General features: G+C 36.9%; 6 protein-coding genes across 7 annotated transcripts; 3 read left to right on the forward strand and 3 right to left on the reverse strand.

The window, feature by feature from the left end:
• Window positions 1-247: 247 nt before the first annotated feature.
• LOC126974718 (43 kDa receptor-associated protein of the synapse homolog) lies at window positions 248-28,965 on the reverse strand. The gene is made up of 13 exons (XM_050822310.1): window positions 28,841-28,965; window positions 22,252-22,358; window positions 20,436-20,518; window positions 19,166-19,317; window positions 17,427-17,578; window positions 15,233-15,355; window positions 12,455-12,638; window positions 10,717-10,917; window positions 5,355-5,464; window positions 3,732-3,912; window positions 2,737-2,927; window positions 2,000-2,132; window positions 248-543 (listed from the first exon to the last, which is right to left on the reverse strand). Exons 2-13 carry the CDS (start codon window positions 22,287-22,289, stop codon window positions 454-456), a joined length of 1,638 nt encoding a protein of 545 aa, XP_050678267.1. The 5' UTR covers window positions 22,290-22,358; window positions 28,841-28,965; the 3' UTR covers window positions 248-453.
• A 6,095-nt stretch (window positions 28,966-35,060) lies between these two features.
• Window positions 35,061-67,257, forward strand: LOC126974745 (transcription factor SUM-1). The gene is made up of 4 exons (XM_050822358.1): window positions 35,061-35,345; window positions 57,590-57,721; window positions 62,532-62,631; window positions 63,601-67,257. The coding sequence occupies exons 1-4, from the start codon at window positions 35,124-35,126 to the stop codon at window positions 63,672-63,674; spliced, it is 528 nt and encodes a 175-aa protein (XP_050678315.1). The 5' UTR covers window positions 35,061-35,123; the 3' UTR covers window positions 63,675-67,257.
• A 17,568-nt stretch (window positions 67,258-84,825) lies between these two features.
• Window positions 84,826-93,366, forward strand: LOC126974731 (HMG box-containing protein 4). Its single transcript, XM_050822339.1, has 8 exons — window positions 84,826-85,090; window positions 85,155-85,401; window positions 85,812-85,960; window positions 86,509-86,630; window positions 88,820-88,922; window positions 89,520-89,605; window positions 90,429-90,584; window positions 91,774-93,366. Exons 1-8 carry the CDS (start codon window positions 85,081-85,083, stop codon window positions 91,936-91,938), a joined length of 1,038 nt encoding a protein of 345 aa, XP_050678296.1. The 5' UTR covers window positions 84,826-85,080; the 3' UTR covers window positions 91,939-93,366.
• A 2,800-nt stretch (window positions 93,367-96,166) lies between these two features.
• On the reverse strand, window positions 96,167-167,798 carry LOC126974695 (histone-lysine N-methyltransferase eggless). Of its 2 annotated transcripts, XM_050822266.1 has the most exons (35): window positions 165,615-167,798; window positions 163,547-163,689; window positions 158,814-158,867; window positions 153,598-153,670; window positions 150,902-150,970; window positions 149,355-149,539; window positions 145,468-145,716; window positions 142,328-142,363; window positions 137,273-137,339; window positions 136,452-136,645; window positions 134,923-135,077; window positions 132,236-132,351; window positions 131,341-131,480; window positions 129,765-129,800; window positions 127,952-128,119; window positions 126,567-126,684; window positions 125,159-125,261; window positions 123,315-123,514; window positions 123,004-123,191; window positions 121,848-121,928; window positions 120,675-120,797; window positions 119,533-119,678; window positions 118,006-118,201; window positions 116,382-116,549; window positions 115,343-115,476; window positions 112,865-112,928; window positions 110,941-111,054; window positions 108,200-108,316; window positions 106,180-106,313; window positions 105,558-105,691; window positions 104,585-104,654; window positions 103,440-103,524; window positions 100,994-101,149; window positions 99,857-99,955; window positions 96,167-98,835 (listed from the first exon to the last, which is right to left on the reverse strand). In XM_050822266.1, the coding sequence occupies exons 1-34, from the start codon at window positions 167,560-167,562 to the stop codon at window positions 99,905-99,907; spliced, it is 6,015 nt and encodes a 2,004-aa protein (XP_050678223.1). In that variant the 5' UTR covers window positions 167,563-167,798; the 3' UTR covers window positions 96,167-98,835; window positions 99,857-99,904. The 2 variants fall into 2 exon arrangements, with proteins under 2 accessions (XP_050678223.1, XP_050678224.1); XM_050822267.1 differs by lacking the exon at window positions 145,468-145,716 and having other exon boundaries at window positions 165,615-167,797.
• A 4,584-nt stretch (window positions 167,799-172,382) lies between these two features.
• LOC126974748 (uncharacterized) lies at window positions 172,383-193,621 on the forward strand. Its single transcript, XM_050822361.1, has 6 exons — window positions 172,383-172,694; window positions 177,778-177,859; window positions 184,594-184,697; window positions 185,605-185,717; window positions 188,392-188,448; window positions 189,913-193,621. Exons 1-5 carry the CDS (start codon window positions 172,577-172,579, stop codon window positions 188,428-188,430), a joined length of 456 nt encoding a protein of 151 aa, XP_050678318.1. The 5' UTR covers window positions 172,383-172,576; the 3' UTR covers window positions 188,431-188,448; window positions 189,913-193,621.
• A 5,379-nt stretch (window positions 193,622-199,000) lies between these two features.
• On the reverse strand, window positions 199,001-232,784 carry LOC126974711 (transmembrane protein 145-like). Its single transcript, XM_050822300.1, has 15 exons — window positions 232,671-232,784; window positions 230,377-230,526; window positions 225,405-225,541; window positions 223,010-223,316; window positions 219,637-219,819; window positions 217,931-218,015; window positions 216,843-217,064; window positions 216,120-216,292; window positions 213,462-213,593; window positions 212,629-212,716; window positions 209,644-209,717; window positions 203,468-203,542; window positions 202,538-202,629; window positions 200,658-201,094; window positions 199,001-199,141 (listed from the first exon to the last, which is right to left on the reverse strand). The coding sequence occupies exons 1-15, from the start codon at window positions 232,761-232,763 to the stop codon at window positions 199,011-199,013; spliced, it is 2,379 nt and encodes a 792-aa protein (XP_050678257.1). The 5' UTR covers window positions 232,764-232,784; the 3' UTR covers window positions 199,001-199,010.
• Between the last annotated feature and the right edge of the window lie 6,955 nt (window positions 232,785-239,739).

The following is a 239,739-nucleotide window of genomic DNA, read 5'->3' on the forward strand; positions in this document are numbered from 1 at the left end:
TTAATATGGCGACGAAGTATAATCCGGATAAGTTTGAAAGCGAACAGTTGCATAAAACGTAGTGGATTTCGGATATCCGTTTTTTATAAGATTACAGCCGTCAAATATCAATCTATCAATTACTGCACGTTCTATAAAATCTAGTAAATCGCTTTTTTCTTAGAGAGTTTGCTAGGCTGAACCTGAACAGTCCAGTGCACAGACTACACTCTGTTACGTATGAATGCTAATGTTTGCAACTTGATAATGATGAAAATATGAGTTCAGTGTACTTAAATGCGAATGTTCCGCTACCTTATTAAATCTTATATTTCTTTTCTCGCTTTTCAAGTAAGTACCTACAACTACAAGTACTCTGCGTTCTTGCTTTCGAGTTTTGAACGTTATTCACAAAATTTGACGACCTAATAGTGATTTGAAGGGTTTATCAACATTTTATTGCACTTACTATCGTTACACACTCTCTTCTTGGCTGCTTTGATCTGATCGAAGAGAATTAATATCGGGTTCACGAAGCAACGGTGGCGACGCGAACGGAAAATCCTGAGGATATTTAAAACATTATTAAGGTTTCAAATCGTTGTAGATGACATGTCAAAGAAAATTATTCAAACCCTATTGGATATACAAATAAAATTTGAAAATCAAAATTTTATAAACGATGCGGGGCTCGAACTCACGACGTCTGGCGTTCCGTGCCAGTGCTCTCCCAACTGAGCTAGCCGTTCGAGTATCTATTGAATATAACATTGGAGTATTGTTCTCATCTCTGGTGTGGCGCACCCCAGTATCGCCTGCGACGCAGAGCTGCTAGAATTGTCGGAGATCCAGTGCTTTGTGAACAGCTAGATAAGTTGGCGTTGCGTAGAGACGTCGCTTCACTGCATGTCTTCTATCGCATCTATCACAGGGAGTGTTCCGAAAAGCTGTTAGACCTGATTCCTGCCGCTGAATTCCACCTTCCCACGACACGCCACTAATTCCTAATTTGTATCAATCATCGAGACCTTCTGGATGTGGGGCGTTTCTTCAATGAACTTCCTTCTACATACAACAACGTGGAATGAGCTCCTTGTGCGGTGTGGTGTTGTTGTTCCGGGACAATACGACATGGGTACATACCTTAAAAAAGCGCGTACACTTTTCTTTGGCCGGCGACGCACCTGTAATTCCTCTGGTGTTGCAAGGGATTTTCTATTACTTTCAATGTCATTTGAGTAATCATAAAAGTTGTGATAAACATTTACGATGTCCTAACGATTCAGCCCCATCTCGTGTCACTCTTTACAAGTGCGTGAGAAACAACAGATTTGGAAAAGCATAGGCATCAGTTTTCCATCGGTGGAAATCCAAAACTCGGTGGTGTTGATTGATGCCGTGAAATTGTTGAAAGATTTAACGGAGGTCACCCAAATGCTGTGTTCGACATACTAACGGTTGAGGAAAACTGGATTTACTGCTATGATACTGAGACCAAAAGACTGTCTGCTCATTGGGTGTTTTATTCCGAAGAGTTGCCAACTAAAGTGAATGCGAAGCGTGGAAAAAAAGATGGCGGCCTCGTACTTCGGTAGGACAGGTTACGAAAAAATTGTTTTAGAGGATCGAAAAAAATGTTACTGCAGAGTAGTTCAGTAACAAATGTTGGTCACTTATTTTGGAAAATAGTTCGGGAGAAAGACCCTTCAGTATGATCCCTCTTCACCATGACAACTATTCATCGCACACCGCCAAGCCTACAATCGACTATTTGTCGACGTATTCGTGGAATTACTGGGTCACCTGCCATAAAGTCCCAAATTCACATATAGGGATTGCTGACGTAGCTGCTGCTGTGTTTCAAAAGGCTATCGAAGAGTCCCATAAGGACGAGTGGGCAAAGTTCTAAGTGGTTCCATCGTGGATTTTTTAAGAATTTTCGGTTTGACCCTCGTAGATAACGTCGCCCACAGAAGGTGCAGAAAACTGACAAAAATTTGGGTAGTCAATAAAATGTTACCTGACTAAGTACCCTGTGGTGAGGCGGCGCGGGCGCAGGTGGGGGGTCGCGGGGAGCGCGGGGGGATGCGCACTCTGCACACTCTCCGCCAGTGCTCCGAGTTGAGCGCCGTGACCACGATTCTGGCATACAGCTGAAACAATTTAACGAAGGTGCAAGTTCTGGTCTCGCTGACATACCTCTTTGATTTGTATTAACCTTCCAAATTCGGGAGGTACCCTCACGCCGCGGTATGCCTCAGATCGGCGTGATTTTGGCACGCGCAGCGTTTGACAATGCGTATTATTTTACGTGTATTAATGGAATTCTTATAATTAGGATGATTTGACTGAATGTATCTGAAAGCTATTGACACAAACTATAAGACCATGCAAAATAAACCATCTAATAAACAAAATAAGGGTCAGAGCTTGGTGAGGGAATAGTTTGCCGTAAGGCGCCAAAATGGGGAATATTAAACAAGCACAAAAGCACTTTGACAGCCGCCAGTCAGTTTCTGCCTTATGTTTCTGTTATAGTGACGTCACAAAAAGGTGGTCGGCGTTTTCGGTCACGTGACATACATATAATAAAAATATGATTTTATTTTTGAAAATACAAATAAGTCTCATATTTTTATAAAAAAAATTGTATTGAATTGGTATTTCTTATGATAAAAAAAACTATAAATAACAAATTTTCGTAATTTAATTTTAAAATTGACTTGTTTATTATGTGATTATGACTTGATTACTTACGCATGATGAACGATATGTGCGCACGGTAATGACGCCAACGGTTCTGGACGGTCTGCCAATGGCTCACGGCATTTAGCGCAGGCCGGCAGCGCCCAGGAAGCTGCCGCTTTCTTCTGTCTTGCCGCGGCATTATTATCGCCAAGTGCCGTGTAGATCTCTGATAGGCGAAGACGGACCCGACGAACTAGCATCTGGGAATTTTTATTGATTTATACTTAACCCTAGAGTGGGCGAGCTATTACCAACAAATACCATCCCCACCATCTGGATGTGTGACGTTCCTCCACAGTGCGGCTTTCAAGGAACTTTCTTTCACGTACAACCAAGCTGTGGAATGAGCTTCCTTGTGCGGTGTTTCCGGGACTACACGACATAGGTACCTTCAATAAAAGCGCGTATACTTATTTAAAAGGCCGGCAACGCTCTTGTGATTCCAGTGGTGTTGCAAGAGATTGTGGGTGGCGGTGATCACTTAACAGCAGATGACCCGTAGGTTCTTTTGTCCTCTCCTCCATAAAAAAATATGGGTTCCACTCCGGGAGTGCCAGCAGAAGTGAAAACTTAAACATTAACGTTATGCATTTTTGAATATTTTATATCTCTCAGAAAAATCAATATTCATCCATAATTTCAACGACAGTCTTACGAATTTTCGATCAGGTCACGTGTATTGACGCGATTTTAACATTTTATACCCATCCCAAGAAAAGTGGTCAACGCTGCTAAAAAGTTTTCATTTCAAAAGACATCACTATCACCGTTCTCCTGGTGTCTATATATCTATATCTACTCGTATCTATACGTCGTGCGAATGACGTCAGAAATTATTTATACTCGTGTCATACATAAGACAAACACTCCTTCAACTATGATCGCCTGGTACCAAAACACGGTACAAAATTGTCTTACAAATTTCGATCAGGTCACGTGTCATCTCAAGAAAAGTGCTCAACGCCGCTAAACAAGTTCTCACTTCAATAAAAATTAATACCTACCTTAGAACCAACAGAAGTGGCGACTTCCAGTAGCCTGGTGTTAAACTCTAAAGGTCTACAGTTGCAAATTCTGCCCTGGACTCTGAGGGCCTCCAGGCATCTCGCTGCTCCGTCCATAGCTTCCATCTGGGCAAGACGATCACCCAAAGATTGACCAGCTCCCATTGCTATTTCGTAATGTCTGCAGATTTATAAAGGTTTTATTATTCAAATTCAAATATTTTTATTCAAAATGGGATATGAGATCAGTTATTGAAAGACAAAAACTATGACACATTATTTTGAAAAAGTATGCCTCACACCTGAGAAAAACGGGCTCTTGAAACTCAGCGGGCTTCTTTTAAATTGCCTGAGGGCGGTCGCTTCATTCCCAATCTGTGATATCATTAAGAAACATATTTCTTTTTAAGTAACTTTTAGAGCAAACGTTTTCTTTTGAATTTCGTAATACATTTGTTTTAAACATTTACTGGGATCTTGTTGTAAAAGCATATACATCGCCCCACAAAAGACTTACTAACACGACTTAGCCGAGTAGAGGGCATAATAAGTAATGACGACACTTATAGTCTAGTCACTAGTGGTTAGTGACCCTGCCTATGAAGCCAGAGGTCCCGGGTTTGAATCCCGATAGGTGTAAACACTTATATAATGAATATGAATATTTGTTTCCGAGTTTACCAGTGGGAGGGTCTTTTGCACAGGATGCCGGGTAGATTATGGGTACCACAACGGCGGCTTTTTTCTACCGTAAAGCAATAATGTGTAAGCATTGCTGTGTTTCGGTCTGAAGGGTTCATTCAGTCAGTACATTTATGATAATTTAATATACGTTCACAAAAATCGTCACCTTTTTGCTCTTAATAGTAATTTTCATTATTATATCACTAGAAATAAGGGATTGCTTGTAACTTATTCTTGTAGGCTTCATAAGATACATAATAGCTTTGAGGGTAAATGTATACACTTTTATAATAAAGACCCAGCCTCTGTTAAGGCGTTGTCTATAAATAAACTTAAATGTTTTATTAAAAAGTGATTGGACAGCCTGGGACTAGATTATGATTATTTTATAGCAATAGCAATGACAGTACAATATTTTATATGTAACTGTTGATCGTAGATGGGTGAAAATTTGACTGAAGTTGTATGTTTAATGCTGACTCGTATGACATTTAGGGGGATGAAAAATAGATGTTGTCACCCAATATGCACTCAAAATTTCATGAGAATCGGTCAAGCCGTTTCGAAGGAGCTTAACTACAAACACCGCGACATGAGAATTTTATATATTAGATTAAAAAGAGCGCAAAAAAAAGAATGCTGGGAGAATTTCTTGCGCCGCTTCTTCTCTCTCAGAGCGTCATTTGTTTCCGAAGCGGTAGTAGTATCAAGTATATTAGAAATACATCAAAAATAATTCTAAAGGAATCAATTTTGAGAAATGCTTCACGGCAGAAATAAGCACCGTTGTGGTACCCATAATTATCTAGCCGGTATACTGTGCCAAGGAGCCTCCCACTGGTATAATTCTATATTTTACCTACGTTACACTAACCAACATTAACTACATTGTAAAAAACGAATCTTACAAAAATAACCTTAAGAATGAGAATTATTTACCTTAAGGCTTTATTAAAATCGCATTTTCTTCGGTAAACATCGCCAGCTATTCTGACTGCACGAGCGAAGCTGCCCTGATCACCAACCACCGTTGAAAGACGAAGAGCTTCCTGGAAATAATATTACATTATATTTACTAAGAAGTGACCACGCGCAGGAACCTCGCGTGTTCGGGTTCGAGAGTTACAGCGCGTTGAAAACATGAAAACAGCTGATTTTTTAATCGACTTCAAAAAGGAAGTGGTTCTCAATTCGATCGGTATTTTTTTATGTATGTACACCAATTACTCTGAGATTTATGATCCTATTTACGTAATTCTTCTTTAGTTCGATGCGGAATATTGGTCCCATAAAATTTTTACATAGATTGGCCCAGTAGTTATCACTTTATGAACTTTGTCTACGTGGATGATATAATTGTTTTTTTGTGTACGGCTTTATTAAGGAGTTTTTATACAGGTTGATTATATATTATTATTATTAGCTGACACTAAACAGTACAAGAATAAAAAAAACTACGTTTAAAAAAACCGACTTCAAAAACTGAAAGGTATCAAATAACTAAAAATTTAATTTAATACACCTCTAATGCAATCATTTACCTTCAATATTAATAAAATACTATAAATTTATATGTGCTACCTATTGATAGCTTTGAAGTCGGTGCCAAGCCCAATGTAGGTACCTACACTCACCACGCGTGACTTTGAGCGGGATAGCTTCGTCTAGAACAGATTCGTATAGAACCTTAATAATTACAGTAAGTAAGCTGTTTATAATATTAAGTTTTATTTTGTTTAGGGCTTGGCACCGACTTAAAACCTATCAATAGGTAACAAATAATATAAATAATAGTGGATATTTTATTAACATTAAATTTAAATGTTTACTTATGAGGTGTATTAAATTAAATTTTTAGTTATGAAATACCTTTCAGTTTTTGAAGTCGGTTTTTTAAAGGTAGTTTTTTATTCTATTCTATTCTATTCGTCCTACTATGGCTCCTGTGGAAGGTATACCAAAAGTTTGCCAATGTCACGTTAAGGTAAACCACCAAGCTTAGAGTATTTTTGTAGGTGCTAAAGATTGAAACAAGTTTTATTTTCTTATTTTATACCTGAAACAAATATACATGCTGTTTTTGTTTGTGTAGACTAAAAAGGACATACACAAATATAATTACATAAATTATTACAAGTGTTTAATGATGTATACAACTTAATCTTATTCTTTTTAATATAGTTACACAAAATATTTACAAAAGGAGTGAAGACTAGGGATAGGAGACATTTAAAGGAAGTTGGGCGGGGAACTTCAGCAGGTATAAAATTGTACAAAGAAGGTTGCATTAAGGGACAATTGAAGAACAGATGATCCACGTTACCCTCGTCTAGGCCACATTCATAAAGGGAATTGTCTCTAACCCTAAGTTTAGCTAAGACAACTGGGGTACACGCGTGGTTAAAGCGTAAACGTAGTTGAAATAACAGTTTTATTTGGAATCTTAAATTTACAGAACCAAGGTTTTTGAGGGATTTCAGGTTGGAGTTCTCCATAAAATTTACCCTTAGAAGTTTTGGACACTTGCCATATGTTGGACCAAGTCTCATGCATCTTGGGTTTCAGGATGGTGCGCAAGTCATGAGAGAAAATTTCTGAATATTGGAGAGAGCCCGTTTGAGTAGCTGTCCTAGCACAGGAATTCGCATTTTCATTACCAAGGATACCTGAATGATCTGGTATCCATGCTAAAACTATGTTAATATTGAGGTCGTAGCACTCTTTCAAATATTCTCTTATTCTAAGTATAATTGGAAATTGACTTTTTGACTTAAATGGATTTGATAGTATTGCTTGAAGGAAACTTTAAGAGTCTGAAAGTATCATAGAATTGTTCAAGCCATGAGACTTAACAAATAAAATAGCTTCGAGTATGGAAATTGATTCCCCAGTAAAAACAGAAGTGACAGATGGGCAGCGATAACTGAGTATAATTCTAGTAGAGGGAATCCAAATTGCAATACAAACAGGACTCATGTCCGTTTTTGAAGCATCAGTGAAGATCTTATGATAATTTTGAAAATGTGAATGCATGATATGAGTGAAAATTTTATTGGCTTCCATAGAATACTTATCAATGCCCAAGTCTAAAATTACTGATGGTTGGTAAGTAAGTGCATTGAAAGTCATTGTATATATAGGAAATCTAGAATATTGAAAGAGGGGGTTAGAGAGGTGAGTAAATAACAGGTAACTGTGGAGGATGCAGGGTCTTTTTTCTACAGGAACACTATTATTATTATTGTATAAAGTAACTAATTGTTCTAATTTTTGAAACAAAGGATGTCCATGACATTCAGCTAGTTTTAGGAAAAATTTATTGGCAAGAAAGGGGAGGTTCCACACATTCAACTTGCATTGCATTAATAGGGCTGGATTTCATTGCTCCCAATATAATGCGTAAGCACTTAGCCTGGATTTTGACCAATTTATTCAGGCCTGCTTTGTTTCCTGGTATTAAGAATAAAGCACCATAATCTAAATGGCTGCGAATTATTGCATTGTATAATAATTTTTGGGTGTAAGGGTGAGATCCCCACCATACACCTGATAGAAAGCGGAAGATATTAATATTTTTCTCACACTTCTGTGAGACATAATCAAAATGTTTTATACCTGATAATTATTGGTCCAACCAAACACCCAGAAACTTTACATGAGAAACAACAGGTAACTCTAAATTATAAATTTTAATTTTAATAAGAGGGAAAAGTCTTTTATTTGTGAATAACCTTACTTTTAGATGTTGATAGTGACAGCCCATGTTGCATTAAATATTCAGAAAGATATTCAAGTGCATGATTTAAATGATAACATGAATCTTGTATGGACTTGTTAGAAGAATAAAGGACAATGTCATCTGCATATTGCAATATTTGGCAGAAAGGCGATACTGTGCTACTGAGGTCATGGGTATACAGATTGTATAGAAGGGGACTAAGGACTGAGCCTTGAGGTAGACCTTTCCAAACTGACTTGGGAGGGAGGTAAGAGGATGGGCCTTTTATAGTGATTGATCTCTCCATTAACATGTTAATGAAACGAGATAACTTCACTGGGATACTCAGATGGTTGAGTTTACTCTTGAGTAGAGGAAGTGATACGTTATCATATGCAGATTCAATGTCAAGGAAGACTCCCAAAAGGTGTTCTTTTCTGAGAAGTGCTATTCTAATGTCAGTTGTCAGGATACCTAAGTTTTCTAGGGAACTCCTGCCTTTTCTGAAACCATACTGAGAGTTGGAAAGGAGATTATTGCTTTCAATAAACCACTCAAGTCTATGTTTTATCATAATTTCAGAGACTTTTGCAAGAGCAGAAGAGAGAGCAATTTGGTCTATAGCTGGAGGCTTCAGATGGGTTCTGGCCAGGTTTAAGTAATGGAATAATTACCTGATTTTTCCAAGGTGGAGGGATGATCCCAACTTTAAAAAAGGTTATTGATTATACCTAGGTAATATTCCTTGCATGTATTTAAAGAGTTTTTAATGAATTAATAGGGGATACCATCTGCCCCAGGAGCAGAGTCAACTAGACCATCCAGCGCAAGTAGAAGTTCAGAGAAAGAGAAGAGAGACTCTAAACTGTGGGTTGAGGTAAGAAGGTTTGGAGGGGATGGAAAATAGTCCTTATTTGGAACTGAAGGGAGGGGACATCCTATCTGAAAAGGATTCAAGCCATATAGATGAGTCCACATTCAAATTATACTCTTGAGTACAAAGTGAGCCTTTAAATTTTTTAATTTGTTTCCAAACAATTGAGGATGTGCTTGGAGACAAATTCTGACATAAGTTGATCCATCCTTGTTTTTTCTTTTTTTTAAATAAATGTGCAGCTTTAGCAGCCACTTTTTTGTAATGAATGAAGTTAAAAATAGACATGTTTCTTGTGTAATTTTTTCCGCCAATTTTCTTTCCTTAGCAGCAGCAGTACACTCGGCGTCCCACCAAGGAGTTGAAATTTTATTTGAGAAATATTTTTGGACTGGGAAGTTATTATCAGCACATGTTATCTGGCATTTGCTAATTTTATGTAATTCTCTACTGCATTAACATGGTTAGTGGTTTGAAATTCCGCAATTTTTCTATCAAGACAGGTAGAAAATTTTTGCCAGTTTGCATCAACTATTCCATATTTAACAGACGGGAAAAAGTTTTGGGGAGGGAAGATTACCTTGTTAGGGATAGAAATAATTATAGGAAAATGGTCACTACCGTGGGAATCTTGTAAGATGTTCCAAGAGAAGAGTGGAGTCAGACCGGAGAACATAAGATGAGATTAACAGTGCTTTTGGAATTTTGAGAAGGTAAAACCCTGCGGGTTGGAGAGCCATCATTGATAATGCAGAGATTGATTTCATCAAAAATGTCCAACAGAGAAAGGGAAAAACAGTCAGTGTGACTTGAGCCCCATGAAGAGTGATGAGCATTAAAGTCTCCCATTATAATAATAGGAGGGGGAATAGAAGATAATAATAGGAGAATATCTGCAATGATAGTTGACTGAGGTTGAGGAATGTAGATTGAGACCAAGGAGGTGTTCATAACATTCGCTGCAACAATATTAATACCTGGATGGGGATTAGGAAGGATAATTGGAGAAAGGGGAATGGAGCGTCTTATAAATAAGGCGCAGCCCGCACCAATGCCTTCTGCCCGATCATCTCTGAGGCACACATAACTGGGGACCCTGAAGTGTGATCCAGGGACCAGCCATGTCTCAGAGATGGCGATAGCGGAAGGAAGATATTTATTAATAAGGTGAATTAGACTGGATTTTTTAGGACGAAGGCTTCTGGTGTTCCATTGCAGAATGGACACTGCAGCCATGAATGTTACCTAGCTAGTTTTAAGTTTTGTTACTATTTATTATTGTAATACTGTTTGTTCCTCTGCATAAATAAAAGTGTGTGTGTACTTATGTATGCACGCAAGAAGTTACACTTCTTTGGCCTAACGAAGCAGAAATAATTAAAATAATTTATTCCTCGTGCTATTCATAGTACATTTTTAGAAAGAACAATTTTGTAAAAATCTTGCAAAAATGGCTTTGACAAATAATTATTAGATAATGAATACGGCTGGGCTTAAACGCTTTGCCTGTCCTAATAATGGACGAAGAAACCAAAAAAAAATTACGAATGACGTTTGCGTCAGAGAATTTTAGGAACCAACTTCAACCGGTTACTTTTGTGTTACAGTGATGCGCTCGCATCTTAAAATTTCACTCTCATCATTTTTTCATAACGTGCCTAAAGAAGTATAACGTCAAAAACAACTCATACTTTGAAGTAAATACTTACATTGCAATAGTCGTAAGCGTCCCCCAACTCCCCTCTAGCTCTCAGGGCCGCTGCCATCTGTAGTAGGGCGATCCTGTGATGTCTGGTGTTCAGGTCGGCAGCTCTCGGACCTCGCCCCAGGTCACAGGCTCTCGCGGCACAGGCTACAGCTCTCTCTGTGTCTCGGAGGCGGCGCCACAGCTCTGATAGACCTACGTAGACCTGGATAATCCAATTGATATTTAAATACAACATTAATTTATTCTAGCATCTACATTAATCTATTCTATTAAGCACAGGTCCGGCCACATATGGAGTATTGCTATCATCTCTGGTCTGGCGCACAAAAGTATGAGCTCGATCCATTTGATCGCGTGCAACGCAGAACATCTGGAATTGTCGGCGACACAGTACTCTGTAAACGGCTGCATCATTTGGCGTTGCGTAGAGACCTCCGTCGCTTCATTGTGTGTCTTCTACCGCATTTATCACGGGGAGTGTTTCGAAGAGCTTTTTCACCTGATTCCTGCCGCCGTGTTCGGCCTTCGCACGACACGCCACAAATTGGGATATCATCCCCACCATCTGGATGTGTAGCGTTCCTCCAAAGTGCGGTTTTCAAAGAACTTTCTTCCGCGTACTACAAAGCTGTGGAATGAGCTTCCTTGTGCGATGTTTCCGGGACGATACGACATGGGTACCTTTAAAAAAAAGTGCGAACACCTTCCGTAAAGGCCGGCAACGCTCCTGTGATTCCTCTGGTGTTGCAAGAGATTGTGGGCGGCAGTGATCACTCAACACCACGTTACGGTACCCTAGTTTGTCCTGCTTTTCCATAAAAGATGCTTAATTTTTATAATTGTTTGTCATCGTCATTGCAGTCGGAAGACGTCAACTGCTGGACAAAGGCCTCCCTCAAAGATCTCCACGACGATTGGTCCTGTTCTGCCCTCATCCAACGTATTCCGGCGATCTTGACTAGATTGTCGGTCCACCTTGTGGACCGACACTGTGTCGTCCAGTACGTGGTCACCATTCAAGGACTTTACTGCCCCAACGGCCATCTGTCCGTCGAATTATGTGCCCTGCCCACTGCCACACACATTTTGCATACAAAAGTACATATAGATTTTCTCAAACATGCTTGGAAATTTGAGCATTATTTTGACAGCCTTTTTCCAGCTCTATCGAAATATTTTTTTTATGAAAATAAGGGACGAGACGAGCAGGACGCTCAGCTGATGGTAATTCATACGCCCCAGTACAATAGAGTGCCACTCAGGATTCTCCAAAAACCCAAAAATTCTGAGCGGCACTACAATTGCGCTTGTCATCTTGAGACATGAGATGTAAAGTCTCATTTGTAGAGTAATTTCACTAGCTACGGCGCCCTTCAGACCGAAACACAGTAATTTTTACACATTACTGCTTCACGGAAGAAAAAAGCCGCCGTTGTGGTACCCATAATCTAGCCGGCTTCCTGTGCAAAGGAGCCTTCCACAAAAAAATCTCTATCTAGATGTTATGAGACTGTTGTAACCGAGGTGGAGTAGCGCGGGGCCATGAAAAGGGCGGGGGGCCTGAGATCACGTTTGCCTAAAGTTTAGTTTAATTTGAGATTACTTTTGTTCTTGGATAAAATTCTTGAACAATCTTTTCAAATTGCTTTTTATTGATTTATTCATAAATCTGTTCAGTATTAATCTGGTTTATCCGGCACTGTGTATTGTGGTATGCGCAAGGCAGTTATAACTCTTACTTGCAGCAGTAGCGTGTTGTCGTTCTGCGCCTGCGCAACGGCGAGCGCTTTCTGGAAGCTGTCCATGGCTTTGGAGAACGCTCCGAGCTCCAGACTGACGCTCGCCACCGTGTGGTGAACCCAGCCTGCTGTGGAGCCTCCCCCACAGTCGTTGTACAGCGCATGACGGGCATATGACAAAGCCCTGGAAGAAAATTATTGAATAAGAAGTTATTTTTGCGGAAATCTAAAATTATCTAAATGTTATGACATAGATATATATTGATTTACCATAGAACCACAACAAATCAAATCAAATCAAAATCAGTTTATTCACGTAGGTCACGGAAATGACACTTATGAATGTCAAAAAAAAAAATATTTTTTTCTTATTGAATCTACCGCTACTTCGTAAAGGGTTGAGCTAATGAGAAGAAGTAGCAAGAAACTCATTGGCACTCTTTTATATCAAGATTTACATTAAAGTACATCGATTTACAAATCATTTCAAATGACAATATATCATGTAAAATGTAAAATGATGCAACAGACACACTCAAACGTCAAATAGTCAATGTCTTACACGAGTGAGTCAAAAAAGTAAATGTGAATTAATACAAAAGTTATTGAGTACAGTAGCTGCATTATCCACATAGACCATAAATAAATAAATTGATTTAACATATTGCAACAGCTACATCAGATCGCAATGGGCCTTTGACGTAGGGAGAAGAACCGATAAGAATCTTGAAGCCCAGCTTAAATCAAATAACAACTTAGCCTACTTAATATAATATTATACTAATTAGGTGGCCTCCGCAGATCCAGACAAGAACCATGCATTATTATCCTCTATATGTATAATCTACTATACTATAGTAAGTCTTTTTATCAAAGAAGCTTTAATATATTTCTTAAATTTGTGCTCAGTGAGCAATTTAATAGCAAGACACATGATCTTTCATATGTCCTCTGGCTGACTTATTTAAACGGCACGTACAGTTTATTCTATTTTCTAAAATGGAATAATATTTCTTGAATCCAGTATTATTTTTTCTAATATACATTATATTCATATAATATACTAGTGGACCCAATAGACGTTGTCCTGTCGGAAAATTCGGACACACGTCTTAAATTTGAAAAATCGGTCCATCCGTTGGGAGGAGTCCACTTAAATACACATGAGCAGGATAATTATATTATATCGACGGAATTAAGAATCTAAACCAATCTCAAATTCACTGGAACACACAAAAAAATCATCAAAATCGGTCCAGCCGTTTAGGAGGTAGTTTAATTGTGAATCAAAACCATTATCAAATCCACCTGAAGACACACACCAATCTCAAATTCACTGCAACACACAAAAAAATCATCAAAATCGGTCCAACCGTTTAGGAGGTAGTTCAATTGTGAATCTAAACCATTCTCGAATCCTTTTGAATACACACAGAAAGTTTCATTAGAATCGGTCCAGCCGTCTAGGAGGAGTTCAGTGACATACACACGCACACAAGAAATATATATATATATGATAAGATTATATATCGTAATCAAGAACGTCGAGCGTAAGAAGCGTGTGGTGCGAGTGCGGTGGGTGAAGACGAGAGCGGGCGCCGGGCGAACGCCGCGCAGTGGCGGTCAGTCAGGGAAGAACTATCGAGCGAGATGATTGTGTCGCACGCGCGTGCCGAGAACACCACGATCTTTGTAAATAATTAAAAAACTTTGTGAAGTGTTCTTACCATTACAATTGTAACGTTTGTTGCTAATAATGATACCGTGTGTTTGTAAGACTGTGTTTTAATTGCTGTCGTGATCAACGTCCACACTCCACAAAGATCCTGACCATGTGATCTGTGACCTTCGTCAAATATATGTATTGTGAGGGAAGGGTTTGTATGTTTACCAACTTGAATTTGAGTGATATTCAAATTCAAAATATATTTATTTTCTCTCACAATCACATGGTATACTCAGTCTATTAAAATCGATATTACGACATTGTTTTAATGGAGATGGAGAGAATATACAAAAATTAAATATATTAAATTAAATATATTAAAAAATAAGTAAGTGTACGGTACTTGCTGATTTTATTAGGAATCATGAGGGTAGTTGTACGTGCTCCACTATCCGATAACACAAGTCGCGCTTGGGTTGACAAGCGGACAGAGACAATTGATCTTTGCTCGGACGTGGTCGATAGCACTACATATGTAAACCGTGTTTACCCTGAGTAACCAGTGATCATCAAGTCTAGTGTTGAAGTTCAATACTAGTGTCTACATATAAAACTTTACAAGCTTGCAATCGCCAGTGACGTTCACCTGGAACACCGGAGTCAGGACCTTTGGAGCTGCTGCGCCGCCGCCACTTGAGTGACGTGGGAGTGTTCAAAGGTTAGTGGATTGCATTTACTTCTTTCCTCATGATTCTGGGTTGATTGCAAGTGCCTACCGGCGACTATAGGAAACCTTAATACAGTCCCAGATATTATTCCTGAGCCCGAACAGTAAGTAATACACAAATAAAATTTGATAACAAAATTTTATGAATGATGCGGGTCTCGAACCCACGACCTCTCGCGTTCCGTGCGCGTGCTCTTCCAACTGAGCTAACCGTTCGAATGACGTATCGTCATAAAATCTTGTATGCTTTGTTAAACTCTCAGGTTGTCAGGCTTCAATTTTTTTTTATTTTTTTTTGTGTATTAATCCTACAAGGGAGGTCACTTTAAGTATAGTTTTAACTCGCTGTTTACAAATTATGACTGTAAGAGACTGCAAGATATACCTGTCCAGGCCGCCAAGAGTTTGGTGAGCTCGTGCGAGGTTTAAGTAGGCCTCGGCCCTCATTGGCGCCGAGTCCAACTCTTCAGATATGCCAAGCTGACGATTCGCGAACTCTAGCGATTCTCTGAAACAGAAAGACAGTCTTCTTATGTGTGACCAGACTTAAAGCAAGAGGCATTAATTAGTTCACCAATTTTTCCTCGGACACACAAATAACCAAAAGTACTCCGCGCCGTGATATTAGCAAGCGAAGCACCGTTATGCTAGTGTGTGTGCGGTTACGGGGGATACTAGTTACACAATTTTTTCTCCCTTAAATAATCATATATGGCCACAAATACTTATAAAGTATCGTTTTTACACTTTTTCACAACGCACGACGGCATTTTTAAAATATTTCATTGAGACGCAAACTGATCTGTCACAGGCGATGACACTTCCCATAATGGCCGCCTATCGGCCTGTAGTAGTGTTAGTATGTGCGTAGGGCTATGTATTTACACGTTAATCGGCTTTTTTTGGTACTACACTGTTATCTAAGATGACACGGAGTCCTTTTTTTTACGAATCCGTGATGTTAGTATTGGGGAATAAGGTAGTCTAAAGCCATCGGAAATGTGTAAAATTGTTTAATTAGTTAAAAATGAAACGAAAACTTATTTCTGAATGATTCATCTACCGTTCCTTGTTTGTAGTAGGCAAAGTGTAAAAGATCTAATTTTTTAGCTTATTTTTTAATACAGTTGCTCAAAAAGTGGCGTAGGTATTGCAGGGACGTAGTGTTCGGGATGTTGGCAATTACACACGCGAGCTTTTTCTTTACCTTTTCCGCACTCGTGCGTTTTCTTCCCAAACTGTCAAAATAATGTCTATTAAAAAGAAACAAACCAACCACGAGGTTTTTCCAACAAAAAAATTCATAGAAGTTTTTAGGATTCATGCAAATATTTCTTAAAAGAAGCTACTAATTTGTTTCAATATCAAATCTAAGGTTAGGTTAGGTTTTATTTCATTTCATCTCATTAATTTTCATTTTTATTTCATATCAATAAAAAAAAATCTACTGAAGACTTGGCTGTATGGGCATAGTTCCCTTTGCCTACCCCGAATGGGTAAGAAAACAAAAATATCTCTGTTTATATTCTTTTACGGTTGGCGCCATTTTGTGTTTTAATATTTTATTAAAATGCTTCATTTTTTCGCAACTGTATTAAAATCTATATATATAAAAGAGATTGCCCCGTATATAGTCACTCATCACGATATCTCTGGAACCATAAGGCGTAGAGACTCGAAATTTGATAGAAATATTCCTTTCGCCGACTAGAGATCAGCTAAGAACGGATTTAAAGAAATTCCATCCGCAAGAGTTTTATTTTTTATAACAGGACAACGTCTGTTGGGTCCGCTAGTATAATATAAAATGTTATGGATTAATAAAGTATTTTTGTAAACAAAGCTGTTTACATTACCGCTTTATAATTAACAATATTTTTAGATGGCTATACTTTGTTATCCTTAAGAAATGGACATGTGCCATCATGGACCTTTCTGTAGATAAGATACACAATTCCACCATACATTATTTTGTTAACCGACTTAAAAAAGGAGGAGGTTCTCAATTCGTCGGTATGGTCTTTTTTTGTCTCTAAGGTTTTCATTGGACAGCGTTTTCATTGAAAGCTCACAGACGACAGAATTTTCCGACTCCTCCAAAAAATATAGTTAATATGTACAAAAATATTTACAGAAACTTAAAATATATATTTACAGAAACATAAAAATATAACTTAGTAAACAGGATTCCCCACAAGACGGACCGACGATCTGGTCAAGATCGCCGGAGTAGGTTGGATGAGGGCAGCGCAGGACCGATCGTCGTGGCGATCTTTGGGGGAGGCCCTTTTTGTCCAGCATTGGACGCCTTCCAGCTGAAGTGATGATGATGATGATGAATCAGGGTTAGGGAACACTATTTTCTAAGTTTATCCGAAATAACTAGAGATATGAATTTAGATAGAGTACCTATTAATCGTATAAGATACCACACTGAAACATTGAAATGATGTAAAAATGATTGCTTAACACTATAACTTATAAGTTTGTTTTTATCAATCTTAGTGTAAGCGTCACTTACTGTCTAAATTAGTCCCAATTAGGACACTTTAATACATACAATATTAATTGTTAATTACCTATATTTTCCAAAATCCATGAAGGCCTGATATAGATGTCCAAGCAGTGAGAACTTGTCACTGCGGTGTCTGACCCCGCGCAGGGCTGACAGCCAAACCTTAACAGCCTGCCGTTGTTCATTCTGACCGTATAGTCTTACACCGCGCTCAATCTGAAAATTAAATACACAATGAACTAAAGTATTATTAATTCAAACAAAACAAATCTTGTTGCTATATTTACAATACTATGACTACATAAAATTAAAACTATGATTACGGGGAAGCGTACCAAGAATACTGGCAGCATTTCCGCGTTGGATAGCTAAGCTGATCCATTGACCGAAATAGCTGCTAGCACTTGGGTTTCCAGTATTGAGGCGCGAAGATAGTACTTTGTATATTCTCCTCGCCTCTGGTCCACACGGGGCACGAAGATGTATGACTTATGTAATACGCAATTATACTTTACAAGGCTGAAATTATAAAATTAAGGATTGAATCGATCGAAAGGTTTCTCTCGGAAAATCGTCCACCGAAAGATACTCGTATCTTCTACGGTGTCGTCTATCTGAAGATGAAGCTTACGAAATATGGTAAAGGAACTTTGTTCCAGAAATTTGCGCTTTACCTACCTACTAAAAGCGATTCAATTTGTCGTATCAACGCTCTATGACAACACTTTCCTTAATGCTTCGCCTAGAATCGTATGAAGAGGGGTCTCGAAATGTTAAGTGATTCACAATCCCGCGGTAATCTGGAAGGCAGAACCAAATTGGCTCCGAAGATATTATGGGTCATAAATAGAGCAAGGAAATCCTTCAACATGGCTCATTCTAGACCTCTTCTAAGGGCAGGTCCGTCCATATATGAAGTATTGCTTTCATCTCTGGCTTGGGCTCAGAATCAACTCGAACCATTTGACCGCGTGCAACGTAAGTCTGCTCGAATTTGCTTCGAATGTTGGCGAGTACGTTGGACATACAATCCAGTTTGGTAGGTCCAATTTCGCGAAAGGGGTCACTCGTCGAATCCAATTCGGATTCCTTCGGGAAGCTCCGTATAATTTTTAGTAAGATTTTCTAAGGGTTCTGTTTGCGAACAAGAATATCAAAGAAAGCAAAACAACGAGATACAGATAATGATGATTATATTGTTGTTATTTTAAAAAAATGGTCTACGGGTTAGAAACCAACCAAAGTGTTGTAACTATTCAATAAAACCTCATTATTATACCTCACTAAATTAAAATTGAGAGGTCTTTCTTAAAAGTATATCTATGGTTATCTATCAACTATGGTTGGTAGCGGCTTTATACAGTTCAGATTAGCCCTGTTTAACTGCGACCAATGTGTTCTATTGTGGTAGCTACTATTAACTATAAGCTCACTGATAAGATTGATTCTTTTCATGAATCTTTTTATATCTTTTGCAGTGAGCTGGCGTATCTCAACCTGAGAGTTGAACGAAGCATACAAGATTTTATGACGATGCGTCACTCGAATGGTTAGCTCATTTGGTTAAGAGTACTGGCACGGTACGCCAGAGGTCGTGGGTTGGAGCTCCGCATCGTTCATAACATTTTGTTTTTCCAATTTTTTTTTGTGTATCTCAAGTGGTTGATGAATTGGACTTCCCAAAGAGATGCTACGTTAACGTAATATAGGACCACATTCAAAGAGAATGTGTAACGGGACTTCATCTGCAATATTACACAATGTAGGCTTATGATTGAGAGGTGTTTGTTTATTAATACTTACTTTCCTTCTCGCCAAGTACTGGTCTATCCTGGACCTTACGACCCTAAAGCACTCCAGCCATCCTGCTGAAGGCCGGTGAGCTGGTCCGAACCGGGCCCCCCATCGTCCATTGCGGATCTCAGTCGGATATTCTTCGGAGAAAGAATATACTTCTGCAATTTAACATCAGAATCGTCCATACTATTACTATAGCTTTTTTATGACAATAAGGGACCAGACGAGCAAGACGTTCAGCTGATGGTAATTGATACGCCCTGCCCATTACAATGCAATGCCGCTCAGGATTCTTGAAAACCCTAAAAATTCTGAGCGTCACTACAATTGCTCCTCACCTTCACCGTGACGTCACTGCTCCCATAGCGACGCGACAAGGGCGCCTATTTCTGCCGTGAAGCAGTAATGTGTAAACATTACTGTGTTTTGGTCTGAAGGGCGCCGTAGCTAGTGAAATAACTGGGAAAATGAGACTTAGCATCTTATTTATCAAGGTGACGATCGCAATTGTAGTGCCGCTCAGGATATTTGTGATAGTGTTTCTCAAGAATCTTGAGCGGCACTGTATTGTTATGGGCAAGGCGTATCAATTACCATCAGCTGAATGTCCTGCTCGTCTCATCCCTTATTGTCATAAAACAAATAGACAAGAACCATGCATTATTATCCTCTATAAGCCTAAGAATTTGTGCCGAGTTAGTCGTAGTGGTATCTGGTATTTTATTGTAAAATAGAACACATGGTGACCTATGAAGGAGACCTTAAGTATAGCTAACTTATTAAGTGGCACGTACAGTTTATTTTTCCTTCTTGAATTGAATGAATTACACAAAGTTGGTGTTAAATTAGTTTCAAATTCAAATATTTTTATTCAAAATAGGATTTTAAATCACTTATTGAACGTCAAAAACTACCACCCATTCAAAAGAGACTGCCTCAGACCTGAGAAGAATGGGCGCAAGAAACTAAGCGGGCTTTTTTTTATATAAAATATGGATTACAATGTGATATCGTACAGTAAACATTTATAATTAGAGCCCGAGGGTGTTCGCTTTATTCCCAGTGCGTGGTGTCATTAAGAAAATCGTTTATGCTATAATAACCTTAAAGGCCGGCAACGCTCCTGTGATTCCTCTGGTGTTGCAAGAGATTGTGGGCGGCGGTGATCCCTTAACAACAGGTTTAACCGTACGCTCGTTAGTCCTCCTATTCCATAAAAAAAAAAGAAACCTTTCCCACACAAACATTTTTTAACAATTCTTTTAAATTTCAATACCTGGTTGTTCATCGAGTCGGTGCCGGGATGGATCCGGTGAGCTGATCAGCCGTGCGGCAGACAGCTGGTGTGCAGGCGCCCCGCTGGAACAGTCAAATTACAAATAATTCAAATTTAAATATTTCCAGTTTGCGCGTTTACCACTAAAAAAACCCCATTTGTCGTATCACCGCTCTTCGACAACACTTCCCTCAAAGCCTCGCTTAGTATCGGAATACTGGGTCTCGAAATCTCGAGCGATTGCCAATTTCGTGGTCATCTGGAAGGCAAAGCCAAATTGGCTTCAAAGAAACTGGGTGTCATTAATAGAGCACGGCAATACTTCAAGCCGGCCCACATACTAGCACTCTACAAAGCGCAGGTCCGGCCACACATGGAGTATTGCTGCCATCTCTGGTCTGGCGCACCCCAGTATCAGCTCGATCCTGATCTCTGGTCTGGCTGGATCACTTGGCGTTGCGTAGAGACGTCACTTCATTGTGTGTCTTCTACCGCATTTATCACGGGGAGTGTTCCTGCTCAACCTGATTCCTGCCGCCGAATTCCACCTTCGCACGACTAGCCACAAATTAGGATATCATCCCCACCATCTGGATGTGTGGCGGCACAGTGCGGTTTTCAAGGATCTTTCTTCCACGTACTACAAAGCTGTGGAATGAGCTTCCTTGTGCGGTGTTTCCGGGACGATACGACATGGGTACCTCCAAAAAAAGCGCGTACACCTTCCTCAAAGGCCGGCAACGCTCTTGTGATTCCTCTGGTGATGCAAGAGAATGTGGGCGGCGGTGATCACTTACCACCAGGTGACCCGTACGCTCGTTTGTCCTCCTATTCCATAAAAAAAATATTACCCTTAAAGCTATTATATATCTTATGAAGCTTACTAGAATTAGTTACAAGCAATCCCTTATTTCGAGTTTTATAATAATGAAAATCACTATTAAGAGTATGCAGGTAACATATTATAAAGTACGTATATAGGTCTATATGTGTAGCTATAGCGTTAAAAAAATCAAAACACGCTTAGAAATGGCGGTATTTCTGGCTTTCCCATTTAAACATATAATAAATATTATATATTATCTCAACAGATATGTCTCTATTACTAGTATATACAAAGGTACTCTGTGCTTCGTACTGTTATAACTTTCCTCTGTAGGTAACATTGCTTACAGTGCAATCCTCTTCCATCTTACTCAGCATCACACAGAAGATCATTTCCTTTATTCAACTCTCATCCTCCCATCCAGTCCGCTCCGAGTGCTCGTTAAATGAATAAAATTGTCTTTTAAAAAGCTACTCCAAGGCTCACGAATAACAGTACGCGACCACAAAGACTCGAAGCCATTCTAACCACAGACATAGATCCAAGTAGATAACCCAAATCCCTCCGTCTGTATCAAAACCAAGCGTGCCCTTTTTTTGTAACTATTGTGACGTCATTAAAATGCCAGTGCATCGAGCCTAACGTTTAGCCCGTCACGTCATCGTTAGATGGCGTTTTCAGTACATCAAAAGTCGGTATTGCTTATTACTAAAATCAGAAATGTATATACATTATAAATCATAATAAAAAATAAAATAAATGCGTCAAAGGAAGAGCTATGCTCCTCTTTTTGACACGCGAAGTACATACACTCGCGGCATCTATTTGGATCCACGTCTGTGATCCTAACTGAATATGTGTCGTTCGCACATGATCGATACAAAAGACGGTCGCAAGACGCAAGCAATACAACGGGTCGCCGCGGCAAAAGTGATTCGTTCAGTCACAGTAGGTCGATTGTATGAATTACTATCCCCTAGTAACACTTACCCAAGGAAGTCGCGCGACTCCAAAGAGTCCCATGACATGTTCCGCGGGTGTAGCCTACAGGGTCACCTGGCAGCAGGGTGCATGATGCACTTCCGCTCACACATAACCTGCAAACAAACACAGACAACACATAATAATCAAGGACTTTCTAGAGAATCCTGCCACAACACAGTAATAGAAACGGGGTGCGCCAAAGTTCACCTAAAATTTCAACTCCGATAATTGGAAATCCGAAAATGTTTTTCCTAACATTTTTCATCCTAACAATCACAATTCCTAATGTTAATAATTCCCAAGCATTCAACTTTATAACGTCAGTAGCAATAAACATCTATTATACTTTTATTTGTATTCCTATAATTTCTCAACATAACCATCGTTTTTACTATTATTCAAAGTCATATCTTTTTTGTTTAGATTTCTTTTTATGCATAATAATCAATATTATATACATTAATTTTGCGTAACTTTGTTTTCACATAACATGTAGGTATAACATATAAGAATAATAGTACCATGGTACAAGTAGTTAAATACATGTTTTCATATAAACATTTCAATTAAATAAGTTTATTATTAGCGGTTATAGCTTTCAAATAATCACTTTTATTGGTGTATTGATGATAACCTCTTTAAGAAGTTTGACTTTGACAGTTAGTGATAGCAATGAGAAATATTTTATAATTCTGTTCAAATAAAATAATAATATTCCAAATCATTTTCCAGAAACTAAAGGTACGTTAGGTTAAGTTAGAACATAAATACATATGAGCCCAGCCGCAGGCCGGGCAACACCCATTATTTATAGTCATCAGCCGGAAGACGTCCACTGCTAGATAAAGGCCTCCCCCAAATATCGCCATGACGATCGGTCCTGCGCTGCCCTCATCCATCCTACTCCGGCGATCTTGACCAGATCCAATAAATTTAATTAATTAGAACTATAACTATCATCTTCTACCCACATATATTTTTTATTACACTTGGTAAATGTTTCTTTCTGAGTATGAGTGAAAATATTATGGTGAGTATGTTTAGGGATAAAAGCGTTATGATTAAAAACAGTAGGAGTTTAAATATATTTACATTAATGATGTTATTAATTATAATTTTCGGAAACATCAGTGATATGAGCATCGCCGGTAGCACTACAAATTGTATGAATGAAAACTTTAGGATGAAAATTTTTAGGAAGAATGATCATTCGTATTACAAATAGCTATTTTTACAAATACAATTTCGGGAAAAGAACTTTGAAACGTATTTTAACTTCATACTAGAGCGTTGGAATCGACGCACTCACACATACACACGATTTACGCGGCCGCTAATTAAGGATTCGATCTCGCGGGGAAACTCCATGCATAGCCCTCTCCATTGCCCTCTGAGCGACCATGAGAGTAAATATTCAGATTAAATAAATTTTTTAAATGAAGACACCCCTTATGTCGTCACAAGAGGTAAGAGTCACGCGACAAAAAAGATAAATAATTTCTAGGTGAATATAAATGCAGATTAATAGCGCTATGCTATCTGAATTGTTCCTAATTATGTCGCAGCTAGAGTCTCTATTTCCTTAATTGATTTTGCGGAGTAAGCCTTCTGTACTTGTACTATTATGTATTCTTTGGTATTAATGTAATCCTAGAAGGCATCGGCAAGTATTACCACGATTTAGCTCTCTGGTAGTCTGTCTGTATCATAAAATGCGCTAAGCTTTTGACACTGCGTGTAGATATGATTACTATCACTATCACAATAAATAGATAATACAAACAAGATGGTGAAACCTGTTATAAAATGGCCGCCAGACAGTTAAAAAACAGTTTATTTTATAATGGTACTAGCTGACCCGGCAAACGTTGTTTTGCCATATAAAGTATAATTCACGCGATAGTTTTATAAGTAATAAAATATTGCCTTATAGCCTGTACATCATTTTGTTCTATTGTCAATAGTTTTTGCAGCGCACGCAAAAATAGGTTTTCGATTTTACGCCTTGTGTTACAACATAGCAATTTTATTACGGATCCCTAATTTTGAAAAAAAAACATAGCCTTCCTCGATAAATGGACTACCCAAAACTGAAAGAATCATTCAAATCGGACCAGTAGTACCAGAGATTAGCGCGTCCAAACAAACAAACAAACAAACAAACAAACACTGCAGCTTTATAAAATTAGTATAGATTGTAAAAACTTATGTTACGCCTGGGCCGGATTTAAGGGGAGGGCAAAAAAAGGGCCCCTCGAAAAAAAGGGCTACACAAAAGAAGGGCCCCCACACCAATAAAAACACTCGGACGGCGCCGTTCGTTAACGTTACAACTTAATTCTAGATAATACTTGTTACCGTTTATAACTGTGTATGTTAAATAACCTATTTTTGATAGATTCTTATTTTTCACAATCAATTATTTATTAAAAAATCGACTGAAGAAAAACTGTCCATTTTATTTGGAAAAAGAATTTGGGGCCAGGGGGCCTCCACTGCTTTGTTGTCCCGGGGCTGTCTCTGGCCTCTAAATCCGGCGTCGTTATATGCCATGGTACGAAACCATTCCCGTTTTTAAGCTTTTAAAATAATCCGCTAAAGTTTTATTATAGGAACCGGCGCAATGACCCATTTAATGTGACATTCACACTCAAATGAACCGCTGACCTATATATATCTATTGTACAGCCATCGTTATTGTTTGAGTTTGTTTATATTCTGGACTTATCAGGGTTGCGTAACTGAATATAAAATAAGATCTGTATGTTTTTTTTTTTAATTAATTCCGAACAATGTACTTAACACTCGTATCACTAAAGACTTCAAAAAAATCCTACTTAATGTTATAAGCACGAAACTTTGTAAGATGTATGGATGTTTGTTTGTTACTCTTTCACGCAAAAACTACTGAATAGTTTTAGATGAAACTTTAGATTAATAGTCTATTACACATTAGAATAACACATAGGCTATAATTTATAAAGTTGTAACGTGAATTATCCAAAGTATAACGAATTAAGTTGAGGGAGGGGGAAAATGTTTGTCATCTGCGAGCTATTCTGGCGTGGGTCACAAAAACCGTTGGAATTACACGTATATAATGAATAATGAAAATGTTTATCTTAAATAGTCCTATTAAGGCGTGCTTCAGCAAATATTTACCTTTTATGTGTAAGCCATTATCGCCTAAATTGTGAACCATAAATACAATAAAAATTGTTAGTTTATTTTATTGCACTTTAGGTAGTTATGAATTGTTTTTTTTTGTTATCTTAAACACTTTTATCGCTTCTTTTATTTAAATTAGATAAACATTTCTTTCACGCTACATCATTTGGACATATATTTTAATAGTTACGTGACTAACAATCGCGTGCGCGATACTATGGTGCGGTCCGGTGGCGGGCGGACTCAGGACTACTGAATAAATTTAATTAAAATTTTCCATAATAACTGGAGATCGGTACAACCTACATGGCTACATATTGGCACGCTAGATGCAGGCATATATATAGATATATTTTTAATGCTTTACAGCGTCCACGTGGAGGACGCTGCGGGCAGCACCTAGTATTTAAATATCAGAAAAATATTGAAAAATTATTATTATAATTAGTGTTTTGATTTTCGGAAAAAGTTGTCAACTAGACAAGTAATTTTCTGACTTATCTGATGATGGCACGCGCTGCCCATTATAATGGACAGACGCTCAGGAATGGCCAAACTTCTGAGCGGCAGGGCGGAGAGCATTAGTATATAAAATGTTCGAAATGTGAGTGGAGGCGTCGACGAGCGTTACCTTCCCTATGATATATGCGAGGGAAGCGATAGCTGGTCCATGAGTCACGGTCGTGAATCGGTTGCATGTGGTGCCTGGTCGGTCTTGCATTCGAGGATTTTTATCTTTTATTGAAGTGATAACTTGCTATGGGAGGGTCAGGTTGTTGTATCAAGTTTCGCGGCTAGAGCGACCTATTCTCTGCGACTATGGGTAGGAATGCATACCGCGCGAGTCTCTCTCAGATATTTATCAAGTTCCGTGGCTAGAGCCGAATGGTTCGTTGTTGTCTGTTGATGTGATGGATCCAAATAATTTTCTTAGCTGGTGAGTCAATTAAAGCTTATAAAACGTTATCTTCATCCCTGTCCAGCACTAAAATCAAATGCTAGGTAGAAAATATAACGTGCCATACGTGTATAGTCTTTACACTACACAGAAATTACTGTCGAAAACTTCTGAACTTCGTGAGCGAAACTCGATAATAAGGATAGCGAAATTAGCTTCGGTCTGAATAGTAATATTACCAGAGCTGAATATCTAAGTGATCCGACAGCCTGGTACAATATTGTATATTTGATTAAAAAGAGAAAAAAAAAACTTCCGGGAGAGTTTCTTACGCCGCTTCTTGTCTATATGTTTCCGGAGCGGTAGTAGAAATGATATCAAAAAGAATTCGAAAGGAATCAATTTTGTGAAAATAAACGCCTTTTATGCTTTTTATGCCTTTTACCGCATACCCACTCGATTTATTCTACCGCAGGCGGTGGCGTATACCGCTTAGATTTGAATTGACCAAACCATTACTTCTAAGCTAATTTATCTCCATCGCGTGATCGAAGATCGATTATCCATTTCCTTCTTTTGGTATTACAATAAACTATTAATACAATGATGCTATTTATCAACATAATTAACGAAAATTTAAACATGATAGTTTTAACATCATATAACTAAGTATTGTAAATATTAGCTATATTTAATAATTGTTTTGTTGAACTGATCACAGAGACATCATTGAATATATGTCTTTTGGTCGACATAACTATGTCAATCTTATTTTTGGTGGCACCATCGGGGCTGATCCAAGTCCATTTGCGTTGTTCTGGCTTCATGAAGAAGGAGTTCGTCATATAGAGATCCTCCTTCTCCATGAAGTCAGCCAGCATCCGGCCTCGGGCGTTCCGATTTCCAAAACCAAATTGCCCCACTCTCAACTCATCGCCGCTACGTTTGCCCAGTTTTGCGTTAAAGTCTCCCATGACAACGGTGAAGTGGGTCTTAGGAGTGTGAATAGCTGTTGAGTTGTCCTCATACATGGCCTCCACCTCCTCTGAATATATTGAAGTCGGAGCGTAAGCGTGAATGACCTTCAACGAATACCATTCAGTAATTCTGAGTATTAGGTACGCTACCCTAATCAACACGCTCCCCACCTCATTTACGTTGTTGACGAGAGACTTGTGAACGACGAACCCGACACCTCCCTGGGACAGTTGGTCGCCCTCCCGGAAGTAGAGCAGATGTCCGGAATTTAGGATTATCGAGTCCTGACCCTGTCTTCGGACCTCAGATAACCCCACTCCATCCCATCGTAATCTGCTCAAAGCTTTCTCCAATTCCTCCAACTTCTCGTCGGTCCGCAGTGTCTTGACATTGTATGTTGCCACTTGCCAGGCCCAATGGTCTTGGTTTATGGTAGCGTTACCGCACCCGGGGATTCTTAGTACCCCCTGCCCCGTCACTTATGTGGCCACCACGAGCGGAGCTGCTGGGGACTGGGAGGCCTGAGCCTTATAGGGTCTGTCTTGTTTTTGGGAAGTTTTGTCGAAGTTGGGTTGCTTTCGAAAGATGCTACTACCCATCCTCCGTTCCTTGTCGCTTAGTCGCCTCTTACGACACCCACCAGAGGAGATGGGTTGGTGATATTCTGATGCGTCACCACACGCGAAGTAATATATTTTATACTCACTAAATACCTCTACTAACAATTTGACCATTGCTTAAGTTTGCATTATATAAATCATAAATATTAATATTACAGTTTATTAAGAGTTATTAAAGCTCAAATTCCTTAGAGCAATTCATACCCAAGTCATCTAAATAATTCTTTAAATTGTAAAACGATTTTTCTATTAGTTTATGATGTTGTTGTTTGATAATTACTATAATAATAGGTACATCTAAATTACAATGTTTTATGATTTGTTGATATTTAGTAAAAAAATCATTGTTAAAAAACCTTAAAGACCCTATAATGAGAATTTTTCACATTGTTATATAAATACCCTAACAGGTCTTGTAGCTAATAAAAGAACTAATTCCACAGCCTCCAAAAAAATAAATATTCAATAATAATACACACTTTTATATAAAAAAAAAACTTGAAAATTTTTATTAGAAAAAGAGAAATATATCTACTAAAAGTTTCGAAGGACTTCTCCTTGAAATATTTCACAGCCTCGAAACAAAAAGATTTCAATAACCTATATAAATATATTTTTACGTAAAAATATATCTAACGCGATTTGTTCGTACAAATAATTTCTTATGTACATCGCATATTATGACTCACCAATTTCATTTAATTGTTTTATCAAAATTTTTGTGATTTTCCTAATGTAATATAGGAGATATTTAAAAAAAGGCTTAAATTGAAAGAAAAAAATAAGGCTTCAGTCCAATTCGAGACTTCATTACAGTCACAATAATTTTAATAAGAATTTAAGTCCATTTATAACTTTTCACGAATCCCTAACCTAATATACGTCAGAAGAAGGTCAGATCTTTAAATAGTATTTAAAAAATGCTACTTACAGCTTAAGAATTATCACCACAGGTATCCAATTTTGGTCACAGTTTTCTGTCACAATCTCGTCCCGATACGTTTGTTTTTGAAGATTTTATAGTTAATTTCATAGGAGCAATGCTTAACACACCCTGATATCGCGAAAGTGCGGGCGAAGATGAGAAATGAATGGAGACTTCGTGAATTATTTATTTATATTCATGAATTGAGTAGATGTTCAGTGTTCATTCTTCAGCACTTAAATACCAATAATTTGTCTTTTTTATAAAACAAAGTGAGTGAGAAGAAATGTAACTTAAATTAAATTAAGCAAGTAGATATGTATTTAGTAAAATGTTTAAGGTCTAATAAATAAATAGAAATCACATTGTATTGTTAATATCTTCTTGGGCACTATACTCTCGACAAAGTGTTTATAATGTAGTTTAAGAATTATACGTTTCGTAATATCTTAATTAAATTCAAATTCGTATATTTTTATTACCAATCGGTTTTTAAATCTTTTTTTTTATGGCATAGGAGGACAAACGAGCGTACGGGTCACCTGGTGTTAAGTGATAACCGCCGCCCACATTCTCTTGCAATACCGAAGGAATCACAAGAGCGTTGCCGGCCTTTAAGGAAGGTGTACGCGCTTTTTTTGAAGGTACCCATGTCGTATCGTCCCGGGAATACCACACAAGGAAGCTCATTCCACAGCTTTGTAGTACGTGGAAGAAAGCTCCTTGAAAACCGCACTGTGGAGGACCGCCACACATCCAGATGGTGGGGATCATAATCCTAATTTGTGGCGTGTCGTGCGAAGATGGAATATGGTGGCAGGAATCAGGTTAAACAGCTCTTCGGAACACTCCCTTTGATAAATGCGGTAGAAGACACACAATGAAGCGACGTCTCTACGCAACGCCAATTGATCCAGCCGTTCACAGAGCACTGGGTCCCCAACAATTCGAGCTGCTCTGCGTTGCACGCGGTCAAATGGATTTATCATACTGCTTTATCATGTTCCTCAATAATATACCCGTCCAGAGGCTGACAAGTATAGCATGTTATGCCGATGACACTGCATGTTTTACGTCATCTGAGGATATGGATTTGATCATAAGCAGATTACAACTTGCCATAGATCAACTCTTAGATTACTTTAGAACCTGGAAGCTGAAGATAAATGAATCTAAAACTGAAGCCATCGTTTTCACTCGTAAACGTTGTCTCCCAAGACGTAAACTGAAAATTGGTGACTTTCAGGTACCGTGGAGTCCCTCTGTAAAATACTTGGGTACCTTTCTGGATAACAAAATCAATTGGAACGTAAATCTTACAAATCTCCATATAAAAGGTATAAAATCACTCAATGCCTTATCTCCTGTACTTAATAGACGCAGTCAACTAAGCAGCCATACGAAACTTAGAATTTATCAGACACTGGTTCGACCATGCATTACATATGCGTGTCCTGTATGGAGTAATACTTCCCCTCGCAACATTAATAAACTCCAAGTCATTCAAAATAAAGCAATAAAATACGCCTATAACCCACCCTTCCGTACCAACTTGCAAAACCTTCACCTACAGATTGGTTTTCCAAGAATCGACACGTACATCTACAAACTGAAAAATTTTACATACACAAAAATCCCGCCAGTAAAAATAAACTAGTGAAAAATTTGTGTAAAATACCAAAAACCCGATTGTCTTCTATCGATAAGCATAATAGCATCCTCCATCACTATTAGTTTCTATGAGTGCAATGAATCACCTTTTAACAAAAGTGTAAGTCGTCCACTAGTCCGGCGCCCCTACGCTAAAACCGACCGTATTAACAGTATTAAGGACGGGTTGTTCTAGCCTGCTCGCGCGCTTGCTCGAGTTTACTGAACCGGTTCGCGATTCTCGCTGTTTCTTGTCACAACGTAACATCACCTGTGCGTATGTTACTAATCCTAATAATTACAATTTTGTTTATAAATGAATTGCTGCCACTAAAGCTTTCATAATGTAAATATACTTGACTTTGTTTGTTACTTTATATGTCCTTTATGTTACTTTATTATAATAATTTCTTTTTATAAATTTTAAATGAGTCTTGGCACTTTTAAAAGAATATGTATTTTAAAATATTATTATATTTATTTACTAGGTTACACATACTAGCTAATAAGTCTGTAATTAATCTTATTTGTAATAAAGAATATTTGAAATTGAAAAAAAAATTGGTCAAATGGATCGAGCTGATACCGGGGTGCGCCAGACCAGAGATGACAGCAATACTCCATGTGTGGCCGGACCTGCGCAAATCACTCATTGAACGTCAAAAACTATCACCTAGTTGAAAATATATGTCTCAGCCCTGAGAATAACTGAATTAAAAACCCAGCGGGCTTGATGGTAATTTTTTTTTTATAATTCTTTAGGATCTATGTTATAAATAGTGTATTCACACACTACAACCATCTTCTGCAGCACATATATGGTATTTATATAGCCTATTTTCTACAAAAGGGAATGCAGTCTATATAATTTAGGCTGCTTTGCCACCACTACATTATACTAACGCCGCAGCCGTTCACACCCTTTCGCAACACTATACTTATTTTTTTTTAAGGAATCCATCAGTAATCGTGATACATGCAATACTTAATAACAGAGTTTGTTAGTCACTGTGTATTACTAATTATACAAGTCGTCAATGGCAAATTGTATCTGACCAGTTTCATAACAAAATTATTTGGTGTGTAAATTGATATGTACTTTTTGGAACAAAAATTAAAGCGATATCTGAATTATTTATACTTTTAATTTTATGCTTTTGTCTCGCTCTTCAGTCAACCATTCAACCTTAGATAATTTATACGTCTAAATAAACGAACTATTAGCCTCTATTTTCTATAACACAGACTAAAACAAAGTGAATAAAAAATAGCGAGTGTAAGAAGTAGCTGTCATGCAAGTTAAAGTAATAAACCAGGCCTGTTGACATGCGTTGCCTAACTGCAAGAGGCTCAATCTAGACGTATAAATTATTAAAGCATTCAACAATGTATTACACAAGAAAATAATTATAAAAGCCAGCTCCATGCATTCTCTGTTCCACAGCATCCCTTCGTCCCCTTTTAGCTCGGTGACCGCGCATGCGCGCTCTCGATCGACATACATACACACAGAGTAGCCTACATCAATGATAATAGGTAAGGAGGTGATCTAATTCCTTTGCGGTGGACCAGGCATTCAGCAACGGAACTGGAATGAACTTTTAAATGAATATTTAAACTGCAAACTATGAATAACTAAGTACCACCTAGAAAAGTGTCTCTTTGTTTGAATTTTTACTTCATGTATTATTTGAATGTTTAGACAGTACATAGTAATTAAAAAAATTGGCAGTTGTAGAGCCTGCGCACAGAAGTGAAAACCTAGTGAAAAATTTCATAATGTTTAAAAACAATCAAATTATTATTTTTGTTTTCTCTCTGTTAATAGCATAAACGATTTTCTTAATGACACCACGGACTGGGAATAAAGCGAACACCCTCAAGCTCTTTAATTATAAATGTTTATTGTACGATATCACATTGTAATCCATATTTTATATTAAAAAAAAGCCCGCTGAGTTTCTTGCGCCCATTCTTCTCAGGTCTGAGGCAGTCTCTTTTGAATGGGTTGTAGTTTTTGACGTTCAATAAGTGATTTTTAAATCCTATTTTGAATTTGAATGTTCTGGCTAAACTCCGAAATAGAGTGTCAGTTTTGTACTTTTATTGGTTGGGTAGAGTGAGAGCTTCTTCATAGGTATATCGTATTCAATTAAATAAAATGCCAGAGTGTATACTAGGACTCACTAAGCACAAATTCAAGAATTGTTTTATTATTATTATAAATCTTCTTTGAGAAAGAAGGCTTACTATAGTATAGTAGATTATATAGAGAACTAGTTGACCCGGCAGACTTCATACTACCTCAATCGATAAATAAAAGACCTAAACTTTTGTATAAAATAAACAAAAGGACTCCTTTTTTTAAGTGTTACCCGTGTTTTAAGGAAATTTAATTTTACCTACTTACAAAGTTAGAAAAATATAAAAATTCTTAGTAGTTATTCATTTTAAACTATTATTTGATTTCTGAACGACGGGGGACACGTCAAAGGAAAATCAAAATTGTTGTTTTTATTTAAATCCGAGAATTTTCATGTTTATTCAAACCTTTTAAACCTTCCCTGGACTTCCACAAATAATTCAAGACCAAAATTAGCCAAATCGGTCCTGCCGTTCTCGAGTTTTAGCGAGACTAACGAACAGAAATTCATTTTTATATGTATATATATATATAGATAATGATGCATTGTTAGTGACTGGTTCTGCGAAAGCCACCTAAAATTGTATAATATAATATTAAATACACTAAGTTTTTATATGATTTAAAAGATGGGCTGGGAGTTTCTTATCAGTTCTTCTTCCCATGTCAAACCCCTTTACGAACTGATGTAGCTTCATGACATATACCAAGTGTAGTTGCAATATGTTATGTTATTGTCAATCCTTATGGTAAATAAATATCTATTATCTATTCACATAACTATTATGTTATAAGGAGAAACAAAGGCTACTTCTGTTTTAGAGAATGAGTTAGGAGTGTGGATTGTGAAGTGTAGATTTTGTTTATTTGTTTTACTACTAAACAACGCAATATTTTAATTTAAATATATAAAATTTCGTATACTTGTTCTATATTAGATTAATATATATATATTACGTGACACGTTGTTTGTCCGCGATGGACTCTCTAAACTAATTAACGGATTTTAATGGGAATTACTTCATGAACTATGAAGTGCAGTTTAATCCAACTTGAGAGATAGGATAGTTTTTGTTTCGATTTGGGATCTATAATTATTTTTACATTGAACAACGTCTGTCGGGTAAGCTAGTATTTTACCAAAACTTCTCTATCTTAGGTAGATTTTTACCTGAATGGTTTGAAAGAAAGAAGGACAGAAAAATCATTTATTCAATTAGGTCAAAATGACACTTACGAATGTCAAAGATAAAACCACCACTTCGGACACGTTGACCTTGAATGAGAAGAAGTCGCATGAAATTCACGAACCACACTTATTATTCTATTTTATTACGACTGTTTCAGTGATTTATAAATTAATATCTAATTATTTAAATTGTCGCATATTGAAAAAGTGTTATCTTTAGGTTATATTTACGTATATTTCTTTAAAAGAACTTCGTTTAAAAAAACCAACTTCAAAAACTGAAAAGTATAAAATAACTAAATAGAGATTAAATTTAATACACCTATTATGCAAAACTAATATCTTTAATATTAATAAAATACTATTATTTATATTTTTGATAGGTTTTAAGTCATTGCATTATGTATATGTGCCAACCTGATGTTGATGTATATATATAAATACATACATACTTTAATAAATAAATAGATATGTGAAAATGGATTTTTAATTTCCGAGTTAGTGATGTTTATATTTATGTCTAAGTATGTATATCGTATTAAGCATAATATCATTGTCTTGCATCGCCTAATGCTTGCTGCTTGGGGCGAGATACTTTTTGTAATAGTGTGTCAATAAAAATCAGTGAAGGACCTTTTCTTCAAAGAGAGCAATAAATTATACTGGAAGGGTTTCTTGCGCCGTTTCTTCTCTTTCAGCACACCTTTCCCATTTTCTTTTAGAGTACCTGTAAGATTAGTTTCGATAAGGCCATAAATATATATAACAAAATCATAACACACACGCATAATTAAACCGTGACAAAGAACAAACGTTCCGCACTTCTTGGCCTTGAAGTTCAAACTGTACCTTTTGGCTTCACTCTGAGAATAACTTTAAGAAGTAAAGTAAACCTTATCTATTGATGAATGGAGACAGAAATAGACCTTCTCTTAAATAGTTTTCCCTCGGTAACTATAACAAGAATGTATAAAAAAGCCATATTTTTTATATGATATATTTTCATTCTTTTAACAAAAGAATATAAAAAGAAGGGTTTTAATTACTTATAGACATAAGTTCGAATAGCCCCTTTGCAAAAAGAATCATTCACAATTTAAAAGCGTAAGCTTTCAACTCCTCAAATTGAAACAAAAAATATCGCCAGCATCAATTTCTATCTAAACACTAATAAATTGGCATCTCTCAACGACACACTCAAGTTTATTAATAGAGGCATATTTTCTAAATCCCCAACCCTCGGCTGAACCAGTAGGACGCGTGCCACCGTGATGAGCGCTCGGAAAAAATAAACTGTCAACTTCAAAATGAATTTCGGCGCGAATTGTGACAATGACAGTTATGGTTTAAAAAACGATGGGTGCTGTGATGGTGTTAAGAGTGAAAGGCCGGAAGAGGAACATGTTCAGCATGTTTTGGGGCCAAGTCGCAGGTGTTTGGCTTGGGCCTGTAAGGCCTGTAAACGGAAAACAGCAGCGGGAGATCGGCGGAAGGCGGCAACTTTACGAGAACGAAGGAGGTTACGAAAAGTAGGTTTTATTTGCAACTATTTTTAAAGTTTGTAGTGCCTTGAATTCAGGTAATTAAACTAAAGTAAACTAAACTGTTTGAAGTGTTAAAACGAGTGTAGTTACATAAATAAATTGTTATTTATTATTCTCCGATGTATCGCCAACTTTACAGTCAGCGCGGTCACGGGAGAGGTTCATTTTCGTATTAGAGGGGGCAAATGGTCAAGTGGCATTACTAGTATATAATCATATGGATGCAAAGAGACTTTACATAATATTAGGCAAAACAGGATCTTAATTCATTTAAAAATCTTTTGATAATCGTTGCTATTCTAGCTTTATAAGGGTGAAAGAATCCTTAATTTATACATGTATGTTTATCGTTCCAAACATGTAAGAATATTCTTTAATACGCTTGCTTAGATTTGATCTAAATCATGTTAGTGCAGGATAATAGTGGTGGAAAAACGAAGACCGTATTTACGAAACAATATTTTTTTAGTGCTAGGGACGTTTAAATTAAGATTCTCTGTTGATCAATTTAAAATAAAATTCTGATAAACTCTAGAGTTTAACTATAACTAGTCTTGCCATAAATATTATGTTATGTTGCAAATTAAAAACTCCTAACTTTTAAATTTTGACTTCAAATTTGTAACGCGTTTGTCTTGTAGGAAACTCCGATCAATTCCCGCCATTTCAAATATTTTTTCGATTAAATCTTGTGTTTTAAACGAAAACTTTCAGATTTCTCATTCAAATAAGAAATTCAATGTTAATTGAATAGGGTGTTAAAGAAAACAGAATTTCAGTGATTGCTTTGCACAAAGTGAGTATGGAGCCGTCGAATATTTTCCAGACGGTTTAGTCGTTTATCGTACGATCGATTTAGTTGCGTTTATATTGAAAGGAGGTTTCTTTAGTATTTCTACTTTCCTAGGAATAATAATATTTATTTTCTATAAGAGATCTTGGGTTTTTGAAATTCCATTAATACGTTTGTACAGAAACGTGTTGTCAAACGCTCTTCTACGGTGCGAAGTGATTTGAGACCAAAATATAGTTGAGGATCTTTATAACTTGGAAGGTGCTTAGACAAGGTGCAACTGTAGGACAAGTGCCATAAAAATTCTACAGCGCTTTTGATTAAAATCTATTCACTTTAACATATATATCGTAGTGCGGTTTCCACACAGAACTGCAGTATTCTAGGATACTATAAATAAGTGTAAAGTACTACTTTAGTGCTGGAACTCTTAAATTATTTACAGTTGAAGAACGAAGCCTAACATTCTTAATGCCTTGTTGGTAATAACGTCAACATGAAGATTAAAACGCAATGTACTGTCTAGAATTATTCCCAAATTTAGTCTCGAGTGTGACATAAACTCTTGTTTGGCATGAATTTTTTCCTACTAAATCCAATTGCATCACGTTTTCAGATTGTCAAGGTCACTTTGCAAAGACTGTGCATCTTCGCTTGAGTTAACAGTTTTGTAAAATTTCAAGGTATTAGTGAACATTAACATTTTTGACTCCTAAAAACATATTCCCAGAATGGTCCCAAATGTGATGCTTTATTATATTTGTACTCTGGATATAGCAGTGAATGCTTTGGATTTATATATTCTGCAATCACTACAAATGATTGTTGGTCCAACAGGTAAGACTGCACGAATGCACGAATATAAATACATGCCGGCTGTTCCAAGGATAGTTAATTAATCAACAATCATGATTTACGATATCGAAAGCCTTACTAAAATCGCTCCGTGAGCAAGGTCCCCGACAGACGAAATCAAGTTCGTTGGTGATTTCACAACTAAGCTGCTCATGTGTAACTAAATGTATAAAGTGACATTATTTTACTGGATTCAAAAGGGATTCGAATATTTTCGCGAAATCATTCTTAATTTTATTAAATGATTAAAACCCGTGTATTTTTACATTAAGTTTTTGCGTAAAAGTTAAATTTTTATTATTATTTTACTTAATACAAACGCTCTAGTAATAATGTAACTTTAACCCAAAAACTAATGTATTACACGCGTTTAAATCCTAAAAAAAAATTATTTTATTTAAATGAAATTATTATTCTAAGAAAATACTATAATATGTCAACTGCAAGTTTAGACGTGTCGTAGTCATTCAAAGTTGAATAAAATACCAGGCAGTATAATACCAATTTATTCAGTATATATTAACCCAACTAGGAGAAATTTGTAACCAATAATTTTTGGTTACAAATTGTGGTATTAATTAAATTATAAATAATTTTATTAATCCCACAAGTAAGGGATATCACTTTAAAAATAACAAATTGTTTAGATTTGAAGAGCGTCATATCAAGTCAATATCCTAATATGCAAATATTGGGGTTGAGCAGTTTATCAACTGTAAAGTAGATCCTATAGATGGAGCCACAACATGAGAGTCGAACAAGACGTCATACAAAGATTTAAGAAACCATACGTTACTCGAATGGTTGGTTAGTTGTAAGAGCGCTCGAACGGAACCCGAGAGGTCGGTTTGGAGTTTCGCATCGTTCATAAATTTCGGTTCCAAATATAATCGTTCTTGGTTCGCACTTTCCTACAATTCCTTTAAGGGCATAAATGATGCACAAATAATAAGTCTTGCTGCCACTGAAAACAACTTCGTGGATATAATTTTGCACTTTATTTATATTCAACTTTTATTTGATTCACACAACAAAAAACACTGAATAGAGGGCGTCCATTTTTTGCGTCCAGACAAAGGAGAAATGGCTACTCTCCGTGATAATGAGAGTGAGTAGGTGAATGGTCAGTCATGCAGCCGGCTGCGTTGGTTATGTGGGACTCACAAGAATCAACGTGCCTACCAACTAAACACCATCTGGGCATGTGGGGGCTAAGCCTTCATCGGAGGCGACTTCTCTTGGGTAGACAGAGGCGCAAGGGGGAGTATCCCTTCCTCGCCTATTTATACATTTTATTTCATTGGAGTCAAAACCATGCTCTTCCGGTGCAGACCTTAAAATCCTCGCTCCTGATTGGTCAATCCATAGATGACGCTAGTGGCCTCAAACCAGAAACACAGAAGTAAATATTCTGGTTCGCCAACACTACTAAAAATTATCAGGCATCACAAACACTCAAAAATACTGTTGCATATATAAACATGAATATTAAAAGATTAGGTTATTCTTAAAACATTTTTTGATTGACATTATCAGTTATCATATGATTGCTTTTTGCCTAAACGCTTCAAACATATCAATTTTATCATCTATATATATAAAAATGAATTGCTGTTCGTTAGTCTCGCTAAAACTCGAGAACGGCTGGACCGATTTGGCTAATGTTGGTCTTGAATTATTTGTGGAAGTCCAGAGAAGGTTTAAAATGTGAATAAATAGGAAAATGCTGCTAAATTAAATAAAAACAACAAATTTGTTTTTCCTCTGATGCGTCCATACATAATTTCTATGAGAGAATTTATTGACGCACGGTTTGACAGTTCTGCTGTGAAACAATTTCATTACGACAGCAGGGTGCATATTTTACGAAGTAATTTTTGATGTTACGATATATTATTGACAAATAAGAAAAAAAAAAATATTTTATTTATTATATATACAGAACAACGTCTGTCGGGTCAACTATATCTTATAATATAATCTGACTAAAGTAAATTGTCTTTTTCATGTCACTTATAGCAAATTTGTAATAGATCTGATATGCTCATTTACAAATTTGTTTTTCATATAATATATATTCTGGTTAAAGCAAGGCTAAAGAAAACGATAGAATGTCAATCTTAAACTACTCAAACGGAATTGGAATGGAATCCCTAATCTTATAATCCTGGAAACGTGCTGAAGAACAGCGTTTTATATTTCCACATCACGTTCTCAAGATTATCGGGTTAAATTTGAACTTATTCAGTTTATAGTTTAAAACCAAGGATATACTGTATAGCCGAGTGGTTAGCGATCCTACCTACTAAGCTAGAGGTCCCGGGTTCGAATCCCGGTAGGTGCAAGCATTTATATGATGAACATGGATGTTTGTTTCCGAGTCATGGATGTTTAAATGTATTTATGTATGTTTATATGACTTTATCTATGTTTAAGTAAGTATATTATATTAAATATATCATTGTCTTGTAACCCATAACACAGGCTATATAATTATGCTTAACTTGGTGCAAGATAATTTGTGTAAAAGTGTGTCAATATTATTATTATTATTATTATACCAGTGGGAGGCTCCTTTGCACAGGAAGCCGGCTAGATTATGGGTACCACAACGGCGCCTATTTCTGCCGTGAAGCAGTAATGTGTAAGCATTGCTGTGTTTCGGTCTGTAGGGCGCCGTAGATAGTGAAATTACTGGGCAAATGAGGCTTAACATCTTATGTCTCAAGGTGACGAGCGCAACTGTAGTGCCGCTCAGAATTTTCGGGTTTTTTGAGAATCCTGAACGGCACTGCGTTGTAATGGGCATGGCGTATCAATTACCATCAGCTGAACGTCCTGCTCGTCTCGTCCCTTATTATCATAAAAAACTAGCCACGCTGTCCTAATGGATGAACTGCCCAATTAAACTATGATTATATTATACTTATTTATTTTTATGGAAAAGGAGGACAAACGAGCTGGTTTTTAAGTGATCACCGACGCCCACATTCTCTTGCAAAACCAGAGGATTCCGAGGAGCGTTGCCGGCCCTTAATGAAGGTGTTTGCGCTTTTTTTGAAGGTTATGTCGTATCGTCCCGGAAACACCGCACAAGGAAGCAACCGTCACGCAAATTCGACACCCAGACGTTAGCAGGTCAACTAGACCATTTGTATCATACTTCAGCTACCAAGCCTCTTGTAACTCATATGTCTACTGAACCACAAACCAATGGATGAGAATTAAATACTTTTCAATTTATATACAACTTTCCAAACAATAAAATAATTTTTCTCTAATAGTATAAAAATAATTATACGTTATTGAACTAAATTATGCGGTATAATAATATTTTCATCGGTTATACTTTATATTTTTAATACCTTCTTAATTACAATATTGTTTTTTCTACAAACATAAAATATCACGAAGAATAGTTTTTCAAAGGATTTTTGTTTTATTGTGCCAAAGAAGAATTACTTCTTGTATGCGTACATTGAAATAATACTAATAGCATTTAGGAACACAATAATGCTTACGCATTACTGCTTCACGGCTGAAAAAGGTGCATCATTTCAGCTTTCTGTATTAATACAAATGATTTAAGTTTTCTTTAGTGTTAATCCCGCCAATATTTGTTTTTAAACATTTCGACACGTGTCAGATTTTGGCGAGACAGCACATCCTGAGGATGCCTCGTGTAGAGGAGAAGCAAGTGTCGAATTGTGCAATGGATTTCCGCAAAGTAACGCCTACTTCAATAAATTTTCTTCTGTATTAAGTTCACTAGAGGACATAGGCGTCTGTCACTGAAACAATGATAAACAAAACGTGTGCGATATAAGAACATCTCTAACGGAGTTAAAGCAAAAGGAAAGCGAATCTTTTTTTTATTTATTTATTTTTTTATTTTATTTAATATTTTTAAGAAAGCCAACAGCTGGTTTTACATACATTAAAATAATTAACAAACATAATTCGTTCGAGCTAATAGTAGGCTTCCACATGTACATAGGAACAAGAATAATATTATTAAATGTAACATATTAATTACAAACAAACAACACAAGTATAATTAAAAATTATTAAATAAAACTTCATAAAATTATTAAATAAAATCTTCTCGCACTCCTATCGCCAGTTGAGAGCATGATCAAAAAAGAGTAAATTCATTCCTAATGTTAATTTGTTAATCACTGCTAAATTGTTTTACCAAATGGGCTCTAATTGAATTAATACTGGAGTTAAAGAGATCAATATTATCCGTGTCACTAAAATGATTGAATGACTGCATAGCTCTTAAAATAAATGTGTTCCTTCTATAATTTGTGCGACAGAATGGTACAGCAAAGATATGCTGTTGTCTTAACATTCTACTAGGGGCTGCCAGACAGACTTTGGTCAGTAATATAGAACAGTCAATCATACTTCTTAGTATTTTGATTAATGTGATTATATCAGAAATATCTCTACGAGCTTTAAGTGGTAGAAGGTGGAAGCGCTTGCAGCGTTCTTCATAGCTTACCTTAGGTATTTTAAACTTAAAGCCTAGATATCGTGTAAACTTCCGCTGAACCCTTTCAATTCGATTAATATGTTCAGCATACATTGGGTTCCAAATTTGTGAACCATATTCAAGATGGCTGCGAACGAAAGAACAGTAGAGAATTTTTAATGTTTTCATACTTTTGAAAGGTTTGGCTGTACGTATTATGGAACCTAGTGCTTTAGACGCTTTAATGATAGCCTGATCAATATGTGGTACGAAAGTTATTTTGCTATCATGTAAAACACCTAGATCTCTTGTTTCGTTTACCACAGATAGAGGTTCCTGTTTTAAAATATACGTATGAGGGAAAGGGGTAGGCTTAGTAGTGTAATGCATTTGGATACATTTAGGTCCAATTTGTACACGGTACAATAGTCATCCAGTCTATACAAATCTTCTTGAATGCGTAATGCATCTGTCTTATTATTTGCTGTACCAAAAATTTTCATATCATCTGCAAACAAAAGGTAATTCGAATTTTTAATGAATCGTCCGATGTCATTTATGAAAATTATAAAAAGCAGAGGTCCTAGTAATGATCCTTGAGGGACCCCAGAGGGTATATTTTTCCAAGAAGAGCAGTAGCCATTGAGAACAACAGCCTGTTTTCTATCAGAGAGATAAGATTTAAACCAATTGTATAAATCGTCACGGATGCCAAGTGCTGTAAACTTTTTGAGAAGAATACAATGGTCAATTCGGTCGAATGCTTTCGTATAGTCCATGTATATAACATCAACTTGATTACCCTGTACCATTTGTTCAGATATGTAGTCTTTAGCACTGCTAAGTTTGTGACGGTAGAGCGTGCTTTTAAAAATCCATGTTGACATTGATCAAAAGCCGAACTAAATGTTTTGTAAACTTGCGTGAACACAAGTCTCTCAAGAACTTTTGCAAATAAGCTAAGTTTGGATATTGGCCTGTAATTTTCTACATTTTCCCTGGAACCTTTTTTATGTATTGGAGAGACATAAGCAGTTTTCCATTTGAGGGGAACCAGACCTTCGTTGAAGGATCGCTTAAACAATAATGATATTGGTAATGACAGCTCGAAGGCACATGCCACGATAAATTCAGCTGGTAAATGGTCAGGTCCTGAAGATTTTTTCAGATCTAATGACTTAAGGAGTTCATATACTTGTTTGCAACTGACTTCTAGGTTCCCCAAATCAAAGGCCGGATTTGATGATGGTGGAGGCATTTGAGAGCTAGGCGATGAGCTGGATAAAAAAGTAGTATAAAAATAGTCTGAGAACAGCTCACTAATATCATCTCCTTTAGTACAACTTTTGTCTTCAAATGTCATTATGGATGGAATGGTACCACGCTTACGCCTATCTAGGACGTATGAAAACATTTTTTTGGGATTAGTACATATGGATTGCTCAATGTTGTTCATATAATTATCATAACATTCCCTTTCAGTTGCATCAACACGTTCTCTGAGAACTCTGAAAGAGGCTTCGTCTGATTTGTTTCCATAGACTTTGAACTTTTTAAAGAATTTGAATTTTTCTTTAATCATTCTGATTAGAGATGAAGTATACCACGGGGGATATTTAACATTGCGCGACTTACATTTAGGGACAAACTCATCTTGCAATTTATATATTATTTTGTAAAAAGAGTCAAGTGCTTCATTAATGTCGCCTGAACAGACAATTTCCTCCCAGTCGACCTCTGACAATATTTTACGAATTTTGTCGTAGTTGGCACGCTTGAAACAGAAAAATTCGGTTTTTTGAGGTGATAAGGACTTAAAATCCAGGGAAGGCACTACACATATAGCTTTGTGAGGCGAGTCCTCAGGTACAACCGGAGTAGCACACTGGAATACTGATACAGAGTCATTTGAGAGTACGAGATCAAGTATACGGCCGATATTTTTTGTTACGTGATTATATTGTTTCAAACTACACATATTAATATTATCAGCAAAATCGAAGTAAATCTGTTTGGTTAGATTATGCGGAATAAGTCCATCCTCAGAAGATGAAGAAACCCACTGAATTTCACTTAGATTGAAGTCACCTAGTACTAGAAATTTGTCATCTTTGTAGGTGTTAATAAGTGTGAGTAGTTGGTTTTGAAAGTTTGCTAACTGAACATTAAAGGAATTACCTTCCGCCTGATTACAGAGGTAGACTGAACTTTTTATGACAATAAGGGACGAGACTAGTAGGACGTTCAGCTGATGGTAATTGATACGCCCTACACATAACAACGCAGTGCCGCTCAGGATTCTTGAAAAACCCAAAAATTCTGAGCGGCACTACAATTGCGCTCGTCACCTTGAGACATAAGATGTTAAGTCTCATTTGCCCAGTAACTTCACTAGCTACGGCGCCCTTCAGACCGAAACACACTAATGTTTACACATTACTGCTTCATGGCAGAAATAGACGCCGTTGTGGTACGCATAATCTAGCCGGCTTCCTGTGCAAAGGAGCCTCCCACTGGTACAGAGTGTCGACGCAAGTCGCGTCCCACACCAGCGCCCTTCCCCGTGCCCAAGCCACCAGGGTCATTAATTATATCTCAAAATAAAATAAAAAATAAATAAAGTATGCATTAGTAGATGCATGGAAATGACACGTATGAATGTTAAAAGTTTTCTTTTCCTTTACATTTACCACCACTTCGGAAATGGTTGAGCGTTAATGAGCAGAAGTAACAAGGAACTCATTGCCACTCTTTTAAATCAATATTTACAGCTTTTCAAAAAAACTCAATCGTCAAATACTCAATTACTTACACGAGTAAGCAAAACAAAGGTAATTGTAAATTAATACGTTAAAAACAAGAGTTATTGAATACAGCAGATGCATAAACTATAGAACAAACAGAAATATCCGGAAAGTATTTACTAAAAAGTTTTTAATGTCACCATAATCTCTCCTTAGTTGAAATATATTTAATGTGTTGTCAGATACACGCGGTGTTAATTAGTACTGACGTATAGCTCTCTAGGGAAGCTTTTAACTTACGTTAAATATATTTACCGTGTTGGAATACTTATGTCTACTTTTGTTATATTGGTATGTTTGGGCATTCATCCATAGCTTAAAAATGTCTATGGCGAAATTATCAACTGTGTTTTAATTATGAAGTTGTTTTTTTATCAAAATAAGGAACGAGACGAGCAGGACGTTCAGCTGATGGTAACTGATGCATTAATATATATATAACCCATTACAATGTAGTGGCGCTCAGGATTCTTGAAAAACCCAAAAATTCTGAGCGGCACCACAATGCGCTCGTCACCTTGAGACATAAGATGTTAAGTCTTATTTCCCCAGTAATTTCACTAGCTACGGCGCCCTTCAGACCGACACATAGTAATGCTTACACATTACTGCTTCACGGCAGAAATAGGCGCCTAGAAAGTGCTTAAAATAACTAAACATTGAATAAACCTAAAGCTAATTACCTTTTTAAGGTTTTGTTTTAAATTTATTGAAGTGAATACTTCTTTAGCAGCGTTGAGCACTTTTCTTGGGATGGGTATAAAATGTTAAACTCGCGTCAGGACACGTGGCCTGATCGAAAATTCGTAAGACAATCGTTGAAATTATGGGTGAAAGTCGATTAATATGAGATATAAAGATTTTAATGTAAAATAATTGTAATAGTCTTGAAGTGTTAAATTTTTTATTTAATATAAATTGTCACTTTTGTGTACGATAGCGCAATAAATGAATATTGTATTTAACCACATAAATGCTAGTACTTTATACTGATAAATAAAGAAATTCGTGCGAAATGATTCCCTAACCAGTCGAAATTATTCAAAAATTCACACAATGTTCAAGTTTTCACTTCTGTCAGCACTCCCGGGGTGCAACCCCTTATTGATTTTATTATTTTCTTTTATATATGTGAATTATACACGTTTTTTTTTAAATATTATACTTTTTAAAGGATTACAACGCGTGTATTAGTGTATTATTTTCTGTATAATCCAGGTATTCTAGACATAGCCTGGGTATTGTATGGAATACCTGAATTATACAAACCGCCGGTAACATATAAAACTTTATGCACTATTTTTTCAACGAAAAAAAAAAGAAGAGGGTCAAGTTAAATACACACTAAGGGACTACGCGCACTTATTCAGCTCTTTTCAGCTTTTGTCCATAGAAAACAACAATTTTGTATGAAGACGTGTACGCGTCGATTCAGCTTTCCGCGTCCATTCTGCTTTCGCGGCAAACCAGCATAAAATGTGTTTTTATTAACGCCGAACGCTCTCTATAGCATTCGCATAATAAATGTGTTTTTTATTTTGCGAATGCTATAGAGAGCGTTCGGCGCTGTTCCGCCGCGTACAGCGCTGTTCGCCGTCGAATGCGGCGGAACAGCTCTTTACAGGGATGGTTCGCGACTCCTTGTCGACAAGATGCGACCTGTATTGTTCCTGCATTGATTTGACGTAATCATTATGCACGCAAAGATTAAAGAGTGCAGACGTGATTTAAAGTTATTATTCTCATTCTTCCGACGCCGTACGCGGCTGATAGAAGCAGAGCTGTATAAGTGTGACCAAAATTGTTCAGCGAAACGCGAATGGAGCTGAATAAGTGCGCGTAGTCCCTAAAACATCCTCGATGTGACTTATAGGTTCTCTCTCGTTGCGAGGTTCTCTGGGATCTTTGCAAGTGATCGGAAACAAAGAATACGGTAGGTTCCTGTAACACTTTTGAGTTTTTATCGTGGTCGGCTAAAGAGTCAAAATAAATCATGACGTCTATAGTGAGTACTGTGAATTATAGCGCAGAATATATTGCAGGAAGAAGCACAATTTAAAGATATTTTTCATTTCTCATACTCGGAAAGTATTGTTGTTTTAATCTAATTATTGGGTAGAAAATGTTGCTTCCTTCCACAGAGAGGGAAAAACTCATACAAATTACTTCCCACCCAAGGGCCGGAATGAACTTTAAAAATAGAACTGCTGTCAGCTGTGTAGAGTTTTATGTAAAAGAAAAACTAATAAAAAAAAATGCTGCGCCCATGTGACTTTCTAAACAGCCAATGTGAACTTTCTAGCCAGCACAAACTTCTTTGAGCGGAATAAGCCGCAACAATTACGCGGTGAGTTCCATATTTAAAATTCAAAAAGTCGACATAAATTGTCCTAATTTTACAATTAATTTTAAATAGGTACTACTAATATTAATACATATTATTTATGAATAGTTTAAATAAACACATAGTTTTATTTTCCTCATATTTGAAATGAAAAGTGGAGTGTTTAACACGGGTAAAAAATCAATTCCTACTCGGACTATAGCCGCCCTCGCTGCGCTCGGAATTGATTATTTCGACCTTCGGTTCACAATCTACTTCCTTGCGTCACATAATATAGCATATATTCCGTTTAAAATATCTTTTGACTTGGAGAACAAACCTGAAAATAAGAAATATTAGAGATTTCTAGTTTTTACGAATGTCTGCGGATTTTTTTTACTTTAATGAGATACTGCAATACCAGATGTCAGGAGATGCTTTGCCGATGCCTGAGATTTTTTTTTAAATATATTTGTATTTGTATCATTGATGTACAATTCTAATTCAAATATTTTTATTCAAAATAGTTATCGAACGTCAAAAACTACCCACTACCCATTCAAGATAGACTGCATCAGACAAGAACGGGCGCAAGATTTGGACAAGAAAATATGGATTACAATGTAATATCGTACAATAAACATTTATACTTAAAGAACCTGATGGTGGCTTCAAATCGTTTATGATATAGTAACCTTTTTAAAACGTTTAAACAAACGTTTTTTAACAATTCTTTTAAATTCCGTAACACATTTGTTTTGAACATTTTCTGGGATCGATCGTAGAACCATAAACAAATAGACTGCCAATCGCCTATTAAAAGGTCGTCAAAAATGTTCGAGCGGCGTTGTATATACGTATACATTAACTTGTACAGGTAACATTGATACATTCATTCGAATTAACTCCTTATTTTGTGTAAGTAACGTTCAAAGTCGTATACGCTCATTAGAAAACATGTTTTAGCAATAAAAATGTAATTATTAACATTATGATTATTAACGTCAAGTTATTCACTGAAATACGAAACCCCATCCTTTTTACAGCTGCTATTTGGTCAGTTTTTACTGAACACTTTGTCATTGCGTGGCGTTGTATTCAAAGCGCGGTCGAAACACAACTGAACGAAAACTTTGCCGAATAGATGCGTAGGCAGATTTTTTCAGACAATTTTTGAGTGGTATTTTTGCTGGTAAATTTTTTGGTTCAAATGACTCACCTGATGGGGAGAGGTGAGGCAACCGCCCATGGACATCCGCATCCGGTGTCAAGAGATGCGTTGCCGGCTTTTAACATAGGAGTATGCTGTATGCTTGTAGGTCCTTAACTTTTTTTTTATTTTTATTTATCTACAAAATGTACTACAAAACTACTTAGCCATCCTCATGAAACTTAAGTGTTTATGAGAGGAATAACGAGTTCACTTATTCTAAGCTTAAAATATTTTAATATATAATAATTATTATTCTAAAAATATCCAATTAAAGTAGAAAAAAATTACATAAAAAATAACATGACTGAATTAAATATCAAAGCGGCGACATTTTTTTTTGGGATTTTATGACCTGGTAACTAAGACCTTTAATTCAAGTCTTTTTTTATTATCTAAATATGTATACTTTTCATTTCACAGTTCACTTATCACTTCACTTTATTTTATATTGTTGGAATTGTATTCTTAATATATTTATATAGTGGTTTATAACTTCTTTTGTCTCTTAATAACTGATTAAGTGGAGGCGGGCGGGATGAAGAATCACATAAAGCGGAGGCAAAGCCAAATAAAAACAAAGAGAAGCAATAGAAAAAATGAGACAATGAGAAACCCAGGCTATGCTCATTAGTAATAGGCATTCTCTAGAGTATGTGGCCATGATTAGCGGCACTCATTCCCAAGAAATGTCTCTTACAACGCCCTAAAATCAAGTGTGTAAAAATCTAATTTTAAGCCAGTGTTGATAATTAATATTTCAGTTATTTTTTTTATCAGCTGATGGTTATTGATACGCCATGCCCATTACAATGCAGTGCCGCTCAGGATTCTCATAAAACCCAAAAATTCTGAGCGGCACTACAATTGTGCTCGTCACCTTGAGACATAAGATGTTAAGCCTCATTTGCCCAGTAATTTCACTAGCTACGGCGCCCTTCAGACCGACACATAGTAATGCTTACACATTACTGCTTCACGGCAGAAATAGGCGCCGTTGTGGTACCCATAATCTAGCCGGCTTCCTGTGGTGCAAAGGAGTCTCCCACATTAAATTTTCTCTTACTGGTTTCTAGACAGTTGTCCTCAGGCAAATGACATATATAAATAGCACATTATTGGATTTGGTACAGCCGAATCATGGGACGAGGTCTGGTAGCGGACCATATTTGATGGTATGTCACACTGTCTATCGCACAATATTATTATTACCGAACGGACCGTACCGGAAGTCACCCACCGGACAGTTCGATGGTCCGGCCGAACCAAATCCGACCTGCTTAGGCTATAAAAAAATCTTAAAAACTTTATTCTTTATGTATTCATAAAGCTTATTATACAATATATTAGAGAACACAATACACATTCACGTACACACCCATACACACAAACACACGCATCGTCAAACAGACCCACACACATTATTATTAGTGTAAGTAGCAACTAGCTACGGCGCCCTTCAGACCGAAACAATAATGCTTACACATTACTGCTTCACAGCAGAAATAGGCGCAGTTGTGGAGCCTTGTAAACATCGATCAGGAATCGTGATTATGCATAATTAAACAAAATCTAGAGAAGTGTTTATTACAAAAAGCTTACAGTGAAAATGTTACTAAATCCCGAAGATATAAATAAATAAAACGAATGCACACCGTTTAACATTTATACTGTGACAGATTTATAATGACAATATTTTTACGAGCGCTGGGAACGCTTAGAAATCAGAAGGACAGATATTTTTTATGTGATATTAAGATGTAGGCATTAAATGTTAACTTTATGGCTACTATTCAAATACTCTTTGATAATCTTGATTTATACATATTTTCCGGGCTGTAGTTCTAACTAGCTTACAGTTTTTATTTGGAATTAGATCGCTGAACTTCTAGGCTATTTGCTAGTTTTTTATTTAAACAAAACAATGTTTATAACTAAATTTACAATAATATGATTAAGTACATTAAATTAAAACTATCATTACGGGGAAGCGTACCAAGAATACAGGCAGCATTTCCGCGTTGGAAAGCTAGGCTGATCCGCTAACCGAAGTAGCTGTCAGCGCTTGGGTATCCAGCTATTGAGGCGCGGAGAATGTACAAAGTACTATCTACGGGCCAAGTGTCTCGACACCAAACGGCACATAGATGTAAGACTCACTGAGATCGACACATTTGCGACATTTGCTGTCCTCGGCAGTCGAAGCAGCCCCAGCACCGACGTAAGTTGGACATGAGAAGGAGCCAGAGTGTCGACACAAGTTGTGGCCCAGACCAGCGCCCTTCTCCGAGCCCCAGCCCCAGGGTCATTCCATCAGGATGCTGGCTTGCTTGGATCTGGGTTAAACACAACGCAAGGAACTTTATTTCACAAATGATATGTAGTCAGGAATCAGATCATACAGCTCTTCGAAATACTCCCCGTGATAAATCCGATTGTGATAGCCTTAAACACTCTAAAACCGTTCAATGAACAGCCACTCAAACTGTCGGGGATGGAGTAATCTGTGTGATAGCTTTAAATATATATGTGTTCGCGAATAATCGAATCACACGACCCGGGTCTCGAGACCCGCGCGATCTAACGGGTCTCCGCGGCAAAAGTGATTCGTCCTGTCGCAGGTCGTTAGTAGGAAGTTTTAAACACCGTCCCCGAGAGAAAGGGTCTTGAGTCTTGACAGACAGATAGATGAACAGAGAAAGAACAATGTGTTCCTATATGGGTACCGTTCTTTTGCTCTTGAGTTACAGAACCCTCAAAAGAAATTATTGTTATACAATACGATAATAGAAACATCACTGTTTCTTCTTCACGTCAATGATATGTTTCATACTCACAACATTCAGTTTAAATAAAACCCGATTTTATAAATGTTTAACAATTAAGTACCTTTGATTGAATAAACTGATTTTCATGCAGTTTTCATTTGATAAAGTCGTCTAAAAACTATCACAATAAAACCAGATTTAGAATTTTTTTACGTACTTATTTTGAGATTTTGTAATATCTTCCGGTCCAAATCATACACACACACACACACATTCAAACATACATACGTACGGACTTCATCGCGGGAATAGTCAGGGAAGCTTACTAGAACCTTAAAACGTAGGCGTTCTGATGAAAACTCGATTTTCGTAAAACGGGGTAGAACCAATAAATTCCCGATTTTTTAAAACTTTCGGAGCTTAATAAAACACTACTTTTTATATAGGTATATTTATATTTGTATATATAATTTTCAGACGGCAATAACTTTTGAATAAATGAACCGATTTTCAGTTTTATGGGCCTCATAAAAAATCTTTGAGTTTCAATTGATCGAACTCAAATTTTCGAAGTAATTCCGAAAAAACACTTTTTGCGGTTTTCTTTCGTCAACGATAACTCACGAACGAATCAACCGATTTTAACCGGCTTGGTGGCGATCGACGTGGTTTTGTAATGTTAAGAGCTAGTTTGTTTTTGCAATCGATCGGTAAAGTCGCTTAAAAGTTATTCAAAAAAAAATTTAAATTTTTTTTTACATTTTTTTTAAATCTCATAAAATCTACCGGTCCGAATCGGTCTGAATTGCTTCCGGTCGGCTTGACTAAACGTATTCAAAATCTGAATTTGGTCAAGCTCTTTTGAATGGCGCCAGCTACGATGGAATCGGTCGAGCCGTTCAAAAGTGTGGATGTTTGATGATGTACCTAAACCTTATTAGGTTTACATACATCTACACTATTGATATTGTGAATTGTAGAAACTAACTTCTGGTATTATTGGAATATTCCAGAGATCAGTTATTAGTACGTCTAGACTCTAGATAGACTATGACAACTGTGAAAACGTCGACAAAAATTATGTTTAGAACTTGCCCCAATTTTGAACAATTCACGCACACTGACACAAAGTGTCATACAACTCGCAATAGTAATTAGTAAGGCGTAGCTTGTCACGCACACTAAACTAATATTTCTAGCCTGTTTTTATCGGTTGTCTAAAAGAAAGAAACTCTATCTAGACGAATAATCTAAGGAATACTGACATAGATACGGCGAGATTAGTATACTTTAGTTATTTTCATAGTATTATGTCCTATGGTATATTGTTATGGGGCAGTGCGGCCGATATTAATACTATCTTTGTGCTGCAGAAGAGGGCTATTCGCGCGATTTATAACCTTAGTCCTAAAGAATCATTAAGAGAAAAATTTAAAGAAATAAACATTTTGACTGTTGCTTCTCAATACATTTTTGATAATGTTTTGTATGTTCATAAGCACATTGAGGAATTTTCTAGAAACTGTGACATTCATAATGTTAACACGAGGAACAAACATAAACTTGTTATGCCTACTACTCGGTTGGGTCGAGTTAGTAAGTCTTTTGTTGGGCGATGTATATGCTTCTACAATATGATCCCAGAAAATGTACAAAACAAATGTGTTACGAAATTTAAAAGAATTGTTAAAAAACGTTTGTGTGGGAAAGGTTATTATAGCATAAACGATTTTCTTAATGACACCACGGACTGGGATTAAAGCGAACACCCTCAGGCTCTTTAATTATAAATGTTTATTGTACGATATTACATTGTAATCCATATTTTATATAAAAAAAAGCCCGCTGAGTTTCTTGCGCCCATTCTTCTCAGGTCTGAGGCAGTCTCTTTTGAATGGGTTGTAGTTTTTGACGTTCAATAAGTGATTTTAAATCCTATTTTGAATAAAAATATTTGAATTTGAATTTGAATATTCCTATATCAGCGTTGCTGTCACTATTTCCTATTGAGGAGTGTATTCGAATATTTTCCAAAACTTTTGAAGTGAAAAATTCTTTAGCGGCGCTACTCTTTTATGTGGATGGGTATAAAATGTTAAAGTCACGTCAGGACACGTGGCCTGATCGAAAATTCGTTAGACAGCCGCAGACTAAAATTATGAATGAGAAGTTAATTTTCCTGAGAGATAAACTTTTTAATGTTGTTTTTTATGAAAATAAGGGACAAGACGTTCAGATGATGGTCATTGATACGCCCTGCCCATTACAATTACAACAAAAAATTACTACCGCTCAGTATACTTGAAAGGCCCAAAAATTCTGAGCGGCACTACAATTGCACTCGCCACCTTGAGACATAAGATGTTAAGTCTCATTTACCCAGTAAATTCACTAGCTACGACACCCTTCAGACCGATACACAATAATGCTTCAGATTACTGCTTCACGGCAAAAATAGGCGCCGTTGTGGTACCCATAATCTATCCGGCATCCTGTGCAAAGGAGCCTCCCACTGGTGGTCCCAATGTAAAGTAATTGTAACAATTCTGAAGTGTTAATTTTTTTATGTAATATTAATTTTCATTTTTGTTTACGATAGCGCCTTAAATGAATATCGTGTTTAACAACATAAATGATTGTACTTGTAATAAATGATATAGATAGGCAATTTGTGAGAAATTATTATCTAACCATTCCAATTATATATAATAATATGAAAAAATGTACAAGTTTTCACTTCTACCAGCAGTCACGGAGTGAAACCTGCATTTTTTGGGTTCCGTAGCCAAATGGCAAAAAACGGAACCCTTATAGATTCATCATGTCTGTCTGTGTTTCATTTTTTCAAAATATTTTTTTTCTTAAGTGACAATCTTCCAAAGTGGTAAAATATAATGGACTTGGCTTGGGAACAGCAATGCAAAATGGTTTTTAATTCAAATTCAAATTTTTTCATTCAAAATAGGATGTGACATCACTTATTAAAAGTCAAAAACTTCCACCCATTCCTGCGAATGCCTCACACCTGAGAAGAATGGGCGCAACAAACTCAGCGGGCTTCTTCTTTTTTCAACAAAAAAATATGTTTACAAAGTAATATTGTACAATTAAAATTATTATTTAATAGCCTGAGGGCGGTTGCTCCATTCCCAATCTGTGGTATCATTAAGAAAGTCATTTATGTTATGGTAACCTTTACCACACAATCGTTTTTTAACAATTGTTTTTCACAAAAGATTTACTAACTCGACTTAGCCGAGTAGTAGGCATTATGTTGAATGATTGGGAAACATGCACAGACAAAGCAACGGATATTCAACGGGTATACTCAGTAACGACGACTCCACCTCTTCTTGTTTAGCGCCAGTTAAAGTACAATAGTAAACAAGTTGTCTTCGTCGTCCATAATAACACTAGCGTTTGCTTTTACCAGCGTCTCTATGCGTATTGGTCGTTAAAAAATCCTAACAAAAAAATCGGTCTCATGGAATTCCGAATCTGAATTCTTAATCAGGAACCCTTATCTGGTATCCGAACGTTTGCGCCCAGCCTTAGTATTGGCTAGTAAGAATAGTTGTCGTTGAAAAATTCATTTGAATTTCGAACAAAGAACACTTTTTATCAAAGCTGTTGGGTTGAGCTGTTGTCATTTGGTTTTACAAATTGGCGGCAATTTAAATATTGCATGTCGCGCGTCAAAATGATAAAAATACTGTAGATATTTTTGCTCCATGATTTATTACTTGTTTCGTTTGGATCTTAATCTACAACAGCTGTTATGATAGTTATCTAATATTATTTCATCTATATATAGATATATAAATAAATTGCTGTTCGTTAGTCTCGCTAAAACTCGAGAACGGCTGGACCGATTTGGCAAATTTAGGTCTTGAGGTATTTCTGGAAGTCCAGAGAAGGTTTAAAAGGTGAATAAATAGGAAAATGCTCGGAATTAAATAAAAAAAAAAACAAATTTGGTTTTTACTTTGATGTGTCCATACATAATTTCTATGAGAGAATTTATTGACGCACGGTTTAACAGTTCTGCTGTGAAACAATTTCATTACGACAGCAGGCTGCATATTTTACGAAGTAATTGTTGATGTTATGATATATTATTGACAAATTCATATAAAAACATTATTTTATTTATTATATACAGAACAACGTCTGTCGGGTCAGCTAGTGAACAATAATTTATCTACGTGTAACGGGTAAGACTCGATTTCAACAATGACACTTCAAACTGATTTTAATAAAACTCAGTTTAATGTAAACGAGTTCAAATGCCAGTGTTGATCTCGATTAAACGTAAAGCGATGTCATTAATCCTTAATCATCCAAATCTGTGATGATATTACAAATCATTGTTTTAAAAGAGTGCTATTTGTATTAAAAGATGAATGATATATTATCTACCAATATAATTCATTCAGCCACAAAAATCAAAATTCTAATATATGAAATTCTCGTGTCATGGTGTTAAACATTGAACTCCTCCGACACGGCTGTGAATGTCTGAGAATCGGACAACATCTATTTTTCATTTTTCACATTTTTCTTTATAAATTTGTTTGATAATGAGTCAGCATTAAAAAATACATACAACATCAAATTTTCACCCATCTACGATCAACAGTTACTTTTGTATCGCGATTTTAATATCGGCAACACAACGTTTGCTGGGTCAGCTAGTATTATACAAAAATGATTCAGCTGTAAAATATTACGATCAAAATATAATTAAACAAAATGGAAATAGAGGGAACGTTTTTGTGTCAGTGAATTTAAACTGTGCGTTACTAATGACTTACAGTCTAAATTAAGAGTAATAGTGTAATATTATTTTCTCAAACGTGCTTACAAGTTTGAGCATTATTTTGACAACCTTCTTCGAGATAAATCGAATTTTCTGTAATTTTAAAGTACAACTAAAAGTATTCTGTGGCTTTACTGAACATTTTTTTATTTTCCAATTATGTATTAAAATATTTATAGATTTTAGTTTTTAAATTGTTAAAATTACTGTGTTAAAAACGTAGTAAAAATTATGAGTGCTGTGGTGCTTGTGTGATCTTATAAGTGAATTAACTCTTATCCATCTTATTACTATACCTATTTTAAGTTTAAGCATGTAAAGAACGTAATTTGTTAGTTGCCCAGATAAATAAATAAACAAAAAACATGCCAGCAGCGGCCGGCAAAAGTTGCATGAAAATCCCTAACTGTCATGACTCGTGGTGTAAATAAATTACATAATAGTAAACTTATATCTATCATGAAATTCAAAAATAGAACAATGTTTTACTCTGATAGCCATGTAGGTGGTTGCCATCAACCAAGGAGGTAACTAATCAAAGATTTTATTCAATCTTCGAACTGGCTTCCAAATAGAAAGCTGTTTATTGAAATAAAAAACAGTGAAAAATCAATTATTCAATCAGTCTTCTCGCATCTCAATTTAAAAAAAAGCTTCAATTGATCCCACACATAGAAATCTAAATAAGAAGGTACTAAAAGTGACAGCTGCTTTTAAACATGTCACCTCACATGTGAGTTATCAGCAAGTAAGTAGTGATTTACGGCCGTTTTCAATAATCTATCTATCCTTAGTTTAACTTACTAGAGGTATACAAATCTATCCTTTTACGCTTACTTACATTTCAATAACCTATCGACAGATAGCGTTGAACTATAAATAATAATATAAAAGACGTGTCGGGTGACTCGGGGACTGCCGCGGTAAAGCTATTGCATAGCATTTTTTATCAACTTATGCAATTACAATTATTTATTTATTTTATTTATGTAGTATTTTTTTTGATAAAATTAATTTTAAAAAAAGCAAACGGGAAGTGAGTAAAATTTAACTTGCAAGATTTGATTACAGACAGACAGCGGGACAGGTGAAACTAAATAAAAAAGCTTGTCATAACAAAAAAAAATAAAGAAATTAAAAAAAAAAAACAAGATGTACCCCAGGCTCGAACCTGCGACCTTCTGCACAAAAAGCATACGTGATAATTGCTGTTCCACGGCAACTGTAATGGTCGTCCGAAATATCTATATAGATCTACTAAGTAAGTGTTAGGATATTTTCGTTACGGAATTTCTGGATTCGGTCTCCACGATCAAGGCCCGCGATAGAAGCTATGCAATAGCTTAATTATATAGAACTTTGGATAGATAAGATCTTGTCATTAAACGGTGATAGTAACTAATCTAATAAATAATCCGTAACTAGAGATACGTTATTGAAAACGGCCGTTAGGAGGTAATCGAAACCTCTGTACGTAACCAAAATTAATTATGCAATATGTTTACAAATAGACATTTTGCTTATGATTGGTTTATTCGGACATTCGGAACTCTTCATTGAGAATTACAATATGGCAACGAAGTATAATCCGGCTAAGTATGAAAGCTAACTCGATACTCGGTTGATGTCCGCTGGTAAGCTGGAGGTTCCTAGAATCAATAACTACTACGGAGATAGAACTTTAAAAAAACGCCTAACTTATCTATTAAACAGCTTGCCTGACGACATCCGATTAGAAACCAGTAAAAGAAAATTTAAAACTAAACATAAGAAATATTTATTGTCAACACTGCCTTAAATTTAAAATTAGATTTTTTTATTATATTTTTATCAATATTTGTTAATTACACTTGTATAAAATCAATGTCCTAATAAGCATTAATGTGTTACAAGAGACTTGATCCTGCAGACAAACTGTCCAAACAGTTTTGCAGGACTATGTTAGCTTTTAAGATTCTTTCTTCTTGACGCGTAATGGTTTTCGGGTATCTCCGTTTTTTACAAGATATGCCGTCATCTGTCAATCTATCAATGACTGCACGTTTCATACAGTCGTGTGAATGCTATTTTCTTAGAGTTTCGCTAGGCTGTATCTGTCCAGTGTTAATGTGCACAAACTACATACTCTATTACAAATTAAAAAAAAATCGCGTTGAGTCTGACTATACCTTTTTTTGCAGGTGAACGCAGCCTTTGAAGAGCTGAGAATACGCGCCCGAGCCGGAAGTGGAAGACTGCCCAAGCTGGAGATACTACGAGCTGCGATACAGCACATCGAGAGGTTACAAGCTGCTCTCAGAGCTGCAGCAGTTGTGAGTTTTTAGCTTATTCAAGTTATACTTCTTTTGATGCGTTAGGGAAAATTTATCAGAGAGAGTTTAAAAGATGCGCGCGCACACCGTCACGCAAATTCGATACCCTGACTTTACTGGTACTTTACCATTTGTATAATACTTCAGCTTCCAAGCCTCTTGTAACTCATATGTCTACTGAACTACAATCAATGGATGAGAATTAAATTAATTTCAATGTGTAATTTCAATTTATATTCTATATTAAAACAAAAAAATAATTTCTCCGAGCCGATGAACTGGGTCGAAACACAAAAATCGCATACGCGAAAGGGATAGTAGATATTGTAGTGTATCTCGCTTACTCTCAATACCAATCTAATTTATGTGTCTCTGTCACATTATTATTGTTATTTTAATGACGCATCTATTGTATCTGTTCATCTTCCACGGTTTTAGTCACGTTTAAGTCCATGGTTTTAGTACCTACTATGGGTATGTTCCGATATGCACTGCGAGCACTGCACAGTGCTATCACTGAAAAAAAATTCGTTTCGTTATGGACTGCCAGTATACTGCCGCAGTATCCTAGGACGTCATAAATCGCCGCCATATTCTACTGTGAGCACTCGCGTTTTGGAGGTAAGGTACTCGCAGTACTTTGATCACGTGATCAGTCAAAACCACTCGAGTGCCTAACGTTTTATAAACAGTACCTACAGTTTAATCCCAAATATTTTTAATTTGACAGTACTCCAACAATAGTTTTTTTAATGAACTTGAAAACTTCAATACACTCATTTGAATACTGCGTCAAAAAATGCGGCTGACAGTGTACGGGCTGCGTTCCGTTTTAAATAGTAACCAGTATAACTGGCTATAAAGGAACGGCTTCACAGTATACTAAATTGACGTCACACTGTACAGTGGTCGCAGTGCATATCGGAACATACCCTATGTTTTGCTGTGAGTCATAAGTAAATATTACGTACTATTTACATCCTCTTTGTCTTTTTATATATGGCAGTTTAATAATATTTAAACGCATTCCTAAATTGGTGATGTAAAAATTATATTTTTATTTCATGCTTTTCGGTTTTTGCATTTCAAAAACCGATTTATGGAAAGTTTTGAAAGGGTCACCACAATTGAGCTAATGTCAAGTGAAGGTACTGGCCTACCTTAGCTTAAGCTTAGAGTATTTTTACTGTGAATATGAACTTTCAAGGTTTAACGGTAATGCTCGGTACTTATTAACTACAACTTTGCCATTTAACTTATTGCCATAGGACTTTTAGTTTTGCCGGAAATCGAGATAAACCGTTTTTTAACCTGAAATGAAGGGGGGGTCCCCTTTTCCACTCCCCGACCTCACATCGCCCGTAATTTATTTTTCCTTTCATTTTTGTTATATTCTCGTCCTTTTCCAATGGGTTTTATTCTACTATTCTTTTTTTTTGGTTTCAAAAATTATCGACCCTGGTCTATGTTGGATAGGAGTCCCTCAGACTTTTGATGATCAGTCAGTCAGCCAGTGACTGACAAATATCCCGTGTTTATACAATGTTTGCTTGCTTCAAGTTTCCAATTTTATCCACAACGAAGTTAAATTATTCGAAAATGGCCTAAACTGCTTCGAGAAAAGGATGGTACGGCAATACCGCTGTTTTTTTGCTCGATTTGGCGGGGGTACTGCCGTGCCCCCAGATTTAAAAGATGTGTCATTTTTTATTGTTTAAACATTGTTTTCAAATGACTACCTATTCAAATTTAAAATCATAAAGAAAGCGTCAAATCGAAGATAATATCGAAGGGGGAGACAGCAAGTTAGAAAATATTTTTTTTAAATATTAATCTAGCAAGTCTAGTGGCTCACGCACATATTGACAAATTACGCTTTATCGGGCTCAGAAGGCCTACCATCAACATTTAATTAGCGATTCAATTCTGATATAGTTCAGTTTAGGTACCTAAACTGAATCGCTAAGATTCGTACCATGAAGTGCCTATAACTAAATGGCGTTTGAATCGCATAAGGAAGAATGAACGCAAGAAATATGTCTGTGGTCCGAGGTGAGTAAGAGATGACGCTCTACAGCCGTTGGATAACTCTGTCGGTCTTACTCGAACCAAATGCGTTGCGTTTCGAAACCTGAAATGATATGATTTTTATCGTTTTTTTTGCGTAGAAATTACTACAAATACATTTTAAAATTGCGCTTTATAGCGTCAAGTTATAAACCATAAAGCTCTTTTTAGTACTTATGAATAATAGTAATAGGTATATAAAGTTCTTTAAAATTACAAATTAAAGGTTTACTTTGGTGTTTTCGTAAAAATAAACTGATTTTTGTTTGATTTGACAGGAGCACAGAGTACATTTTATATAATTCGGTCTTGCGAACAGGCTATAGCCAGGGGCCTTACTGCCTCGTGTTTAGGATATTTACTTACAGTGTTTTGTCTTACAAAAAAGTCCAATAAAGTATTCTCATCTCATCTTTCATCAATTCCATTTTCCTTTTCTGTATATTTTATGTATGTTTTCACTATATTTTAAAAGTTATTATCAGAACGATTGACTTTCCGCTAAGAAAGTAGCAACTTTTTTTAATCGCTCACTTTGATGCATAAGCTGTTTTAGTTTGGGTTGAAATATTACCTCATGAACGAGCTAAAACATTTTGCGATTCAATTTCCGACTTGATTTGACGTCAGGTTGACGTCAAATCAAGTTGAATTGGATAGCTCTAATGACGTCGTGGTATGAAATAGCGAAGCAGTTCAGTTTATGTCGTCAATTGAATCGCAATAACAGTTCATGGTAAGCCAGCAGGTAGTCAATTTGAATGACTTGTATGTAATATATAAAATTCTCGTGTCACGGTGCTTGTTACCAAACTCCTCCGAAGTGGTTTAACCGATTTGTATGAAAATTTGTGCATGGGTACGTCTGAGAATCAGCCAACATCTGTTTTTCATATCCCTGAATGATAAGGGTAACCCAACCCACCCTTAAATTTTATTTAAATTTTTTTGACAATTTTTTTATTTCTATTTTACTTATTATGATTCCGCATACAACTTCAAATTTTCACCCGTCTACGATATTATTATGTTCCATCCACAGATCCGCAATAGGGTTGCAAGATGGCAATCGAATATAATAATTACTGTAGTACGAGATATTCGATAGGTCTTAGTCGTCATCTATTTTTTATACCCCAAAAATTATAATTTTTTATTTTTTTTATTTCTTTATATGGCAATACAACGTTTGCTAGGTCACTGGTCAGCTAGTATATAATATATGTATTGTCGTCACTAGGAGCACCGGAATTCGCCTATACATATAAAATTCAAATATTTTATTTGAACCACCCATTTGAAAAAGTATGCCTCAGACCTGAGAAGAACTGGCGCCAGAAACTTAGCTGGCTTTTTTTTTCATAAATATATCGTTACAATGTTCAATAATATTTTTTTAATAGCCTGAGGGCGGTCGCTCCATGCCCAATCTGTTGTATCATTAAGAAAGTAATTTAAGTTATAGTTTAGTTTTCTATAGTTATACCTTTACCACACAAACGATTTTTAACAATTATTCTTTTAAATTTCGTATCACGTTTGTTTTGAACATTTTCTGGGATCTTGTTGTAAAAGCATATACATCTCATATAGTCCCACAAAAGACTTACTAACTTGACTTAACCGAATAGTAGGCATAACAAAGTTATGTTTTTCCTAGTGTTAACATTGTGATTATCAAATTATATCGTTTCAAATCAAATCATAACTCGATAGTTGATTAGGACCACTCGAGCAACAATGCCAAGCGTAACTCGAATCAAAAAACGTCTATAATCTGTGTCTACAAACACCGCGGTTCCAATTAAAATAATTGTATCGTCTGTGCTATTTCCGGGCGCGTAAGACACGTGCACGTATAAATAACACCACTCTCGGATTAATGGCGATTTAACATCTTGACGTTTGACAATATCTTATATCAGATAGATATTTTAGTAGCTTTTAACTTGGCTAAGCTTGCGGTCGTATATTTAGATTTCTCGTGTACGTTATGTCTAGTATCTTCTAATATATAAAATTCTCGTGTCATGGTGTTAAACTTTGAACTCCTCCGAAACGGCTTGACCGATTCTCATGAAATATTGAGTGCATATTGGGTAGGTCTGAGATTCGGACAACATCTATTTTTCATCCCCCTAAAGGTGGTCCACTCGAAATTTTTTGTTTTTGTTTGATTATGAGTCAGCATTAAAAAATACATACAACTTCTAATTTTCACCAATCTACGATCAACAGTTACTTTTGTATCGCGATTTTAATATCGGCAATACACTTTTGCTGGGTCAGCTAGTACCTTTATATAAGTCCTATACTATACTAGTATACTTTGCACTAGTCCGGGTTCGAATCCCGGTAGGTGCAAGCATTTATATGCTGAATATTGATGTTTGTTTCCGAGTCGTTGATGTTTATACGTATTTATGTATGTTTAAGTAAGTATGTTGTATTAAATATATCGTTGTCTTGCAAACCATAACACAGGCTGTATATGCCTTATTTTGGACAAAATAATTTGTGTAAGAAGTGTGTCAATATTATTATTATTATACTATTGAAGTGATGATTCTTTTAGCGCGGGAAAAATAATCAGAGTGTATTAAGTCACGCAAGTTGTCTATCTAACATCAGGGTGTCCAATTTTCGTGACGGTGTACGCGCGCTTCGTAAAATATCCTAAGATTTTTCCCTAACGCACTACAAGAAATATAACTTGAAAAATGTTTTTTTTTTTTGATCACAGTTGGATAAAGAGAGCAGTAAAAAGTACATTGATGTGACACAGAGCAGAAGTAATGAGATACGAGACGGAAGATCGGAGAAGGAGAAAAAATTTATGAGCGGTGAGCAAAACAATTGGCCCGTAGTCCAAAACGTGTCTTAATACCATTGACGTACAATAAACAACTAAAGCCCCAAACGCCTATTAAAAGGTCGCCAAAAAATCTCCAAGCGTCGTTGTATATACATATACATTACACAGATAATATTAAATCATTCATTCAAATCAACACCTTATTACGTAGCAGTAATGTTCAAAGTCGATTGTATACGCTGATTAGAATCTCGGACACGAACACAAGTAAATTTTGTTTCAGAAATCGAAAGGCACTTACCTGAAATACGACACTCGATCCTTTTTGTTTGGTTATGCTGTTGCGTGGCGTTGTATTCAAAGCGCGGTCGAAACACAACTGAACGAAAACTCTACCTAATTAACAGACAATTTTTGAGCGTGATTTCACAATTACTCACGTAAACTTGTTTATTGTACATCACTGATTAAAATGACAGCATGGCCCAACAATGCCTCCATTGTTGGGCCATGCTGTCATTAAATAAAAATAAATATTCAAAAAAAAACATAATTCACCTTATGAAATCAATTTTCTACAATATCATTTCGGAACAACCTGCAAGAAATCTAGTAGCCGCGCGCTAGCGTAGGCACCGACACCTAATTCATGCATCTTATGCGACCACGTAATTAAATATATTTTATTCTTACTTACATTTCTTGAATATGTATATTACAATTTTGTGTATATACACTATTAATATCATTATTTAATCCTTTAAAAGTAACAATTGGTTAGAGTGAGAGAGGAGGAGCCTGCCTACCGCTGACGTATGCCTGAGAGAAAGGGAAGACTGGCGCCGTAACGCGTTACGTTACGAAGCGGTTTTCCCATAAGAAGTTATCACTTAAAAAAGTAATTTATGTATGCACATTAAGCGCATTGAAAAAATATAAAATAATAAAGCTATTCCTGTGCATGTTTAGTCGTTTTCATTATTTTTATTATTTTCAGCTGATCCGTCGTGCGGCTTGAACAGCTTAGCTCGCCTGCGGTGTATAGTACAAGCTATAGCTAAGGATAACTGACTAAGGGCCCTTGTACACTGAATGGAACGCACGCGCGTTATTAGTGAACCTAAAGACACTGAATTGTTAACAGTATGTTTTAACAGCATTTGTTACCCAGGACATAAAAACACAAATACAACCATAGAAATTTGAATGAGAAGGTACCAGAAACGATAAACCATCAGCTTAAGTAGTGATTTAGTATTAATAGGAACGTCTGACGTGAAATTATCAGTTATTTATCTATTAATTAATTAATTACAACAAAATGTATATAGTATTTTCTTTGATTAAGGCGAGTTTTACACATTTAAATAAAACACTTATTTAATTTTTAATTTGGTTTACTGGTTTTTTGGCAAACGTGATCTGGAAATGTCTTGAAACGTCGGTTTAGCTAAAATAAAATAAAAAAACTTTTACGCAAAATCTCATGTAAAAACACAGTTACAATTACACGCGTAACATAACTTAAATATTATACTTTAACCTTTGAAAAAAGTGTTTTATTTAAACAAAAAATATATATGATGATCAATCAATCAATCAATCGATCAATAAATAATACGATTTAGGATTGGAAACTGTAGCACACTAGATTTTCTTTTGCCTCTGTTCGATTGATTGAGTCTCTTGTTTTATCAATCCCACTACCTTCACGGCCAGGATGATGTATTAACTAGATGTGCCCAAAAGTGACAACAATCCTACAACCTGAACTTATCCAAATGTTGTGAGCTTTTTTAGTGTTAATTCCGCTAAGATTTGTCTTTTAATCAATGTGACAAGTGTTTCGCCGCTACACGAGGCATCCCCACGAGATGTTGACTCGCCAAATTCTGGCGCGAGACTGTAATTCTCTCAACAACATTTGGATAGTTACGGATTTCCGCAAAAATAACGCTTACTTCAATAAAAATTAACTTGAACTTATTAAAAGTAGTATAACACATTGGACAAGCTTACCTCTTGTTCCTAAAATGATAACGTGAACCTACTACTTACTGATTTAGTTAAATAATATTCTGATTTTGGTAATAATTAACATTTTTACATATTGTTTCTAATGTGGTGGAATTTTTCATTATAATATAATAATATTTTTTACTAAAAATCGAACTTACGTATGAACGGTAATGTTTTATAATGTAAATCATAAAATTTAACTGAACGGAAGTTGGGTACGGCTTCTGAGGCCTAATATACCATAACAATCACCCTGTTTCTTAGATTGAGTTATAAGCAACTACCAAATACCAGTAAAATGACAGTCAATGATGCAATATTGACAAATAAATTGCGATTACAACCATCATGGTGGCGATCAAAATAACGAAACAGAAACTCTATTTATTATTTCTTACAACTTTTATATGTTGTGATCTCGTTCATGCGCCATATTATTATTATTTCCTTGTCACATCCAGGTACATACTTTATCCTTGTTTAATGATGACGATTTCAAAAAGTGTGAAGTTACCAAAACTAGACAGTGTAAAAATGTAGTTATTATTAGATTTAAAATGAAGGTAGCGAAACATCACGTAGAATTTAAATTGTTATTATTTTTATAGTTGAATAATTATTATGTATTTGGTATTCAATAAAGGACAATGCCGGAAAATGGGCTATATTGCTCACTATCATGCGTAAAATTGTCTCTTAAATTATAATTTCGCATATATTTATTATAAATCAGATGCGAACAGGGGTTTAAAAGTTATATTAAAAGAAAGTAATTTATCGTTTCGAAACGAGTGAAAAACCCAGTGATTTCCTGGATTAACTTATTTTTCTGGTCGGTGATTTGTGTTTTCTTGCATAGTTTAACGTCTAGTCCAGCAATCCTACACTAAAACTGACAACAAGCTTGTAGTAAATTGAAATTGAAAAAATCAGATAACTACATATTCCCTGTTTATATCTCAGTGATTTTTGTTTTACATAATCTTGAGAATATTTCTAATGTTCTACCGATGATTTGGTTAAGACGCAAGAATAGCCCAATTTTCATACAAGGATTGTCCTTTGATATTATTGGCTCAGTTACGTAGACAAACATTATTTATGGAAATTATATTTTTGCAAACAGCTTGAAGAACCTAATTTGGTACTTCTGTGACAGAGCGAGGTTTTTTGCCGTTCCTAGTATTATTTCAATTATCTAACGATTGTTTAAGCATTATTAATTGGACGTGGTTCCTGAAAAACGTTTCAAGCCACAAACATCACATTTTAAGGAATTTGTGTTTAAAGCTTAATATATGCTAGTGTAATCCACACATGTGGGTTGGGCTACTAAGTCATGATGTCATTTAAAGAGTAACAGTAGGGCTGCCATTTTTTGTCAGTCCGTCAATTTGAATCACGTGACCAGTCAAAACTGGAAGAACACAAATGTTCTTATCTCAATTTCGACAATATTGTAGTTTGGAACGTTTTTCTGGAATTGCGTCTAATTGTGAAAATAAATTAATAAATTAAAGTTAACATTAATTACAAATTATGACAATTTAAACCCCTTCCACTGAAATATAGAAACAAATATTTTTTTAACATTAAATTTTATGCTAAGGCCAGTGAGACAAGAAAAAGAATGTAAACAAATGGACAAATCTCTGTCCCTATCTTATATTATTGCTTGGAGGTCCCTATCACTCGCACGCAGTAATGCCGTCATATGGTCGACGATAGCTGTCGTTGCGTGTTTCGTGGTACAGGATATTGATAGGTTATTGACATACGATAATAGAAACATCACTGTTTCTTCTGCATATCAACATCGCTATGCAGACGACAGTACTCGTGATGACGTATACACGAGCCATGCAGGTCTCTCTGGGGAAATCGTCGACTAGTGCCAAGAGAAACTTGTGTCTTTTGTTTTATAATGAAAATAAGGGATGATACGAGCAGGACGTTCAACTGATGGTAAATGACACGCCCTGCCCATTACACGCAATACAGTGCCGCTCAGGAATCTTGAAAAACCCAAAACTCTGAGCCGCACTACAATTGCGCTCGTCACCCTGAGAAATAAGATGTGAAATCTCATTTGCCCAGTAATATCAGTAGCTACGGCGCCCTTCAGACCACATTAATGCTTCACGACAGAAATAGACGCCGTTGTGGTACCCATAATCTAGCCGGCATCCTGTGCAAAAGAGCTGTTATTGTAAGAAAGTAGTTGTTGATTTATTATGGAATCACTGACTGGCAGCTCTAAACAATATTCAAAGATTTCGATGAAAATGTTTTGAACCCCTGAAACTTTGTTAACATTATTTACCTCGTTTTGTTGGCCTTACTACACACATACGAGGCTGTAGACAGAAATAATAACAACAGTAGTCCAGTGTTCAGTTCTTGGTTTGTATTCTGTTAGGTGCTTGAAACATTTGTATAATAGAAAACTTTTTACAATGAAAGTACAGACTTGAATCAGACAATAAGTACAATAAGAGATAGTATGTATGTATAGTAAAGAACATTATGTAAAAGTATCCGATACTCGTATGATACATAAACATATTTAATTATTATTTAGTTAATTTATTGCTCAGTTTGTAAATATTAAGAATAAATTATTTTAAATTTTAAATTTGTTTCTTTTTTACTAAATCCATTCCAAATCTCGTAATCTCAGTCGATTATGCGGTGAAGGAAATGGAAGGCAAAGCCAAATTGTCTTCAAAGATACTAGAATAGAGTACGGCAATAGTTCAAACCGGGCCACATTCTGTCATAGAGAATTGTTATCATCTGTGGTCTGCATCTGCATCCCAATATTAGCTCGAACCATTTCACTGCGTACAACTCAGAGCTGCTCGAATTGCCGAGATCCATTGCTCTGTGAAGGATTAGATCACCAGGATTTGCATAGAGACGTCGCTTCATTGTGTGTCTTCTACCGCATCTATCACGGGGAGTGTTCCGAAGAATTGTTTCAACTGATACCTGTCGTCGAATTCCACCTTCGCTCGACATGCCACAAATTGAATATAACTCCCACAATCTGGGTGTGTGATCATCCTCAACAGTGCTTATTTCAAGTGCAGTGTTTTCAAGCTTGCTTGTGCTTTCCGGAACGATAAGACATGGATACCTTCAAACTTACTTCACAACTACACAAAACCTTTAAGGCCGGCAACGCTCCTGTGATTCATCTGGAGACTATGGGCGGCGGTGATCACTTAACATCAGGCGACCCGTTCGCTCGTTTGCCCTTCCTCATCAATTAAAATTCCGTTTAGTCCATACAAGCTATACCTGACTTTTATATTAAGTGGGTTTAAGTGGAGAAAATATGCATTACTTGATGTTGGTGATGGGTAAGTAGTTCTTCTGTTTTTATTGGATACTTTGGGTACATAGACCCCAGATCTGGCTCGAAGCTTTGCCAAAGAATAAGTTTGGCGCAATTCAAAGAAGGATCGTAACTTCAGGCTACGACTTCAAAGCGGTTTGCTGTTTATAATATAAGGCGGTTTGGCTTATTATTCAATAGTTTGATTATAGTTTAGTATTGTTTTGTGTAAAAAATTCCTATATAACATCTAATTAATAATGTTATAGTATGTTAAGTTACCTTATATCATAATAATATCAACTATAAAAGGCACAAATTCGGTCTCGCATGGAGTACTGTTCTCACCTCTGAGCGGGTGCTCCCAAGTACCAGCTTCTTCCATTTGACCGCATACAACGAAGAGAGGCTCGAATTATCGACGATCGGCTTTATTCTGTGTCGTTGCGTAGATATGTGGGTTCTCTTTGCATCTTCTACCGAATTTTTCTCTGGGAGTGCTCAGAGGAGCTCTTCGGATTGATTCTAGCGGCCGAATTCCACCACATTACGTTAATGTGCTAAATACCACCCGCATAACGTTGACGTCTGGTATTTCACAACCGCGCGTTTTGCAAGAAATATCTAGCCACGCACAGCAAGTTTATGGCATCAATTACCGGCTGTTGTTTTCTCTATACCGATACGACTTAGGGACCTTCAAAAAAAGAGCATACTCCTACCTTAAAGGCCGACAACGCATCTCTTGACACTTGATGTTGCGGTGACCATGGGGTTGCCTAACCATTCCCCATCCCGCCAGCCTCTTGCCCGTTTGCCCTCTCATGTATAAAAAAAAGTATTAGGTACTACTACGTACTCAAAAGATAAATCTTTCTAAAATGCATCCACTATATATATGGAATAGAACGGTGAATCTTAATAGTCAAGATATTTGAATATCGTATGAAATACTTTTGAAATTAGGTAACTTATTATTACGGACAAAGAAGGCAAAGGCATGTCAAGTGGAATCACAACAATGGCATCGTCATCAACGCTGAGAAAACTAAACAGCTAATCATACACACTCCTTACCTGTGTCCGACTAAATGTCCACCGCCAATTTATGCTCATAAATATATTGGTTTCACAACAACATGTGTACAAATCCCAAAAATATCCCACTAACTAAGGTATTAAGACACTTAATAGGGACGTACCAATCGTATATTCACCACTTCGTGGTCTTCTCTCGCCGCGCCCACATGGGCGCGGTGGGGGAATGCTGATCAGGACTTTTCGTCCCCTGCAGCAAGGATCACTCGCCGCCCGTTGAAACGGGCGGGTCATTGGGGGTGAGAGTCGTTGCTCTCTGCGGTCGTCTTCTTTAATTTATGGTATGGTTGGGGGAGCGCCCCCCCCTTTGTGGTCATCTTTTTGGAGCTGAGGGAGCGCCTGTTCCCTCAGCTGAGATCCGGTGATTGTTGCCGGTTTGCGCGGGCCTTGACGATCAGCCCCGAAGAAGAGGGAGGGCGATCAGCCGAGCCGCGCGCAAACACGTCACTCTACATCCTCGTCCCGCACGAGATCACGCGGGTAGCGGCGGCTGTCAGGTGGCCGCGCGTGCCAGGGGGCCAGATCTCGCAGATGATGGAGAGCGGACGAGTCGGCACGCGCGAACATGTTGACGGCGAGACGACGAGTGAAGTCGTCCAAGCCCTCGACTCTTAGGTCCCTCTGGATTGTTTGGTTCCTCACGTACCATGGTGCGCCCGTGATGCGGCGGAGGATCTTGTTCTGCACGGTTTGCAACCTTTTCCGGTTAGTTAGATTCACGAGCGCGTACCATGCAGGCGCGGCGTACGTGAGTCGGCTGCGTAGGTGGGTCTTGTACACCAAGACCTTCACCCTCAGAGGGAGGCTTGAGGAGAGCACTGGACGAAGTAAGGCCATCGCGACGTTTGTCGACGCGATGGTCTTCGTGACGTGCTCGTTCATGTTGAGCCGGCGGTCGATGGTGACCCCGAGGTACTTTACCGTCGGGGACCACGAAATGTCATGTCCGTTTAGCTGCAACCTATGCTGGCCAGTGTGCACACTCCCAGTCGCGAGCGCCTGGGTTTTGCCAACGTTCACCGATAGCCGCCACTTCTTGAGCCATTCTGGCAGGGTGTCCAGCTGGCGCTGCCTCTTCACGGCGGCGTGCGTTAGGTTGAGTGACGATGTAATATACGCCGCGTCATCTGCATATAGCGCCAGAGTCACCGACGGTTCGAGCGGGATGTCATTTGTGTATTTTGCGTACAGCAGGGGAGAGAGACAGCTCCCCTGCGGTACGCCAGCAGAGATAATCTTGGAAGCTGAAATGGCATCGTCTACCCTTACTCGAAACCGACGGTTTTCAAGGAAGTTGGCGACTATCCTCACCAGGCGGGGAGGTGTCGAGGTTGCAGCTAACTTGTGCACGAGTCCAGTATGCCAAACACGGTCGAACGCCTTCTCCATGTCCAGGAATACTGCCACAGCTTTCTCTCTTTTGTTGAGAGAAGCGGTGAGGGTGTGCAGTACCCTGGACAGCTGGAGCGTGGTGCTGTGTTCAGCGCGGAATCCAAACTGTTCTTCCCTAAGCTCTATGTAGGGTCTTAGGAGTGACAGCAGGAGAGATTCGAATATCTTAGACTGGGTCGCCAGAAGAGTGATGGGCCGGTAGCTATGTGCTAGTGCGGTGTCTTTCCCCGGCTTCGGGATCATAATGACGAGGCCTTCCTTCCAGATATTTGGAAAGTACCCCGAGCGCAGGATGCCATTAAAGAGTCGCGTCATCGCCGCGATGGTTTGACGCGGCAGATGACGCAGGGCGGCGTTTGTGATACCATCCGCGCCCGGGGCTTTTTTGGGCCTCGTCCGAAGGATGCAACTTCTCACTTTAGTTGGGGAGAAGAACACCGCATCTTCTAGTGCCTCTACCGGCCGTTCTAGATATTCAGCGATCTCTCTCTCAAGTGCTGTCACGTGCGATACGTCGTCAGTTGGATTCGGCTGGAACTGGCGTTCAAGGTGTTCGGCGAAGATGTCGGCACGCTCTGCCGCTGCGTATCTCAAGGTTCCGTCGGGATGACGCAGCGGGCGAGCTGGGGGCGCTAGATTTGTGATTTGGCGGCACAGACAATGAAGAACTGATACATCATCTGCGGCCTCGCCAATCGTTTCCTCCCAGCTCTCGGCGGCATCCTCTTCGAGCTTTTTCTTGACTAGGCTGCCCAGCCTATTAAGACGAGTCTTGAGTGTTGGGCATCTGGTCACCTGCCATCTGCGGCGTAAAGCTCGTTTCTCGAGGATGAGTTGCCGCAGTCTTGCGGGCAACTCCGGCATCTTTCTGGACTCGGTCTCCTTTGTCGCGGTGGCCAGCGACCGCTGGATACTCCCCGTGAGGTCCACCATTACTCACCAGTTACATATTAAGTAAGGTGACAGTTCTATAATAAACTTAGATAATGCGTCCTTGATGGCTTAGGGCGACATCTATGAACAATATCAAACTGTAATCGATTACAAACCTTAACAACATGAATACATGTAGTTGTATGCCAATTGAAAATGTAAAAAGTTGTATTTATTTAGGAATATAATTAAATAATAATTTTTCATGGTCTCCTCATGTCGATTATCTTTGTGAGAAATTAAGAATACTCCTAGGCAAATTCTACCACCTTAGTTTTAAAGTTCCTCTAAGCACATTAAAATGCCTGTAGATATATATCTATGGTAGATTCCATAATGAGTTATGCTCTTGATTGCTATACTTCTAAAACAAACATAAACAAATTAGAATTGTTTCAGATAAGATTTTTAAAACTACTTGCAGACAATAAACAAAAGAGAAATGTAAAGATAACTATAAAAAATTATTTAAAGTATGTAGAATACTACCTTAAAAATGAAATATTGACTTGCACTACACCACCGTGGCAATCAAGAGCGTAGTCCAACCCTGGTATCACCAGACAAGGTCTACATCTGATGGTAAATATGAAGTACCTAGAGTTAATAATTATTACGGAGATAGAACATTAAAAAAGAGAATCCCAAATATATTAAATAGTTTACCAGCAGATATAAGACACGAACCTAATAAAATAATGTTTAAAAATATGTTAAAAAAACATTATATTGACAATCTGGACATATTATATATCAACATTTAAATAATAAGAGTACTTAGTAATGTCAAATAAAATTGTGAAAAAATTTTCTCCTCCACGTTTATAAAAAAACTCCATAACTTTACATCTATTTATGTTACTAAATGTTATAATTTATAATTTGCTCTGATCCCACAGACAAGCCATCAAGATGGTTTTGTGGGACCATTATTCTATTTAGTCATTGTAATGGCAAAGCTGTAATAAAAAAATAATAAAAAAAAAATGTACACTATACAGCCAAAGTGAAATAATAATTATATATCATTGAGTGAATCAATTCCGCGAAAAAACGATGCAGCGATGGGTTGTGACGAGACGGTTTAAAAACAAAAAACGTTCGCGTCCAGGAACGCCTGACAGAAGTTGTAAATTTAACTAATTTAAGTTGAACTTAAGTGGTCGCTTACTGTGGGCCTTATGAGAAAGCTCATGGTCGCTTAGAGGGCAATAGATAGGCTCGGAGTTTCCCTGCGAGATCGAATCAATAGACACATAGACCAAATGATTGCGAAACCGAAGTCGCAGATGGCCGTTGGGCCAGTAAAGTCCTCGAATTGTAACCACGTACCGGAAGACGCAGTGATGGAAGGACCCTCACAAGATAGACCGACGATCTGGTCAAGATCGCCGGAATACGTTGGATGAGGGCAGAGCAGAACCGATCGTCGTGGAAATTTTTGGGGAGGCCTTTGTCCAGCAGTGGACGACTTCCGGCTGATGATGGTGATGATGAAGTTGAACTTGATTATTACTTTTAAATTATTGAATATTATTATGATAATGCGAGGAAAGGTTATTAATTGATATAAATGATTCTTCTGGTGTTCCAAGAGATTGTGGGCGGCGGTGATCACTTATCACCAGGTGACCCATACGCTCGTTTGTCCTCCTATTTCATAAGAAAAAGATCCAATATTTGAATTGTGTTAGTTAAGAGCGTTTTAAAAATAATAATAATAATATCAAAATCTATCTAATATATAAAAATGAATTGCTGTTCGTTAGTCTCGCTAAAACTCGAGAACGGCTGGACCGATTTGGCTAATTTTGGTCTTGAATTATTTGTGGAAGTCCAGAGAAGGTTTAAATAAATATGAAAATGCTCGGAATTAAATGTAAACAACAAATTTGTTTTTCCTTTGATGTGTCCATACATCATTTATATGAGAGAATTTAATGACGCACGGTTTGACAGTTCTGCTGTGAAACAATTTCATTACGACAGCAGGGTGCATATTTTACGAACTAATTCTTGATGTTATGATTGACAAATTCATAAAAACATTACTTTATTTATTATTTACAGAACAACGTCTGTCGGGTCAGCTAGTATTTAATAATAATAATAAACTGTATAAATATAAATTGTCCTATATTGGACGCATCAAATCAACCTTTAGAGCTTGAATTCTATGTTTGTGTAAGGATGTCAACAGTAATCACGACCATGAGGGTCGTAATTAGTAATCGCATCCAGTTCTTGTCATTAGTTTTAAGTTAGGTTAAGTGATAGTAAATAGTCTGGTTAGTCCCAGTTTCCTGGATTTCCCCCAAAACCAGATGTACATGGGGCACACTAAAAGTTTTGCACTTCTAGCTAATCGGAACTATTTGAATTTCGAATGTTATATTTTTTGAAACGTTGCAACCTTCTTACTAATATAAAAAACAATTGGTGGAAAATCATTTGTCAATTGTTTTATATCACCCATCAAAGTTCTACATACGCAACGAAAATGGAATTAAGTCGAAAAGTTTTAGAGCGATGATTTTTTATGATTTTAAAAGTTCTCTCTCTCCGCAATACTTCGCCGTCATCGAAAATACTGCGGCTAATGTTAACCAGGTAATTGAAGAAAACCCGCGGATTACCTATGAGACAATTTGAGGACTATTGGCGATTGGTATGAGCCAAATTCAGAAAATTTTACACGACGAATTAATGGTTCGGAAACTTTGTTGTCGTTGGATCCCCCATGAACTGACAGCGGAGCAAAGCGCGCGTGGAATGGGGCTTACAGATGCTAGTAAAGTACGACCTCGGACATTCCAATGCTGTTTATGACATTGTCACAGGAGACGAAATGTGGATTTATTGTTTTGAACCCGAAAATGAGAACAGGCCAACAAAAGTGAGGCAGGCGAGAAACGTTCGTAAAAAATGATCGCATTTTTTCTCCCAGCTACGGGTCCCATCTGCACAATTCCACTTGAAGATCAAAAGAGTGTTAATGCCGAGTGGTATTCTACCATTTATTTATACAGGATGTTAAAAAAAGTTCGTGAAAGACGACCAAAAAGCCGCGTTCTCCGACATCATGACAACGCTTCTTCACACACGGCCAACAAAAGTAAGTAATTTTTAGCTTTCGAAAAAGTACAATTCGTCACCCAGCCTGCACATAGCCCCGACCTAGCATCCTGTGATTTCTGTATTTCCCCGAAAATCAAAGATTTGATGAGAGGTTTCACTTTTACCAATTCCGAAGGGTCAGTAATGGCATTCAATCAGCACGTAGAAAACATGCCTTAAGATCGGTGGTCCTCCTTTTTTAAAAAATGGTTGGATCGCATGAAAAAATGTTTAAAATGTAAAGGATGTAATATTTTGTTTATAACATGTTGTTTATTTTAAGTTACTCAAAACTTTTAGTGTAACCTACGTATTAGTTATAAGCATAATAAAGTTTTATCCTTCAACACGTAAAAACACATGTAGTTGTAGAATAAGTTTCTGAGATCTACATATATGTATAAGGCTTAATTGTAAATTGCTATCTAATAAGTAGATTATACACTGATTTGTTAACTATAACAAGGCACCACAAGCAGCATGTATTTTTTGAGTTAAGTGAATGAGAGAATTTTGATATTGATTGTATATCGAACACAGAAAATAATTCGTAAATCTGTCTGGTTGAGCGGTTTAATGCCATGCAATCCATTGATTTCAAAGCCATACGTTCGACCAACGGGAATGCCAGACATATAACTCTGGGAGGAGCGAGAAATACTGTAAGATTGCCAAGCGCCGCCTATAGTGACATCTAATAATCTATTTAACATCATATCAGATATATTCGACATTGATTTATACGAAGCAAGTTGGGTTTGGACAAGTCAAATGTCTTATAATGTCGGGGTTTATTTATACGGAGACAAATCGTTATGTTTTGTATTTGCAATTCGGATTTATAGACCAAAGTCAATAATTGTTGAAACCAAAAAAAAAATAGTAGGATGAAACCCATTGGAAAAGGAAGAGAATGTATAACAAAAATGAAAGGAAAAATAAATTACGGGCGATCACGGACTAGTAAAAAAAGAAGTACTCCACGCCGTGATATTAGCAAGTGAAGCACCTTTATGCTAGTGTGTGTGCGGTTACGAGGTATACCAGTTACACAATTTTTTCTCCCTTAGATAATCATATATCCACAAATACTTTTATATTATTGTTTTTACATTTTTTAACAACGCACAACGGCATTTTTAAAATATTTTATTGCGACGCAAACTGATCTGTCACAGACGATGGCAAATCTCATAATGGCGGCCGATCGGCTTGTATTAGTGTAAGTGTATGCGTGGGGCTATGTATTTACACGTTTACCGGCTTGTTTTGGTGCCTCACTGTTATGTAAGGTGACACGGAGTCCTTATTTTTATACTCGTCCGTGCGGGCGATATGAGATCGGGAAGTGGAACTAGGGGGTTTAAGGGTAAAAAACGGTTTATCTCGATTTCCGGCGAAACTACAAGTCCTATGGAAAAAAGTTAAATGGAAGAGCTGTAGATTGTAAAAAGATCTACAACTTTTGTTGTTACACTCTTTTCACATAACCTCAAAATTGAAGTAACCAAGTTTTGGGTTTTTTATTGATTACAAGTATTTATATAAATAAGTTATTTAAATATCAATGCGAAAATTTAAGAATTTACCCACATTAAACCACATATACAGATATCAATAGATTTTTTAAGAGTTAATGTAAATTTATTTTTGGGTAATTTTTGTGCACGGTCAGGCATTTTATTAAATTATTTAATACACATTCCGTATGCTTTACGTTGAAGCAATGAAGTAGGTTGTGGTCTCTCCAAAACCAGTCTATGATCATTTCTGGTGCAGCGCATATCAACCTGTCCAACAGTTTTATATATGTTTTTTAACGAACATAGTACATGCTTCCAATATATTCATGCTAGCTAGTGTAAGTATATTCAGCTTGCACAATAGTGGTTTACAGCATTCGTACGGGGAGATACCTAATACAGCCCGAACACATTGGTTTTATTTATTTTGTTCCTACGAAAGCTCATTGAAAATGAGTTATTGAACTCCATTATAGTAAGTTTTGTTTACGTCATTTTCAAATTTAAGAATGTCAGAACTATTTTTAGAAGTTAGAGGACCAAGAACACTTCCTTGGGGTACGCCACTATTTGTATTCTCATAGGATAATATATATTTAACGATTTCATTTTATTATATACTCTAGTAATTTCAACACACTGTAATCTATTTAAGATAGGACGACATCCATTGTAATCCTAGACCTCTAATTCCAGATTTCTCAAGTTTGTCTAATAGACTATTGTGAGAAATAAAGTCAAAGGCTTTCGACATATCAAAAAATAGTACAATTACGATAAAATTGTAACATTGATAATTGTTATGATTTTGTCAATTAGATTAAATCCAGCCAAGGTCGTGGATAGCCATGACGCTTTAGCCATATTTTTGTGGTTAGAAATATATTTTTGATTTGAAACACCTATAGGCGAGGGTGAACCTGATTGTTGGCGTGGCGATACAGGCCGTGGCGACGCATCGCCACGCTATATGATGGAATTTATTATGTACTTATACGTAATAAGTAAGAAAATTCAAAAGATCCGCCACACAGATATAAGACAAAGAACAAAAGCCATTGACGCTCAGCTATTCAAAAAAGCTTAAATGGCGATAGGCTGGACATCTTGCGAGACTTAACGTCCTTGAATTAAGGACTAGGACAGAGAAATAGAAGAAAACCAATCGTACGCTGGGCAGACGACATCATAAAAGTAGCAACGATTCAATGACCGCGAGCAGCACAGAATAGAGAGTACTGGTCATCTCTGGAGGAGGGCTTTTGGGTTGGCTTGAGGGTTCTTGGTAACGAAATAACTACCTATATCACATCAATTAAACCATTATAATATATTAATATTTTTAAATTAATACTAACATTTATTTAACTATATCATGTTGTGTTACGTAGTCTACTAATGATTACACTACACTACTACTTGCATTAAAGTAAGTAAAATGAAATTGTACCTGTAAGTAACTTTGCATGCACATTGTTTTTGAAAATTATTATTGTTCTGGGAATACCAACAATTAAAAGGCTTTTTATTTTTTCTTAAAATTATTTGAATGTTTTTTAAGAACATTTATTTGATGTCTTTTTTTTAATATTCTTTTTTGAAATATTTTTAATATTTTGTTTTAATAGAGATGTTTTCCTTTGAAATATTTTTTTTAGCCTTTTTCCGTTGAAGTTTCACCTTCTTCTATGTGTATCTTCTATGTGTCCCAGCACACATTTCGATTATATATTTGAACTGGCAATTACTATACTCTAGCTCTGCCCAAAAACGGACAAATAACATTCATATTTCATAGAGTTTTTTTTATTATAATTAATTTTTGCACACTGAATACATTATTTTAGGAGTCTTGAGTAGTTTTTGTATTTTATTTTGTGTTTATTATATATTTTTTTGTAGTAATTTATCCTCAACTTAAATTTAATATTACATTTATTTTTGATACCGTTAGCTATCCATTTCGGAGGTAGGTAACAATTTATTAACTTAATTTTAACTATCTGAAATCTATAGATACAATAAACAGAATAAATTGTAAAATATTTTAAATGCTTCATTAACATTATCTTGTTTCTACATATCAGAGGGTGAGATGTTTTGTAAACATAAGGCGACACTAAATGCCAGCTACCTTGAGCGATATGATTTCATGGCTGCCGGCCCGCCATCTATGTAACAAAGCCAATATTTTCAAAATTCTTGCGTGGAAAACAGTTTATATGCTTACAATCCTCGTTATTCACTACTAATCTGAATAAATGAACCTACAAAAAAAGTACAAGCTATAAGAATAACTTTTCTGAGAGAAGCACCAAAAAAAATGCGTCACGCCATGCCAAAAAACTTGTTTAACTTCAAAGAAAATTGGTAGTTCAAAAAGGCTCGGCAGTGTTAACTATAACCAACAGCAAGCATTAGCAACCTACAAATAAGACTTAAAGATATGTGTAACAGGATTAAGTAGTGTTCATAGCTCGAAATGCTATACTTTCACCACGAAACTTGTCTAAAAACACTATGTTTTCGTGTTGTCTGCTTACTCTTCGCCATAAGTAGTAAAATTGTTACTCATATCTCTTTTAAAGATGAATAAAGAGTTTGTGGGGATTCAATTGAAGTGTGTTGGAATTTGAATCATTTACTCCGTTTCGTGATCTGGAAGACCAAGAGGTACATAGTATTTTTTTTGATTAAGGCGAGTGTTACACATTTAAATAAAACACTTTTAAAGGATCAAAACGCGTGTAATTGTAACGGATTTACACTAGATTTTTGCGTAAAAGTTACATTACTTTTAGTTAACTCGACGTTTCAAGACCTTTCCAGATCTCGTTTTCAGGGGGACTGAGACCCGGGTGAACTAAAATAAAAATGTAACTTTTACGCAAATATATATGTAAAACCGTTACAATTACACGCGTTTTAATCCTTTAAAAGTGTTTTATTTAAAAAGGTATTACATAAGTAGAGCTTACTCTTATATTACTCATGATGTGATCAACACGAATACACGACTTTTGTCGCGTCGGTGTGTTTATGTGCTTAGTGAGGTTATAGCTAGTCAATAAATCATGATAATGTATTGTTTGCCTATTTGATCTTAATTTGTTTATATTTGTATCGCCCATTATTAAATTTATTTTTCCCATATTTTTTGTAAGCTTATGTAGGTAAAAGGATGTCAAGTTTGCTTAAGAAGAACATCGGGTTAGAACTAGACTAACCTATTGCTTGTATATAGATATATAGTGCACCTAGCCATAGATTAAGGATTGATCTCTACATACATACTAAGTATAAGTTTACACTAATTCAAACAAACAATATATATATAGACAAAAATACAAGTTGAGTACTACCCCAATTATAGGCACAAATAACATTCATCTATACTAATATTATAAAGCTGCAGTGTTTGTTTGTTTGTTTGTTTGAACGCGCTAATCTCTGGTACCACTGGTCCGATTTGAATGATTCTTTCAGTGTTGGGTAGTCCATTTATCGAGGAAAGCTATAGGCTATGTTTTTTTTTTTTCAAAATTAGGGATCCGTAATAAAATTGCTATTTTGTAACACAAGGTGTAAAATCGAAAACCTATTTTTGCGTGCGCTGCAATAACTATTGACAATAGAACAAAATGATGTACAGGCTATAATATAGGCAATATTTTATTACTCATAAAACTATCGCGTGAATTATACTTTATATGGCAAAACAACGTTTGCCGGGTCAGCTAGTTCTTATATAAAAAGCAAGTACATTAATAAGTAAAAATTTCTATGTTTTAAAAATTAAATCACTATTAAATTAAATTACAACAAATACATAATTAAATTATTAATTTTATAGTAATAATATAATAATTAAATGAATCTACAGTTTTTACTTATAACAGGTTAAAAAAAACAATTTACTAACAATAGAATAAATAAAATTAAGCTCATTACATTATACAACAAAGTACAGTTTCTAACCGCTTTACATATATCTCGTAGTGCGGATTCCACACAGAAGTGCAATATTCTAGGATACTACGTACGAGACAGGTACAAAGTACTACTATAGATATATACAAGCAATAGATTATATTCTAGTACTTCCACAACATATAATTCAAAATTTAAGGGTTCAGATAATTGACTAATTCCGGTTAGACAATTTCAAACTAAGATAACCAAGGTAAAGGATGCTCTACACTTCGCTCATAGTCTGAAATGGAAATGGGCTGGCCATGTTGGGAGATATGATGACAATCGATGGACAATTTACACCACAAAATGGAAAGGACCGCATGGACGCAAGGCGTGAGAAGTAGTGGTCGCCCGGGCGCCCGGTGGCAAGACGAGATTGTATCCAACGCAGGGAGAGACAGGATGACCATTGCTCAAAAGAGAGAAAAATGGAATTCTTTGGAGGAGGCTTTTACCCTGAGGGAGTCCACATTAGAAGGAGATTAAAGTGGATTAGTAGTAGATTTATTAAAGTTAATTAGTAATATAATTGTAAAATATTAAACTAAACAATTTTATGTAACTTTTTTATGTATGTGTGGAGTTAAATAATGCTATTTTATTATTATTATTATTATCTGGAGATTATAAGGAATAAATCAGTAAATTTTTCAATACTATACACAACATTTCGAGGTGGGCCCAATCGCCGAACAAAAAAATCTCCTTTTATCTTATTCTATATCTCGATACACTCTAAATTAAGATTTGCAATTTTAGTTGTAGAATATAATAATACATATTGTAATGTTAAGAAATATGAAAGAAAACAAAATATGAGGAAACTAGCCTGCATAAATAAGTTTTGTCTATCTAAATATAACAATGTATATGGTAAAAGAACCTGTAACTATGTATTACCTAGGATATTAAATACATTACCTAATGATCTAATAGATATATATCTGCAAAAGAAAAATTTCAAAGTAAAGCTAAAAAAATACTATCTAGAAGCTAATAACCAGGAATACCTATGATGTATATTTTTCATAATACTACTATATGTTATATTAAGTCTTAAGTAATTAAAACAATTATTGTAATGCGAACTTAGCGCTCGCACATAAACCTTAGAGGTTGTGCGAGTATGTCTCTATTATTATATATTTTAAGATAATTTTGTTCATTGAATAAATAAATAAATGTTAATACATGTTTCAAAGAAAGAGCAATCCAAGACTAAGGCGACATGATATGAAGCTAGAATATCAATTATAATCATTAAATCCATTAAAACACTTCCTGACCAACAGAGTTGTTCATATATGGAAAAGATTGCCCAAGGATGTGGCTAAATCAAAATCTGTTAATCAGATTAAGAATAGACTGGATTAATATTTGAATAGATATGTCAAATTATATAGAGGCATCAGCGAAAGATGCTTAGTCGCTACATAAATAATAATAATATAGTTAAATGTGCGATGTTACATTATAACGATCACCAGTGGGAGGCTCCTTTGCACAGGAAGCCGGCTAGACTATGGGTACCACAACGGCGCCTATTCCTGCCGTAAAGCAGTAATGTGTAAGCATTACTGTGTTCCGGTCTGAAGGGCGCCGTAGCTAGTGAAATTACTGGGCATATGAGACTTAACATCTTGTCTCAAGGTGACGAGCGCAGTTGTAGTGCCGCTCAGAATTTTTGGGGGGTTCAAGAATCCTGAGCGGCACCGCATTGTAATGGGCAGGGCGTATCAATTACCATCATCAGCTGAACGTCCTGCTTGTCTTGTCCCTTATTTTCATTAAAAAAAACGAAGTTTTGTGAAAAAATAAGAATAAAACTCATTTTCAAATGGAATAGAGATATTTGAATTAAAAAAAATAGGTTCACAAAATGTAGATAATACGGATAAAGATAGAAGTAATATTAAAATTGTAATTCACCTTATTGTAAATATAGTTGTCGCAAGTTGCGTCTCACAGCAGCGACCTTCCCCATGCCCAAGCCACCAGGGTCATTCCATCAGGACGCATGCCATCGCGGTGAGTTACTACCATTTGGCTTTAAAACAGCTGGTATATTAAGAGCGGCAAATGCCCATTGCATGACTTTTTTTTTAGAAAATAATGATAATAAGACGTTTAACTAATGGTAATTGATACGCCCCGCCCATTACAATGCATTACGCTCAGGATTATTGAAAAACCCAAAAATTCTGAGCGGCACTATCACTGCGCTCGTCACTTTGAGAGATAAGTTGTCAAATCTCATTTGGCCAGTAATTTCACTAGCTACGACGACCTTCAGTACGAAACACAGTATTGCTTACACATTACTGACCTGTATAGCCGAGTGGTTAGCAATCCTACCTACTAAGCTAGAGGTCCCGGGTTCGAATCCCGGTAGGTGCAAGCATTTATATGATGAATATGGATGTTTGTTTCCGAGTCATGGATGTTTAAATGTATTTATGTATGTTTATATGAATTTATGTATGTTTAAGTATGTGTATTGTATTAAATATATCGTTGTCTTGTAACCCATAACACAGGCTATATATGCTTAACTTGGGGCAAGATAATTTGTGTAAAAAGTGAGTCAATATTATTATTATTATTACTGCTTCACAGCAGAAATAGGCGCCGTTATGGTATCCAAAATGTAGCCGGCATCATGTCCAAAGAAGCCTCCCACTGGTGAACTGGTGAATTCATTAATGCTGGACTGACGCTTGATACGGCCTGCCGATTCTAGGCAGGAAAGCCCGTGACGTTCAAGAGCTTCTATTTTCACCTATTATAATCTAATATATAAAATTCTCATGTCGCGGTGTTTGTAGTTAAACTCCTTCGAAACGGCTTGACCGATTCTCATGGAATTTTGAGTGCATATTGGGTAGGTTTGAGAATCGGACAACATCTATTTTTCATTCTCCTAAATGTTAAGGGTGGTCCACGACAATTTTTTTTTTTTTATTTAATTGTGATATTTTTTTTTTAAATTTGTTTGTGTATGAGTCAGCATTAAAAAATACATACAACTTCAAATTTTCACCCATTTACGATCAACAGTTACTTTTGTATCGCGATTTTAATATCGGCAATACAACGTTTGCTGGGTCAGCTAATATAATATAATGAAATAAATTTACTGTAATCTTATCTTGATTGGTCTTGATCGCAGGACAATGTCTAGTTTAACAATATGTCAATGTTTTAATTAAAGGTTTGTCAATGTAATTTCGATACAAAATATATTTATAGTTGTTGTTGAAGCAATAAATAATTGAGAGTTGCAATAAATTTCACCGTCTGGTTCCGTATGTAACGCAACGTCACGTGTTGACTGTTGAGAGATGAAACGTTGCGTTACCTGCAGCTAATTTATTATAGACGTAGAGTTGACTAACTAAAAATACAATATCTAATAAATAGCAGTTTTGTAAGCGCAACTATTTTTGTGATGGAAATTTCCTAACTTGTGTTTTATTTTTTAATCTGATCTAAGTATATGAGAGAGAGTGGATATCGGATAGGCACCTCGGATATATTTATCCAACCTAGGATTTTTCCTTTAAGAAGTGTCTTTGAATGTATTCAACTTTCAGTTTGTTTTTGTTGGTAGGTGTATTTTTTTTAATTATACTCGGACACTGTTGCTTAAACAAAATTGATCTCAAGTTATACAATTCCAAAATTTTATTATATTTATAGAACCAGACATAATAACTTATGTTAAACGGAATCATATTGGGCCACCGCATTACTATTTAACTCTTTGTCTATGATTATAATTTTACAAATTACAATCACAGATAGGGATGTGAGATTAATGGAAAAGAATCGACTAAATGAAAATCGATTTATACTTATTCAAAATTAATCGATTTGTCAAAAATCGATAAATTATAAAAATATATATTTTTTTGGATTATATAAAAGTACATGCTTTTCATATTCCAATAAAAGACCTAAAAGATTCATATTATGAATCTATCAGATTAAAAATCAAAGAAAATTATATGAATAAAAATAAAACCAATTAAAAACTAAGAATCAAAGGTAATATTCATTTAAAATTTCAAGGAATTAGGAAACCAAATAGCGTTATTGGTACAAATTTTTACGTTTTATTTCCTATGATAAAAATGAAATGATGAGCAACCCAACAAAATCACAAACTTTTTGTCATAAAACTAATATGTCACGAGAACTGAATTTATTGGCACTAATTTGCGTCTTGTTTACGTAATAGTAGTATTAAAATAAAATGAAACAAATAAATAAATAAAGTCAAAAAGTTAAACGACAATGTTAACGTATTATCACAAAATGTTCAAAAATTTAAATAATTGTCACCAATAATTTTCGGGTAAGCAGTTTTAAAACAATAATTTTGATAATCTCTTTCCTAAAATACGGTTTCATGTTTTCCTGACCACATTTCCCAATTTATACTAGCGCGTGCTAATTTAGAATAATTTGTAAATCACGTTTGTTTTTAATTATAATAATTGAATCAAGTCGAAATTCAAAATTCTGTTCGACAATAACCTAGAAAATTTTGAAAGCTTTCTATGTGTTCAATAATTTTTAAAATCGGTCCAGAAATGGCCGAGATACAATTTAACACAGAAATCAATTGGAGTCACCCGGTGGGCTGTGGGCGCTCCGCTCAGATTCCCTTCGCTTCGCTCAATAATCGTTAAACTAAAAATCGATTTATAGTAGCTAAAGAAAACGATGATACGAAAATAATAATCGATTTAAATATAAATCGATTATTTTTTAACAGCCATAATCACAGTTCACAGATTGCAAAAGTCTGTGGACTGTGCGTGGTCTGTGGACTGTGCGTGGTCTGTGGCCTGTGATTTGCGATTGCGAAAATAATAAATAATTGTATTAGCTAATTGCTATTAGCCTATTGACTTGTTTAATTTGCTTTGGTGTTTCGTGTTAAGTAGCGCAAAATGCAGATTTGAAAATTTGCAATTTTCAAATTTTATCATGATACGATAGTAAATGAATGTGTTAGAATTTACTACTTGTATATTGTATAAAACCTTCATGAGTGTAACCTAACTCATTCAAAATGCAAGAAGGTAAGTTTAAATCTACTCGGTATTCTCTTAATTTTACAGAAAGCTTAGAAAACACTTATTACAGATCTTGAAGTAACGGGTGTATCCCGTAGTGGCCGTGTGAGAAAGAAAAGTTCAAAATTAATGGACTTTGAATCGCCTGACGACATAGAAACCAGGTTTCGGCGCCAAACACCAGTGAAAACCTATGGATTTAAACATGAAGAACCGCCTCCGTATAGAGAGCCTCCAAGACCTGTTGAAGATCCTGGAACGGCATCTGGAAGTGAATCTGATTATTATGAGAATCCTCCCGTAGAAACTGCTGATGGGTATGTCTTGTTTAATTTAATAACCCTAAGTGTTGTATTGATTTGTATATTTTATCACTGGTTTATCCACTTTATCAAAACTTGAATTAGTTTTATTTCTATATTATGGAAAATATTATTATGTCAATGTAAGCTCATAATAAAGATTTTAAAGTGAAAAAACAATAATCAAACAAATCTCTTTGAACTTACTTACTTTTCAATGATAAATATGTATATATATCATACTCCATCTTCTATATAAATCAAATCCAACTCAAACAATCTCTTGATTCATCTGAGGTAAGCAAAATGATACATGAATTCCAAAAGTTTCCTTTTTACCGGACAACACCACTTCGGAAAACATATATTATTAAGAGTATTTTGTTAAATTAAGCTTGTTTTATACTAATTTGCAATATTTTTAGAATGGAAACGGACAGTTCATGGTCAGAGGAAGGGTCACCTCGGACTCCAGCGAATTCTCTATATATGATGGAGAAGAATAGCAAAAAGAAACTCATTATAAAGGATGGGAAAGTGGTTGGACGGGCAAAAGCACAGCGTAAAGACAAGGGTAAGAAAAATGTACCACTTAAGGAGATACATTAAAAATATCTTCAAACACTTTGTCAGGGATACAGAAAAGGATGTATATAGGGTGTCCCACTGCTATGCCACATAGAGGGGAAGTACCTTAAATTGTAGACGTAAAATTGATACAATAACAATCTAACATGATAATGTCACTTGTGTATCCTTACGGCAATGTCAGCTTTTCATTTTTTGGAACTAAATTTTACATCAAATTTTAATATTCATGGTGTTCCTATAATTTCAGACGTTATAAATTTTATTTAATTCTCCTAGGCTTAGTATTGCATTAGTGTGACTTGGTGACTTCACCCTGCTCCCAGGTGCTGTTTGTAATACTTGCGTCATGGAGATATTGCGGTTCGTAAAGGTGGCAGGAATTGACAACGAGCTATAAGTATGGCGAACACAATAGCTTATATCTGGATGTGATATTACTAGGAATGATTAGGACAAGACAAATAGCCCCTCTCTAAATAAATCTGTGATTAAACAATAGCCACTCATACCTAATACTTATTGATCTTTCAGGTAAAACTAGGATAACAGCATACATGATGTGGGCTAAGGAGGCAAGAAATGAGCTGCTAAGGAAACATCCCGATATGGATTTCTCAGCCATATCCAAGAGGCTAGGAGAGTTGTGGGCAAATGTGAGTTAATATGTTAAAATAAATGTTATAAATAAAATTGACTTAATAAAAATAAAATAAACTTGATAAATTAACTTGCGGCACTTGAACGCACACCGAGTGGACACAGGTTCAAGTGCCGCATCATTTTGAAGCAAGCAAGTTTGAATATAATCTAATAATAAACAATACAAATATCCACTCTGAGCAGGAAGTAGCTTCTGCTTTTGAGAATTTTTTTTCTGACATTCCAGTTTCCATCTTAAACACCCTTGTCTCCTCCACCAATGTTGCCGAGTCACTTCCTTTGGAAAATGTTAAGGAATGTAAACAAAATTTCAAATTCAGTGTTGTTAGCCCAGCAGAAATAATTAAAACTTTCAGATCCTTAGAAATGAAAAAAACTGCTGATATAAGGGGCATATCTGTAAAAATAATAAGTTCTGCTATAGACGTCATAGCACCATATCTAGCACTAGTTTTTAATAGCTGTATTGAACATGGCGTGTTTCCTGACCTTCTGAAGTATAGTAAAATTACACCAATTTTTAAATCGGGACTCACTTCTGGCCCGAATAACTATCGCCCTGCTTCGGTGTTGCTGACCCTTAGTAAAATTTTTGAAAAAATTATTTTAAGCCAAATGCTTACTCAATTTAACACTTATAAGTTACTTCATATAAAACAATTTGGCTTTACTAGGGGACGCTCGACTACGGATGCATGTTTTGAACTCATCAGGAATATTTTTGAGGCCTGGGAGGAATCACAGAATGCACTTGGTATCTTCTGTGATTTATCTAAGGCTGTTGATTGTGTTCAACATTCAACGCTGTTCAGGAAGCTATGCCACTATGGTATAAGAGGATCTGCACTCGATCTTGTGATCTCATATTTAAATAATAGGATTCAGAGGGTTGAGGTGAATGGCAGGAGATCTCCTGGGACTCCTCTTGGTATGGGGGTACCACAAGGGTCTATTCTTGGACCCTTCCTCTTCCTGATGTACCTAACCTTGTAGAAAAAAAACACAAGGCGGTATTGTTTGCGGATGACACTTCACTTATATTCAAAGTGAAACGAAGCCAAGTTTTATATGACGAAGTAAACAAAGCTCTATCTGACATCGTTTTCTGGTTTAGCGCCAATTACTTATTGTTAAATAATCATAAAACCAAATATATTAAATTCACCGCGCCAAATGTCAAAAATGTAGATGCGAATATTTTATTAAATGGAGAGGTGGTAAAACCAGTGGAATCTGCTATATTTCTTGGCATTTCTCTTGATTCCAAATTGCAGTGGGGCCCCCATATTGAAGGATTGGCGAATAGGCTTAGTTCTGTAGCATATGCGGTTAAGAAAATTAGACGGTTAACTGACATAGATACGGCGAGATTAGTATACTTTAGTTATTTTCATAGTATTATGTCCTATGGTATATTGTTATGGGGCAGTGCGGCCGATATTAATACTATCTTTGTGCTGCAGAAGAGGGCTATTCGCGCGATTTATAACCCAGGTCCTAAAGAATCATTAAGAGAAAAATTTAAAGAAATAAACATTTTGACTGTTGCTTCTCAATACATTTTTGATAATGTTTTGTATGTTCATAAGCACATTGAGGAATTTTCTAGAAACTGTGACATTCATAATGTTAACACGAGGAACAAACATAAACTTGTTATGCCTACTACTCGGTTGGGTCGAGTTAGTAAGTCTTTTGTTGGGCGATGTATATGCTTCTACAATATGATCCCAGAAAATGTACAAAACAAATGTGTTACGAAATTTAAAAGAATTGTTAAAAAACGTTTGTGTGGGAAAGGTTATTATAGCATAAACGATTTTCTTAATGACACCACGGACTGGGATTAAAGCGAACACCGGCTCTTTAATTATAAATGTTTATTGTACGATATTACATTGAAATCCATATTTTATTTATAAAAAAAAAAGCCCGCTGAGTTTCTTGCGCCCGTTCTTCTCAGGTCTGAGGCAGTCTCTTTTGAATGGGTGGTAGATTTTGACGTTCAATAAGTGATTTTAAATCCTATTTTGAATAAAAATATTTGAATTTGAATTCATTAATTTTGGTTACAAATTTAATATAATTAATCCCAGAAGCGAGGATTATCACTTTAAAACAACAAAATGTTCTAAACCATGCCATGTAATGAATGTTTCATCATTATTGACATATCTTCTAGGTGAATTACAATGAGCGTTATTTGTGGAAACGCAAGGCGAAACGGTTTGCCATGCAGAAGGATCAGGCAGGCCAGGGGGTCAGCAAGATTATATCCAACCCAGGTATGAGTTATTTTTTCTTGTTAAGGGCTGAGGATCACGCCAACGATCTTCAGTGTTTGTGCTGTTTGTAATAAATATAGTATAAAGTCAAAGTTATATGTTTTTTTTTACTTTTAAAACGTTCGCTTTTTAGAGAAATATAATAGCTATTTTCTCTTGTTAGAGTAACAAAAATATCACTTGGAGTTGAGAAGCAGTAGAAAGTTTAAAGTTGGAGACATCTTCATTTCAATAATTTTTATTACATGGTACTTTGTTTTACAAAACTTTTAAATACTTTAAAAGAAAAAAACTATTTTCAATTAGAATAGAATAGAAACACACTTTATTAGCAATAAAAAACACTCACAAAAAAAATTAGAGTTTTTACATCATTTTACGTGTGTGCTGTTTAAAATTTAATTACAAAAATCCTTTTAGCGATTTTACATCATGCTATGTGTATATTAGCCGCTTAAAATTTAATTACATAAATACTTAAAAAGAAATTTTCAATAAGATCATATCGTAGACAAAGTAGTATAGTTAACAATATACAACCTGTTGTATGTTGTTTGGAAATTAAGGTTGAAAATTATTCTTCATGCATATTTCCAGTTGTTCGTCCCACTCATCCCGGCCCCGGCAGACCACCAAAGCAAAGACAGCTAGCACAGGCTGCACAACAATCGCAGGCACTCGTTGTAAGTTGATTCAAGTATTTAGCCAACTTAAAAAGGAAGAGGTTATCATATCATATGAATTTTGAATGTGAGTGAAGAAACAAGGGTCCATAATTTTTGAAACAAAAAATAATAATAGTAGGATGACCCATTGAAAATGGAAGAGAATATAACAAAAATGAAAGAAAAAAGAAATTTCGAATCTGAGGTCGGGAAGTAGAGAAGCAGGGGTGTATAATGGTAAAAAACGGTTTATCTCGATTTCCGACAAAACTATAAGTGCTATGGAAAAAAGTCAAATGCCAAAAAAAAATTCAAAAAATCAAGTGTTTATTTATTTTTTTTACAAAAAAAAATCACGAAATAGTTAACCTTTCTATGTCCCAAATACACTGTAATTTATTTGAATTTAAATATATATTTTCGCTAACTTATTTTGACTCAAATATCGAAAAAGAACCCTTATTTTCAATCGAAAATTCACCCGTCAAAATATCATTTTTTTTCAATAAGTTGGTGTGCTTTCTTTTCGTTGAAATCTCCACTTTCCGATGGTGTAAAAAATATACATTACAATGGGAAATGTTCGGAAAATTCAAGCCCATCAAAAGGCATTTTATAGAGAATTGATACCTGTAATTTCTTAGCAAAAAAAAATATGGACCACAATAATTATGTGCCTGACATTTTATGGGTTATAAATTATATTATAACTTGTCGTTACGGACCACTGCTCCTATCGTGTGCGTCGAGGCACATTGCGAGGCGAATTAAAATCGCAGAGGTGAGATTTCGCAGTGTTCGCTGTGCCTAAGTGTGCTTAGTAAATAAATAATTTTTACAGCCGTTGAACAGCGGTGCAGTTGCGGGGTCTACCAGTAGCAGTACGGGAGCCGGGGTCTATCGCGTAGTGGGGTGTGGTGCAGTGGAGTTAGCTGCTCATCTCAAACTGCTCGGAGAGAGTCTGGCCATCATCGGTGAACGACTTAAGGAGCATGAGGTGGCTATTTTATAAAAGTACTCAGATAACAGTTGGATTGTGTACTATGATTATATCATCACTACAATCAAAGCGCTTCCCGCTGTCTCTCACTTTATATGCTTAGACCCTTAAAACTACGTAATGGATTTTGATGCGGTTTTTTTAATAGATAGAGTGATTCAAGAGGAAACACTGATAGTTTTATAGGTTTCTAATATGATGTCGTCAATAAACATTTTTTTGCGATTGCATTGCAAACGTTCGCTGAACTCTACGATAATCCTTATCCAATTTAGTACCTTAAATACATTGTTCATTTAATATAGGCCAATATGGCCCATTACAGCATGTAATTTAAATGAATGTTTTCGAAGATATTGCAGATTTTAAATGCAGAGACATAGCATTACAATGAGTATCATCAAGTTTATAAAGTATTGCAGTCTTATAAACATTATATTTCTTTATTTTTTACTTTTAACTTTTGACAGAACGATGTCTGCCCGGGCATCTAGTCTCTTATAATAAAGACAAGTAGTAAGTCAAATCATCCACTAAGTGGAGCAACGATGGGGTGTAGTATAAATTAGAGCGGCGTCCTGCCCGCGCCCTCTTTGGTCGTACCGGTTCGCTCGCTTGCGTATCGGTACTCGCCTCATAACATTGAGTTTGAATCTTTTTTTAAATTATTTTAACCATTGTCTGGTTGAAATTAACACTTTTATGTTTTATATTAGCCACTGTCTAGTTTATTTCACCCTTTTTTTTATTGATACCCCAACTAATTTATGTACACCCTTTTATATTCTGTAAAGTTACCATCTACTGTTTCTAACTCTTGTGTTTCATAACAAATATAGTAATAAGTGAAATTTTAGAGTGCTACTTTTATAATACCATAATTTTGTTTTACTTATATTTTATTTGGCCACCATCTACTTTGTTTAAGCTTTTTTATTTTAATTCAGCCATCTAGTTTGAAAACTCACGCTATAAAATAACATTTCGATATAAAACTTGTCTTTAGTGCTAATCTGATAAGTTTCACAAAATCACTATGACACGTGGTTTAAAGTGGGGTACCAAATATGCCGGTAGTTATAAATAACCTTTTAAAACTATCGTGTTTACTTTTAACCCTTCCATTGTATCATTTAGCCAACTATTTAAGCTTATTATATAATGCTAACGACAGTTTGTTCCTCAGGGCCAGATCGCCGTGTCAGGGTCAGTGTCGGTGCTACTGGATACATTACTGTGTTCGCTGGCGCCTCTAATTGCTATCACTCGGGCCACGCCCATGATTGCGCCACCAGCCAACTTACTGCAGGACACGCTTCACAACATCGCCTATATCATGCCGGGACTCTAATAAGGGATTAGTTACCAACTGGCCTGTATTAACGTGCTCTAAGCTATATAAAGCGTGGAGCTATAATGGCGACATTAAATGAATCCAAGGGTAGAGCTACCTAACCTTGATTGAAAAAAAATAATTCTAAAATTTACCGAAAATAATTGAAATTATATATTTGGGAACTAAAATTTTAATCACCCTTACGTGGTCGAATAAGACGGCGCGAAATAGGTGCACATGAGTAAATTAAATGGTACAGAGGGTAAGCTTCATGCAACCACGCGAAATGGTTGCACTACTACAATGATCCGGGGCATGTGTGAGTGTCCACTGGCCGCTCGTTGCGTACGTGGCGAGAGCCGAAAATAACTGGTTGTCAATCGCACAGCCAGTTGACGATCTCAGGGTTAGCACAAAACACGTGTTGTTTTATAAATTGCAAGCTTGAATACATAAAAAGTGATATTATATTACAAATATGGTTGTTTACTGTACTGTATGCATGAATGATAAGAGAAAAATGTATCAAATTTTAACTATCCCAATGCAATAATATGATATAATACGAAGACGCTGCAGCCAGAATTATCCTTTTTTACTTCGAACTGCTGCTGCAGTGTGTATGTTAATTTAATTTTGTTTTTTTTTTTAAATAATGATGTTTAGCGCTAATTCCGCCAATCTTCACAAAAATCACGCGTTTCGCCACTACACGAGGCATCGTCAGGAATTGCTGATCCGCCAAAAGCTGGAACGAGACTTAGACTTTTTCTTAATTTCGTTTGCCAAACATGATCTCACCATGAACTGCAACTGCAGATAGGACTGTTTCCTCACGAGGGAACTCTTGAACTTAATCGCATTTATTGCATTGCTCGAGCAAAAGTTCCGCGAAAAGATTGTGTCGTTGATATGCCATGGAGTGTTTCCCGTTAGATTTCTTAAAAACTTTATATTATATTCAGAATAAACCACACCGTTAAAAATCACAAAAAAAAGTTATTTAATATCGATGATCAAACGCAATAAAAAAACCTAATAAAATTATTTTGTTTGATTCATCTTAACTTTTGTGACAGCCCTACGAAAATAGGTAACAATTTTACCCGCTCATAAGAAGCTTATCATCTGTACCGTTTATTTACTCATGTGGTATGTGTCAGTGACCACGCTAGCGTGTGGCTAATAGATTACGTCTTAATGGTTGTTGCGAAATGATACCTATTATGGAAAACTGATTTATTTAGGTGAATTGTGTATTTTATATTTGAATATTTTTTTATGATTACGGTTTAGTAGTTCTACCCGTGTTTATTTAATGTCGCCATTATATCGCTGTATATAGACACCAGGCCTTACAAGTAAGATATCATCATGGGCTTCTATTTATCTATGTATGTCTAGTGTAAGTCGACCTCTTATAAATAATTACTTCTTTCAAAACTTTAGTATTATTTATTTATCAACCCTAATAAAACGGCGTGAGCCAATTATAATTTTTAAGTAAGTAATTAATTACACACACAACATTAATACGTACGTACACAAATAATAGTAAATAAATACAAAATTAACTAACAAATAAACAACCAGATACCGTTCATCCATTCCTCCCACAAAAACGCAAGCACTCTGTTAAAATCGTTAAATCCGCAAATATATCACAAGCAGGGTTGGCTTCGAGATGAGCGTTAAGACCAGAGAGCCTTCAAAATAGTTATTTGCTCAACAAGAGAGCAAAGTTCGGTACAGGTAAACGAAAGTTCATTTTCCACAAATTAGTCCATATTTTTGAACACTTTGCAATAGGTATATTATGTCCCTATATTTCACTTTGCAGCTTAAACTGTACGTCGCAGACGCATAGTGTTTGTGCATCGGTATAGGTTTGTACCTTGTGGCTCCCATCGTGCATGCATGGCTAGCTATGGTGGTAGCAATTTGACACCTTTAAGGGTCTAGACTCTAGAAGATACGGGGTTGAACATTCTAAATTGATTTGGATTATTCTAGAAAACTATAGAATGATCTACAGATTTCTAGAATTTTTATTTTATTATTTTATTTTTACTTTATTCTAATCAAATGAAAACGTTTTAGAGAATTTTAGAATGACCTAGAAATTTTTGAAGTGAAATTTCTTTAGAATCTTGATTTCAAAACCGGATGCAACGGAAAAAACGACAGATAAGAGACACAAATACAAAAATGTGTAGGATGAAGCCGGCAAATAATAAGACAGAAATATGCATACTATTGTAGTGAAAACTTCTTTATCATCGTTTGTGATTTGAAAGTCGATGAAACGAAAAAGAGTAGTCACATCAATTCATAATATTTAACATGGGAGGATAATGAGATAGGAAGCATAATACAATGTTTTGGTACCAGGCGATCATAGTTAAAAAAGAGATTGTCTTAAGTATGGCGCGAGTATACCTTAATATATTCTGACTCCAAGCGCACGACGTATTACTACATAGTCACCAGGAGAACATATTATTATATATATAAGTGGTGGTAGGAATGTCTTTCATAGCGGTTGAAATCATGTGTCATAGCAACACGTACCAGGAATTCATATGCAGTTTAGAGGTTCATGCACCATGCAGGTTTCACTTCTGACATGTGTACTTTGTACGCACGCAATGTTTTTTTTTTATATGAAAAAATTGTGAAGTAATTTCTGATGGATTATTAACATTAACAAATAACTATACAGTCAAAAATTACCCAGCGAAGCGGGTATTCACAGCTAGTAGAAATATGAAGATGAAAAGACATAGCGTGGATATATTTGTTTCCTTTACCTTACATAAACATTTGATCATATATCTATGTCACATACTGATGTAAGAGAACTAAAGCATTGAGATATCAATTCACGCCTCTCGCTTGTCTCTTTTCGCAAATATGTTTTGGATAAATTAGAGAATGGTCATTTTTATACGAAAAATATTCACTAAAAAATATCACTTTCATGCCTAACCCCTCGTTTACACCAAGGTATTATACATGTTTTTGACAAGTTTCATACAAATTTCAAATACAAGTTATAAGCAATGTTATAAAAATACAAAAATATAAAACTTGTCATAGACAAAATTTGTATGAAACTTGTCTGATGAAATTGTTTGTCAAACTAACTACTAGTTGTCTACATGTATATGATCTCATGTTTTATACTTGTTGTGGACTTGTAGCTGAAGTTTAATGAATATAGCTCAATTGACTACTGGCACTGACAATGGAGAGTGAAGGACCCACTTCATACAAAATAAAGAAAATGCAAGAAAAACACGCATGTACTGGTCGCCATAATTTTTGAGGAGACGACACCAAGAAGGGACTTATCGTGCCATATTGAATGATTTAAGAATAGAAGACAGAAGTGAATTCAGAAACTTTGTTAGAATGACACCAGTAATTTCGAGAAGTTGCTTCAATAAGTTTTTATGGATTAGGAGGACAAACGAGCTTAGGTCACCTGGTGATAAGGGATCGGTGCTTCTTTTTTTTAAGCCCTTTAGTTGAGATTTCTAGCTACTGCTAATTCTTATTCTTCTTTGTATTTGCATCGGATATCAAAGGCAAAAAGTAGTCAATGCATTACTGATGTTGCGGACGATTATAAGAATATCTTAATATAAGCCGAGATAAATATTGCTAATAAACACTCCATTTATCTTCTTCTTTACCACTTTAAAAAAAGCGATCTGTACGGTAAATGTTTAAAACTTTATCCAACAAGCCTGGATAGAGTATAAAACTTGTTTTAAATATGTATTATACATATACTTCAATAAAATTAACAAGACTTGTTTAAAACATGTATGTTTTATGTTGGTGTGAACGCAAATGTGTTTTATACTTCTATAATAACTTGTTGGCAACACAGTTTGAACGGCAGTATGTTTCAGACAATTGCAATACATGTTTAAAACAAATAATTTTGTTTTGACAAGTATTGTATAAAACAAGTTTTTGACTTGTTTCTTGGTGTAGGTAGGTGTACCGCAGGGACTAATATTAGGTCCCATAGAATATCCCATATATTCGACGAGCTTTCATATATTGTTTACTTATATGACAAGTATCTTGTGCAGCTTTTTAACTTTCAAGTTAGTATTCTATGTGAGGCAGAGAATTTACAAACAAAGATAATCCGAGTATATAAAGTGTTACATTTGAAACGATTACTGAGAAACTTTGTTGAAAACTTGGCAATAAAATAAAACAGAAGTCTTCACAAATCATTTATTACACAAACAACTACTTACAAACAACTACAGACATAATAAGATCTACATTACAAATATTTACAAAACGTTCGAGATCCACGTTATTAGTTAGTTATAGTTAATAAAATGTGGCAGTATTTCACTTACAAATAAGTTAGCTTTAGCCTTAACATAGTTTACAATCATCTACATTGTCGTAAGGTTGAAAATCAATACAAAAATTTCCGATTCTTTTGATTTGTTTTACGAGACGGTTATGAGTGCAATAAATCTGTTTAAAGTATTTCAATTTAATTTGTACTGAAATTAGTCAGTTTATATCCAGTTGGCAAGATGCCGGCTAGATTATGGGTACCACAACGGCGCCTATTTCTGCAGTGAAGCAGTAATGTGTAAAAAATATTGTGTTTCGGTCTGAAGGGCGCCGTAGCTAGTGAAACTACTGAGCATATTTGACTTAACATCTTGTTTCAAGGTGACGAGCGCAATTATAGTGCCCCTGAGAATTTTTGGGGTTTAACAAGAATCCTGAGTGGCACTGCATTGTAATTGACAGAGTGTATCAATTACCATCAGCTGAACGTCCTGCTCGATTCGTGCCTTATTTTCATAAGAAAAAAAGTGCTATGCTTCAGGGCAACACAAAATCCTGTGGCTAGAACAAATAGATTCCCCGACTCAATTTACGAGCAACGACTCACAAAATTACACTTGACCAAGTATTGAGTAGGTATTGTACTATCGACCAAATTAAATCGTGACCCACCTTAATGTCACTGTTCGTCAGTCATAATAAACAAGTAGATCGAAATTCGCTTGAACATACATTTCCTAATGATACCTTTTAAGGTGAATATCGCATGCGAAAATATGTGTGAAATAGTTATTTAAAATAATGTATCAAGTTATAAAACAACCATTCTACAAAATGTCATACAATCTCTTTCGTGCAAATATAGACCGAAATTTAAAAGAATTATCAGAATCAGTTCATTCAGAGGTTAACATTGTAGAAGAAAAGATGCAGAGCAACAATGCTAAATCAATTATTACAGTAATATGATTGTTCACACCGTACAAACTGTACAAACACGACAATAACTACAGATAACGCGCGAGTTGAATGCAGAGTCCAGGAATGCGACAGTGATGCGACCTAATGATAATTGATAATGTGTGTCGATAAATTTAAACAAGTTTACGATTTTAACCTAATAATTAAATCTCAAATTATTGTTCTTCAAAACATGTCTAAAATATTTTTCGCCATTACTCGATGAATAAAAACCCACTTTTTTTGGGATCGGAACGTAATGGACTTACGAAGCAAAAATCATAAAAATATTCCTCGTACTTTTCTACGTTTTTAGAAAGAACAATTTTGTAAAAATCTTGCAGAGATGGCTTTGACAATTAATTACTAAATGACGAATATGGCTGTACGGGCTTAAACCCTTTGCCTGTCCTAATAATGGACGAAGAAACCAAAAAAGAATAACGAATGTCGCAAACGTCAGAAAATTTTAGGAACCAACTTCACCCTGTTACTTTTGTGTTACAGTGATGTGCGCATTTTAAAATTTGCCTCTCATCATATTTTCATAACGCGCCTAGAGAAGTATTAACTTCAAAAATAACACGGGATAGCAACTTAGGCATTAACAGGATAACACAGTAAGCGACGTCTACGGCACAGCACTACACGGTGTGGATAGCGGGGGCAGATGCTCGCGCTCTATACCCCAGGCCCCGACTGCATTCAACTCGCGAGTCGCGCGCAGACTGTATCTTAGAACCTAAGTACTCTTTGACAGTAGACCACTTGTAAAACCGACTGGGACTGACATAGTTGTATACGAATTACAATATGAAAGGTAATAGAATTACAATATGAAATTAATATTATGATAGTACACTGCCAGTACATATACGAGAACCTCCTGTAGGCTCTTAAACATATTAGCCAATTTAAAAATAATATTGATGTACACAATGAAAACTACCATAAACTTGCAATTCCATCTACTAAGCTCCGTAAAATTACTAAATCTTTTAAAGTGGACTGTGTTATAGGTATTTTATAATAAACTCCCAAATCATATTAAAAAATTACCAACTAAAATTTTTAATGTATCGTAAAAATAAATTAACATCTAAGGCCTATTATAATGTGAATGATAAAGACAGTTGGAATTAATGTTTCTAAATTTATTATTAATGAATATTGTTATAATCATTTGAACAGTTTTGTAACTTTTTGTACTTCATCCTGGCTTGCACTCTAAATAACTTATAAAGTTTTACAGTGAATAAAGATATTATGAATTGAATATACTAAGAAGAACACTGTAGATGTTACTGTAACCGATTTTGATTGACAAGTCGTAAACAGTTAGACACAATTAGCATTAGCTCCTTGGTTAATATTGAACTATTAGTAAACGCACATTGACAAATCTGTTTCGCTCTTCTACTGCGAATTATAATAAATGTTGTCTTTTCTAGAATATAGCTGGTTGGATTGTAACGAGAAATTGAAATTTTTCAAGTTCGATCATCAAACGTATACACTGCAGCCGTAGTGCTGGCCTAAGGTTATCGATAGTCTGTTGTGCAAAAGTATGTTAAATTTATTAATCATATAATTATGTAGTCCCACAGTTGCAGCAATCTGTAAATATAAAAAAATATTTTATTAATAGTATCGGTAATTATCTACAATAACACAGTGTAGAGCTACAACGGCGATATTAAATGAATACACTTTATAGTAATGATAAAAAAACTAAAACTTCAATAATTGAAATTATCAAACAATTAATTTTAAATAAACAATTTGACATTTTTAAATTGATAACCCCCACCTTCTGGGATTTATATGATATTTATAGATGATGATGGCCACTGGAACGTGTTCGCCAGGGCTGCCAAAATATACTTAATATAGATGTTTCGAGCGAAAAATATTATTTCTTTGGCACCTTTACCACGAATTAAAATTGAATTAAAAAAAAAGTTTCGTGCGTACAAAGCACATCAGTCAGAAGTGAAACCTGCATTGTACATGAACCTCTAACGACCTTTCCCAATATACTATCTACAGATAGAGATAAATTACTACCTTCTACTGTCAGTAACACGAAGCTGTCCCAATATACCCGATAAGTCATTCTTATCGCCTTATATTGGATCGCGTGAATTGCAATTTCCATACAAACTTCTAACGCTGGTAAGCTATACGTCGTTGACAGACAGCGTGTACGGATAAGGTGAGTTACCGTCAATTAGTTTATTGGGACAGAAAAGTCAACGATAGTTACGATTTTTATCTCAAGTAAGAGATAGACTGAATATTGGGAACGGCCGTAAGCTGCATATAAAGTCTTGGTGCATGTTGCTAGGATGACACAATTTTAATAACAAAATTTTAACCGCTATGAAAAACATTACTATCACCGCTACCATATTTATGTTTTCCTGGTGTCTATGTAGTTATACGTCGTGCGCATGACGCCAGAATATATTAAGGTATACTCGCGTGACGATCTCTTCTTCAACTATCATCGCCTGGTACCAAAACTGTATAATGCTTCCTATCTCATCTCCCATGTTAAATCTTGTCTCGCTTTTTCGTTTCATCGACTTTCAGATCACAACGATGCTAAAGAAGTTTTCACTTTAAAAAAAGTTACCACGTAGTCTTCGATATTGGCACAGTTCGTCCGGCAGAAATCAGCACATTACAGAAGTCGTCTCCTGCAGTTCGGAGCGCCGCAGAAACAGTACAGCACCTGTTTTACAAATCGTGTTTATCATACAATTTGACACAATTCATCTATAATGACACACTATGTAGATTATTGGGTTTGTGGAAACGCAAAAAATCTTTATCTTAGTAATAAAATGAGCTTTTACTTAAGTTAATGTTTTAGTTTCCATACGTTCAACTTATACTAGCATAATAGACAAAAACTCTCCTCAATACGGCGAGACTAAATTTAAAATGTTCATGTGTGCTAGTTTTACAGATGTGTTAGCGAGTTAGTGAAGTGTGTAGAATTATGCTTTTCGTCAATCCCTATGACAAATATTGATAAACGGAGTGATATTCACGAATACAATATTTTTACTTAACACACACACATATATTTTTTTAATTAATATAATCTTTAGATAATAGTGTATTTATTGTGTTTATAAAATGTAATATTGAGTATTTTAGTGCATATGTTCTACGAAAATAAACATCACGAAAGTTGTATTGAAGAATCAGTACCTGTGAAATGTTTCTTTAGTTAGATTGTTGCTTTAAGTAACAACACAATCTAATACACAAATAAAATTTGAACAACAAAATTTTATGAACGATGCGGGATTCGAACCCACGACCTCCGGCGATATAGATGAAGCCACAACCTGAGAACAAAGCAAAGAGAATTTTATAACGAGGCGGTAATCGAACGGTTAGCTCAGTGGTTTAGAGCACCGGCACGGAACGCGTGAGGTCGTGGGTTCGAATCCCGCATCGTTCATAAAATATCTTATATATTAATTTTTTTTTAATGAAAATTAGGGAAGAGACTAGCGAGGCACCCAGCTGATGGTAATTGACGCCTCACCCAGCACAATGCAGTGCCGCTCAGGATTCTTGAAAAACCAAAAAATTCTGAGCGGCACTACAATTGCGCTCGTCACCTTGAGACATAAGATGTTAAGTCTCATTTGCCCAGTAATTTCACTAGCTTCTTAATAGGCGATTGGGAGTCTAGTTGACTATTGTACGTCAATTGGACGAGGCCTAATAGTATATTGAGTGGAGTGTGACATACCTTTCCGGGAACGGAGCCGACGTCATAGTTGTAGTTCCACGTGAGCTCAGTGCCCGCCTTGATGTGGCAAAGCGCGAAAAAAGCGACCCAAGGGAAGCGGGGATCGTGCGTGTCCACGAAAACGTTCTGGACGAACACGTTCGGGGAACACGAATGCTGAAACACACACATTAGCACTGTAGCAGTCTGAAATTACTGACTTATGAGGTGTCTTGTGTTTCCAATCTTCCTCTACGGGGCTGAAACCTGGTCCCCTAGACTTCAAGACCGCCGCAAAATTGATACCTTAGAGATGTGGTGTTGTGATGTGGAGACGACTCCTGAAGATCCCTTCGACGGCTTTCCGAACCAACAATTCCATCTTAAAAGAACTGAAGATAAAAGAAAGGCTATCGTCGACTGTGCAACTACGAATTCTGAAGTTCTTTGGTCACATCTCCAGAAATGAAAGATCGATTGAGCGGTTGATAGTGCAGGGCAAGGTGGAGAGGAAAAGAGCGAGAGTACGCTCACCCACACGATGGACGGATCTTATCAAAACAGCGACCCAGACACCTGTTGTGGAGTGCTCCCGCAATGATGCAAACCGTCAAAAGTGGAGGAGCATCGCGAGGGAGGCAGTGCGACCCATAACTGTGGAGACCAACGGCGACTAATGTTGCGTCATCTTGGCAACCACGACCACTCTGACAAGAGTGAACGATTGAAAAGAAGTCTGAAATTGTTTTGCATTTATTAATTATTAAAATTATCTCGGCGCGAGAGTGAGTCCATCGAGCGTGTCGTGCAGGGCAAAGTTGAGGGCACCAGAGGGCGAGGAAGGTCACCCATTCTATGGACCGACCAAATTAAGTCTGCTGAGAGCGGTCCATTGAACGAGTGTACCAGGCTGTCGGCCAGCAGGGAAAAGTGGAGAAAGGTCGTAAGGCGAATCACATCTGTCCCAAAAGACCACGAATTGAGTGTGCCAAGAGTGTGATGAAAAAGAAGAAGTCTAAAATTGTTAAAACATTACTTGATTAACGGACAGCTCTCCATTAAAATGTATGATTTAATTTTTTAAGAAAGAAGATAACAAATTACTATACGCAAGGACAGGGAAGACAATAATAATATAAATTCACATACACACTCACTCAAACAAACACACACACACACACCTTATTAGTCTTAAGTAGATACCTACTTAATGATTATAGATATTATGGAAGAGCGGGATCTTCTGACACAGGTTCTGTCACCTAAAAGAAGAAGAGCCAAGTATAACACGTAAAACCATTTAGAAGTTTGAATTTTTTGTATGAAGTGATCACCGCCGCCCACATTTTCTTGCAATACCAGAGGAATCACAGGAGCGTTGCTGGCCGGCGTTGTGGTAACCCGGACGATTCTGGCGCGATTGTGCTGGCGTCATAAGACGGCAGCGTGACTCTCCCACTTCCAAAAAGCCTTAGTCGCCTCTGACACCATTTTTACGCCCCGGGGAAGTAAAGGGGAAAAAATTTGAACATTAGAAGGACGACCGCGGGCCTCTTTTGTGACATCTGCGGAATCGGCGTAAGGCCACCTGTTGTTAGGTGGTCACCGCACAAGGAAGCTCATTCCACAGTTGTGTTGTACGTGCAAGAAAGTTACTTGAAAATCGCACTGCGGAGGAACGCCACACATCCAGATGGTGAAAGTGATTTTTAGATTTTGCAACAGGGAATGCAATGAATTGCGATTTCTTGGAATTGGGCGATGGTCGCCCTTAAATAATAGATATAATATACTAACGTATAGACAACCTAACAGCCCGATAATGCGTGATGAATTTTGATTTGACAATGTATGCGTCACCTAGTGGTAATATTTAAAATACTAAGGAGCTAATTCCAAGCGTCGCCGATCTATCTTGGTTGACGACTTGTCACTGGTCGCAGCAGTAATAGATTCACTTACCTTTTCTATCTTGCAGTATATCCGTTAGAGACATTCCTATCTCTTGCACACTTTGTTTGTAGTATATTGTAAATCGATAGTTTTACCTATCGACTACAACGCTTAAAAGTCAACTAAAATAATATTTATTCGAAATATGATATGATATCACTTATTGAAAGTCATAAAATACCACCGATTGATAAGAACGGGCGCAAGAAACTTAGTGGGCTTCTTTTAAGTATTCTTTTTTGAAACTTTTTCTCAATGAAACGAAAAAGCGAGACGATAGAGGCGCCGTTGCCATCTATAATTTATAAAACTATTATTTTGGCCGCCGCGATTAACAATATGGATATCGTATCCGAGGTTCTCGCGAGTGCATAGAACGAATTTGGGATCATTTTTAAAATCCAAGATGGCCACCGCGCAATGTAATTCCTAAAGTCAATTATTATTAAGTTTCACTTCAATCGCGCGTAAAGAATACACGCACACACTTGTTTTTAAGTATTATAAAACTTACATTTAGATACCGTCCAATGTTGCCTTGCACCTTAGCGTCCATAATGTAACAAGCCTCCTCTGACCCGTACAGCGTTCGGACGGACCTGCAAACATACAATAAATGTTATTATATTATAATTTTTAAGCTCGGAAACGAACACGAGGCAAGAATATTTTGTTTTATCAATTGAAATGTATTTATTTAGCAAAATCATTTAAAACGTCAAGTTAGTTACACAATTTTGTTAATTCAAAGGGGCATTTACCTGAAATACGACACTCCATCCTTTTTAAGTTTGATTATGCTGTTATTTGGACACTAAACACTTTGTCATTGCGTGGCGTTGTATTCAAAGCGCGGTCGAAACACAACAAAATGAATACTCTTCCTAATAGAAACGTAGTCAGAGTTTTGCTTCAGACAATTTTTGAGGTTAGTTATTTATTGAACGTAAATGCCTGTGGTAAGTCTTATATCCTGTTTTATAAAAATAAAAATTTGGGCACATTTTAACACAAATTATCTTACGCCAAAACTAAGCATGGCCTATGCGTAACTTTAGAAAACTTATACATGTTTAAGTATAGTAATAATAGTGCACTGTTATAAAAACAGAAAGCTATTAACAAATTTTCACAAATAAATACGTATTATTGTGTCAAATCGATGGCCAAGTTAACCTATTTATTTAAAATATTAAAGATTTTTAAAGTATTTATATGATGGTATATATATATACATGTATATGATCATTCTAAAATGTTGTTAGCTAAGCAAATTACGCAATATAGAAAGACCCTTAAGTAGGAACTAAATAAATTGACAGACTTGGTATTACATGGATCTCACAACTTTTTACGGTAGAAGAACTGAGTTGAGCGAGACTTGGTTATTAATTATAATTATAAGATATGTTTTTGATGGCATCTTTTTTTGTGAATAGGCTTTGTTAGATTTTTAAATGATCTTTTATCGCGAGTAAGATTTGATATTTTTAATATGATAATCTTTTACTTTGGGAAAGCTTTATTATTTATAAGTGATCTTCTTTTATCATTAATAATCTTCGTTATTTTTAAGTGACCCCTCACTAAATATAATTCCTCAAAAAATAATACCAACTTAAATTGTACCAAAATTTAAACATAAAAAACCATACTCACTTATGTTTTGGTTTAAACGCATTCGCCCCCATACCGGCCGCGGCCGCAAAACGTGACGGTTCTCTGCAAACTAACAAAAAATATTATGAGCCAATATTAGATAACATTATACATACCATCAGTACTAAGAAATGCTGCACCAGACTCAGGTTGTGGTACAGAAGTACTCACTGAGATTAAAATATCCAACAAGAAAAATTATAGCATATTGAATGAGATCAGAAAAAAATGGTCAGAGTGTTTGAATCGTATATGCGTGATCAATTTTGATTTGTCAATGTGTGCGTTCGCTAACGGTTCGCTAGTCTAATATTCAAAATACTAATGAATGAAATCCACGCGTGGCTGACTGTTTACGACTTGTCATTCAAATTCGGTTACAGTAACAATGAAGAACGCGCAAAGGGCTGGGAGAGTTTCTTGCGCCGCTTCTCCTCTCAGAGCGCCATTTGTTTCAGAAGCGGTATTATTGTTCTTAATGGACTCGCTTTCCTTTCGTCTCTTGCTGTATCTCCTATCTCTGTTAGAGATGTTACGCCCCCTCGCACGCTTTGATTGTCTTTACGCTTGTATATTGTGAGTCTATGGTTCGACTCGAGAAGTTTCTTCTTGCCGTTAATGTTATATCAAAATTATTTTCGAATAAGACTAATATCAACATATCTGTGTCCTTCGGGTATTGCTTTTTCTATGTTTTGTACATTTTCATGCATTTATTTGATCTAATGTTAATTTTATTAGAAAAGAATCTAAATGTAAATAATAATAATTTTGGAAAACTGCTGTTTTGATTTCATAAATTTGCAAATGTAAAATTTCGAAATATTATGTGACATCACAATAGGTATGTGACCAGCTGTGACACTTCGTCAACCCCGTCCCTCCCCCATAACCTGTAACGTAATTTATGGATGGCCCCTAAAAGGCCGTTACCGCTTCTGGAGTACTTTCACTATCCGTACCCCCACCTTACCTTCTTCATCATCACTGATAGTGATGCACTCATCTTCGTCCTTCTTATCCTGTTGTTGATTGTTCACCGCCGGTGTTTCCTCAGCTTTTTCATCTTCTTTTTTCTCCTTCTTAGCTCTTTTCCTTAGTCGTTTGCTGCAACGTTAGTGAGTGTACTATTAAGTGAAGTTAATTATAATCTGAAATATATATATATAAAATGAAACAACTTTAAGCAAATTTTTGACTGATATGTATTACTTAATTTTAAATGTTTAACAATATATTACATGTCATCAAATTAAACAATAGACCCTTACATTAAGGATTGGTCTCCGCTGCATTCCAACTAGATACCGCAGCCGTAGTCGCCCAGTTGGCGTATTCGAGCCAGTCTCGAACAATATGGGACGTTGACGTGCCACATTTTCTGTTAAACTTTGCGGTATAATAATATTTTCATAGGTTGTATTTAAAGCCTTTGTTTTAATGTTTCATCTACAAACGTAACCGTGCTACTCACGGGGAATATTTTCTTTTAGGAGTTTTGTTTTATTACGCCAAAGAAGAATAACTTTTTGCGTGCGTACATGTGTGTGTACGTTACACACACAGTTTTATTTTATATTATGTGTAAGTCTTACTTGAACTCAGCAGGTCTGGGTCCAATGTAGCTCGGCACAAAATCATCGTCCTCCATCTTGTTCACCACTTCTTCTTCCGACGAGCCATCCTGATCACTCTCCGACGTTGTGTCCACCCGGTTCACCGAGTCTCCCTGTCAATAACGCCAATATGAAAATCTATACTATTAAATGGAGAGCCTTTTTTCCTTCTGTTATACTGCGAAAACGACTGAACCGATCGGTATAATACTTACCATACCATACATACCATATAAGATGCAGCGTGTTTCGAAAGAGGTTTTAGTATATGATATGTTGGTGATTACTTATCCGCTACCATTTTTAATATGCTTTATATTAGCTTCACCTGTATGTTTGTAACCGACTTCTTTGGGCGCGATTTTGACCCACTTTAAACGGCTAGATTTCGTTCAAACTTTGTAGATTTATCGAGGACCGATGACATTACACTAATTTGACTAAAAAATGAAAAATAAACAATAGTTAAAAAAAAACTAAAAAGCACGCTTTATATAAAATTCAACTAGAAGAAGGAGTAGAAGAATTATTATTTTGATAATATCTTAAAAAGCACCCCACGCATTTTTTACAATAAATTATATTTTTTTTACACTATTTTCAATTTAAATATTGTCCAATTTAACCCCCAGAAGACTCAAGTTTGCGCGTTTACCACTAAAAAACCCCATTTGCCGTATCACCGCTCTTCGAGAACACTTCCCTTAAAGCCTCGCCTAGTATCGGAATACTGGGTCTCGAAATCTCGAGCAATTGCCAATTCCGTGGCCATCTGGAGGGCAAAGCCAAACTGGCTTCAAAGAAACTGGGCGTCATAAATAGAGCACGGCAATACTTCAAGCCGGCCCACATTCTAGCGCTCTACAAAGCGCAGGTCCGGCCTCACATGGAGTATTGCTGTCATCTCTGGTCTGGCGCACCCCAGTATCAGCTCGATCCATTTGACCGCGTGCAACGCAGAGCAGCTCGAATTGTCGGGAACCCAGTACTCTGTGAACGGCTGGATCATTTGGCGTTGCGTAGAGACGTCGCTTCATTGTGTGTTTTCTACCGCATCTATCACGGGGAGTGTTTCGAAGAGCTGTTCAACCTGATTCCTGCCGCCGAATTCCACCTTCGCACGACACGCCACAAGTTAGGATTTCATCCCCACCATCTGGATGTGTGGCGGTCCTCCACAGTGCGGTTTTCAAGGAGCTTTTTTCCTCGTACCACGAAGCTGTGGAATGAGCTTCCGTGTGCGGTGTTTCCGGGACGATACGACATGGGTACCTTCAAGAAAAGCGCGTACACCTTCCTTAAAGGCCGGCAACGCTCTTGTGATTCCTCTGGTGTTGCAGGAGAGTGTGGGCGGCAGTGATCACTTAACACCAGGTGACCCGTACGCTCGTTTGTCCTCCTATTCCATAAAAAAAAAAAAAAAAAAACTATTTTTTAGTTGAATTTTATATAAAGCGTGCTTTTTAGTTTTTTTTTAACTATTATTCATTTTTTTACAAACAATTCAAGTAAAATACACTGTGTATTTTAAAAACTTTCGAGTTGTCAGTTGTCAGTCGGTACTGTGGTTTTTAAAACAAAAACAACATGGCACGTTACCGAAAAACGTGAGGAGTTGCTATAAAATTTCTCATTTATGTCGCTAAAGAAGATTCACTTCAATTATCAGTCAATGATATTTCATTATAATATATGACAATTCACACAATAAGCGGGCGCGGTGTAGGTACTTAAATAATATGAAAAAACAACGTGTGCCGGTTCAGTTATATTTAGTTTACAATTGTGACTTTTTCCTCGTTAAATTTATATGCTTACATTTATCAATGTTTAATGGTAACTTGCAAATAAGTTACCATGATGACCAAAGGTAAATTCTTGTTAAATCTGTGTGGGTGGGAATCATTTTCGTCTTTAATTACTCTCGAATTTTAAAATCATCAGCGAAAAAATTTAAAGTTTGTTCTCCTTATCTAAATCATACTTAAGGGACCCTTACCCTATCCAGCTTTTTGATAGATTCCGGTACATCCTCCTCGTAACCCTCCTTCATCTGTTCCACCACTTCGATATAGTCCAGCTCTGCCAGGTACTCGTCGCCCTCGTTCAGACCATCCTAAACAAATTAATTTACATTAAAAACTACGCAGAAAAAGGCAAACGGATAGACAATAAATCAATCCCCTCATATTCAAACACATCGCAACGAAGAATATATAAAAGTTTTGATTTCTGCTTACAGTATTTTTATATTACTTAAGGCTGGACCCGCATTAGAGCGCTTCTGCGCGGCGCGTCGCTTCACGTCGCTCAACGGTACCTATCACAGAACAACTGCAGTAACCGACAGCTCGCGTCATTTCTATAGCAATTTGCACGGGTTGCTCCCGTTACAAGATAAGCGATAGTGACGAGGATTCGGTCATTATTTCTGTATTGTGTGCAGATAAGGAACGAAATATTGAAAAGGAAAAAATAAGACGATATGGATTGCTGACATTCCAAACACACGCTATCAAGAAGGCGAATATCACATTTTGTTTCCTTGACTTCATAATGACTCTGCACGATTTCACACTTTCTTCAGAATGTTGAAGACAAAATTCTATAAACTTAACATTTAACAGTACGTATAGTGTAGCGACGCACCGCTTGTGTGTATTTTGACGCACTGAGCGATGCTGCACTGCTCGTCAAAATATTCTCTCGGAGGCAACTATTGTGCGACGCGCAGCAGTGAGCACTGCTCTAGTGCGATGTGCACCATACGAAGTGAGTGAAATAACATTTCGACGCTTTGTGCGGCTCTGTGCGCAGCTGTAATGAGTACCGGCCTTTAATGCTCTAAAACGCGCGGTTTTAGAATGCCATACATCAACATGATGCGGGTGGAATGTTACATTTTGACGAAATGTCCGTTAGTGGAATTGGGTTGCTGGTATCAATTTGAACCACTCCTCTGAGCACTCTGCGTGATATATGCGGTAGAAGAAGCAGATAAAATCCACATCTCTTTACGCAACGCGAAAGAATCAAGCCGATCGGAGATGACTTGATCGTCAATGATTCGAACCGCTCTTCGTTGTATGCGGAATGGAAGAAGCTGGTACTGGGGAGGCCCAGAGGTGAGAACAAAAACACATGGAGATGTGAGGCCGAATTTGCGCAATTTGAAAAAAAAAAGATAATATAACACTGAATCATTATCCTTTTTACATTTATAAATAGATTTGATGAATTATTGAAATCCATATTTTTGCTGCTACAAAATAACAGGTATGAATTCTCCATGAATTGCCTTTTGATGGGCTTAATTTTTCCGTACATTTACCAAAGTAATGTATATTTTTTTTACAGCATCAAGAAGTAGATATTTCAACGAACAAAAAGCCCACCGACTTTTTTGAAAAAGCTGATATTTTAACCTGAGAATTTTTGATTGAAAATTACGGTTCTTTTTCGGCATTTGAGTCAAATAAGGTGAAAAAATAAATATTTCAAACCAAATAAAATACTGAATATTTGGGATATTAAAAGGGAACTTTTCACCAAATTTAATCGGATAAAAATATTTTGTAAAAGATAAAAATAAAAAAACCAAAAACTTGGTTATTTAAATTTAAATTTTTATTTTATTTGTGAAAACAAAAGTTGTAGATCTTTTTATTAGCTACAACTTTTTTCCATAGGACCCTCAGATTACCTCAATTTATTTTTCCTTTCATTTTTGTTACACCCTCTTCCTTTTTCAACGGGTTTTATCCTACTATAATTTTTTTCTAGTTTCAAAAATTATCGACCCTGGTCTACAAGTAATTTGACGGAATTAGAGCTACTCTAAATTAGGATTCGTAAACATCAATGTACCGAACATGGATACGATGCGTGCGTTAAGGGTGCTCACCCTATAGATTTATGCTTTGTCAGCCAAAGTAGAGCATAGCAAAAGTCGTAGGTACATTTACTTTACACGTGTAGAACCTTCTGGAAACAATATTGCTGATGTACCAATTTACTTTCTCACAGAAATATGACTCTCTTTGTTAGAATAAGCTTTACTGGGTGGCCGAGAAGTTGACGTCCAAAGCTAAAATTTGAAAGCCTCATGGTGACGAGTATCCGAATCACCCCATTGTATGTTCTACGATTTTGCGTAGTTTAGGAGATAATAATTTTTTCCCCTTGTATCCGTTTTTTTCACCTAATTGTGGTTTTGGACTTGTTTCTAATTTTTTTGAACACTTTTAGTTAATTTTATTGTTAATAATTATTAACTAAAGTTGCAAGAACCACATTAGAAACTATGAATAGTTTAGACAATGCGGAACAAGTTTAGAATTGAGTCGTAAGTTCAAGATAACTGCTCCAGCTAAATTCATGAAAATGTTCAAGGTATCAAAAAAAATGGGGAGCCTATGGCTTCTATTTTTAAAAACTTCAACGAACATTGGTAAATAAATTGAGCCAAATTCAAATTTTAGCTTTGGACGTCAACTTCTCGCCCACCCAGTATAAAGTAAGTTTCCGTAAAACTAAGTATTCTGTGCTTAGTCTTAGCTCCGTAAACATTGTAAATCAGGTTTATTGAATAAAGTATTATTTTATTAAGTAACCATTCAGTTAATCCTTGACTCGTGCTTGTATAGGAGACTTACTTCGCGCAAATAATAAGTAATCTGATAAAATATACTCTGATTTTTTTTATATAAATAAATACAGATACAAAATTTTATAACTCACCAGATTCGCGGTGGCGTCTGTGAGTAGATTCCCCGCGTATATACAAATGAACGCCCCTTTGGGTACGTCATTCAGCGCGCGGATACCCCAGCCTCTATTCATTGTTTTGAACACCTGAAATTGATTTAATTAGTACAACTGATAAATATTTTATTTTAAATTAGCTTATACATTTCCTGCCTTATTCATAATAAAACGCTTTTCGAAGATATAAAGCTATATTAGATAAAACGTGTATTAAGCCTATCAAACGTTCGATAAAATTCCTTATTCATATTCGTTAGATACATCTCCCATAACTAATACGTCTCTATAGTACGCAATGTTGCCATTTCGTACAAAAATACATGATTTTAACTAATTTCATGGCAAACTGTCGATGAAAACAGACATCTTTTCAATGTCAATGTTTTGTCAGTTGTCAAAATAATTTCCAACTTCAAAAATCAAAGTTTTGAAGTCTGTCGGTTGTCAATCTATGACGGATATCCAACAATTTGAGCGAGAAGCTATTTAACACATTATTTAACGAACAGCTTATCGATGTCGGCCACGTTTTTAAAATAGGTTTACAGAAGGGTCCTAGCTACTATAAGTCACGTCAGCTTTATCGAATAGATAATGAGCGTTTTAGCTCTAATATGCGATTATGAATACCATTTTTTAACAAGCGTATATAAGCGATGTTTTAAATCTCCGTTAAGTCCGTTAAATAAGACGTAGTACATTCTTTCACTACGCCATTTGGTTATAACACATCTCGTGTAAAAAGTTGCAATTAGTTTTTAGCTGTAATATTTCATAATCAAGTGAAATCAAATCAATAATGGCAATTCGGAAAAGTTGAAGCTTTAATGTGACGAAGTGGCTAAAACTCATTGCCACTCTTGTAGTTCAATTATTACAATTTGTAGCTTCAGCATTTTACAAAATATTTATAATGCAGTCCATAAAGGACGCTTTAACAAAAATACTCAATTTGCCATAAAAGGCATAAAAGGCATTTGTTTTTTCAAAATTGATTCCTTTAGAATTCTTTTTGATGTCATTTCTAATAACTATATAAATAATACTACTAATAATACTAGATACTACTAACGCTTCGGAAACAAATGGCGCTCTGTGAGAGAAGAAGCGGCGCAAGAAACTCTCCCAGCATTCTTTTTTTGCGCTCTTTTCAATAAAAATATACAATATTGTAGTCATTTCTATCGCTATAAAATAATCACAATCTAGTCCCAGACTGTCCGATCATTTAGATATTCAGCAGTGGAGTAATAGGACTTACGACAGAGCCATTTTTTTATAAAACATTTAAATTTATTTATAGATAATGCCTAAACAGTTACTTACTTACGTAAGTAACCTTGGGTCCAAAAAAAACCTAAAAACCCATTAAAGTTATGAGTACAATATCTATGTATACAAACACTTATTTAAAAAGGTATTTTGAACATTTTATCAAGTTGTGAACTAAGTAATTAAAATATATTATTATTACCCGAGTAGTTTCAATTATAGAAAAATGTAACATGAACAAATCACGAGTGTACGACGTAGCTTGTCACGCACACTAAAGTAATAAATCTGGCCTGTTTTCATCGGTTGTCTAGCAGCAAGGGGCTCTATCTAGAGTCCAGACGTATAAATTATCTAAGAAATTAACTTAAAATTTTACTTTTTACAGCTTTTGGCTAATAAAAATGTCGCTTACGTTTTAATTTGAATTTCAAGTTAATACTTTAACCTAAGTACTAGATGGACTGACAACAGGCTGGACAACGAAAATATCCTCATAACAACACATTTAGATGTTCTCTGGCTTTTGAGGGCGTGAGAAGGAAAGCTTGAAAATACCATATTTGGTTCTCACATTTTGTAAAAAAAAGTTATGCTAACATATCTCTTGTTCCAAATAACTTACCTGTAACTTAAGTTGAAGGGGGTGTTGCGCCACTCGATTCATGCAAGTCGATTTGCATTTACATCTGGAACAATATATAGGATTAACTAGCAGACCCGACAGACGTTGTTCTGTACATAACATAAAGAATTGTTTCGTAAAATATGCTCCATGTTGTTATAATGAAATTGTTTCACAGCATAACTGTTAAACCGTGCGTCAATAAATTCTCTCATATAAAATATGTCCATACAAAACAAATATCGGAAGTAAAAATAATAATGGGTCCCATATCGAAATAAAAACTATCCCTTAGTTGGACTCAAACTGCACTCAATGAAGTATTCCCCATTAAAATTCGTTCATTTGTTTAGAAGTTCACTGGAAACAAACATCAGGACACTGAGATTATTATTTTATAAGTATTATCAACAATTTAAGATTCGTAATTAGAGATTCCTTAAGCCGGAATCAACTCTTCATAATTACTATTAAAACAGATAATAATAATGCAGGTTTTCAAGGAATTTTCTTCCACGTACGGTTTGGTTAAACTGTGGAATGAGTTTCCTTGTGGGGTGTTTCCGGGACGATACGACATCGACATCCTTAAAAAAAAATGCATGCCTACACACAATACTGAAGTTAAACAAGAGCCTCTTAACTGCATATGAAGTCCTGGTACATGTTACCTGGATGACACATGATTTCAACCGCTATGAAAGGCAGTACTAGCACCGCTACCATATTTATGTTCTACTGGTGTCTATGTAGTAATACGTCGTGCGCATGACGTCAGAATATATTAAGGTATACTCGCGTCATATATAAGACAATCTCTTCTTCAACTATGATCACCTGGTACCAAAACACTGTATAATACTTCCTATATTATTTACTTCCATTTATATGTGTGCCTCTTTTTACTGTCGCTTTTTCAATTCATCGACTCTCAAATCACAACGATTCTACAGAAGTTTTCACTTCAAAAACGCGTACTCCGATGTTACAACAGAGTACTGTGACGGTGAAAATAATATTAAAACACAGTTACGACACGCGTTTTAATCCTTTTATCTACACCCATGCTTTAAATCTTCTATTAAAGATTCTGAAACAGTTAGCTTATTGCCAACATTAAAACACCCAATGTTCTAATAACCATTACATCATCCAAAAGAGTGTTGTAATGTTGTACTGAATTTCATAACAACACTCCTATGTTTTTTTCCGTTCATGCGCAAAGAGTTTCAACAGACAGCCACATTCTTATTGCTCGATGCGTGGTATATGTATGAATTTCAAAAAAAGAACATTTTCGTTTATGCGCGTTCCACACTACCAGAACGTTGCGCACCGTAAAAAAAAGTAGGTTATTCGAATCCCCGCCATTTTTCTTCGATATTTTTATTGTTTTGTTTACAAAAAATGAGCGATTCATTTTAAACGCTGCAAAAGAATATTCGAATGAATTTTAATTATTACACTATACAAAATGTAAATTACTTCTAAAATAAATAATTGTTTAATTAATACTTAGTTTATTTGTATATAATCAGTAATGAATGATATTAGGTTACTACTAGGACTGGTGTTTTAATGTTAGCAGTAAGTTAACTGTTTCAGAATCTTTTAGAGGATTCATATTCTTGGTGTAGATAAAGTCTTGTATGCAACTGTTGATAATTAGGTATTAAAATACTCATGTGAAATGCACATTCGTGTTTTGATACCCCTTATTACACAACAGTTGCATAAATAACTATAAAAGTGTTTTACTTAAATGTGTAACGCTCGCATTAATCAAAATACTATTTTATTGTTCATTAGTACATTCTCCATCTGTACATTTTATTTTAACTATGAAGTTTGAACCAATAAGCGCGCACCTAAGAGTGGGCACAGCCAATAGCATACACGCTATCGATAACCTTCTACACTCTACACTATAAAAAAGGTTGTGATGGAAAAATCTTACGCTTTTTTTCACCAAAAGCAATGTTAAACGGTACGACTTTTGTCCGCACAAGAGTGATAAAATTTACTATAACGTAAGTGATTTACTTTACACAAACTGGGAATGGAGCGAACGCCCTCAGGCTATTTAATTAAAAAAAAATATTATGCAATATTATTTCAAAATATATTGTAACTAAATAAAAGAACAAAAATAAGATCACTGAGTTTCTTGCGCCCGCATTTCTCAGGTCTGAGGCATACTATTTTGAATGGGTGGTAGTTTTTTAACGTTCAATAAGTGATTTTAAATCCTATCCTACAAATATCTACCCTTTCTTGGTGTGCGTCCGTGCAGAATGGGATATCGCTATGCCAACGGCTGACACGCTTACCCTGCATGTTTTAGTATGACAACTCTCTCTGTTATCCCTACTTAAACATTTTATTGAGATAAAACCTTTAGTTCCGAATGCATCGGGCAACTACTAGTCTTAAATAAAAATATATTTGAATTTGAACAAAGCAATACAATTGGGTTACCTTGAGTTACATTCGTATATTCCCGAAGGCAGCGGCTCCAGGAGTCGCTTATAGTTGTATCCTATATCTCCGTCTAACCCGATAGTTCGCGCTCCTTCTAGCGTGAGCTTCCAGCACGCGCACTTTGATTTATCCTGCACGAAACAAAGTAATGTTTTAAAGTTGGCTAAGCGTATGCTAAGCCGCAAGTGACATTATCACGCAGGCAGGATAGAGCCGATTTTGTGACGCAGGCACATACTTATTTCATCATCACCCTCATTTCCAGACAAAAGCCTTCCACAAAGATCGCTCCTGCGCTGTTCATCCAAACAAATCCGGCGATTTTGATCAGATCTCCGGTCAACCTTGTGGGGGCCTATCTACAATTCGTCTTACGGTACGTGGTCGCCATTCGAGGACTTTACTACCCCAACGGCCAACTCTAAGTTTAGCTCTCCCCATTGCCCTCATTGCACTTTTTTTATTCATCGGAAAACTAACAACCACACACTATTATATAAAGTACTTAGGGAGGGCGGATTCGACCAAAATGGAGTAAGTTTTTACTTGCGAGTAGCTACTGTTATCCTTAGATAAAAGCTAATATTGAATTTTACCAACCACTAACCTAAGATAGTATTTTACGCAAATGTTGTGTAATAAGGGGTATTAAAACACGAATGTGGGTCTATCCGATAATAGTATCACATGAGTGATTTAATACCTAATTATACACAGGTGCATACAAGACTTTATCAACCCAATAATAACCATTACATCATCCAGACGAGTGTTGTAATGAAATTCAGTACAACATTACAACACTCGTTTGGATTATGTAGTTATTAGGACATTGGGTGTTTTAATATAGGCAATAAGCTAACTGTTTTAGAATCTTTAATAGAATATAACGCGAGGATAAATATTAAAACACACAAACATAGAATTACACTTGCCAGAGCAAATAAACAAGCTGTCAAATGTCAAATGTTGACATTTGACATTTCACTCTATTATCCTACATAATTGAATTGTTATGTGTTGTAATGATAGTTACCAGGCAATCATCGTCGCAGTCACATCCGCACAGGAAGTCCGGGTCGACGTTGAGCGGCACGCCCGTGGTCGGCGTCCGCTCCGTGTTGTACGAACAGAACTCCGGCAGCGACTCGTCGTAGTAGTTCACGCACGGAACCGGCACGTTCTCCTTGCCGTGCGACAGGTCCTGCCACAGACCACCACACTCACATAACCAACTAGTATACCGTCAGGAAGAGATTGTTAGTTATTCCTATTGTATTATGTCCTATGGTCTCTGCAAAAGAGAGCTGTTCGTGCTTGGTTATAAACAGTCTCTCAAAGAAAAATTTAAAGAAATAAATATTATGACTGTTCATTGTCGGTACATTTATATACGTTCACAAAAATCGTCACCTTTTTGCTCTTAATAGTGATTTTCTAATATAAAACTAGAAATAAGGCATTGCTTGTAACTAATTCTAGTAGGCTTCATAAGATACATAGTAGCTTTAAGGGTATATGTATACACTTTCATAATACAGTCCCAGCCACTGTTCAGACATTATCTATAAATAAATTTAAATGTTTTATAAAAAAAACGGCTCTGTCGTAAATCCTATTACTCCACAGCTGAATATCTATGTGATCGGACAGCCTGGGACTAGATTATGATTAATTTATAGCGATAGAAATAACTGTACAATATTGTATATTTTTATTGAAAAGAGCGCAAAGAATACTGGGAGAGTTTCTTGCGCCGCTTCTTCTCTCTCAGAGCGCCATTTGTTTCCGAAGCGGTAATAGTATCTAGTATATCAGAAAAGACATCGAAAAGAATTCTAAAAGAATCAATATTGAGAAAATAAATGCCTTTTATTGCTATGGGGCAACGCTACCGATATCAATACCATCTTTATGCTGCAGAAGAGGGCGCTATTTATAACCTAGGTCCTAAAGAATCATTGAGAGCTAAATTTTAAAATACACGTCACCTACATGCTTATAGCTGTATATCTGTAGCTATACCGCTGACGTATAGTGCAACATTAGTGCTGAGTATATCTTATAAGTGAAATTGAATTGATTTAATGAAAAGTTCAATGTATATACGGAACTGACATAGATACGGAGCGACTAGTATACTTTAGTTATTTCCATAGTATTATGTCCTATGGTATATTGCTATGGGGCAACGCTACAATATTTGTGCTGCAGAAGAGGGCTATTCGCGCTATTTATAACCTAAGTCCTAAAGAATCATTGAGAGGAAAAATTTTCTTTTCTAGAAACTATCATAACAATAATGTTGAATACTAATACAATGTTATACTGCCTCCTACTCGGCTAAGTCGAGTTAGTAAGTCTCTTGTGGTTACGTTGCATATGATTTTACAAGATCCCAGAAAATATTCAAAAGGATATACACTCAGGATTCCAGAAAAACCAAAAAAATTCTGAGCGGCATTACAATTGCGCTCGTCACCTTGGGACATAAGATGTCAAGTCTCATTTGCCCATTAATTTCACTAGTTACGGCGCCCATCAGACCGAAACATAATAATGCTGACACATTATTACTTCGCGGCAGAAAAAGACACCGTTGTGGTACCCATAATCTAGCCGGCATCCTGTGTTAAGGAGCCTCCCACTGGTAAACCAACCTTCTTCGAGATTATGCACTTGTTGATAACAAACTCTGCCAGGCAGTGCGTGCTGGCGTTGAAGTCGAACAGGTCGACGCCCATGTCGGACCCGATGAGTCGCAAGTACTGGTGTAGTTCGCCCACGTTGCGTACGCGGCGCCCGCACGGCGTGCAATACAGCACCTCCTTGCGGCCCTTCCACCGCACTATTTGTCTGAAAAAATACAATAAACAATTAGACTCAAAATCACACTCAAACATTGTCTGAAGCAAAACTCTGCCTACTCGTCTATTAGGTACAGTTTTGACCGCGCTTTGAGTACAACGCCACGCAGTGTACAGTGAAAAACTGTCCAAATAACTTCTTCTTAGTGGTTACACTCTTGACAGAGCGGTCGTTGTCATCAGAAAGGGAAATCTTTTGGGACGGAATGATGATGTAAATGGCTCCACGAGAATTCGCCACTTTTCCCTGCTGGCCTACAGTCTGGTGCACTCGTTCCAAATAACAGCATATCCAAACTTAAAACAGATGGAGTATAATTATCGAACTTGACGTTTTTAATCATTTTTCTAAATAATTACATTTCAATTGCTAAAACAAAATACATGACGTCTCTTTCGCTTTAAGCTTTGTCATACAAAGAATTTTGAACATTTCTGCCACGAAATAAGGTGTTAATTTGAATGAATGTTTTAATATAATCTGTTTAAGTAAATGTATACGCTCGGACATTTTTGACAACCTTCTAATAGGCGATTGGGAGTAAACAAGTTTAAAGTAGGTCAATGCATTTTGTTTTTTTATTAATATATAACGGGTATTAGATAAATTACATGATAAACAAATGTAATTTGTATAGTAAAAAAATTGTTCGGTACGAAACGCCATTTTCATACTTTGTAGAAGAATATAATATATAATAATGTGTTTAAGATATTTACCTATTACATAATACCAATTGCTCTTTGAATTCTGACCCTCCCAATACTCATTGACATTTACATCAAATAAATATGCGTAAACCACAGCTAATCAAACTAAATTAGTTCATATATCCGCGAAGAGATGGCAGTAGCTGTCTGACATCTGCTATAAGGCTGAAATATGCAATGTACTTTTCCTTAAAGGCCGGCAACGCTCTTGTGATTCCTCTGGTGTTGCAAGAGAATGTGAGCGGCGGTGATCACTTAACACCAGGTGACCCGTACGCTCGTTTGTCCTCCTATTCCATAAAAAAAAACTTAGGACTTTGTCTGAGACTTTACCAACGTAAATCTTAGCCGAGTGTGATAAAACGCGAACTTTTCTTTTGCATCGGGCTGTCTTAGCTTCAGCTGTCAAATGACTATCAAAACGAAAACAAAGACTATGCTAAGCTTCCACTCAGCTAAGAGTCTGAGGATTATCTAAGGACGCTCTACAAGGCGGGGAGCCTTGCAACAGTAAAATGATAATACTTTCACAACAGTCTTTCACTTCATACGACTTTGAAGTTTTCTTAAATAAATCTAGTACCAAATATTAGCATAATGAGTTAATACCTCTCCCACCCGCTCAGCAGCGGTTTGGCGAGCGGATTGTATGTTCTCAGTTCGTATAGCGATAGCACATCAGTCCGTTTGCATCGCGGACCGCACATGTGAGGAACCATTTTGTGTGGCTTCACCGCATTTTTCGGCGTATAGTACTGCAAGAAACAATTTTAATAACACGTTTTTTTATTTACTTTATACGCCTAGATAGAAGGTGACAGGAGTGAACTCGTCGAAAAAAAATTGCGGCGAACTGTTAGCCTCTATTTTCAGCAGTGCACGTATACTAAAACAAAGTGACTAATACGTTTAAAAACATGAAGCAGAGTCTCTGGTAACAGGATCATCCTGTCACCACAAGTAGAACCCAGTCACGAGCATGGCCCAGCCATCGTCTCCCTCGACCATATTTTAAGGAAGGGAACGACTCAACCCACGTCGCCGCCCCAAGCAGTGAAAACCTTAATTTGATAACAAAAAAGAATGTTTTTCTATAATATATCGGGCTAATTTCTCGGGATCGAAAACTGTGCGACTATTTTGAGTGTGGGTGTATTTTCTATGATTAACGCGAGTGTTCTACCCATTTAAATAAAACAATTTTTAAAGGATTAAAACGCGTGTCTGAAGAAGAAGACACTGTAATATCTGTCTACAGCAAATACCACCTCCGAGGCAAGGAATGGCGCTAAACGTCATAATGACAACTATGACATATACTTTGTCGACTCCTGTCAACCGCAGTCCCCCCGAAAACGTGCTCCGAAAAGGTAACCTTTACGCAAAATCTAATGTTAAAACACAAATTCAAATATTTTTATTCAAAATAGGATTTAAAATCACTTATTGAACGTCAAAATCTACCACACATTCAAAAGAGACTGCCTCAGACCTGAGAAGAATGGGCGCAAGAAACTCAGCGGGCTTTTTTCTTTTTTTAATATAAAATATGGATTACAATTTAATATCGTACAATAAACATTTATAATTAAAGAGCCTGAGGGTGTTCGGTTTATTCCCAGTCCGTGGTGTCATTAAGAAAATCGTTTATGCTATAATAACCTTTCCCACACAAACGTTACCCACAGTCCCACAGTTACAATTTTAGTACTTTAAAAAGTGTTTTATTTAATTGTTATAACAATACTCACCACGACGCGGCTGGTGAAGTTCTCGAGTCGGACTGATGGTAGCTGCGGCTGTGGCGGTATCGGGTACAGGTTCATCGATACCGTCGATTTCTTGGCGACCGAGCGCTGTCTGCGGCCCTGTGTCTGCATTGCGGAAGTATGTCTTCATTATTATACTTACTTAGTGGTACGATTATGTATATATATATATACATATATGTATGTTCGTAATGGGGCTTTGACATGGGGAGAAAAACTGATAACAAACACCCAGCCCAGCTTTTAAATCATAAATATAATATTATCAAAGATAGACTGCGAAGAACCATGCATCATTATCCTCTTTATAATCGACTATACTATAGTAAACCATCTTTGTGAAAGAATCTTTAATATATTTCTTGAATTTATGCTTAGTGAGTCCTAGTATACTGTCTGGTATTATATTGTAATAGTTATTTATGCAACTGTTGTGTAATAAGGGGTATTAAAACACGAATGTGATAATAGTATCACATGAGTGTTTTAATACCTAATTATCAACAGTTGCATAAAAGACTTTATCTACACCCAGAATATGAATTCTCTTAAAGATTATGGAACAGTTAGCTTACTGCTAACATTAAAACTCCAGTCCTAGTAGTAACCCAATATCATTCATTACTGATTATATACAAATAAACTAAGTATTAATGAAACAATTATTTATTTTAGCAGTAATTTACATTTTGTATAGTGCAATACTTAAAATGCACTCGAATATAATGTTCTTTGGCAGCGTTTAAAATGATTCGCTCATTTTTTGTAAACAAAACACTAAAAATATCGAAGAAAAATGGCGGGGATTCGAATCACCTACTATTTTTCGGTGCGCGACGTTCTGGTAGTGTGGAACGCGCGTAAACGAAAATGTTATATTTTTGAAATTCATAAAGATACCAGGCATCGAGTATTGCTCGATGCCTGGAAAGTGGCTGTCTGTTGAAACTCTTTGCGCATGAAGGGATCGAAAAAAAACATAGGAGTGTTGTTATGAAATTCAGTGCAACATTACAACACTCGTTTGGATGATGTAATGGTTATTAGAACATTGGGTGTTTTAATGTTGGCAATAAGCTAACTGTTTCAGAATCTTTTATAGAGGATTTAAAGCACGGGTGTAGATAAAATTAATTAGCCAATTCGCCCACTTACCTCGACGTTTTGTTGTTGCGTCGCTTCGGATTTGTTTATTTGCTCATCAGTCCTGGTGTATTCCACGTACGGCATGTTGATCTGCAAAATCATTTGTATAATTTAAACCTATGAAGTGCGAGACAATCCTAAAAAATGCTATGTATACATTTTAAAACAGTTCTACAAAATAAACAAGAGATGGCGCTGTAACCGTATGTTAGAAATCGTAATTTTGTAATTCGCCATTTTGACTTTTAATTATTTCCTTTTTTTATTTATATATTTTAAGGGAACATACAGTCATATACAAATATTTATATCTGACCAGACCAAAATAGGCCCGTCACACAAATAACTATACGAAAATAGAAAAATGTTAGGTTAGAAAGTAAAGACAGTGTTTAGACAAATACACATATAACAGTGAACTAATCAAAATATAATTTTGCCAACTTCTCTCTTATATCTAATCAAGTTTTAATAAAATATATCTACGTCATAAAGAGTGTTATTGTAAGAGTTGCATAAAGGATTTACTAATGAGTTCCTAGCGTAATTAGTCTGAGAATATTTTAATAATAGAAAGATTTTTTTGAAAATGACGAGGGAGGCAATGGTAATACATACTTATCCCTCATTTTCTACCTACTGCGGGTTAATAAATACATCTCACTGTTAATGAGAGTGACGGAGTGACGGACGGATACTAATAAGGTTACCGCTTCAGTTTACGCTTTTGTCTATTGTCAGTAGATTTATATGAAACCTTTTTTTATGACAATAAGGAACGAACGTTCATTACAATGCAGTGCCACTCAGGATTCTTGAAAAACCTCAAAAATTCTGAGCGGCACTACAATTGCGCTCGTCACCTTGAGTCATAAAAAGTTAAGTCTCATTTGCCCAGTAATATCACTAGCTACGGCACCCTTCAGACCGAAACACAATAATGCTTACACATTACTACCTCACGGCAGAAATAAGCACCATTGTGGTTCCCATAATCGTGCCGGCATCCTGTGCAAAGAAACCTCCCACTGGTAAATCGTATCGACTGACAATAGAATGCAATAATTTACTTTTTGTCTTTGGTATTTTTGGTTGCAAATTTTGTTGCCATGCATTTTCAAAATAGGGTTATCTGTTGAGAGGGGATCAAAGGCAACAAACTTACCCTGGAATGAGCCTGAGCTTTAGGCATTGCTCTGTGCCTGGGCTTCTCAGCTGCTTGCAACTCTCGAAAGAGTGGGGCGAGTCTGGTGGAGCCTCTGTAGATCCACTCCAGCCTTCCCTTGTCGTTAGCAAACCGTATCTGAACCAGCGACGCGTCAACTTTCACCACGCGAGAAGTCCACCATTTGCCTATAATAATATAAATAATACTTTGAAATTAATTCACCCAAACAAGGCTTATACCTTGAGCTCCAGGAACTGTAAGTAGACCCAATTCTTGCCAGAAGTTGGTGATCAATGCAGGGTACTCACCATCCCATTCAGTCTCCAGCACCTGACCAGCGTGTAGCCTGACCATGGGCCGTTCAGGGTATGCCATCAGGTACTGCTTGACGAACTCCCGCGAGAGCTGGTGCATCTCCTCCCACACCAGGCTGGAGCACTGGCAGACCGGGCGGGTGTTAGCGTGCGAAGCATACTGCGCGTAGCCGTCGTCGAAGAATATCAGATATCTGGATGAAAGAGTAATAAAAATGATAGCGTATATCCTTAGATCATTTACACGTATACTTAGTTGTGAAAAGTCGACTGTGAACCTCTATTTTGAGCGACTCACGCACACTAACACAAAGTGACATGCAAATCGAGAGTGTAAGACGTAGCTTGTTTGTTGTAAACTTGTTTTAACCGGTTGTGTCTAGCAACAAGAAGCTCAATCTAGACGCATAAGTTTTCTAAGCATATACATATGCTTATTTTGTCAAAAAAATAATCTTTAGAGTTAGGCCTAAATAATTTCGGTGATAATATATTTTACACAAACAATGATACACACACATACACGCAAATTTATTTTATTTTTATTTTGTACTATTATAGGGGAAGAGACTGGACTTCACGACACAGGGAATCCTAGTGTGAGGCCAGAATACTTGTAAAATTTAAATTATTTACTTTAAACCAACGTACGAGTATACTTTGTAACAGATATTTTGTAAATCTATGTAACTAATATGGTACAGCAGTAAATTATTCTTATTCTAACTTTATAAAGTGCAATAACGAACTTCAATCTCCTCTTTCATCTCTCATTCTAGAACAAATGTTTATAAATTATTTCTTATCGAGTCCCTTAATTCAAAGTTTCATGGTTTTATCTTCGATAATTTCGAATTTCCATATAAACTGCCATCCCCTATTTCAAATCCTCCATTTATTTTTTTTTGCAATAAAACGTAGCCTATACTCTTTTTGAAGCTGTAGTCTATCTCTGTACTAAAAAAGTAGGGATTAGTTTGTAGGTACCACTCTCAAATTATTACTTTTAAATATTAGTATTTTTGACTAAAAATATATTTTAAACTATAGAAGCGTTCTTATTCTTTAACCATAATTAAAGTTTTTTATTCATTATTGTTTTAGGCAACTCTCTAATATTTTTTGGGAGGTGGTTAAAGACCTAAGTACACATAACAAAGCTATAATTCGATTATCTAAAATATAAAATTCTCGTGTCATGGTGTTAAACATTGAACTCCTTCGAAACGGTTTGACCGATTCACATGAAATTTTGAGTGCATATTGGGTAGGTCTGAGAATCAGACAACATCTATTTTTCATCCCCCTAAATGTGGTGGGGTGGTCCACGCCAATTTTTTTAATTTTTTTGAATTTTTTTTTGAATTTGTTTGATTATGAGTCGGCATTAAAAAATACATACAACTTCAAATTCACCCATCTACGATCAACAGTTACTTTTGTATCGCGATTTTAATATCGGAAATACAACGTTTTCTGGGTCAGCTAGCTATAATATATAGTTAGTTTACCACTCTCAAATAATTACTTTTAAATATTAGTATTTTCGCCTAAAGAACTCTTTTAAACTATATAGCTTCCTTGTGCGATGTTTCCGGGACAATACGACATGGGTACTTTCAAAAAAAGCGCGTACACCTTCCTAAAAGGCCAAAGCCCGCAACGCTTCTATGAATCCTCTGGTGTTGCAAGAGATTGTGAACGGCGGTGAACACTTATTTTTTGGAAGGTGGTTAAAGATCTTAATAAAGACATTTGCGTTATTTTGATGAAGCGCTGTTCATGAGTACAAGAATGTCATCAAAATTCGAGCTGGATCTCTTTAAAAATAAACTCACCTATAATTATTGACCGGATTCGGGACTTCGGCCACAACACCAGAATAAAAACTCTCTTTCTTATCAATGTTCGAATCTTGGAACAGTGCAATAACTCGCATACCTGAAAATATTTATTTACGAAGTACACTTCTGCTCTCAGTAGTACTATTACTATTAATAATAATAAAATTTATTACCTTGAATTAAATTTAAATGTACAAAATAAACTTAGTATAAACATATATTAGGACAAAGGGGAGTAGGAATGGAATGAGACACTCGGATCTTCTCGTCCCAAATACCACAGTGTCTGAAGACGAAGGTTTTTAACCAGTTTATGTTGCCAGTGATGACTTATGGTACGCAGACGTGGTCGCTAGCTATGGGCCTTATGAGAAAGCTCATGGTCGCTCAGAGGGCAATAGAGAGGGCTATGCTCGGAGTTTCCCTGCGAGATAGAATTGAGGAGATCCGTAGGAGAACCAATTACACCGACATAGCCCAAATGATAGCGAAACTGAAGTGGTAGTGGGCAGGGAGCATAGTACGACGGACAGGCTAAGCTAATGCTGCTTGAAATAATATTTTCATAAAGCGCTGGTTTTCAGCCGTCCCCATATCCCTAAGGTGTTAGGTGTCATAAGAGAGGGCAAACTATTACAATGCAGATGAAGAATTGAAACTTTTTTTTAAAATGTATCAATCAACCATTGTGAGTGTGTGTGTTGTATAAGTATATGAGTGTGTTGTATTGTAGTGTGTGGTACCTTACCACTAATGACTAATTTATAATTGCATTTTGAGTTCACCGCAGCTGCGAACTGAGTTTTTATAATGGGGCCTGCTAAAGTAACAATTTCTTTAAAACGTGTTAACAATGTAACACTTCTGTACTACTCCTCTTTATTCTGTGGTATAACCGTGCGCGTGGAAACAGAATCTCTGTGAATGTCATAAGCAAGCAGTTTGTAAACCGCGATGTGTGACGTCACTAAAATTTTTTATATGGAAAAAGGAGGACAAAAGAGTGTACGGGTCACCTGGTGTTAAGTGATCACCGCCGCCCAAATTCTCTTGCATCACCAAAGGAATCACAGGAGCGTTTTGTGGTACGTGGTGGAAGACAGCTCCTTGAAAAGCGCACAATGGAGGACCGCCACACATCCAGATGGTGGGTATGATAGCCTAATTTGTGGCGTGTCGTGCGAAGGTGGAATTCAGCGGTAGGAATCAGGTGAAACAGCTCTTCGGAACAATCCCCGTGATAAATGCGATAGAAGACGCCGTTCACAGAGCACTGGGTCCCCGACAATTCAAGCTGCTCCGATTTATCCCGGGGTCTAGGGCAGCCTAGATGGCGTCCTGTCACCATTTCAACCCGCGGGGATTACAATAGAAATAGATTGATCAATGAGTTTTCTCTTACCAATAGTCATTCTCGCGTTGGCGGGCTCCGCGTACGCCATACTTCTCGCCGAAATAACTTTGTACTGGTTCTTCGCCTTCCCCTCATACCTCACTTTACACGAGGTAAACAACGAACCCTGAAATAAAATCGACAGTATGTTATATGACTACGCAAATTAAATTTGAAAGACAAATTTTTTAATGAATGATGCGGTACCCCAACCCACGACCTCTCGCGTTCCGTGCGAGCGCTCTTCCAACTGAGCCAACTGTTCAGAGTGACGTATCGTTGATAAATCTCGTATGCTTTGTTGGGCCACTTTTAAGCTGTTTTTTACACTTTAAAACATAACAAAATTGTTTATATTACATGATATTTATTTATTCTACGTTAGCGCGGTGTTATGAGAACGATACGACATCAATACTTTGAAAAAACGCCTAAAGGCCGGGAACGCTAAATATATTCTGGTTTTGCAAAACCTAGTTTTTTCAACCCTCAAAAATGATATCAAACACTCGCAAACACACACAAATACTGAGCATTATACGCACAAGGCAGTCGCTCTGGTAAAACGTATTCTTGACGGCGTAATCCATGATTACAATAATTTTTTATCACTGACTTCAAAACTGTGCATAAAAGGGATAAAACACACTTGATTGCGGTTTACGTATTTTTTTATGAGAAAAAGTCACGAGACATTACAATGCAGCACTGCTCAAGACTCTTGAAAATCCCAAATATTCTGAGCGGCACTACAATTGCGCTCGTCACCTTGAGACATAAGATGTTAAGTCTCATTTGCCCAGTAATTTTACTAGCTACGGCGTCCTTCAGACCGAAACATTTGTTCGGTCATTTTGCCATCTACAACTGCGGTACTGACTGCTTTCTTGTATTCTTGTACCACGAAACACGCAACGACAACTATCGTCGTCCAACTGACGCCATTACTGCGTACGAGTGATAGGGACAGAGATAATAATCGCTCACTATCACAATGTAACTTGTAACCGTCCACTTGTTTACATTCTTTATCTCTTCTCGCTGGCCTTAGTATAGTTAATAAGCCTTAATAAATAACACTTAAATGTGTTACAAATATTAAAACCCAATACCATATTCTACTTTAATTCCATAGACAATGTGGTTTCTCTCTAATCTACCTCCTGACAACTTCACCTATTCTTTGTTCAGTATATTGTCCATCGATTATTAACGTGTTTAATACAAACGAAAAGCAAGCCAGTTGATCTTCAACAGTTGACCAGTGTGGTTGCCTTCAAATACCATATTCGTGCATTGCATTCAAATATTAAGTGGAGTAATAGTAAATTCTAATAAAGCGTTTATTGTGAAGAAGACGTTTTATACTACGACCTAAAAATTGGTGTACTTACCGAAGTGTTCAATATTTCGATTATCCTTGCCTTGCACCAGGTCCCAAACAGGTTCCTCATGGCGTACACTTGCATGCCCACCCGGAGTTCTGGCTTCACTACGTCTCCCGGGGGCGGAAGGTCAGCCGGGGCCATTTCCGCTGATAGCTTCACCACTGATATATCTCTCTGTAATTATTTCTTAATGACAAGATATGACGAGACGAGCAAAACCTGATGTACGATTCTTGAGTAACTTAAATATTTAGCGGCACTCGTCACATTTTAAAACAAAAAATAAAGGTTAGGAAGGCCGTACATGAGTAAGATGTTACTACCATGGGCGTACGTAATCAATTCCGGGATATTGCATAAAAAATTGATTGAAAGGTAAGGTAATGCAAAACTATTGAAGTTAGGAGAGTATAGGGCAGAATGGGAAGAGAGTTTATCCAAGTATAACACACAAACAAAGAAAATAAAGGTAGGGTAGACTAGGGCTTCCAATCCCGCAATACCAAAATCTCGGTATTGCGGTATTGGAAACATAAAAAAATATAAATATTATTTTTAATACCTCAAGTTATTAACTGTTTCGGTTTTTCGTGAAGTTTATTGATACCGTCCACAAGTGTGGAAGCAGAAAGGGCATTTTCTGCTGCAGGCTATATTGCGTCTAAAATACGCAGTAGTTTGACATGTGTTAACTGCTCAAACATTTTCGGTTAAGATTAAAAGCTAACAAACTTAATAATCAAGTAATAATTTATCAGTTTAAAATGTGTTTTTTTGTTTATTTTTATTATTTTTTATTTATATATATAGTTATGATATGCTTTTTATTCAGAATTTGTTATTATTCTTTTGTGAAACAAAACAGTATAATTTCATTGATCTCATTTTAATAGTAATATGCACCTACGTAAATAAATGTGGAGTTGATAAATTCATTGTTTTAAAATGTACATATTTTCAATATCCGGATTGAAAATTCGTAGTCCCGCAAATTCCGAAATTGAATACAGGCCGCGGGATTGGAAGCCCTAGGGTAGACTCTCAAGTTCCAACTTAGATAAAGATATTGAAGCAGAGAAAAGAAGAGGGCCAGCGAAATATGTGCCACTAAAAGACATTAGAACAGATAGAGACATGGAGAGGATGGCAAACATCGCTGCAAATTACCAAATTGTAAAGTGGCTCTGTGCTATGCCAAAGAAAGAAACTGAATTGGAACCTGTATTTAAAAAAGAATATGTAAGAATAACAATGTCCTTCCCCACTTTGTTTTAAAAAAAAAATAGGAATTATTTTATGCTCTAACGTAGGGTTGTTGCCATTTAACAACATTTTATTTGTCACACAAATAAATGTAAATTCTGATTATATTCTTTTCCTTTATCCGAACTATCATTAGCATCAAAACGACGTTATATTTTTTCTTTCAAATCAAATCTCGTACGGATCGTTTGCAGGCTTTACGTATTTAGACTAGGGCTAGGTTCTGAGCAAAACAGGCGATTCTAAAATAATTGTAGCTCCCGGAAAGGAAGCTGGTGATGCACGTATATACACATTTTTGAGAAGGTGATGTATTTTTTTACAGATCAAAAGTATTTCATTAATGAAGAATCACGGAAAGATTAAAATTAACAACAACGTTCACAGTTTTAAGCACAGGCAGCAACCCTGAATAAAGACTTGTATACTAAACACAGCGAAGAAACTGACGTTGCTTTTGTATATACACGAGCAGTTTGCTTGGAAGTTTTAAAACATCAAAAGCCTTTTGTTACTAAGAAATCAAAGATAGAGTTAAAATTAACATATTACTTACATCATCATCATCTTTTACCGCACTCACAAGTTCAGCCTGAAAACATAATACAGATTAAAAGATTATTTATTTCGCTTAAAACTATCATTATTCGGCTATCATATAATTGTACAGTAATATAATTTCACGTGAAGTAACTCGAAAACCTCTCAGCTTAAACAAATACGTGTAAAACCACGATTACTACAATTCTAAACAAAACTCCCGTTAATGCGGTGTCGATACTGATCAGATACAACTAAAACAATTCAGTCGAAAATGCCAATGAGGGTAGTTAAAAAAAACTGTTCCTGTTCAGGGCTAAAAGCCAATAAAAACCATTTTTATGCTATCTAGAACAAACAGATTATAAATGAACCACTACAATGAATGTGTCGAAATAAATCCGTACCTATGAAGTCGGATAAAAAATAGGAGCTCTTAAGTCCAGTGATATTTTCGCATATATCTTGTAAGAAAGCAAATAGCAGTCACTTATAAGGTATAGAATACCTAAACAATGTTTTAAGGTTATTACGACCATTCTTCCAAACAAACGTAGTATGTCAATAATTACACATCTTATTATGGATATATCTGCCCAAAAAGAAATATTAAAATACCTTATAAATTTTTTCCTTAATAAATAAAAATCAATATTCTGACTTGAATATAGTAAATTGAGTTTTTTTTTTGTGTTAAAACCGCTTAGTATTGTCTTGGACCAATTCGATACGTGTTTCGCCTCAGGCATCAGACTCATTCCAGAACTCGGCGAGTCAACATCTCCTGAAGATGCCTGGCATAGAAGCGAAACATGTGTCGCATTAGTGGAATTGTTGGCGGAATTAACAGTATACAAATTTAATTTGCACCAAAATTTATGATCGATAGGTTCCGTAAGAGCACTTTTACTAATTGAGCCAGCCATCCGAGCGACGCATCGGTCGTAAATCCTGGAATGTCTGGTTCAACTCTAAGGTGTGGCTCTATCTACAGGATTCTTTTTACATTTGATAACCTGCTCAACCCCAATAATTACATATTAGATAGACAACTTGAGATGTCGCTCTTTCAAATCTAAACAATTTGTTATTTTAAAAGTGATACCCTTTACTTCTGGGATTAATTAAATACAAATTAAATGTGTATGTGAGCACTTGTTTGAATTAACAATCTATAAAAAATCATAACATTTGGATAGTTAGGGGGCGTCCATTAATTACTTAAAATGTTCTAGGGGGGAAGGGGATCAAGCTAAATCCTTTCAAATCTCACTTAAGGTGGAGGAGAGGCTTGCTAATATCATGTAATCTAGCAGAAACGAAGTAAATTTACGTGAAATATTATGTCCTGAATAAAATATGACCAAATCTGACACAACACGTTTTTAAGTAAACATCCCCTGTTTACTCGCCGAATTCTGAAACGAGACTGACATCAGGGGGTTGATATCCCCCTCAAAACGAGATCTGGAAAGGTCTTGAAACGTCGGGTTAACTAAAATAATAATAAAAATGTAACTTAAAATGTGTTTAATTTATGTACACATTTAACTCGCGTTTTATTAAAGAGAATATTAACGACATGGACTCACTGGAGGTCCGGTGACATCGACTATCTCAATGGGCGGCAGCTCCCTGATATTCGGCTGGAAGGTCGCGTAGAGGTCATTGCGAAGTTTATCCGTCGTCGCCTGACAGTCGACTATCATACTGTCTAGTATCTCGGTATTGACTGAAACAAAGTCAATAATATTTTTATACAAGTGTGATTGTCAGTCAAATTCTTTCCAGTGGCGTCGAATAGCTGAGAAGTAAAGGAAATAGAATTAACAATTATTGCCATTCACCCAAACGGTGTGAGTGTTGATTCCGCCGATATTTGTCTTCAAAAACTAAATAGTCTCGTGCCAGAGTTTGGCGAGTCAACATCTCCTGAGGATGCCTCGGAATTGACACTCAACAAAACTCACAACATTTGAATCATTTTGGATTTTAAATTAATTATAATGCGTACAACTTATACTCTTAACTTAACGGACAACCGCTATGGCGACCATAAGCAATATGTTATTTATAATCCCAATAGCGAGAGGATATCACATAAATATAACAATAGTTATTTTATAGGGGATATCACATAAAAATAACAATAATATTTTCGGCTTTTTAGACATTCTTCATTTGCGTGTGGTGCTCACCAGAATAGCTCCAACCCATCTCCTCCTCGCCCTCCTCATCGAGCGTGTCGTAAGAGGCGAGTCGGAAGAGGATGGGCAGCATCTTTCGAAAAGAGCACATCTACTTCCTGCGTTCGCCCGCCGGCCTGCCAAGCGTGGCGATAATGGCAAAATCTCCCAAAAACATGACAGACACATGAGGACCCACCGGGGTCTGGAGGCCACTCCAGACCCCGGTGGCTCCCACGGTAGCAGCTCTCTCTTCCCAGTGACCATTCAGACACACTGAACTCTTAAAAAGATTACTAACGTTCGAACTGCACTATCTCTTCTTTAAACTTCTCAGTAGCCGCAGCAACTCTTTCGTCCATATTGTATTTGTTCCAGGTGAAGTTAATTAGGTCTGCCAATTCTCTCTCCAGAATTCTGAAAGTTATTACAAGCTGATCACAAAAGGTTTTATAACATAAATGATAGAATATAGAATAAGTATGATTAGATCGCTATAATATGGTAACATAAAAAATAATCAATGGCAGAAAAGAAATAATAATAATTAAATCTTTTTTAAGAATAGCAACCAGAGCAGACACAAACGCCCACCATTTCGTGCCCTCGGCTGTTTATTACAACAAACATAATAAAACATAAAAGGAGAGGTTAGTTGAAAACTATTGACAGTGTTCAATAGTTTCTCCCTGAAAAATGCCCTCCCCCCTTTTCCCCCCTTCTTTTAATCATAGAGTTCCTAAAAAAGTCTAATAAAGATTAACCCTTTTTCATGGAAAAAGGAGACAAACGAGCGTACGGGTCACCTAATATTAGGTGATCACTGCCGGCCACAATCTTGCAACTTTTGGCAGTGTAAAAGACCCGTGGAGAGAACCGTGGGGTCTTGCTCCAAATATATGTAAATGGCTATATACAGCAGTTATTAGACCAATTATCACCTACGGAGCAATAGCTTGGTGGCCCAGGACAGAGCTAACGACCGTACAAACCAAGCTGCAGCGATTCCAATGGCTGGCCTGCACAGCCATAACTGGTTGCATACCCAATACAATACCCAAAACATCTTTCAAAATAATTACCGCATTCAACTGTTTGAAGTGGGAGCAGACCAGTCAGGAGTAAATGAACTTAGAATTTACACAGACAGTTCCAAAATGGCAGCCGGAACTGGAGCTGGAATCTACTCACAGGAACTGAATGCCTCTATACCCTTAGGCACACACAGCTCCATATTCCAATGCGAATGCATAGCCATCAAGGATGGTGCAGACGCGATACTAAGAAGGAAAATACACGGATATTATATCCGTATTCTATCCGATAGTATGGCAGTACTGACTGCGCTGGGGAGCAACACCTATAACTCAGCGCTGATATACGAGTGTCACCGATCCTTAGAACGAGCTGCCTCTAACAACTGGGTAACTCTGCAATGGATCAAAGGACACAGCGGTTCGTTAGGGAACGATGCAGCGGATGAACTTGCAAGGCGGGGGTCGGAAACCCAAGTGGCTGGCCCAGGGCCAGTCCAGCAGCTACCCTTCAGCCAAATGCGGTCATGGATACGCTCTCTCACCAACAATCTACACAGAACCCGATGGACAAATGTATCAGGCTGTAGACAGTCGAAAGAGGCCTGCACTATCGCCCAAACTGACACGTCGACTTATAAGCCTAAACGGGTCACACATCACTGAACAAGCACCTTTTTACAATCGGTGTTACGGACATTCCTAGGTGCAGGGGCTGTCTAACCGAAGATGAAACGGTCACTCATGTAATCCTGGAATGTGCTGGGGTGGCCAACCAACGGGCAAAAACCTTAGTAAATATAAGGTCGCTCCAGGAATTCTGCGAACACCTCAGGAGTGTTCTGAACTTCTGGAAGGAGCTGGGCTGGTTGCAATGACTGGTCAATACTGCACGCAAAATGGACCCAACTAAGCGGTCTAATTGCAGAAACAGGAGCCCTTTACCAATTACCAATACCAATCTTCCAGCACCAGAGGAACCACAGGAGCGTTGCCCGCCTTTCAGGAGAGTGTACGCCCTTTTTTTACGACAACGATAAGACGTATCGTACCGGAAACACCGCACAAGGAAGCTCATTCCACAGCTTTGTAGTACGCGGAACAAAGTTCCTTGAAAACCGCACTTTACTATCGAAGTTAGTACTATTGTTCAAACAAATCTAAAATATTTTAACTACTATTAAAAGGGTTATCTATGCTCTATTCTTAGATCTTTGTACGTCTAGAAAGAATATAACAGCTGTGAAAACGTCGAAAAAATTAAGTTTGAAACTAACCTCTATTGCGAGCAATACACGGAAACCAACATAAAGTGACATACAAATCGTGAGTGTAAGGTATAAGGTGTATCTAAGGCTAATATAGGCGACTATAACTTATCTAAGGCTCTATTTAATTATGTTTTCAGTTGTCATCTCAACCAAACGTCAAAATGTACGCATAATTCGATTTCCCTAACGGCCGTTCCCAAAATACTATCTACAGGTAAGAAATAAATTACTACCTTCTACTGTCAGTAATTAGCTGTCAATAATCTGAAGCTAATAAATCGCAATATACACGATAAGTCATTCTTATCGCCTTATTTCGGGACGCGTGAATTGCAATTTCCATACAAACTTCTATCGTTGGTAAGCTATACGAGTATGTCCTCCTATTGACAGACAGCGTGTACGGATAAGTTGAGTTACCGTCTATAAGTTTGTTGGGACAGAAAATTCAACGATACTTATGATTTTTATCTCAAGTAGGCCACAACCGGAAATAGACTGAATATTGGGAACGGCCGTAAATCAATTATTCTGATCTGAACCGTCAGTTTGTATTACAGGAGTACGCAATTTAATTTTTGACATGAAGCCGCTCCAAGGCTTCTCCCGTTTTGTTACGAGAATAGAGCTACAGTTCGCTATGCCACAGAATGGAAGAGAAAAAAAGAGACAAAAGGACTCACTTGGCTCCATCGTCGCCAATAACTCCTTTATCCATTTCCTGCAGTTCCAGTTCACAATCGGAGTCCGAGTCGGATATCTCCACCAGGTCCTCACTCGTAGTATTCAGTTGGAGTGTTAGCAGGTCATCGAAATTACGAATACTCTCGATTAGTTGCTGTAAATCATGTTTCTTAACATTAACACAATGAAGAATATTACAAATAATAGAGTATGTTCAATTTAAAAAAAAATTGATAAACAAATTTTATTTGTATCAAAGTTAGGGATAAAGCGGGCATAAAGAGTAATAATTTATTTGAATTCGAAACCGTGCCTCTCGGGTAACGTCCAAGCGCTCTTACCAAGTAAGCCAAACGTCCGAGTGACGCATGTATCGTAAATCTTGGTATGTCTTGTTCAACTCTCAGGTTGTGGCTGCATCTACATGATTTACTTTACAGTTGATAACCTGCTCAACTCCAAAATTTGGATATATTAGGAAATTTACTGGAGATCTCACTCTTTCAAATCTAAACAATTTGTTATTTTTAAAATGATAACCCTCACTTCTGGGATTAATTACACAAATAAAAATTTAAAAACAAATTTCATGAACGATGCGGGACTCGAACCTGCGACCTCGTTCCGTGCGAACGCTCTTCCACTGAGCCAACCGTTCGAGTGACGTAAAGTTCATAAATGTTGATATGTCTTCATTACTCTCAGGTTGTGGCTTAAAAAACACGCTATTATATTTATATTATATATTATATATAGCAAGGCAAACTATAAAACTTCATAATATTTAAAAAACAAAATAAAACTGTAAGGTATTCGTTCTATAGATATAAAAAACCCTTATTTACAAGTGGTAAAATTCAAATAGCGTATACTGCGAGCATTGCTTCCAATACCTGTTGAGTGTCTATATGTCCTACGACATACAAACACGTAATTTTATTACCGTGGTCTTGGTGTTATCTGCGATCATATACCGCGAGCATTCATTACTACGTCACTTGTGTGTCCATAGATAAAATAGTCCTACACCTACCTCGTTTCATCGTTTGACGACATCGGCGCACGGCAAACACACGCAGTAGTATCGGTCCTTGTCACCGTGGTAGTAAGTAGTCGTGCTGTTATCCGCGATCATTTACCGCGAGCATTCATAACTACATCACTTGTGTGTGAATGGAAATAAGAGTGTTACACCTACCTCGTTCCTGCGTTTGACGACATCGGCGCACGGCAAACACACGCAGTAGTATCGGTCCTTGTCACCGTGGTAGTAAGTAGTCGTGCTGTTATCCGCGATCATATACCGCGAGCATTCATAACTACATCACTTGTGTGTGAATGGAAATAAGAGTGTTACACCTACCTCGTTCCTGCGTTTGACGACATCGGCGCACGGCAAACACACGCAGTAGTATCGGTCCTTGTCACCGTGGTAGTAAGTAGTCGTGCTGTTATCCGCGATCATATACCGCGAGCATTCATAACTACATCACTTGTGTGTGAATGGAAATAAGAGTGTTACACCTACCTCGTTTCTGCGTTTGACGACATCGGCGCAAGGCAAACACACGCAGTAGTATCGGTCCTTGTCACCGTGGTAGTACGTAGTCGTGCTATTATCCGCGATCACATACTGCGAGCATTCGTTATTGCAATTCTTATTCACACACTTGATCGTGTCTTGCTTTTCGATTTGCGTTTTTGTTTGCGTTGGGGGTATCTCTGTGAAATAAATTCAACTATTACTGTAAGATGTACATGGGACTCACTGGATGGTAGAAAAAATCAATTGTCTATCAATAGGCAATTATTAAATTCAAATTGGCTAAATGATGGAACGGTAAGAGGCGAATACTGCAGCGCGGAGCTGATTCCATCGAAAGTTAATAGCGAAATGTTTCATATTCATTATTTTTATAATAATGAGCACGAAACATATGATTTTCTCAGGGTTCCTGCAAAACCCAAAATTCCGAACCGCACTACAATTGCGCTCGTCACCTTGAGACATAAGATGTTAAATCTCATTTGCCCAGTAATTTTATTAGCTACGGCGTCCTTCAGAGCGAAACACAATAATGCTCATACATTACTGCTTCACGGCAGAAAAAGGCGCTGTTGTGGTATCCATCATCTAGCCGACATCTTGTCAATCTCAAAGAAGCCTTCCACTATTAAATATGCTAAGTCGTCTCTCGCGATACCCTTGGGCCTAGGAATTCTCTATTATTTTTTTATGAAAGCCCCGGGGAAGCACAGGGCAAAAAGTTCAGTGTAAAGTATTTGTTTTGAGATTGAATTTGTAATTCCAGATAAAAATGAAATAATAACTTTCTGTGATGCACTCACCAACGTCACAAGAGTTGTCATCTTCATCGGAATCCAGCGAGAATATTTCAGGCGCTGTCTGCTTTGTCTGAAATAACAAATTACTATTATTTTGTAACCCTTGGAAAACACGGAATAGTAAAAGGTATTTTCGGAGTCACTTGCACCCTATTACAAAAGGTGGTTATCCGTATTGTCCCAACTACATTGAATACACACCGTGAGAGGGAGAGAGTTGTTCACAAGTGTGCCCTGTGGGGGGGGGGGGGGGGTGTAGGACGTAATTTATGTATGGCCCCTAATCTAGATGTTACACATAACGATGCACGTCAATATGCTTACGAAGAGGTCCCCTAAGTAGACAAATAAACTACAATCTGAAATCAGAAAAAAGCACACACACACACACGCGCACACATACATCCACACAATCGCGCGCATGCGCACACACACGCACCACTGGAAAGTTTGATCTTCTATTGTAAATTTTAAATGTGTAATCCGCTTTTGGCCATATCATTAACTATGGTTTTCTATTTAATTCACTGTATCGCTGTAAGATTACCAAATGAATACATAAATAAAGAAACCCCTATATAGTTACATACTTTTAAACATTTAGTTTAATACAGTCCAGTAAACAACTAATAACTCAGGCGGAGATGAGTCATAACGCTCATATCATGGAATAAGCTTCCTTGTACGGTCCTTCCAGGAAGAAATGACATGAGTACCTTCAAAACAAGCGCGGACACTTTTCTCAGGGCCGGCAACAATTCTGTGATTCCTCTGGCGTTGCAAGATAATGTGGCCGGCGGTGATCACTTAACATCATGCTCGTTTGTGTCTTCCATAAACAAGCAACACATTATGGAGTATTGCTCAGGGGTGTGCATTTCTAGCAAGGTGGCGCTGTGTATCTAAGTAGTCGTAGTTGACCTTTGGAATATGCAAAGATTCCTTGCCGTATGTATATAGCGTAAGAGAAAATTTTATGAGTGGGTGTACAATAGAAGTTTGGTTATAAAATAATGGAACTAAATTAACCTTAACACTAGTGCTATATTTATTTAGGTTTATAACTAGGTAGGCACTGCCTAATTACCGATATGATATGCACGCCCCTGGTATTGCTGTCAACTCTGGTCTGGTGGAACCCGGTATCAGCTCAGACCATTTGACCGTATTAATAAAGTGAGAAGTAATAATGAAAAAACTGTATAAATATAAATAATTGTATATTGTATGCATCAACCATTAGAGCTTGAATTCATTGTTTTTGTAAGGATGCTTCGTGAACACGATGGTCGTGATTACTGTCACAATTAGTAATCGCATCCAACAAAAACAACTTTCTATAGGTACTAGGTAAAGCTTTCCATTATTAATATACAGGATGTCCCTAAGTTATGGGACATGAAGGGAAAGTACCTTAAATATCGAAGATAGGCTATTTTACTGAAAGAAGACTTTATGTTATTTTTAAAAGTTAGTAATTCTGCATTCAAAGATTTTCTAAAAATTACTTGCCTCGTCTGGGAATCGAAACGACTGAAATGTAAAAAAAAACACCCCTACTTTTATAATGCCAATCGAAAGAATGGCCAAAAACTAATAATTCTTCTTAAGTAACATAGTATTTTAAAAGAAAGGAACAACGTAAAATGAATGTTTTCCTACTGGATTGGTACGAATGGACCGATTAGATGGCCGGCCAGATCCCCGGACCTTAAACCATAAGTTTTCTTCTTTTGGGGATACGTGAAAGATATGCTATACAAAAAACGATACGAGAACGTGGGCGATTTACAAACAGAATTGTGCCATATCATATCGAGTATTCACCATAAAATGATAAGAAAATCAACAGGCAGCGGACTCATTAAAAGATTGGCGATATGTAAAAAGAATAGGGGAGTCCCAGGCCCATGGGTGTCGTAAGAGGCGACTAAGGGCTTTTTAGAAGTGGGAGAGTCACGCTGCCGTCTTTTGACGTCAGCACAATCGGGCCAGACTCGTCCGGGTTAATTACCTCACTCGCACAGAATACCGGCGTGAAGTAGCGGCCTAGTGCCGATATGTTTCGCATAGGTTAGTGTCGAGGACCGGTGGCCATTCCCCCCCCCCCCACCCCTCCACCCGAATATGACAGCGGTACTCAAAAAGATTTTACCCCAGGAGGGTACCGGCTCTACCAGAGTTGGAGAATCCCTCCCCGGGCACTCTAGCTCGGGCTGCCCTTCGTATTCTGGGGAGGGCACAGAACCGCGCATGACCAAGGACAAACGAGGCAGTATCACCACGGCACCCCGCTCCACACTCAACGTGGACTTTTGCAATATCAGGGGAATTCACTCCAATTTAAACGTCGTCCACCACCACCTTGAGACGGCGCAGCCGGCCTTGTGTTTCCTTACTGAGACGCAGATATCTCGACCTAGCGATACGTCATATTTAACGTACCCCGGGTACAAAATTGAGCACAATTTTTTGCCTCATGCCGGGGTATGTGTGTACGTTAGGGAGGATATCTGCTGTCGCCGTCTCGGCAATTTTGAGGGTAGGGACCTGTCCACTCTCTGGCTCCGCGTAGATTTAGAGGACCGCGTCCGCATCTATGCGTGTATCTACAGGTCCCATAGTGGTAACGCAGAAACCGATCATCTCATGGGCTGCGTTCAAGCGGCAATTGACGACGTACTTGCACAGATCCCCTCCGCTGAAATCGTAGTCTTGGGTGATTTCAACGGGCACAATGCCGAATGGCTTGGATCACGTACCACAGACTACGCAGGGCGATCTGTGCATAATTTTGCATTGGCGTATGGTCTGTCCCAATTGGTTGAGTCGCCAACGCGGCTCCCGGATGTGGATAGCCACATGCCGTCCTTATTGGATCTTCTGCTGACTACACATCCCGATGGTTACCAGGTCTTTGTCGACGCCCCTCTCGGAACGTCCGACCATTGCCTGGTCAGGAGTGTAGTGCCTATCCGACGCCAACGTCGCAGACCACCAGCGACCCGCCGCGTTTGGCACTACAAGTCAGCAGATTGGGATAGGATGCGTTCCTTTTTTGCATCCTACCCTTGGGGCAGGGTTTGTTTCCCTTCAGATGATCCTAGTGCCTGCACCGTTGCAGTAGCCGATGTGATACTACAGGGTATGGATATTTTTATACCAAACTATGTAGTACCCATCGGTGGCAGATCACAGCCCTGGTTCGATGCGTCTGTTAAAGCAGCATCTGACTGCAAAAAACAGGCGTATCGAACTTGGGTTGCGGCGCTGGGCACAAAGGATCCGAACTGCACAGTTCTTAAGAGGAAATACAACCGTGCCTCCAGATTTTTTAAGCGGCAAATCGCACGTGCAAAGTCAAAACACGTCGTCAAAATCGGCGAGCAGCTTTCCAGTTACCCGACCGGAACACGCAAGTTCTGGTCGTTGTCGAAAGCTGCTCTTGGTAACTTCAGCCAGCCGTCCATGCCGCCGTTGCACATGAGGAATGACACCCTGGCCCATACGGCTATAGAGAAAGCCGATCTCTTGTGCACTCTTTTCGCCTCCAACTCGACTCTTGACGACAACGGAAAAACACCGCCGACCATCCCGTGGTGTCAGAGCTCTACGCCTGAAGTACAGTTCAGACAGAAAACTGTTAGGCGAGCTCTGTTTTCGTTGGACGTCAGAAAGTCGAGCGGGCCGGATGGCATTTCTCCAATCGTGCTTAGAACGTGTGCCCCTGAGTTGACGCCGGTGCTAACGCGTTTATTCCGGCACTCTTATTCTAAAGGCGTAGTCCCTGACTCATGGAAGTCAGCCCTTGTCCATCCGATCCAAAAATACACTGGTCATGCCAGTCTCTCTCGGGAAATCGTCGACCAGTGCCGGGAGAAACTTGTGTCTTCTATCGAGTCCTCTCTTGAGAAGGTCGCTGAATGGGGAAAATTGAACCTTGTCCAATTTAACCCCCAGAAGACTCAAGTTTGCGCGTTTACCACTAATAAAACCCCATTTGTCGTATCACCGCTCTTCGAGAACACTTCTCTTAAAGCCGCGCCTAGTATCGGAATACTGGGTCTCGAAATCTCGAGCGATTGCCAATTTCGTGGTCATCTGGAAGGCAAAGCCAAATTGGCTTCAAAGAAACTGGGCGTCATTAATAGAGCACGGCAATACTTCAAGCCGGCCCACATACTAGCGCTCTACAAAGCGCAGGTCCGGCCACACATGGAGTATTGCTGTCATCTCTAGTCTGGCGCACCCCAGTATCAGCTCGATCCATTTGACCGCGTGCAACGCAGAGCAGCTCGAATTGTCGGGGACCCAGTGCTCTGTGAACGGCTGGATCACTTGGCGTTGCGTAGAGACGTCGCTTCATTGTGTGTCTTCTACCGCATTTATCACGGGGAGTGTTCCGAAGAGCTGTTTAACCTGATTCCTGCCGCCGAATTCCACCTTCGCACGACACGCCACAAGTTAGGATATCATCCTCACCATCTGGATGTGTGGCGGTCCTCCACACTGCGGTTTTCAAGGAGCTTTCTTCCACGTACTACAAAGCTGTGGAATGAGCTTCCTTGTGCGGTGTTTCAGGGACGATACGTACCTTCAAAAAAAGCGCGTACACCTTCCTTAAAGGCCGGCAACGCTCCTGTGATTCCTCCGGTGTTGCAAGAGATTGTGGGCGGCGGTGATCACTTAACAACAGGTGACCCATACGCTCGTTTGTCCTCCTATTCCATAAAAAAAAAAAAAAAAAAAATACAAAAAAATACCCACTTAATTGATTACTTTCTTTTAAAAAACAATGTTACTTAATAAGAGTTATTAGTTGTTTGCCATTCTTTCGATTGGCATCATAAGAGTAGAGGTGTGTTTTTTTTTTACATTTAAGTCGGTTCGATTCCCAGACGAGGCCAGTAATTTTTAGAAAATCTTTGAATGCAGAAGAACTTTCATAAAAATAACATAAAGTCTTCTTTCAGTAAATTAGTCTATCTTCGATATTTAAAGTACTTTCCCTTCATGTCCCATAACTTTGGGACACCCTGTATAAAAAAAAATACTTACTCTTTTGATTGAAACTTCACTCGTGTTCAAACGGGCCTGAAAATAGAACAAAACATCGGATAAGTGCTAATCCTACTAATATTATAAATGCGAAAGTTTGTGATTGTGTGTGTATGTTTGTTACGTCTTCACGCAAAAACTACAGAATGGATTTTAATGAAACTTTACAATAATATAGCTTACACATCAGAATAACACATAGGCTACAATTTATAAAGTTATAGTGTGTATTATCCGAAATATAACGATAAGTGTCAAGAAGTGGGAAAAAAAGCTGTAATATGTGACCTATTCATGCTTGCTCCACAAAACCCGAAGGAGTAACAAAATACATATAATGTATATCGGCTCAAATACAATACACCTATAATAAAAAAGAGAGTAAAAAGATTAATAATTTTATTCTAGACTTAAATCATAAGTCATCATTTTATTACATTGTGATATAAAAATATTGTTAAAAAACATTATTCGAAAACACGTGCACGTGAGCCGAACTCTATAAGTTTAGCCATACAGTCGACACTTGAAAGAAGAAAGGGAAACCGAGAAAAAATTTACGGTATTGGTTGATGTATTCGCTAAGTAGTTTAATATTAGAACTTTAGATGGCAAGTCTGTCGCATAACGTCTTGTACTACAGTAAATGCAGATCTTTTTTATTTATTTACATTATCATTAGCACAGTCATAAGAAACTCTACGTTACAGTCATTCAACGAACATGTCTAGACGCGTCATGGGGATGCGCGGGGCGCGAGAGGGGAGGGAGCGTCCTGAGCGGCCATACACTGGGGGCCTACTCCTAAAATCGATATTCGATATATCGCGGAATTAGTCGTGTCGAATCTTACTCTTAGTTACATCGTATTCAATGTCAAAACGGTGATTGAACGAACGAAACATTTCTCGATATTATCGGTCCTAACCCTACTCTTAGTTGAAAATGTCAGAGACGAATATTCGTATTTGACAAATAATCAAACGTCACTTTTACGATAATCTGAACGACACCTTCTAAGCTGTGGAGTATGTGTGTGTGTGTAGATATATTTGCCATACAATATACATACTTAATAAATATTATTAAAATAATTATATGTGATTTACTATTCAACAGGATTTTTATACTACCAAGTAATTGAAGTCATTTTGTTGATCGTTTATGCGTAGAAAGTAATGCAAATGGCCACCAGAGAAATAGGATGTCGACGAGAAGGGTTGAGTTACTTTTATTATCCAAAAGTTTTGTATTATTTATTCAATTTTAATTGTAACTATATTCATTACATAATTTTTGAATATTTACATTTTGTGTAAATGATGCAAATTGGTGGTGCAGAGTCTGGCATGGTCCTTAGCGCCTAAGCTATTTCTTGACTTTTGACAGTTAACAGCGACATAGCACAGATAATATTTAGTTTTTCATGGTTTGGCTCATAATTTATTGACTCTAACATCGTAAAAAAATTAAAATATTAGTCTATGGTGACGATGTTGTTACGATAAACGATATGGAATACGAATATTTGTTAGAGTAGGGTAGGTGCGATATATTCGGAGTTTTATCGTATCGTTCCAAATATATCATTGTCGATTTTGCGAGTAGACCTCCTGAATCAGGACACTTTAGCCAGGGCTGTCACTAGCGCATGTCCAAATTTAAGATTAAGTCATCATCTCGCAATAAGGATTTAAAATTTCATCAGTTTCCGCACATGGAAGAAAGGTAAGTTATAATTTAATTAACTAATATTCGGACGACCGAGCCTTGCTAGAATTTTTAATGATGTACAAAAATTGAACAAAAAAAAAACTAAAGAACAGGACATCGAGGAAACTAATAAGACTATAGGATTCGAACCGGGGTCTTCTGCTTTCCGGATCACCCAATGTCCCATCTAAGCTAGTATAGTCTTGTGTATAGTGGCGAAATTTACCTTTGTAATCTAATGTTATTGTAGGTGTTTCTCATTAAAACACGGATAAAGCAACATTTTTTAAATTGAAACCATTGGAAAATCATTGGAGCCGTTTCCGAGATTCTGATATATATATCTATATAATACTGTGTCTGTGTCTTGATTTATATTATACTGTGTATTCGCCTAAATATTCTATTGTTTACTTATCTTATCGTTCTGTTGTCATGTCTGTAAAATTGTATTATTTTGTGTTCTCAGTGAAACTATTCTAGGATATATCCATTATTGTAATTTGTATATTTATTTAACTTAATTTTGTACTATAGTGATGTATCTGTTTGTTTCCTAAATAAATAAATATATACATATATGGATACAAGAATTTGCTCGTTTAAAGATATAAGATTATTTACAAAGAATCAACAATACATTTTTCATTTCTCATACTCGGAAAGTAATGTTGTTTTAATCTGATCATTGGATAGAAAATGCTGCTTCCCTCCACAGAGGAACAACTCATACAAATTACTTCCCACCTAAGAGCCGGAATGAACTTTAAAAATAGAACTGCTGTCAGCTGTCAAGAGTTTTATGAAAAAAAAACTAATTAATATAATACTGCGGCCATTTGACTTCCTAAATAGCCAGTGTGAACTTAGCGCAAACTTCAACGCCGCAACAATTACGCAGTGAATTCCATATTTAAAATTCAAAAAGTCGACATAAATTGTCCTAATTTGACAATTAATTTTAATAATTTTAAATAGGTACTACTAATATTATAACATATTATCTATGAATAGTTTAGATAAACAAATAGTTTTATTTTCCTCATATTTGAAATGAAAAGTAGAGTGTTTAACACGGGTAAAAAAATCAATTCCTACTCGGACTATAGCCGTCTAAATACCTCGCGAATTGATTCTTTCGATCCTCGGTTAACAATATACTATTGCGCGCCAGTGTAAATTTTTTCTAATATACAGCTTTCTATTTGCAAGCCAGTTCGCAATTTAAATAAAACTTTTGGTTGCCATGATTCGGAGTTCAACATTATCTTAATATCTAGTAAAAATAGCATCTATTGCGGTTCCTGAATTTGTATTTGTTGTTTGGATTAAAATTTAACTTTAGACTGAATTTTTCCTCTAGAAATTTAAATAATGATTTTGAATTATCAACTACGAAACGAGTGGTATTTTATCATGTTCCTTACCAATGGCAGCACCTCCATAGCTGTATGGAAGTGATTGGTATTTTTTTCATCATGCCCAGCCCTTTTTCGAGACCTGTAACGACTACGCTCTGCTGAAGTTTTTGGTTTACTTTTTAAAATGAATTTGAAAGCCTTTTTCCGCTGTCTATGTTCACGTGAACGTTCTGTAGATGTTTTAGCTGGCCGTTTCACAGATACTGTATTTTTTAGTGTTTCACACTCTCGCATTACAAATTTTGGTATGGTGATCTGAAAATGAAAAGTTATTTGAATTTTATAATTATTAATTAACTAGCAATGTCCTGCAGTTTCATTCGCGTACATACCGATCTCGTGGTAGAGGAAAGCTATTATAGTGGCATAACTACAGTAGTTGGAGATACGGTATGGTGGACTTTTTTGTAGATAGCTTCAACCTATTCTGGGTCTGTGCGTAGACCTTTGGCATAGACTATATAGCCGCATCGGTATCGCAACAACAACAACTCTGCGAAAAAACTTGCACTTTTCGAGATTGATTGTAAAATTAGCATGGCTTAACTTTTCAAGAACACGAAGAAGTAACGATACGTGCTCGTCGAAAGTTCGGTGATAATAATAATATCATCCAAGTAAGCAAAGACTTATAGTTTGAATTCTGGGCCAAAGAAAGTATCTACTAGACCTTGCTGGGTAGCTGGTGCGTTTGATAGACCGAAAGCCGTTACTTTGAACTGAAAGGTTCCGCGTCCAGGAACATAAAATGCGGTCTTCTCTCTGTCCGTATTTTTATAGGTATTTGCCAAAAAGCCTTCGAAAGGTCTGAACTCGACAAATACCTAGCGTCTCTTAAGTTGTCGAGTATTTCAGAGACCTATCTTTTGAGGTCCACACTGACACAAGCAATCCCTTCGCTTATATGAGCAGATCTCTTACTGGTCCGGAAAGGAACTATAGTTTCACTGAGCGTGAGACACTTGCCGTTCTAGTAGCCCTTGAACACTGGCGGTGTTATCTCGAAAATGGCAAGCCGTTCACTGTTTTTACTGATCACTCAGCTATCAAATGGTTCCTTTCTCTTACCATCCCTACTGGTAGACTGGCGAGATGGGGCGTACGCTTGTCTGCATTTGACTTCGAGATCAAACATTGTCGAGGCAAAGATTACGTAATCCCTGATTCGTTGTCTAGGTTTCCAACGCTTGCAACCATCTCCTATGAAAACTGCCAAAAGTCTCCTACTAGCTTGCCATACTACGTATTGAGAATGGATGCTTATACCGACTTATGAAATATAAAATCATTCTCACGGAATTTGATTGGAAATTAGTTGTCCCAGAGGAGAAACGCATTGATATCATCATTAAAAATCACTCTGAGCCAACGGCAGGTCACTAGGTAATTTTCAAAACATATAAATGACTGTTGTTGCGCTTTTAGTGGCCTAAGATGTATGCTGACGTAGTCAAGTTTGTAACAAACTGTGACACGTCTCTTGCCTATAAACTACCTACTCACGGTACCTTAGGCACCATGGGTAGACCAAAAGAGTGTAGTAGACCCTTTCAGACACTTTCTATTGATCTTATCGGACCCCTTCCCTCATATAGAAAACAGCACTGCTATATATTTGTTATGACTTGCTGTTTTTCAAAATATTGCCTTATGTTTCCCTTGCGCAGGGCAACTAGTGACGTTGTAGCTAAACACTTGGAGAATGATGTATTGCTAGTTCATGGAATACCTCAAGCAATAATATTGGACAATGGTGTACAGTTTACAAGCCGGGAAATGGATAACTTGTTCCGAAAATATTCTTTACCTAATGTCCCCTTCACACCAAGATACACGCCACAGATTAACACTGTGGAAAGGTATAATAAAACCATAATGACCAAAATTGGAAACGATTTTATTAATGACGACCATCGTTCATGCGATGTAAATCTTCCCAAAATTCAATTTGCCATGAATAACTCTGTTAACGAAACCACCGGCTACACACCAGCATTCCTGGTACATAGAAGGGAGCTAGTTACGTGTGGGTCTCATTATATTCATAATAATAACCCTAACGAGTTAGTCTTTGTTCCGCGTGACACACACGCCGAAAACTTAGGAAATCTCGCAAGTGTTTTCGATAAGGTCCATAAGATTTCACTTTGGCAAGCTCACTTGAAAAATACTCAACGTTATAATTTACGTCGTAAGTACACCAAGTTTAACGTTGGTGATACAGTTTGGAAGCACTGTTACTTTCAAAGCGATAAAGATGCTCATTTTGCTAAAAAACTGGCACCTAAATATTTAAAGTGTAAAGTTAAATATAAGAAATCCCTTTAGTATACGTCTTGAATTGATTTGGGTTCTTGGCATATTAAAGATTTGATTTGAATATAGATAACTAATTTCATTTGGAATTATAGTGGAGTTATCTATAATATAAAACAAGTTCTGTTGCGTTCGGTTTGGAGAGCTGAAGGGTGCGGAGCGCAGGGAACGAGTCCATCGCGCGCTCGCACAGAGCTCGACCGCGTCGTCACTCGACAGGCCAGCTATCGCTGTTGTGCGAACTGCATGTGTATTGTGTGCCGTGCGCGCGCTCGCCATCTGGTTGACGTCATATCACATGTGGCAACTTAATAATTTGTGTTTTTTAAGTTACCTATTCTGTCTATATTTTAACTTCTAGTGAGTTAATCCCATACTGGGAACTACGGCTGGATTAGAAGAAATTATTTTTCTTCCACTGGGAAAGACCAACCAGGACTACTGGTCTCACTTGTGACCGTGCCACCTACACAGCGTACATGCAGATCAGGGGAATGCAGCTGGTAGCTTAAGGCAACTGCAGCGACTACATGAGAACCTACCTACGACCTTTGAGACCTCATAACAATCTTAATTCTTAACTTACTTGTCTTAAACTATTATATTGATTCAGGTTTTAAATTGCTCTTGATACGAAAATCACACCTTTATTATTCTTAAATTTAACTTATATTTAAATAATAAACTTAGTATTAATTACAATTAAGTAGATAATTTGTTAAACTTATTTTGTCGTTTTTATTTTAATAATAAAATAGACGTGACAATACGTTCTATATTATTGTAGAACATTTTTTTATTCTATCATCAATAGTTTCCGCAGCGCACGCGAGGACGCGATTTTTGATGACTAATTATTTCACACCTTTGGGTATATTATTGCATTTTTACTAAGGATCCCTATTTTTTTAAATGACATATAGCCTATATAACTGAGTGAAGAATTTCTGCAATCGGTCAAGTAGTTTTTGTGTGAAAACATTACAAACATACATACAAATGATTCCATCAGGTACAGTTTTCATTCAGTTGTGTTTCGACCGCGCTTAGAATACAACGCCACGCAATGACAATGTGTTCAGTGAAAAACTGTCCAAATAGCAGCATATCCAAACTTAAAAAGGATGGGGTGTCGTCTTTCAGGTAAGTGCCCTTTGAAGTTTACAAAATTGTATAAGTTGACGTTTTTAATCATTATGCTAAATAATAACATTACAATCGCTAAAACAAAATACATCGCCGACGAAATGTGAGCACCATAATCTGTAAGCATTTTGTGTTTCGGTCTGAAGAGCACTGTAGCTAGTGAAATGTCTGGGCAAATGAGGTGGTGGGTGGTGACGAGCCCAATTTTAATGCCACTCAGAATTTTTGGGTTTAACACTGAGCGGCACTGTATTAAAATGGGCAGAGCATATCAATTACCATCAGCTGAACGTCCTGCTCGTCTCGTCCCTTATTTTAATAAAAAAAATCAATGATATTCTTTTGATAAGTTTTTCTTGCCGACCGTACTTCCTAGAACTGTCATTCGAGCCAGGTCACGAGTTAAGTTGACGAAGTTATACAAAACTCACCGGTTTTGCGGGGGGAGGTTTAGGTATCCCACTTATGACGATCTCCCCCTGGCTAGTCTTGATGTCCATGTGGTAAGTGCTACCGGATATTCCCGTCACCGCGATCTCCCCTGGCAGGTTTACGGTCGTCGTGCCAGGCTCTTCTTCATCACCAACTTCTGTAGCTTTTGGTACCTCCGTGACATCTATAACAGATCGGCTCGTGTTAGTGAACTCACCAAAACAGTTCAGACTGCGCAAGTTACACTGGCACGGATGTTCAACTATGTGTATTTTCAGTTACACTTTATTTGGTGCGTCAGGGAAAAATTATCAGAGTCAATTTTAAAACTTCGTAAACGAACGAAATTTAAACGAAGTTTCGGTAGTGACCTTACTATATTTTGTTTTCGTACACATCGACGAAGTTCGAAACCATTGACAATATTCTTGAACGAATGGTGAACGATTGAAATGAATGCTATTTGTATCCGACTAATTTGAAAAGTTCTATTACTAGTAGTAACTACTGACAACCAAAAATATCTGTATTACAAACGCAATGTAAACATGTGACTTAAGATTTTTTGTTTGAATTTTTAAAAAGGTTTCTAAAAAAAACTCAATTATGGTGCTATACTAATTTGTTTTTTTTTTACTAAAAATATTGCCTCTACATATAACCATCCTTTTAAAGGTACATCTTTTCAAATGGCTGCACAAACTATGATGAAGCTATACCTTTTAAATTTATATGTCTGAGTACCTACTCTTAGTTAGCTGTAAGTTGTCCTGTTATAAAATAAAAAAATAAGAACACCATTACTGTTAGAAAGGAATAAGCAAGATAAATCTACCTTTATCCTTTCTAACAGTTGTACTAATGTAGCTCATGCCTTTCGACCTGCCTCTAGAGCTTGAGGTGAAGAAGCAGCTGCTTAAGAGAGAACCCGCCTGATTAGATTGCAGTTCAGACCGTTCAGAAAGTTCAGAGTTCTACCGCATTTATCACGGGAGTGTTCCGAAGAGCTGTTTCACCTGGTTCCTGCCGCCGAATTCCACCTTCACAACACGTCACAAATTAGGATATCATCCCCCACCATCTGGGTGTGTGGCGGTCCTCCACAGTGCGATTTGCAAGGGACTGTCTTCCACGTACTCCAAAGCTATGCAATGAGCTTCCTTGTGCGGTGATTCCGGGACGATACGACATACCACCTTCAAAAAAAAGCGCGTACACCTTCCTTAAAGTCCGGCAACGCTCCTGTTATTCCTCTGGTGTTGCAAGAGAAAGTGGGCGGCGGTTATCACTTAACACCACCTCCTTTTCCATAGAAAAAACTCTCAAGTCTGGAATTTCACTAATATTAAATTGATTGCGCAAGTGGCGCCGGTTCCTTCTACGTTCTAAACTAATTAATTACATTGCACGAAAATACGCAATTATTTTATTACTTTTCAGTGCAAATATCTATTGTTTTGAAATAGTTTTTTTGAAGTCGATTGTTTTTATTGTATTTTTTTTCAAATGCATGTTACATGGGTTAGTTAAAAACAAAACCACTTACCATCATCGGAACTGTCTGCAAGATACACAATATTAATGACTGGCTGAAGTTTTGTTGGACTACTCGAAACTGAAAACGTAAATAGGCTTCAATAAATATGCAACATTTAAAACATACAACATATATGACGTATATGTACCATCGACAAAATTAATGCATGACCCACTTTGCTGATAATAATGTCTATAGTATGAGGCATGCCAAGATTTACGAATCATAATCATTTTATTTTTATTTCATGAAAATAAGGGACGAGACGAGCATGACGTTCAGCTGATGGTAATTGATACGTCCTGCCCATTACAATGCAACGCCGCTCAATTCTGAGCGGCACTATAATTATTGCGCTCGTCACCTTGAGACATATGATGTCATGTCTCATTTGCCAAGTAATTTCACTAGCTACGGCGCCCTTCATACCGAAGCACAATAATGTCTAAACATTACTGCTTCACGGCAGAAATAGGCGCCGTTGTGGTACCATAATCTAGCCGGCATCTTGTTCAAATGAGCCTCCCACTGGTACATTGTTCAGTACTTGGTGGAGAAGACAAGGTTCCGGTTGGGGGTCGAAAAGTTGATGCTGCGTCACGCAGTAGACTATAACTCTTTTGTTGCTCGCGTCCTGACAGAACATATACCGACCTTCCTGGACGTGACTGTGGCCGAAGGGGGTCGTGTTCCGCAAATATCGCGGACGTCGCCAACCGCAGGAAGTGACCGAACCCGCGCCTCGCATCACCGCGAAAATGTGACGTAGATTTAAGTTATATAAATATGTATGTAAGGCTATGAATAATAAGGTATTTTTTTCCACCTCGATGAAAAGCTTCTTTTAGTCCCTGGTACGAGGGACAAAAGTGGCCGATTCTCTCCCGGCAAGACGACTGTTTTCTTTTTTTTGTCATCCAGGTGGGAATAAAATTCTTATACGCACACGTGAGACAAGTAGGACATTGCCACCCACGATCAATCAATCTTGTCAATATTCTGCGGGTGAAAATGACCTACTTTTCTTCCTAGGTGCGTAATATAATTTTAGGTTATGGGCCTTGTAGCCTGAAATTATATGATTATTATTATTATTATACGTCGCTCGAACGCTTGGCTCTGTTGGAAGAGCGCTCAGACGGAACCCGAGAGGTCGCGGGTGTGAGTCCCGCATCGTTCATAGATTGTTACAAATTTTGGTTACAAATTTAATTTAATTAACAAGTGAGGGATATCACTTTAAAAATAACAAATTGTTTAGGTCTATATTAGCACGAAAGATATTGTATGACAATTGGTGGACTGTTAATGTCTAATAAAATGATAAAAGTTAAGTTCAAGGGAATTTCGACCTAAATGTTTATTATGACTGTAGGAAAATGACATTAAAGTGGGTCACGATTAAATTTTGTCGATAGTGCAGCTGAAAATTTATTGAATTAGGCGTTACTTTGCGGAAATCCATAATTATACAAATTATTTAAGTTTTCTTTAGTGTTATGCCAGATTTTGTATTCTCGGCAGTCTCGTGCCAGATTTTGGCGAGACAACACGTCCTGAGGATGCCTCGTGTAGAGGCGAAACACGTGTCGAATTGTTTCAAAGACAAATATTGGCGGAATTAACACTAAAGAAAACTTAAATCATTTGTATGATAGTACAGCTGTTATTGTAATAGTTATTTATGCAACTGTTGTGTAATAAGGGGTATTAAAACACGAATGTGGATTTATCTCACGAGGCGAAGCCGAGTGTAATAATAGTATCATATGAGTGTTTTAATACCTAATTATCAACAGTTGCATACAAGACTTTATCTACACCCAAAATATAAATCCTCTAAAAGATTCTGGAACAGTTAGCTTACTGCTAACATTAAAACAGCCAATCCTAGTAGTAACCTAAAATCATCCATTACTGATTATATACAAATAAACTAAGTATTAATGAATTATTTATTTTAGTAGTAATTTACATTTTGTATAGTGCAATAATTAAAATTCACTCGAATATAATGTTCTTTTGCAGCACTTAAAATGAATCGCTAATTTTTTGTAAACAAAACAATAAAAATATCGAAGAAAAATGGCGGGGATTCGAATAACCTACTTTTTTTTTACGGCGCGCGACGTTCTGGTAGTGTGGAACGCGCGTAATCGACAATTTTCTTTTTTTGAAATTCATACAGATACCACGCATCGAGCAATAAGAATGTGGCTGTCTGTTGAAACTCTTTGCGCATGAAGGGAAAAAAAAAACATAGGAGTGTTGTTATGAAATTCAATACAACATTACAACACTCTTTTGGATGATGTAATGGTTATTAGAACATTAGGTGTTTTAATGTTGGCAATAAGCTAACTGTTTCAGAATCTTTAATAGAGAATTTAAAGCATGGGTGTAGATTAAGTTATTTACGTGGTGGTTATAGTTATCGAAAAACTTCAAACTGATATAGAAAGTACGTTACCTAATGAGTAAAATGACATCAATAGCTTTTCAAAAATCAAACTGCTGCTGAAAATAGAGGCTCTAACAGTTCGCCGATATATTCGACGTGTTCACAACTGTCCCAATCTATCTAGACGTATAAATTATAATATGTAAAAAAGTATATATACCTATACCTGCGAAGGAAAATTTTTACAACAAAAAAAAACATTAGAGATGTATATTTTGCTATCGTTGGCGTGATTTGTACTTACTTGCTGCACTCCTTTCCACACTAGAAATCTTAACGGGTTCTGTATATTCCGCTGGCCCGTTCGTGTCGACTTCCTTTAAATAAAATAGATAATTGTTTAAATTAACAGAAAAACTTTAATTAAAAATAAAACAATTCTAGAATCACAGCTAAGTTTTAAAATCAATGGTTATTAATGGTTGAACCCTACGTTCGCACGTTCGGAGTCTACTTTAAAGGGGTACTACTAACTAACTAAACTACTACAAGATTTTAATAAGACGAGCGTATCTAGCAAATAGTAGACTAACTATACTCTGTCAAATAACTCAGCGATTAACGTAGGTGTATGAACCATTCTAAACCGGTGTACCTATAATAAGTTTAATTAATGAAATAACCAAAAATCATAACGTAAACCTTACCCTCTTCGATTTATTTATAGTATCACACCAACCAATGAAGTTGGACTCGAGTAAAGCATTTGAACTAATATATAAGACACAGTACTTAATAGTAGATTAGTAGCCAAGGGCTGTAAGGCATCCATTGCAGCCCGAGATATTCGCCTATAGTTCGAGGGTGAAATTGGTGCTTACACCCGAGCTAACTACTCTGCTTTACATCTCGTTTGTGAGGTCAGTAGAAAAAAACTGGCTATAATAAAATATTGTTAATTGCTGCTTCAGCTTCCATTTTCATTGAATCGGGAGTGCAGCATATATCTTCATCACTTGCAGAACTCATGTTTTATTCCTAATTAGCACGTAATTATAAAAAAATCCCAAAAACAAACAATATTTAAAGTAAAAGTTTTCTATTCCCGCCTTTTTTCATCTTTTTTCTTTAAGTATTTTTTTCAAGAACGAAATTGAGCTTCGCCGTTCGATATTTAAAATTGATGACTCACTATTATACTCATACTAATACAAGGCTTAATAGCGAAGCGACCTCTTTTGTCATTGGGCTGAATGCATGATGTCTATTGCCAGTATGATATATGTACGCAAACTTTTTGAAAGAGCGAAGAGTTTTTTTTTATTTAATTACTTACCGCCCTTGGTCTTTTCTAGCTACATTATTACCCTAGAGCGCTAATTGGTCACCTACAAGCCCCATTTGGGGGTAATAAGGACCAACTTACCGAATATGAGAGATGTAAAGGTATATAACAATGTCAACGTCAAATGGGATAAATGCTAATGGATCAATTGGTTGTTTCAGACGAGCCTGTAAAAAGCAGCAATAAATGAAAGCCACGCCGGGGTAGCGATTTCACAGCACAGGTGTACCGCAAGGTTCTCATCTTGGGCCCTTTCTGTTCAATATATTTATAAATTATTATGGCACATCCTTCCAAATTTCTTAATTTTAGACACACTTGGGTCCAATGTTTGAGGATCATTGGGAGACGTGGCTGATATTAATAGAATTATTTCTTAAGAATTCACTAAAAAGAATCAACGAAAAATATAGTAATTAGGTATTGTTGACTACAAATCCAACATGTTTGATTTTTGAAATCGATTGAATTTAATCTTTTGAGAAGTCAATAGATTTATTATATATATTAAATTTATTTATATATTTGATAAGTTCAAGTACCCTATTATTAAGTCTAATAATATTAATGATTAATTTTTACAATAAAAACATGTTAAGTCGCGCGAATTATTCCATTTTTTTTTTGACCTATCGCTCGTTCTAGTAAATAATTTTGATAAAATTCATTTCTTGATACATAGCAAAAGTATAAAAGTAAGTATTTCTCAAAAAATTGATTCCTTTGGAATTCTTTTTGATGTCAGTTCAAACACTACCACAAAAAAGCGATTCACTCCATTGTATGAAACGTGCAGTCATTGATAGATTGACAGATGACGGCTATAATATTGCAAAAAACCAAGATAGCCGAAATCCACTTCGGCCGTTTTCAATAACCTATCTATCTTTACTTTAACTTACGGATACATTGATGTCACCGTTTAATGACATGATCCTATCTATCGATAGTTATGTCCAATATAGTTCTACGGCCGTTTTCAATAACGTATCTATCCAAGTTTAACTTACTAGACGTAGACAAATGTATCCTTTTACGCTTACTTACATTTCAATAACCGATTGTCAGATAGCATTAGACATAACTATGGATAGATAAGATCTTGTCATTAAACGGTGGCAGCAATGTATCCGTAAGTTAAACTAAGCGTAGATAGGTTAATGAAAACGCAAGATAGTCCAATGTTATCTGTCAATAGGTTATTGAAATGTAAGTTTCAAACTTAGCCGGATTATACTTCGTCGCCAATCGCCATGCTGTAATTACTACTATTTCAAACTTATGTCAGATCACAGCACGTTCCATACTAAACTAAATATAAATTTTAACTTAGGCACACCCGTCTCTTATTACGTAGCATTTACATCCACTTTGTGGCGCTCTGTTGACCGAAAAATATTTTTACAAATAGACATTTTCCTTAAGGCTTGAGTATATGTCAATAAGTGGTTTTCTCCGTGTAACCGTTTTTTATTGAGTGACTATAAAAGAACAAAAAAAAATTTATGTTATTTATTGCACTTTATATTTTAGTTTGAACGTTTAAAATTATTCTTATAATGTTATAAATAGATGAAAAAAAATCTCAAAGTGAAGCCTTTTATGTTTTAATTTTTGTAACTACTTCTAAACGGCATTGAATTTCAGTATTTTTCTTTCGCATAAATTTTTGGCTAGATATTTTTCACAAAGTGGTCGATTGGTGACTCAATATAATGACTTATTAGGTTAAAAATAACTATTCCTTGTTTTCTATATAAATTCGCATGGGCGGGCACGTGCGCGGGCGACGGGCGGCAGTGTAAGTCGGACTGTCGGACGGAGAGGTCACGCTACTTGTTGTCATTTTATGGTGCACTAATTCGCGCATCTCGCTTTAGTGACACTTGTTTAATTTTGTATAAGGTACTTATTGTGTAAATAATACAATTTCATTTTGCGTCGTGCGTGCCGGCTGCTGTTGTCGAACTATCGATATATATGATTTATTATAAGCCGGAAATCATCTATAATGTCTATAGGGCTATCGATGTAACATTGAATATTTAGGTTCAATTATACTATAGTATTACTGTGTATCGAAAATATCGATATTTTATCGATATTATTTGGCTTCAATTATCAGCTGTTATAATATCCTATTGATAGAGGACTATTGAAATGAAACACTTTTGCGTGTCCTCTCATTTATATTAGGTAGGCACATACATTTTATTTCTATGGAACAACTCGGGCGAATCAACATGACGCCTGGATCAAATGTCATTTGTGCAATGTACAGTGTGCGAAAAAGTTTTTGAAGTGCAACTTCTTTAAGCGCATGACGGTAATTTTTGTTACAAATGAAGCGGAAACGGAAGCGTCACGGAAATTTGAGACGTTTTTGTTGAAGGAGAGGAGGTTTTTGATCAAGGGAGAGAGCGATTGACACCGATTGAGGAAGAGTATTTCTTACTCTCGGGCTTCCCTACTAGCCTTGTATCGTGCATGTTTAGCGCGCGGCCGCTAGTAAGTAGAACATCTTCCCTACTAGCCTTGTATCGTGCAGGTTTTTTTAATCCAAGAAGGCTGCCGCGCAAAATTATGATTTCAATATTATGGATATCGTATCCGACGTTCTCGAGGGTGCAGAGAACGAATTTGGGATCGTTTTCGAAATCCAATATGGCCGCCACGCAAAATTATGATTTCAACAATATGGATATCCTATCCGAGGTTCTTGAAGGTGCAGAGAAGGAGTTTGGGATATTTTTTAAATCCAAGATGGCCGCCGCGTAAATCCATGATTTCAACAATATGGATATCGAATCTGAGGTTCTCGAATGTGCAGAGAATGAAATAAGGATCATTTTTGAAATCCAAGATAGCCGCCGTGCGAATTTATATTTCTACAATATGGATATCGAATCCAAGGTTTTCGAGGGTGCCGAGAACGAATTTGGGTTCATTTTTGAAATCCAGGATGGCCGCCACGCAAATTTATGATTTCAACACTATTGATATCGATCCGAGGTACTCGAGGGTGCAAAGAACGAGTTTGGGATCATTTTTAACAGCAATACTACAGTATATTTGAACCTAAATATTCAATGTTATATCGATAGCCCCATAGATATTATGGATGATTTCCGGCTTAGAATAAATCCTATATCGGTAACCAAAGTATCCATAGTTCGACAACAGCAGCCCATACGCACGACGCAGCGATGGCCCAGTAGCAGATTGTAGCGCGGCCGCGCGGCCAGCGAATAATTGCGGGGGCCCGGTAGGTGCGGGGAAAACATCTCGCTCCGCCCAGATACTCAAGGCCGTTGGCAGATACAGCACCCTTAACAATGGTTTATTCGGACGTATAACGCTTCCCGCGTTTATTTGCAAGGCTGCTTGACATTCGGAAAACTTCACAATAATCATTGTATTGACAGTGTTGTCAGCGATATTAGTGAACATTTTAAAGTTATACTTGAGAATAAACCAAAGGTATGTTCCGATATGCACTGCGACCACTGTACAGTGTGACGTCAATTTAGTATACTGTGACGCCGTTCCTTTATAGCCAGTTAAATTGGTTACTATAACTAAAACGGAACGCAATCCCGTATTCTGTCAGCCGCATTTTTTTACGCAGCATTCAAATGAGTGTATTAAAGTTTTCTAGTTCATTAAAAAAAACTGTTGTTGGAGTATTTTCAAATTAAAATTATTTGGAATTAAACTGTAGGTATTGTTTATAAAACGTTAGGCACTCGAGTGGTTTTGACTGATCACGTGGTCAAAGTACTGCGAGTATCTTACCTCGACGCCAGTGCTCACAGTAGAATATGGCGGCAATACATACGAATATTATGACGTCATATATTTCCCTAGGGTACTGCGGCAATATACTTGCAGTCCATAACGGAACGAATTTTTCTACAGTGATAGCACTGTGCAGTGCTCTCAGTGCATATCGGAACATACCCCAAGTCAACGTTTAAGTCCATAGACTAGTAAGAGGAGTATAGTAACTGTATCTCGTATTATTATTGCCTTGACGAAGTCTTTACTTCTGTCTGTCTGGAATATGAGGCACGAAAGAAATAAAATGTTTTACATTACTGTCACGTTTTACATTTTTCTTCCTATTAGATGAGATAAGAATGATTCGAAGAAGACGAGTATTAAAAAAATCTTACCATTTCTTCTGAAACCTCCGGGATATCCACTGCAGATTTGCTTTTCTTTTCACACTGAAATATTAACAAAATGTGTATATATATTTCCACAGTGCAGTTTTCGAAGATTTTTTTCCACGTAGTACAAAGCTGCGGAATGACTTTCCTTGTGAGGTGTTTCCGATACGACATGAGTACCTTCAAAAAAAAAGCGCGAACTCCTATCTAAAGGCCGACAATAATTCCTCTGGATTTGAAAGATAATGTGGCGGCGGTGATCACCAGGTGACGCGCACGCTTGTTTTTCCTACTCTTTCGCCATTTTCTGCCGTGAAGCAATAATGTGTAAGCATAATTGTGTTTTGGGCGCCGTAGCTAATGAAATTACTGGGAAAATGAGACTTATCATCTTATGTCTCAAGGTGACGATCGTAATTGTAGTGATGCTCAGAACATTCGTTTTCCCGTAAAAGTTACATTTTTATTATTATTTTAGCTAACCTGACGTTTCGTTCCCTTTCAGAGCACGTTTCATAGGTACTCGTCCCACTGAAAGTTTTCTATTTAAAACAATACTGTACCTATATACCTAACTTAGAAATAAACGATCATTAAAAAAGTTGAGAAAGCAATGTGGGTACTTACAAAATATTCAACAGGTGACGAAATCCAAATTAAATTAAATTTTTACAACCGCAAGTACAATAAATTAAATATTACCGTTTCACAGTTTTAATATGAAATTTGAATGAATCAAAAAAACAGAGAATGTAGCAACTTATCAATTAACTTCACTACAAATTTTAATTCTGCGTTATGATAGGATATAAATCCGCAACCACGATACTACATTACTACAAAACTATTTATAACAATCTCGACCGTAACACTATAACACTAATCTCAAATTCTTAAAATAATTATGACAACTTCATAACTTTTTCTGAAATTGCGAAATAAAAACATATAAAAACTCCAAGTCAGTAGTTCGAACTCTGTAACCATAGATTTAGACTGTCAAAATAGCTAGTGTTGTACGACTGTAGATGAACTTATCGATAAGTCAAAGTCAAACAAACTTTATTCAATTAGGCTTAAACTAAGCGCGTTTGAATCGTCACTACAAATATTTCCTTCACATTACTGAATTTACATACTTAATTTAAATTAAGTATGTAAATTTAAATTAAGTATGTAAATTTGATTTAAATCGCCAATTAAATTATAGGTCGTAAGGAAATAAAAATATTATGCTATTCTTTTTGCTTATTTATTCTTTTATTTTTTATTAATTATTCTTTTTTCATTGATAATTTTATTTTAAATTTACCGAGCCTAAATAATATCAAGACTGTGTACAAAGACTCTGAAAATTACAATATCAATAAAATTCTTTTCTTTATTAGTATTACTTATTGGCGTACAATAAACAACTAAAGTTAGAATCACGCTCAAAAACTGTCTGAAGCAAAACTTTGCCTACGCGTTTATTTAGCTGAGTTTTCTTTGAGCTTTGTTTTGAATACAACGCCACGCAATGACAAAGTGTTCAGTGAAAAACTGTCCAAATAACAGCATATCTAAACTTAAAAAGGATGGAGTGTCGTATTTCAGATAAGTGCCCCTTAAAATTAACAAAATTATGTTACTAACTTGACGTTGTTAATCATTTTGCTTAATAATATCATTTCATTTGCTTAAACAAAATACATCCCCGACGAAATGTCTCGACGCGAGCGTATACAATAGACTTGGAACATTAATGAATGTTTTTATGCTGTCCGTAGATATATTGCAATGTGGTTTTGTAGTATAGATTGCGCTGCTTCCATACGAAAGGCGGATGTGAATATTTAGTCGCAATGTTGTGTAGAAACTTTTTAGTCTGTTCAACAAATGCGTTTTTTGATTTTTATTACTATTTTCAGTGAATAAGGTCAATGAGGTGCCATCCGATTTGAAATTGGTTTATTCAATTCCTAATTTTAATTTTATATATGTTTAAATTTTTTTTTCAAAATTTTCGAAGTAGGCGAGACATTACGCCAGCGAACACGGGTAAATAACCCGTGTTCGTCGGCATTTTCACCCCTCTGGGAAAATTATGTTTTATACTTCACTGAACACTTTTTTATTGCGTGGCGTTTCATTCAAAGCGCGGTCATAACACAACTGAACGAAAACTGCTTAATAGAAGCGTAGGCAGAGTTTTGCTTTAGACAATTTTTGAGCGTGCTTGTGAGTCTTATTGTTTATTGTACGTCAATGATTAATAGTAATAAAGAAGAGAATGTTATTGATATTGTAATTTTCAGAATCTTTGTACATACTCTTGATTTTATTTAGGTGCAGTAACTATCCATTAAAATAAAATTACGCCAATGAAAAAAGAATAGCTTTTTTTTATGGAATAGGAGGACAAACGAGCGTATGTTGTTAAGTGATCACCACCGCCCACAATCTCTTGCAACACCAGAGGAATCACAGGAGCGTTGCCGGCCTTTAAGGAAGGTACAAGGCCGGCTGCGCCGTCTCAAGGTGGTAGTGGACGGCGTTTAAATTGGAGTGAATTCCCCTGATATTGCAAAAGTCCACGTTGAGTGTGGAGCGGGGTGCCGTGGTGTTACTGCCTCGTTTGTCCTTGGTCATGCGCGGATGGCCACCGGTCCTCGACACTAACCTATGCGAAACATAGCGGCACTAGGCCGCACGGTCATCGCCGCTTAATATGTATATTAATTACTTTACGACCTATAATTAAATTGGCGATGCACTTTTTCAAGTTTTCACTACATTATCGATATGTTCATTTATGAACGTACAACACTAGCCATTTTGACAGTATAAATTTATGGTTACATAGTTCGTATTACTTGAAGTTCTAATATGTTATTTTCCGCAATTTATGAAAAAGTTATGAGATTGTCAGATTCATTTTAAGAATATGAGATTAGTGTTATGGTGTTAAGGTCGAGATTGTTGTAAATAAATTTGTATTAATGTAATTATCGTGGTTATGAATTTAGGCCTATCATAACGCAGAATTTAAGTGTAAAGTGAGACATTTTATTTCTAATGGGTGGTAGTTTTTGACGTTAAATAAGTGATTTTAAATCCTATTTTGAACAATAATATTTGAATTTGAATATAGGGAACTCTGCCGATCTCTTCCTGACTCGACTTAACCGAGTAGTAGACATAACAAGTTAATTTTTGTTGCGCGTGTTATCTTGTAACGTTTAATCATCAGTTTCTAGTAAATTCGCTAAAAATGTACATACATAACATTATCAAGAATATATCGGTATGCTACAGTTAAAATGTTAATTTTTTCAAAAATTTCTCGGAATGATTCTTTAGAATTATTAGTTTTTATAACGTGTTCATCTTTGCGGCTTATTCTAAAAAAAAATTGAAACTGCTTTCTTAATTTAAACGAGAATGGGTGCAACAATGGAAACCCAGTGATTACAAAATTGGATCAATGACTCTTAAGGCCCAGTGGTATGACACTGACTACTGTGCTGGAGGATTCGAAACCCAGTAGGTGAAAACATTTATATAACGAAAATCGTATATCAAAGCAAAATCACTTTATTCATGTAGGTCACGGAAATGACACTTATAATTGTCAAAAAAATCGTTCTTTCTTATTGAATTTACCACTACTTTGTAAAGTGTTGAGCTAATGAGAATATGTAGCAAGAAACTCATTGCCACTCTTTTAAATCAACATTAACATTTTTATAGCTTTACAAATCATTTCAATTACAATATAATATTTAAAGTGATGCAACAAAAATACTGAAGGATCAAATAGTCAATGCCTTACACAATTAAGTCAAAAAAGTAAATGTAAATTGATATGAAACAAAAGTTATTGAGTACAGTAGCTGCATCATCCACACACACCGTAATTAATAAAGGTATTTGCAAGCATTTTATATTTTACTAGCTGACCCAGCAAACATGTATTGTCGATATTAAAATCGCGATACAAAAGTAACTGTTGATCGTAGATGGGTGAAAATTTGAAGTTGTATGTATTTTTTAATGCTGATTCATAATCAAACATATTTAAAAAAAATGTCAAAATAGTTAAAAAGTGTTAAAAATTAAAACGTGCGGACCACCCTTAACATTTTGGGGGATGAAAAATAGATTTTGTCCAATTCTCAGACCTACCCAATATGCACTCAAAATTTCATGAGAATCGGTCTAGCCGTTTCGGTGGAGTTCAATGTTTAACACCATGACACGAGAATTTTATATACTAGATAATAAAAAAAATATATATTTTAAGAATCTGAAGCAGAGCTTCCCGTAACATTCTTTTTCATTATAATGCCCAAATTCAAATTTGCCCTGTGCTTCCCCGGGGCATATAAAGAATAGGGAAGTCCCAGACCCAAGGGTGTGTAAGAGGTGACTTAGGGCATTTACCAGTGAGAGGCTTCTTTGCACAGGAGTAGGGTTAAGGGTACCACAATGTCGTCTTTTTCTGTGTTAATGTGTAAGTATTATTGTGTTTCGGTCTAAAGGGTGCCATAGCAAGTGAAATTAATGAGCAAATAAACTTCTTATATCTCAATATGAGGAGCACAACTGTAGTGCTACTCAGAACTTTTGGGTTTTTCAAGATTCCTGAGTGGCACTGTATTGTAATGGGCAGGGTATCAATTACCATTAGCTGAACGCCCTGCTAGTATTGTCCCTGTATGATAGATTGTAATGCATATAATATCTAAACTTACCTCAACTTCAGAATCTCCTGTTGTCTCATCCACATTGCATATCAAGACACCTTGGTTCGGAGGTAGACTTTCTTTAGGCATATCTGTTTCCGACTGGTGTGTGTTAGAATCCTCAGAATTATCGACCATCATTTGGTTGCTCTCTGTAATACAGTGGAAATCTTAGTTTTTCCCAAAGATTGATGTGAATAATAATCCGTATTCTAAAGCACACTCTTAAATATAATTATAGAAATAGTATACCTCACTTACAGGCTTACTCAACATGCACAATTACATGAAAAACAATACATGTTAATAATAATATGTTGTTTTGTTCATTTTAAAATAAACTCTTGCGGGTGGAGTTTCTTAAAATCAACAAAGACAAAGGAATATTCCTACCAAATTTCAAGTCTCTACACCTTATGGTGCCAGAGATATCATGGTGAGTCCATTCATAAGTGGAAATCTGTCATATATATTCATTATAAATGTTAGAATTAGAAGCTTTAATATTTGTTTTATTTGAGAACAAATCTATCTAATATATAAAATTCTCATGTCGCGGTGTTTGTAGTTAAACTCCTTCGAAACGGCTTGACCGATTCTCATTAAATTTTGAGTGCATATTGGGTAGGTCTGAGAATCGGACATCTATTTTTCATCCCCCTAAATGTTAAGGGTGGTCCACGGCAATTTGTTTTTTTAATTTTTTGACATTTTTTTTAATTTGTTTGATTATGAGTCAGCATTAAAAAATACATAAATCTTCTAATTTTCAACCATCTACGATCAACAGTTACTTTTGTATCGCGATTTTAATATCGGCAATACAACGTTTGCTGGGTCAGCTAGTATAATTATAGAAATTGTATACCTCACTCAACATGCATAATTACATGAAAAACAATACATGTTAATAATAATATATTGTTTTGTTGATGATAAAATAAACTCTTGCGGGTGGAGTTTCTTAAAATCCACTGACATCTACTTGATGAAAGGAATATTCCTACCAAATTGCAAGACTCTACACCCTATGTTTGTTATATTTGAGAACGAATCTATAATACATAAAAAATAATTACAAGCAATTTTAATACTTAGAAAAATATATTAATAATAATAATAATAATTCTTTTATTTCAGGCCAATTACGTCCCATAGTTAACATTAATTATTTATTCTAATTAAAAGTAAACTTCAAAAGTAGAAAACCATCACTGTATAAGGGTGTGGTGTCCAAAATATAAAGATATAAAAATTCATAATATTAATTACACATCCAATTTATTTTTTGTTATTCTCCATGTGAACAGATATCCAACGTTTATACATAGGGCTCCTGATATCGTCAGATATAGCCGTGAGGATTTTATTTTTTGAGGTTGACTCCAAAATGTCGCGATTCTCGTTCTTATTACAGCGAAGAAGTCAAGAATATAATAAGTGTTTTTATCAAACTTATGGTGCATAGACTTTACCTCAGTACTTATGTCATTAAATATGCATGTTGGTTATTTAAAGTAAATATTGTAAAGTGCTTTATTATTCTTCATGTATCATATGATGAAAGATCTTTTAATATGTGTGTGTCCTAGTGGCTATAGGATATAGATCCTAACCAGACTCGCTAACATACATTTTTTTTTATGGAACAAGAGGACAAATGAACGTCCCATACCTGATGTTAAGTCAGCACCACCAGCCTGTTATCCACAGGCTCTTGTAATACCAGAGGAATCACAGTTGTGTTGACATCTTTTTTTAGAAAGTGTACACACTTTCTTTGAAGATACCCATGTATTTGTGATGTCATATTGTCCTCGAAACACCACTCAAGGAAGCTCTTACCACAACTACGTTCAATGTGGAAGAACATTAAAAGAAAATAGATATTAATTATAAATAATTGCAAATAATATAATTAAAACAATAAATCATTCTCTTTTTTTGGGTTGTGGGTAACCAAATGGTCATGAAATGACGACTTAATGATACATCAACAGTATAAAACATATCTCTATCTAGGAAATTAATAAAAAAAAATGTATAACTTGTTCCTTTCATTATAATAAAAACTTACCATCATCCTGATCAAAATCTTCATCATCATCTCCATCTCCATCATCCTCATCTTCTTCTTCATCATCCATTACTCTTGAGGACTCAGCTAATAATCCTAAACTATCCTCTGTTATCTCCTCAGATATCAGGTTATCAGAACTGTGTACAACATTTTTCTCTTCCTGGATACATCCTGAAGTAGATGGTTGATTCTCACCTTCTTCAATTAAAACCTCTTCATCAGAAATTTTTGAATTAGATGGTACATCAACATCAGTTGGCATTTCTGAACATATTTGTTCCTGTGTTTCCGTATCACTTGACTCTTCTGGTACTGTACTTACTGTAGATAATAACTGATTTACATTTGATGTGTTTTCTTCTTCTATATTACTTACACTTTCATTTTCCATCATATCTTCTGGAATGTTTTCTGCAACAGCTGTAGTTGAGGCTGTCATTTCCACATCAATAGAATTATCCACTATATTTACTGGACTGTTTTCAGATACAGCTGTAACTATAGGTGTAGTTTCAGCATCAGTAGAGCTTGTATCTAGCTTATTTGTTTTTGTTTCACCTTCAATAGCAGTCTTTTCATACTCAATGTCTACTGCTTGATCTTGAGGACATAGTGTTATGTCGAAATCATCTGCATCATCATCAATATCTATATTTATGTCTTCTTGCTCAATGGATGATTCAACATCAATTTGCTCATGTGTGTCTTCTTGTACTTCACTTATGAGCTTTTCAATATTGTCACAGTTGTTGGATATTGTAAGAGATTCCTGTTCTATACCTTGAATTGCATTTTTCAACTCTTCCTCTTCAGTAATAATATTTTCAACAGGAGGATCATCTTCTAGTATTACACATTCATCTTCATCACTTTCATCAGCTTTGACATCTTGGTGTGTTATTTTACACATATCTGATATTTCAACATCAATTTCATTTGTGTCATTATCTATGTTACTCATGTCAATATTTTCTGAATTAGCAGTACTCGTTACTAACTTGTCAGTTTCAGTATCTAATTTTTTAGTAGTAATTGCTAGCAGCTCTTTGTCTAATTCTTGATTTTCTCTTTCCAATGATTCAAGGAGCATCTTTTCTAAATTAGATCCATGCTCATCATTATTTACTTCATCACAAATAAAAGGCTCACTTGAAAATTGTGGTTTAACTGTGTGTGTATCTTTTATAATTTTAATTATTTCTGTATTTAAATTAGTTTCCTCTATGTTATCTAGCTGAGCAGGACTCATTTCTGACTCTTCTGGTTCTGCATCTGATATATTAGCATCCACAACAAACACCTCCTCATCTAATTCTTTATTTTCCCTTTCCAATGATTCAAGAAGCATCTTTCCCAAATTTGGTCTATGCTCAACTGTACTTACTTGACAATCAACAGGCTTAATTGGGATATCAGATTTTAGAGCATGTGTATCTTTTGTAATTTCTTGAACAACTGTACTTTCTTCAAGTACTGATTTTTCTATGTCTGGCAACATTATTGCATTTTCACTAAAATCACACTCATCATCACTAAATTCTATCACTTCTTGAGACGGAATTTCTAGCATCACATTTGGAGTTTTTAATTTGCTGGTTTTACTATATTCAATTGATTGGAGAGGCATCTCTGCATCTGAGTCTTTAAGTAATTCATCTTCAATACATTCATTAGGTATGTTAACATCCTGATCTTCGTCATCCCCATCTAGTAGTAATATGTCTTCATCGGGTTCTTGTAACACAGAATTTTTAATCGGAGATAAGACTGCTTTAGGGTCTTTCACAATTGGAAAGCCTTTAGATTGATTTAGGTTACTTTTATGGTCGCCGCAAGATAATATATCGAGATCATGAGATTCCGTTGGAGTTGAGGTATTAGCTGCCGGTGTTTCGAATTCTGCAACTTCTTTGGAGGTTTCAGTTCTCTCGTTAATCGAGCTCATGATTATTTTAGATGAAGTTATTATAAACACTAAGTACCTATTGAGATTTATTTATTTCATTTAAAGTCAACTGCTAATTTTACTTAATCATTATTAACACATTAAACAGAAATACTTTTCCTTTACTATTTATAATCGTTTTACTCTTTATTTTTGGCGAGTAGCTCTGTGCTTATTAAGAACCAAACCAAAAATTAACAATAAATACAGTATCAGAATTCAGATATTTGCTAAAACAAATTCATCGAAAAAGCAATAACATACACAGAGTACTTCAAATCAATACTCAAACTATGAACCAAAGAGTATAATAATATATAGGGATTAGGGAAAGGAGAGCCCTCTCTACGCATTATGAGCTGTCTATTTGGAAACTAGCGCCATCTGGAGATTGGCTCCGAAAATAACTATATATAAGCTCAAAATTAAAAATTCATATTTAATGTTGTGACGCAATTAAATAACTAACTCTACTTTTTTTGTAGGTATTGCAATTTTTGTTATAATAAATGTTGATATTCCGCGTAGAGTTAGTTATTTAATTTTGTCACAACCTAGAATATAGAGGATTAATTTAGTAGTGTAAATATGCAAAATGGAAGACAAGAGCTACATGCATGCGCAAACGCTAGAAGTAGCCGCCATTTTATAACCAGTGGGCACTGACACAACTAAAGAAAAGTTGTTTCAAGGCGAGTGACAGCTGACAAAGCTTTCATTTTCAGACCAACTAACAGATGGCACTACAGTTTTCTGAAAACGTAACTTTAAGGTGTCTGGCTCATCAAACTTAGCCCCCCAAAAAAAAAATATTTTCTATTTTTGAATTTTCAATATCGCATATCGTTAGTTCGTAGTTTGTTCTTAATTGTTCGCTATAAATAATTGTGCGTTGTTTTAACTGTTCTAACATAACCTTACCTAACCAATTTTAATGAATTGCATTTTTTTTTATAATCGAGAACAAACAAATGTTTTTTATAGAACAATCAAGAACAAATGGCGAACTAACGATGTAATAAAAAAAATAAAAAAATAAAAATAAAAGTCTGGGGGGCTAACTTTCTTGAGCCCTGCTATGAACTGTATTTCTGTACTCATACACAACTACTGACCACAGAATACTTATACTCGTGTACCCTTTCCGCATCGGACGTGCCCGCGGGCACTGGTAATTCAAAAAACAATGAGACCGGCTGTGCCCCAGGGCACTCTTTTACCTCACCCAGTTTTCACCCTTATTAGGTGTACAAGATGGTTTATTTGCCTACGCAGTTATGAACGAATGAAGTCCGATACACATTTCGATCCGTTACGATTCAACGCCACCAATATTCGACGTCATAGCTTTACGGGCACAGCACTTTTGTGTTCACTTGTTCCCCGGCGGCGCAGCGAGCGGTCGTTATCAAGACTTTGCACGAAGATTGTTCTTTGTGGAGATTTTGGCTTTATTTTATAATGAACATATAATGTTCATTACAAAAACATAAAAGGAAATAAATAAAACAAGTAATTAACATTGAAAATCAATATTTATTTTAAAATATACCTATTTTACACTTATTGTCGAATGAAAAGTCTGTGTGAATAAAAAAAGAAAGACAATATGAATAATTTATACATGGCATTATAGATTGTTTCAATAGCTTTCAGTGACAGTCACTCAAATCACCCTAGTCATAAGCATTTTATAACTACACGTAAAATAATTCGCACGGGGAAAACGCTGCGCGACTGCCGAATGCTTGCCAATCTAAGGTGTACATCGAGCGGCGGAGCGCGCCGATCTGGAAAGGGTACTTCAAATCAGTCTTAGATACCATAGAAGTAGTATCCGCGTGCCCCTTTTAAATAGCAACAATATTGACAGGAGTAGTCTCAGGTATTGTTGTAGTATTATATTGAGTATAATAACCCCAAGCGGAATTTAATCTTACGAGACAAAGTCACATACTCAATCGATGATTGGGAATGTAATGTGTGAACTAAACACAATAACCAGAACCATGTACTGAGAATTAAATATTTAATAAAGGACCATAAAAAGTTAAGTAATATTACAAAAGTAATTTCATATAAATCACGATTGCTTATTAAAATATTATGTGAATATACCAGTAAGAACTCTAATATTATGATCAGGAAATATACTGTCTTTTTTTTATTTCTATTCACTTGTATTTAATTTCTGTCGTTAATCTAAGTTTTACTATTACATAATATAATTATATTATGAAAACAAAATGCATTGACATACAGTTATAAACAAATAGTTTCACAATAGCTTATTAAAAACTCGTCAAAAATGTCCGAGCGACGTTGTATAAGTAAATAAGTATAATATTTAGATGTACACAAATAAAATTTTAAAAACAAATTGTATCAACGATGCGGGGCTCGGATCTTTGTACTTTCGTGACAGTGCTTTTCCAACTGAGCTTAAACGTTAGGTGAAAAGCAATGACGTTCTATACATATGGACATATCATCCGTAGTCTGATAACGGAACGGCAAAAGTGTGCTTAAAGACAATGTAAGTACACTTTTCTCCTTAGTCGTAGTCGTGTGTCAACTGTGTGTCAATCAACAAGCCGACTTTTAACGACTCAAAATAAGATGGTGTGAGTTTTCATCGGTAAGGTTATTTTATTTACATAAGATTGATATGATAAAGGGTAAGTAATTTAATAAAACGAATTTTTTTCATTTAATATGGTACAATTATTGGTAAGTCTCCAGACAAGACCCGCTTGTCAGAATGGGACAGAAAGCCCACAGAAATTCAGAAGTCAGAAATGAAAACAAAAGAGTCGCTCTTTTTAACCGATTTCAAAAAAGGAGATGGTTTCGTCTGTTGTTTTTTTTATATTTGTCACCTCAGAACTTTCTGATATGATGGTCAATGGAATTCATTGCTGCATTGCAAAAATGGGTGGATGTACACAAATTGAGACTAATTGAGAATTATTAATTAGTGTAGTTCAGATTGAGTAAAAATCTCAATATAAAAATAAAATTAAAAAAAAAAACCGACTTCAAAAACACTATTCCAAAACAAGAGATAATATGCACTAAAAAGTTTAAAAATAATTGCCTATTTTTATACAATCTTATTAATAAATATAAATCTAGTAACGATTATTGTTATTTTTGGAGTTGGTGTCAGCCGAGGTAGGTTTGTAGCTACAAACATAGTTATAGGACATATGTGCTTGAGTCAGACACAGGATGTGAGGAGGTGAGAGCCGAGAGCGAGGCCGTGGCGGGAGGACACCGATTCAAAAATAACAATAATCAGTACTAGAATTAGATTAATTAATTAATTTGTATAAAAATACGCTATTATTTTTATACTTTTTAGCGCATATTATATCAATTATTTTGGAATATTGTTTTTGAAGTCAGTTGTTTTATTGTTTTTTTTTTTTTTTTAAAGACCTAGTGAACAATGATTAGCAATATTGTATTTTGTGTAATGTGAACGGTTTAAAAGAACGTGAAAGTACTAGTGTTATTTACACGTTATTACGGAAGTATCGTTACCTAGTGATAATTGATACTTATTTACTTCGCAAATATGTAAAAGCTAATATTTTTCAGCTTTCCCGTACACGAGATAATGAAAGAGAATTGGCGCCAGTTGGTAGCAAGAGAGAAATGTGAAGATATTTACAAACCATATAAGCATATTTCTATTTCACCATTAAAGTATTTAAGTTTTTTGGATTTAACAATTAAAATTTGACAAAAGCTGTCATACAAATATATGTTGATGTCCGCTTACACTACCTATACCAATAAGATACCCTGGAAAAGATATCTAAGTCTAAAAGACAAATTTTATTAAATTCAAGGAACTTAACATTTAAATAACCAGTTTAACTAATTATTTTATGTAAATAAAACTATTATATTTGAGTATTAGTTTCTCTCATTAAAGGTTACCTTAACTTATTAAATCCAAATCCCTTTAGAACGTAAAGAAGCAACAAATATAAACACAAGCCAATAAATAAACATACAAACTTTCCACTTTATAATATGAGTGTGATTTTTGGTTAGAAACGTAAACAACCTCCGACTGAACAGATCTTCATTGGAAAATAGGGACAGACTGACGAAGGTAAAACTTATAAACGCAGAAATGTATAGGCATAGATATCGAACGTTATTATGGTGTCATTTGTGGCATGTGCCATATTTCAGCTTTGATTTTGTATGAGGTGCAATGTCTATATGTATAGAAAGTCATTGGTAAAAAGCTATACTTACGTGTGGAAGCTAACTCAGGAAAAATACTATTTGCAAGCTCGATGACATGACAGATCTTGTTTGCTTGCCTCAAAGTTAAAATCGGGGCAAACAATAAAATGGATTACGCGATAGAGATGCAAGATCAATGGCTTTGTCCCGTTCTATCTCAGCCTACATTGTATATCGCTTGTCCTTTCTATTTGTTATGAAGTTACCGACGCTACTTCTGTAGAGTAAATATTCTAAGAAATCAGTGTTATACATTGTTAACAGAGGTTACTTCAGAGACTAAATACGTCAGAACACTATTTGTGTACTGTCAAGAGAGAGATCGAGGTTTTTTTGCCACGCCCACTATATTTTGTAACGCTATGATAGCGTTACACGCCAATGTGGGGAAAAAGAAGGCTACTTAGAATATTAGTGTTAATATTCTAGGGCCCCTGCAGTGTTTTTTGATCTTTTGTCACTTTGAGAATAAAATGCCTGTCATGTCACTTGTCAACTGATTTTCTGTCCTGTCATTAAATGACACATAATAACTTTATAATTTGTATCATATTGTTGCTAGTCTAATAGTCTTGCAAAATATTTAAATTCTATAAAATCTCAGAGATTTTCACCTATAAATTGCTAATATATTAATAATATTATTCTAAATTCGTTAGTTAGTTATTAGTTATCGGCTCTTACAAAGCGGACGGTTCACTTCAGTGGTTCAACAATAATTAAAGGTTTTAGTTATTTACAATTTATAATGAATAGTTACTGGTCTCCACGGATGATGATGGGTGCCGCTGTTATTGGATTAGTTGGTGCTGCTGGTATGTTCCTTTATGAACAGATATATGCTGAAAAACGAAGAGCAATGTTAGGTTAGTATTGTGTTTCCTACGTTGTTTACTTCTTGTGGTTGTAGTTGGAAGTGTCTATTACGGAATGGATTACAAACACGTTTAAGTCTCCCTTTAGCTCTAGGTAATAGATGCTATTTATATTCTTATGTATATTGTCTTATTCTTGTGTATATTGTGATGTAATTACATTGGGTAGATTTAATCACACATAATTATGGGTGCTACTTGTGGTGACTGGATGATCCTGTTACCAAAAACTCTTATTCATGTTTCTTAAAATTAAAGTTATTATATTTTTTATAATCACTAATAAAATGCTTGCAATACTTTTTTTTTATGGATTAGGAGGACAAATGAGCGTACGGGTCACCTGTTGTTAAGTGATCACCGCCACCCACAATCTCTTGTAACACCATAGGAATCACAGGAGCGTTGCCAGTCTTTAAGGAAGGTGACACTTATTTTGAAGGTACCCATGTCATATCATTCCGGAAACACTGCACAAGGAAGTTCATTCCACAGCTTTGTAGTATGTGGAAGAAAGCTCCTTGAAAACCGCACTGTGGAGGACCGCCACACATCCAGATGGTGGGGATGATAACCTAACTTGTGGCATGTCGTGCGAAGATGGACTTCGGCGGCAGGAATCAGGTTAAACAGCTCTTCAGAACACTCCTCGTGATAAATGCGGTAGAAGACACACAATGAAGCGACGTCTCTACGCAATGTCAAGTGATTCAGCAGTTCACAGAACACTTGATGCATCTACTGTACTCAATAACTCTTGTGTTTTAGTTATTTACATTTTCCTTTGACTTGTTTTGTAAGACATTGAGTATTTAACATTTGAGTATTTTGGTTGCATGACTATACATTAACTGTAATGTACTTAACATAAATAAATAGTAAATGATTTGTGAAATGATGAAGCTGTAAATGTTGATTTAAAAGAATTGTAATGAGTTTCTTGTCACTCAACTCATTTAACCTCAACCTTTTCCGAAGTGCTGGTAAATGTGAAAAGAAAACTTTTGACATTTATATCAGTGCCATTGCATTGACCTATATGAATAAAGTGATTTTGATTTGATTTAAATGTTGTTACATTACTACACTGTCTTTAATTTTTTGAACAGCTGCTTTAGATGCTTCACAGTAAATTGCATATGCAGTCTTTTTACAGCCTATTTCAAACCATTGACCTAATACCAAATATTTGAATCATCATCATCAGCCGGAAGATGACAACTGCTGGACATAGGCCTCCCCCAAAAATTTCCACAACAATTGGCCTTGCGCTGCCCTCATTCATCATATTGCTGCGATCTTGACCAGATCGTTGGACCATCTTGTGGGGAGCCTACCAACACTGCGTCTTCTGGTATGTGTACCCCAACTGCCATCTGTCTGTCGAACTATGCCCTGCCCATTGCCACTTCAGTTTCGCAATAATTTGGGCTATGTCAGTAATATACAGGGTAGACCAAAAGTCCGTTTATAATTGGAATGATGATTAAAAAAAAACTAATTATAGTAGATCAAAACTGTTTATTGTTTTCAATAGTAAACAAAAGGGGAATTTATTTCTTAAAAATCACATCATCCATATGCAATCCTTCATTATTCTGGCATTGCTGCAATCTAGAGCGGAAATTTTTGATGACAGCTTTACATGTTTCTGTTGAGATGTTTTGGATTTCTGTGCGAATATGATCCTTTAATTCGTCAAGAGTTACTGGGTTGGTTGGCTGGAATGCAGGGGTTTTTGATCACCATGACATAGTGTCACTCCAATAACGACAATTCTGTCTATTAACATGCCCATTTAGGTGGAAGTGTGCCTAGTTGAGAAAAAAATGTTTGTAAAACTGGTGAATCGCTCTACCATTTCGTTCGCAAACTGCAACCTAGTGGCATGGTCCTGAGGCCTTAATTCCTGCACCATTTGGATTTTATAGGAATGTAGACTTAAATCTTTCTTGAGAATGCGGTTTAATACATCATTATCTTGGCACGTTAAGGACAGCAGACCGCTTTCGAGTTGATAGTCCAGGTTGGTCACGAACAGACGATTTTACTCGCTCCACGTTTTCGGGGTCCCTCGACGTTCTAGGCCGGCCAGATCGAGGTAAATCCATTGTTGAACCCGTCTTCTCAAACTTGAGCACCCATTATTTAATTAACACACCTGATGGAGCTTGATTTTTGTGTCGTAGCTTGTAATGATTACAAAACTTTCGCTGAGCTAAGGTCGCAGAATCGTTGTTTCGATAGTACTCGCGTACACAAAATGCACGTTGACTACCGCTAAACGACGCCATGGTACTAAATTCCCATTGGCCGCTCTTGCAATGCGTAACCCCTCCACCCCCCTCCGCCGCCGTTGCTAGACGTGGCAACCGATTCAAATGTAAACGGACTTTTGGACCATCCTGTATATATTATATTAGGTTAAATATATATTTAAAAATTCTTTTAATGATTCTTTAGAACGTAGGTTATAAATAGAGTGATTAGCCCTCTTCTGCAGCACAAAGATGATATTAATATTGGCAGCATTGCCCCATGGCAATATAAGTACCACAGGGCATAATACTATGAAAATAACTAAAGTAAACTAGTCGCGCCATATCTACGTCAGTTCATTGTCTAATCTTTTTAATTCACATTTACATTTTTAACATTTGGTATGGTAAATATTATATATTTTGTTGTCTTGCTATTTAACATTCGGTTATTAACACTACCCCAGTACACGATGCGAGATAGAATATTGTTTATTTCATCATACCTGGTTTCTTTTCACTTTAAATATATGTGAAGTTTCATCCAGAAACAATACTACCTTATGTTTTTTTTTTCTACAATATTGACCAGACCATTAGTCCATTTTGTGAGAGGGCCTACCAACACTGTTTTCCAGTGTGGGTGCCATTCAAGGACTTTTCTGCCCCACAGTAATAATAACCTTTTATAATGGTCACTACAAATTGTAAACTATAGCTACTGGCTATTTGTACATTAATATGAGGTCTGTGTTTCTAATGTGGCACCTGAAGTTCACCCTTTACTACATTTAACAATAATAATAGAAGGTTATTGCTTCAAACATTTTGTGCACAAACCAGTCATATTTTTTGAGAAAAGCTATAGTATTGATGGGGTAGAAAACTACTTCATAAATATATTAATACTATATATTTTTTTTTTATTGACACACATTTACACAAATTATCTTGCCCCAAATTAGGCATAGCCTGGCTATATTGCTATGGGTACAAGACACAATATACTTAAACTTATCCGTTACTCTGAAACAAATATCCATATTCATCATATAAATGTTTGCTGTGGGTTTCGAACCCGGGACCTCTAGCTCAGTAGGCAGGGTCACTAACCACTGGGCTATATGGGTCGTCTATAATTTGTTGTTCGTCCATATTAATGTAATCTATTACCATATTTTTTTTGTTTGTCATTCATTTTATTGGTACTTAATACACAAACATAACAGAAAAATTTAATTCAATGAATGATTTATTCTTTTGTATTCTAAATACAAGCTGTATATATTTAGAGCACATAACTATTGTATAGTTCTTTGGAATTATAAAGAAATTGACTGTATGGTGGAGGTGTTCAAATGACATTATCACTGTTTTAAAAAAAAATAGTAGTAAAAAAGTGTGGCATCTCAAGTCAATTTATTAATATGCAAATATTGGGGTTGAGCAGGTTATCAACTGTAAAGTAGATACTGTAGATGAAGCCACAACTTGAGAGTTGAACAAATTATACAAGATTTATTAAACGATACGTCACTCGAACGGTTAGCTTAGTTGGAAGAGCACTCGCACGGAACGCGAGAAGTCGCGGGTTCGAGCCCGCATCGTTCATTAAATTTTGTTTTCAAAGTTTATTTGTGTAAAAAATAATAATATATAATAATAAAAACCTAATTTTCTTAAATACAGTTACAATTAAATCCACTTAAAAGTAGTTTTTAAATAAATTCATTGATCTAAGAAAATACTAAAAAAATTATAATGACATTGTCACTACTAATAATGCTTCCCATGCTTATGTTTGAAGAAAAAAAAAGTGTGTGTGTACTTATGTATGCACGCAAGAAGTTATACTACTTTGGCCTAACGAAGGAAAAATCATTAAAATGATTTAATCCTCGTGCTATTCTACGTTTTCAGAAAGAAATTTTTTGTAAAAATCTTGTAAAGATGGCTTTGACAATTAATTATTGAATAATGAAAACGTCTGTATGGGTTTGAACCCTTTGCCTGTCCTAATAATGAAATGGACGAAGAAACCAAAAAAAAAAATTAACGAATGACGCAAACGTCAGAAAACTTTAGGAACCAACTTCACCCTGTTACTTTTACGTCTTACAGTGATGCGCGCGCATAATTAAATTTCAATCTCATGATTTTTTCATAACGCACCTAAAGAAGTATAACTTCAAAAACAATGTTGTAATAAAGAAGGTATTAAATACAGCCAATGAAAATATTATTATAGCACATTATTTAGTTAAATAACGTAATTAATTTTTCTTATACAAATGAGAGAGATTTTTTTTAACTTATAAATTAAAGTATATTGAAATTTATTTAATTCATGTCCATTGGTTGTGGTTCAGTCAGTAGACATATGAGTTTGAAAAGGCTTGGTTGCTGAATACAAGTGGTCTAGTTGACCAGTTAATTTTTTTTTTAAGACGACGATTGACAACGGTTGAGACGACTTTGATTAGTGTGTTGTATCAACATCTGTGTATATTTAAAATTTCTTATTACTTTTGACATAGTTCAAATTTTATTGTTAATTGAATTTTATGTTATTTTTATTATTTTATTTGTAAACAATATTATATTCTGTGCTAATAAGTGTAATTGGTTATAGGCCGTTCTTGTTAACAATAAATAAATAAACTAACGTCAAGGTGTCGAATTTGTGTGACACTTTGTGTTGGTGTGCGTGCATTGCTCAAAATAGAGGTTAGTTCTAAGCTCAATTTTTTTTCGACGTTTTCACAGCTGTCATAATCTAGACGTATAAATGATCTTAGATTAATTATTTATTTCAGTAAACGAAGTGGCAAGATTGGACAAACAAGTATCAAGTTTAAGAGTCGAGTTGGAGTCCTTGAGAGAACTGCAGAAAGAAACGTAAGTATCAATGCAACGAAATAGGAGAACGGCGTTCGCGTCGCGGTGCTATTTTCGTAATTTAAAAACCACATTTTACCACTTTGGAAGTGTCTTTCGCACAAACTATTCAGTTTAGAAAAAAAAATATTAGAAATCTCAATATCTTTTTTGAACACCTATCCATAGATACCCCCGTATGGGTTTGATTAAAAAAATTTTTGAGGTTCAGTTCTAAGTACCCACTACAATTTATTGTTTTTTTTTTCTATGTTTGTGTGAAAATCTTAATGCGGTTCACAGAATCCATCTACTTACCAAGTTTCAACAGTATAGTTCTTATAGTTTCGGAAAAAAGTGGCTGTGACGTACGGACGGACAGACAGACATGACGAATCTGTAAGGGTTCCGTTTTTTGCCATTTGACTACGGAACACTAAAAAGAACTAAACAAACAACTTGTTCCAGTACTAGGAGTGGTTGTGCCATGTTGGGTCCTCACGGACACAACCGAATTGGGCCGGCACGCCCGGAGAAATACCACTTCCCCACTCGAAACCGACGTGAAATAGCGGCTATGCCGCTGTGTTTCGTCCGGTGAGTGGGGTATCCGGAGGCCTACACCCCCCCCCCCCCCCCTCCCAAATACAAATGGCAGCACAGACTAAAACGAGACTACTTCAGGACGGTTCCAGGCTATGAAGCCCCTGAGAATCCGTCCCTGGGCGTCCACAATTAGGGCCTGTACCTAACAGTGGTTGCCCAGGCTGCCCCGCGTATTCTGGAGGGGGCAAATCTGCGCTGACTCGGGGCAAACTGAGCAGGAAGCTCAAACCACCCTCCTCCACACTCGCTGTGGACTTTTGCAACATCAGGGGGCTTCGCTCAAATTTAAATGCCGTCCATTTTCACCTGGAGACGGCGAAGCCGGCCTTGCTCTTTTTAACCGAGACACAGATATCCTCCCTGGCTGATTCATCTTACCTTTCCTACCCGGGGTATAATTTGGAACACTCCTTTATACCACGGGCTGGCGTGTGCGTTTACGTCAGGGAGGATGTCTGTTCTCGACGCCTGAGTTTTCTTGAAGGACAGGACCTATCTATCATCTGGCTGCGTGTAGACTGCGATGACCATCCGCGAATCTACGCATGCCTGTATAGGTCCCATAGCGGTAACGCAGAGACTGACCGGCTCCTCGAAAACATCCAAATGGCTACAGATTCCGTGTTAGAGCAGATCCCCACTGCAGAGATCGTGTTTCTTGGCGATTTTAACGCCCACCACGCCGAATGGCTAGGCTCCCGTACCACCGATCATGCTGGGAGATCTGTTCACAACTTCGCCTTAGCATATGGTCTGACGCAACTGGTTATTGCGCCAACGCGAATCCCAGATGTGCAAGATCATACACCTTCACTGTTGGACCTTCTGTTGACCTCACATCCGGACGGCTACCTAGTTTTCGTTGACCCTCCTCTGGGATCGTCGGACCACTGCCTGATCCGGAGCACCGTGCCGATCACGCGCCCAACACGGCCCCGCTTCTTAGGCTGTCGCCGCGTGTGGCACTATAGGTCAGCAGAGTGGGACGAGATGCGGTGCTTTTTTGCATCCTACCCGTAGAGGCAGATCTGTTTTTTCGCTGGGAGATCCAGATGCCGCTGCTGACGCTGTTGCTGATGTGGTACTGCAAGGTATGGAACTCTTCATTCCATCCTCCTCTGTGCCTATCGGTGGCAGGTCCCAACCATGGTTTGACCGCTCCTGCAAAATGGCCTCTCGCCGAAAGCAGGAGTGCTATCAGGCTTGGGTCAATGCGGTGGTATCTAAGGATGTGAATTCCAGCGAACTTAAAAAACACTTCAATCATGCCTCCAGGTCCTTCAAAAGAGTTATTGCTGACGCGAAGTCGAAGCACAATGTGCTGAATTGGCGAGAGACTTGCACGCCTTCCCTCGTGAACTCGTGCGTTCTGGTCGCTCGCCAAGGCTGTCCAAGGAAACTTCTGCCAGCCGGCCATTCCGCCACTGCACAGGGATGATGACTCGCTGGCCCATGACGCGAAAGAGAAAGCTGATCTCCTGGGCTCCCTCTTCGCGTCCAACTCGACTCTGGATGACCAAGGTGCACCACCACCGCATATTCTGCGGTGCGATTCATATATGCCGGAGGTAAAAATTCGGCATGGTGCCGTGCTTAAGGCGCTTCTCACCTTGGACATTCACAAATCGAGCGGGGTGATGGCATTCCCCTGATAGTGCTGCGGACATGTGCTCCGGAACTGGCGCCGGTCCTTACCCGTCTTTTCCGGCTCTCCTACTCATCAGGCGTAGTCCCGAAATTACGGAAGGCGGCTTTAGTGCACCCGATCCCTAAGAAAGGTGTACGCTCTGATCCGTCCAACTACCGCCCCATTGCCATTACCTCCATTTTCTCCAAAGTAATGGAGTCGATCATCAACCGCCAGCTCTTGGGGTACCTAGAGGGGCACCAGCTGATCAGCGACTGCCAGTACGGTTTCCGTCAGGGTCGCTCAGCTGGTGATCTTCTTGCGTACCTCACCCATAAATGGGCGCAAGCCGTTGAGTCGAAGGGAGAGGCGTTGGCGGTGAGTTTGGACATAGCGAAGGCCTTTGATCGGTTGTGGCATAAAGCGCTTATAGCGAAACTGCTATCCTATGGGCTTCCCGAGAAGTTGTGCAAATGGGTCACTAGCTTTTTGGCTGATCGGAGCATCAAGGTTGTTGTTATCAACGGTGCATGCTCCGACTTAAAACCCATTAACTCTGGTGTCCCGCAAGGCTGTGTACTATCCCCTACGCTGTTTCTTCTGAATATCAATGATATGCTGCAAATCAGCAATATTCATTGCTATGCGGACGACAGCACGGGGTATGCTTCCTACACCGACTTCCTACACTGAATTCGAGACTATGCTTTGCAAAGTCTAGGAATGGGGCCGACAAAATTTAGTCCAATTCAACCTCAAGAAGACACAAGTTTGTGCGTTCACCACTAAAAAGTCTCCCTTTGTCGTATCCCCTCGATTCGAGATCACTCCTCTAACTGCCACAGCCTGTATTGGCATACTTGGCGTCGATATATCGAGCGACGTTCAGTTCCGTGGTCACTTGGAAGAGAAGGCCAAACTGGCCTCTAAAATGCTTGGTGTACTCAGTAAGGCGCGACAGTACTTCACTAAAAGCCACCGCCTGCAACTTTATAAGGCGCAAATTCGGCCTCACATGGAGTACTGTTCTCACCTCTGGGCGGGTGTTCCCCAGTACCAGCTTCTTCCATTTGACCGCATACAACGAAGAGCGGCTCGAATCATCGACGATCAAGTCATCTCCGATCGGCCTGATTCTCTAGCATTGCGTAGAGATGTGGGTTCTCTCTGCATATTCTACCGCATTTATCACGGGGAGTGCTCAGAGGAGCTGTTCGGGTTGATTCCAGCGGCCGAATTCCACCATCGGACATTACGTGCAAAGTACCATCCGCTTCACGTAGACGTCTGGCATTCCACAACCGCGCGTTTTCTTCGAAATTTCTTGCCTCGCACAGCCACTTTTTGGAATCAACTACCGGCAGCGGTCTTCCCGAACAGATACGACTTAGAGACCTTCAAGAAAAAAGCTTACTCCCACCTTAAAGGCCGGCAACGCATTTCTAGACACACCTGTTGTTACGGATGTCCATGGGCGGTTGCCTCACCTCTCCCCATCCCGTGAGCCTCTTGCCCGTTTGCCCCCTCTCAAAAAAAAAAAAAAAAGTATACATTACCACAACTAATACCATTTCAACATAGAAAAGAAATATATTAATTTACTTTAGGAAAGGACAATAACATAACATATTGCAACAACACTTGGTAAGCGTTATGAAGCTACATCCGAAGCAAGCTGCCGCCGAATTCCACCTTCGCACGACACGCCACAAGTTAGGATATCATCCCCACCATCTGGATGTGTGGCGGTCCTCCACAGTGCAGTTTTCAAGGAGCTTTCTTCCACGTACTACAAAGCTGTGGAATGAGCTTCCTTGTGCGGTGTTTCTGGGTCGATACGAAATGGGTACCTTCAAAAAAAAGCGCGTACACCTTCCTTAAAGGCCGGCAACGCTCTTGTGATTCCTCTGGTGTTGCAAGAGAATGTGTGCGGCAGTGATCAATTAACACCAGGTGACCAGTACGCTCGTTTGTCCTCCTATTCCATAAAAAAACATCAGTTCGTAAAGGGGCTCTCACACGGGGAGAAGAACTGATAACAAACTACCAGCTCATCTTTTCAATCAGATAGTAACAAAAATGCCCAATATATCTAATATATAAAATTCTCCTGTCGCGGTGTTCATTACCTACCTCCTCCAAAACGGCTTGATCGATTTGAATGAAATTTTCTGTGCATATCAGATAGGTCTGAGTATCGGCCAACATCTACTAATCTACATCTCATACGCCTAAAATAAAAGACCCACCCGTAAATATTTTTTTGACAATTTTTTTTATAATTTTTTGTTATGATTCAGCATTGAAACATAAATACAACTTCAGAATTGTACTCTTCTATGATCAATTTCTCTTTTTTAATTTCAATTTTTATATCATTCTGTTCCATCCACAGAACCTCAATGGGGTTGTAAGATGGCAATCGAATATAAAACGTAACGCAAAATAAATATACATGTATTGTTTAAAATTTAATTGTATTTTTTTCTTTTTAAACTTATCTAAATAATATATATAGTATAAAAATTTAATTTAATACACCTCTTATGCAAAACTTAATAAAATACTATTATTTATATGTGCTACCTATTAGGTTATAAGTCGGTGCCAAGCCAAATGTAATCGGTGTACATACATAAAAAAAATACCAATCGAATTGAGAACCTCCTCCTTTTTGAAGTCGGTTAAAAAGAACGTTTGCTGGCTCGGCTAGTAATATTGTATAACTTAGGTGACCTGCGCAGAACCAGACCAGAACCATGCATCATTATCCTCTATATAATCTACTATACTATAGTAAGCCTTCTTTGTCAGAGAAGTCTTAATATATTTCAAAGTTATGCATTTCCGCTAAAGTTAAAAAAATTAGTCTACACCCAAGTCTATAATAGTGTATCAACCTTATTTATCCCCGAACAGCATGGATTTATTAGAAATCGCTCAACTACGTCTAATCTACTATCATTCCTAAATTACACAACATTTAACATGGATTCGGGGGGTCAAGTAGACGCTATATTCACAGATTTGCGCAAGGCATTCGATCGAATTGACCATAAAATACTACTCCAGAAAATTCTTTCGGCAGGAATTCATGGTAATTTATATAGGTGGTTTACCTCGTACATTGAGAACAGATCACAGGCTGTGGTTCTCAACGGATACTCATCAGAATGGAACTTCGTGCCCTCTGGGGTCCCTCAAGGATCCTTGTTGGCTCCATTGTTGTTTAATATCTTCATTAACGATATCGCTGCTTGTTTTCAACATTCCAAATTCCTACTATACGCAGATGATATGAAAATATTTAAACGAATTCGTGACGTATATGACTGTCTTTTATTACAACAAGACATGCACAGGTTTGAAAAATACTGTAGCATCAACAAACTAGACCTGAACGTTCCGAAATGTTACGCTATAACATTTACCCGTAAGCCTAATTTTATTAAATTTCAATATTCACTTAATGATCATCCACTCAAAATTGTAAATGAGATACGTGATCTAGGCGTAATTCACGACTCTAAGCTTTCATATGATAAACACATTGAAAACATCGCTAATAGAGCCAACCAGTGTATGGGATTTATCAAGAGATCCTGTTCCCAATTCTCAAGTATCAAGGTTATAAAAACATTGTATTGTACATATGTTCGTAGCATACTCGAGTATTGTACACAAATTTGGAACCCTCAGTATGATATATATATTAACAGATTAGAATCAATCCAACGCAGATTTGTTAAATACCTTGAATATAAGTGCAAGACATACGACAATGATTATGATTCAAGATGCAGGAGATATCATATATTACCACTCCACGAGAGACGCAAAATAGCTGATATTCTATTCTTAACAAAAATAGCACAATGTCACATTGACGCTCCCCATCTTCTCTCGAATATAAATTTAAATATTCCCAGAATCTCTGCAAGACATCCTAAATATTTACATATACCCCACTGTGCGTCAAATTACAAACAAAACTCATTCTTCTCAAGAGCATCTCACTGCATAAATAATCTTAAAGGCTTTCCTGATTTTGACCTGTTTAATTCTTCCACAAATTCTATCAGATAAAAAATTACTAAAAACTGGTTTAATGTGTTTCCCTAACTGTTACTATAAACATAATTGAACGTAGTGTTTAAATTCTCTCTGAACATAATAAATGTAATACCTATGTAATTATTAACATATTATATATAATACTTGTATAAGAAAAAAAAAAAGAAAAAAGATGTACCTATATTACGCTATGTGTTATTAGAAACAATATGCGAAAACTATTAAATGGTGTAAAATGTTCACACTATTATTTAGTAATTAAGTTATTGTAACACTGTAAGTTTTCCAAATAAAATAAAATATTTCTTTAATTAGCGCCCAGTGAGTCCTCAGAAATTGTAAAATTTAATACTAAGACAAAGTTCTGCTTGTTATCATATTATTCTAAACTTTATTTATATAAAACTGTATGATTCCTAAATAAACAATAAACAAATTAACGTTACAGACACGCGCGTCGCATGAAAGCAAAAACTCGAGTGCGTCGCTCGGTGACACCGGCCGGTGACGTCACGGACTCCGAATACTTCAATGACTGCCAATCACAGGCTGGTGAGTTTTATGTGTAGCGGTTATATAAATCATCGGGCGCATGAGACGGTAGTATACATAGTTCGTGACCGTTGACGTATACTAACCAACAAGACTCACAATCACGCTCAAAAATTGTCTGAAGCAAAACTGACTACGCGTCTATTAAGCAGATTTTACCTTCAGTTGTGTTTCGGCCGCGCTTTGAATACAACGCCACGCAAAGATAAAGTGTTAAACTTAAAAGAATGGACCACGGAGCTACCGGTTCGATCCTGGCCCCTCCCATACCAAAGTATTTTTGGTTTTCCAAAAAAAATAAAAAACGTCACGTTGTTTTTTGTCAACATAGAACATCCCACTGTCGTAATAGGTTTTTTGTTTAATTCATTTATTGTAGTAGCCTTTACAAATTTCATGAGTACAGTCTGCCAAACTACGTAAGTAGTTTGTCGGCAGCAGCTCTCGTGCAAAGATAATACTAACTATACTACTTACAATAATACTAAATTTACAATATTAACTAAAACTACTATTAAACCTAATGTACAGCATTAAACTTATTTCGTATTTGTAAATTAACACGGCATAGTAAAGTTAAAATTATAAATTAAATATTAACTTATATTGAATTCATTTCATTGGCACAGCGAGAGATTATGTTTTGTGAGAATTTGTTTAAGGTGATTTTTAGAGGAAACATCTTTTAGCAAATCCTGTGGCAGTTCCTTTATGACAGTGGGCACTATCCAGCGTTTTTCTCTTTTCCCATAGTTGTTTTTAATTTTGGGGATAACTAATTTGTCTTTCTTTGACAAACGAGTTGGGTATGTATGTTTAATTTCTATTTTAAAATCAATGTCTGGTCGGCTCGTCACTTATCGTCTTCATCTGTATAAGGGCTTCATGATATTTATTCAACTTGCAGGCACAGACATAGAAATGGATAGTGAAGAGTTCTACGACGTCCCATCTGATGATGATGACACGCTGAGAGAGACACGGAACGGGCACGCATCGACCCTCATCACCCTTGAAAAGGTAAGGAACAAACAACAAGCTATCGTACAGTTATCGCGTGAGTTGAATGCACTCGGGGCCTAAGGGGAGCATCTCCCCCCTCTGTCCGCACGTCTCGCCTCGCGCGCCTGTAGTGTAGTGATGTGCCGTCGTTGTCAGTTATCGCACGCTTACCGTGTTATCGCGTTAAACAATGCTACATGATTACAATTTTAGGTACACTAGGTTAAATTGAATAAAATATTATTTTATTACTTTTTCCATCATTTTAACCTAATAATTAAATCTCATTTTTTTTCTGCCGTACCTAAACACACCTGTTTAAAAAAAATTGCAATTATTCGTGCTTGAAAATAAATATTAAAAAAAAGAGCGCAAAAAAAAGAATGCTGGGAGAGTTTCTTGCTTCTCTCTTTCAGAGCGCTATATGTTTCCGAAGCGGTAGTAGTGTCTAGTATATTAGAAATGACATTAAAACGAATTCTAATTTTGCCTTGCCTTTTATGCTTTTTAATAAAAACTCATTGTTTTAGGAACGGAACGCGATACCCCGGATCAGTCATTATTAAAATGAAAAAAATAACACGGGATCGCAACTTTAGTATTAATTTTATCGACACACACATGAATATCGTCATCAATTGTAATTAGGTCACAGCACTATCGCATTCCTTAACTTTGCATTCAACTTACGTTTTATCATACTTATAGATGATGAGGGATTAGAACTTGTTGACACTATGGTGCTTTAGTAATAACATTTTGTAGATAACTCCAGTGGGGATTGCCAAATGAAGAATATCAATAATAAAATTTTCATTTTATACCTATAGTTCCGAATTATCAAAAGCTAGGCGCTGCGGTGTGTGCGCCGCTGCCCAATTTGATGTGCTCAGAGGAGCTGTTTGGGTTGATTCAAGCGGCCGAATTCCACCACCGGACATTACGTGCAAAGTACCACCTGTATCACGTTGACGTCTGGCATTCCACAACCGTGCGTTTCGCAAGAAATTTCTTGCCTCGCACAGCCACTTTATGGAATCAATTACCGGCTGCGGTTTTACCGAACCGATACGACTAAGGGACCTTCAAGAAAAGAGCATACTCCCACCTTAAAGGCCGGCAACGCATCTCTTGACACCTGATGTTGCGGACGTCCATTGGCGGTTGACTCACCTCTCCCCATCCCGTAAGCCTCTTGCCCGGTTGCCCCCTCTTTTATAAAAATAATGTAACTAAACTACTCTTAGACTGGGTTACATCATATTAGCTGTTATAGTTAAGATTTAAGTCAAATTTTACGCTAACAGTAACACTGACTTTAACATAGACTGTGGAATGTGTTGCACCATCGTATTCCTTGGTATAGTTAAAGTTAAAATGTAAAATATCAAGTCAATATCGAATTTATTTGAAGCTTTTGACAGGTCGCTATTTAGCTTTTAAATATTAACAATAACTTTAACCAACGAACATTGGTCGGATACGGTTAAAAAATGGCTTTTATTTTCTCAAAATTGATTCCTTTAGAATTTTTTTGATGTCATTTCTAATATTTTAGATACTACTACCGCTGCGGAAATAAATGGTGCTCTGAGAGAGAAGAAACGGTGCAAGAAACTCTCCCAGCATTCTTTTTTTGCGCTCTTTTTAATGAAATATACAATATTGTACTGTCAAAATAGTCATAATCTTGTCTCAGGCTGTCCGATCACTTAGATATTCAGCTCTGGAGTAGTAGGATATACGACAGAGACATTTTTTAATAAAACATTTTAATTTATTTAAATAGATAATGCCTGAACAGTGGCTGGGACTTATTATAAAAGTGTATACATTTACCCTTAAAGCTATTATGTATCTTATTAAGCCTACTAGAATTAATTACAAGCAATCCCTTATTTCTAGTGTAATAATAATCAAAATCACTTTTAAGAGGACAAAGTATAAACGTAGGTATATTAACTTTTCATAAATGTACTGACAATGAACAGTCATAATATTTATTTCTTAAATTTTTTCTATGAGAGCATGTCTTTAACCAAGCTGATATATAGCACGAATAGTTCTCTTTTGCAGAACAAACACTATCAATGTAGCATATCTGTATATCAGTAGCATGACCCCACAGTAAAATACCGTACGTCATGATGCTGTGAAAATAACTGAAGCACACTAATCTAGCGGTAGCAACATTCGTGTACTGAAGGTTAGAGAAATCTTTCTAACGGTTAACAGTTAAAGCTATGACGTCATCTAAGTGGTTTTTGTGTGAATATGCCCCAAATATAAGTCGGTTTAAATTTATATAGATATACTAGAGGACCCAACCGACGTTATCCTGTACACACGTCTAAAATAGGTCCAGCCGTTAGGAGGAGTTCACTAACATACACATGAGCATTAGAATTATATTATATGGACGGAATTGAGAATCTAAACCAACCTCAAATTCACTGAAACAAACAAAAAAATCATCAAAATCGGTCCAGCCGTTTAGGAGGTAGTTTAATTGTGAATCTAAACCATTCTCGAATCCACCTGACGACACACACCAATCCCAAATTCACTGGAACATACAAAAATATCATCAAAATCGGTCCAGCCGTCTAGGAGGAGTTCAGTGACATACACATGCACACAAGAATTATATATAATATAAAGATTACTACAATAGAAATACGTTACTTTTCAGGAGTCATCGGAAAATCAAACGACACCAAGGAGTACATAGCCACCGCTATATAATGAGGTAATACAAATTCAATCATTAATATTGATTAAAAAATAATATACTTTTTAATGTATTAAAACCCGTGTTATATGATAACTGAATTTTTTCAAGTTACCGTCAATTCCATCAAGGCGTATCAACCGTCACCGACTAAGATATTAACATAAGCAATGATCACATTTTATCTGCTAGAGGTTTCTTTGCAGAGGCTTGTTGGTTACCACAACATCGCCATATTTTACCGTGATCATTGACGTATTATTAATAACTAGACTCCTACCTACTATACAGATAAACTTAAAACACTTATTCAAATTAACACCTTATTTTGTGGCAGTAATGTTCAAAGTCTATTGTCTTTTACGCTTAGTAGAAGCTGGGACGCGAACACGAGGCAAGAACATTTTATTTTAACAATTAAAATGTTACCTTCAGACAATTTTTAAGCGTGATTGTGAGTCTAAGTGTTTATTGTACGTTAATGACTATGAAGCAGTAATGTGCAAGCGTTATTATGTTTTGGTTTAAAGGGCACCGTAGCTGGTGAAATTTCACTGACTGTGATCACTTGGCGTTGCTTGAGACGTAATCATTCATTTATTGTGTATCTTGTACCGCATTTATCACGGGAGTGTTCCGAAGAGATGGTTCACGTGATCCCTGCTGGCGAATTTCACGTTTGCACGACACGCCATTTATTAGGATATCATCCCCACCATCTGGATGTGGGGGAGTCCATGCGGTTTTCAAGGAACTTTCTTCCACCAAGCTGTGGAATGCTGTAATTCCTCTGGATTTGCAAGTCATTGCGGCGGTGATCACCTGACCTATAAGCTCGTTTGTCCCCTCTTCCATAAAAAAGTACTGGGCTTATGAGACTTAACATTGTATGTCTCAAAGTGACGAGCACAATTATAGTGCCATGCAGAATTTTTGGGATTTCCAAGAATAGAGAGAGGTGCATTGTAATGGGCAGGCCGTATCACTTAAACGCTTTGCTCGTGTCGAAAAAGGTGTACATGATATCATCATTATATCAACCGGAAGACGTCCACTGCTGGACAAAGGCCTCGCCCAAAGATTTCTACGACATCGGTCCTACAATATCCGCATCCAACCTGTTCCAACGATCTTGTCCAGATCATGGGTCCAACTTGTGGGGGACCTACCAACACTGCGCCTTCCGATACGTGGTCGCCATTCGAAAACTTTATTGCCCCAACGGCCATCTGTCATTGCGAAACTGAAGTAGCAGTGAGGTCACATAGCTCGAACTACAGATGGCCGTTGCGGCAGTAAAATCCTCGAATCGCGAACACGTACCTGAAGACGCAGTTTTGCTAGGCTCAAGATCGCGGCAATAGTTTGGATGAGAGCAATTCAGGAGCGATCTTCGTGGAAATATTTAGGTCACTTCTTCCGGCTGAAATGATAGTGATGATGAAGTACAAAATGTTGAATAAACAATAAATACATTTTCAGATGGTGAGCAGCTGATAGGGGAACATTAGGAAATAAATGTGTGCCGCATGGGGCTTAGTGGTGAAAATGGGGTCAATGTAAGATAAGTGGGGTAACAATTAAGACTGTTAATTTGAGGCCATTGACTGTTCACGTGTAAAAATAATAGGACTGTGTAATCGTATAGTTATTATTCATAGAAGGCATGGGACGGGTAATGGTTTTGCCAGACACCCGGAATGGATAATGCTGGATTACCCTGCCGGATATAAAGACCATCTAATGTATTATTATATAGACTTTCTTTCTGGGTACTTCAGCGAGCCAATCGCAGAAGTTTCACGGGCTTTCAAAAGCGACGTAACTGTTCCGAAGATTTGGGAAGTGACACCAAAGCTGATTCCAGGATTACGTTTACGTATAGGACAGTTTGTGCGTGGGATACTGTTTTTTCCCATTATCATTGTTTTGAGGTTAATTCTACTGGAGGTTAGAGCTTAAACTACAAGCAATAGGTAGCTATTATAAGTAGGCACTTTGCAAGTTCAGTTTACTAAGGCATATTTACTTAAAAAAAAATAACAAAATCGCACTTAAAAAATAAGCTTTTAATGATGAATATTTAAAAAATGATACCTTGTAACGCGACATTAATTTATTCGTGTTTATTTGCGTTTGTGCTACAAGCTGTTATCACTTTTAAAATATTTAATAAAAGCTTCGTTTTCGAAATATTTTTTTTTTCGATTGTCTTCCCAGCAATTTGATGCCTATACTATTATAGAGGCTCTTTAAAAATCGCTGTGATGTAAACAAAATCTAGGTTTTGACTGGAATCATTGAACCGATTGGGAGAGTGTTCCCTTTACCTTCCAACTAATATTGGATTACCAAAATATGATGATAACATCTGTTGGATTATGACTTCATGTGGAGCGGAGCTATTGTGGAATATACGCCAGTATAGATCAGACTTTTTTTATTATTCCATCCAAATTTACTTTTTAAATTAGTTGATAATTCTACATGTAGAGAGACGGATTCATATTAACGCAACATTGGCAATGATATAAATCGATGAGCGGTAATACCGATATTGTTCTCTCGCTCATTTTGTTTGGCTTTTGGCCTGTTCCAAATTCAAATATCTATATTAAAAAAGGATATGATATCATTTATTGAATGTCAAAAACTACCACTTAAATTTAATATTATGCAATAAAACTTCTTATTAAATAACCTAAGGACAGTCACTCCATTCCCAATCTGTGGTTCCATTAAGAAAGTAATTTATGCTATAGTGACGTTTACGACACAACTGTTTCTTAACAATTCTTTTGAATTTCGTAATACGTTTTTAACATTTTCTGGGATCTTGTTGTAAAAGCATATACATCGCTCCACTAAAGACTAACTAACTCGATTTAGCTGAGTAGTAGGCATTATAAGTTTATGTATGTTCATATATATGTTCATATAATATAAAGAACGATGGCGAATGAAAGCTATGGAATAAAAAAAAGGTTATGAGCTCGCTGGCGGTATAAAATCTGATGATATTTGGATATAACTTCGGTTTTAGGATGGATTTAGCGCTTGGCCGACGGTGAGCGCTAACTTCGGTCGATCGTAGCACGCACCATACGCGCTGACCATGTTGCGTTTAGTGCTCAGCTGACAGCAAACTTGATTGCGCGTGTACAGTTGCGAAGAAAAATGAACCCATGTTTAATCTCTTTAATATGTGCGTACTATTTACGCAAATGATTACAGAATAAAAGACGGAGAAGATATTATGTTTACCCAGTTATTATAGAGTGCCTAATCGCTGGAAAACTTCTACAATATATTCGAAATTGCTAGAACACGAACTTTTGTTTACGATTTTTGATTATGATGCACACGCGTTCGGTCGGTCGCTCGGTCGCTCAGTCGGCGTCGCGCTGATCGCACTTATTTATCCCCATAGCGCGCTTCAGCAGACCGACGAGCTCGATCGACGATTCTCGATTCTCGTAGCAATTCATCTGTACGTTCATATTATGTTTTCATTATTATAGCTACGCTTGAACGACCTCAGCGCTCACCATCGGTCGAGCACTAAAACCAGTCTTATCCATACAAATCTAAATAAGATAGTAAAAGAACTTTTATAAGGGCAATTCCTTACTGCGTACGCTTGCAACGTTGCGGATAGTGACAGACTTCAACAGCTTAAGTGTGTATAATACGAATAAGCTTAGAATCTCATAGCGAAAAATGATCGCGATATATTTTGGAAGTTATTGTTCGTTTGGAAAAATTATCAGAGTGAATATTTACGATGCGCTCGAACAACGTCACGCAAATTCGACACCTGACGTTAGCTGGTCAACTAGACTAATTGTATCATACTTCAGCTACCAAGCCTCTTGTAACTCATATGTCTGCTGAACCACAACGAATGGACGAGAATCAAATATATTTCAATTCATACAAGTTTTAAAATAAAAAATTATAATTTCTAACTCTAATTGTATAAAAATAATTTAATGATATTTAATTACACGTTATTTAACTGTATAATAATATTTTCATTGGTTGTATTTTACACCTTCTTAATAAAAATATTGGTTTTTCTACAAACGTAAAATTGCACGAGGAATATTTTTTTTAAGAATTTTGTTTTATTACGCCAAGGAAGAATAACTTCTTGCGTTCGTACATAACGTACACATACAAGGTTTCTACAATTTACTGAAATATTAATATTCATGTTGTTTTATGTTTTACGTCCACCATTACGTTTAATACTAAATCACTACTTACTTGCTGGTACTTGTAATGCGACAAGTTTAACGCGGGTTTGTCACAATGTTCATCCTTACATAATAATAAATTATCTCTAATAATTATTTATCTAAGCAAGTCAAATACCATAAAAATAAATAAAATAATACATGCAAATTTGTTGGATACTGAATAGATTTAACAATTCTAAATATAGTATAATATCAATGCTCATCGGATGCTCAGAATGTGTGAGTGGTAATACCGAAGTTGGTTTCTCACTCGCAAGCGAGTCAAATCAATGTATTCGGACCTTATTTTGTATAAATTCTTTTTTATTCGGATTATACGCATGTTTTTAAGCATTTCATGGACATTATTGATAATAATAATTGTGATAAGTTGCCTTTTTACCTTGTTAGATATTATGATATATACTGATTGTTCCATGTTTAGCGACTTTTAATATAATAATTTTATAACAAATTAAGAGTGTTCTAGTGGCAATATTTATTAAATAAATCAATGAGTCAATTCTTGTCAAAGTTCGTTTGCCGGGGTTTGTTCTCTGTGGACAGAGAACCATCGAGCTTCTCTGGTGTTAAAATAATACTGCTGTCAATATGCTCCACGGGACATTGTCTTAAATTCCTAAACGTTCGGTAAACTTTTCCTTATATGAATAATATACAATTTTTATGAATTTGTTACATAAGTTGGCGTATCTTTTGGACATATTTGAATGTCAAAATCAAAAGCAGGTGATTTTAATGTTCTAACGCGAAAAGGTGAAGTATTGTGTATTGTATAATCTATCTATATATATAAAATGAATTGCTGTTCGTAAATCTCGCTAAAACTCGAGAACGGCTGGACCGAGTTGGCTAATTTTCATTTTAAATTATTTGTGGACGCCCAGAGAAGGTTTAAAAGGTGAATAAATATGAAAATGCTCGGAATTTCGGGGGTGTGGGAATGGGGAAAAACGGGGGACACATCAAAGGAAAAACAACAATTTTGTTTTTCCTTTGATGTGTCCCCCGTCGTTCAGGAATCAAATTGAAAGAATAGTATGAAATGAATACCTAATTAGAATTTATATCTTTTAACTCTCTCAGGAGGTTAAATATAAACATAATTTTATACACAGAACAACGTCTGTCGGGTCAGCTAGTATGTATATAAAGACCATAGATGTAGAATGGATTGATTGTTCACTTTTCAGCTGTAAGAAGGGGAAAGTGTGAAAGTGATAAAGTTAACATTTGGTCATTTGTTGTCTCTATCTAGAATAGCGATTAACCTATTTAGGCTCTCTTCCCACCGCCGGCCATGACGTTGACATTTTTCGCATCACGTTGACATCTGGCATTCCACAACCGCGCGTTTTTCTAGAAATTTCTTGCCTCGCACAGCCACTTTGTGGAATCAATTATCGGCTGCGGTTTTCCTGAACAGATACGACTTAGGGACCTTCAAGAAAAAACTCCCACTTTAAAGGCCGGCAACGCATTTCTTGACACCTGTTGTTGCGGAAGACCATGGGCGGTTGCCTCACCTCTCCGCATCCTGTGAGCCTCTTGCCCGTCAGCCCCCACTTTTATTATAAAAAAAACCGTCGGCCATGAACTAGAAGCGAGTTTATTTCCGATAGTTTTATCCGATATAATCCCTAAGCGAGTGTTGTCTTTGATAGCTCTTCTCTGTGACAACTAGCGGAGAGAGTCCTCGTCGGACAGTAACACGTGTGTCTTAGTATATATAGTGTCGTATGTTAGAAAATTACTGATATAATAAGTTGCCTTAAACGCATTCCTTATGTACATAATATATGTAGAATATATTATATATTGAATTGTAAAGGATGGGTATTTTTTAAAGTTTGAATTCCGAGAATCTCTCTTAGTCGCTTTTCCGTTCAATTTCTATATTTTCTTTTTGTTTGGCGACAACTTTTCTTTTTTAAACAAATCCTTTCGGAAGTCATAAAGCCTTTTGAAAACTTTTACTCGTGATACGCCAACGTAGGTGTACCTGTGGTACAAAATTTTACGAGCTATTTTATTAGAATAGTTAGGATGTATTAATAAGGTTTTTTGCTATGCCGTAGTATTCTATGGGGTACCAAATAACCTATTGCTGATCTACCCCCTCGGAGGAAGTAACCACAAGTTTCGGAATTTTGTGCGGGTATAGCTTTGTTCATTATTAATTGTATATTAAAGTAGTGTGTTTTGTAGCTATCATAATAATGTAAATTGTATTGATTATTGTTAAATTTAATGAATTTGTGAATAAATTATTAAAACTGTCAAAAGATGGCTTCACTCACATTCAGTCGGCGTAGGCATCGCTCCGTCGGAGCCCAAGGACTCAGTGCTAGATGGGGCGCCGATCCAGACCTGCAAATATTGAATGTGACTGAAGCCGTTTTAAATATTTATACTTTGTGAATATGTAATGACCACCGAATTGACAATTGTTGCTCAACTATAAAAATGTATATACATATAGTGTTGTTTTATTTGTTTTTTAAAGCGATTCATTTATCGTACGCAGATGGTTTTTACAATGAAACGGATTTAAGAAAGCGCATTGAAAGTCAATATCTCCGGTGTTGGCCCCACTATCAGCTCAAACTGATTGGCAGTATGTACCTAATGCAAAGCTGCTTGGTTTGTTGGACTTCTAGTAGATACCTAGTAAATGGCTCGATCGCTTGGTGTTGCGTGCATCGCATTAGTGTGAGTCAAAAGGCAAAAAGCCAAACATTTTGATAAAAGTCCGGATTTTTTAGTTGATATCATTTATATTTCGTTTCTCATAAAGACTTATTTGATCTTAGTTCATATTAAGTTTAATTAATATATCAATTATTTCCATCTACATAATTAGAAATAAAATACGGACAAGTTAGAGAGCCGGACTACAGTCTGAAAGTCCGGATTAATCCAGACGGATGGTAATCGTAACTGCGAGTCATCTATCATAGGTATTATTAACCTACTCTGACCCCTGAGTCCAGACTGCATATATCGCAGTAAACGTGTCATACTTGAGTAAATTCCTAACGGATGTACAAATGATTTGAGTTTTCTTTAGTGTTAATTCCGCCAATATTTGTCTTTAAACAATTCGACACGTGTTTCGCCTCTACACGAGGCATCCTCAGAATGTGTTGTCTCGCCAAAATTTGTCACGAGACTCTAGTCTCGTGACAAATATTAGCGGAATTAACACTAAAGAAAACTCAAATCATTTGTATAATTATGGATTTCCGCAAAGCAACGCCCACATCAATAAATTTTCCCAACGGATGTGTCCTTGCGATGTTATGATATAACATTCGTTCAAGTGTGCGATAAATCAAATCAAAATTCATCTTTGCATCTTTATGCATTACACAGCTAAATGACACATGAATGTCAAAGTTGTACATTATATTATTCACCCATAGAGTAACTATATACTACAAGTGTAGACAAACAAAGAGTGACAGATTATAATTTCTGATTGACATGTCGTAAACAGTCAAAATATCGCCGACGCAAGGCTCCAATTCAATTAAATTGTAATGAAATGATATGAGAATACGAATCTAGAGCAAAACTCGGACAGGCTTGGCACTTAACGTCAACGATTTTGAAATTACGTCAGTAGCACAGATGGACATCCAAAGCTATAGGTAAAGGTAGGGCTCCACACAATTAAGAAAACATTATTCGTACAGAAAATTTATTATCAAAGACTAGAGAATACCACTGAATATGACGTGTAGATACGTCAATAATAACAATAATTGATACTATGGATGGTAGAGGCAAAGAGAATCATCTGTGTATATGTGTGTGCGTCAAAATGCAAATTACAAAAGGGTGGCGCAACAGTAGCATCAGGGTTTAACCTTATAAGATTTATCTTAAAAGAAGCGCCAAATATAAAATAATAATAATCACTCTCGGTGCACGTTTCCCTATAATAATTATTACGGCATTTATTTTCTCAAAATTGATTCGTTTAGAATTCTTTTTGATGTTATTTCTAATATACTAGATACTACTACCGCTTCGGAAACAAATGGCGCTCTGAGAGAGAATAAACGGCGCAAGCAACTCTCCCAGCATTATTTTTTTGCGCTCTTTTCAATAAAAATATACAATATTGTACAGTCATTTCTATCGCTATAAAATAATCATAATCTAGTCCCAGGCTGTCCGATCACTAAGATATTCAGCTGTGGTGTAATGGGATTTACGACAGCCATTTTTTTAAGCATTTAAATTTATTTATAGATAATGCCTGAACAGTGGCTGGGACTTTATTATAAAAGTGTATACATTTACCCTTAAAGCTATTAATTTCTTAAAATGTTTCTTTGAGACACTGTCTATAACCAAGCTGATATATAGATATTATCTTGTACAATATAAGTAGTTTGGATTTTGAATAATTAACTACAGTAAATAGTCGATAATAATATTAATTTTTTTAACTCGGCATACTTCAATTCGTTTACCATTGCTACATTCACATACTCTGTGTCAGCACCAGCGTCATTGTCTTTTTGAACTGTTATTTACAACATAGGCTGGACACTTTTTTCTCCCATACGAAATGATTATCCTTGCCTATACCCTCCATAATTACGTACTAGGTACTACACATTACCATAGAGAGAGTAGGTAAAGTTATATGCAAAAAGTATTATAATATCTTATATTTTAAACATCGGAACCCAAAAATTGCATTGCATTTAACCAATATGAAGTTACAAGTTGTTTTTTATTTCCAATCTTGTATAAAGTCTAACTATACGTTGCACTTACTTACCCAATAGATTATAATTTTACACTCTGGTACGATACAATATGACATTATCGCTAACAATATTTATTTATAGGTAACTTATCAAATACATAGCTATATAAATAACTTAAATCACTCCTGTGATTGTACTACTTAAGTAATACATTATATATTTCTAAATTGGATTTTACAAATAGGTAGCCTAACCTCTAACCTAAAACGGCAAAAGGTAGCCAAATCTGGATAAGTTAAATAATATTATGAGTATTGACTTCTTAGAATGGTCCGTACCAGAAGATACAGGTACTCAATCCGTGATCCATTGTGTTGTTGTTTTTATAACTGCGCATAAAAGATACAAAATACATTTGATCTCAGATTAAATATTAACGGCCGTTCCCAATATTCAGTCTATCTTTTACTTGAGATAAAAATTGTAACTATCGTTGACTTTTTTGTCCCAATAAACTTATCGACGGTAACTCACCTTATCCGTACACGCTGTCTGTCAATGGGACATCGTATAGCTTACCAGCGTTTGTATGGAAATTTCAATTCACGCGTCCATAATATAGGCGATAAGAATGACTTATCGGATATATTGGGACAGGTTCAGATTATTGACTGCTAATTACTGACAGTACAAGGTAGTAATTTATCTCTATCTGTAGATAGTATATTGGGAACGGCCGTAAGACGGCTTCTGGCATACTGCGGATAACGGACCTTATTCTATCATCGTTGATTTCGGTATTACCAAACGTTTGAATGAAGAAGTCCCAAGATGTGTCAACAAAAAAAAAACATCTTTACATCCAAGACTATGCTTATTATAAAATATTAAATCCAGTTGAATGGCTTTTGAACCACAATTATTACTCCTCGATTATCAAATATTGGTCAGTGTTCGTCGGCGAGGTATACTAACCACACTTTCTATTGTTTATACTGTTGTGTTCATCTCGTATTTATCGCTGAAAAACCTGTAGGCCTATTCTCGTAACAACACGAGAATAATATCGTATTCTTGTAACACAAACTGACGGTACTGTTGATTGTGATCAAGTTACGTTCCGATTTAGGGAAATTGCACGATCCGTATTCTTGTAACAAGATAGAACGTCAATTGTGGGGAGATGCTTATTTTGCAAAATTTTGACGTTTGCATGAGTTAACACCTTAAATTATCATTTAATAGAACATAGATAACGCTTTTAATAGTAGTTGAAATATTTTTGTTTTCTTAGAAAAATATAATGGTAAGATCGAAGGAGCGTGTACTTCAAATGTCGTTGACGCGCGTTCCGATTCAGTTAAAGTTCTGGGAAAATGATAGTAGAGTACCAATCCAGAATAAAATACCTGGATAGGATCGAAACTTAAGATCAACGATTTGGAAATTACGAGAATAGCACTAAATAGCGAAACTCTAGATGAATTACTATTACATACTGCCATTGATATAGGCCTAAAAACACATCATAGACTAATATAAAAACCTTAAAATTAAATAATGGCTGCCGCGTATTGAAATGGACATCCAATCATCGCTTGGAAACTGTGAATAAATGGTCTGTATTTCTAGAGTATGCTTGTTCCTGTCCTTCGTGAATGGTGCTGATAATTCCCGCTGTGGACCTGACTGGTGGAGGTTTTGTGTGAACCGGGGATGGATCTGCAACGAGAAAACGATTAAAGAATAGTATTTTATGATACAAATAAGCTAAGCTGCTCATTATACATGAGTCTGTGGTTGTAGTAATTTTAAATAAGCTGAGTGTCTATTGAGCAAGTTGCTCAAGAGTTTCATACGCACTTTTTCAACACACTTGCGAGGAAAAAACAAACATGTTAATCGTTTAATTATTAACTATGAAAAATATGGGAAATGGCGCGCAAGTTTTTTTTTATACGAGCCAAATGTAAGGTAATTGATTACATATAATTTTAGTGATAAAATGCAATTATTTTATGACAAATTATTGTGAATTATAAGTAATTTGATAATAATAAATGTTTCTTTTATTTATTCCAAAAATGAAAATGGATTTTAAGCGGTGTAAAACCTTTTTGTTGTTACATATTAAAGCTTAACTTAATTTTATTGCGGTGGATTTTTAGGCACTTTGAAATTAATTTGTCTTTTTTAACTTCGTTTAAATAACGAGTAGTATATACTGTATTTTTTTTTTATGGAATAGGAGGACAAACGAGCGTACGGGTCACCTGGTGTTAAGTGATCACCGCCGCCCACACTCTCCTGCAACACCAGAGGAATCACAAGAGCGTTGCCGGCCTTTAAGGAAGGTGTACGCGCTTTTCTTGAAGGTACCCATGTCGTATCGTCCCGGAAACACCGCACAAGGAAGCTCATTCCACAGCTTCGTGGTACGAGGAAGAAAGCTCCTTGAAAACCGCACTGTGGAGGACCGCCACACATCCAGATGGTGGGGATGATATCGTAACTTTTGGCGTGTCGTGCGAAGGTGAAATTGAAATTGAAATTAAAATCATTTTTGGTTGGTATAGTAAGATAAATAGCGAAGGGATTTCTATTGCAACAATCATAACAATTTTGGTTATACCTCTGGAAAATCAAAATAAGAGTTATATAAGTTTCTTCTTTAGCCTGATATGGGGCTAGAAATGTCTAAAGGGTTTAAACAGAAATTGGTTAAAAATTAAAACAAAAGTTATATACCTTCTTTAGCCTTCATACAATTCTAGAAATGTCCAACGGGGTTAAACAGAAATAGGTAAAAATCAAAATAAGAGTTATATACCCTCTTTAGCTTCATATAACTCTTGAAATGTCTAGCGGGGCTAAACAGAAATTGGTTAAAAATCAAAATAAGTGTTATATACTTTCTTAAGCTTCATACAACTCTAGAAATCTCTAGCGGGGCTAAACAGAAATTGGTTAAAAATTAAAAATAAAGTTATATACCTTCTTTAGCCTTCATACAATTCTATAAATGTCTAATGGGGTTAAACAGCAATTGGAGAAAATCAAAATAAGAGTTATATACCTTCTTGCTTCATATAACTCTAGAAATGTCTAACGGGGTTAAACATAAATTGGTTAAAAATTAAAACTAAAGTTATATACCTTCTTTAGCCTTCATACAATTCTAGAAATGTCTAACAGGGCTAAGCAAAAATTGTTATAAAACAAAATAAAAGTTATATACCTTCTTTAGCTTCAATTTTCTTGTGCATAGCGACAATACTTGGACCTTTCGCTAATGACCACGTAGGAACATCTCTCCGAATAGGCTCCAATATATTTCGCTTAGATCTCATAACGTTCGGCAAATCCCCCAACATCGGTACACTATTCGCCACATTGTCTGAACTGTCATTTGTCATTTCTTGCGCGCTGTTAGTACTTCTATCCTCTTGTATTGAATTTTCGTTCTTAGTTATTTGGCTTTCAACTGTAAATATTTCTTTTGGAACATGCGGGTTGATGTCTGAATCTGATTTGCTCGACTCTGTACTATCTTGTTTATTTCCATTTTGTAATCGAACATGTTTAGTGTTGCCATTTAATTTCGGCTCAGTTTCCAATGAAAGTGGTGCACTGGGTAAGTATTGGTACATACTTCCTATTAATTCTTCAGTGCGCCTGAAAATTAAACACATTATTTTAGTACTTATATCTCTGCTAGCATTCTGTTTCCAGTGGCTATATCTTAGATCATTAATTTATAGTTTATACGTCTAGATAGACTATGATAACTGTGAAAAAGGTTGAAAAAATTTGAGTTTAGAACTAACCTTTAATTTGAGCGATGCACGCCAACTAACACCAAGTGAAATTACTGGGAAAATGAGACTTAACATCTATCGTCTCAAGGTGACGAGCGCAACTGTAGTGCCGCTCAGAATTGTTGGGTTTTTCAAAAATCATGAGCGGCACTACATTGTAATGGGCATGGCGTATCAATTACCATTAGCTGAACGTCCTGCTCGTCTCTTCTCTTCTTTTCATAAAAGAAGACATACAAATCGTGAGTGTAAGACGTAGCTTATCACGCACACTAAAGTTATATACCTGGCCTGTTTTCATTAGTTGTCTAGCAGCAAGAGGCTCTATCTAGACGTATAAATTATCTAAAGGCTATATAATATTTCCTATATAATTCCTTCAAGCAGCCTCCTGAATGATACATGTTAGATATTTTGTGGCATTCTTAACATGGGGATTTTAAGTGAGATCCTACGGTTAATATTCTCTTCTGGGAAATCCTTAAACGAAGGCCGATTGGTTTTATAACTGTGGTGTATAAGTGACTCTTGTTTTTGGGTGGTAAGGATTGTTGTAGAGATGTTAAAGAGTACTTTCGAATGGTCTGAGGTGCTGGTAAGAAGCAACCATTTCTTATGGTAGTGACTACCGCAATTTGCCTTCTCCCATGTCTAGAACTAGAAATATAATATAATTGTAACATTCGAAAGTCTATTTTTATAAATTTTATATGTTTGTGTTTAGGCAAGATAAAAAAACCAAAACTGGGCTGAAACTCAAGTTAATCAGCTATTTACTGAAACAACTGTAAATAAGACTGCACGGATGAAGAGCCATCTTTGTGTCACACAAGTTTTTTAGATTTTTAACTCCTGTCACCGTGCTTCTCACGGGTGATTACATATGTGAAACCCCTCCTTTATGTGACGTCACATGTTCTTCAATTTGATTTTTCTAAGAAATAAAACGTATATAGGAAGCTATTTTATAATTTTTCTATAGATCTTACAGCGAGCTGGCATTCACCGTTGAGTTAAACCTAATTAGATAAGCTTTATAATTCGAAATTTTGTTTTACATACAACTTTCGAGTTGAAATATTCTAGAATTTAGCCTGTGACGTCTCAGGCTTTTTATAGATATGTATGTGTAAGGTGAATGCATGAGGTGAGCTTTACGAACGAACGCTAGCGTTACGCGAACGGTGATTTCTTGACTTGGAGAGTAATTTCATTTCGTTATTGAACAATTTTATAAATTAATATTTTCTTCAGTTGTGTGGTCTGAGGCACATTCGTTTTTTTTATTTTACTTTCTTACCTTGTGAGTGGTATTATAACAGTTTGCGGGGCGCCGTTTGTTGGAAAATATGCGTTTGATCCGAAGCTGTCCAGCGCTGGATGACTGGTTACCTTAAATATAAATAGAACATACATGTACTTATAAGATACATAAAAGTTTTATAATAAAGTCTCAGCCACTGTTCAGGCATTATCTATAAATTAATTTAAATGTTTTATTAAAAAATGGTTCTGTCGTAAATCCTACTACGCCACAGCTGAATATATAAGTGATCGGACAGCCTGGGACTAGGTTTTGATTATTTTATAGCAATAGCAATGACAGTACAATATTATATATTTGTTAAAAAAGAGCGCAAAAAAAATGCTGAGAGAGTTTCTTGCGCCGCTTCTTCTCTCTCAGAGCGCCATTTGTTTCCGAAGCGGTAGTAGTGTCTAGTATATTAGAAATGACATCAAAAAAAAACTAAAGGTATCAATTTTGAGGAAATAAATGTCTTTTAGTAGTGAACAAAGGGCCGATTCAGTTCTGTCACTCGTCGGCTGCTACCGCGGCACGCTACGCTCGGGTCGTGCGATGTGATTAACAGCGTAAATTTGTTTTCGAGACCTACTAGTGAACAAGAGACGATTTGGTTCTGGCACTCGCCGGCCGCTCCCTGGTTGATCCTGCTATCGGAAACCCGGATTCATGTTTTAAAAGCTATTTATGTAATACATACAAATAGACCAAATAGACATACATTTGCTGTCTTATTTATAAACGCAATGGAAACTTACTCCAAGCTTAAATTACTTCTCTCTGTCATTTAATTCTGTAGGGAAAAAGGTAAGATAAAGACTAAATTTGCAATAACTTTACACCACGTTTATTAATAACACAGTTAGAGTCTTATTTAGCGACTTTAAATCTTTCCGATACATTAAAAACATCACCAATTAGACATACCTGCATGACACCAATTTGCGTCGTCCTCACGTGGTACGGAAAGTTCTTGTTCGCGAACACAGGTAATGTCAGCAACTAAATATAAATGTCAAAAAGTCAGTTATTGAGGTAATTTTCACTACGTACGACAGAATGAACTGTCAACTTGATTGTAATACAAGTTGTGACCAGCTGTAGTCAACTCGCTTAGTCTATGCTAAGCGCTTGTAGCAATAACACGCATTTGAGCGCTGAGTTTGATTTAAATGTCCCTTCGTCTGTATTGCTATACTGTTTATTATAATTATTATTAATTCACTATAGTATATAGTGAAAAAACTTATTTTCTGTTTGATTTCACTAGTTGCCATGGGATATTAACAAAAAACATAACAGGGAAAATCTAAAACAAAATATAAAATATTAAAAGCTTACCGTACATTAATATATAATACATAATTATTTTTTTTGTGTTCTTATCAACAATTCGAACTATTTATTATTGAATATAATAATTAATCTGAGTGCAGTTATGGGTGGCAGCATTAGACCTTGAGCTACCAATCCACTGACAAACGTCGCTAATGGCTAAACTAAATACAAACTTACAGAATAAATTCATCATCGCCGGTTCGTTGTGTTACCATTGACGTACAATAGGCAACTAGAGTTACAATCACGCACAAATATTTTCTGAAGCAAAACTCGCGCGTCCGTTACGCAGAATTTTCGTTCAGTTGTGTTTCGACCGCGCTTTGAATACCACGACACGCAATGACAAAATTTTCAGTGAAAGACTGTTCTACTGGACAGTATTATTAAAAAGGATGGAGTGTCGTATTTCAGGTAAGTGCTCATTTAAATTATCAAATTGTATAAATTGGCGTTTTTAATCATTTTGCTAAATAATTTTACATTTCAATTGATAAAACAAAATACATCCCCAATGTCATGTGCCAAAGAGACTTTGCATCACATGATGAGCAATGAGCTTCTTATGAGCGTATAGAATTAGAAAATTACAGCCACGAAATAAGGTGTTCATTTGAATGAATGTTTTAAAGTTATCTGTATAACTGTTAATGTTAAAAGTTAATACGTATATACAACACAACCCGGACATTTCTGACGACGTTTTAATAGGCGATTATGAGTCTAGATGTTTATAGTTCGTCAATGATTATAGCATTTATTTATTTAATTTTAGGAAACAAAGAGTATTTAAAACATTTACGAAAATACATAAAATATTGTACATACACCAATAAAGTTTCCACTAATATACATATTATGTAAGCAGTCAAAACAGAGGACAAACAAAAAAAAACCTAACAAAACTTTAGAAGAAAAAGAATGGATTATTGCTAACTTAAATGAAATTATTTAAATACATCAAGTATTGTATATTATATTTCAAAGAGGATGTAAATACTATGTAATAAGAGGCAGGACTGCCTTATTAAAAATTGAAATTTAGTTCAGTATGAAAGGTGTAGTGATTTGAGATAAGTTTGAAACATTCACGACTCGTGGTCACACCAGTTTGTCACACCAGTGTGACTACGAGTAATTTTTATTCCTCGTGGTCACACCAAGGGTTTTACTACACCCTGTTGGTAATTGATATAAGTGATGTGTCAATTTCAATTCTCATGATATCGACATTCTCGATAGTTTAGATAACGAATTATTAAGGATAGATTTTTTTTTTTAGAGGCTTACGGGATGGGGAGAGGTGAGGCAACCGCCCATGGACATCCGCAACAACAGGTGTGTCAAGAAATGCGTTGCCGGCCTTTAAGGTGGGAGTAAGCTTTTTTCTTGAAGGTCCCTAAGTCGTATCTGTTCGGGAAGACCGCTGCCGGTAGTTGATTCCACAAAGTGGCTGTGCGAGGCAAGAAATTTCGAAGAAAACGCGCAGTTGTGGAATGCCAGACGTCTACGTGATGCGGATGGTACTTTGCACGTAATGTCCGATGGTGGAATTCGGCCGCTGGAATCAACCCGAACAGCTCTTCTGAGCGCTCCCCGTGATAAATGCGGTAGAAGATGCAGAGAGAACCCACATCTCTACGCAATGCTAGAGAATCAAGCCGATCGGAGATGAATTGATCGTCGATGATTCGAGCCGCTCTTCGTTGTATGCGGTCAAATGGAAGAAGCTGGTACTGGGGAGCACCCGCCCAGAGGTGAGAACAGTACTCCATGTGAGGCCGAATTTGCGCCTTATAAAGTTGCAGGCGGTGGCTTTTAGTGAAGTACTGTCTTGCCTTATTGAGAACACCAAGCTTTTTAGAGGCCAGTTTGGCCTTCTCTTCCAAGTGACCACGGAACTGAACGTGGCTCGATATATCGACGCCAAGTATGCCAATACAGGCTGTGGCATTTAGAGGAATGATCTCGAATCGAGGGGATACGACAAAGGGAGACTTTTTAGTGGTGAACGCACAAACTTGTGTCTTCTTGGGGTTGAATTGGACTTAATTTTGTCGGCTCCATTCCGAGACTTTGCAAAGCATAGTCTCGATTTCAGACACAAGTTTGATCCGGTTCTCGTCGACGCTATCCCGGGACATGTTGGCACGGCCGGTGTAGGAAGCATACCCCGTGCTGTCGTCTGCATAGCAATGAATATTGCTGATTTGCAGCATATCATTGATATGCAGAAGAAACAGCGTAGGGGATAGCACACAGCCTTGCGGGACACCAGAGTTTATGGGTTTTAAGTCGGAGCATGCACCGTTGATAACAACCTTGATGCTCCGATCAGCCAAAAAGCTAGTGACCCATTTGCACAACTTCTCGGGAAGCCCATAGGATGGCAGTTTCGCTATAAGCGCTTTATGCCACACCCGATCAAAGGCCTTCGCTATGTCCAAACTCACCGCCAACGCCTCTCCCTTCGACTCAACCGCTTGCGCCCATTTATGGGTGAGGTACGCAAGAAGATCACCAGCTGAGCGACCCTGACGGAAACCGTACTGGCAGTCGCTGATCAGCTGGTGCCCCTCTAGGTATCCCAAGAGCTGGCGGTTGATGATCAACTCCATTACTTTGGAGAAAATGGAGGTAATGGCAATGGGGCGGTAGTTGGACGGATCTGAGCGTACACCTTTCTTAGGGATCGGGTGCACTAAAGCCGCCTTCCATAATTTCGGGACTACGCTTGATGAGTAGGAGAGCCGGAAAAGACGGGTAAGGACCGGTGCCAGTTCCCGAGCACATGTCCGCAGCACTATCGGGGGAATGCCATCGGGCCCGCTCGATTTGTGAATGTCCAAGGTGAGAAGCGCCTTAAGCACGGCACCATGCCGGATTTTTACCTCCGGCATATATGAATCGCACCGCGGAATATGCGGTGGTGGTGCACCTTGGTCATCCAGAGTCGAGTTGGACGCGAAGAGGGAGCCCAGGAGATCAGCTTTCTCTTTCGCGTCATGGGCTAGCGAGTCATCATCCCTGTGCAGTGGCGGAATGGCTGGCTGGCAGAAGTTTCCTTGGACAGCCTTGGCGAGCGACCAGAACGCACGAGTTCCCGAGGGAAGGCGTGCAAGTCTCTCGCCAATTCTGCCAATGTGTTTCGACTTCGCGTTAGCAATAACTCTTTTGAAGGACCTGGAGGCATGATTGAAGTGTTTTTTAAGTTCGCTGGAATTGACATCCTTAGATACCACCGCACTGACCCAAGCCTGATAGCACTCCTGCTTTCGGCGAGAGGCCATTTTGCAGGAGTGGTCAAACCATGGTTGGGACCTGCCACCGATAGGAACAGAGGAGGATGGAATGAAGAGTTCCATACCTTGCAGTACCACATCAGCAACAGCATCAGCAGCGGCATCTGGATCTCCCAGCGAAAAACAGATCTGCCTCCACGGGTAGGATGCAAAAAAGCACCGCATCTCGTCCCACTCTGCTGACCTATAGTGCCACACGCGGCGACAGCCTAAGAAGCGGGGCCGTGTTGGGCGCGTGATCGGCACGGTGCTGCGGATCAGGCAGTGGTCCGACGATCCCAGAGGAGGGTCAACGGAAACTAGGTAGCCGTCCGGATGTGAGGTCAACAGAAGGTCCAACAGTGAAGGTGTATGATCTTGCACATCTGGGATTCGCGTTGGCGCAATAACCAGTTGCGTCAGACCATATGCTAAGGCGAAGTCGTGAACAGATCTCCCTGCATGATCGGTGGTACGTGAGCCTAGCCATACGGCGTGGTGGGCGTTAAAATCGCCAAGAAACACGATCTCTGCAGTGGGGATCTGCTTCAACACGGAATCTGTAGCCATTTGGATGTGTTCGAGGAGCCGGTAAGTCTCTGCGTTACCGCTATGGGACCTAAACAGGCATGCGTAGATTCGCGGATGGTCATCGCAGTCTACACGCAGCCAGATGATGGATAGGTCCTGTTCTTCAAGAAAACTCAGGCGTCGAGAACAGACATCCTCCCTGACGTAAACGCACACGCCAGCCCGTGGTATAAAGGAGTGTTCCAAATTATACCCCGGTAGGAAAGGTAAGATGAATCAGCCAGGGAGGATATCTGTGTCTCGGTTAAAAAGAGCAGGGCCGGCTTCGCCGTCTCCAGGTGAAAGTGGACGGCATTTAATTGAGCGAAGCCCCCTGATGTTGCAAAAGTCCACAGCGAGTGTGGAGGAGGGTGGTTTGAGCCTCCTGCTCTGTTTGCCCCGAGTCAGCGCAGATTTGCCCCCTCCAGAATACGCGGGGCAGCCTGGGCAACCACTGTTAGGTACAGGCCCTAATTGTGGACGCCCAGGGACGGATTCTCCAGGGCTGCATAGCCTGGTACCGTCCTGGAGTAGTCTCGTTTTAGGCTGTGCTGCCATTTGTATTTGGGAGGAGGGGTGTAGGCCTCCGGATACCCCACTCACCGGACGAAACACAGCGGCGTAGCCGCTATTTCACGCCGGTTTCGAGTGGGGGAGTGGTATTTCTCCGGGCGTGCCGGCCCAATTCGGTTGTGTCCGTGAGGACCCAACATGGCACTACCACTCAAATATAAAAAATTAAGCCAAAGATTTAGGTGCCTCAGTTGGCAAAGTAAAAGACTTTTTAGAGAACATGAAGAAATACTGGCTCAAACATGAAAGTTTCATTGCAGAATGGAACGTTTACGGTCACACGAAACGACACAGAACAAATAATGTTTGCCAAAGTTGGCACTATTCACTTAACAAAATAATTAACAAAAATTATGAGACAGTTAAGAAATTATTAACTGTCTTAAAAGAGGATATGGAAGTAGTCATTGAAAAAAGCCCAAGGAAAAAGAGACAAATTGAGAAAGATAATTTTATCATTAATACCCAAACAAAACTTATTAATAATAATATTTCTTTAGGCCATTTTATGGAAATACTTCGTTAATTATATACCTATGTACAAAAGTTAAACATCTTTGCCTATTTCGACATATGGTAATTATTACACCACTAACGTTTTAACTAATTTTATATCTTAATAAAATAGTGTAGTTAAACCCGTGGTGTGAAGACGAGAAAAAAACAATTTCTATCCTTAATCATTAGTTATCTAAACTATCGAGAATGTCGATATCATGAGAATTGAAATTGACACATAACTTATATCAATTACCAACAGGGTGTAGTAAGACCCTTGGTGTGACCACGAGGACTAAAAATTACTCGTAGTCACACTGGTGTGACAAACTGGTGTGACCACGAGTCGTGAATGGTTTGAAATAGTAGTAATTACAGGCGATTGGCGTCGAAGTATAATCCGGCTAAGTTTGAAAGCGAATAGTTGCTGAAAACTAAGTGTATTTCGGCTATCAGTGTTTTTTACAAGATTATAGCCGTCATCTGTCAATCTATCAATAACTGCACGTTTCATACAGTCGCGTGAATCGCCTTTTTTCTTCGAGAGTTTCGCCAGGCTGATATATTTCTTACACTGTATGATCTAGAAAGTATGTAAACCAATATTATTAGATTTAAGCGCAATATGATTAGATTATATTTTATAGTGTCAGTGTATACGAAATGTCTGGGCCAAATATATAGTATAGTTGCCACAGTTACAAAAGATTTTATACCTCCATAACTTTTGTCCATAACTGCTGAGCAATATGCACCTTTATTACCTTTGTTATAGATTTCATAATGTTCATTCCGGCTCATACACATTTTGGCTATCAGATTTAATTAAACTATAAAACTTACTAGAAACATGACGTGCCCGCTCAACGTTATAAATAACAGTACAGCAGTTACGACACTCTCACGAACCCACTTATCTGAAAATAATATAAAAAAAAGAATTATTAAGAAAACCCTTTAATGTTTATATCACCCGCCAGTCGTACCAATCACTACGAGACAAGGCCCTTGCTTTTCGCATAAGTAGTACCAACAAAAATACATGGAGACTTCATTTGGTTATTTTTTTATCAAAATTTTTATTATTAAAGTTAAAGAACTTACATAGTTTTTATGAGAATATTGGAATGGATTACATGCTTGATTACCCTTCTTAACTAAATTATAGGGTATACTATGAATGGGTAGTGCCGGATTACGCAAGCGCTGGCCCATAGCAAATTATATTAAGGTAAGTTTTACTTTTTGTTAAAGTTGCTAGGTCATTCACCAATATCATTAGAGTATAGCTTACTTTTATTTCGTTTGTTTACTTGATTTTGAAGAAAGACAACTTTTACTCGAGTGGGTTAGCTTGATCTCTCTTCCTTTCGGCTAAAATACACTATGGCAGAATTAGGACTTCGTTGTCTATTGTAGCAATAGGTGACAGGATACGTATCATTATTAGTTTTATGTACCACGTATTAATAAATTTCACTCAAAGAACGCTCAATCGGTGGGTGGGTTTTACGCGGGATCTGTAGCAATTACTACTCTACTACGTGGTTAATCCAGCACTGTCTATGGAAAGATAAATAAATAATAAAATAATAATAAAAAAAATAAATAAATTTAGAAGATAAAGGACCTATTTTTGAAAACAATCAAATGGTGGAAACCGGAAGACGAACGAAGCGTGGAAGAGAGAAGAACATCTCTAACGGAGATACAGCATGATAGAAAAGGTAAGTGAATCTATAGTTTTTGTAACCGATTTTGTTTCGGTTTGCACAATGACGTCCTATACATATAGACAGTTCACCTCATACAAAATCAAAGCCGAAATATGGCACATGCCACAAATGACACCATAATACCTTTGACTGCTATGTCTATACATTTCTGCGTTTACTCCAGTTTTTTAAAATGTTATTAGTCAATAGGCAGCAATGTAAACGTTATTTCAGTTTCAGCTGCGTATTTTGAATTTAAAATCCAATTTGGACACTGACATCAGTGGAGTAGCAGTTACGTATTTTTTTATGCCCAGACAAAAAAGAGGGTTGCTATAAGCTTTACGTTCCCTGTCTGTCTGTCGTCTGTCCCTATTTTCCGATCAAGATCTGTTTAGTCGGAGGTTTTGTAGGTTTTTAATCAAAAATCACACTCATATTATATAAGGAAAGGTTTGTATGTTTATTTGTTGGCCTGTGTTTATATTTGTTACTTCTTTACGTTCTAAAAAGATTTGGATTTAATAAGTTAAGGTAACCTTTAATGAGGGAAAGTAATACTCAAAAATAATATTTTTATTTACATAAAATAATCAGTTAAACTGGTTATTTAAATGTTCCTTCCTTTTTCAAGTTCCTTGAATTAAATAAAAATGGTCTTTTAGAGTTAGATATCTTTTCCATGGTTTTTTTTTGTGTATGTAGTGTAAGCGGACATCAACAAATATTTGTATGAAAGCTTTATTAAGATTTATCAAAATCGGTTCACCCAGTCGAAAGTTCTGCGGTAACAAACGTAAAAAAACATACCGACGAATTGAGAACCTCCTCTATTTTTAAAGTCGGTATAAAAGAGTGACTCTATTGTTGTCATTTCTGACTGTGTCTTTTGTTGTTGTTGTATATATATTGTTGTCATATGTTCCATTCAGACGAGCGGGTCTTGTATGGAGACTTGTCCATAACAGTACCATATTTAATGAAAAATATTCGTTTTATTAAATTGTTTTTGTTGTTTGTAAATGATTATAATGAGCTAATGATAACATCTTATATCTCAAATATTGTTAAAGAATCATTAATATATTACATATATATATATATATATATATGTATATATATATATATATATATATATATATATATATATATATATATATATATATATATATATATATATATATATATATATATAATAGACATTTTTGCATGTCAATATATTCTTGATAAGGTTCTGTATGTTCATAAGCACATTACACGAATATCCTAGAAACTGCGACATTCATAATTTTAACACGAGGAATAAACATAAACTTGTTATGCCTGCTCGGGGTTATGTCTAGTTAGTAAGTCTTTTATTGGGCGATATATATTTTGTAACATGATCCTAGAAAATATACAAAACGAAATATGTTACGAAACGAATGGGTGGTACTTTTTGATGTTAAATCCTATTTTAAATAAAAAGATTAATTTTATTCGGGTTCAATAAAAAATCTTGAAACTGCATTGTTATGGGCAGGGCGTATTACTTAAAAACCATTACATGAAAATATTGCTGATCGCCGATTGACGTACAATAAACAGCTAGCTGCCAATCGCCTATTAAAAGGTCGTTAAATAATGTCCGATCGACGTTGTATATACGTATACATTAACTTATACAGATAACATGAAAACATTCATTGAAATTAAAACCTTATTTCGTGACAGTAATATTCAAAGTCTACTTATTGTATACGCTCATAAAAAGCTCGGACGCGAACACGATGCAAGATCATTTTGTTTAAGCAATTGAAATGTTATTATTTAGCAAAAAATTAAAAACGTCAAGTAAGTTGCAAAATTTTGTTAATTTAAAAGGGCAGTTATCTGAAATACAACACATGCTGTTATTTGGACAGTTTTTACTGAACACTATCATTGCGTGGTATTCAAAGCGTCGTCGATCGAAACTGAACGAAAACTCTGCCTAGTTGACGCGTAAGCAGAGTTTTGCTTCGGACAATGCGCGTGAGCGAGTGATGCGAGCGTGATTGTGAATCTAGTTGTTTATTGTACGTTAATGTCGTCACTTCGATTTTTGTGATAAAAAAGTATAAAGTCATATTACCAATATAAGAGTTGGCAGTTAGTATGAACAGTGGTCCAGCGTAGAACCAAATCGTGCCGCAGATGAAGAATGGACAGTAAAACATGTTCTGAAACAAAAATACTTACTCTATAAATAAACTGCAGGCCTCCATAAATATTATCATAGACAAATCACTTGACAGAGTCACTGTTATTTGGGACTTGTAGTCTAGTAAGATTCAAAATTGATCTTTGACAAGTATTCTAAAACACCGGTTCCGTAGATTTTTTTATTGAAAATATGACACCCAATCGTTTTTGAAGAGATTGATAACTGGTACTTACTGAAAAGTGGATCACATACGACAAGAATGCCCGAAAAGGTCGTGGTTACAGGTCAGGCTTCACAGACTGTGATTTTGCCTGCAAGCGTTCCCCGGGGCGTAAAAAGAATAGGCCCAAAGGTGTCGTAAGGCTTTTTAGAAGTGGGAGAGTCATGCTGCCGTCTTATGACGTCAGCACAACGGAAATAAGGATTAATTACAACACTCAAACAGAATACGGGCGTGAAGTAACGGCCTAGTGCCGTTATTTTTCGCATAGGTTAGTGTCGAGGACCGGAGGCCACCTTTTTCACCGGATTCCTGCCGCCGAATCCCACCTTCGCACGACAGTTAGGATATCATCCTCACCATCTGGATGTGTGGCGGTCCTCCACAGTGCGGTTTTCAAGGAGCTTTCTTGGTTCAGGGTGTATCAATTATCATCAGCTGAATGACCTACTCTTCTCGTCTCGTCCCTTATTGTAATAAAAAAATACTTAAAGCAATTTTTAAAACAAAAACCAAGTTTTATATAACAAATAATAAATACCTTTTCCGGGTACTTTTTGACTGTGAAAAATGTTGCGTAAGCAAAGGCACACCAGCCAGCAATCCGGAGCACTATCAGTCCGTAGCCAGCTGGACTCTCATAGATATACAGCACTTCACCTGGATCAAACGCCTGGAAAATATAACTTACTTATAGGCCGAACGGAAGACGTCCACTGCTGGACAAAGGCTTCCCCAAAGATCACCATGACTAGCGGTCCTGCGCTACCCTCATCCAACGTATTCCGGCGATCTTGACCAGATCGTCGGTCCATCTTGTGGGGACCTACCAATACTACGTTTTCGGTACGAGGTCGCCATTCGAGGACTTTACCCAAAGGCCATCTGTCTGTCGAGCTATGTGCCCTGCCTACTGCCACTTCAGTTTCGCAATCACCTGGGCTATGTCAGTGACTTTGGATCTCCTTATTTCTGATTCGATCTCGCAGGGTAACTCAAAGCATAAACCTCTTCATTGTTCTCTGTGCGACCATGAGCTTCTTCATAAGACCCATAGTTAGCACTAAGCAACAAGCATACTCGCTTAAATTTCGTTGCTTATGGCGAAGTCATACGACGGATCGCTCCCATCAAATATGGCAAGGAAGCGATGGATCGGTCGAAAATTTTCGGTCAATGATTTAACGTGTTTAAACGTGGACGTAGCAATCTCATTGATGATCCGCGTGAGAGATGTCCTTTAAAATCGAGTACTGAAGATAACATCAGTGCTGTGCGACGCATGATAGAAGAAGATAAGAGAGTGACCTATCAGCAGATACGGGCAAGCCTAGGCATTGGTATGAGTCATGTTCAAAAAATATTACACGATCATTTAGGCGTCAGGAAGCTTTGTACCAGATAGATTCCCCATACTTTAACCGACGACCAGAAACACCTTCGCATGGACTGGTGTCGCCAAATGTTAGATAAGTTCAACGGCGGTGACTCAAATGCTGTATTTGACATCGTCACAGGTGATGAAAGCTGGATATATTGCTACGAACCCGAATCCAAAAGCAAATCAGCTCAGTGGGTGTTTCCTTTCGAGGATCGGCCAACTAAGTTAAAGAAAGGAAGAAGTCAAGGAAAAAGGATAATTGCCTCATTCTTTGGTCGGAAAGGTCATTTCGCGACAGTTGTGCTAGAATATGGAAGGACAGTTACTGCAGACTGGTGTGTCAATCGCTGTTTGCCTGTTGTCTTGGAAAAAAATCGACAGCAGCGCCCTCGAAGCAGGCTCCTCCTTCACCACGACAATGCTTCAGCGCACTGCGCAAAACGGACTGTTAAATATTTGACTATGGCAGGTGACGATATAATGAGTCATCCCGCATACAGTCCTGACCTGGCGCCCTGCGACTCTTATTTATTCCCAAGAACTAAAGATAAAATTCGAGGTGTTCGCTTCATGAGCCCTGAAGATGCAGTGAAAGCGTACGAAAATGCCATAGAAGGGGTCTCTTCTATGGCATTTTCGTACTAAGGAAGAATGGGCCAACTGCTTTTGCTTTTCTCCGTGGTTCCATCGAATGCAACGATGTGTAGAGAGGAACGGAGATTACTTCGAAAAACTATTGGCAACTTTCTATATTAAGCCGTTTTTCATATTCTATAATTTCAGTATTACCTAGGTACGATGTTGCGGACCACAGACCAGAAAAAATAAGTGGAAGTGGCATGTGGGCATTACCCTGTCGAGTGTCGCCACTATTGTAACACTACAAATAAGGGATTACTTGTAACTAATTCTAATAGGCTTCATAAGATACATTATTTATATATATTTTACAAATATTACATATATTTTATACATTAGCTTTAGACATTATCAATAAATAAATTTTAATGTTTTATTAAAAATGGCTCCGTCTTAAATTCTACTACTCCACAGCTTAATATCTACGTGATCCAACAACCTGGGACTAGATTATGATTAATTATTTTATAGCAATAGCAATGACAGTACAACATTGTATATTTCATTAAAAATAATGCTGGAAAAGTTTCTTGCGCCGCTTCTTCTCTCTCAGAGCGCCATTTGTTTCCGAAGCGGTAGTAGTGTCTAGTATATTAGAAATGACATCAGAAAGGATTCTAAAGGAATCAATTTTGAGTAAATAAATGCCTTTTTATGCCATTGTGTACAAATCTGGATGGATCTGGTCTGATGGATTCAGGAAACAGCCAGCATAAACCAACCGGTAATTGATTCCACAAAGTGGTTGTGCGAGACAAGAAATTCCTTGCAAATCGCGCGGTTGTAGAATGCCAGACGTCAACGTAATGCGGGTGGTATTTTGCATTTTGACGTAATGTTAGGTGGCGGAATTCGGTCGCTGGTATCAACCCGATTTTGATGGGGATTACTTCATGGAGTGCAGTTTAGTCCAACTTGAGAGATAGGCTAGTTTCTATTTCGATTTGGGACCCATAATTATTTTTATTTTGAATATTTGTTCTGTATGGACATATTTTCTGTGAGAGATTTCAGTGACGCACGGTTTGACTGTGAAACAATTCTATAATATGAACACTCCCCGTGATAATGCGGTAGAAGATGTAGAGAGAACCCACATCTATGCGCAACGCCAAAGAATCTAGATTTCTTCATGTCACACTGACAAATAAATTAAACTATGCACTATTTTAGTCTAACCTTAGCTTGGTAGATGAACAGTACAACGTAAGTGACCACGTAACAACACATGAACACGGTCAGTTTGACGGTGAAGCCAGCCTTAAGTCGACCACGGGTGATGGTGTAACCCTTAGCCATCAGTAACAGCAGAAGTAAGAAAGTCATCTCGGATACACCGCAGAAGAACTGGCCTGAAAGCAAACATAATTCATAATAAGTATTTTTTATTTTAAAGATTCCGAACCTGAAAAGGAAATAGCGGAACCTTTTATGATTTTTTTTTATAATTTTGTAACCAAAATTTATGAACGATGCGAGACTCGAACACGCGACTTTTTGAGACGTTTGTCATATTTGCGATGCGTGCTGTCTTGCTGGCAGTCGAAGCAGCAGCCACAGTACCAACTGGACATATGAAAGGAGCCAGAGTGTCGACGCAAGTCGCGTCCCACACCAGCGCCCTTCCCTATGCCCAAGCCACCAGCGTCATTCCATCAGGACGCTTACCAAGGCGGGTAATACCATTTGACTCTAAAAGAGCTGGTATATTAAGAGTGGCAAAAACCCTACGGATGACTCATTAATGCTGGCGTGACGACAAATACGGCCAGCCTATTTTAGATAGGATAGCCCCTGACGCCCAAAAGCATCTACCTGAACAATAAAGGTTAAATTCAGATATAATTGGACGCGTTTCAATCTTTTCAAAACTATTTCATTGAAATACGCTAACTTACTTACCAAATACTTTAGCATAAGGCGCTCCAACACCATTACTTGCATATCGTATCCCAGCTAGCGCCTGCATCAGCACACCACAGTGTTGTACTACTATCGATATCAGAAACAGTTTGTATGTCGAGTGCAGCAAATGCCGAGAGCGGAGTTCGACGCTGCACATCACTACTGCGACCATCACTAGTAAGTACGCGAACGTGTATGTCAGTAATATCGGGAGCACATCTGGAATATTAATCCATACATATTTTACAACGGGATAAAATATAATCACCATCAAAAAATATTTAGAGAATATCCAACGTGACCTAAAATATACGCTCTTATTTTTTTGTTTTAATAAAATGTTATGATATTTTTTACTATGAGAAAATAGATTATGTGAAATAGTAATAAAACCCCTTAATAATATTACTTATCATATTATGTATTGTAATAGTTATACGTTATACTTTTTATTACCGTTTTATTTTCCGCAAGTTTGGTATTATTAATTCAATTTTAAATGGTCATATTATATTCATTACATATTTTTTGAATATTTACATGGCCAATTAAAATTGGGAACCTCTGGTATAGACTATCTATAGAGGCTTGAGGATTACTGACGAAGGAGACGGCCTAAGAACTACCCTTACTCTTCTCTCACGCAAACATAGATATTTGTAGATCTGTATTCTTAGGCGGGGTATAACAGAATGTACATATGATAATGAATAAGGAATAACGAACGTACCTACATATTTTAATATAAGGGAGAAGACAAGCAGGACGTTCAGCTGCTGGTAATAAGACGCCCTGCCCATTACAATGCAGTGCCGCTCAGGATTCTTGAAAATCCAAAAATTCTGAGTGAAACTACAATCGCGCCCGGCACCTTGAGACATAAGATGTTAAGTCTCATTTGCCCAGTAATTTCACTAGCTACGGCGCCCTTCAGACCGAAACACAACAATGCTCACACATTACTGCTTTACGGCAGAAATCGGCGCTGTTGGTACCCATAATCTAGCCGGTATCCGGTGCAAAGGACCTTCAAACTGGTAAAGTATATGGCACCGATTTGATTGAAAGTCAAAATAAAAACTCACAGAACTCATCAGCGGAGAAGTGATGGTGCCAGAAGTCGTCAGCGGCGCCGTTTGTCATCAGAAACTTGTATCTGACATCCAGACCCTGGAAATAAAGGACGACACATAGGTGACCAGACGAACAATACTTCACCTTACGAGTTTAGATATTATTAGGCCAGCAACGAGCGGCAAAGATAAGCAAGCAGTTTTTTGACAAGGCAAGGGCACGGCAAGAACTCTTTAATTCACAAACATATTGTTTTGAAGTAATCAAAATTCATAAGCATATCAGTTGGAACTGTACTCTCGAAAATACCAATAATCCAGTTAGTGGGTCACTCGTCGATTGCAACTCGGATAGGCAGCGTTCGAGAAGCTCCGTAAAATCTTCTCGTCCCAAATACCACAGTGTCTAAAGACGAAGATTTTTAACCTGCGTGTGTTGCCAGTGATGACTTACGGTTTACGTGATCGCCATGGTTTTTATGAGGAGGCTCATGGTTGCTCAGAGAGCAATGGAGAGCGATGGCAGGATACATAGCTCGACGGTCAGATGGCCGTTGGGGCAGAAATTCCTCGAGTGGCGACCACGTAGCAGAAGACTTACTGTTGATAGGCCCCCACAAGATGAATCAAGTCAATCGGTCAAGATCGCCGGAATAGGTTGGATGAGGGCAGCGTAGGACCAATCGTCGTGGAGATTTGAGGGGGGGATTCCTTTGTCCAGCAGTGGACGTCTTCCGGCTGATGATGATGACAAATCAAAATTTATGCAGTAGGTATTAATGTGTAAATTATAAATTAGCTGCTTCTTCACGTGAATTTTGCCGTGTTTCATCCAAACGTTTTTAATTTTTATACTATAAGCAAATGCTTTACTTATTGTGAGTAGTATTTTATGCTCCATCTCCCCCTTATATATATTTTATATAAAAAACAAGTTATCACACCCGCCCATAATCTCTTTCAACACCAAAGGAATCACAGGAACGCTGCAGATTATTTCGTACACGCTTTTTCCAATGTTCCCATGAGGTATCGTCCTGGAAACACCGCGTAAGGAAATTCATTCCATTGTTTGGTCGAACATGGCAAAAAGTTCTTTAAAAATTAAAGGTTCTTCTACCATATCTGTAGACATACGTGGAGTTTTCGAATGCTGTAGCTACATACAGCAACCAAATTCTATTTTCTTTTTAAAAAAAAATATTTACCAAAAGAAGAAGAAGAAATACACTTCAATCACAAAGGATCCAAGCCTTCTAAAAGATGCGAAAGAAGAAGAATACAAAAGTAGCGAAAAAAATCCAACGATTTAACTGATTCAACAAACCCATAAGAATTTTGAAAATCAAACCCATTTGGATGATGTACGGTGAGGTCTTTCGTTGGTTACACTATTCGATTCTACTAAGTCCTAGTACACACTGGGCACAAATACAAGAAATATATTAAAGCTTCTTTGACAAAGAAGGGTTTCTACAGTATAGTAGATTATTTAGATGATAATGATGCATGGTTCTTGTCTGGTTCTGCGTAAGCCATCTAAAATTGTATAATATTATATTAAACAGGTTGGGATGAGTTCTTCTCCCCATGTCAAAGTCCCTTTACGAACTGTACATCAGTGTCAGCTTCTTGACGCTTACAAAATGTTGTTGCAACACGTTATGTTATTGTCACTACCTTAGATAAATAAAGAAATATATAAGAGCAGGTTTAACCTTAGGGCTATCACAGTTGCTGATCGCAATGAACCACCACCTTTCCCTGGCGGAGCGGAACCTCCTGGAGTTCCGACAGGACACCACCATCTTCGTGGTCTGCTCATCATTGAGGCCTGTTTCGGACTGCAAGCGGCGACGACGAAAGCGCTCATACAACTCAATCGAGCGCTTTATTTTATGCTGAAAATTCTCAAATGTGTCAACAACTATTTTACTTTTAAATTAGATTTGTAACTAAAATTTATGAACGATGCGGGGCTCGAACCCGTCGCGGACTCCACCTGAGCGCTCTTCCAACTGAGCCAACCGTTCGAGTGACGAATGTTTCGTAAATCTTGGTATATCTTGTTCAACTCTCAGGTTGCGGCTCCATCTACATATATACTTTACAGAGAATAACCTGTTCAATCCCAATAATTACATATTATAAAATAGACTTGAGATTTCGCTATTTGAATTCTAAGCATTTGTTATTATAATAAATAACCTACTCTTCAACGTAAGAAAGTGCTCGGTCCTGATATTTAGTCGTTCGTGCGACCCCCGCCACCACCAGTACTGTGTCGGTTGCGTGCCATTGAAACGCGTCGCAGAGGTAAAAGATCTAGGAGTACAATTCTCACATTCCGGAAACATATAACCAAAATATGCAATAAGGCGTACCGTAACCTAGGCTTTATATTGAGGCAATCAAACGGTTTCACTAACCTCAATGCCGTGCGTGCCCTATATGAAGCTCTGGTGAAGAGTCACTTAGAGCATGATTCGGTTATATGGGCACCGAATGAAATTAAATATAAGCAGATGATAGAAAAAATTCAAAATAGATTTGCAAGGTACTTATATTTGAAGTTGTATGGGGTGTATCCTGGCTATCCGTTGCTGTATCCAACTTTGTTCGTCCTAGGTATGGTGGGATACAGCAAATTGGAAACAAGAAGGGAAGTTGCGCATGCCAAGTACCTTCTCACGGTATTGCGGGGTAAGAAGGACGACTCAGCCACCCTTGAACAGCTTCGACTATACGCGACGCACCGCTTACTCGAGCGCTGCGCACTCTTAATGCCGTATCAGAACGTGTCGATCTCTTCACATGTACTCTGACTGAGTTCACAAAGGCGGCCTCTTGTATTATAGAAATTATTTAAATATTAAGACAAAATATTGACTTGTAATTTTTTATTTTTATCATATGTTTATAACAATTTAGTTCTTTCGATTGTATTTCAGCTGGTTTTGACATTTGACATTGTGTGACTAATATTTACTTATTATTATTATTATTGTGTGAGTAGCGCCTATATAATCTATATGACTAAGCTTTTAAATTGTATCTATTAGTTTGACATATTATATATAACTAGCTGACCCGGCAAACGTTGTTTTGCCATATAAAGTATAATTCACGCGATAGTTTTATAAGTAATAAAATATTGCCTATATATATATTGTACATCATTTTGTTCTATTGTCAATAGTTTTTGCAGCGCACGCAAAAATAGGTTTTCGATTTTACACCTTGATTTTACAAAATAGCAATTTTATTACGAATCCCTAATTTTGAAAAAAAAAACATAGCCTATAGCCTTCCTCGATAAATGGACTACCCAACACTGAAAGAATCATTCAAATCGGACCAGTAGTACCAGAGATTAGCGCGTTCAAACAAACAAACACTGCAGCTTTATAATATTAGTATAGATTAATTTTATGGACAACTACACTAGCGCATTAGGATCACCCTGTAATGTTAGCGTAAAATTGAAATTCTAATAAATAAATAAATATTTTTTTTTTAAAGTTATATCACTTGTACGAATCCATAATGGACTCGCCATTTACCTGATGCTATTCCGATTCCTATCTCGTCTGTGTACATCTGTTTATTTTCTACATGGAAATTTTTGTTTATCCAAAGGATTCCATTCTGTACGGTTCTTAGGAGTTCGAATGCATAATGGCCTCGCTATTTACCTGATGACTTCCTATCAACTCTGTATACCTCTGCTTCTGCTGCTGCCTCGCAATTTTTGTTTATCCAAAGGCTTCCATTCTGTGCAGTCCGTAAGTGTACGAATCTACATTCGAATTGACATTGAAAAATTATGCTGAGCTTAAGCTGTGACAGCAATGCAAAAGCCAAGTTGCGTTTCATCACCCTAGGCTAATTTTAGGCTATTTAAATAGATCTCCTTAGTATCTATAGATCGCCTTAGTAGCTCGACTTAACGTAACTCGAGTAGAGAGCATAACAAGTTTGTTTGTTCCTGGTGTTACCAATATGATTATCACAGTTTTTTGTAAATACGCTAGTAAATTAAATGACATATAATCTAGTGTAGATAGTGACAGGAGGGGAGAGTGAAGAAAAGGAAGAAGAGAAAAAGAAAAAAATTATATTTAGTTTTGTATGAAACGTGCAGTGATTTGACATAAGTTTGCAATAGTAGTAATTGCAGTATTGTGAACGGCCACGAAGTATAATCCGGCTAAGATTGAAAGCTTCGCTAGCTTCTTAGAGTTTCGCTAACCTGCTGGCACTTCCGTTTCAACAGTTGACGAGTTAGGGGCTCGTTAGAGTAAAAATTATCTGTAGTTAGGGCGTAACTTCACCCAATTTCTGTTAGTCATTGTGTAATTCATAATTTATTCGTAGAAGCTTATTCTATTTAATTTTACATTTTGATATTAGCTTGTTTGTCAATTTTAGTAGGTGGTATTGAAATTTGTTATAAAAAAACACTTTTGATCAAATTTCCTTGACTAGACAGTAAATAATTTTAGATATCGTATAGGTAAGCATATATGTTTATTCAAGCAAAACAAATCTTATAACTATATTCACAGTACTATGATTAAATTAAAATAACGCTATCATTACGGAGAAGCGTACCAAGAATACTGGCAGCATTTCCACGTTGGATAGCTAGGCTGATCCGTTGACCGAAATAGTTGAAAGCGCTTGGATTTCCAGTAGCCCTATTGAGGCGCAAAGATAGTACTTTGTACATTCTCCGTGCCTGTGGGCCCCACGGGCCAAGTGTCTCGACAACAAACGGCACAAATATGTATGACTCACTGACACCGACATATCTGCGACGTTTGCTGTCTTTGGTAGTCGAAGCAGCAGTCCCCGCACCAAATGAAGTAACTTGGACATGAGAAGGAGCCAGAGTGTCAACGAAAGTCGCGTCCCACACCAGCGCCCTTCCCCGTAGCCAAGCCACCATGGTCATTCGGTCAGGACGCTTGCCATCGCGGCGGCTATAACCATTAGGCTCTAAAACAGCTGGTATATTAAGAGTGGCAAATGCCCTGACTTCATTAATGCTGGTATATATAATATATAGGTATTAAAATGAATACATACCCCAGTATTATTTCCATCGAACAATAGTTCCACATCCATCAAATTCTCCACAGTACTATTCTTCAACGGACCAATATTCTCCCACAACTCTTCATCAGGTATTTCAGTGGTGCTAAACTCATCTGTCGCTTGTAGCTCGTACCAAGTCGTCTTCGATTCAGTATCATTTGTAGTAGAGTTCGTCTCTGTGAAGGACTTTGATGTTGTTTTTAGGAACTGATCATAATATCCCAGGTCAGGGACGGCGTTATTGGGGTTAGAATTGCTTTTTGGTTTTGGCGGTAATTTCGTTTTTGTAGTTGTAGTACTGAAATGTCAGAATAATCTATTTATATAAAAATAAATTGCTGTTCGTTAGTCTCGCTAAAACTCGAGAACGGCTGGACCGATTTGGCTAATTTTGGTCTTGAATTATTTGTGGAAGTCCAGAGAAGGTTTAAAAGGTGAATAAATAGGAAAATGCTGCTAAATTAAATAAAAACAACAAATTTGTTTTTCCATACATAATTTCTATGAGAGAATTTATTGACGCACGGTTTGACAGTTCTGCTGTGAAACAATTTCATTACGACAGCAGGGTGCATTTTTTACGAAGTAATTTTTGATGTTATGATATATTATTGACAAATTCATAAAAAACATTATTTTATTTGTTAAATACAGAACAACGTCTGTCGGGTCAGCTAGTCGCTTATAAAATGCTCACATACCTTCTTATTTATTTACGGTGTGTGTGGATGATGCAGCTACAGTACTCAATAACTTTTGTTTTGTATACTTTCTTGACTTACTCGTGTAAGGCATTGACTATTTGACATTGAATTTGAATGTCAAAAAAAATTTGATTTCTGTTTAAATTTACCGCTACTTCGTCAATTGTTGAGCTAATGAAAAGAAATAGCATATATACTCATTGCCACTGTTTTAAATCAAGATTTACATTTTCATAGTTTTACAAATCATTTCAATTACAATATATGTACCGTCAAATAGTCAATATATATTTAGAACTTACATCATTTTAACATTAACCTTCTCACGGATTTTTTAAGTAAGATATTTTTAAGTTGGATTTATACAAAATTGCGCTCATCACGTTGAGACAAGATTTTAATAGCTTAAGGCCTCAACACATGGTCGGATTTGATACGGCCGGGCCATCGGATGGTCCGGTGGGCGCCTCGCACAGATTGGTCCGGCGACGTACTCGGTACAGCCCGGTCGGTAATAATAATAACTTTGTGCGATGTACAATACGAGATACCATCGAATACAGTCCGGTGCCGCGTCCGAAGGTTCGGCCGGACCATATCCGAGCATGTGTTTAGGTTTTAAGACTCATTTGCCACTAGCTACGGCGCCCTTCAGACCGAAACCCAATAATGCTTACACATTACTGCTTCACGCCAAAAAAAGACTCGCACCCATCCATAATCTAGCCGGCATCCTGTGGAAACGTCTAATCTAAAAAAAACTAAAATCTTTAGCAAAAAACTGAAGTATCAAGGTTTTGTTCTCCTTCGCCAAAACGGCCAATCGTAAAAAACATGGGAGAGGACAATAATATAAGGGAAAAAAATAGGAAGGAAATATTCTTTGTCGGATTGTTTTAATAATTCATCTGTTTTTTGTTTATTTAATAATCACTGTCTGAACTAATCAAGCACATCGAAAAGTAACTATAAAAAAAAATCAAAACACACACAAAATGATTAATTAGTATTTTCATTCATTAACGCGAGTGTCACACATTTAAATCTCGTCCCGGACGAGATCTGGAAAGGTCTTGTAACGCCGAGTTAACTAAAATAAAAATGTGACTTTTACGCAAAAATCTAATGTACAAAAAACACAGTTACTGTTCTATTTTAAGAATGGACTGTAGATTATTTGGTAGGCGCAATAAAACTACCGTGAAAAAAGCAACAATGCATGTACCACCTACATTTACTGCCCCTCGCCACACAGCATCCACCGGTGCACGAACTACAGGAACCCACGTGGTTCGAGGCTCGAGGGGCAGCCCAGAACGTCTCGGACGGCATCTTCTCGTCCGGCGGTCGCAAGCGGAAGAGAGCTTGTGTAGACTTATGAGTTGCGCCAACACATACGTCACGCGATTGTCGCGACTAGCGCCACCGTTTGCTACCGGTTTCAACTTAGGGTTGAAGTACAGTAGCGATAGATGGCACCTTAGCAAGTTCGATCTCCACAGTTGAAATTAACTGGCACTTTACCAAACAATATACAATGCAAAGACCGAACAGTTACAATTATACGCGTTTTAATCGTTTAAAAGTGTTTTATTTAAGTGATTAATAAACTAAAAATTGATCTTGAGTCAAAGGCTAAGGAGAAATCAGAGGTTGCTGATGATAACAATAATGAAAGATACCTTTTAGCAGCGGGAAGCTCCTTGTCAGCTCTGGTAACAACGCACCCAGAATACTCCGTGTCTGGGTACCAGTGAGACAGCTTGATCATCTGGTTCTGTCCCCCCTTGTTTAGTACAGCCTCTCGCGCTTTGCAACTCTTGGCAACGAAACAAATAAACAAATATTTATTAAAAACTTACCGTCAAATAAGCCAACTTTGCCCGTTTTTTTTATAAAGTCGAATAAAACATCCTGTTTCTCTATAGGAATGTATATACATTCTTAATTTTTTAGGTGTATTACGATCATACGAATGCATTACTTATAAAATTGAAAAAATATATTACAAGTTAAAACGATTTTTCTTCGATTTTTATGACGGGCAAAATAATCTGTGTTTCTTGCCAACATTGCCCACGCCTATTTTTTTAAGAAATTTAAGTCTTATTAATACGTAATATAAATCACAAATAGAAATATATGAAAACTAGGCTTAGGCTTGATAGTTTTATATAAACCTTAAGCAGTTTTGTAATAAAATCAGTGGGCAGTGTTACCCAGCGATTATTGCTCATTTCCATACAACTTCTAACAAACTGTTGTGGGTTGTCGCATGTTAGTTATGAGTCTCGAGATTTGGAGAACATTAGAAATAATATTTTAAATAAAAAAAATATAGAATCAAAAAATGTAGTTATTTAGAAAAAAAAAATGTTTTATCAAAGTTTGACAAACTACGTAGGTACCCTGTTTTTCTAATACTATCTTAAAATTAGAACGAATAAACTATATTTTGTGAATTCAAACATGGCGCTGTCAAACCATCCTGATTTAGTGAAATTGTACCTTGTACCCGGCGGTACTTCAGTAATCCATTCAGAATATAAGATTGTAGCTTTATACACTACATACAAGGGTAAGGATGGCCATTCGCTATTGCTGTGAACATAACGGATATGTTTCTTTTAGTGGACTTGGCAATCCTTTCAGGATATCTTACCCCGCGTCGGAATATACCAGTGGGACGCTCTTTTGCACCAGTGGGAGGCTCCTTTGCACAGGATGCCGTCTAGATTACGGGTACCACAACGGCGCCTATTTCTGCCGTGAATTAGTAATGTGTAAACATTACTGTGTTTCGGTCTGAAGGGCGCCGTAGCTAGCGAAATTACTGGGCAAATGAGACTTAACATCTTATGTCTCAAGGTGACGAGCGCAGTTGTAGTGCCGCTCAGAAATTTTGGGGTTTTTCAAAGAATCCTGAGCGGCACTGCATTGTAATGAGCAGGACGCATCAATTACCATCAGCTGACCGTCCTGCTCGTCTCGTCCCTTATTTTCATTAAAAAAAAAGTATACACTTTGATGATCCTGGGTCATCCGAAAGATTAGTTTCGTCAAAATTGATAATGTTTGTTGCTGGGATGTCTTTCAAAGTTATGCTTAAATTTGCAATATTATCAGCTATTTCTTTTGGCCCCTTTTCCGCTCGTGCTTTTGATTTATTTTGTGTCATTCTTACACTTATGTTATCAGCATGTCTAGCTAAATAGCTTTGCACCCATGCATCTCCTGGAATTTTGAACACAGGTTCTCGAGAATTCTTTTTTAAATATTCATAAACTATTAGTTTAAGATCCAATTTATTGAGTGCGTTGCCGAAATCGCTAGACGCTTGCAAGACTCGCACAAGTTTGTTTTATTCCTCCTCTCTTAAATGCATAGGATGCCCAACTTCGAATGCAGTTTCTTAAATTTTGTTAACAATAGTGCGTCTTGGGATGCCAAATTGTAGTTCAGCATCTCTTGAAGAAAAGAAGAAACTGCTTGACAAGCTAGCTGCAACATTTCTTCCTAGTAATTTTTGTATCCACGAGATCCTATTACGCGTCTTGATTTTCACTGTCTAATTCTAGACTTGTGCTTGTTTTTCTTTAATGTAAAATAATTAAATTAATGGCACAATGATGTACATTATTTTGAAAAACCCATATAAGCTTACAACTAACAGTTTGCATTATTTTAAGCACACAATGTGAATAAAAAAATTATCAAGAGAAAATTTTAATTGATATTATATTTATAAGGCAGGAAGAATGTTTCTTTACACAAAATCAGTATTGAAATCAGACATTATCAAAATTCGATAAATTGGGAACATCATTTTTTTATGTCGGTTAAAATGAAATTTTGACAACCCTATCTGCTTTTTGATGACGGGCAAAGTTGACAAGAATGGGTCTGAACAGTTCAGGGTAACTTTGCCCTCCGTCATAACTGTTGTGTTTCAAGGCAATGAACACTGACACGACCTTTAAATGCTTTTAAATTTGTTATTCTATAACATACAGGAAAATAAAGTTACCTGCGTTTTTCCCATAACGTAAAATTCACCTAAAAATAAGGGTAAAAATTTTCCCGCAACAAAACACACTACGTTCGACAAATCCTGACAGGTGACTGAACGAAGTTGGGAACGAAGGCAATGCGTAGTGTTGCCAGATACATAATTGCCAATACTCATTGCCACTCTTTTATATCAAGATTTAAAAAACACTATTCCAGAACAATAGATATAATATGCTTATGCTTATGCCTTATTATTGGATTCTTAAAAAAACCCAAAAATTCTTAGAGGCACTACAATTACGCTCGTCACCTTGAGACATAAAAAGTAAAGTCTCACATGCTCAGTAATTTCACTAGTTACGGCGCCCTTCAGACCGAAACACAGTAATATTTACACATTACTGATTCAAGGCAGAAATAGGCGTTGTTGTGGTACCCATAATCTAGCTGGCATCCTGTGCAAAGGAGCCTCCCACTGGTAAAATTATTAGCAAGGTTTACCATTCTATCCATCTCTCTAGCTCTATAGATAAAGCGGTTAGCACCTTTAAACTAAACTAAAAAAATATTTATTAAGATACTATCTATTAGATCTATCTAGATTAAGGATTGGTCTCCGCTGCGCTCCAACTAGATACTGCAGGCGTAGTCGCAAAGTGCGGCAACTAATAATACTACGCCCGAGTGGGCGTACTGGAGCCATTCTCGAACAATGTGCCACATGTTCTGTTAAACTTTGCTGTTAATGGAAACTAAAATGCCGGGTTGCGAAGTATCTAAACCTTATCATATCAGGAATCACATATCAGTAAGTATTTTATATTTTATTAATTTCAGTATAAAATAACACGAAGCGTATGTTACATATAGTATGCTAGTCAAATCTGGAATCCGGTATATATGATACATAGTAAAAGAATTGAACAAATACAGAAAAAATTAACGAGATTTTTAAATTATAAGTTCAGAATTCCCAAAACAGATTACAAGACTCGGTGTACTCGATTTCATCTCCTACCATTAACACTCCGTAGATCCATGACTGATATTACGACTATTATGAAAATTGCTCAGGGTAAGATTGACAGTCCAACCTTGTTATCTAAAATAAACCTCAATATACCGTACCAACATTCTAGAAAAAAGGATCTCCTCCATATTCCACTCATGCGCACAAACTATAGATCACACTCCTTTATACCACGTACTTCGTATAATTTTAACAAACTAAAATCATCCGAAATAGATCTTTTTTGTTCCAGTTTAGGTAGTGTTAAGAAACATATTATACAAGATTATTTGCAAGTCACAGAAAAGTAATACAATGACAACATAATATATGTATACTTTAAGTCAATTTAAATTGCAAAAAAGCGTAGTTAACTAGTACATAGTAATGCCTTTAATTAGTTTAAGCATTTGTAAAAACGTAAAAAAAAATACTATTTAATACCTATTTGTGGAGGCTTTTAATTGGCCTATATATAAACATGTAGATATATGTTTTTGTATTGACGGCTGTTAGCCACCCTATGAAAATAAAAATAAAATAATTTCAAAGATTCCTGTCAAGATGCCACGCACACAAGCATCTTTACAAATATACAATACACACTACAATATAAAGTTGCCGTAATAAAAAAGCTATTGTTCTTATGTAGTGCGTGCGGTATCTAGTTGGAGCGTAGCGGAGACCATATTATTACAACAGACTCGATCCTGCAGACAAACTATTAGAACAGTTTTGTGGGGAAAAGTTAGCTTTAGATTCTTTCTGTAAATTTTTAATGGTATCTATAAATAAATAGGTAAATAAAATAAACGCGTTTAGCCTAACGTGAATTACTGTAATAAATCAAAAATAAAATAAATAATGTTATTAAATCAATTATATTTATTTTATTGTTGGTAATTTTTTTAATTCAACTTGTTATAATTATTAAAACTGTAAATTAATATTTATGCATATGTATTGTATCTTAATTTAATATTATTATTTTTTTCTTTAATGAAAATAAGGGACGAGTCAAGCAGGACGTTCAGCTGATGGTACTTGATACGCCCTGCCTATTACAAAGTGACGCTAAGGATTCTTGAAAAACCCCAAAAATTCTAAGTGGCACTACAATTGCGCCCGTCACCTTGAGACAAGATGTTAAGTCTCATTTGCCCAGTAATTTCACTAGCTACCGCGCCCTTCAGACCGAAACACAATAATGTTTACACATTACTGATTCAAGGCAGAAATAGGCGTTGTTGTGGTACCCATAATCTAGCCGGCTTCCTGTGCAAAACAGTCTCTCACTGGTAATTGTACACAAATTTAATCTGAAAATAAAATTTATGAACGATGCGGAACTCGGACCCGCGACCTCTCGCGATCCGTGCGAGCGCACTTGCACTGAGCCAACCGTTCGAGTGACGTATCGTTGATAAATCTTGTATGTATTGTTCAGATCAGATTGTGGCTTCATCTACAGCATCTACTTTATGTCGCTCTTTCAAATCTAAACAATTTGTTATTTTTTAAAGTGATAACCCTCACTTCTGGGATTAATTACACAAATTACACATACAAAGTTCAAACTGTTTTATTCGCGTTCTATTTCAATGGTGGAATCAGTCCTAACAGATATTACTTACTTTCTCGCTGTGGTAGACGGCTGGCCATTGTGAGTCATCATCATAGTAGAGTAGCAGGTTGGGAGTGCCCAGGTCTCTGTCAAACTCTATGAAGTACTCGAATTGTCCCTCAAACGACAGGAAACAGAAGCGAGCGAGGAACGCCCAGTTCTGAAAAGATACACACTTTATTGTTGTCTTTTAATTTATTGTTTTTTTTTTTTTCATTTATTGTTTAAAACAAAAACAAACAAAAAAAAGTGTGTGTGTACCTACTTATGTATGCACGCAAGAAGTTATAAGGCCTAACGAAGCAAAAATCCTTAAAATTATTTATTCCTCGTGCTATTCTACGTTTGTACAAAAACAATGTTGTAATAAAGAAGATATTAAATACGACCAATGCAAATATTATTATAGGTACTGCATAATTTAGTTAAATAACGTGTAATTAAATATTATTACATTATTTTTATAAGATATAAAATAAAACTATTATTTAGGATTCGTATATTTCAACAAGGCCTTTGATTCCTTGGAACACAAAATATATATCTGGGAAGCACTACATCATCAAGGAATAGCAGAAAGAAATAAACATTTTGAAGAACGTTTATTTTAGAGCGAGGAGTCCGACAAGGAAACCCTATGTCGCGCAAATTATTCTCAGCTGGAGATGATTTTTAGGGATTTAGATTGGATTGATAGTGGACTTAACGTAAACGGCGAGAAATTAAGCCACCTACGCTTTGGCTACTGATGATCTGGTTATATTCTCTGAGTGCCCACGAAAGTAAGAGCAAATGTTTGCGACAACTAGCAGATCAAAGTGCAAATGCAGGACTATCCATGAACAGCTCAAAAAAAAAATATGACGAACTCTTCAAAACATATAAAATTACGTTAAATACGGAACAACTAGAGTACATCGAAGATTACATTTATCTAGGACAGTTAATTTCAGAAACTAATACTATGCGTAAGGAATTCGTTGATAGGAGGATAGCCAATACATGGAAGAGATATTGCTCCCTCGATGAAGTTATGAAGGATAAGGGAATGCCAATTAAAGAGAAAAAAATAATATATTATGTATCTTACCTTGCTTGACCTATGGTTGTCAGACATGGGCCCTAAGCAAACATATATCAAATAAATTAATGTCTATCAAAACAGCATGGAAAGAAGAGTAATTGGAGTTAAAAGAAGAGATAAAGTAAAATTGATGGATATAAAAAGTATCACTAAATTCAAAGACGCAAAATCAATATGCAGAACACTAAAATGGCGACGGATAGGACACATATTAAGAGAAGAACAAGAAAATTGGACTAAAATAATAAGAGACTGGTATTCAAGAGATGGTACCTAGTAGAAGAAAAGGAAGATGAAGTAAAAAGAATAGCTGGGGGAGTAAATGGATCCAAATAGCGAAAGACAGAGATGCGTGGAAATCTTTAGAGGAGGCCTTTAGCAAAAGAAAAAAAAGCTGTTTAACTTAACATATAATTTAGATTTAAGTTTATATTTATTTAAGCATCATTTAACAGCAATAAAGGCTTATTTTATTTTACATTTTTTTGTACAATTAGAGAGTTTTTGTTTTGTTATTTTAAAACTTGTATATAAATTAAAATTACAAATTGTAATTTATTTAATTCTCGTCCATTGGTCGTGGTTCAGAAGACATATGAGTTACAACTTACAAGAGGCTTGGTAGCTGAAGTATGGTACTAGTTGACCAGCTAACGTTAAAGCGTCGAATTTGAGTGACGGTGTGCGCGCGCATTTTATTTACATGTATTATGGTCTCTGATATATAACTTCGAAAACAAATTAATAAATTTTATGCTAAAAGACACAGTGATCGTTACCGCATAGTAGTGAACACGTTGAAAACAATAGCGGTAAACTGTTAACCTTTATTTCTAGTAACGCACACTAAAACCGTCACATACGTATCACGAATATAAGACGTATCTGTCACGCACACCAAAGTAATAAACCTGGCCTGTTTTCGTCTATTGTCTAACAATATTGTCTGGATGTGTGGCGATCTCCACAGTGCGGTTTTCAAGGACCTTTCTTCCACGAACTACAAAGCTGTGGAATGAGCTTCCTTGTGCGGTTTCTCCGGGACGATACGACATGGGTACCTTCAAAAAAAGGGCGTACACCTTCCTTAAAGGCCAGCAACGCATGATTTCTCTGGTGTTGCAAGATAATGTGGACGGCGGTGATCACTTAACAACAGGTGACCCGTACGCTCGTTTGTCCTCCTTTTCCATAAAAAAAATATAGAGACACCTACTTACCTCCTTAGTGTCAATCCTGCCTTCAACCCATTTCGCGTATGAAATCTCTGGCAACGCGAGGGTTAAAAAGCAAAACAACGTTGGTCCCTGCATTTCGACTAAACTACAATTAAATGTCTCTGAAAACAACTTAAAAATAAATAACCATTCAAAACAAATGCTTTTACATTGACTATTGCGTAAATTAACAAATTCACGAATAAAGTAAAACAAAACATTAGAACGACACAGAGAGCAATAGAAAGAAGTATATTGAAAATGAGAAAAATTCAAAAGATAAGAAATGTTCTAATTAGACAAAGAACAAAAATAAAAGATGCACTGACCCACGCATTGAAACTAAAATGGCAATGGGCCGGTCATATATCACGACTCACAGACAACAGATGGACGATAAAGACAACGAAATGGAAAGGGCCGGTGGGCATTTGAAAAGTTGGAAGACCGTGTAAGAGGTGGGCTGATAGTGTGATTGAATACGCTGGAAAAGACTGGCTAATATTGGGCAAAGACCGAATAGTGTGGAAAAAAATGGAGGAGGCCTTCACCCAAAGAGGGGCCCATACTACTAATTAAACATTTATTATTAAGAAATAGAAAAAAAAATACTAACATAAAACTATTCTCTTTTTAAGTTCTTATAATATTAGGCTTAAGTTAAGTTTACTAACAATAATTGTAAGTTCGTTTTAATTTTTAAATTTAGCTTAACTTAATTATGTAATTTAGTATGGGAATTTTTTATTATATTTTATTTTATTTATATTGCGTAAATAGACGACATAATATAGTTAGCCTGACGTTTAACGTACATTTTAACATGCATGCATGCTTTCATGCGACTCAGTCGCCTGTTAACATGCACAATGCAGGTGTTATAATTATTATAAGTACAATTTAATATGTAGGCCTTAGATAAATTATAATACGTCTAGACAGCTGTGAAAACGTCGAAAAAAAATGTGGTTGATAGTTAAAGTTTATTTTGTGAAATGCACGCACACTAACGCAAAGTGACATACAAATCAGTAGTAATCACGACTCACGAGTATAAGACGTAGCACGTCACGCACACTAAAGTAATAAACCTGGCCTGTTTTTATCTGTTTTCTAACAACAAGACGTTCTTTCTAGACGTAAAAATTATCTAACATGCAGGCATATAAAAGGTGGCCTTAAAACGGCAAAAATAAACGCATTTATTATTTTCTATATCCGCATTTAATATATTCAAATTTCGCATTTTAACCTAATTTCGGCTGGTGAAATTGGGCCGTTGGACCCGAACAGCTCCTCTGAGCGCTCCCCATGATAAATCCCGTAGAAGATGCAGAGAGAACCCACATCTCTACGCAATGCCAAAGAATCAAGCCGATCGGAGATGACTTGATCGTTAATAATTCGAGCCTCTCTTCGTTGTATGCAGTCAAATGGAAGAAGCTGGTACTGGGGAGCACCCGCCTCGAGGTTAGAACAGTACCTACTCCATGTGAGGCCGAATTTGTGCCTTATATAGTTGCAGACGGTGGCTTTTAGTGAGTTATATGCCCTGTGCTGCCCCGGGGCGTAAAAAGAATAGGGTAGTCCCAGGTCCAAGGGTGTCGTAAGAGGCGACTACGGGCTTTTTGAAAGTGGGAGAGTCACGCTGCTGTCTTATGACGTCAGCACAATCGGGCTAGACTCGTCCGGGTTACTTACCACACTCGCACAGAATACCGGCGTGAAGTAGCGGCCTAGTGCCGCTATATTTCGCATAGGTTAGTGTCGAGGACCGGAGGCCATTCCGCGCGCAGCCGGCCTTGTGTTTCCTTACGGAGACGCAGATATCTCGACCTAGCGATACGTCATATTTAACGTACCCCGGGTACAAAATTGAGCATAATTTCATGCCTCATGCCGGGGTATGTGTGTACGTTAGGGAGGATATCTGCTGTCGCCGTCTCGGAAATTTTGAGGGTAGGGGCCTGTCTACTCTCTGGCTCCGCGTAGATTTAGAGGACCGCGTCCGCATCTATGCGTGTGTCTACAGGTCCCATAGTGGTAACACAGAAACGGATCACCTCATGGGCTGCGTTCAAGCGGCATTTGATGACGTGCTTGCTCAGATCCCCTCCGCTGAAATCGTAGTCTTGGGTGATTTCGACGGGCACAATGCCGAATGGCTTGGATCACGTACAACAGACTACGCAGGGCGATCTGTGCATAATTTTGCATTGGCGTATGGTCTGTCCCAATTGGTTGAGTCACCGACGCGGCTCCCGGATGTTGATAGCCACATGCCGTCCTTATTAGATCTTCTGCTGACTACACATCCCGATGGTTACCAGGTCTCTGTCGACGCCCCTCTCGGAACGTCCGACCATTGCCTGGTCAGGAGTGTAGTGCCTATCCGACGCCAACGTCGCAGACCACCAGCGACCCGCCGCGTTTGGCACTACAAGTCAGCAGATTGGGATAGGATGCGTTCCTTTTTTGCATCCTACCCTTGGGGCAGGGTTTGTTTCCCTTCGGATGGTCCTAGTGCCTGCGCCGTTGCAGTAGCCGATATTTTTATACCAAGCTCTGTAGTACCGATCGGTGGCAGATCACAGCCCTGGTTCGATGCGTCAGTTAAAGCAGCATCTGACTGCAAAAAACAGGCGTATCGAACTAGGGTTGCGGCGCTGGGCTCAAAGGATCCGAACTGCAAAGTTCTGAAGAGGAAATATAACCGTGCCTCCAGATTTTTTAAGCGGCAAATCGCCCGTGCGAAATCGAAGCACGTCGTCAAAATTGGCGAGCAGCTTTCCAGTTACCCGACCGGAACACGCAAGTTCTGGTCGTTGTCGAAAGCAGCTCTTGGTAACTTCAACCAGCCGTCCATGCCGCCGTTGCACATGAGGAATGACACCCTGGCCCATACGGCAAAAGAGAAAACCGATCTCCTGTGCACACTTTTTGCCTCCAACTCGACTTGACGACAACGGAAAAACACCGCCGACCATCCCGCGGTGTCAGAGCTCCATGCCTGAAGTACAGTTCCGACAGAAAACTGTTAGGCGAGCTCTGTTTTCGTTGGACGTCAGGAAGTCGAGCGGGCCGGATGGCATTTCTCCAATCGTGCTTAGAACGTGTGCCCCTGAGTTGACGCCGGTGCTAACGCGTTTATTCCGGCACTCTTATTCAAAAGGCGTAGTCCCTGATTCATGGAAGTCAGCCCTTGTCCATCCGATCCCAAAAAAAGGAGACAGTTCGGATCCGGCAAACTACAGGCCTATTGCTATTACCTCCCTACTCTCCAAAATCATGGAGAGCATAATTAACCTGGCAGTTAATTAATAAAGGTATACCAAGAGCACCAGCTCTTGGAATACTTTGAGGGTCACCAGTTGATCAACGACCGGCAGTACGGCTTTCGCCATGGTCGGTCGACTGGCGATCTTCTGGTATACCTAACACATAGATGGGCGGCGGCTATTGAAAGCAAGGGGGAAGGCCTGGCAGTTGGTCTGGATATAGCGAAAGCCTTTGATCGTGTATGGCACAAGGCGCTCCTCGCAAAACTTCCATCATTTGGGCTTCCCGAGAGCTTATGCAAGTGGACCTCCAGCTTCCTCACTGGGCGCAGCATACAGGTCGTTATCGACGGTTATTGCTCGAATCCCAAGCCTGTGAACGCTGGAGTGCCCCAAGGCTGTGTGCTATCTCCCACGCTGTTTCTTCTGCATATCAATGATATGTTGGACACCGCCAACATGCATTGCTATGCAGACGACAGCACTGGTGATGCCGTATACACGGGCCATGCAGGTCTCTCTCGGGAAAACGTCGACCAGTGCCGGGAGAAACTTGTGTCTTCTATCGAGTCCTCTCTCGAGAAGGTCGCGGAATGGGGTAAGTTGAACCTTGTCCAATTTAACCCCCAGAAGACTCAAGTTTGCGCGTTTACCACTAAAAAAACCCCATTTGCCGTATCACCGCTCTTCGAGAACACTTCCCTTAAAGCCTCGCCTAGTATCGGAATACTATGTCTCGAAATCTCGAGCAATTGCCAATTCCGTGGCCATCTGGAGGGCAAAGCCAAACTGGCTTCAAAGAAACTGGGCGTCATAAATAGAGCACGGCAATACTTCAAGCCGGCCCACATTCTAGCGCTCTACAAAGCGCAGGTCCGGCCTCACATGGAGTATTGCTGTCATCTCTGCTTGCGCACCCCAGTATCAGCTCGATCCATTTGACCGCGTGCAACGCAGAGCAGCTCGAATTGTCGGGGACCCAGTACTCTGTGAACGGCTGGATCACTTGGCGTTGCGTAGAGATGTCGCTTCATTGTGTCTTCTACCGCATTTATCACGGGGAGTGTTCCGAAGATTCCTCTGGTGTTGCAGGAGAGTGTGGGCGGCGGTGATCACTTACCACCAGGTGACCCGTACGCTCGTTTGTCCTCCTATTCCATAAAAAAAAAAGAAGTATTGTTTATCGAGGCCAATTTGGGCGTCTCTTCAAAGTGACATTATTATTTTTATTATTATTACAACTTTTATTTATTACCAATAGTTATTGCGTTTATTACCAATAGTTGGGAAAAAAATTGCCAACCTAACTATTGCATATTCTATGGACTTGATACTATCGATTTCGCATGTTAAAAATCATATCTAACTTTTAAGTAATTATATAAAGGCTTGACAAATGCTTTTCAGAATTGGATTATAAAAAACCACTAACCGCGATTAGTGAAGCTCGATTCCTATTCGGATTATCTACTAATAAATAGAACACATAATTCCAAATTTAAAAAAATCCAAATCTAAACAACGTTTATTTTCTTAAATTAGCGCGAATATCACTCATGCCGGGATAAATAAATAGTTAATGTTAATTTTACGAATTACTTATTGTTAAATTAATTACTATTACTTACGCACTTACATTTTAATACTACCATCCGAACATAATATTATGTTGCATTTAGTTACCAGCAACTAACTAACAAAAACTGTATATTATAAAATATAACTAAAGTACATTTACTATGTTTAACTTACTAAAATACAAATAACACAAAATCTGACTAGAATGAAAATTAGTCGTGTTTGGGGTAATTTGTATTTTGACTCGATTACCATGGCAACTGCGTGACCGAGAACCAGCAAATTTACGTTGAACTATCCGATTTACTGTAATTAAAATGCTATAGTAACATTAATAATACTTATCTAGTGCTATAAAACTGTTCAATGGCGTATGGGTGTTACTTCATTAAGGCTGATGGTAAAAATGTCCATTTTTGGCCAATACCGAGCGGAATAATAATAATAATAATTGCTTTCATTACAAATTTTCTTGTTCATTGCACACAGAAACAGAAAGAGTTCTTTGCGCGCGTTCTTCTCAGGTCTGAGGCACACTATTTCGAATGGGTGGAAGTTTTTGACGTTCAGTAATTGATTTTAAATTCTATTTTGAATAAAAATATTTGAATTTGAATTTATAGGGTCGATGATACCTTTTGTTTGTTAATCCTCTTGCAATTTTAGATAGTATGGGCAGTGATGCTCACTAACTTAGTTTTTTTTTTAATTTTTAATATGGAACACATCGTATCACCGCTGTGAACTATCCCGCAATGGTTAATTGTTTTAATACTCACTAGTGCTATTATACACTCCAAAATTCGTTATATTTTTATTTTTTTTAAGTGAAATTTGAAAATAAAATGTTATGAACGATGTGGGACTCGAACACGCAACCTCTCGCGTTCCGTGCGAGCGCTCTTCCAACTGAGCCAACCGTTCGAGTGACAGATCGTTGATAAAATTTTATATGCTTTGTTTAAGAGTTCTCTCGAGTCAAGGTTCGAATCCCGTATCGTTCATAAAATTTTGTTTTCAAATTTTATTTGTGTACCTGCATTGTGCATGAACCAAATTGCATAACTGCAAGTCCTGGTACATGTTGCTAGGATGTTTTCTTTTTAATATCTCGCTTTTTTGTTTCATCGACTTTCAAATCACAACGATGCTAAAGTTTTCATCTCAAAAAAGAAAAGGCAGTCTTTCGGGACTGCCGATAAAATTGAAAACTGTTTTTGGTTATTATATGTAAACATATATAGATGTACTCTTTGTATATATATATATATATATATAATTCAATAACAGATATCGTGACAATGACGCAAATTTCACGCTTTAAGTGTTTCACTTCAAAAATATTATTAATAAAAATTTTTTTAACAAAAAACAAGCGACTTCAAAAACACTAGGTATTCCAAAACAATAGATATAATTAATATGCACTAAAAAGTCTAAAATAATTGCGTATTTTTATACAATCTAATTAATTTATCTAATTCAAGTTACGATTATTGTAATTTTTGGAATCGGTGTCCTTCCGCCGCGACCTGCTCTCGCCTCCTCACGACTCAAGCACATCTCACCTATAACTATGTATGTAGTAACAAACCTATCTTGGATGACACCGACTTCAAAAATTACAATAATCGTAACTAGAATTATATTGTATAAAAATACGCAAATATTATATCTATTGTTTTGAAATAGTGTTTTGAAGTCGGTTGTTTTTTTGTTAATTTATTTTTAATTTTTAGTGGATTAGAAGTACACTAACTAACAATTTGTCCAAATATGTGTAGATATACTAAATTTTTCAATGCAGCAATTAACGTAAGCGCTTTGCAATTTGATTACAGACAGAAATTCTGCCACAGATCTGATCACTGTACGTCGTTAAGGAGTCCCATTGATCATCATATTAGACTACGACAATTAATTGACCATAACTATGTTATGGTAGATGACTTAAATATCCGGATAGCATAAAAAGATTCGGCCGAGTATCGTTAATTTGCTCCTAAGAATTGAAGAGTTCCGTTATTTTGTCATGGATTCCGTATTCAGAACCTAACCAAACTCTCACCAAACTATATTTGATGTATATCCTTTCCAATAAAAAAAGAATAATCGAAATCAGTTGGCGCGATATTGAGTTATTCGTAAATTTATCATATACTTTGCTATACGTATGTATAGAAAATTTAAAACTTTTATGGTTTCCTCATGGATGC

This window comes from Leptidea sinapis, chromosome 33 (assembly GCF_905404315.1).
Source record: "Leptidea sinapis chromosome 33, ilLepSina1.1, whole genome shotgun sequence".
Classification (NCBI taxonomy): Eukaryota; Metazoa; Arthropoda; class Insecta; order Lepidoptera; family Pieridae; genus Leptidea; species Leptidea sinapis.

Bases quoted from the DNA above. Each gene is read 5' to 3' on its own strand.
- LOC126974718 (XM_050822310.1), bottom strand. From the start codon at position 22,289: ATGTCATGGGACTCTTTGGAGTCGCGCGACTTCCTTGG. The intron at 12,639-15,232 runs GTATATCTTGCA...ATTTTCTTCCAG, and splicing joins ACTCTTGGCGGCCTGGACAG to GGCTTTGTCATATGCCCGTC. The intron at 544-1,999 runs GTAACATTTTAT...AAATATCCTCAG, and splicing joins ACCACAGGGTACTTAGTCAG to GATTTTCCGTTCGCGTCGCC.
- LOC126974745 (XM_050822358.1), top strand. From the start codon at position 35,124: ATGAATTTCGGCGCGAATTGTGACAATGACAGTTATGGTTTAAAAAAC. The intron at 35,346-57,589 runs GTAGGTTTTATT...CTTTTTTTGCAG, and splicing joins AACGAAGGAGGTTACGAAAA to GTGAACGCAGCCTTTGAAGA. The intron at 57,722-62,531 runs GTGAGTTTTTAG...TTTTGATCACAG, and splicing joins CTCTCAGAGCTGCAGCAGTT to TTGGATAAAGAGAGCAGTAA.
- LOC126974731 (XM_050822339.1), top strand. The intron at 85,961-86,508 runs GTAAGAAAAATG...TTGATCTTTCAG, and splicing joins AGCACAGCGTAAAGACAAGG to GTAAAACTAGGATAACAGCA. The intron at 88,923-89,519 runs GTATGAGTTATT...GCATATTTCCAG, and splicing joins CAAGATTATATCCAACCCAG to TTGTTCGTCCCACTCATCCC.
- LOC126974695 (XM_050822266.1), bottom strand. From the start codon at position 167,562: ATGAGCTCGATTAACGAGAGAACTGAAACCTCCAAAGAAGTTGCAGAA. The intron at 112,929-115,342 runs GTAACCCAATTG...ATATTGTTCCAG, and splicing joins ATATACGAATGTAACTCAAG to ATGTAAATGCAAATCGACTT. The intron at 104,655-105,557 runs GTAAGGTGGGGG...ATTTTTTGTTAG, and splicing joins TATCAGTGATGATGAAGAAG to TTTGCAGAGAACCGTCACGT.
- LOC126974748 (XM_050822361.1), top strand. From the start codon at position 172,577: ATGAATAGTTACTGGTCTCCACGGATGATGATGGGTGCCGCTGTTATT. The intron at 177,860-184,593 runs GTAAGTATCAAT...TTAACGTTACAG, and splicing joins AGAGAACTGCAGAAAGAAAC to ACACGCGCGTCGCATGAAAG. The intron at 184,698-185,604 runs GTGAGTTTTATG...TTCAACTTGCAG, and splicing joins TGACTGCCAATCACAGGCTG to GCACAGACATAGAAATGGAT.
- LOC126974711 (XM_050822300.1), bottom strand. From the start codon at position 232,763: ATGCAGGGACCAACGTTGTTTTGCTTTTTAACCCTCGCGTTGCCAGAG. The intron at 212,717-213,461 runs GTATTTATTATT...TTTTTGTTTCAG, and splicing joins TCAAAAAGTACCCGGAAAAG to AACATGTTTTACTGTCCATT. The intron at 199,142-200,657 runs GTATATAACTTT...TTCTCGTTGCAG, and splicing joins GAAAATTGAAGCTAAAGAAG to ATCCATCCCCGGTTCACACA.